The 238882-nt window shown below is 41.9% G+C and overlaps 2 protein-coding genes and 1 long non-coding RNA gene across 8 annotated transcripts; 2 read left to right on the forward strand and 1 right to left on the reverse strand.

Moving 5' to 3' along the window:
• Positions 1 to 40917: 40917 nt before the first annotated feature.
• Positions 40918 to 91199, reverse strand: LOC308595262. Of its 4 annotated transcripts, XR_014011960.1 has the most exons (6): positions 74883 to 75074; positions 50560 to 50638; positions 47711 to 47885; positions 44838 to 44943; positions 43646 to 43856; positions 40918 to 41125 (listed from the first exon to the last, which is right to left on the reverse strand). It is a non-coding gene; the product is annotated as an uncharacterized lncRNA (long non-coding RNA). The 4 variants fall into 4 exon arrangements; XR_014011961.1 differs by lacking the exons at positions 40918 to 41125; positions 74883 to 75074 and adding an exon at positions 91039 to 91199 and having other exon boundaries at positions 43030 to 43856; XR_014011962.1 differs by lacking the exon at positions 40918 to 41125 and having other exon boundaries at positions 43030 to 43856.
• On the forward strand, positions 73903 to 180869 carry SLC7A11 (solute carrier family 7 member 11). Of its 3 annotated transcripts, none has more exons than XM_081209218.1 (13): positions 73903 to 73926; positions 123322 to 123396; positions 126510 to 126636; positions 130477 to 130592; positions 138476 to 138601; positions 141636 to 141735; positions 142322 to 142366; positions 165323 to 165446; positions 165618 to 165721; positions 166271 to 166367; positions 167867 to 168016; positions 169678 to 169855; positions 173055 to 175143. In XM_081209218.1, exons 2-13 carry the CDS (start codon positions 123351 to 123353, stop codon positions 173120 to 173122), a joined length of 1281 nt encoding a protein of 426 aa, XP_081065344.1. In that variant the 5' UTR covers positions 73903 to 73926; positions 123322 to 123350; the 3' UTR covers positions 173123 to 175143. The 3 variants fall into 3 exon arrangements, with proteins under 3 accessions (XP_081065344.1, XP_081065343.1, XP_081065342.1); XM_081209217.1 differs by lacking the exon at positions 73903 to 73926 and adding an exon at positions 113683 to 113777; XM_081209216.1 differs by lacking the exon at positions 73903 to 73926 and having other exon boundaries at positions 122606 to 123396; positions 173055 to 180869.
• Positions 76740 to 80159, forward strand: LOC308595253 (uncharacterized protein). The gene is made up of 2 exons (XM_081209219.1): positions 76740 to 77109; positions 78379 to 80159. The coding sequence occupies exon 2, from the start codon at positions 78483 to 78485 to the stop codon at positions 79677 to 79679; it is 1197 nt and encodes a 398-aa protein (XP_081065345.1). The 5' UTR covers positions 76740 to 77109; positions 78379 to 78482; the 3' UTR covers positions 79680 to 80159.
• Positions 180870 to 238882: the final 58013 nt, after the last annotated feature.

A 238882-nucleotide genomic window follows, 5' to 3' on the forward strand; every position in this document is an offset into this window, starting at 1 on the left:
GGTCCAGGATGTATTCGGGGGGATTGTATTTGTTTTGAATGGCTGTCAAGGCTTCATTAATGGGCACTTGTGTGAAGAGAGATACAACATCGAAGCTCACAAGTAGGTCATCGGGATGTAGGTTTTGCTTCTTTATTGTTTCTATGAACTGGAAGGAGTTTGTAACGTGTGAAGCGATAGATTCTGCATAGGGCTGAAGTTGCTTAGCGAGAAATTTAGCGAGATTTTGTAGAGGTGAGCCTATGGAGCTGACTATTGGTCTGAGTGGTGTTCCTTCTTTGTGTATCTTGGGGAGACCGTAGAGTTTGGGGCATCTGGATGATTTTTCTCTGGGGATGATTCTTAGCTGGATTTCTTCACTGATAGGAGAGGCTTTTATTTTGGATTTGGTGGTTTTTTCCAGATAGGTGGTGGGATCTGTTTTTATAGGTTGGTAGGTAGGGTCTTGGAGTAGATTTGATAGTTTTGCTTGGTAGTCCGATGTGTTCATCACAACAGTGGCATTACCTTTGTCTGCTGGGAGAATGATTATGTTGTTGTCTTTCCTCAGGTTGGTGAGTGCTTTCTGTTCTTCTTTGTGTAAATTGCTTCTGGGTGGTTTGCTGGAGCAGAGGATGTTGGTGACTTCAAGTCTGATTTTATTGGCTTCATCTGGGTTGATTTTGGTTAGGCTAGCTTCGACTCCGCATATGATGTTTTCCGTGGGGATGCGTCTCGGGGCGACTGCAAAGTTGAAACCTTTGGAGAGTACTTTGGTTTCAGTTGAGGTGAGGATCCTGTCTGATATGTTATGTACTGTTTGTTTCATGGGTTGTTGTGGAGGGTGGCTGGGCTTCTGGCGTTTCTCTAGTTTGTGGAGTTTGTTGGTGTGTATGTCTGTCTTATGTGAGGACTCTGTTTCAGACTCTGTTTCACACCACCACCCTGCACAAATAAACTCCGTAGCCAAGACTCTCATCTCCAGAACCAAACGCCTGGCTGACAAAGACCACTTGACAACTGAGTTACAGAATCTCTCAAATGTGTTAATCGCCAACGGATACCAGCAAAACAGGGTTACGAAGCTAATCCAAAAAGAAACACCCCCCAAAAACCAAGACACAGAAGAAAACAATGGCATGGCCCTCCTTCCTTATATCAAGGGCACTACAGATAAAATTAGCAAAATCCTCCATAAACACAATATCAAAACAGCCTTTTGCACCAACCAAAAAATAGCCAATATCCTCAGAAACCCAAAAGATAAAATCCAGTTAGAAAACCAAGGGGTCTATGAAATACCCTGCAAAGTCTGCCCAGCCACGTACATTGGACAAACAAACAGACGAATAAATGCACGTATCGCAGAACACAAGAATGCCGTCAAAAAAGAAGAAAAAACTTCCTCTCTTTACCAACACATGAAAGAAACAGGACACGAAATTAATTTTGCAGATTCCAAATTGCTCTTTAACATGGAACATCACCACAAGAGAATAATCATGGAAGCCATCGAGATAGAGAAACACCCTCACAACATGAACAAGCGTGACGACACGTCCCGCCTGCCAGACATCTGGAAATTAGCCCTCCCCACAAAAACCGACACCAGAACCAGAGGCACACAGAACGCCATCTCCAATCAACCACACCAGACCCAAACCCAGACCCTCTCCACAGATAAATTACAGACACCATCCAGTAGCCAAACCATAGTGGCACCTCCGGATGCTGCACCCCCCTGCAATCCCTACACAGATCTGGCTGGCACAGGGCACAAAACCACAGCTCGCCCCTATACACGAAGCCAAGCCAGAACACAACTAAGTGCAGTACAGCCATCTTCTCAGAAAAACTCTTCACAAGGTCAAGAGGTCAAGACACGAAAGCTTTAGCAACTAATCCACACCTAATGACCCTCCTAAGTGGTACTCAGAATATCACTCAAGTAATCACTCAAGATATCCCTCAAGTAATTAATGAACAAAAGAAGAAAAGGCACATTAACCTAGGAACTTCCTATCTGCCCAGAACGTTGGAGGCTATACACCACACCCCCTCAACAGTATTTATAGGAACTCAAACACTGAGATCCTGCTCTGTTCTAGTAACAAGAAGCCGAAAGCACCAGCCTGAAGATGACGAGTGAGACCTCGTCGAAACGTCGCCTAGACACCCCAACTCTTACACGGGAAGACACCCGAAGACACCAAAACCTACATTCCTGTACCCGTGAAAATCTACGAAAGCAAATATATATATATATATATATATATATATATATATATATATATATATATATATATATGCATCTATACACACACACACACACACACACACACACACACATATACATATATATATATTTGCTTTCGTAGATTTTCACGGGTACAGGAATGCAGGTTTTGGTGTCTTCGGGTGTCTTCCCGTGTAAGAGTTGCACCAGCCTGAAGATGACGAGTGAGACCTCGTCGAAACGTCGCCTAGACACCCCAACTCTTACACGGGAAGACACCCGAAGACACCAAAACCTGCATATATATATATGTATAAATATCACAGATTTCTGCAGAAAGGTGGGGAACTGATTTTCAGATTGGAAAATTTTTTTTAGCAATCAATAAGCCATAAGTTCTTATGACCCATTTCTTCCTGAAGAGCCAAAAAAAGGTAACGTTTAAGAAGATGCCAAAAGAAGCAGAATGCATCAAAGCAGAGCGAGAGCAACCAAATAGTTTGGCTATATCTTTGTTGACCATCCTTTATAAATTTGTACAGTGGTACCTCGCAAGACGAATGCCTCGCAAGACGGAAAACCCGCAAGACGAAAGGGTTTTCTGTTTTGGAGGCGCTTCGCAAGACGAATTTCCCTATGGGCTTGCTTCGCAAGACGAAAGCCCATAGGGAAATCTCCGGGGACCTCTTTTAAATGCTGGTGGTGGGGAGCAAAGCCTTTCCCCCCCTCCGGCCTTCAGAAGAGGTCCAGGAAGGCCGACGGGGGCCGAAAGGCTTTGCTCCCCACCGCCAGCATTTTAAAAGCAGTCCGGGATAGCAGGGAAGCGCTTCCCGCTATCGCGGACGGCTTTTGAAGGCAGGCGGGGGGGAGCAAAGACTTTCGCCCCCCGCCCGCCTTCAGAAGAGGTCCTGGACCTCTTCTGAAGGCAGGCGGGGGGCGAAAGTCTTTGCTCCCCCCTGCCTGCCTTCTCGGGAGAGCGGAGAAAGGCAGCACGTTTCTCCGCTGTCCCGGACGGCTTTGGAAGGCAGGCGGGGGGGAAGACTTTCGTCCCCCGCCCGCCTTCAGAAGAGGTCCAGGACCTCTTCTGAAGGCGGGCGGGGGACGAAAGTCTTTGCTCCCCCCTGCCTGCCTTCCCGGGAGAGCGGAGAAAGGCAGCACGTTTCTCCGCTGTCCCGGACGGCTTTGGAAGGCAGGCGGTGGGGAGCAAAGACTTTTGCCCGCCGCCCGTCTTCAGAAGAGGTCCAGGACCTCTTCTGAAGGCGGGCGGGGGGCAAAAGTCTTTGTCCCCCCTGCCTGCCTTCCCAGGGGCTTTTACATCGCCCCGGACAGTGGAGAAGTCCTCCGCTGTCCCGGGCGATTTTAAAATGCTGCCCGCCAGCATTTTAAGATCGCCCCGGACAGCGGAGAAGTCCTCCGCTGTCCCGGGGTTTTTTAAAATGCTGGGGGTGGGAAGAAAAGCCCTTGTCCCCCCCCCAGCCTTCAGAAGAGGTCGGGGGACAGACTGTCCCCGGACCTGGTCTGAAGGCGGTTTCCATAGGAACGCATTAATTGATTTTCAATGCATTCCTATGGGAAACCGTGCATCGCAAGACGAAAAACTCGCAAGAAGAAAAAACTTGCGGAACGAATTAATTTCGTCTTGCGAGGCACCACTGTATTTATAAAAAGGAAGGCATCAAGATTTCAGTATAATTACTATTTCAGGATACACACACATCGATCATTGTCTATATTGTATGCAATCCAATACACTAACAAGCATAAGAATGGGATGCGGGGGGGGGGACAACTGTAACATTTGCCAACCTATGATATAATTCAAAACGTAACAGTGATTATATGGAGATAGGTAGGGTTATGCATACACTGAGTGCTTTCTATCTGTTGCAAAAATCTGGGAATGATAAGGGAGCGAGTATACTAATGAAAAGAGAAACCCTGTTGCAATTTGTTCATTTTCTGCTCTGTTTCCCCCCCACATTAATTCTTTTCTTTAATAGAGAGGAGCCTGGAAGCAGAGCTGGAAGGCAGGTGCTAAACAGCAAGGCCTATTTTTTTAGGTGCCTGTTGGGCTATGGGATTTTGCCATTCCATTTGTTAACTGGATTAAAAAAATGGACCACGTGCTTCTATAAAGTGCTGATAAAAAGGTAAAGGGACCCCTGACCATTAGGTTCAGTCGTGACCGACTCTGGGGTTGCGGCGCTCATCTCGCTTTATTGGCCGAGGGAGCCGGCGTACAGCTTCCGGGTCATGTGGCCAGCATGACTAAGCCACTTCTGGCGAACCAGAGCAGCACATGGAAACGCCGTTTACCTTCCTGCCGGAGCGGTACCTGTTTATCTACTTGCACTTTGACGTGCTTTCGAACTGCTAGGTTGGCAGGAGCAGGGACCGACCAATGGGAGCTCACCCCGTCACGGGGATTCAAACCGCCGACCTTCTGATTGGCAAGTCCTAGGCTCTGTGGTTTATCCCACAGTGCCACCTGCGTCCCTAAAGTGCTGATAGTTCCTCTTGAAAAACAGAAAGAAGCTTTATTATAACTATAATGTTCTTGCTCGATCACCATAAATTGTTCCACTGCCTCATTCCCTACATAAAAAACTGATGTGGTTTCCCCCTACCCCCAAAAGATTTTTCCAGGTTGACTTAGCTCTGTACTAATCAATTTTCTCTAGTCAGGCCCATTACTTTGGGGTGGGGAAAATGAGTCCTTAGTAGCATGGATTGTATACTTCCAACTGAGCAAAGCAAATGAAATGTTTAGTCTTAGCAATGTTGACAGACTAACTCCACAAAAAGGAAGATTATTGCCCATGAAACTCAGGTGCCCATTACCGTATCCTCCTTTGGGATTTATTAAAAATATACCATAAAACCAAGAAGCTTTTACTGGCAACTTGAAGAGTAACAAATTTATTATGGCACAAGATTTCATAGTCTACTTCATGAGAAGTATGAACTGTTGCAGGTATAGAGACACATAGTGCTTTTGTTTGCAGCAGACTAACACAGCTACCTTTCTTATTTATTTATTTTTATTTTTTAAAAAGCCAACACATGGATATTTCTATTGTTGGAAAATATAGTTTCTTCCTGAACTAACTTGATAGGTCCAAGAATTTCTGAATATCTTGTATTTTGTCCCTCAATTGTATAAATAGGCTTTTACGTCTCCTCTTTAATCAAGCCCTCCAAAGGGCTACTCTATAGATCTGACTGAAGCATTGAAGTCTGGCAGGCTTAATTCTTTCTCCTCTCTTTTTGGGTAATGAATAGGGGTGTCGTCAGCTGCCTGCCTTGCGTTCATCACTGTCATGGTTGGCAGTGTAACAGATAACAGGATGGATTCAAGGCCACCAAGGGACTGAAGCCTGACAGGACCTCATTCATCACTTCCCTTTTAGGGGGTCTCTGTGGAAGAACCAAAATCAAAGAAGTAATTGAGGTTCATAGGGACACATGGGCTTTCGGAGGACAGTTCTGCATTGCAAACAAACTTGAGCTGTCAAATATGTTTTGTAAATGAAGTGTTTTCCTGGAAGCAGTGAGTTAATAACGGTCATTTATTTTCCCATAACATACATTCGGGTTGCTGAAATTTAGGGTTCCTTTTCATCTCGTACTGTGATGAAACCTGAAACTGCAAAACAGTTGTGTGTGTGGGGAGGGCTAAGTGTCTTTGAACAATTGATGCTGCTGTTCTTGTTTCTAATCAGCTCTCCTCCATCTATTTCAGCATTGTGTGGTTCGTGGAGTGAGAATGGTGCCTTGATTTTTGATTGGCTCTCTGCTACGTGGCTCATGACAAAAACTGTGATCGGTATAAAGACTTCCTGTCTTTCTGGAATCAAGGAGGAGTGGAAGGATGACTGCCATCTTTGGCTAAGACAGCCAGGCTTCTCCTCAGCATGAAAAAAGAGAAGTGATTGCTTTTGAGCTTCAGAATAAGGTAACTGCCTCAGTCTGACAGATGACAGACAGCACTACTTTATATATTAGAAAATTGGGCCCTACATAGCCTCTTGGATTTGTCTGGGGAACATCTTGCTGACCATGTTTGACTCTTGCCTAACTTCATTCTTACACATTGTCTATCAGTCTCTGATTAGCCCCAACACAGCTTCATTGCAAAATAGCGGAGCAGATCGATTTTAGTCAACTCCATTCTGTGCTGAAAAGTTCACTTGTGCAAAGGTGCCAGCAGCTGGGGCTCTTCCAATACGCTGGGCTGGACCACATGCAATAAAATATCTGAAGTACTGTACTTTTCCATCTACAGGACACCCCCATGTATAAGACTACCCTGATCTTTGGGGACTGAAATTTAAGAAAATGGGGGGAGATGGCACAAAGTTGTTGACCTTTTTTTGCGGAGCATTGCCCAGGGTTGTTGAGCTTATGGGGGGATTGCCAAAAACTGCTCACCCACATGTGTTATGATATCTGCATCCTGTCTGTCCCATCGTTGGCAGAAGCTGCAAGTCGCCCGCCCAACTGCTGGAGCGTCAGCCAATCAACACCGTCCATTGATGCAACAACCAATAACATGCACAATAGTTGCTGATAGCCACGGCAGCAACCAATCAAACGTCCACCCTATGCACTACCCATGTATAAGACGCCCCCCCCCACTTTTTAGCATGATTTTAAAAGAAAAAAAACATAGTCTTATACACGGGAAAGTATTTGTGTCAGGTGTGCATGCAGGAGCCAGGCCCTGTGACCAATACGACTTTGCAGGACTGGGGCCTTCCTAAGTTTGTTCTGAAGAGGCAAGGCGCGGCCTCACAGGTGAGGCCGATTGATAACTCACAGCACCTGGTGGCAAGAGCTGGGAAGGGATATAAGGTCAGCATTTCCCTTCGGCTCTTTGCTACAGCAACACGCTTCCTGCCTTGGGCTTCTTGCTTCCTGATCCTTGAACCTCGGCTTCTTGACTCCCTGCTTCTTGATCCTTGGACCCCTGACTTCGTGACTCCTTGCTTCTTGATCCTTGGACCCCTGACTGCGTGACTCCTTGTTTCTTGATCCTCGGACCCTTGGCTTTTTGACTCCCAGCTCTCTGTCCCTCAGACTCTTGGCTTCCTGACTCCTGGCTTCTGGACCCCTGTTCCTGCTCCCACCCCACCATCTTGCCCCCGGTCCTGACATCCCCTGCCGGGATTCGATCACCCGTGAACCAGACCGTGACAATTTGTTCAACAAAGAGGCTGCTGGCATAGGCTGTTGCTGTGTGCAGGACCTGCTCAAGGACAAGATGGCAACCCCTCACATCACATACAGACGGACACCTGAATTCTATGGCCATGGGACAGTTTTACTTAAGCTAACAAAGGGTGCAGATCAGGTCATGTCACACATAGAATCCTGCAACACCTTTCTATCACCCAAATCTGCTGTGCAAAGCATCTACCTCACTCTCCCAAATGGGAGGGTTGACTCCATGTAGACCCATAGCATGCTCCAGGCCTGAGTATCCTATGTGCCCAAGAGAAACACTAAATGGATGCTATTCAGAACTATATTTTGTATCTCTGATGTAACAGGGGGTGGTGACACCATAAAACTGCTGCTCCTATAGGCTGGATTGGTTTGTGGGCAGGTTTCTGTCTGCCCCATGGAACTTGTCGGTGGCACGTCTGCATCTTTTTCTCAGTGCCACTGGCATAGAAGAGATTGTCTCCCTTATTTATGAACACAAGTTTAGGAGGCCCTACTTTTCTGTGTAAATTATGGCTTCCCATGAGCAGTGCATTCCTTCGCAGTATCGTTAATTTGCTATTTACCCAGACAGAAGTGTGCCATCAACATTTCTTACCTTAATTAATTTTGTTCTGACAGTAAATAGTTTTGCAATGAACTTCAACTCCTGCCAATTGATCATATAAATGAGCTGAACCATAATATTCTGATTGCCTTTATAAATTACAGACATTCTGGGGAATGTGGAAGAAGGGATTGTTCAATTATACAGAAAGGAGGACTTTCAGGCTAGCACAGGTGATAATCCTAAGTTTGAAGAGACTTCAAAGTTTACACACTTGCGGGTGGAGAGCACTTCCTCCAAAGCGGCTCTTATTTACTGCCATGTGACTGTAGTACTAAGTAGCCTAAAATTGCTTTCTAGAGTTTCATATGGTGCAATGGAAATCTGTCAAGTGGGAGTTGTGAAAAAATATGAGTTAAAGTGAGAAAAATGAGTGCCAAAGCTTGCTGGAGACAAATGAAGCTGCTGAAGGAATAAATGATAGGAAGAACATTGAAAAGAAATGCTGGTTTTGATGGTGAAGGACACAGAACCTTCTTCAGGGGCTCCTGCAATCATATTGTTAAATGAAGAATTTTCTTTGGGCCAGCTGCTGCAGTGATGGAGTTATAAACAAGGACACCGAAGCAACCAAGACAAATGATACAGTCATGATATACTGCTCTAATATATGGTCATCCTGTTCAATTAGCTGATCAGCAGTGGTGAAAATTAGTAATCTGCAGTTATACAACCTTTTATAGTTCATGAGGTTGCCATTTCCTGCAGTTGAGTGCAAGATACGTTTGAATCATTTTGCTCACTTCTCTTATCACTGTTTAAATTTGTGTACTGTATTTTTCACTCTATAAGATGCACCAGACTACAAGACGCACCTAGTTTTTGGAGGAGGAAAACAAGAAAAAAAATATTCTGAATCTCAGAAGCCAGAAGCTGCGCAGTGAAAGCAGCAATCCCTCTTGCTGTTCCGGCTTCTGGGATAGCTGCGCAGCCTGCATTCGCTCCATAAGACGCACACACATTTCCTCTTACTTTTTAGGAGGGAAAAAGTGAGTCTTATAGAGCAAAATATACGGTAAGTTGCTTTTGAATTAGAGCTGAACTTACTCCATATACACTTGAATCTGTAAAGAAGAATGTACTTTGCTCTTGTCCCCTGATGAAGGTGGGGAGGGAACAGGCCTCATTCTTCTACTATATGAGGAGGAGGATTGCCATCTAGGTAAGCAGACCCTCCAATATGTTGCAGTGGGAAACCAGAACACCTGTCTCCCATGGTGGTGCCCCACATAAGTCATGGGACCCTTGTGAGAACAAGGCACCCCAAAACACGCAATTTGGGGCACCATGATATCGCTTTAATTGGGACAGATATGGAATATGGGTAAGTGTGTGACCTATCTAGAAGCCAGCATTTTCACATTATTTTTTAATAGTTTTAATAGTTTTTTTAATAGTTTTAATATGGTTACACAATTAATGTGTAGAACAGGTATGTTTAGAACAGGCCCTATGGACAATTCTGGATGATATGTTGAGACATCTGGCAAGCTTCAGATACCAAGCTTTATATTTCCATGCTAAAATGAAATCCTTTGTTCTTATTAGAGCTTGAGCTTGGCTGCATGAAACACATTATACAGTAAGCAGGACTGGTGTTAACAGGATCCTCAATAACGTTTTTGTGGGGTAATGGCGGTGTCACAAAACAAATATATTAGGTTCTTGTGGTTTATTATGATAGTTCTAGAGCTTCTTGAAGGATTTACAGCATTTGCAATATGCTTGTTTCATTTAGAATTGGCACGAAAGCCCCACAAATGATTTATATATGGTGAAAATAAACCCAGCCTTGCTTTCTCTCTCTCTTTAAAATATACCTCAGCAGCACCATTTGGAGTCTAATGATATAGTTTAATTGCTATGTGTGACTGGCTTCCTGTCAGGCGACTTTGCTTGAATTGTCTTCCAATGTACTTGGCTATATATTAAAATATCTGAGTGCTCTGGCAGTGGAGGAGTGCCGCTTGGTTTGATAAAGCCAACAGCGTGTGGAAGAATTATTGCAAGCTCAAGGTCACTTACAACTTCCCATCATACAACTTGAATAGTGTCATTTGAAATCTTACATGGCGGCTTAACTTGCTAGAGCCAGGAGGGTAAAGACTTGATAATAGCATTTGTTTAACTTTATTCCTCAGTTGTAATTGAATTCTTCAGCTAGGAAACATTTGGAGGATTGCTTCCCATGGTTGGCTCTCCAGTGAACCCCAAAACAAGCAATCCAGTCTCATAATAAATGGCCTGGCATAGGGAGACTACTGTGGAGCTCCATCTGATTGTAATGCAACTTTCCTATAATGACTAGTGACATTACTGTTCATTTTGAACCATAGGCATCATTTCACTTCTAAAAGGCTCTCCTAGACCTTTCCATCTGAACAATTTTTTTTTTGTTAGCATGTTACTGGAATAATCATAATGGGAAGGGAGAGAGGAAATGGCAAAAGCAGGCTCGGGAATTGCTTGGGCATAAGAATGTAAGAGCCTGCTGGATCACACCAATGACTCATCTAGTGCAGCATCCTGTCTTCACAGGGACTACCCAGATGCCTGTGGGAAGCCCTCAAGAACACTCTCCCCACCAGTCTCTAGCAACTGTTTTTGAGAAGCATTACTGCCTCTGACCATAGAAGCAGAGCATAGCCATTGCAGCTAGTAGTCATTGATAGTCTTATCCTCCATAAATTTGCTCAATCCTCTCTTAAAGGCCACCGCTGTCTCCTGTGAGAGGGAGTTCTGTAGTTCAACTGTGCGCTCTGTGAAGAATTCTTTTCTTTTATCTGCACTAGATCTAGATGAACAGGCTTCAAGAATGGCAGTTATGGACCAGCAGCAGCTTCTCGGACTTACCGTACTTTAAGGGATTAACCCTGAGTGGTGTCAATTTAAACCTGGAGATATATTCAACAAAAAATGAGCTCTATAGGAAGCAATATTAAGAAGAGAGCAGAAGATCAGTCTAGGGATAAGTTCCAGACTAAGTTATGATGACGTTTATAAAGAACCAGAGAGGAGATATGCATTAAGGCAGCCTTATTCAACATCAGGGCCCATCCTTGAGGCGAATTGTTTTTCAGGAAATTTACTGAATTTATTAGTAATATTTTCCTGTGGAACCTGAATGTGATGCATATTGGACGGGGACAGTGCAAAGCAGATATGCTGAAATATAACACCCACTCTTCTAAGAGTGTGCTTTAATCCACCCTTTGCTAACCTGCTGACCTCTAGATATTTTGGACTACAACTCCCATTATGCTGATTGTGGCTGATGGGACTTGTAGTCCAAAAAAGGGTACCAGGCTGATGGAGTTTGCTCTAACCAGTGCACTCACTGCAGATTTAACCACATTTTTTTCCTGTCTAGAAAACTCCCATGCAGCAGAAAGAGCATCGGTGCCCCTTTAATCCTCACTAAGGCCACAACCCAAACTGTATCTGAAGCCCCTGTGGCTTTGTGGAGCTACTGCCTCATTTGCAGCCTGGTCACTTTTGGTGGCAGAATGGAGGCAGGCAGATTGAGTTCAGATCAGGCCAGTTGCTGGCCTGCACTGGCTGTGAGAGCTGCTTGGGATCCAATCCAATAGTAGATACTGTCCAAATGCCCAGGAAAACAAAAATGATGACCCAGTTGGCACCAGGCAAGCTCTCTGTAGACAAGGAGCTACTACAGAAAAGGCCTATTCTCTCACCACCATCCTCAGGAGCTCCTCTGGATCAGACACACAGAGAAGTGCCTCAGGTGATGGTCTCAGGGTCTGGGTAGGTGTATCTGAGGAGAAGCAGTCCTTAAGGTACAGGGGTTTTGAGCCATATAAGGCTTTAAAGTTCAGAGCTAGCATTTTGAGTTGGGCCCTGCCTCCTGTTGGGAAAAAGCACCAATGCAAAAGCCAGCTCCAGATGGCTGGAATGCAAAACAGGATGTTGTGGTTTGCAGATGTACGGTTGGCAAAAAGGAGGAGTCTATTCTCTGTACTGAGCACCGGATGTTAGCTCAGAGTGTCATCTGACCTGTGCTGGAAGTACAGGGGAGGAGCTGTGACTCTTCTGATGGAGTCTGAAGGGTGCAGTCACGTTTTCTATGTACTGCTGAATGACAGGAATAAAACATGTAAATAGGACTCCTGTCTGTCTCATTGCATGCCAGAAATTCTTGTGGTAGATAAGCTGTCCTGTTGGAATGCACTGTTGCAAAGTAACGTGGAAAGTTACTGGCAGAGGGGCTGGACTGTAAGGCTGAGCCTGACAAAAGTGAAACAAAACCACGGAGTGTTTTGGCTACGAACTTACGAGCTCTTGGAAGGGACTTTCCATAGCAGCCAGTGTTTAGCTGCCAGGTGCCAAGAGCGTAAACAGCTTGCAGTTTGCCTGCCTGAGAAGGGAAAAAACAACTGTTGGATTTTAGAGCTTACTTGAGTGTGAGCTGAAGAGGCTTGGATTCAAAATGGATGCCAAGAAGGGGGGAGGCCTGCCTTATTCACCTCCCCTGAATAGAGACAGTTATTCATCATGGTCTGGATGGATAACTACCCCAAAAGGGGTGAGCCAAGATGTTGCTGGCCAAGTTCCTAAGAGCTCATCGAAAGCTGAGGAAAGCTTTGACCCTAGATGGGGGAGCGAAGGAACTGTAGCTGCAGATGCAATGGATGTTGTTGACAGGGGGAGGAAGGAACGGAGTTCTAGCTCCCCCACTGCTGAAGCTACTGAGGAGCGTGTTGAGTGCTGTCCGGTGTTACAATTGTGGACAGACTGGGCATCTTCAGCGGAGCTGTAAGAGGCCGCGAAAGCAGAAAAGAGCCAAGAGCAGCTCTACGAAGCCTGAGGCGTCAGGCAAAAGCCGTGCAAAGGCTTTGATGGCGAAAGGAACCACGCCAGGTGTTGGGAACGCGCTTATAATCAATACTGGAACGACGGTTCATATGTGCCCGCACAGAGAACTGTTTTTGACGTTGAAGAAGCAAAGCTTCGCTGTGAAACAGGCCAACGGTCAGGAGTTCGAAGCGACCGGAATTGGGACTGTGTATCTTGAGAGTCTGAACTTGACTATAAACAATGTTTACCTGGTTCCAGAACTGAAATTTAATCTGCTGAGTGTGTCGCAGATTGCAAAGAAAGGACTGAAACTGACCTATGATGCTAAAAGCTGCAAGATCTACAAAGATGGAGAACTGTATCTTACTGCCAGAGAGAAAGATGGACTGTATTTGTTGACTTTTGATCAAAGTGATTACATGAAATGTAATTCTTCTGATTCTAACGAAATCTCTCTTGCAGGTGTGACCAACACGAGCGCCAGGAAGGTGACCAAGAAGGTTGAAAGAGCATTTCAGCGGGTATATGCTGATGTGATTGGTCCTCTAGAACCATCTAGAGGCGGTGCAAGATTTTACCTTCTGTGTGTGGATTGTTTCACTAATTATTCTTGGGTTTTTATGATGGAGAAACCGCAAGAAACTTTAGAAAAGTTTCAGGAGTTTTGTGACAAGGTTAAAAATATGCATGATGCTAACATTGATTGTCTCTTCACAGATGAGAAACAAGTTTTTCTGTCACAGAAGTTTCAGAAGTTCCTGGATGGAAAAGGGATTGACCACAAAGTTGCTGTTTCGGCCGAAGCGTGGAACAGAGGGGTCTGTGTGAGGGTGAACAAAGAATTGCAAAAGGGGATGCATGCGCAATTGCTGAGTTCACATCAGCCACATGAATATTGGGCGGAGTCTCTAGCGTCCTATCTTCACGTGTGGGTGAGAAAGGTCTCAACAGAGTTGGGATGTTCTCCTTTTGAGAAGCTGTTCAATAGAAAACCTTCTGTTGCCTATCTTAAGGTTTTCGGGTCTCATGTGAGAACAGAAGCTCCAGGTGGAGTGAAGAATGCCAGAGGCATTTTTGTGGGATATGAAAAGGGTCTCTACAGAGTAATTTTGTCTGAATCTGGTCAGGTGATTCTCACAAAGTTTCTAGAGAGTGCTCCGGAACAAGAGCGAGTAGTACACACATTTCCCACAGATGACAATTCAGATGATGATTTTTCTGATGTCACAGATTACAGTGGTACTGATGATGACACTGATAGCTCAGAGAGTTCAGTTGTAACAGTCATTGAGAGGAAATCTCACACAATGGATAGACCTTCACAGGTGAAGGAAGAACCACTGATTGCTACTGGTTCTCAACAAAGTCCAGAGAATGAACCAGTGAGCACAGAGTATCAGCACCTCATACGCAGGTCTGAGAGAGTCACAAAGGGTGTACCACCAAAGAGGTACTCAAAAGAGTTTGCTAACTTAGCTGTTGCATGTGTTGCTATTGTTAACAACTCAAAACAGATTAAAGCAGTGTCTAAGTCAGAGACAAAAACACAACAGAGAGTAGCTAGCCAAGGTAATGCAGAAGCACTCATTCCTTGGAAGCCAGACAACCAGAGAGGTACATTGGTGAAACCAGTGGTGGGGAGTTCCAAGGGTGGAACTGAAACAACAGGGGACTGTTATATGTATAACAACTGTTTGTTTTCTTCTCTGGATCGTGTTTTGCCTATTGATGCTTTTGGGGGAGGTTGTTGGGAAAAAGCACCAATGCAAAAGCCAGCTCCAGATGGCTGGAATGCAAAACAGGATGTTGTGGTTTGCAGGTGTACAGTTGGCAAAAAGGAGGAGTCTATTCTCTGTACTGAGCACCGGATGTTAGCTCAGAGTGTCATCTGACCTGTGCTGGAAGTACAGGGGAGGAGCTGTGACTCTTCTGATGGAGTCTGAAGGGTGCAGTCACGTTTTCTATGTACTGCTGAATGACAGGAATAAAACATGTAAATAGGACTCCTGTCTGTCTCATTTCCCCTCCCTGGGGAGAATGCAGGGAGGGAGAGAAGCAGAGAGAAGCAGAGGGTGTGTTCTCTTCACATCTAATGAGGAGAATCGCCGGTTTACGACCTAGCCTGCCGGGAGTAGCAGACGAAAGGTAAACAAGTATCCAGCTCAATTGCCCGGGGGAGGCCAGTTTACCTCTGACTGTGAGCTGAGATACTGACACCTCCTGCCTCCTGGTTTGCCTTCTGATCCTGACTTTGCCCCGTCATGGCTCAGGTTCCTGCAGGCTGGCCTCAGACTGCTGCTTGTGGCCCAGCCCTGACACCTTCCTATCTATTTCACAAGGCTTATTTGCTCAACTATTTTAATACCCACTATAGAAAACAACGATTGTTTGGAAGCACCACCTTGGCTTTTGTGCCCAGAAGGGCCGCAGCTCATTAAGGCCCCAGCAAGGTGTGAATTGTGCCCTGTCAGGATGGTAGAGGAAAGCATTGTTCTCCTTCTTACTTGCTACTGTGTATTATTTTGGTCACCGAGGTTGATCTCTTTTGCTCATAGCTTCACAATGACTGCACAACAGAGATGCTTTTGCTTCTGGCGCAGTTTGAATACCACTTTTGCTGTGAGCTGGCCGCATATGCCCTCTGATATTTATATAAAAGGAATACTTGTATTTACACCTGCCGTCTAGTGAAGGGGGCAAAAATAAACTCATCACCAGCAGCTATCATGAAAATGTCCTGGCAGTTGGTTTTCCTTGCCCATATCAGATTGATTTAAAGAAATAATTTGTTCTCCCTCTCCCCCCACCCTTTTCTTCCTGCCTGAATGACATGTGATCCATAGTTATGATGCGCTGAGGGTCAGCTGTGCCACTGTGCAATGAGGTAATAAACACAAAGACAGAAGATGAACTGTCCTGTACTGCCCACTCCCCTCAATCTTTCCTACGCAGACTGACTGGAGGACATGCAAGGACTATCAAGTAGTTAATCTGCTGAAACAGAGTGCAGCTGCAGTGATTGGCTTGTCCTTTAGTTAAAAACATATCTGGGCCCCTTAATTACAGTCCTGTAGGGCATACACATTTTAAAATAAATAACCAAACAGTGGTATCCATATAGAAAAATAGATTTAGCTGAGCTTGTGCACTGAGTGGTGGTGAAAACAGAGAGAGCTCTGTCTCCCCTAGTTCTTAGAAAGGATACAAGGAAAAACTGAATGGCGTCCCTGATAGTTTTCAGACAACCTGTTTATTGAATATTCATTCTCATTCATTTGTGGGAAGGTTAAATGACATTAGCTATTTATTGAGCACGCATTGTGATTTGTTTCAAGCAAATGTTACCCCACACTTTCCAATGCATTTTTCTGTCATGTTCTTTTCTGCAAAATAAAAAAAATATTAAAATCTGAGGTTTGGGAGAAGTGGGTTTGTTGTGTAAGAGCTCCAAATCGAGTTTAATTGTGAAGCCTGAATTTGGCAGTATGGGATTGAATTGCGCCTCAGAATAGCAACATTCTGTAAGTACCCTAGAATATCTGTTCTGTTACTTTTGATCCTTTTTCTGTTCAACAAAGCTGTACTTTATATAACACAAGAGTGTCACTGTTTTGAATAGATTCCAAGGTGGCAGGTCAAGTTTTCACTGTCTAAACAAAATGGAAGGTTAATAGTGTACAAATTAAGGCTATCTGGTGATTGAAGCTTTATAAAAAATTCCTACTTAGGGGAATCCACCTCTTTGTTTTTATGTTTTCCCTATGATAACATATCATAGCAAACATACCAGAAGCTAGACAAAAGACAAGGAGCTGAAACATCAAGTTATTTGCCTGTCAGTCATTGACAGAAAGTGTGAACTTTAATCCGGCCAGAGGTTTCAACCAAGTTCATTTTCAGCAGCTCCTGTGTAGAATCCCCAAACTGCAGTGCTTTTAAAATTAAGGGGATTTACCAAAATCTGAAAGTCCCCCCCCCCCCGAGAATCTGAAATGGAGAGGAACTGCTTGGAAAACTTTGCTGTGCTTGTGAATTTTTCTGGTTTGCGAACTCAGAAATTAATAGTTGATAATTTTTATTCTGTTTCTTTCTACACACTTTAAGCAAATGGCAGTTCTGAATAGTGTAACTGAGATGATAGAGCTATAGCAATCCTTTGGATTTGTTGGTTGATAGGACTTCCATGGTTGCAATCATTCAGGGCAACTGTGCTATGCGATGAAAAGCAGAGAAAGGGAGGCAGCAGAGCAGAATGAAATAGTGGCCTTCTGCAGTCTATTTGGAACAGCTGACATGAAAATGGATGTAATATCAATAGTATAATCAAGGCAAATTGGATTATAACCATGTGAACTCTTTTTATTTATTTATTTAGGCTTTATGACCCATCATTACCTATACAAACCGTCTCTTCTTCATTCAGCACTTTCTCTAGAAATGTTGCTTTCCCCTGCCATGTTGGAGGGCTTCCTTTTGCATGTTAATGCAATATTCTGTTTCTAACCTGACAGTAATAGATTAAAGAATATGTAAAGTGCTCATTTCTGCCCTAATGTGATTCCAGCCATGCAGACAGCTTGAAAGAACATGTCTAAACAGACCAGCACCTGAGCATTTTTTTTCATGCAGAATCCAATTGAAATAATTTCAAATGTGAAGTGTCTGCTCCATTTTCCGCCTTTTAGCTTTGATGGAATTTTCTTTCCTGCAGGAGGACTTTGAGGTTTGTTCTCTTTAGGGGAATTAAAAACAAAACACCAATCCTGCTGTTTGCTTTAGTCTGCTAATTATTTCAACCTCCCCCCCTCCCCTTGAAGATGAGCCATATTTTAATTGCTATATGAAAGTTTTGTCTTGATTAGATGGGAGGCTTCGGTGCCTTTTTAAAGGATGCAAATGGAAAGTTCTAACTTTCCCCCTCTCCCTTTTGGCTCTTGTTCCTTCCTGCACATCTGTGCAACAGAAGCAGAGGTACAAAAGAGGAGACAGGAGAAGAGCAGGGTACATACTGAAAACTCGACAAAGTAGCAAGCGTACAGCACCTCTTCTGAATTGCTAGTTCCCTTGTGCCTGGACGCCAGATGGTGCGCCGCACTGCAAAACTCTTTTAACAACCTGCATGTCAGGTAGGCATAGTGATGGGAACAGATTGTTTCTGTCTTCAGGTGCAGGCTTGTAAAATAATCTCACAGATATTCACAGTGAAGTCTTTTAAGGGTTCGTGGTTGTGGTTTTCTTAGGCCTGTAAAGCTGCCTCTTGCTCTTCCTATGCAATAAAAGTGCAAATGCTAAGGGTGCAACCTGAAGCGACATGGGTGATTCATTATCAGGAATTACAATAATAATTCCATTGTCGCACCCCAAATTGGATCAGGGCTGTGGAACGAGGTATTTGACACTCCCCCCACCCTTTCCCACCTTAAAATCACCCCCTTCCCTGAGCTGCTATTGGAGGATTTTAAGCAGAGTTTGGATGGCCATCGGTCATGAATGCTTTAGTTGAGATTTCTGCATTGCAGGGGGTTGGGGTCCCTTCCAACTCTATGATTCTGTCCCATGAAAGAGAGAGAAAAAATGCAATGAAATACATTTTGATGCAAACCAACATTTACTGCTTCACTAAACAGCAGCTTTCCAAGGCATTGCAAGCTGGCCTCCTATGCATAGAGAAGAGTGTGCATATAATTACTGTAAATAGCCTTTCCAAATCCACTGCCACTGCACATTTCCTTGAAGGCCTGGAACACATGCAAAGACATGCTATAGAGGAAATAATGACAAGGATGCCTTTGGATGAGAAGTGGCAGATTTGCTAAAATTGGAATGCAGTGGATGATAGGGACCAATATTGGAGAAGCAGTCTAAGGCTTTCTTTGAGTGCACTGGTTTGCTAGGAGCATATCCCACAATGTCTAGGACTGGAACTGATCTGGTCCCAGAAGGTTTTATTTTGGGCAGGGATGTGTAACCTGTAGCCCTCCATATGTTGCTGGACTCCATCTCCCATCGGCCCCAGCCAGCACTGCCAATGGTTGCCCATTCCTGATTTAGGGATTCAAAGCAGCTGAAGTGCTTGGCAGTGGGCTTACAGTATCTTGAAATGCTAGAGAATGAGGAGATGCCTCTCACATTTCCCAGACCTTCTGTTCTAATTGAGGCATTTCCACCTGGACCCAAAGAGGCAGGTTTCCGGTTCTGTGGTGGTCAGACATTGATAGACAGCTCTTCAGTGTTTCCCTAGATTCACTGATTCAACCACTGACATTTGGCATTAGTTTGTAAAATTATCCTAGGACTGATCACGTGAACCAACCCCTCAATGTTGAAAGAATGCATGAGGGGGGCCACATGGGCTAGTCCTGTCTCTGGTCACTGACACATGCCATGGCCATGATCCCACTTACATATCTGAAACACGACAGAAAGGATTCTATGCCAGCACATTAGTACACACATGGAGTTTATTCACACGAAGGATGGAGGATCACCTCTCATTTGGAAGAGATCTATAGGCATACTGATGTACATGTGCCGAGTCCTTCCCACTTTGGATGTATTCTGAATGAATGGGTGTGTGTTGGGAATGGAGTGCAGCATTGGACGTGGGGCTAGCCCATGCAGGCCTATAACCTCTTCATGCATTTTTTCAACATATGTATGTGTGTGAGAACCTCCCTAATGTTTTAGGGGTTTTGGATCCATTGGATTTGTTGGTCTAAATCGTTTTTACTGGAGGTCCTGCTGCCACTTTTCAGGGTAGTGGCTTCCCATTGATTGTACAGGGATTCGAAATCCCATATGCAGAGATGCACTCTGGAGGAGTTCTTCTCCACATGCTTGGGAACCCAACAAAAGTAGGATTACTGAACATGCAGAGAAGCACCCCCCCATGTAGAGTTGAATCTTTTTCAGACAGGGCAGTGAGCATGGGTATATATGGGTCAGATGTGATTATGACCCTCTTTATCTGTGCTTTAAAACATCTGAGAAATGTTCATGTGAGTGGCTATGCAAAGAAGTGGCTATAGAAAGAAGGGGAATGATCCTGACTTTGCCCCTTGGACACAGCTGATTTGGCCCCTGAACAGTAACCCCAGCATAGGTTTTGGCAAGGGAGAAGCCCCAGCAAACAGTGAGGTCTCCATCCCTAGTTCTGGAGGGGATATGGTAGCTATGTCCATGTCCTTGCAGTTGGATAACTTCTCCCCAGAACTAGCACAGTATTATCTACCCTGACTGCCAGCAGGACTTCAGGGTTTCAGGCAGGGTTCTCTCCCAGCCCTACCTGGAGATGACAGGCATTGAACAAAGGCAGAGGCTTTGCCGCTAAATTATGGCTCTTTCCCAGGTGAGTCTGCTCTTTGACCTGATCCAGAAGTTCTCTCTGCAGGGAGCTCTCCGTGGTCCTGATTCTCAGCTGCCAGTGGTTCCCACCCAAGCAGCATATCTCCCACAGGCTCCTGCCTGGAACAGGAGAGACTGCCATAATGTGTAAATCCTGCTCATATCCCTGTTTTGCTTTTTGTTTTTCTGAGTGAAGTTAAAGCAGAGAATTTCTCCCACTTCAGATAGGCAGCATTATGTTAGCTTGCCTTTCCAATATATATTTTTGGTGATAAATCAAGTACATCTTGCATGTACCCCAGTTCATTACCGAAGAGACTAGGGGTACAGCAGGATCCCGAGCTTCCACTTTACAGCTTTTGCCCTAGCTTACAGAAATACCCAAACCTTTAATTTGACAGACCATGGGAACCAGACTGTACACTAGTCCCATGATGGCTTCCTAGTTTCTGGCTTTGCAATTCTGGCCTTAGAATAGAACACATGAATGTATTGAGACTTAAGCTGGAGAATTAAGGCCTTTGCTGAGAAAGTTGCTATATATCATACCATCTGGACTCCAGAGGGAGAAGACCAATCCATTTAGAGCTAAGATGCCTGAGTGGGAAAGTTGAGGAGGTCTCGGAATGATTGACGCTGATAGATATTTCTCTCCGCTTTGATGACACCTGAGCAGTCCCTTAGCTCAGAGCAAATAAGGGTCACAGAGAAGACTGCTTTTGCCATATTATCTACTGGTATGATAATGAGCCCTAGCTTTCTAGAGGACAGGATGCTATATTTAGATAAGCAATTCCATTCATAAACCAGGTTTGCTACAGCAGCTTATTTTTAGCAACTAGGCAGGAAGATTTCCTAGGGTCTATTAGAAAAAATAGAGGATAATTCAGATTCATAGTTCAACAGCTGCACTGAAAGACTTGGACTTTGGACTCGACAAACTGACTGGCTGCCACGTAGGCCAGGGGTTCAGGACACTAAGCCTCCATTGCAGCTATGCAGGAAAGTAATTGTGAAAATTACACATGAGTGACCCAACTACTCATTTTAACTGCTTTAATTAGTTTTGGTGGGTTCATATCTCCACACAGTCTTCTTTCTCTTCATAGCCATTTTAGTGGTTTGTAACAAACATCCCCTCCCCTTTACCCATATTGGGACTCAGTTGTTGTTTAGCTAATTCCATCTGCTAATTAAACCACAGTGCAACATCAGTGAGGCTTGTCACAACTCTGGGCCCATAATAGAAAAGTTGGAACCAATATCCCAAAATATCACACCTCCATGGGGATGCTTGCTTACGTAATCAGGAAAATCACTAGGCCTGGTAACAAATCCCAAAGCAACAGGTCAGTAATAAAAACAATGGAAGGCTTATCAATTGCCACCTCAATGAAATAGCCTTTGAATAAAAAGCCAAATACAAGTCTTAATTAGATATATAAAACCAGTTTTATTATTTACAAGGTGATTGCAGTCCAACCATACCATTTAGCTTCTAGGCAGAACTACCATAGCTAACTTTATTTCTCTCTGCCTCTCATTTTAACTTTTCATTGAGGGACTCCATTTTACAGATATAAGCCAACTAGTTCAAAAGGTTATGCTAGCTCAAATGCCACACCTCCTTAAAGGTGAGATGCCTAGGTTTGCCTGAAGCGGCTATGCTCATTATTTGTATGCTCTTTTCATAGCAGCTGGCTTCATTTGAAATTTCATAAGATTTGTGGGTTCTATCAACACATTTTACCTCTTCATCTGGAGGGAATAAGAAACATAGCTGTGTTCTGTTGTCTCCTATGTTACTAAGTAATGAGAATATGCATGTTACTTCTCTACTTCCTTTCTTCCCTCCCCTCCAAGATGAAGGCAAATTCCTGAAATAGTACAAGATGCAACCAGTCCCATCCTACATTCAGATTATGCATAAATGGCAGTATCAAGGGTGGGGAACAGTCAGTATGTCATCTCCTTTGTTTATTGGCAAAATGGCAGATCTTTGTGAGATTTCCTGCTACTGTTGCCCAGAATTAAACTGTGGAAGAATAAACTGTGGCAGAATCATATTTATTTTACCAACATTATGGAATAATTGATTGGTCTGACATTAGACATACAGACCAAGTGAAATAATAGATAATCCCAGAGACCATAATGTACAGAGGTGATGTATGATTTAATAACTTCTTCAAAAACAGTACATTTAAACAGCTGAAACAAAGAAAATAGTGGGATTCAACTTTATTATATTAGTACTGGTAGTGTCTACTCTTTATCCCAAGGAGTCACATTTGTCAGAAATAATGTCAGGACAATATGACACATATCCTCCAGCAATGTCGAATGGCACAAGGCATGACCTCTTCTGTCTCTGAACAGCATACAGATCATCCCAATGTTACATGAAATGGAAACCCAAGGCTAACATCTTCACATTTTTTATATTGATCCATTTTTTTTGACTTGGTGGAGTCTCTGGATCAGACTTTTAGGGTACAACATTTTTGATAAAGAAAACACATCTGGTGTGAAGAAATAGGCGCACCTACTCTTTATTTAGTAAATGGATGCTCAGGATCAAGTCTTACCATTCCAATATAATTAAAGAAAAGGCTTTTAAAACTTAGTTATAATGTCATATGCAAGCAAAAGAATAAAAGGTTTCAATTTCCCTAATGGCAATGAAGAGAGAAAAATAGGACAACTGGGAGAGCTTACTCTTACCTGTCTAAGAAGCCAGGTAGCAGGTGGCAAGAACCAGTGATAGAGTGGCTGTCTTGCTTGCCGAGAGCCCGAAGTTCAGTCCCTGGCATCTCCAGGTAGGGCAAGGGGAGACATCTGTCTGAAACCCAGGGGAGTCGCAAAATCCTTATAACTTTCAGTGCTGTCCTTTACTGGTGCCAACGGTTGCTTTCTTGCTTATGATGGTTACAATGGGCGGTATCCAACTAGCATTTTTGTTATGCAGTGGACCCCCCCATGGCCCCCTAAAACTGTTCTGGGTTTTGCCCCAAGTTGCCACAGCATATTTGAGATCAGTGTAGGTGCATTTGGAGAGATAAGAAGGGGAGTTCTGGGCCCAAGCAGAAATTCTTTCATGGAGGCTGGTCCGTTAGGGCAACTGCCCCACCAGCCTCATGTCTGCCCTCAGCAAGTGCCCACCTGCCTGCTTTTCTGTAACCAGTCCCAGAGGTGTCACTGGTTGTCCTTTGCCTCTTCCTTGTCAGTGTTGCCCTTGTAGAACACAGCAGGAAGGAGGAAGCGGACAAAACAGGAAGTGTTGAGCTCTGCCTGTCTTTGGCTCTAGCGCCACTTGCTGTTGGTCTCTTTGCCTTCTGCCCTATTAGCCCCAGAGTTAAATACCCTGGGTATAATGGGATGCAGGTGGCGCTGTGGTCTAAACCACTGAGCCTCTTGGGCTTGCCGATCAGAAGGTCGGCAGTTCAAATCCCCACAACAGGGTGAGCTCCCATTGCTCTGTCCCAGCTCCTGACAACCTAGCAGTTCGAAAGCATGCCAGTGCAAGTAGATAAATAGGTACCTCTGTGGCGGGAAGGTAAATGCCATTTCCGTGCGCTCTGGTTTCCATCATGGTGTTCCTTTGCACCAGAAGCTGTTTAGCCACATGACCTGGAAAGCTCTCTGTGGACAAACACCGGCTCCCTTGGCCGGAAAGCAAGATGAGCGCCACAACCCCATAGTCACCTTTGACTGGACTTAACCATCCAGGAGTCCTTTACCTTTACCCTTACCCTGGGTATTTGAAAATGAATGAGGGCACTTTGCAAGAACTTTGAAGCTGGAAACATTGTGATTTCTACAAACATGACTCCATTGAGTGATGTATGTATTTTGTATATATTGTACCCTTCAGACAACTATGGCTGCAAAAAATGAATGTGTATGCACCCTTTAGGCACACTACTGTGGAAATCAAGTATTACTGATCAAAACATGGAAGGCTTCACTTGGGCTCTCATTGGCAGCATTTCAAACTGTTTCATTTTCAGCAAGCATTTAAAAAAAACTTTCCCCTCTGTTTCTCTGTTCTGTTTCTGATGGTTTGGAACATGTTTTCTCACTGTTTGTTTATTGCTTGATTATATTGTGTAGTGGGTTGTTATATTATAAGATATTGTAAGCCGCCTTGAGTGGGTGTTTTGTTTAGAAAGGCGAGTTTTAAATTTCAATAGCAATAAAATAGATGAGACAGAAGCTGCTGCACTTCTATTCTCTGCAAGCTTTTTTTTTAGACTGCAGCCAATTTGCAGTAATTAATGTGATAAGGACAGCAGCTGCAGCCTTCTTTAATTCCTCAGTCTTAGAGCAGAGATAGAAAATGGATTAGTTAGAGATAAATATAGCTTTCAGCATTTTCTCATGAGAACAGACCCTGCCGAAATATTGCATTTTTTGTAGCCTGAGTTGGACGTTGGTATGATGAAAGTAATTCGCCTTTGCCTCAGGGACTTATCCAGTTTGAATTGAATGGAAACAAATAATGCTGGTTTATTTTAAATAAAACAGGAAATAAACTCTGATTCAAAGAGTCCACTGTGGGTTGTTTCTGATGAACCACAAACTTTGTAACCAAGACAGTTCTATATTTGAATGAATGTAGACTTTCATGTATCTTTCAGAAGAATTAGGAAAAAAGCAAGGCTTCAGGTGGACAGGAAAATCAGACCTAGGCTATATTCATGTTTTAGTATATACTGGTTTACTGTGTCAGGAATGAGCTTTAGGCAAGTCTCTGATTCACACACCTCCCATCTCTTCTTCTGGTATTAGCATAAGGAGATCAGAAGCTCTCTCTTTCAATTTCAATTAACTACAGTTTATTGTTATGTCAGAACACTAAACTGTAGTTAATCTTAACTATGGTTTGTTGAAACCAGTCAGTTTCATTACTCATGGCTTGCAGTTGGCTTGTTTAAAACAAACTACAGCTTAGAGTAACCACAGTATGTTAGATTTTGAGAACACAACAAGTTCTTGTTAATAAAAAATGGAAATGAAAGCTTCTAAATTCTTCCTTGCCTGTACCAGAAATGGAGGGAAAGGGAGTTACACAACTGAAGCTTGTCTAGGCTAACCCTTGACACAGCCACCTATGGTTTAACATGGTATCTGAGTGCAATCACACAGTGGTGAATGGTGGTTATAGTTTCAAAGGAAGATGTAAAACTCTTCAAATAAAACAATATGAACCTGTTCATTTTCTTCTCAAACTATAAGTAATTTCCCATTAGGAGGTGTGTATTTGTTCTGAATTTAAAAAGAGAGGGAAATATGAGGTCTATGAGATAAGTTGGTTGTTCACCAGCTTTTGTGTTGATCAGTGAACGATGTCTTAAGACTTCATTTAGTTATGAATGACTGACTTTTTTGGGGGGTGGGGAGCAGAAATGTGGGACACAAAGTAGGATACAGTCATACCTTGGAAGTTGAATGGAATCCGTTCCGGAAGTCCGTTCGACTTCCAAAATGTTTAGAAACCAAAGTGTGGCTTCTGATTGGCTGCAGGAAACTCCTGCAGCCAATCGGAAGCCATACGATGCTCGGCTTCCAAAAATAGTTCGTAAACAAGAACAGTCACTTCTGGGTTTGTGGCATTCATGAGCTAAAACATTCAAGAACTAAGCTGTTCGAAAACCACGGTACGGCTGTATAAGGTGTCTTAAATTAAGAGAGGGAAAATAGGTAGGGAGAGTGTATACATTGTGTATACTGCAAAGGTATATTCTCAAAGGATATTTTAGTGTGACTATAGATTATTATCATCATCATCTTATTATTTATATGCTGGCCATCTGACTGGGTTGCTGCAGCCACTCTGTCAAGGCCTTAGTGTTTGATAGTATGCCTCTCTCTCTCTCTCTCTCTCTCTCTCTCTCTCTCTCTCTCTCTCTCTCTCTCTCTCTCTCATATTACAGATGGGTAGCCGTGTTGGTCTGCCATAGTCCAAATAAAAAAATTCCTTCCTGTAGCACCTTAAAGACCAACTAAGTTAGTTCTTGGTATAAGCTTTCGTGTGCATGCACACGAAAGCTTATACCAAGAACTAACTTAGTTGGTCTTTAAGGTGCTACAGGAAGGAATTTTTTTATTCTCTCTCTCATAGAAGCCATTCCATTTGCTTCATGCTGTGTTGGAGGAGCAGGAATGCAATGCACAGACACACAGCCTGATTTTATTTAAGGAAAGTTGGTTATCAAAAGCATGACATTTGTTCACTTAATGTTTTGTAATCTGTTGTGTAATGTATTGTGTTACAACGATTTCCTTCTAGACTAGCCACTTTTAATATTCCATACACTTGGATTGCAAAAGAATGCAGCAATGAACAACAAACGATGGTGTGAAACATAAATAGGTATATTTTAAATGGGTCTACTAATTCAGCTGAATCTCATTTTGAGAAATGGTGACATGACTTTGCCATCTTACCCTGCAGTGAAACATCAGATTGAGATTTCCTGGCTCCAGTTGTTTGTGATGCAGACCATGTCCAGTTATTATAGGAAGCTCTTACAACCAGCATTGCCTTTATATAAACCTCCATATGGCACTTCTAGGAAGTGCATAGATGTATGCAGTTTTGTTTTTGGTCATTTCACACTGAAAATACAATTTGACTTGGCTGTCAGACAGACACAATCTGTCATATTCCTTCTATAGGACCTGGACTTGATCCAAATGGATACATTCAAGCACATTATCCCATAAAATTGGAGCCTAAGCTTCCAATTTCAATATATAGGAAGGCTACAATTCTGTGGGTTTTGGCACCCTCTGCTTTTTCAGCTGAACAGCCTGTTTCTGTGATTAGTGCAGTTTATTGCTTTATCACAAAATAAGGCTGAAAACAAACTCAGTAAAGGAACAGATGGCTTTGCCACATTTCCTAGAAAGGGCAGTTCCCATTCAAAATGGGACATTTTGCAGATCATTAGGATGGTTTCTATAACATTTCTCTGAATCCAACCTATACAAGCAGTAAATATTCAAGTAAATTTGTGAGAATAATGCTGCAACACTTCCTGAATAAAATAACCACTGGTTAGAATAATAGAATTGTAGAGTTGGAAGACATCCTGAGGGCCATTTGGTCCAACCCTCTGCAATGCAGGAATCTCAACTAGATCACGCATGACAGATGGCCACCCAACCACCAAGGAAGGAGAGGCTGCCACCTCTCATGGGAGTCTGTTCCACTCTTGAACAGCTCTTAGTCTCAGAAAGTTCTTCCTGATGTTTAGCTGGAATCTCTTTTCTTGTAACTTGAAGCTATTGGCTCAGGTCCTAGCTTCTGGAACAGGAGAAAACAAGCTTGTTCTTTCTTCCACATGACAACCCTTTAGATATTAGAAGACAGCTAGCATATCTCCTCTCAACCTCCTCTTTATCAGGCTAGACACCAGCTCAACCATTCCTCACAAGCCTGGGTTTCCAGACCCTTGATCATTTTGGTCGCCTTCCTCTGGACACATTCCAGCGTGTATATATCTTTCTTAAATTGTCTCCAGAACTAGACACAGTACTCCAGTTGTGGTCTGACCAAGGCAGAACAGAGTGGTACTATTACTTTCCTTGATCAGGAGACTATACTTCTGTTGATGCAGCCTAGAATAGCGTTAGCTTTTTTTAAAAAAAAACCTGCTGTTAACTTTAACACTGTTGACTTGTGTTAAGCTTGTGATCTACCAAGATCCTTTTCACAAGTACTACTGGCAATCCAGGTGTCTCTGATCACTGGTGGAGGAAAGGGGGGGGCAGGGGGAGTGCACCACCCCTGTCACCATCGGGGAGGGGGGTACCATCACGACTGCCCCCGGACACTCACTGTGCACCCCCCCCACTGTGCTGGGCGCCACGCCCCTGCAGGCAGCACGCCACTGCCTGCGGGTGGCATGCCATGCCCCCAGGAAGCAAACCACACCCCCACGGGTGACATGCCATTCCCCTGGGATGCATGTCATGCCCCCAGGGACACGCAGTAGCCACGGCCCCACCTGCGCTCTGCCCCTGGTGCCAGAGCATGCAGCTTTGCCACTGTCTCCGATCTTATACAGTTCCAGGTATCGTGTGCCACATGACCCAGAAAGCTGTCTGTGGACAAACACCAGCTGCCTTGGCCAGAAAGAGAGATGAGTGCCACAACCCCATAGTCGCCTTTGACTGGACTTAACTGTCCAGGGGTCCTTTCCCTTTTTTACCTTACTTACACCATATAGTACACTGGTCAACAACAAATTTGTTGTCTGCGTTTTTTCAGTTGATTTAGGATGAATCTGATGCGCTGAATCCAAAAATCACATTGGTTTTGCTCAATCAGGTCAAGTTTTTGAGCTATTGGCCACATGTGGTTTTTTTTACGTTTTTGTTCATATGTATGCTTGTGTGGAGCATTTTAGAAGAAGTTGGTGGGGGTAAAATGCCATGTCGAATAATTGTTTTGATTGGAAATGATTATTTTAATGACAAGAAGTATTCAGGTCCGATAGTTCTGGGTGATTATGTCGAAAAGGGATCAGTTTGAAGTCATAAAACCTCGAAATCTTCCATAAATTGGTGCAGCATAGCATAAAGTTGGGGGATCAAAACTTAGTTAATCCTGATCTTCAATCAGCACGTCGTCCTGTATCACATTGCGATGAAATTCCAGTGCCTATCTTCGGAGAACTTCCTGACATTAGTGACGAAGATGCCTCCAGTGTTGAAGGACATGAAGAAGAAGAAGTGGTTCTTGAAGATGATGCTCCACATCCATTTTCCCAAAAGGAGTTGAATGATCTAGTTCGCGACCTCAGCTTGTCAAAGGACTCTGCTGAACTGTTGGCATCCAGATTGAAGGAAAAAAACCTCCTCTCTGACAGTGCTCGCATCAGCTTCTTCCGCAATAGGCATCAAGAGTACCTCCATTTTTTCTCAGAAGAGAAGGACTTGGTGTACTGTGCAGATATTGCTCAGCTTCTGCTCAAGCTTGGAGTGCCACAGTACGAACCCAAAGATTGGAGACTGTTCATTGACAGCAGCAAGCGATCACTGAAATGTGTTCTGCTACACAACGGCAACCAGCTTGCCTCTATACCCCTGGCTCACTCGAGTACACTGAAGGAGAACTATGAAGCAGTGAAGTATGTGCTGGAGAAAATTGGTTATGATCAGCATAAGTGGTTTATTTGTGTTGACCTGAAGATGGTGAACTTTTTGTTGGGACAACAGTCTGGCTTCACCAAGTACCCATGTTTTCTGTGCATGTGGGATAGTAGGGACCGTGCTCAGCATTACACGAAGAAGGACTGGCCTGTGCGGGAGGAATTGGTGCCTTGCAAAGAAAGGAACATCATCAATGACCCTCTGGTGGACAGAGACAGAATACTCTTCCCACCGCTGCACATAAAGCTTGGCTTAATCAAGCAGTTCACCAAGGCTCTGGACAAGGATGGTGACTGCTTCACTTACTTGTGTCACGCTTTTCCAGGATTGACCATGGAGAAGTTGAAAGCTGGCATCTTTGACGGTCCTCAGATCTGTCAGCTCATCAGAGATTCAGAGTTCAGAAAGTCAATGAACGAAGTGGAACTGGAAGTGTGGAAGGCATTTGTTCTGGTAGTGAAGAACTTTCTTGGCAACAATAAGGCCAGAAACTACGCAGAACTTGTCAACAACATGCTGACTGCTTTCAGAAACCTGGGCTGCAACATGAGCGTCAAGATGCACTACCTATTTTCACATATGGACTGGTTTCCTGAGAACCTGGGTTCAATGAGTGACGAGCAGGGGGAGAGATTCCATCAGGACATGAAAGAGATGGAGACCAGGTATCAGGGTCGCTGGGACACAGTCAAGATGGCTGACTATTGTTGAACTCTGAAGAGAGACCTCCCTGCCGCTGAGCATTCCTGGAGTTCCAAGAAACGGAAGTTCAAGCTCTGAAGTTTGAAAAATGGTGAAGCAACATGCAATTTACGTGTACTTACCTTTATCAATGCCCACCATTCAGTTTACAGTAAACCTGACCTGATGGAGAGAAACGGATACCATTTCCTGATTAAGCAGTGCAAAAATACCTTAAATCAGTTGTAGAAATCTAGACAACATTCAAAAAGTAAAAAATTGTTGCCCAGTGTTATTTCTGCATGAACAGGGGGGCCTGTAAGCGCATTCAGCTGAACGCACTTACATCTCTCTTCTGTTCTTAACACTCAGTGTAAGAAGGTTGGGGGTTAGACTGGCATATGTGGCCTTGCCATGTATGTAGCCTCCATGGATAGAATTAGAAGCACCTGAACGCATCTGTCGTCTACTTTGCAGAAGCATCAGCAATGTTATAAATAAACAGAAAGAAGCCTTTTATTCTTTTGCACTGACAAGATCATGATCTTTAGAGAAGATTTTATTTGAAAGAATAAGTAGGCTGTAGCCCAATCCATCAGATGCTTGAACTGAGACTATTTACAGACAAGCTACTAAACTGCTTTCTTAGTGGGCTGCAGTCACTAGAATATCAGGCTATGACTTTCTTGTAGCTTTAAAACTCACTAGTTAGTTTTGGCCAAATTATTCTCTCTCAGTCTAGCTTACCTGTTGTGATGTCTTGATGTATCTACAAGTTGAAATGTCTTGTAGGATGCAGGATAAATAGAGACTTGGCTTCATGCGCGCGCGCGCGCGCACACACACACACACACACACACACACACAGCGAGGTACCTGCACATGCCATGGTTCAAATGGTTATGCATATTAATACAAAAAAGCAGTTTAAAACAAAGCAAAGCCTTCAGTGAGAAATGCAGTAGGTGATCCAGATTGTGTGGAAGGTACCTCAAATATCCTCAAATCAGTTACGGCTTGGGGTGCAATTAACACCACACTGAATTGTGTTGGAAACTAATTGGAACTTGGAGGCTGATGTCAATGGCAGAAAACTGGTGTGTCCTGCTTTGAAAAGCAGATTCTAGAAATCACTGTGGTCACTTGCATTTATCACCAGCTGCTTTTCAAAGGCAGACCCACCAAGACTGTGCTCAGTCAAGCCAGTCTTCTTGTGTGCTACACTGAAAAAATACTAAGTGTTCACTTATTTTATATTGTATCAGTATCAGTTTTGCCATGAATCTTCCACATTGTGTGTGTAATTAATAGCTTCCAGTAAAACACTGAAATGTCTCTGCTCCTCGCACAACAGTTTAGGTGCCACTAGGTAAAGAGCTGGTGCAAGTGTTGAATTTAAGCACTGGGAAAGAAGAAGCCAATGTACAATGTAATAAATAAAATCAAACAAGACTTACATTGTTAGCAGACTTTTCATTTAGGTTTCCTGGCAAATAATACTAAATAAAACATTCTGTAAATGGCCCTTTGCTCTTAGCTTTTAAAATATGGTGCAAATAGAGAGAAGAGAGAAGGGGGGTGGGGAAGAAACCCAGGCAAGAGGTTGCTGGCTTCACTTGCTTTATGCTGGATTTTTCAAAGAGATTACTAGTCCAAGAGATCATTTCAAGATTCAGATATCCATTGCCTGCACCATTACCCATTTTAAAAATAGAAAGTCTATTATAACTATAAGGGCAATGCTCTGTGAACGAATGGACTATGTGACAGATTGTGGACTTTTGCATACTCTTCATACATAGAAAAGCATGCCCCCCCCCTTGAATGCCTTATGCTAATAGAAATATGCTTAGTTTGTGATATGTTCTGGGGGAGGGGGGAAGAAATTACTACCATACTGATTTTCTGTGGGGAGAATAGATAAAATAGGATTTGCATGAACAAGAAGAGCAATATGCAATTAACTTTTCATATCACACATTTTGAAATAGAAAAGCTAACTTAAAAACACCATAATACAGTGGTACCTCGGGTTACATACGCTTCAGGTTACATACGCTTCAGGTTACAGACTCCACTAACCCAGAAATAGTACCTTGGGTTAAGAACTTTGCTTCAGGACGAGAACAGAAATCGTGCTCCGGCGGCGTGGCGGCAGCGGGAGGCCCCATTAGCTAAAGTGGTGCCTCAGGTTAAGAACAGTTTCAGGTTAAGAACAGACCTCTGGAACGAATTAAGTTCTTAACCTGAGGTACTACTGTATTAGCTGCTTTATATCACTGTTCAATTAAAGATGGAAAAACCTACAAAAAAAATAATAATTCTTGCTAGATAGGAGTTCGTATCTACCATAGAGGCTCAAACTATGTGTAGAGACCTACATTGCAGGGAGTTGGGAACTTAGGTAGAGCACTTTGCTTTCATAAGCTCTATTGACCTACCATTTCCCCTCCTCTCTACCTCAGCTGAGAAAGTGTGGGAAGGGGGCAGGGGAGAGAGATCTGACCTCTCTCTAGAGCTGAGTCTTTTGGACTTTCGAAGCTCTTAGAAATAGGTCAAAGCACCTGAACAGGACCAAGCTCCAGACTCTAGATTCTAGGATCTGGAACATTTTGTGCGGAAGTGGATCTCCCAGTCCTAAGAATCACACAGCTGAGGGAGTGAGAGAGTAAAATACAAAGACAAAAGAAGGGAGAGTTATCTTTGCTGCATGTGTTTGTGTGTTGGGAGAACGAATATTTTCTTGTAATCTAGTGTACACAATTCATCAAAAGGGTATTTGATTTTGGCTCTACAATTTCATCATCAATATTTTGACATAGCAACTTAAACATTCCTGGGGCAGGGGAAACAAATACACTTACGCTGAAATAGCTCTTCTCTCCCTCCCCCATTAAAATTAGTCACTAGATTTCTCTTATAAGTCAATTGTTGTAGGTTAGGTTTACAACTTCACCATCTGCCAGCTTTATCCGCACATGGGCAACACGCATCCTATATTGCACCCTGCACATGGTGTGTGTGTGTGTGTAGCAATCTGCCTCATGAAGCTGCTCATAACTTTTTTCAACTTTCTCTGTAGTTGTTAGTTTCTTTAATTTCTACAAGCAGCTGACAACCTAGGCTACAACTCCAGCTTAACCCCAAAATATATATAGCAGTTCCTACAAAGCATTTATCAGCTGAAAAAGAAGAAGAAGCCCTATATGTCAATTCAGTGTTGATGTATACCTGCAATACTTGTTGCCTTTGTTTCTTTCTATTAAAAATAAATGCAGACGTTCCCTCTGCCGTTAAGAGACCTGTAGCTTTTAATCTAATTGCCAGTTGCCTTTAAGCCTTGAGCTGGTCAACAGAGACACAATGCTATCAGGGATAATTTGTCCTTCTTGTATTCCTGTGGCGTGATCTATACTGCTGTGCTGAGAAGGGTCCTTGTGGGTGTCAAATGCTGTTGCTGCTTCTAATGGAAATAAAGGGAGGGGTTAAGTAACCCCCACAAGTAAATAGATGTTTCTCTAAACATAACTTTTAGTTTGCAAATGGCCCTGAGGCCAAGATGTCACGTCTGCTGGGGTAGGAAGGAAATAATAGGTCACTGGATAAACCATTTCCCATTTGAGTCATTTATTGATTGAAACCAACAAACTACAATTGTTCTGTTATAAAAGATTTTGTTTCGAAAAATTGAAGCCTATTGTTGTATAACAGCCTGTGGTCTGTTCATGGCTGTTCGTTTGCTCTAATCTAGCTTTCCCCATCACATGCTATGTGCTTTGCAGTGACAAAGAATCATAAAGTTAGGTTAAGACCTCATAATCTAGTCCAATTCTTTGCCAATGCAAGTTGTCTACTACTTCACCATCCCTGATACATGTCCACCCAGCTTTAAAAACCTATAAAGAAGGAGAGTCTAACACCTTCTAAGGTTTGTCTTCTTCACTATCAAACTAAACATACTGCCTGGAAATTATTCCTAACGCTCATCTGAAATCCCTTTTCTTGTACTTTGAACCTGTTGTTTCAGGTCCTACCATTTGGAACAACAGAAAATAAATTTGCTCCATCCCGGGTGTGAGGGCCCTTTAGATATTTGAAGATGACTACATATTGCCTCTTAGGGACGCAGGTGGCTCTGTCGGTTAAACCACAGAGCCTAGGACTTGCCGATCAGAAGGTCGGCGGTTCCCAGCTCCTGCCCACCTAGCAGTTCGAAAGCACCCTTAAGTGCAAGTAGACAAACAGAGACCGCTTTCTAGCGGGAAGGTAAACAGCGTTTCCGTGTGCTGCGCTGGTGCTGGCTCGCCAGATGCAGCTTTGTCACGCTGGCCACGTGACCCGGAAGTGTCTTTGGACAGCGCCGGCTCCCGGCCTCTTGAGCGAGATGAGCACGCAACCCTAGAGTCGGTCACGACTGGCCCTGACAGGCAGGGGTACCTTTACCTTTACCTTTGCATATTGCCTCTTAAGAGTCTCTTCTCCAAGACAAACACACCCAGCTCTTGCAACCTTTCCTCATAGAATTGTCTCCATATCTAGGGAACATATGCTGTCTGCTGCATATTTAGAGTTTGATCTAATATCAGCTGACATGTTTGATATCCAATTATATCAACAGGGCTGTAAGTCAGTACTTACAAGAGGCTCTATTCCTTAGTATGCCTGCTCAGAAGGATGTACTATTGAAATCAACAAATTGCTGTAAACCAGAGAAAGTGAAATTAATGGCACAGTGCTTATTCTCCATTAAGTTCAATGGGAGTTCAGTGTACATACTTTTATATTGATAAAGCCCAATGGCAGACAGAGTTGCAGCCATTTTGAACACTGGTTTTCCAGTGGCTTACACATATATGCAGCCAGAGTCTACGATGTAGGTGTTTACAGCATAATCGCCCCAAGAGGGTCTTTGTTCTCCCATAGGAGAAGCCTTCGATTCCATCTGACATCAAACACTGTGTCCTGCCTGCTGCTTTGCTTCTACAATCATATATCTTCTAATGCTCCTCTAAGCTTCTAATGCACATTGCTTCTAACTTTTTACTCTAAACTCTGGCTTCATCAGTTGAGGAAGGGGCCCCAACCATTTGCTGTCTCACACTGAGACCCCTTGATCCTTTGTTGTCTTAATGGCCCACCTCCCAGGCTATGACCTCACAAAGAAAGCTAGTCTGACTTAATTAGCTATTACCACTTGCTGATTCCAGGGTATTAGAAGTGTCTAGCACATTGCTTAGCACCCCAAACCTTAATTAAATCCTAACATTTGCTCTATCTAGAGATTATAATGATCTAGCACCAACAAACTCATAACAGTATGTTGTTGGGAGTAGAGAATGGATTCGCTGTTACTTAAGTCCCCGAAAGCTGTATTTCAAAAAGCACTCAAAGGCACAGGTGCAAAAACGTCTCTACAATTTCCTCTTGGGAAGCAAGGTAGATGAAATGAACTTATACCACTTGCCATTTAGTTTTATCTCATTCTCTGACATCAGATCCATGGTGAGAGCTTAGTGTGGCAATGGAGATTGTGTGTTGTTTTCATCCCAGGAGGATGAATGCAGCATTATAGCAATCTCTGCCAAGCTGGTCTGGCTCAAAGTACTGCATTAGCAGAGTCTGGTGTTTTTGGCATATTGATACTCTTGGGATAACAGAGTAGCAACAAGCTTTTACTTTGGGAACACTGAAACAGCTCTCTGCTATCAGATCCTGACTGCTTTAATATTTCACAAACTCCATAAACCTTGTTGGTCACTTACTAATTATGACATCCCCAGCGCCTTGCAATAAAATGCAAATTTGCATCACGTTAAGATATCCTAGGATCAGTGGCATAGCGTGGGTTGTCAGCACCCGGGGCAAGGCAAGTAATTTGCGCCCCCTAACCCGTGGATTTGCGCCCCCTAACCCGTGGATTTGCGCCCCCTAACCCCCAGATGTTGCGCCCGGTGCGGCCGACCCTCCCTGCACCCCCCACGCTACGCCACTGCCTAGGATTAGTTTCTATTTCTCCCCCCCCCTTGTCTGAACTATGCCAACCTGGGCTGCTTTTATGTGGCAGTTTATTGTGGACTCATTGCTGCTCTTGCATGCAATTTTTTTGCAGCATCCACACAACATTGTGTTAATCAGAATGCCTTCTGCACTTAGCGTTCTCATGGAAAATCTAGTAAATGAAAACAACAACCTGGAAATGGTAAATCAGGATCAAACGGGGAAGCAGGGAGCATGGGATGGTGTTTTGATGAGGTTGACATTGTGTACTGTAGATGCTGCATTGAGTCCATAAATAAACTGCCCTGTGGAAGTACATTTGGTGCTTGTCAGGATGAGAAGGATGTGAAACTTCTTGTTGTTAACAGAGAATGGCAAAATGGCAAAGCAAAGGCCATTTTGTATGGGGACATGATCATATTCTCTACCTCAGCTGTAGGAAGCTCTTTTCATTGCAAGGGCTGCATTCCCTTGTGGGGAATCTACTGGGGGCACATGCCAGAGATGAAAGTGGGTGAAGCATGGACCTCTGCAGAGAAGGCTACATTCTGGTCAGAAATACACTGAAGGTTTCTCAATATCTCTCTCTCTCTCTCTCTCTCTCTCTCTCTCTCTCTCTCTCCACACACACACACACACACACACACACAGAGAGAGAGAGAGAGAGAGAGAGAGAGAGAGAGAGAGACAGTCAAGGAAGAAGCATTATCACAGTGCTAGAGAACATTCTAAAATCCTCTAGGCAAGTGAGCAGATGTGTTGGCAATAAAATTACATCATCTGGAGACAGCCTAGAAAAATGGACTTTAATATTATTAATAATAATTAAAATTCTGCTGTGTTTCTGCTTCAGTTGTCATTCTCAGTGGGGTCCAGGCCCAGATATAACAGAGACTTGAACTGAATCCTAGCTCCAGTATGCTCACTGTGATTTACTAAGTTCTTTTGTATATGTGATTTGTGGGGACGCAACTGGCAAATCTTAACTGTACCATATTTCTAGTAAAGGTCATATAACTAACAGAAAAGGTATGGAAGGTGTGTTGGGAGCAAAAGAGCGAGAGATTTAAGTGTTAGATTTTAACAGCTGGACTGGCTAAGCAAAAATTTTTAAAATTGTAGTGGGGATAATAGTTAGTGCTCCCACTTCAGTATGAATCACCCTTCTTAAAAGGCTTCCATGTCTAACACAGTCAAATTCATTTGTTCTGCTGAAGAGATCTGTGTGCAGAGAACTTGTCTCTCAGATATACATGGGTAACATAGATTTATACCGAAGCTAATTTTTTTTTTGCATAACACATCATTCATATAAAACAGTCATTGTTATAGGAATGCACAGAATGATATTTCTGATTTGTGTCATACAGTTCATGTGATGAAAGCCTGAGCAATGTTGTTTAAAGGCCCAATTCACATGCTGCCTTTGTTGCATGGTCCACAACCCATGCCATCCTGCCAACGCGGTTCTTCTTTACTAATATTAACTTCTTGCACTGATGTGGGGCTGGAACATGCCACAGTGGCCTCCACTTTGCAAAAACAAAATTAGAATTGGGCCACAGGGTGCATGTAGGCACCATGCCCTCCATTTTGTGCTTAAAGGACTAGTTTCAAGAAATCATAGACTTGTAGAGTTGGAAGAGTTGATTACATGTCCAAAGCTGATGGAAATGTCTTATGGCATTCCTTTAACATAATCCAACCCAGAGCTGGTTGAAAAATCCCTAGAAACTTCCATCTGTATCAGCTTTTGGCTCATACACTCCTGCACACAAGGCTATCACCTTCAGTGAATATGCAAGGATTATGGACCGCTCTACCTGTAATGGCTAATGATGGGTGATTTGTCTAGAACTGGGCTCAGGAAACTAAGAAAGTAACCTTAATCCACCTGATCTTTGCTGTTAGGATATGGTTGAGGTGCCTGTCCCCTGAACTCTGCTGGCCTCTGCTACCACAGAGGTTTGTGGTGGACTCACAGAAAGTAAAGTGAGTGGAAAACTACAGCCAGCTATGCTCCTTGTGGTGATGGCAAGAATAGGGTCCCCAAGATGCCTTATACACTACTCCATCTACCTCAGGGTGGTCCAACACACAGCCTGAGGGCCGCATGTGTCCCTTGAGACCTTTTTTGTGGCCCTTGGCAACATTTGAGGACACTGTGCCCCACAGCCCTCACATTCCCGAAGCCAGGAAAGCAAGGTACTGGGCTTTAAGAAGCTGTGAGGGCTTTGGCAGGGGTCTAGAGTCCTCTAGCCTTCTTACCAAAGCCCAGTTAGTGTTCCCCCAGCTTTGGGAAGGAGGTGGGAAGGCTCTAGGACCCTATCAGAGCCTCATGTCTCCTTCCTAAAGCCCTGGACCTTATCTGACTTTGCGAAGGCAGTGCAAGGGCTGGGTGGGTGGGTGAGTCAGTTTTTGGCCTCACTCCTCCCGCCAAATACAACATGATAGTGTGTGGCCTGCAGGTTCCTTGTCAAAGTACTTTGTGGCCCACTTGCTATGAAAAGTTGAACCACCCTGACCTAGCTCAGTATTTTCTACACAAACTGGCAGTAGCTTTGCAAGCCTTCAGGCACGGGACCTTCCCATCTGAAGTTGCCAAACATTTAATTTGACAGCTTTTGTATGCAAAGCATGTGCTCTACCACCAAGCTACAGGCTTTCCCTTAAAGGGAATTGAATTAGATGGACCCTTGGTGTGAACCAGCAAGACAAACAAGAGTCTTTTCTTAAAAATGTAATGTATGAAGAGACTCTTGAGCAGCTCACATTTGCTAATTTATTTGCCAGACACAAATGGGTCAGACAATTCATATCTCAAGTTTATTTCCTCAAGCAATAGCCTGTGTTTGTTATTATTGAGAAGGGTTTAATCTCCTTAGGTGAGATGGTCTGAGGTTGTCCGTATTGCCCCAGGTTAGAGATGGGGTGGAAATGATTGTTGGGCTTGTTTGTTTCTGACTATTTGCCTGCTGTAGGGCTGGTATATAAGTATTGGTTGTTGAAAGTTCAAGTGTTTTATTGAAGTAGGAAATGAGTGACTGGCGTGATGTAGTGGCTGTTTGAAGAGTATGATTGCCGAGTGATTGTATTATTACATATGAGGACACTTTTTGTTTTGTAATACTTATTGCCATCTGATGCAGTATCTTGAGGTTTGTTTTTAATGATTTGCTTTAGGTTTTTATTTTACTTATGGATACTTATCCTACTTTAAATGCATATTTTTAATACTATTATCAGTAGCAGTTGTAATGAATATAGAAGTTGCATCTTCTTGTAACATGTTTATTTTTGTTGAGTTGTAAATTGTTTAAAGATATCTTGAAATATAAAGCTGTACACAAGTTTGGTAAAGAAATAACAACAAATAATTTGAGACAACAGGAAGGCAAACCATACCTAGCAGTTGCCACCCCCTTTTTGTAGTGAAGTTCATTCTAAAGATAATTATGAAACAGGTGTTTTAAAAGAAGCAACTTTATTATGAGTGAACCCTGGTGCTGAGATAGCGTTAGAACCTATGCGCTTGAAGAAATAAGCTTCCCTGCTCTGTGCTTTCACTTCATCAACTTCTCTTTTCCAATTATAGCTTAGATTCCAATATCTGCCCTTAAAAAAGAAACACTTATGTTGTGTAATTCCACATCATTAATTTAAGTACAGTCTGTTCTAAGGATGGATGAATCTGTTGCTTTTAGTTTCTCTCAGTTCAGAGGCACCAGCTTGTGAGGGTGATGGGGGGTGGAGGGAGGGAACCAACATCAAACAACATTGCAATATTCTGATGTCATGCGTGTGATGTCAGGACATTGGGAGGAGCCGAGGCAGAGCTGAACACAGTGGCCGCACAGCTCAATGGCTGGTGGCTGCTCCTCTTTATTGTCTCCTCTTTATTGGTGCTGGCATCAGCAGTAAGTGGCTTTGACCCTCCTTCCCCATCACATTGCCATTGTCAGCATGAAAAGTCAGCACGAAAATTTGTAAGCATTTTTCATGCATATTCATCCCAACATACGTATATTTGCAGGTGACGTCCACTAATACAATAGATTTTTGTATGTTATTTCCCCTGACATACAGAGTGTGTGTGCACTTTCTCCTAATATACACATTTTTGTATGAATTCCTTGGCTTGAGAACTTCATTACAAAATTCAGAGAAGGGTGACTGTTGCAGCATACCTGTGTTTTCACTCATGGAAAGGTTAAGGAAGTGCAAAATAGATAAAAAAAGGGTAAAGGTAAAGGACCCCTGACAGTTAAGTCCAGTCACGAACGGCTCTGGGGTTGCAGCACTCATCTCGCTTTACTGGCCAAGGGAGCCGACATTTGTCCACAGACAGTTTTTCCGGGTCATGTGGCCAGCATGATTAAGCTGCTTCTGGTAAAACCAGAGCAGTGCACAGAAATGCTGTTTACCCTCCCGCCACAGTGGTACCAATTTATCTACTTGCACTGGTGTGCTTTTGAACTGCTAGGTTGGCAGGAGCAGGGACCGAGCAACGGGAGCTCACCCCGTCGTGGGGATTCGAACCACCGACCTTCCGATTGGCAAGCCCTAGGCTTGTATTAAATTGTTGAACCAACCAAATTTGTTCTCCATCCCATCTCTTCACTGTCTTGAAATCAAAGCATGATCCATAAGAAAATTAACTCTTGTCTTGAACTCAGTGTTTCAAGAATTCTTTTCAAGTGAGCTTTCTTATAATGATTTCAAAGGAATCATTTATATGGAAGGAATGTGAGACTACTTTTGTTTTTTAATGGATTTCTATAAAGCTATCCAACACTTATTTTAAGGGATGGTTTCATAATGATCATCAGTACTTTATGCTATAGTGTTTGGTACCCTCAGAAATAAAGGAGGTGACTCTGTTTGAAGAATCAACTCAAAACTTGCATTGAATTTGGTGGCAGTTCTTGAGCTGTACTGTTTTGGGGAAACGAACTGTCATCCTTTTAACTCCAGGGGGCAGCATTGCACTGTGAGTAGGTCCTTCCTTCAAGTAACTCTGTAACAGGAATACAGAAAAATGAGCTGAGCATCCCCTCCCCCGCTCCTTCAGAGGCAGACTATTGGTGAGGACAAAGAGAATGAAAAGGTTTCGTTACATTGGCCAGGCCTGAAGTATGATGATTCATTGGGTTTAATATAAAATAATTAGAATCCTCTAGGAGGTCCATCAATACACCTCTTTTGGTATTGACGGTCATTCCAACCTTCTGCTTTTGAGGCTGGGTTTCCTGTCATATTCTTTTTCCTTTCCCTTCATTCTGTGCAATTCAGGCCGTTGGACTGCTCTCAACAACATGTTTAAAAAGGCTAAAATAGCTGTGAATTATGCTCCCAGTTCAGTTGTGATGACTGCAGCTGAGCTATATTTCAAGACATGTCAGAGAAGCAGGACAAGGCTCTAGAGAATTATGAAACTTCTGTTTTTTCTCATGCCAGCCTCAGTGGTACCCCTCCAATTTCCCTTGCTGCGAAGCTAAGCAGCTGTTTGTTTTTATATTTTAAGAACTTCCCTCTTTGGCTTTGCAAGGACCCATGCTTCTCAGCTTTGAAGCATTTGCCAAACAGGTGGGATCATGTTCAAACACGCGTGTGAGATTAATCCGGCCACCCTTCCAAATGCCACGTCAAGGATTTCAAGGATACCACTATTATTAACAATGTAAGATTGTTCAATTTTGTATTGCACATCTTGACATTAATTTGCCTTCAGAACAATCCCATAAGGTGGGTCATAAGTATTTCAATTTAACAGAAAATGGAGGCTGAAACCTAACTCTGAGAATAATAATTTAACACTGATACAGCATCTAACGTTTTCAAAAGGATATACACATAGGTTAAAACGATAAAACAGCCCCTTCTGGTAGGTTCATAATCTGGTAGACCCAAAACAAAGATGGTCAGTGGATGGGAAGAGGAAAGGAAGCACTGGGGCAGCCTGCTCCTTCAGTGGCTGTTCAATTGAGCCAGGATGGGGGGGGGGCAGTTATGCATTGCTGAGAATGAGGATTTGCATCACCAAAAAACAGGGGACACCAATTTGCTTAAGATGTGCAGGTGTTATTTTATAGGCATGCACAAAAACTTAGAAATAATTGCTGTAGTTTAAATAAAAACACAATGTATCTCACAGTAGTGAGGAAGCCACCAGGTGATTTGTGTGCCTGCTCACTCTGTTGACCAGGTCCTGCTAATTGTTGATGGGCAACTTCAAAGCCCTTGCTCTCCTTTTTATGCTTCCTTATCTTTCAACCAGACTCGGACCAGACTGCCCTCAAGCAGAAGACATCTTCAGACAGAGGAACAGGCTGGTCCCCCCCCCTCTCCTTCCATTATGTTCTTCTAGAGAGGCAGGAGGTGCAGCCTCCTAGTGGCCCAAAGCCTGTCTTCCCTCAGCTCTGCATCCTTAGTTAACAGGGAGTTGCAGAAGAGTGTTCTTTCACATGGGATGTGAGGAAGTCAGGTCCCTGCAGTAACTCCTTCTCTGGCTGATAGATCGTGAGATAGCAAGGGCCATGTGGCAATCTAATGACTGAGCCCATCGTTTGACCCCAGGTTTTAGCATTCCAAGCTGATGTCCACATTGTCATAAGAGATTGGCCCAAAGGTATGTTAGTATCTAGTCTAAACCACGAATGTTGAAATGATATACTAGGCTATAAGCAACTGTGTCTGTTCTTGGGAACATTATCATGAATAGTACAGCTGCACGTAAGATAACTATATCCATGGGATGAAGGGATGCTAGATATTTCTGATGTGATGTTACACACAAGGCACTCTAGACCAGATGGAGGTGCCTGTACTTTCCAACTTCAGGCATAATTTAAAAGTATATTTACAGTACAAATAAGTCTTAATGAGGATCAGTCTGTTTGCATGTGATGGTGAGATCAAGACAAGCTGTGAATTCTGATGTGTCGCCTCTGTCCATGCTTAATTAATGATCGTGCTGGAAATGTCTATGTTCGGAACTGTTTTATTTAGAAATCATTAAAAACAGGAAAGGGCATGATTTCTCTTTTTGGCTTCGGTATGTACAGTGATGCTAATACCAGGTGCTCAGACAAATGAGTAACTGAACAGGCTGAACACACGACACTTAGGTCTTAAGCGTTTTGTCTCCATTTTGAGCATGGGTGTGAAGGGAATCTTGTCATGTACAAAAGGCTCTCCCCATGATTTGGAAGTCAGATCATGCCTACATGTGCCACACAGGGTTCCTTTTACAGACTTTCCCTCCCATGCATGGATGGAAGTGGGACTGAACCAGTAGTGGATGCAATGGCAGGGTTGGGCCAATGGGCACAGCTCTACTCTCAGGATGTAAGAAGACATAGTTGGTTGCCTGCTTCTTCCTGCATTTATCACATAGAGCAGTGTTTCCATTCTACCATAAATTACAGTGTAATGCCCTTAACATGCCATTTACCTTGCTTAATGTTGCCTTGAGGCCTATTTCATAAGGTCAAGAAGAGTAACAATGGGGGAAAAGACAAAAAGAAAGATAACGCCCCTGTGATGAACTGACTGTTTCCTGAACCAGTTTTCATCATAAGCCCTCTTTAGGTGTTTACCTGAACATGCTGAAGTTAAAAGTGTGTGCAAAGATCTAGAAGGGGCTTCCACATGTGTTCAGCTGAATGAGTTTTAAAGTCCCTACAGCACTGGAAATCCTGGCTTATAAATGGCCAGTGTTGTTGTTGTTGTGCTCTTATCTTTCTTGCGGGTTTCTCATATCTACTTGGTTTCAGTTTTTCCATGATCTTGTCTCTCTCACACACTCATCTACAAAAAGTCAAGCAACAAAAGATTTTTTTAAACTGTTTGAGCACAAGAATGCATATGGCAGGGCAGGAAAGACCAATATAAAGATTAATTGTTCCAGGCTGTTGGAATTTAACATGACTGCACAAGGTGAGACAGTTCAATTATTTAATCATAGTCCTGCTTTCAGCTTCGAAGGGCAGGAATATAACAATTGTGCTTCCATTTCTATTTAGTTTATATGAGTTTTGGAGCCCAACCTTATTGCTCTCCCAAAGGAGGAGTGCTGCAACATCTTATCATGGAGAGTGGGTTTGTTGTCACACATTTGGATCTGGAGTCTTATGGTTAGCTAGCCCCATGGGAATTCCTCAGTAGTCAACACTAGCTGTTTTTGAATATCTTCTTCACCTGCCTTTCACCCTAAGGTCCTAAAAATGTAATATTAAAAGCAATGTAGAAACTCATGATTATGAAGATTACAGTCACAGAAATAGGGGTGGTCCTTAAAATACCTCTTAAGTGTCAAAAACCAGGTGTATATTCAGAATTTGCTGAATCCTATATAATGACGTTGTATAATGCACCTCTGTAGAAGTATACAATAAATTCAAACTCAGACTGGTGTTGGACTTGGCTATTTATGGACTCCGAGGCAATATGATGCAATGTTCTTTTGCATGACACAATTTGACATCAGAGTGTAATGTAGAGGCAGTCATTCCTCCCCTCCTTTCCTTGACTGAAGATAGAAGCTCAATTTATACATTACTGGCATAGGAACTAATTTCCATTCCTGCTCCAGTAATGTCTGGCTGAAGACACAGGATGGGCAGAATAAATTATATGGTCCCTTCCTATGCAAGTGTCACTCAGGTCTCATGAGCCTTTTCAGATGTCCTGAGTATCACCAGGTGACAAATTATTTTACCTCACTGTGTGTGATTTGAGTCCCTTTATCCTGCACCAAGAACAGCTTTTGGGGCTAGACTAGAAACTTACCTCAGAATAACAGTGTGTTCATAAGTTCAAAAACCACAGGGTTTTGACAGGAAGAAATCCACCTTTGTGTGACTGTCTATTTAAATTCTGAACATACTGTAAGAATCTGAAAAGAAATAGACTGTACAATTTGGAACCAATTGAGAACCTGCAGACAGCCTTTACAATGTTATACTGAGTCACTATTAAGAGGATGAAATGAGTGTTTTACATTTGGCAGCGAATAATCAGGAGAAAAAAAAGCAAATCTACCATTTCAGTGGTTCCATTTAGGCTTCATGGAAATCTGTTTCCAAGTCTCAGCACAATCAGGGTTTTAAGGCATTTTCCTGTGCGGCTCTTTTGTCTAAGAGAATCACCAGCAAACTTTCCTCATCTGTTTACCTGTAGCATTTTACCTGGAGGTTTTGGCATCTCAGTGAATCTGATGGATCAATCTACATTCAACTTGGGGGCACTGAGTCTTTTGCTGAATCTCTGTGGTAGGGAAGATAAACTAAAATCCTATTAGTCAGCCCACTGTACTGTGGTGGCAGTTTCCTTTGAGCCTCTTGGCAATATAGCATTTACTTTAAAACTGTACATCACATCAGAATCCATTGAGAGCCATTATTTGTCTGGCAGGATATTTATAAAAGGCAGCATTAGTTGCAGGCCTTCGTCAATACATTTTCCTCTTATTGATGCTCAACCAGGCCAGTCACTTTGAAATATTTTAATGTAATATGCCACTTCAGGATATCATGAATATTTCTATCACTGCTTGATGTGATAACTTGATGAAAATCAGTTTCGAATGGAACAGCAGGAATGGGGGTGGGTGCATCAGCTCACTGCTGAATCAGGAATAACATGAATATTTGTTTGTGAAGCCTAGAATATGGTTCTAACCCTAGTGAAGTGATTAGATTTCCTGTCTGAGGAGCTTATTCTTGCCATTCATTCACCTTTCTGCCTTATCTGAGGTGTTCCAAGTTTAGGGATGGACGAATCTGCCAATTTTTGTTTCTCTCAGTTCTTCATTTCCCCTCAGTTCTCCACACTTCCTCATCAGTTTGTGATTTTTTAAATAAAGTCCTCATCAGCATTTTAGTGCAAATTTATCATTATATACACATCTTTGCAAACTAATTTCAATAAAGCAGTTTTGTATGTTACTTTCATGAATATATGCATTTTTGTGTATACGTTACTTTAGTATTTGGAATTTTGTACACAACTCCTGGCTATGGAACTGCATTGCAAAATTCAGGGAAGTACGAATTTTGAACCATGGCTGTGTTTCTTCCCCATCCCCTGTCTGTGTCATGATATCAATTATAAAAACAACAACAAAAGTAAACTGAAGCCTCATAGCAGTATTTGGCCATTATAAGGGCCCCAACTGAACTTTCACCACCCTGAAAAGTCAAGCTTAGGGACAAACTTTAGACATTTTGTGATGATACACTCTCTCTCTCTCTCTCTCTCTCTCTCTCTCTCTCTCTCTCTCGCTTTCTCTCTCTCTTTAAATTGAAACACAGTCTGGGAAGGCATCTTAACCCTTGCACCCCTAAACATTTTTCAATTCAAAATTGGCCTCACCTGTTCTTTTTCAAACATAAAGTCAGGTGGCAACTGAACTCTGATAAGTGTAGGGACAGCTGAACTTTGCAAAATAAAGATGTCAGAAGTAAGTTCCATTTGGTTCAATGGGCTGACTTCCAGATAAGTGGGTGTATCAGATTGTGGTGTCTGAACCTCTGAAAAGATGAAGTGTTATTTCTGGCAATGAATCATACTGAGAATGTGTACATGGGTCTCTGAGGTAGCTAAACAGGTGAAAAATGAAGAAACAACATCTAGGTAGTTTAAGCTTTGAGTTTATACCCAGACAGGCTTTGGCATGTTTTAAAGAACAGTTCATCCAACGGAGCAGATTATTGTCCTCACCTGCGTCATGAATCTACAGAGTGGCCTTTGGGTGTGGCATTTTCTCTCATCCTGATTGTCTTTACAATGGAAATGGTAGAACTATCATTTACCCTTCTATGAAATGGGAACAGTTCCTTAATACACACACACTGCTATAAGGAGGAAAATGATAAAGATTTTATAATCATTATCAAAGTTCAAGTTCTGTGGTAAATACCCATGATGAGCTGTAGCTGTATATTCTTGTATTCCCTTAAACCAGGGTGGGGAACCTGTGGGACTTAAGATGTTGCTGAACCACAACTTTCAACACGCCTGACCATTGGCTATGCTGGCTGTGGCTGGTGGGTGCTGGAGTCTGATAACATATGGACGGACATAGGTTCCCCAGCCCTGCCTCAGACAAATTAATTTCAGAATTCGCTTTCATTTAGTATTCCCACAAAACTCTTGGTCAAGCATGAAAAGGCCACATGTAAATAATCCTGGCTACATTTATATTCAAATGAAGAAAATTAAAATCTGTAGAAGTGTATAGTCATTTTCAAGTCCAGTTTTGTCATCTATTTTATTTTATTATTATTGTGGTCTTAAAAGTGTAGCTGGCCCCTGAATTTGCACTATCTCTTTTATTTTGTCAAAATGGAGGCCTCAGGTCTCCTTTGAAAGGTAACATTTGCTCTTTTTTTATTTAAACTCATTAGAATATAATTTTAGACTGAGTAAGTCATTTTTCACCAATGAAGGTGACAAAGTCATTTGTGCTTTAATTTTTTTAAACTATTAATCTGTGGCAGCTGGTGAAACGGGGGGTTGATATGATTAACCTGAGCAATCATTTATCTTCCTGCAAAATTAATGTGGAGTCTTAACTTTAGCTTTTGAATATTGATTTAGCCTCATAGGAAATGAATTAATAATCGACTATACCTGTTGTAGTTATGATAAATATTACCTACCTGCTTCTGTTAAAAAGGCATTTGTATGTTGGCTACTATATTCATTTACACAGTGTTCTGAAATGTTCAGGTACTATATCCCCAGTGTCGTGATCTTTTCACCTGCAGGGGTCCAATGTGGAATTGTGGATATGCTACTTTGCAGCGTGGCTCTTTGCCTCCACGTATGTTATCCCTGCATATTTGCAAATAAAGCACATAGTATAAAGAAAATCAAAGTCTCTAGTACTCCCTCATCCAAAGTTCTACCTCTTTAACTTCACATCATTTGGAGGACAGAGGAACATCAAAGGAGAGATTCAGAACTCTCTCTTTGCTAGGGATGAGTGAATGTGTCAGATTTGGTTTCTCTCAGTTTCTCATTCTTCCCATCTTTAAGTGCAGTTCTCCACATTTCCACACTTTGTGATTTTTCTCCTCCTCCTCGTGAAAATCACCAGCATTTTACTGAGAATTTCTCCTAATATACACATTCATATACAATGTTTCCTAATATACACATTTTTGCAAAGCGACCTCCCTTAAAAAATGCACCATTGTATGTTATTTTCACTAATATATGCACGTTTACGGACACTTTACCTCAGTGTATGCACTTTTGCACCTATTACTTGGCTGGAGAACTGCATGGCAAAATTGAGATAAATGCAAATCTCAAAGGATGGTTGCGTTTTGGTTTTCGTATTGGTTCAGAAAGTGCGAATTAGGTAGATTTGCCTTTAAATGAGAAGTGAAACTAAATGTACCCTCCATTTCCTACTCTTTGCTCCCTCTTGTTTTTAAGTCAAAAACAAACAGCATGTCACCACACACTCCTCTCCTCCCTGACCCCATGCTGTATCCTCGGAGGGTGCAGGCAGGGAGAGGAAGATGCACAGCACAACGATGGCATGTCATTCATTGCTTGTATCAGCTGCTGCAGTGAAATAAGAGCAAGGGAATAAATAGCAGCAGCAGCTCATTGGCTCTTGTAACATCCAATTTGGCTCTCGAAGTGTTGCAAGGTCTGGTAAGCATTTCTTCAACCTTATTTGTTCAACAGGCTAAAACTGCAAGCCCTGTGTGCAACCATAGGAGGAGCATCTGATCTCAGTCAGCCACAGGTTTCCATGGCACCAGGTTATCCTGTCCCTCTTGCCTTCTTCATTTCTTTATTGCCTTCAAATCTGACTTGCGAACGTATCTATGAATTGTTTCTGACAATGTGCCAATGGCCAACCTACACACAAAAAACTTGTGATTTTTCTTTTAATAGACGATGAGCTGTTGAGCAAGTTCACTCCTCCAGCATTCTACTGTTTACATTGCTTGACAGCTTACATGAGCAGGTTTATCTGGCTTACGTTTTCTGCTGGTGCATCACTGGTCTCTAAAGCTTAGAGCAGGGGCAGCTCCCCCTTTTTTTAAAGCCTGAGGGCCACATTGAGAGATGACCACCCTTCTGAGGGCTGCATGCCAGCAGCTGGTGTGGCCAAAGTGGAAGTGGCCACATGCACACATATATCTCTCTCACAGGCAGGCAGGCAGGCAGGCAGGCAGGCAGGCAGGCGCGCGCGCGCACACACACACACACACACACACACACACACACACACACACACACTTAGCTGAGGGGGACTTGCATACCAGCAGAAGAGGGGAGCTCCAATGTTTCCCCTCCTCCTTACAGCCATTTCTCCCTCTGATGTAGCAGCATTGCAAGAAAGTTTTAGGGTTCTGGAAACAGGAAGGGTTTTTTCCTGTTTCCCTAGCTCAAAGACTGTCTTGCATTCTGAAAGTGGTTCTATCGTTAGCCTCCTCCTCTGTCAGGTCCTCCTTGGTCCTGCTCCCTTAGCCAGCATTACAATTCCTCTGTTTCCTTCCTGGACCCATAACAGTTCCTCCATCCTCTGAGAAATTATTCTCTTTGTTTCCATTGCCCAGGATTAAAGGTTGTCTCTTCCTTTATCTCCTTCTGCATTGCAAAAGCTCGTTTCAAAGGTAATCATGCTAGCTTGCTTCCCTCCCTCTTTAATTAGGGTTTCTTTGAGTTATAAAAACAGAAAGATCTGAGAAACAAGAGTGCCCTACACATAGTGGTTAAAAGATTGATCCAAACCCAAGAAGTTATAAAACAAGTTTATTCTTAAACTGAATGCAGTGTAAACAGAGAGTGCATGGAAAATACCCTAAAGGGTTTCTGCAAAAATAAAAAATGGGTCAGCTCTTTATGAAGGGAGGAGTTTAAGCTCGTCTCAATTTTGGTTCAAACCATCCTGAAGAAAGTCCACTGCATTTCTCTTTAGAAACTGGATAAGCTTCATGTGCCATTCATAGACTCAGAAAAAAGAGTTCTGTAGCCTCTGTCAACCTGGTACCCTCCAGATTTTTGGGACTACAAACTCCCAGCAGCCCTGTCTGGAGGGCACTTGGTTAGAAAAGGCTGGTCTACAAATTCTTTCCTTTTCCATTTCTGTATTTTGGATGGCAAACATACCTTTGGGTATCTTGCCATTCTAACCTTTTGAAGAAGCACAAGATTTTGCCTGATAATTTTTGCTACAAGAGAATACTTTTCAATTTTGACACAAAGGGTAGAGATGAAACAAAACATTATTACTTTTTAACTTTTGGAAACTTTTCTCTCTGCTTTTTCAACCTTTTATTTTTGTTGTGGCCAGCAGTTACTGAAGCAAACATTGTTGAATGCACGCTATGATGCAAGATCAATAATGTGTATAGGGTACCAAGCCAAAGAAACTCAATATTTTGTTGTTGCTTTCCCCCTCGTCACTCTTCAGTCAACAGCAAAAAATATTCCCCCAAAATCTGAGGAATAAGCAAAACACATATTTGTTCATTATTCTCACCCTGTGCTGCTCACAAATAGTATTCAGTCCTCAAGAACCAGTTAACATTTTGTTTTGTTTTGTTTCTAGGCTTTCTCTCCTGCAAAGATAAGGAAGGAATGTATTTTGAGCACCATTTCAATAATGCATCAGAAACTGTGTTGTTTTGTTTATCTTGCTTTCTTAATTTGGTAATTGTAAAAGCTGTCCATGCTCACGGGTGGTAACAAATTACTGTAATGAAGCGGCACTGAAACAGATAGCTGCAATTTATATTTTACTAGTGCTGGCTTTATCCAACGGGGGAGCATTTCAGCCTTCCAGGATATTCTTCATAAATCACACAATACCCATCCACAGAACACAAAATGGTTGCATATTCATTCTCTTGGCAGATATGAGGGAATCACATGCTGTATATGAATGGTGTTGCACATATTGGCAGAAAAAATCATATTGGCACATTCTACATTGCTCCAGTGTACATCCAGTGTGATGTAAATACATTATATTTTTCAGCTACTGCTTTTCACATTTCCAGCTTTGTGCTAAAGGACAGGACTCAAATATAATTTTGCAATATGAAAATTCCAAAACATGTTCAAATCAGGCATACAGGCAAACCTAGGATAAACTGGTGGGAATCACTTGCACATCACTGGTTTTAAGATGGTGCTATTAGTGTGTGAATCTTCAATGTTTATTCATAGAAATTTAGAACATAGCATTACCTGCAAATAGTGAAGCATGCTGGCATTAGGCTCGATTCGAGCCCAATTTTCACACCAAAGAGCAGAGGGAAGCTATTTAGGTTATTTAGAGCATGGGTAGGCAAACTAAGGCCCGGAGCCCAGATCCGGCCCAATGGCCTTCTAAATCTAGCCCACGGATGGTCTGGGAACCAGAATGTTTTTACATGAGTAGAATGTGTGCTTTTATTTAAAATACATCTCTGGGTTATTTGTGGGGCATAGGAATTCATTCATCCCCCCCCCCAATATAATCCAGCCCCCCACAAGGTCTGAGGGACCGTGGACTGGCCCCCTGCTGAAAAAGTTTGCTGACCCCTGATTTAGAGGCTTGTACCATATTGTTGGGAAAGGGAAGGGTCAAAAAGTTTGCTGGCTCCATTTATTTATATCTAGCAATTCCTTTGGGGTTTCCAGTTCATGAAACCTAAACAATTGTGTGAGCTGGCCCAGTCAGTGACATTTAGCTACCCTTCTTGCTTTAAAAAAATGATTACACAAATGCATGAATGATAAGGCTATCAACTGCTAGTAGCCACAATGGCTATGTTCTATCAGTGTCATAGCATGCATTGCCAGCACCCGGGCAAGGAAAGGATTGCGAACCCTAACCTCATTGAGGATGTTGTGTAGGACAGGCTTTTCTCACTGCACCCCTGCTACAGCTGTTTCTCATGGAGTTTGCCTGCTGGCTCCTGCATTCAGCCTCTCAGCTTGGCGAGCTCCTGATGGGACAGTGGCTGGAGCTCCTTGGCAGGCTTGGTGGAGTCCCGGTGGCACTGGAGCCACAGATGCAGTCTAGGAGGAGGGCAGCAGAGAGCAGGCTGAGGCGCTGAGTGCAGCCCTTCTGTGGCCATCTCTCCTTGGCTGCACAGTTCGAGGGCTGGTGCCAGAGGGTCCTGGAGAAGTGGTCTGCTCTTCTTTCTGCAGTCCCACTCTGGGGTGCCTACCCAAGAACACACACCAGGAGGGAGGCCACGGAGAAGGATTGACATAGGCCAGGAAGCGTCTGGGCTCTGGCCAGCAGGAGTTCTGCCCAGGGGCAGGCATTCCTTTGCTGGCTGTGAGGAGAAGGAGCTGTCGCTACAGCCTCGAAGGCCCAGATCTGGTGAGGCTCACCTCCCCACAGCTCTGGAAGGCAGCAGCCAAGCAACTTCAGTGAGAGAGCCTGTTGTGGGGGTGCTGGGTTGTGTCCCCTCAGAATTTTGTGCCTGGGGCCATGGGCCCCCCTCACCCCCATGCTACACCACTATGTTCTACCTCCCCTTTCAGAAGCAGTGTGCCCGTGAATGCCTGTTGTTGGGAATCACAAGTGGGGAAACTGTTGTCTTGTGCTCATGTCTGCCTTGCAGGCTTCCCACAGACATCTGGTTGGCCCCTGTGAGAACAGGATGCTGGACGAGGTGGGCTTTGGGCCAGATCCAATGGGCTCTTATGTAAAACTCTTGCACTTGTATGCTTCTTACATTGACCAAAATGAAAGTTCCTTTAGGCCTTTAAGAAATAAAACACATTGCTTTAAAGGTGTCATGAATTCTGCTCAATTGCCAGCATGTATTTATTCACAAAGGACTCAAAATAGCTACCAGCTCTCTTTGCTGAAAGGCTGCTAAGACAAGGGGCATCACTCTCCTCCCCTCATCTCTGGAGTTTGTAATCTGAATTCTGTAAAAACAGAGAAACAACTCGTATTCTCCAACAAGCCACTGAGTAGATCAAGTTCGGTTAATTTTGGATCTGCTTATGGTTTTGTCCCTGTGTGAATTTGGTTTGAGCCTTCTCCATTGTTGCCAGTGTTTGTGCGATTCTCTCTTTATGGGGAGACGTTTATATGGGGTGGCGTCTGTCTCCTGGAAAATGCTTTTCCAGCTCCTGTCGGTTGAACTTAAGGATCTGTGGCAGGGGGTTTGAGATGCCGAGCATGTTTATATCAACAGAAGTAGAGAGGGTTTCTGTCCAAACTCTTTCCTAAATTGTCATACCTTGAAGGAAAGCAAAGCAGAAGACAAAATTTATTCTCAGAGCTTGACGGACCATGCATTATTTATACTTTAGAATCTTTCACTGTTTTGGTGAGAAAGAAGATATGATCCCTGAAAGCAGCTGCTGTTTTCTTTGCATATTTATAGGAGGCAGCTTGAAACTAGCAGTGAAAAAGGTGAATTCCATGTTGGGGATCATTGGGAAAGGGACTGAAAATAAACCTGCCAATATCGTAATGCCTTTAGACAAGTCTGCGGTATGGCCACACTTGGAGTCCTGTGTAAATTTCTGGTCATCTCACCTCAAAAGGGATATTGTAGTGCTGGAAAGGATGCAGGAAAGTGAAAGTAAATAGAACAAGGGGCTGGAGAAACACCTGTATAAGGAAAGGTTCCAATGTTCGGGGCCATTTAGTTTAGGAAAAAAAGGTTATGGGGAATATGGTAGAGGTGTACAAAATCTGGAAAATTCAGAACAGACAAAATATTATATTATCTCCAGAGTCAGAAGTAGTTGTTGGCATCCATCCATCTTAAGAGACAATGGAGTGCACCTCTGGGGGTGAAGTCGAACTGCTGTGTTAGCAGACCAAAGTGACCTCCTTGGAGTGCAAGACTGGACAGTGTGTATGGAGGTCCTGGGTTGCCCAGACAACAAGACCCCACTCTTGGCCTTGCTGATGTGGTCCAAAGGACAGCAGAGCAATATGTTTGACAGCAGCTTGGCTACAGGAGTTGCTGGAAGAAGGCTCCACTCTGGATTTGTAGGGTTTACTCCTTAGCCTTTTCCTTTCCTGAAGATGCCCCACAAGGTGGTGGAGGTTTAGGATCAATTTTCCTTCTCCTAGATGGGCTACCTTTCCAGACTGACGAGCCCCATCTGCCCTTCACTTCTTTCACAGCACATGCGGCAACTGCTTTCTTGAAAGTTGGACCCATTATTGGTCTCATCTGCTCAATCTACCAGAGCCGGTCTTCACATACAGGGAAGTCCCTAAAGCATCAAGGGCTTGAGACACTGGCTATCCTCACCTATTTTAGCCAACCAGCTGAAGCCAGGGTGTGGCTGCTGTCACCTGCTGAAAGCTTCTAGGAGCCACAAGTGAGACCTGAGTCCAGGGTGGCGGCCAAAGGTGGACAAACTACCCCAGAAGGAGTGCAAAGTGTCCCTACCAGAGGCACTACCCCATACACTCCATCAGAAGTAGTATGCCTCTGAATACAAGCTGCTGGGAACACAAGTAGAGGAGTGCTATTGCCCCCAAGCCCTGCTTACGGGCTTCCCAGAGGCATCTGGTTGGCCACTGTGAACTAAAGACTGGACTAGATTGTATCCCTGATCTGCCCACTCCCCAGTGCCACAGTCTCCCCTCTCCCAAAATTGTAAACCCAAGACTTCATGCAAGGGCAGGGTAACTCAGGCCAAGCAACTATGAGACTCAGGGCTAGCAAGTGAGGCCCAATTGGAAGCAGTGGGGCGCAACTTGATTATTAATTTTTTTTGGTAGGGCCCGTTCACGGCCAAAGTCTGCAAAATCTTATAGATATAAATAAAATCTATCTAGACTGCCCTGGTGCAGGGGCTCCCTTTGGAGCGGCACACGGGGCCCAATTTGGCCAAATTGCTCCAATTGCCTTAAGGTCAGCCCTGATGAGACTGCAGGGGTTGGACTGACAAGCACTGCACCTTCCAGGTCCCTGGTATCACTATTCAGAGTACAGAGTACAGAGTAAAGGGAGAGGCACTTATTGAAAATCAGTTTTATCACCTCTTCCCCCCCCCAGACCCCGAGACAACGAGCCCAGCCACTTTTTATTCACAGTCGCATAAGCACTACACTACAGCATGGTCATAAACCTGTAAGTTCAACCGCTGAAATATACACCCAATATGTAGCAATGGAGATTTGTGTTACTGCTTTATGAATGAACACTGTGTTTTATGAATGGACTCTGTATTTTGTGAATTACCTAAGAGCCACCAATAGGGCTCTCTAGAATCTGACAGCTAACCAATTGGGTACTACCAGACAGCGATCCCTACTGCTGAAATCAGGTAACCAGCAGGGAATGCTTCAGGTCAGCCTTTGCACTGTTTACTGAACGCCCCCTGCTGTGCAGATAATGGAGAAAGCTCGTAAATTGTATCCTTTCTGGCATCCTGGCCAACTCTATTATGCTGGTGTAAACCCTGGTGCACCAGAAGCCCAGAATAGCAGTAAATAAAATCCGCTCATACATCAGTGACTGATAAGACTTGTCAACCAGTTCTTCCAAAGTCTTCCAAAATTATAAAGTTCCAAAATACAGGCCAAAAGAGAGCAGGTCTGCGAAGAGCGAGGCATACAATGGGCACCACCAGTGAAAAGGCCCTCCTCCGTGTAGCTCCTCCCCTGTTATTTGATAGGGTGCCCACCTGCCCTCCTTCTTGACATGGAATGCTCTCTATTGGAGTCTCCAAGTCCAGTACAAAGACCATAAGAAGGGAGAGCAGGGACCTTGAAGTTCCCAACAGCTGTTAATCAAGCAAGCAAGCAAGCAAGCAAGCAAGCACACAGGTCATCTTTGTCACAGTCAGGACGCCTATGTCCTGGCCAGGCCTGCACCCAATCTTGTTTTTGTACAATCTTGTTTGTCCTCAGTAACCAAAATTATATTATCAATATATACAAGCAGAAAAGTTGTTTTCCTTCATCTTCAAGGAATTGTACAAAACAAAGTGGCACTAATACAGAAAAGTTCCAGGGTGGCAACAGAAAGCAAACTAAAAATGCTTTTGCAGTTCATCAAAACTATCCAGCAACATCAAGTTATAGGAAAACTGGTGCTATTAACAGTAATCCTTCTCGTTGGTTAATTGGTTCGGCAACTTCCATGAACATGATGTGCTAATTATTTCCCCCAAGAGTTAAATGATAACTAATCAGAGGCAGCTACAGTTGCAAATCACAACAAAGTATCTGTGAAAGGAAGAGGAGCAGATTTGCTCAAGTGTGTTGCAGGTAGAAATACTGTTTGTAATGAAGTGAGAGCAGTAGTTTATTTGCTCAAATTAACAAATAAGAAAGTTTTGAGAATTTAAATTCCAGATTAAAATTGATTACTTGAGAATGGAATTGTAACAATCTGGTGGGCAGACCAAAGCACTCGTCAAGAGAGCTATGAGATTCAGGTGAGGGTCAGATGCCTTGTCAATCCCAGCAGGTATATAAAAGGAATACCCGGCCTGCCCAGGATTATTATTATTATTATTATTATTATTATTATTATTATTATTATTATTATTATTAAAAACTTCTTAAAAGCTGTAGCAAGTATACTTTCAAGGTTGCACTCTTTTCTACTTGGCTCATAACTTACAAGAAGTGCAAGGTATGGAGATAGCAAAAGCTAAATCAAATGAGAACACCAAAATTGACCACAAAATGCTGTACGTTAGCATTTTCTCAGCATTTTTTTGCTGACAAGTCTCAGCACTCCTGGAAAGAAATACTAACAAAAATCTGATTATAGGGTTCCTTCCATGCTGCAGCAACTGTTTCATCTGAGGCAGACAGACTTTGAATTGGTCATTGTGGTACATTCTCTCCATCCACCAAGTTTGATTTATGGAATAAGAGATGGGATAGTAAGATTTTAAAGTGCCCACTACTGAGTTGCTCAAGGTATTCAGGCTTGTTTTAGGAACTGATGAAATACTATGAAGCAAGACTGTGCCCATGTGGTTGAGGAGTTATTGAGGAACTTATTCATTATGTATTGCTTTGCTGCCTTTACAGAGCTCAGAGAGAGGAATTTCTGGGACTCTCTTTATCCAGAATGGAAGGCTGTCTATTGCTGTATAAGTTAGAAGTTGTGGATAAATAACACCTTTTGAAAGTGGCCTAGTTTGCTGTTCTAGCAGTTTAACTTAGGAAGGACTTTGTAAACAGGAACGTAGTAGACAGTAGAGGTTGTTTTCAGAATGCCTAAAAATCTGTTTATTTTCTGTCCTTTCTTCCCTTTCTCCAAGGGAACCTCAAATCTTAGGTCCAGCACTGGTTGATCTCACCTTCCTTCCCTACCTATGCTACACAGCCTGAAATGAGAACATAGACCTTTTCTCCCCACCTGAGCAGAAGGTGTAGCGGTTAAGAGTGGTGGACTCGTAATCTGATGAACTAGGTTCGCTTCCCCACTCCTCCACATGCAGCTGCTGGGTGACCTTGGGCTAGTCACACTTCTCTGAAGTCTCTCCGCCCCACTCACCTCACAGAGTGTTTGTTGTGGGGGAGGAAGTGAAAGGAGATTGTTAGCTGTTTTGAGACTCCTTAGGGTGGTGATAAAGTGGGATATCAAATCCAAACTCTTCTTAATAGTAAACTTAAGCTGCCTCTGGCAGTGGTGGTGGGGATAAGCAAAGCAAATCCAATGTACAGACTTTCTTCCACTCGCCACAACACTCAGCAAATCATGGGAGAAACTCAGGGAAAACACATTCAATACACTACTATTGCTGTTGCCACAATTGAGTCTGGTGAAGAGGACTGGGGTGGTGGTGAAACCAGGCCTTCCATGGGCTTTGTGTACTATCTCAACAAGAACAGCCAGATTCTTTGCCTCTTCCCCAATAAACTAGACAAGACCATAAATGAGCAACTTTCTGATGCTTCAAAGGTATAATAATTAGTTGCTGTTAGAAAAATTATGATGGGGAAACTGAAGGTTTCAAATGGTTGATAGGATTCTGGTTATGTGCAAGAGCACCTGAAACTGTTGTCTACCATGAATTTTCAAGGGGAGCTCAAGTTAAACAGACAAATAAATAGTGTATTAATCATTCTACCACTGCTGCTGCTACTATGTAAAATAGTTCATAATTTACATTCACTATCTGCGCCAAGCTGACTGAACAGCTGCTTTAAAGAGGCATTTTACAGTACAAGTGACGCTGGCTCTCTGCCTAACATGTCTCACAGGGTTATTGTGATGATAAAATGGAGGGGTAGGAGAACCAGCTTCCATTTGCTCCTTGGGGAAGACTGGGATATAAATAAATAAATGAGCAAAATAATACAGAATTCCTGAGGTTATGAGTTTTTCAAGTGTGGTAACTATCCCGGAAATTATTGTGGGTTGTATCTATGTATTTCTGAAAATCTACCCAAAGGCGAACTCATTTATTGTCTCCTGGGACAGACAGATGCCAACATGCTCATGAACATGTTGAAAGTAGACATGTGTCTACTTAGGGGAAGGCAACCTATGTAAACCAACCTGTCCGTCAGACCACACTGATATTAATTATTACAGACTTTAGTTATCTTTTAGGCTCATGCAATTTGTATCTAGTTCTTCCATTTACCCATCCATTAAAAAAATCTTTTCTATTACTTTGACATCCCTTAAAAAATTGCATCACAATTTCTTCAGGCCTTAAAAGAATTCATTTCCTAAGAGTGCCTAGTTTTCATGGTGTGGAGATACATGTAATTGTCCATAACAGAAACTGGAAAATAAAGCTCCAGCATTTATGTCCAGTGTTTATAGAGGCATTTGTCACACTTTTATTTTCCAGAACTTGTATTCATCCAAGATTTTAAATCACACCAGCAGTGATACTTGCTGCTGTCTTGGAGGCAAGTACGAATGCGCAGTAAAGGAGACAGACTATTATGAAGAGTGACATAAAATATAATTTAGGTTATTATACCACTGAAATTTGAGAGGTGAGGTCACCAGAATGGAACTGTGATCTTATTTCTGTTAACATTGTTAGATATCTAGGAGTCAAGGAGAAAGCTGCAACCTAGAAGAAAATAAGTCTTCCAATTAAAAACTACAAATTAAAGGAACAGAAGCATATGGCTGTCTACTATGATAACAAATCTGGCTATTGTAACCCACCATGGCATGGAATGAGTCCCCTACTCTCCAGCAGCAGAATTATAGCATGGAAAGTGTGTGTGTGTGTGTGTGTGTGTGTGTGTGTGTGTGTGTGTGTAACTGAGATTAGTGACAGGTTTACTATCTGAGGCCAAGGTGTAGAAACAAAGTGAACCAATGATTTGAAGATAGAGAAAATGGACAATAAGGAATGACGAAAGCAGTAAAAATTGGAAGGGAAAGTCTAGTCGCAACTTTTGTGATGGGATGAGGAGAGAATTCTCTTAGTATTATCATCTTCTCTCAGGTGGGGATAAACCATAGATGAGATTTCATTCTTTTCAAGTTGTTCCTAACAGCTGGAAAACCCATTTGAAATATTATGCTCAAACAGAGAAGGGAGTTGATAATCCTACATCCAAACTTCACTGTGGTTTTTGCCCCACAACACACAACAAAACTTTAGGACAGTTCGACCTGCCTCCAAGCTACATCTCATGACCCAGAGTGTGCGTTAAAGCTGAGGAAGGTTCTTCTTTGCTTTAAAAACATGCATTTTTTATTGAAAAAATTCAAAGGTCTCTTTGAAGTTTAGGAAAACAGACACAACAGGCAGAAGAACAGCTGGCAGTGAGCACAATGAGTGACTAATTATCACGAACAAAAGTTCTCACAGTATGAATAAAGCCAAAGGCTACATGCAGAGATCTGTGTAGCAAGTTTAAAAGATTTGCGGAGGGGGGAGGCAGGAGAGTAAAGAAAAGAAAGAGATTAAAATCGACCTTAAATGTGCAAAATTGACAGAGCAGTAAACACTTTGTAAGCAGGACATGCAAAGCCAGATGGTAAATATTGTACAAACAAACCCTATCTCTTTATCCCAAAGCAGTATAGCGGTTCCAATCCTATGCTCACTTTCCTGGGAGTAAGCACACTGAACGCAGACTTATGCTGAATAAACATGCATAGGCAGTGGCGTAGCACAGGGGGTGCGCAGCCAGGGCATGCTCCTCATGTCGCCCTCCCCAAGCCAGCATAGCACAGCTTCTTGAGGCTGGATTCTGAGAGTGGCATGAGAAGGACCCCGGCCACAGTGCATGGCTGTTGCATCCTTTTCATGTGCCCTCCCTGAGTGGAGTGTTTCCACTATGGGGCGTGTAATTCAACTTTAGGTGGAGATATCACCAAATTGCAGTTCTCTAGCAGCCAGCTGAAATCCAATGAGGTAGATGAGTTCCCTATTTGGCAAAAATTATTGGTGCACCTGTAGCTCTGCTTATATTGCAAATGGCTATATAACTGAGGAATCTGTCTAATGGTAACTTCCACATTCTGAATTTTAATATTGGTTTCCCAGCTTTTCTTAACTCGATGGGATCATACTCCAATATGCCAGAATAATCTCTTAAAAGCTCTATGGAGGCATTAACTAGAGCTTCTCCTGTCCTTGGAAAAGCCTTCACCACTGATCCCATAGAAACAATATTGTGGGGTGGGGGGTTTCTGCTTGCTTTACCTTTTGACCCCCTTTTGGCAGCTGTAAGAGGAAAATATCTTTTTCGTTCATCCTAAATTTAAGTCAATGAGGTGAAAAGGGATTTGAGTTTCAAATCTAGCTTGTAAATGCTTTTTTTCTTGAAGCGTTACATAAAAAAATGGAATGGTGCAGGTATATTTGATTAAAAAATATTAAAAAGTGTCTAAAATCCTTAGAGCTTTATATGCATGGTTAGAAAACACAGGAAGCCTGTCTTTTTCACAGCAGGTAAAGTCGGCCAGAAAATGAAAATACTTAACAGAATGGGCAAAAGAGAGATTGACTCTGAAATCCCCAAGATATTTTCTTTTTGAGCTATCTTAAAAAAAAAAAAGTTGTTAGCTAAAATTATGGTAGAGGACAAGTGATGTAGAGTATACTCAGTAACTGAATTACGTCTTGCTTAACATGAAGGGCATCTAAAGGGTAGGAGACAGTACCCAGAGATATTAAACTTATAAGATTTCTTACCTGAGTTCACCATAAGATCCCAGGATGGATTACAACACTTACATACAGTATCTGTTATAAAAATAATGATGCCTAAAACTCTTCCAAATGGAACAGAGCAAAATAAACTGAGCAAAATATAGGTGGGTCCTAACAATAAATGCAGGTAATTTGCATCTTACATGAGGGTTAGGTTCCAGGGGTCCACGTGTAAACACAAAAATGTGTAAAGGCAGGAACCGCTAGAACCCGGCCCCCCTCCCAGGTGGAGGGCTGCTTGTCTGGTTTGGGGAAGGTGTTGTAGGGACTCAGGGATCACAGCTGTTTGTACAGGTGTGTATGTGGGGGAATGAATAACTGGAGAGTAGGCTTCCTCCACTCTCCATTTATTTATTTATTTCCCCTACCCACGCAAAGCTGTGCTCGCATAAGTAAAATAAGCACAAGATGCGAGTTACCTGTCCGTCAAGTGTAAAAAGCCAGGGTAAAGGGAAGATAGGACATGTGAGGAAGGACCTGGGTCTGGTCGCACCATTCCTCCAAGCCAGGCTCTCGGATATCGCCCAATAAAAAAAATTAAAAAATAGTTCAGCGGCACCTTAGAGACCAACTAAGTTTGTTCTGGGTATAAGCTTTCGTGTGCATGCACACGTCTTCAGATACACTTGCTGAATTACAACTTATTACTAAACTGAAAACTATGGAGAGACCTGGTCTGAATAGAGATATTGGATTCTTGTCTCATTACACAAGCTATTTTTCGTCATCTGCATTTTGCTTTTTCCTGTAGGACTAATTGCGGTCGTTAACAGTTGTCAACAGGTTTATCATACCCATTCAGTCAATCACCCATGTCCTACTACCCTTCTGGGGAAAACCCCACCCCACCCTCCCACTATATATAAGGGTCTGGTGAGTTCTGTTTCAGTGTATCTGAAGAAGTGTGCATGCAAGCGAAAGCTTATCTAGTCGGACCTCGTTTTGCCAAAAAGGGTGCAGGGCAAACTGATGCGTCTGTGCACACGCGCAGAGCAGTTTGCGTTTCTGCACATGTGCGAAGTGTGATTTAGTGCTTCTGTGCATGCGTGAGCGGCAAACCCGGTTTCGGTACTTCCGGGGTTGCCGTGGACATTCGCCGGAATGGACGCTAGACAAGGCGGACATTCGCAGAGGTATTACTGTGCCCAGAACAAACTTAGTTGGTCTCTAAGGTGCCACTATTTTTGAAACATTATTTTTGCTGCATTGTTTTTAAATTTTTTATTTTGACTGCGTCAGACCAACCTACCTGAATCTCTATCTTCCAGTAATTCTAGTCAAATGCAGAAAGGGTACCTGAGATACATGACATTCCTGACCGACAGACTTTGGCTCTCATTTCTCAGAAAGGTTCTACAGACACTTCCTCCAGGGAGACGGGAGCAAGCCTTTAAAAAGCAGATTGGCCTTGCATCTTGTTTCCCCCTGCAAGGCCTCTCTGGGTCTTCCAGACCATCATTGCTGCTTCCTTGTTCGTAGATCTCTGTATTGATATATGGGGTGTGTGTGTGTGCAGCCAGTGGGGATGGAGCAAGCCATGTTGCCCCACTTCCTGGTCATGACCTGCACAATTATGTGAAAGGCACTATTGGGTCGAAGCTATTGGCAGCTCTCCCTTTCCTCCACCTTGAAGTTAAATAAGAATTTGAAGGTATACAGTGCAGCAAAAATAATGTTTCAAAGTAGCTGGGACGATGCAGATTTTTGGAATGGGTCAGCTAGCTTCTACTCGCAAGCTTGCTGCTAACTCACAGTAAGCGTAACACTCAAATATCAAAGCAATGAGAATCAAGGAGAAAATAATAACAAAAGTGCCAGTTTTGTACGTGCAACCAGTGTGCTGTGTAAAACAACTTTATAGCAACAACATATCTAATAAAATGCTGTAATCTTTTGAAAATACAATAGAAAATATAGTTGCAGTAAAATAATTGCTTTTGATTGATTTTAGGCACGCTTATTACTTGCTCTGTGGGTGTTCTGTCACTCGTAATATGAGCTGGACTTCCACAGAGAAATATCCTGGAGAGAACAAATTGTTCAGGCTCAGAGACAGACCTGTTAAAACTTTGTTACTCCAGTCTTTTCACATGCTTTCTATGCAGACTTGCTGACTTCTCCAGATTTGATTTTTTTTTAAAAAATTGGCTGACTCTCAATGGAACATTAAAAAAAGAAGATAAAAAACCCACCTTCTTGAATTGGAAAGGTTATCTCATAGCATACAATGTTAGAAATAACCTTTCCATACCCTAACTTTAAATACCAGTATTAGATATGCACACTAATTGGAAACCTGTCTTGCTGATAGTTTGGAAGTAAGTGTTAAATAATCAAGTATTGACTAGAATATTATTTAATTTCTTATTTTAATTTTTAATGTCAGGAATGTAACTATCACTCTGCTTTGCGAAACATGAAATAATCTGGACTTCTGAATTTTAGGACGTGATCCCTAACAGAGGCCAGAATGCAAAGCACAGAACAATTAATTCCATGTTTCCTAGCAGACTTTTGGCTTGTGTTTCTCAGTCAGCATTTATTTAGGACACGTGGCAAGCCACTTATGAAACTCAGGAAACTTTTTAAAGTAATGTGTGATAAAGGCACAGAGCCTATTTAAATAAAAAGGCCAACAATCCTACTGAGCATTCCCAAGTGAGCATTCCTTTGGATACCAGTTGTAGATTACAACTCCCGTTTCACCTGAAAAAAGGCGATAAACCCACACATTTACCGTTCCTTAATTATCCTGATTCTGGGCACAACTTACACTACAAAGTTTTCTCCAATGCAAAAATGAAAAATTAAAGCCTGACCCTTTTATTACTTGGATGGGAATGATAAAGTTACTATGAATGTGGTGGATCTTATCCACGCAATGAGTTGCTAAAACTACCTTCTCCAAAATGGCAGCTGGAAGTTAAGGCATTTGGGTAGCTGAGGGCTAAGGCAGGGGCCTCTGGCATTTTGCCCTCACTAGCTGCCTAGTTTACCTCTGTGGTTTTGAATTATGGTGCTGGAGGAGACTCTTGAGAGTCCCATGGACTGCAAGAAGATCAAACCTCTCCATTCTGAAGGAAATCAGCCCTGGGCGCTCACTGGAAGGACAGATCGTGAAGCTGAGGCTCCAATACTTTGGCCACCTCATGAGAAGAGAAGACTCCCTGGAAAAGACCCTGATGTTGGGAAAGATGGAGGGCACAAGGAGAAGGGGACGACAGAGAATGAGATGGTTGGATGGTGTTCTTGAAGCTACCAGCATGAGTTTGATCAAACTGCGGGAGGCAGTGGAGGACAGAAGTGCCTGGCGTGCTCTGGTCCATGGGGTCACGAAGAGTCGGACACGACTAAACGACTAAACAACAACAAGCTGCCTAGTTTACATCTGTGGTTGAGCCAGCCTGCATACAATGCAATTTTAAGCAAAGTTCTCAGAAATTCCATAGTCTGGCTACAATTGCGATGCATTGGCCAATGTACTATTAGAAATCTAGGATTAACAAACAGGCAAGACACAACTTTGGGAAAGGTAAAACATAACTTTTCCTGCTTGCAACTACTGACCTCACTGCACAGCACCACCTGCTGGCCCTTTCGCTAGCACCACAGCAGACATTCCTATTTTCTAATGCTCATAAGGCACAAAAACGTATTATTTAATATGTTATGCGTGGCATAAAGGTTGTGTCTGTCTTACTTTTCAGTTGTGGTAAAATGGGTGAATTTAGCAGTATGGAGATATATTACTTTGACACCACCTGGCAGCGTATTCTAGTTTTTGTAGAATTATCATTACACTTTTTTTTTGTTTTTTGTTTTGATGAGCAAGACATAAAAACAAAGCTGCTGGCATCTTAAGATAGATGCTTGCATGCTAAATGAGTGCACAAGTTATGAGCTTTTTGCCACAGATTACTTTGGAGCATAATGTTTATGTTAATAAATGGTTCAAATTTTATCACAGGAGTGCAGTACCTGGAAATTGCTTGGGCCAAAGACATGCGGTAGAAAGGATTTGAATAATGCATATCTCTGCATGGAAAACAATTTTCTTTGGGATGCTGGGGTGCTGTGTTCAAACTCCTTCTACCACACCTGGAAATATTTGGGTACATTCCACACTGTTGCTTTAAAAATCCAGGAGGTCGGATGAGGACTGTTGTATTTCTGGAGGAGGTTCTGTTGTTGGTGGGAATTTCAGGTATATGGTTGTGAAAGTATTTTATTCTCTTGATAATTATGCTGTTTTCAATGTGCATTTTATATTTGATTTCCTTTGGTAATGTTTTCTTTTGAAACGTTTAAGATAATCTTTGTTGTAAATGTGCATTCTGTACTTGACCTTCTTTGCAAGGTTTTGTTTTGAAATCTTTGTGATAATATTTTAGTTTCGTGTTTATTATGTTGCTTTGAATGTATACTTTATATTTGACCTTCTTGAGTAATGTTTTATTCTCAAATGTTTTATTGATGTTTTAATATAGGCTGAAAATTGCCTTGAGATTTTTTTTCTTAAAAAATATAAAGCGGCGTAGAAATGAAAGGAAGAAGAATAAAAAAATGGATCATCTCCTTTTATTTTAATGAACTGCTGGTTAAAGTGTATTACGAAATAAACCTGAATTTTAAGCACACTTAAAAGTGCACATGAAACCTTGACCATTTCAACAGTGAAGAGGTGAAGCAAAGTCTTAACATTTCTGGATCCCTGATGCTATACTTTCATCAAACTCTAGCACAGTTTGGGCCTTTTGCATTGGTGTCTACTCCTTAACTTCCGGGGCCACACTTCAACCGTTTTAGCTCTATCCAGAATGCTGTTACCAAGGTAATTTATAATAGTTTAGACCAGGAGTTGCCAACCCTTTGGGACTAGTTGAGCATTTTGAATTTTGAGAGAGTGCTATTACCGCCAGTAACAAAATGGCTGGTATAGCATAACACAACATGGCCGCCATGAGGGGCATGGCATGACACAAAATTAGACATCACAGTCATAATGAAGCTTTCCCCGTAACTTTGTTAACCATCATTGTATTTCTATTCTAGAAAAGGTTTAACCTTTTCTGCCTGCCAGGCAGCAATGAAAGGCACAAGAACCCTGTCCCCCCCTCCAATGCCAACCATAAACCAAAGCCTAGGTTGCTTCAACAAACACATATAGACTTAATTCTGAGTAGACATGCATACAATTGTACTGTAAATTAACTATATAGTGGATTCTTAATGAGTGCCCGGTGTTCAGCTCCTGCACAACAGAAGACATGCTTAAGTCTCTTTGTAAAGTTTTCCGATATGTGTTTTGGGGAGAGGGGAGATTCTTTAACATCCACTCATGATTATTGTGCAGTAGTATTTGCAGAAAATCTCAGACAAATCCACTGCAAGGATTTTGGTTGTTAGGGGGAAAGGAAGAGCAAACTATGGAGAATCCAAGGACTAGAAAATAAGACAGAAACAGGAAAGGTGCACTAATGGGAAAGGGGAAAGAGCAGATCTTTAGGACCCCAGATATCCCTATTTGTTGTGTCCAAACAAATCAACCCACAGCTCTGACTTCATTCATTGGATAAAAACACTGAAAGGGGGCCTGATTTATTTCACAGAAATTGCTTAGAAGGGTGTCTGCACATTTTGCTTGCTAACTTTCTAGGAGGGCTAGAGACTTATTTAAAGAGTGGTTTAATAGTCAGGGAACACTGAGAATTATATCTCTGAGTTGAATAGGGGTATCCTAACTACTCTTAGCCCCCTTAACAAACCACACTTCTCAGGATTCTTTGAAGTCAGCAGTGATTATTAAAAATGGCATGATGCTGCTTCAAATGTGTAATGTTTTATATGGGGCTATAGCGCAACAGCAATGGGCAAAAATAATCCAGAACATGTATCATATTGAAAGTTACAGGATTTCAGCAGGAAGTTGTGGGATATGCACTGACTGGAAATGAAGCAGTGTGACCATGCCAGCACTTGCAGGTGCGAAAGGTACTGAAACTGGGATTGCAGGTGACTGCCCCAATAGCATAATGAGCAGAAATAATCATGAATGCACAATAAAAAGAATGTGTTGGAGGGGCCTTGTGTGAAATATTTTAATACATTTGTCTCCCCCCCTTTACTTTAAGGCTCAGTTTGTTAAAGCTACTTTTAGTAATTTATTTGAGCTGCTATGACTGATTATCCACCCCTTTAAAATCCGCACTATTTCAGAATCCCAGTACTCTCTCATCAGATTCTATATATAGACTATACGCCTTGGGATCTATTCTATTGCACAAGACCTGGTGAGCTTTCTCATATTTTTAAACCACAGAACAGAGGGCTTGCCAATCAGAAGGTCGGTGGTTTGAATCCCCGCGACAGGGTGAGCTCTCGTTGCTCGGTCCCTGCTCCTGCCAACCTAGCAGTTCGAAAGCATGTCAAAGTGCAAGTAGATAAATAGGTATCGCTCTGGTGGGAAGGTAAACAGCTTTTCCGTGCGCTGCTCTGGTTCACCAGAAGCAACTTAGTCATGCTGGCCACATGACCCGGAAGCTGTCTGCGGACAAACGCCAGCTCCCTCAGCCAGTAAAGTGAGATGAGTGCAGCAACTCCATAGTCATCTGCGACTGAATCTAATGGTCAGGGGTCCCTTTACCTTTACCTGCCCCCCACATTCCTAGGGGACCTATTTACAATCCAGGAAGTTTCTTCACACTCTTACTCCTCTGTGTCTCAACATGAAGAAAAACAACAGCAACAGAAAGTAGAAATGCGATTCAGCTGCTTTTATCCTTTCATGATGTTTAAAAAGAAATCCAATTAATTTGAAATCCATTCATTTTAAATATCTGATCAAATAATTAAGTGGTTATGCTGAGATTGGGGTAGGGATCTATTGCAAATGTATCTTAGTTGTATGGGCTTGATTGGCTTGATTATTTTTACAGCTTTTATTTCTGCAACTTGTCCTGGATGCTAGGTAAAGAGGAAATTGCAGCATCTTCAGGACATGTGGAAGATACACGCCACAGCAGCCTTGCCAAAGCTAAACAAGCCTGTGTGGGGTCAGTGACCCAATGCCAGACCTCATGGAGGGCCTTACGCATGCTGCCCTGAGCCCCTGCATTGAAAAATGGTGGGAGATAAAACAAGTAAGTAAACAAAGACTACAGATTAGCAAATTCTGTTGATAGAGAAAGCGACATGAAAAACAAGCTGTCATCAAAATAGATGACTGCTGTGTATACCCAAATGCCAGTGACGTGCCAGGAGAAAATAGATGTTCCCCTGGTTTGCCGGAGAACCTTACCCTAATGTGCGGCTCATGCAATGCTTTTACTAATAAAGAAGAGGAAAATACATTCTGCATCTGCCCTGAAAGCACCTTTATATATAGTATTGTTTCCTGGAATTGAAGGCAACCTGGAGTTGAGCCCCAGAACAAATTATGCCATGCACATTTATCCATATTTATAACAAAATGTTGCCGTGTGGAGTACTGCTATTTAGCGCCAGCCAGCCAGCCTTTCGACAGGATACTATTACACACCCCTTCTCCATTTCTACCCCTAACAGTCAGTCCGTTTTCTGTGCCTAGTCATAGAATTGCAGAGTTGGAAGGGACCACAAGGATTATCTAGTCCAACCCCCTGCAATGCAGGAATCTTTTGCCCAACATGGGGCTTGAACCCACAACCCTGAGATTAAGAGTCTCATGCTCTACCAACTGAGTTATCCTAGGTTCAACTAGTGAGTATGCTTAGTCCTCACTGACCCATTTATGAGCCCCTTTCTATTAGGTAGCCCCCAAAGTTTTTCTGTACTACTTCAAATCTTGGGATGTCCTCCCTCAGCCCGCTAGCGACAGTGTGGATGGTGTCACTTTTGCTACATAAGGATCAAGACTTGGAAAATAAGTACACTGTTAGTATATAGCACATCCTGTCTTTCTTCCATGATAAAATTCAAGGCAGTTTACACTAAGGTCTTATCCACAATTCCTCTTGTTCTGCTGCTCCCCCCCCAGGGAAAACCACTCTATAGCGCCCAATGGAAACAAATGGCAATTCAGGTTTCCTCTGGATTGCCATTTGTTCCGATTGATGACTAAAGAGTGGGTTTTCCACTGGAAAGGAGCAGGGTAAGGGAAAAACTGCCTCGGCCCCAGTTTTCCAGGCATAGCCCAAGTAGAAATGTGTTTCCATTCTAGTCTTCCATCCACACAGTGGCCACTCCAGTCCTGGTTTGTTTCAGCAAGGTAGGTCCATCGTAAGCTGCACCAAGCACCAAATACACAGATGACAGAGGTTTGGTGCAATTGCACAGTAATGCACAGGTGTTTTATCTAGGACAAACTGCAATTAAATAAGCCCGCCCCTCCTTTCTTCCAAAGTTGTTTCAGTGATTTCTGAATTGTCCTAGTTAAAGTTGGCCACTGGTTTGAAACAGCTGCTCTGTGTGAAAAGTTGCTGTAGTCAGTAGGAATGCACCTCAAAGTCTATTAAGGCTCTAGAAAAGAAGCGCATTTTTGAAATGCCATGTTTGCTTATAGTGATAGCTCTAGTGGCAAGGAATGCTGGATTTGGTGTCATTTGGACACCATTATGCTGCATCAGTATAAAAGCAATTACTCTAAATCTGGGATGCTGGGTTCACATGCATTAAGGTTAACAGCGTTCAGGAGATTTGTGTTGACTTCAACAACGAAACTAGTTGACCTTTTCATCCACAGCTGCCTCTTTCAAAAGCTGAAGTCTTTGCCATTTGGCTGGATTTTCTATCCCATCCTGTTATATCTCCGCCTTAGATATGCTGAGTTGCACAGCGGTTTTCTTTGCTTCTTAAAACACAAATTACTACCCCCCAAGTGTATACCAGAATGGGAGGAATGAAAAAGGAATTTGCTTTGGGTTTTACGGCCCATTTAAGGCACCGGCTCAGACAGGTGGAAGACCAGGGATAGGCATATGTTCTACATAACGATTATGTAAAACATAATGCAGCCAATCCAAATGCATATTCACACATAACAGCTGTCTCAGTTGATTCTTCCAACTGAAGGAAGGACAGGAAAGAATGCAGAAGGGAGGCTTTTCATGCTGGGCTAGTGCCAGACTTTGGGGGCTCACAACAGTGCTGTCGATGTGCCCCAGAGCTCCTACCTGCTGCCCCGTGCAGGGGCAGCAATACCTGCACCAACCTCCACCCCCAACCAGAGCAAGAGATCTGCCCTGTTTCTTGCCATGCATAATGGTGGCCGCTGGCTGAGGAAGCGGGGTGTGGGGGGAGCGCACTGCCCCCGGCAGCGCGATCCTGTTGGGATGCCATCGCAGCTGCCTCCCTGCCCACACTGGGCGCCACATCCCCAAAGGTGGTGTCCTACGCCCCCAGGATGAGCACCACACCCCTGCAGACAGCACTCCATGCCCCTGGGACATGCGCCAGTCCCACCCCTGCCTGCTCTCCTCCCCCCAGTGCTGGAGCATGAAGCTCCGCCACTGATGGTAGCCACTTCACTCTTCTCCCTCCTCCTGGGCCACTACTCACCACACTTCCAGGTGGGTCTCTGGAGCTATTTCAGCACTGGATGTGAATGCGAGCCTAGCTTGGCTCTCATTTACAGTGGCTGCCTGGCATGTTTAATTATCCACAATGCACTGCCCAAGATCTATAAAATTCTATAGTATATCAATAGATTTTATAAATCTATAGTTCTGGTAGGACCAGAATGATAGTTTTTATAGATCCATGGGCCTGGGTAGTGCAATTGTGGTAATTAAACATGTTATGAAGTCACTGTAGACTCAAATGCGGCAGCATGGCCTTCCCTCCACTGAAACAACTCAGAGGGGTGAGGTCTGCTTGGGGAGTGGTGGCAGGGCCTTGGGACCTTCGGTCTGTACATAGATTGTATACATCCTTTGCCACAGTCACTCCAGAGGGCCCCAGTAGTGGTCACATGGTGGACTACAGAGATCATTTGTTCTCAGCTAAATAAAAAATGCTGACTAGAATCTGCTTAGAGATGTTAAAGAGAGAACCAACTCCCCCCCCCCGGCATGTATTCTGATAACGTGACAAGATTGTTTGTTCACTCTGGGTCAATAGCAAGTCCTATTACTGTACTGTTTTGCTCCTACCCTTTTATGTAGCCAAATGTTTATCTAAGGCAAAGTTCTTCACTCCAGCTCTCAGAAGGGGATAGTGCGGTGACCCTTCAGAAGGAAAATGCGAGGATGCATGCAGCCCAGCTTGAGACACCCTTAAACACCCCCAAATGTAGGTAGGAATGGGTTGGCTTGCTGTGCTGACCAAGGAGTGAACAACAGGGCTGGAAATGGATTAAAACACTGGATAGTTTGTGCAGCTGTGAGAATGAAAACAATGCAGTTGGGACTGGAGCGTTTCATTTTTACGATGACTGCCTTGGATTGCTATCCCTGTGGACTCTTTCTGCAGTTACGTTTAGTAGTGTATGTATGATATGAAATGCCAGCACGGTGTGGTGTTGCACTAGGAATGTGGAGATCTGGGTTCAAATCCCCATTCAGCCATGACGTTCATTGGGTGACCTTGGGCCAATGACTATCTCTCAACCTCACTTACCTCACAGGGTTTTTGTGATGATACTGGCAGGGGGAAGTTGACAACTTCTTATGGGAAAGTTGGGATATAAATGTAGGAGTTGTCATCAGCACCAGCATTGTCATTTTCTTTTTATATTCCACAAAATATGCTCATTTTGTTTTAATTCCTTCAAACAGTCTGTGAGCACCTTGAAAGGAATGCTGTGATCACCAACAGTCAGCATGGATTTCTGAAAAATAAGTCATGTCAGACTAACCTGATCTCGTTTTTTGACAGAATTACAAGCCTGGTAGATGAAGGGAACGCAGTGGATGTAGCCTACCTTGATTTCAGCAAGGCATTTGACAAGGTGCCCCATGATATTCTTGTAAAGAAGCTGGTAAAATGCGGTCTTGACTATGCTACCACTCAGTGGATTTGTAACTGGCTGACTGACCGAACCCAAAGGGTGCTCATCAATGGTTCCTCTTCATCCTGGAGAAGAGTGACTAGTGGGGTGCCACAGGGTTCTGTCTTGGGCCCGGTCTTATTCAACATCTTCATCAACGACTTGGATGATGGACTCAAGGGCATCCTGATCAAATTTGCAGATGACACCAAACTGGGAGGGGTGGATAACACCCCAGAGGACAGGATCACACTTCAAAACGACCTTGACAGATTAGAGAACTGGGCAAAAACAAACAAGATGAATTTTAACAGGGAGAAATGTAAAGTATTGCACTTGGGCAAAAAAAAATGAGAGGCACAAATACAAGATGGGTGACACCTGGCTTGAGAGCAGTACATGTGAAAAGGATCTAGGAGTCTTGGTTGACCACAAACTTGACATGAGCCAACAGTGTGATGCGGCAGCTAAAAAAGCCAATGCAATTCTGGGCTGCATCAATAGGAGTATAGCATCTAGATCAAGGGAAGTAATAGTGCCACTGTATTTTGCTCTGGTCAGACCTCACCTGGAGTACTGTGTCCAGTTCTGGGCACCACAGTTCAAGAAGGACACTGACAAACTGAAACGTGTCCAGAGGAGGGCAACCAAAATGGTCAAAGGCCTGGAAACGATGCCTTATGAGGAACGGCTAAGGGAGCTGGGCATGTTTAGCCTGGAGAAGAGGAGGTTAAGGGGTGATATGATAGCCATGTTCAAATATATAAAAGGATGTCACATAGAGGAGGGAGAAAGGTTGTTTTCTGCTGCTCCAGAGAAGCAGACATGGAGCAATGGATCCAAACTAAAAGAAAGAAGATTCCACCTAAACATTAGGAAGAACTTCCTGACAGTAAGAGCTGTTCGACAGTGGAATTTGCTGCCAAGGAGTGTGGTGGAGTTTCCTACTTTGGAGGTCTTTAAGCAGAGACTGGACAACCATATGTCAGGAGTGCTCTGATGGTGTTTCCTGCTTGGCAGGGGGTTGGACTCGATGGCCCTTGTGGTCTCTTCCAACTCTATGATTCTATGATTCTATGAAATTTAAGGGTTAATTCTCCAGTTTCCCTGTAACCACAAGGGAGAAAAATCCCAAACCAAAATAAAATCCAGAATTAGTTTATTATCCTCTCACTCTCTTAAAAAAAAAAAAAGAATTGTAAGGTAGGGAAATTATCTGCATTATGTTTATGTCTTTTTCAAGAATACTTTAATCTTAAAGATGCTTTAATATAAGGCGCTAGAATGATTTTGTGGTTGTACTTGGCCTTGATTTTGTAATACCTGGTGCTGTCTGGGCAAGATCTCAGAATCCACATCAAGTATGAGCCTGTGATGCCCTTTCCATCTAAGCTAGCTAGAGCCCATTAATAATACTCTCATTAAAGTTGGGTGTGTTTTATGCAATAGGCCCTGTAAGTTTGAGATTAAGGGATTTTTGTTCTCAGCAGATTAATGCCTTTCAAAAAAGTTGGTTCAGTTCTGGTTTTCCAGAATCATTGGCTAAAATATCTTGACATCTGGAAGAACCTCTGAGCCTTTTTACACATTGCAAATCCTACACAGAAAACTCTTCCACTCAGGAATTGATGCAGGACCCATCAGTAGATCATAACTAACTAATTGCACACATTGAATTTTCACTCTTGACACTGAATATTTATTGATTTCATTATTATATTTATAGATTGCCTTTCATCTAAACAGCTCAAGGTTCTACCCACAGTTCTATCTCCACATTTATCCTCCCAGCAACCCTGTGAGGTAGGTTCAACTGAGAGAAAGAGTGACTGCTCCAAGGTCACACAGGGAGCTTCAAGGCAGAGTGAGCATTTGAAAGAGGTGTGCATGCACTTTCCCCCTTTCTGTCTCTGGGGACAGGGGAGAAATGACCAAATGGCACTCATGGCACTCCCTCAAAAACCCAAACTTAGCAACCCTTGGTTTGGCACATCGGCAAGAACTAAGAAGATGGAGAGCAAGGTCTTATGTGGTGGTGACTAGCAGTGCATGTACTTTGCTTATTTTCTGAAACCATCTTAGATGCAGCAAGTATAAGAAGTGTTGCAGCTCTGGAGTTAATAGACTTAATTTGCAACCAGAAAGGGGGAGTATCTTACTTCAGTTATTCAGATGGGCTGACCCACCCCCCACCCCCACTTTGGATTTGTTTGTTTCAAAAATGTGGTAAACCACCCCTGATCATTGTGCTGGTCCTCTGACTCAAAGTCCTCCCTTGAGGGCACCTGGCTGCTCTGCTGAAATAAATGGTAAGAGGCGCCAGCACACTTAGCCTTGTTAAAGAAGTTGAGGACTTTTTGGACACAAGGGGAACTACAGCAAGGGCAAAAGCAGGGGGAAGATGAGAACTATTACATGAGTGTTTGTGTGAATGAAAGGAGCAGGAGAGCCAGAAGGCACTCTCAACCACTAGGACTAAGAAGTTACTTTCCATATATTTCTACGCAAGAGGGCAGCAGCAGGCTACAGTAGATGGGAAGGAAGACCCGTAAAGACTACAGGTGACTCAATTCATCCCTTACAGGAGGAGGAGGAGGAGAAAGATGGTCGTAGTGGCTGGGGACTTGCTACTGTGGGGTACAGACTAAAGACGCAGCTGCCTGTTGACTGGATGAATTGACCCATGAAATATCTGTGGCTCTGGTGTGCAGATCCAGGGCACGATAGACCCAAAAAGTTGCATAAATTGTAATACTTACTCTTCTGTTGTCCAAAGTTGTAAATTTGTGAATCTGTTTCAACTCCTTTAATTTCTACAGAACATGGAAGGACAAAAGACTGTGCTCTCAATATATCTGCCAGGAAGATTGCCAGTTGCTTATCTATGTCTTTTTGGTTCCTGGCTTGTTCTTCTATTGGTTTTCAGAACTATTGCATTTACTGTTTGAAAGTCATTGAGAAGTGATTGATAAAAGAGACATGAAATACATGGCAATTATCAACCATTTGTAAAAAGAAAAATGGCAGGGATATAAATAATGAAAATGTTAAAGAGTTTTGTTTTCGTTGTTTATATCAATATTTCATGGGGAAATTTTCCTTTAGGAACTTTCTATACTTTGAATTTTAAAGTTGATTTTAATAGAAGAACATGGCTGACTGGAAGAAGTAGGTATCGATTTCAAGGCAGGGGGCATTACTGACATAACAGCCTTCTCTTCCAAGGAGGCTCTGAATTGTCTAAATTTTTGTTCTGACAAAAGAATTGTATAGATCTAGTAATTTTTATCATCAGTTTGTTCTTAATGACATTGCAGTTGGAGTGGAAAACAGTATTTTTACCAGGCTGAAGGTGTAGAGAAACAGTTCTAGGTTCTAAGGACAAGCAGGACTTGACACTGTTTCTCTACACCTTCAGCCTGGTAAAAATACTGTTTTCCACAAGATATCCCTAAATACCTTCACCCAGGGGTCAGCAACCTTTTTCAGCTGTGGGCCGGTCCACCGTCCCTCAGACCATGTGTGGGGCCAGACTATATTTTGAAAAGAAAAAAGAAAATTCCTATGCCCCACAAATAACCCAGAGATGCATTTTAAATAAAAGGACACATTCTACTCATGTAAAAACATGCTGATTCCTGGACCGTCCACGGGCCAGATTGAGAAGGTGATTGGGCCGCATCTGGCCCACGGGCCTTAGGTTCCCTACCCCTGCCTTAGCCCAACGGGCTAAGGTAATAAACAAGCAGTCATATCTTTTCAGAATCTTTGGCAAAGCACGTCTGTCCCCTATTGACCAGCAAAAGGTAAAAGCAAAAAAGTAGGAAGAGACTACCTGAAGAGAATGTCACATTTCATGACATGGCTTTGACAGGATTTGGCACATGTGAATCTGGTTTAAGGAGTAGGCCAGCAACCTCATACCAGAAAAGTGTTTTGTTTTTTGCTTAGTTACTTGAGCAACTAATGTCAGGTAGCACCAGGCCTTTGGCCCCAGTTGCTCAAATGCTAACTGTTGATGAGGCAGCTCTTGACTCATAATTAATTTTCTAATCATCACATCAAACAAAAGAGGAGGAATAATGATCACTTGCATGCTATAGATTGTGAAAGTGCTATTCTTAACTGATTTTGAGTGAACCTCTAGGTTACATGTCAAAAGTATTTCCTTGAAACCAGATGTCTCTGTTTCCTAGCCAGCAATGAAGAATATATGGCATGATGTTTGACAGCTAACCTGTAACAACTATCTAGGATCACTTGAAAGGTTTGGGGAGTTACAGTACTGCATAATAATCAGATAAAGGGGATATTCAAGCCTCTTTACCCTGGCTCTTCACAAAGTTATATTTATCCTCTGGGGATGGTGTTTGCTGAACAGAGGTAGTAATTTTTCTTTTTTCCAGTTACAGTAATATGATGTTTGAATGTATTAGGGCTTCTTCCGTGATTGATAGCTGCAAGGACTTGAAGTACATGCTTTTGGTATTCATAAAACACTGGGAATGTAAAGTGCTTAAGGGCTAAGATATGCTAAGATACCGGGTATAGATATAAGATATAGGGTGCATAAGGTATAGTCACCATATTGGTCAACACTATTAAGCCTAGGACTTCCGGTGAGGCAGCATGGCGGCTGCAACAGCAGAAAAGAGCTCCTGAAGCCAGCCAGAGTAAAAGGCTCCGTCTGACCTACTCCCGGACTCCCAGGACTGCTGCCGCCAGCACTGCCAGTGGAGAGGAATTGGGGGTGCCCGGGGCGTCTATCAAAGGAGCCAAAACACCCCCCCAAACCTTGATTGAGCCGGAAAGGCACCCGACCACCCCCCCAACAGCCGAGAGGAGCTCCAAAACCAGGAGGACAGTGAAGCTAACGCAAAGAGGGAGGGGGGAAGGGGGAAAGAGGAAGAAAAAGAAAGAAAGAAAAAGGAGCCCCAACTTTACCACTGCTGCCCCCATTTCTGCCGACGGGAAAGAAGAGGAGAGGTAGGTGAGCACTGGGAAGGCAAAAGAGACTCCGAAAAACACGTGGCTGAGTTTCCTTTCCAGCGGCAAGGAAAACAGAGGAAAGCCGCATGACAAAGATCGCAGAAAGGAAGAAACTACCCTTTCCCCCCTCCTTTTTTTTAAAAAAAATATCTCCTTTTTAACCCCTTCCTCCCCCTCCCTTTTTTAAAAAAAATAATTCTTTTTTACCCCCCCATATACCTACTTTTATCATTTTTCTTTTTAAAAGAGGGGCCACTGCTGCAGCAGCCACCCTTACTTTTTAACAAACAAATAATAATAATAATAAGTAGGGGGGAAATAGATTTTTTTAAAAAAACACAAACACACAATTCCCCCCCCCTTTTTAAAGCCCTTTCTATTCTATTTGTTAGCTTGTTCTTGAGGGGGGAATCTTTCACCCCCAGCTACGACCACCACTCTCTTTTAAAACAAAAAATTCCTCCATATCACTGCTATTGCTATTGATACTCTCCCCCCATTTATTTCTCTCTCCCTTTTTGCTCTCCTCTCTCTCTCCCTTCACCCCCCTTATTTTTTCCTTTTATCCCACCTTTCACTTTCCATCCCCAATTTTGTTTTCTATCCCCTTTATTTTTTAAAATCAACCCCCCTTTTTAGCCTGTTCGTCAGTTTGTTTTTGAGGGGGGAGCCCTTCCCCCACCCCCTCTTTTAAAATAAGACTTTCCCCCCATACCATTGCCACAGTTCACCCTCCCTCCCTCCCCCCTCTCTTTTCTTCTCCTTCCTTTTCCCACCCTTCCCCCTCCTCCTCTCCTTTTCTCTCCCTCCTCCCTCCCTCCATCCCCCCTTCCCTTAAAGGAAACACATACACACATTCATATCACCATATCATACTTTGCCCCCCTCATACTATAGCTAAAACTACTGCTGCACTCTAATACCGCTGATATTACTGTACTATCTCTCCTCTCTCTTTCAACTCTCTTTTTGTCTCTCTCTCTCTCTCTTCTCTTTTACTCCAATCTCCCCTCTCCCCCGTCTCCCCCCTTCTTCCTTCTTTCTTCTTCTTCCTTTTTCTCCCTCCACCCTTTACATATAGCCTATTTGTCTGTCTCTGTTTCTGAGCGCACTCCCAACCCCAACTTCCACCTTAACTGGACCCCAATACCCCTTTTGGGTATATACAACCCCCTCCTAAACACATATTTCCCCTGGCCCCACCCCTCTAATCTCTTGCATCTCTACCTGCTACCCCCCCCTTTATATGAACTGTCTGTCCATTAGTCTACCCATCTCTGCTTACCTGCCCCCCCCGTTTTGGCGGCACCGCTGAGGCAACTACAGAAACCCTATAGAAGTTCTTAAAACACAGGCTAGAAGTGACACAAATGACCACCTTATCCAAACGCTCTGTAAAAGCCACCAGCCAACAACACCTGATCAGCCCAGCAACCCAACAATATCCAGGAATCACCACTGCCACAACTCCTAACCACCACACGACCTACTCCAAGAGGACGCCAAGCCAACCTCAAACCAAAACCATTAGGGAGACTGAGATGACACCAACCAGGGAGATGGCAAACAATGCTAATACCGTAACTCCCCTTCAAGATGATGACCACCCAGTAACGAAACGAGATCTGAGGGAAATGGAAGCAAGATTAGAAGCACGATTAGAAGAAACATTGAAGGCCACAATGGCTCCCATGCAGGTACTAATCAACAATCTAACCTCCAAAGTGGAAGCTCTAGAGAACAAGAACCAAATGCAAGAAAGAATAATAGAGCAATACCGGGAGGAGAACGCACGTGTGAACAAGAAACTGGACGAACTGGTAAACCAAATGGAAGCAGAACACAGAGAGATGAAAATTAAGCAAGCCGACCTTGAAGACCGCAATAGACATTGTAACATCCGCTTCCGCAACTTTCCTGAAAAAACAGAGGAGAAAAGCCCAGCAGACCTAATTATACGCTGGCTGAAAAACACAATCCCAAGCCTGAAACTTGAGGCAGATGACTTGGAGAGGGCTCACAGAGCCCTAAAACCTATGCCAAAACCCAGCGCCCCCCCAAGAGACATCATTGTATGCTTCACACGCTACAAAAAGAAGGAAGAGATATGGAACAACCTCAGAAACTCAACCAACCTTCGAAATGGAGAAACCCCCATTCTGGCCTTACAGGACTTATCTCAGGATACCCTAAACCGGAGGAAAAGCCTGCGCCCATGCACCCAGCGTCTCCAACAAGCAGGGATCAAATACCGATGGGGCTTCCCCTTCCGCCTCATTGTAACAACCAATACAACACAACACATGGCTACCAACATACCTGAGGCCCTGCAACTACTAAAGAACATTGAACTCCACCTCCCACCGGAATGGCAACCGACAAACCCACCAAGTGACAGCCCCAACCACGAGGAAACAACAGCAAACAACTGGACGACGGTACAGAAGAAAAAGAAACAACAGAAGCGGCACAACAACGCAAACCAATACAGACAAGCATCATGCTCAGAACTGTCCCGCCAGCCATACGACACAAGAAACCAGACCAAGATTAACCAAACCAATTAATCACAGATGGACAACCCTACAACAACAACAACCGCAGCTGAATGAAGCAACCAGGAAAAAACCACAAACTGAAGGACTGGTGATTCCTCCCCCCTTTCCCCCTCCCCCCCCCAAAACATAGATTTAGTTAACACCATCAACATCCCCCCCAGCCCCGCACCCCCACAGAAATCCCCACCCCAACACCAGTCCAGACGACCTCAACCACATTCCCCATCACCCACACCTTCAACATCCCCATACTCCATACTAAGGAAAAACAACTCCTCCAACCTTAATAACACAACCCACAATCAGGCTAAAATCTGATACCCAACCAGCACTATGGTGGCACCAGAGCGTACCAGCACCCACATCCCCACCCCAACACACCAACAATGTTGCTCATAACATTGGCAACATTGCTTATGAACCTTATACCTGACAGCGACGTTACAAAGTCACTTCACACTGTCTCACTGATCTCCCCCTATTGCAAACAACGGGGGGATGGCCTGTCCTTGAACATGGCCGTCCACACCAGCTGAGACCTAGGACCAACCGGCTAAATGCCAGATGGCCTAAAATACCCCAAACAAACACCTATATGACTACATATAGGAAACTCTCTACAACTTACCCCCTACTCTTTAACCCAAATCTTACTCTAATCCCATTAGCCCCCCACCCACCACACCCTAGGTCAGCGCAACCCCACTGGTTCTTTAAACAACATGAAGAGAGAGACACAAGACAACCTGAACGGGTTGGCAGGGAATCGCCCCACATAATAGATAAGCAAGATGGCTAACCTAAAAGCAATTACATTAAACTTGAGTGGGCTGGTAAACCCCATCAAAAGAAAACGCATCACCTCATACATAAACACCATGAAACCACACATCACCTTTCTACAAGAAATACACAACTCACCCAAATGCAGCAAACTCCTGAGTGACCCCCGCTTCAGTCAACAGTGGGTCGCACGAGGCTCAGGGAAAGCTCGCGGTGTAGCCATAATACTCAGTAGAGACTTGAACTTCACTGCCACAACAGTCCTCAAGGACAAAAAAGGCAGATTCATTTTCGCTAAAGGGACACTAGATGGAAAAATCAAACTGACAATCGGCTCCATATATGCCCCAAACGCGAAACAATTAGAATTCTTCCAGAAGACACTAAACAAATTCCTCTCCTTCTCTGAAGGGGAAGCAATCCTAGGAGGGGACCTCAATCTGAATATGAAAGGTATATCTCTGAAAGTTATCCACCCTACAACCCCATGGGCAACCTTCCTCCGAAGGAAACCTCCAACAACTAGGAACTCTTACAAGTTACTAAAAATGCTAAAAAACGGGGGTCTCTATGACATTTGGGGTGAGCAAAACCGGGGAGACATCAGCCATACATTCCAATCGGGACGTCATGATACAGTGTCCAGACTGGACAGCATTCTACTCACACAGGGTCTGATCCCCTCAGTGGAATCAACAAACATAGGTAACATTAAAATCACAGATCACGCCCTAGTAGAAGTCATTGTTAAAATAGGAGAAGGAACACAAACCACCCCATCATGGTCCTTCAGTCCCATCCTAACTACAAACAAACAAATTAGACAGAGTCTCACAAAAACCCTCCAAAACTACTTCAAGGAAAATGATGTAGACAATATAACAACCCCCCTCCTATGGGACACAATGAAAGCGGTCACCAGAGGAGCTTGCATAAAAGAGAAAATATTCCTTAAAAAACAAACCTCCTCAAAAATTAGCAAAATAGAACAAGACATCACAGCCCTCTCAACACGCTACAAACAAACAGGATCTAAAAAACTCCTCAAACTTATAGAACAAAAAAGGAGAGAACTAGACTCCCTGGAAATTAACAAAACAATGATCAACATTCTATACTCTAAACAACGTTTCTATGAATATGGAGGGGGGAACTCCAGATTACTAGCAAATAGATGTAGGAAAAAAGCACTCAAAACAAGAATACACTGCATCACCAAAAAAGACGGCAACATAACATTCTCCCCTGAAGAAATAACCTCAGAATTTGCAGAATTCTACTCCAACCTATACACCTCCCATAACCCACCAGAGAAGGAAATCAGAACATTTCTAGCAGGACTGACCATGCCTACCCTAACTGATGAGGAACAGGAATTCATGGACAGCCCTATCACCCCAGAGGAAATAGATGCGGTCCTCAAAAACCTGAAACCACACAAAGCCCCAGGCCCAGACGGTTTCACAGCAGAATTCTATAGGAAATTCAAAGAACCCTTGATGCCCTACATGACCCGCCTATTCAACGACATCATAAAAGGGGGCCCCATCCCCAAAACCTGGACCCACTCCAAAATAGTCTCCATCCCAAAACCACTAAAAGACAGCCTCAAAGTAGAATCATACCGCCCAATGTCATTAATAAACCAAGACTACAAGATATTCACATCAATCTTGGCCAACCGCCTAAAAATCTTCCTACACAAGTTAATAGCCCCAGACCAGACTGGCTTTGTCCCTGGCCGCAATATAACAGACCCCATCAGGAAACTACTGAACCTGATCGAACACAGCAAGGCAACTAAACTCCCATTGACAATTATGTCCTTAGACATCCTCAAAGCCTTTGATTGCTTAGAGTGGAAATTCATATTAGCAGTACTAACTAAAATGAAATTTGGCCCCAACTTCCTACAAATCCTCAAACAAATATATTCTCAAGCCTCAGCAAAATGCAGAACTAACAATATGGATTCTAATACTATAGCTATCCAAAGAGGCACGAAACAAGGATGCCCACTGTCTCCCTTCTTATTTATACTGGCTCTGGAACCCTTAGCAATCCACATCCGAGCAGCCACAGACATCAAGGGAGTGGAAATAAAAGGCAGAACCTATAAATTAGGGCTCTTTGGAGATGACCTAATGGTCACAACACCAGAGCCCATAAGCACAGCAACCTCCCTAACCAGAGAACTCAACACATTTGCAATGGTGTCGGGCCTACAGGTAAATTTTACAAAGTCAGAAGCTATGTGCTTCAACACCCCTCCTCACACCCAAAAAGAACTCACGAGGTTACCAAAATAAAACTTTGCCACACCAAGTTCAGATACCTAGGGGTACAAATAACCAGAAACCTCAATAAATTGTACCTCCACAACTACAAGCCCCTGTGGCGACAAACTAACAAAGACCTAAAGAGATGGAATAACATGAATTTCACTCTCTCAGACAAAATAGCCATGATCAAAATGATCACACTCCCAAAACTAACCTACCTATTCCAAACCCTCCCAATCTGGATCCCCTCAACCCAACTCCGCAGTTGGCAGAGAAAACTACACTCTTTCATCTTCTCACATAAAAAACCAAGAATAAGCCCCAAATACCTGCACCTCCCCAACTCAGAAGGAGGATGGGGAATCCCCAACATAGAAGCATATTACATTGCCAACCAAATGCGCCATATAATCCCATATATACTAGAAGATTAGACAAAACAATGGGTACACATAGAGAGGGACACAATTGAAAATACCTGCACCACAACATACCCACTCCTCCCAAACAAACTAAAGAAAATTCCCACAACACTTAACAGGTACACACAGGCCATGCTCAAAGCATGGAAAACACAAATAGGCAAACTATCCCCAACCCCATCCCCACTAATCCCCCTGGCGTACCACCCATTATTCCACCATGCAGCACAAAACCTCCAGATAAAAACCTGGCGAACCAAAGGCTTATATCATCTAATAGGCTTTTATAAAAATAACAAACCCTTGTCAACACAAGAAATACAAGACAAACTAGAAGACACCCAAATGCCCTGGTTAACACAACACCAACTACATGTCCTCTTAAACAACCCAACAGTAAAATCAACAGCAACTAGGCCCCTGACAACCTTCGAAAACCTCCTCCTAACAACAAAGGGAAACGGTAAAGGGACGCAAATCCCCTAGACCAGTGTTCCCCAACCTTGGGCCTCCATCATCCCTCGCTAGCAAGACCAGTGGTCAAGGATGATGGGCATTGTAGTCCAAAAGCAGCTGGAGGCCCAAGGTTGGGGAACACTGCCTTAGACGCAATCAAAAAACAATGGGAGAATGACATAGGCTATGAGATTAACCCCACTCAATGGACCAGGATGTAGCCTAAACCACCCTTTAAATCCATATCAACGAAAAGAAAAGAACTCACACTGAAACTCACCTACAGGTGGTACCTAACACCAAGGAAACTAGCGCTAATACACCCTGGAACCTCACCAAAATGCTGGAGAGGGTGCACCTCCACAGGCACATACCTCCACATGTGGTGGGAGTGTCCCAAAATCCAACTATTCTGGACAACAGCCATACAAGAAATATGTAAAATAACTAAGCAAGTATTAGACTTCACCCCAGAATTGGCCCTACTAAACATCTTCCAAGGCAACAATGCCCAGTTACACCACAAAGAACTCATAACCCACCTACTTTCAGCAGCCAGAAACACCATAACCAGACACTGGAGAGACCTGTCAGGAGTAAGCATGGACCAATGGTACCAAATAGTATGGGAAACAGCCCTACTAGAAAAATTAACTAATAAACTGAAACTGACACGGGGACAAACAGAAGAAGACACCTTCACCCCGGTATGGCTCCCCTTTATCACATACACAGCCCAACAGGACAATGACAATAATCCACCAACAGCATACAAATCAATATGGCTAACCTGATCCAAAACACCCACCCACCTCACTCACACACGAAAACAAAGATCACCACAGCCAATCACAAACAAACAATCACACCCTAGGCCAACCCCAACCTCTCTCACCACCAAAGGAACAAAAGTGAACAACACAAGCATGCTGACACCAAACTTTACATACATTAAGCATAATAGAAACACCGCTACCCGACCCCACCCCCATCCATCTCCCCTCCCTCCACCCCTTTCTTTTTTTTCTTTCTTTTTCTTCTCCCCCTAATGCCTCAACAAATGAAACGGATTTGTAAAAATGTTACATGGAAAAAACAACAACGAGGCATTACACTTACACTGTAAAACAAGAAAACCCTTAATATTTTTTTTTTAAAAAACCACACTATTAAGCCTAGATAGGCATTGTCTTCCAGAATGGACAGTCTGATAGTTCCAGCGCTGTTCAGAAATATCTTTTTGTCTGCTGTTGCAAGCTGGCTGGGAGGTGGTTGCATTTATTTTTAAGAAAGTTAATTAAATTTAATACATGTGGGGGGCAGTGAAGAATAATGGTAATTTATTAAAGGAGACTTGGTTTTTGAGCAGGGTTCTAGGTGGGAAATAAATGGAGAGTAAATTAACTAAAGAGGGATGACTGGGTCATCTGGACGTGGGGTGATCTCGAAGTGTGGTCCCAAGTAACTGAGGCATTTATTTTATTTGGGGTAATTTTGATTTGAATGGCAAATTAATTTGCTTGCCTTCAGTGAGATTTAAATAAGTTCTCTAGTAATTGGTTCTAGAATTCTATCTCTACATAAATATTGCCTAATTCCAGTGTTATGCGAATCTGTGTCCTCATTTGTCTTCTATTTTTGGTCATGTGTACGTGGCCATCCTGAACACAGCCCAAGGCATAATGTTTCTGCAGCTCCCAGCCTGCCTTCATATGGTTTGTGGCCAGTGATGCAAAACAACAACAACAACAACAACAATTTTATTATTTGTCCTCCGCCTATCTGACTGGGTTACCCCAGCCAAAAGAACTAGTATCTGTAACAGATGATGAGATACTTTGAGCATGTGTCAATTAAGGTGTCACGTGAAGGTAACAAAATAAGGAATTACTGTTCAAGACATCTAGAGATTGGTCTGCCAGTTGTCAAATCCTGATCCTTACTATAGGAGAAGTAACTTCCAAGGGACTATAGCACCTGAATGAACTGAAGGTATTTCCAGTTATAATTAAAACAGAGATACAGTGGGAGCTCGGGTTACATACGCTTCAGGTTACATATGCTTCAGGTTACAGACTCTGTTAACCCAGAAATAGTGCTTCACGTTAAGAGCTTTGCTTCAGGATGAGAACAGAAATCGTGCTCCTGCAGCACAGCGGCAGCAGGAGGCCCCATTAGCTAAAGTGGTGCTTCAGGTTAAGAACAGTTTCAGGTTAAGTACGGACCTCCGGAATGAATTAAGTACTTAACCTGAGGTACCACTGTACTTAATTCAGAGAGAGAGAGAGAGAGAGAGAGAGAGAGAGAGAGAGAGAGAGAGATCACAATGTTTTGCAATTTGTTATTGTTAACTCTAGTGCCTGAATGTAGAGCACCCTTGAGCACTTAGTTTCAGACCTGACTAGATGACAATTTGGTTCTGAATTCCAGAATTATCCGCTTCTTGGCAGAAAGCTCTGCAGACTCTGGCAAAGATCAGAATGCATGCAGAAAGCTGAATCCCCTCCCTTCTCTTGTTGGCTAGAGCTGAGGCCAGGTGCGAATGGTCTAACTCAGTTACATATTGTCGTCAATCCATGCCTTGGGATTGTACTTAGTGAGGCTTGGTATCCTGTCACATGACAGAAAGAAAACTTTGAAGGCACTGAGCAGGTTTTGCTAAGTCTGGTATGGATCTAATGAGAAAATCTGGTTCAAAGATGATCTGGAGCCTATTGGATCCCACCCACCCTCAAACATCTAGCAAAGAAGACCTCCTTTTCTTCATGCACTCTGGAAGAAATGTACTGGTAGCAGCTCCATGTTATTCTGCAATTTCAAAATTTCACCACAATGACACCTTTCCTGCCCCAAAACTTTTTGCTTTTGCTGGACCTCATTTATACAAGTACCACTTAAGGACAGAAAGGTGCACCCTACCAGATGCTGGCATGACAAATAGACAAAAGCTGGGGAACTGACTTCAATAAAAAATAAAAATAAAATAAAATATATGATTGCCTCCTCTCCCATTTAACAGGTAATGTTTGTCCAAGTCTTTTAATATCATGAGACTGTCTTGGGTCATGGGTTGCAGAACAATTATGGTGATAAATGTTAATAGTCCATTTAACTGCAATTAAAATTTTCTGTGTCATAAACTTTAAATTAAAAGCTAATGCCCCCTCTTCCATCACTTTCCATAGCTGTTCTACTACTGTTGCATTTGCCAAAATAGGTTTTGCTGAGGTGTGCATTGTGGGTTGGTGGCACAGTGCTGTGTTTTCATGTGTTGCCTACAATGTCTTATTAGCTTTGAAAGAAGGTGGTCTCTATGCATGTGTGGGGCATGACCTTGATTAAGAGCCAGATGCCAGAACAGCCTGGCTGGCTCTAATAAAACCAGTGAACCATATAAGTAGCTAGATCTGAGGTTAATTTTTTTCTGATGTTTTTAAACCATTGAAAGGTATTGCAATTAATTTCACATCTCCCTAAAGTGAATTTACTAGAAACCTGCATACATTCCAGGATCCAAAACACTGAATGGGTTGTTTGTGTTCAGTATGGCTTCAGGGGATTCCCTTTTGACCAACTTACCCACAGAAGCCACTTGAGACTCCAGTGACAAGTTGGAATGCAGGAGTAATCCCAGTCCTGTTACTTCAGGGGAAGTGCCACTCCTCCCAGAACAGGCTGCACACCTAATTTCTAGACACAGAAGCAACCCACCCACACCACTTCCATCTTATCAGGATTCAGCCTCAGTTTATTGGCCCCTATTCAGTCCATCACTACCTCCGGACATCTATCCAACAACATCACAGGTTCCTTGATTCCTATTCAATGGAGATAGAGAGCTTGGTGTCATCAACGTACTGATGACACCATGATTCAGATCTTTGAGTGACAGTTCCCAACAGATTCATGTGGATGTTAAATAGTGTAGGAGGCAGAATAGACCCTTGTGGGATGCCCCAGCCCCAAAGCCATGGAGCCAATCAACAATTTCCTAGCAGTTTCCAACAATTTCCAACATTTTTTTTCTGGCAGCGACCTTGCAGGTAGGAGTGGAAACTGTAATGTGGTATATCCAACTCCTACCTTCTTGCCTTACTCCAGAAGAACACCATGGTCAATAGTGTCAAAAGCTACTTTGGTCAAGCCTTTGCAGATGACTTGGTTTTGACATTACAGGAGCCAGAATCTAGTACGAAAAGGGTGTTAGAACTGATTCAAGAATTTGGTCGGGTGGCGGGATTTAAATTAAATAAGCAGAAAACTAAGGTTTTGGAAAAAAAATTGACAACTTTAGAAAAAGAAAGGTTTCAGAAGGAGACAGACTTAAATGTGGTTAAAAAGGTGAAATACCTAGGGGTTAATATGACGGCTAAAAATTTGAATCTATTTAAAGATAATTATGAAAAATGTTGGTCAGAAATCAAAAGGACTTAGAAATTTGGTCAAAACTGAAGCTTTCCTTGTTGGGTCGAATTGCTGCTATAAAGATGAATGTATTGCCAAAAATGTTATTCTTGTTTCAGACCTTGCAGATTGTGGACAAGATGGAATGTTTTAAGAGGTGGCAGAGAGATATCTCAAGGTTTGTCTGGCAGGGCAAAAAGCCCAGAATAAAATTTAAAATATTAATTGATGCTAAAGAAAGAGGGGGGTTTGCCCTGCCAGACATGAAATTGTATTATGAATCAGCAGCTCTCTGCTGGATGAAAGATTGGCTACTTTTAGAGAACACTGACATCTTGGATCTGGAAGGGTTTAACAATGTATTTGGGTGGCATGCATATTTGTGGTACGACAAGGTCAAAGCTCATAAAGCTTTCAAGAACCATATTGTCAGGAAGGCAGTGTTTAATGTCTGGACAAGATATAAAGACTTATTAGAAAGTAAGACCCCAAGGTGGTTGTCACCAATGGAAGCTAAGGCTCAGAAAAGACTCAATATGGAGGCCAACTGGCCAAAATATTGTGAGATAGTAGAAAAAGATGGAGACACATGGAAATTGCAGAGTTTTGAGAAATTGAAGGACAAAGTGCGAGATTGGTTACATTATGGTCAGATTAGGGAGGTTTTTAATAAGGACAAAAAAACAGGCTTCCAGGTGGAAAAATCGAAACTAGAAACAGAACTGTTAGAACCAAAAACTAAGATACTTTCAAGAATGTACAACTTGCTGTTAAAATGGAATACCCAGGATGAAACGGTTAAATCAGCTATGATTAAATGGGCACAAGACATTGGCTATAATAATATGTTTGCTGACTGGGAACGGTTATGGACCACCAGTGTGAAATTCACGGCATGTAATGCCTTGAAAGAAAATATTATGAAAATGATATACAGGTGGTACATGACCCCAGTCAAGCTTTCAAAAATATATCATTTGCCAGACAATAAGTGTTGGAAGTGTAAAGAGACTGAAGGAACATTCTTCCACCTTTGGTGGACGTGCCCAAAGGTTAAGGCCTTCTGGGAAATGATCTATAATGAACTAAAAAAGGTATTCAAATATACCTTCCTTAAGAAACCAGAGGCTTTCCTTTTGGGCATTGTCGGTCAAATGGTGTCAAAGAAGGATAGAACTTTCTTTATGTATGCGACAACAGCAGCAAGAATACTCATCGCAAAGTATTGGAAGACAGAAGATTTGCCCACCCTGGAAGAATGGCAGACGCAGCTGATAGACTACATGGAATTGGCAGAAATGACTGGCAGAATCCGAGACCTGGGAGAAGAGATAGTGGAAGAGGACTGGAAGAAATTTAAGGACTATTTGCAAAAGCATTGTAAATTGTATGAATGTTAGAATGATGCAGGATATAAAGATAATTTGGCATTAGTGACATATTTGATAGAAATAAGCAAAATTGGTTTATAAGAACAGAGGTAAAATTTGAACAATATTATGTCAAGCTCTAATAATTGATAAAAAAGGGGAAAAATTGGAGACATAATAGTTGAAATATATAATATAAAATAAGATTTGAAAGAAGGTGAAGTATTGCTGAACAAGATTTTCTAAATGGGAACACAGAAAAGGGAGATGCGAGGGAGTCAAGAAAGAAGGTTATGGAAATAGCATCTGAGAAACTGAACCTTTTCTCTTTTTTGTATCTCTATTTTATGCTCTGTTTATTCTTTTTTTTGTTTTTCTTTTGTAAGCTTTGTATGTTTTTCCTGTCTTTTTTTGGTTTTCTTTTCTATTGATTGTAATGGTACTCCCCCCCCCCCCTTTTTGGTTGTGAAGATGAAGTTTGGTGTATTGTTTAAAATCTTTAATAAATATTTTATATATATATATAAAAAGCTACTGAGAGGTCAAGGAGAACCAACAGGGTCTCATTTCCCTGTCTCTCTCCTGATAGTGGCCATTAGGACGGCAAATGCTGTTTTGGTGCCCAAACCTAAAGGTGCTATGTTGCCACCTAACTATTTTATTTTATTTTATTTGTATACCCAAAGGTCTCACTATTTCCCCAAATTAAGGGGAAGCTTCAGGAACAGCCTCTGATGCCACACAAAGAAGTTGCAGTCAGAGTATTTTTTCAAACAAATGATCAGAAAGTCAATCATTATTTCACTTTGAGACTGCTCATGCATCGGTGCCAAATGCCATGTGAACTAATTTTGCATCTGATCTTCCCATTTTCACCACCCAGTCAAATGGAAAGCCACCTCCAGAGCATCTTTCCAGGACTAGATCTTATTGTTCATATTGCCCATCTGCATGCAAGTAGTTTCAGTAAATAAACAGCAGTGTCAGCAGCAGGAAGTGAGAAAGTGTTGTTGCAGGGAGGGTTTTCAGGGAAGGGGTTATTGCTTCTTTCCTTTTCCGGTAATTGCTGTTCTAGGGAAAAAACTACACAGAACGTTTATTTCTTCTTACAACCAAGGGCATCAGATCAGGAAAACAATTGCTCCTTTCCAGTGGTGTGGAGAGAATTTCATATGGCAAGAAGAGGGGTATCCAATATTTGTAGGGGCTTCTGCAAACATGTTAATTCAGAATACATCCTGATTTCATTGCACAATGTTTTTGCAGGGGTTAGACTATGCTTAGTTTTTACTGAGAATTCATTCTGATTTGTTTACAGGGTGGTTATACAACAAGGAGCATTTATCCTGCATCCATCCAGATTTGCTTGCGGGATATCTACATTTTTTACTATTAATTTTTCATTCATCCCATGCTTTTTTCAGTGCATTTCCCCATCACTTTCCTAACTGCAAAAAGTCATTTTTTAAAAACTGGATTTGTTGCACTAGGGCAACAGAGCACTTCAATCCACTCTCATTGTGCAAACCTTAAGTTCTGGCATGCATCTGAATTCCATGTACAGAATAGAGACAGTCTGGGTCATTCACATTGGGAATTTGAGTGGGGAGGATTCTGATATCTTTATACTGGACATTGTTTTCCAACACACCTGGGAATCTCTGTGCTGAGGAAAAATGTATAACCTGTAATGATGTGATGAGAAACCTGTGGTCCTCCAGCTCCCATCAGCTCCATCCAGCATAGTCAATGGTCCCTCAGGAAGGTTGGGCAATGCGGTTCAACATCTGGAGAGCCTCAGGTTCTCCATCTCCATTGTATTATACAGAAAACAATATTAAAAAGTCAGGAACACGTTAAAATACAAAGTAATACAACGTGTTGATCCTTGCTTTACTGTCACATATAATCAAATATTTAAAACCAAACAGAGCTAAAATGTTTGAAATGGAAATAACTTTGCACATTGTTTGAGTGAAGGTGATATCCTTAACTGAAGGCAGGAAATGATAAAGGATTCCGTTATGGTTTTAGATTGCAAGCCCTGAAAGGGTAGGGATTGCCTTGTTTTAAGTGAATGTATGTAAAGCCACCCTGGGAGCCTTTCTTGGCGCTAAATAAATAAATAAATAAAAGTGGGGTATTATATCCTGCTGTGCTTGGCCCTATTCAAGCATTATATGGCAAGTTAAAGAAATCTTCACCTAAGCTCATTTATCGGAAACCAACAAAGACTGTTCAGTTTTGTGGCAACAACTTGGCATGCTGTGGGTCCTCCGACATGCCTGATTACTTTATGAAGCTTGTCAACTTCCTGTAAATCTTACCCCCCAGGACTTTATCATGAAGTAGAGCACTGTTGTGGGAGGTGTTTTTCTGTAAAGCAAAGTCATATCTGGCTCCTTTTAGAGGAAGTGTGAGTGCCAATTAACAATGTTGATAAGGGTGATCTTGCAGCAATTGTTTACTTGGAGTTTCATAAAGCTGTTGACTAGAGAGATGGGTGAATTTTGGCTTCTTTCTGTTCCTTGTTTTTCCCATCTACAGTTCAGTTATCCACATTTCTTCATCAGTTTGCAATGTAAAAACCAAACCAAACCAAACCAAACCAAACCAAACCAAACCAAACCAAACCAAACCAAACCAAACCAAAACAAAACAAAACAAAACAAAACAAAACAAAACAAAACACACAGTAGAGTTGGAAGGGACGCTGAGGGATATCTAGCCCAACCCCTGCAATGCAGCAATTTCAACTAGAGCACACTTACCTGAAGGTGTTTCTCCACCCTCATTGTTCAGCCTGGACACTAAGATCCAGCACCAAGGGCCTTCTGGTGGTTCCCTTACTGCGAAAAGAGAACCTACAGTGAACCAGGCAGAGGGCCTTCTTGGTAGTGGCGCCTGCCCTGTGGAACACCCTACCATCAGATGTCAAGGAGATGAGTAACTATATAACCTTTAGAAGACATGGGAGGCAGCCCTGTATAGGAAAGCTTTTTAAGGTTTAATGTTTTATCATGTTTTTATATATGTGGAAGCTGCCCAGAGTGGTTAGGGCAACCCAGTCAGATGGGCGAGGTACAAAAAATAATAATATTATTATTATGGCCAACCAACCTCTGCTTGAAAACCAGCAAGTAAGGACAGTCTACCAGCTCTCATGGGAGTCCATTTCACTGTCAAACAGCTCTTACTGTCAGAAAGTTCTTCCCGACATTTCGTTGGAATCTCCTTTCTTATAACTTGAAGCCATTGGTTTGGGTCCTAGTCTCCAAAGCAGGGGGAAACAGCTTGCTCCATCCTGTATGTGACAGCCCTTTAGATATCTGAAGGTGTCTGCCCTCTCTCCTCTCAGTCTCCTCTTTACCAGGCTAAACACCCAACTTCTCCAACTGTTCCTCATAAAGCTTGGTTGGGAATTGCTTCCTTCATGCAGGCTTCCTATGGGCATCTATGGGAAGAACAGGTTGCTGGAACAGATGAACCTTTAGTCTGATCTGATTAGCTCTTCTTATTTTATTAACTTGAATTAATGTGTCATTTGTGAAGTAAGGCATAAGAATTTGGCATTAAGGAGGATTTAGGGGCATCCTCTTTCTTGTGGTTATTTCTGAAATACCATTGCTTACTATGGGCATGTTTGGAAGCTTTTTGGCCAGAACTTATAGTTACACAAACAATTTTGTCTGATCACTTCCACCAAAGAAATGAAGGCCACCAGGAGATACCAATGCTTGGCTTCCGGTCCCGCCTGCCTTAATGGAGGCAGCCCCCATGATAGCGGGGGATCACCGGCAAATGAAAAACAAGGATGACAGAGGGTAAATCATCCTTGCAAATTCCTCCCAGGGACAGGCGGAATGGGCTTCACTCACAGTTCATCTTGGTACCTAGCTCTCGCTCTGGCATGGAATGTGGGAGGCAGGTAGGCGCTGAGTAGAAAAACAATTTGCATGGCGAAAACCCTCCTACGCCACCATTAAGAAGTAAAGGTTCTCCTTTTAATTGGATTTTTAATTGGCTTTAATATACCGTCGTGTGATGGAAAAGGTTTGCAACAATATACTGCGGAACATATTGGCTACATGAATCAAAGGTTTGAATTGAGATAAGATTTTCTTCAGCGTGAGAGTCAGTTGGGGAGAGGGAAGGCCATTTTATTTTATTTTAAGTTTCATTTATATATTTATGGTTCAGCAACCCCTCTCTGGAATGCAAGACAAAAAAATATTTACAAGTGAGGAAGGGATGTTGGAGTAATATTAACACGCAAAAATGGAAACTGCTTGTGATCTGAAATGAAAAAAGGAGGGGGAAGGGGAAGCTCAAGTATGACTATGTTGGAAAGACAGAGTGGAAAGACAGAGTAATTCCCCTCACCTCCGTTTAAATACATTCCGAGACTGAGATTTGTTTGTGCTACTGACGGAATGTAATCTAAGATAAGGTTTAATTGAGCCATAAATCTCTAGCTGGAATTAAAAGAATTTTGGGGCTGTGATAAGAATGCTGCAGAGATTCTGCGAGTTGGAAAGGAGTGTTAAATCATCAGCGAGTTTGAAAATTATCTATCTTTTCCTAGGCTAAGGGGAGAATGACAAAGATTTGCTAAATGTTTTACTAGTGAGACAGAATGGTTTCTAACAGACTGTCGCCTGTTCCGAGACACAGATGCAAGGGACAGAGAGATAAGACTTCTGAGAAACTTCAAGATTCAGTTCCGCCCCAAGCTATTATGGGAAAAAACAATAGCAGGGAAGTGAAAGAGACAACACCATATATGGACAGGACGAATCTCCATGGATATAACAGTTTTCACACACAAGGCAAAATAAAGTTACAGGTAGGTAGCCGTGTTGGTCTGCCATAGTCAAAATAAAAAAATTCCTTCCAGTAGCACCTTAAAGACCAACTAAGTTAGTTCTTGTGCATGCACACGAAAGCTCATACCAAGAACTAACTTAGTTGGTCTTTAAGGTGCTACTGGAAGGAATTTTTTTATTTTGACTAAGGCAAAATAAAGATTTGAGTTTGAGTTCCTCGCTTGAAGCTTTATAAATTTATATATTATAACATCACAAATGGAAATCATTAATTATGTAGTTGTTGACTAAGGGATTATTATTATAACTGAAATGTAACTGATATTAATTAAGATTATGGAACACAGTGATATAAGATCGGAAATGCACCCAAACCACCATGTGGGGAGCCACTTTAACTAAGATGTATTAATTGGAAGTTGAATGGCATTTTGATAATTGTATAATTTGGGAATTAATTGGTCATTGTTATAATTTGGCTAATATTGGGAGCATATTGTAAAACTAATTTTTAAAATTACAAAAAAAGAAGGAAATAGCAATGCTTGGCTAAAAATGCACCCTGCAATTAGCAGTTACTCCACAATCCACCGTCCTAATCATGCTAGGTATATCCTGTTCCTGATACAAAGAAATCCCTTTGTTTCTAAAGGAAGAACTTTTCTCTGATCACCCAGATTGCTTATGTTATGAAACCAAGTAATCATTATGATAACAAAAGCTCCATTTAGTTTCTGAAAGAATAAAAAATTCAATAGGCAGTGTGCGGGCACACACACACACACAATGTGTATATTTACACAGAGACACAATAAGGCTGCCTAAATAAAGCAACGGAGCCCTTAGGCATCTCAAACTAACTTATTTGCTGCAGCAGGAACTTTTGTAGGAAACATCTTGCCTTACTAGACACAGGCTGTTTGGACGGACACACATACAGCTACTTTTTCTGCCATAACATTTAACATATTTTTCTGCATTTGCCCTAATTTATGCTCAGCTTCTTCTGCAAGTAAGAATTCCCCCACCCCCTTGAGTCTTAGGATTGGTTGCTGATATAATTCAAGTGTTTTGACATATTGAGGGGGAGAAAAGGCCCATCATCTCTTTGGCTCCTTTGTTGTGAGTTCTTTTGTTCCCTGCAACCAGCCCTCATACACTCAAGATGGATGTCTGTAGGTGGAGGTGTAGCTTGAAGAGAAGTGCAGGGGAGATTGAATTTGTTCAGTGCCTGAGCATCTCTGATAAGGCCATCATTTGCTTCTCTCGTGGAGACAATCTGTCAGTTGTCTGATGCAGACCTTGCTCAGGGCCTGGCTCCTGCCACCCATGGAGAATACACACAATTACTAGGTAAATGCTTTGATACTTCAACCCTTTGGCGTTTCTAGACTGGGAAAAGGAGCCATCAGGGAACTCTGTCCTTCTGTTGCATCTTTCATGTTTTGTCTCTTTTCTGCCTCACATATTTGGCTAAAGACACACGGCACATCTTGTACTCTAAGGTGAATCTCCCCCTCTAGAAAACATTTATTTCAGTTAAACCCCTCAGCCTGTACCTAAATTGCTCTGATTAACAATATAGCCATTTCCTCACAGGGAAATCATCTTCTTCCCTCTCTTCCCTTGCTTCTTCCTATTTCTTTTTCTCCTGGTGGCCGGATGAGAGGAAGTTAATTTTCACTTGAATGATTTTGGGATCATGCTGAAGGAGCATGGAGCAACATCACTAGCTGCAAAGCCATTGGTTATCTTGTCCATATGCCTTCAATCCCTCCTAATGATGCTGGGAGTTTAGCAATCGCTGGTGCCAGTTCCATTTTACTGCAGTCCAGATGGAAGCTTAATGCTAATAGTGAGGAGGATTTGAATGGGAATCAAGGTTATTCATGACCTGCCCTGCCCCTTCCTGTGGAACCCTATGGATTTTTGCCATGTGAACCAGACTTCTCTCCCATTCATCCATCACCCTGCTCCGTTTATCCCTTCCATAGAACAATGGCTCAAATTAGTTTACACAGATGTGTGCTTGCGAAAGCCCCTTTGAGCTCTGCCACATTTGGGTCATGCAGCTTGAAGTTTACAGCTTCACAGACTTTTTTTTTAAAAAAATGGGCATCTACTAGGATGAAAGACAACACAGAAGGAATAAATGAAACGTGGAATAATTAGTGCTTTTTGTTGCTGGTTTGTTGTTTATGTTGAGATAAATATTTGATTTCCAGCATTTTAAAATATTCATCATACTGCATAAAAATGGTGAAGAGCATAACAAAATACCCAAGTCATGAATATTAAGCTTTGGCATTGGCAATATTTCATTGCTTTGGTGAACAGCTACTAAATTTAGAAAACGGAACAGCAAAAAGGAATTAGCCGTTTAAGAATCACTAGATAACTCTTCGTTATTCGGGAAGATGAGGAGGTAGATTTACATTTTATGCAGCAAAAATGCTTGCTGCTTGTGTAGTGGGATCTGCTGAAGTGAACACCACACAATGTGAAGGGGGAGATGTTTGTGCCTGTGGATATAGAACCCATCAGGGAACGATGGGCAATGGCAGCTCCTTGGCATGCAGCTCATTTACCCACATGGATCTTGTCTTCATATTGCATTAATTATCATCACACCCCAAAAGAAATTTGAAACTGTAGTTTTATGAGGCCTTGGGGCTTACAAAAAGAATTCTGACTTTACTATCCTTAGGTAAAGGTAAAGGGACCCTGACCGTTAGGTCCAGTTGCGGACAACTCTGGGGTTGGGGCACTCATCTCACTTTATTGGCCAAGGGAGCCGGCGTGCAGCTTCCGGGTCATGTGGCCAGCATGACTAAGCTGCTTCTGGCAAACCAGAGCAGCGCACAGAAATGCCGTTTACCTTCCCGCCGGAGCAGTACCTATTTATCGACTTGCACTGCATGCTTTCGAACTGCTAGGTTGTCAGGAGCAGGGACCAAGCAACAGGAGCTCACCCCACTGCGGGGATTCGAACTGCTGACCTTCTGATCGGCAACCCCTAGGCTCTGCAGTTTAACCCACAGCGCCACCCAAGTCCCTATCCTTACGAAACTACAATTCACAGGTACATCATAAACCTTACATTGCATTTAAAGAGATTTGCAGTCCAGCCCTAACAATGTAGTCCTATATATACCTCCTTAGAAATAAGTTCCAGGACAGGCTTGCCTCTATTTTTGGTCATCCTGCTCTAATTATGTTCCTGCCTCTTTATGTAATCAATGATCCTGCACCAAATGATATCCTTAAGTGTAGAATAGCAATAATCCCCAAAGGTCAAACAGTAAAGCTTCATTGCATCTGGACTATATTTTTATCCAGGCCTATTATCCCAGCTATGCTTGGTGCCCATTGACTCTAAGCATCAAGGTCAAACACACATACACAAAACCCATCACTTCTGGCAAGCTGGTTTGTGACCCTGTATGTTTCTTACAGCAGAAATGCTATAAGAAGCAGCAGGATCCACTTGCAGTCCTGTCCACCCCCCAAATTTTGTTGCAATGAGCAAAGATGTTCTCTGTCTGTTAGATATTCTGGCCACTAGGCAGCAACAGCAGCGGGTGATGCATTCCTTGGAGAGTGGATCTGCTGGCCCTGTGGATTCTGCCACCAGCCCTGATTCTGGCTTTGTTACCTTGGAAGCTGTTTGACTTCTTTATCCTTTGCCTTGTTCAGTGCTTCACCTAGAACCAGCCAGTTGCTCTGTAGTCTGGACTTACCTCTTTGACCTTTATCCTCTTGGGACCATTTCCCTGATATGTTTTCACTCTATTATATGTGCACCCTAACCCTGAACACCTTCTTGAGATGTCTCTGTAACAACTTGGCCCTATGGAACATGTTCTGCAAATTTACTCATGATCCAAGGTAATCCTGACTACAATGAGCTGTCAGACTTCTTTGAGTGTAAGACTGACATCTTGGACATTCATTAAAAAGGCTGGTTTTCTTCATATCCAATAGAATGCTATCCATATGTATATCTATGTGTATATATGTATGAGAAACTACCAAATCCTGGTCTGATATTTAACCAACAGACCCGTCTCTCTTACAGTACAGTAATTTCTTTTCAACATTACGTAGTAATTTCTTGGATGACCCTTGCATCTTTCCATTTTTCTTGGTATGGTTTCCTTCCATTGCTTGTCCAAAAAATGTGCTTTTTTTCCTGTTGCATTATTAACAGCTGATGCTACTATTCACATAACCTTTTTCCTGACTTCTGTCTTGTTAGTCAGCCATGTTTTTGACCTCCTGCCCTGACTTTTCCAGGAGGGAAATGTCAATGGACAAACTTGTAACCTGTTTTGGTGACCCTTAAAAATGCTGTTGATTTCCTCCCCTCCCCTTGATAATTTTATAGCTGTTGTCGCTTGGCAAAGTGCAGAGAGCGCAAAGGTGAGTATAATTATGGCTAGAGGCAAATCCTTGAGATGCTGAGCAGGGTCATAGCTCTGACTTGAGCTGGAATTTCAAATGAGGAAAATCTAGTAGTAGAAGGAGCAAAAAGGCAGAGACAGGAGGGGTGTGTGTGTGTGTATTCTAAAGAAATATAACAAAATAATCAAACTTTTCTTTAGAAAACGGTTCACGTGTGACAAATAGTATGTGGTTTTTCTAACACCCTGAAAGCTTCACTGAATGTTTAAATTTGTTCTTGTCTAATAGAGGTTTAAATACCCAATGATTATCTGCATTTCTTTTAAGGCTGCTGCCAGTTCACTTGGAATCAAGATCAGAATAATAATTTGAGGATTCTGATGGCTTTGCTTTCCATAACACTTCCCTGGAGTCTGCTTTAAAGATCTTTCATCAATTTTTCTTAGGCAAGAATTTTTTTTTGAGACAGATAACATGTGTGGCTGTTTTAGCAATCCCTTTATGACTCAAAGATTCCCATATATTGCTGTGTGATTGTATCCAACTATCAGAAGTCACAGTATTAGACCTTGTATTGTGGCTGAAGGGAGTCCAAATTAATCAGCATTTCAATGCGGGCTAGAAATATGCAATTGGGGAACTGGCTGATCAGTTCAAATCAAGAAGTCCTGGTCTCTCTTTGGGTCCTTGTTGACATGCTATGTAGAAGGCACATCTTGCAGATCTCCAGTATCCGACATAGCAAGTCTGTGTTGCACTGGCTCCATGGCCAATAGTCTAGACTTCCCCAAGTCTTCATTGCCTGCCCACTTTCTTCTCCCATCTTAATTTTTGTCTTGCTCCTTCTTTCTTTGATTCTCTCCTCATCTGCATTATATATTTAAAGCACTATGATGACACTTTAAACAATCATGGCTTCCCCCAAAGAATCCTGGGAGCTGGAGTTACTGGTAGTTAAGAGTCCTGAGAGTTAAGAGTCCTTTGAGCATCAATACAGCTACCATTTCAATGCTCATTTACATGATATAAAAATCACATCTACATGAAGATAAATATTGCTGTAAAGTGACACCCCAAAACCTTAAAAAAAATATTATTTGATACACACATGCAAAATGGTAGTAAGCTGAATTATAAGAAGACCAAGAAGACAATTACATCCTCGATCCTTCCTATCTTTCAATATAACATTTACCTAATTAACAGTATGGTTTCTGACTTCTTGAAACTTTCATTCATTATGCAGAGTGCTTGAAGTCAATGTACATGGAATTTTTATTTATAAAGAGAGAAGCTGAATATGTATGAGGTTTAGCACTTTGCTTAATGATAAAAACCATAATAATTGCATCCATGCTATTAACAGAAATGCACATTTTCTGTTCTTGTTGCCTTGGGATCAGTTTTTTTAATAAAAAAATTCTTCCTTACACACATATTCACAGACAAATACACTGTAAGCTGGTTGGCTTATCTAATCAGATGGCAAGATTTGAGTTAGAGCAACAATATGATACAAGCTCCTAGACATGAGGCATGCTTTGTGAATGGAACTACATGTTACACATGCCTGTGTTGCGTTCTTCTCTACCGCACTAATATCTCAGAATGCTTAGCCATATCATGATGTGCCATCCTCTTACACTCTCCTATCCCCTCCTGCTGTTTCTAGCAACTGTTATTCAGAAGTATCCTGCATCCTACAGTGGAGGCAGGCCATAGCCATTGTGGCTAGTAGTCATTGATAGCCTTATCCTCCATTAATTTGTATAAGTCTCTTTCAAAGCCATCCAGAATGGTGGTCATCAATGCCACACTATGCACTCTGTAAAGAAACACTTTTGTTGGTCCAAAATCTTCCAACATTCAACTTCATTGGACGAGTTCTAACGTTATGAGAGTCAGAGACAAACTTCTCCCGATCCACTTTCTCCAGGTCACACATACTTTTATACTCTTCTGTCATATAGCTTCTTCTTCACTTTTCCTTCTAAATTAAAAAAGCTCCAAATGCTGTAACTTTCTCTCCACCCTCTTATTTTTATAATGTATGCAAGCTACACCTGTAAAATGAGCAATAACTGGTTTTATTTCCTAGTTTCTGTTTTTAGTCTGGCATCCATCTTGGCAGCACTCCTAATCCTGGATAGCTCGATTGGTTAGAGAGTGGTGCTAATAATGCCAAGGTTGCAGGTTTGATCCCCATATAGGACAGCTGCATATCCCTACATTGCAGGGGGTTGGACTAGATCAGAGCTTTCTAAACTTTTTATGTTGATGACACACTTTTTAGATGTGCATCATTTCGCAACAGTAATTCAGTTTTACTAGCAAACCAGCCCTGGAAGGAGTGCTGGGAGCTCGGCACACCTATACACTGCAGCTGAGACACTAACATGTCACAACACACAGTTTGGAAAGCTCTGGACTAGATGATCCCTCCCAATGCTATGATTCTGTGATCTGAACACAATTATGCCTCAATTATGCTCAGCTGCAACTTTCCCCTCTAAAAACACTTTTTACCTTTGGCCACTAGGTGGCAACCACATAAACAGATCTTTCCATTTGGGTTGCCCTTTTCTGAACCTTTTCCAACTCCACAATATCCTTTTTTTTTGAGGTTAGGCGATGCAAACCGTATGCAACTTTCATGTGTTTGCATCGAAGGGTTGTACATTAGTACTTAGTATAGTACTAGTACACCACACCCCATGAGTGGTATTCAACATTAGCGATACCACCAGCCGGTCTAGGTATGGCAGGTTTGCACCATCTGTGCATGTAAGAAAGCTTTTAAGTAACATCGCTGCAGAAATTCATCATCTAATCCACTGGGAGGAGGGTAATTCATCATTAAATGTGAACATATAGTTCATGCTGTATTCCTGTTATTCACAGAAAGATTTGACCACTTCTATACATCAGGCGGGACGCGGGTGGCGCTGTGGGTAAAACCTCAGTGCCTAGGACTTGCCAATCGCATGGTCGGTGGTTCGAATCCCAGTGGCGGGGTGCGCTCCTGTCATTCGGTCCCAGCGCCTGCCAACCTAGCAGTTCGAAAGCACCTCCGGGTGCAAGTAGATAAATAGGGACCGCTTACCAGCGGGAAGGTAAACAGCGTTTCGTGTGCTGCACTGGCTCGCCAGATGCAGCTTGTCATGCTGGCCACGTGACCCGGAAGTGTCTGCGGACAGCGCTGGCTCCCGGCCTATAGAGTGAGATGAGCGCACAACCCTAGAGTCTGGCAAGACTGGCCCGTACGGGCAGGGGTACCTTTACCTATACATCAGGCATTGGTTGGCAAATAAGTGTGGAGGAGCAACTATCTAAGGGCTTGACCACACTTCCTCTTGTGGAAATTAAACTCTAGTTCCCATCTGCAGAGTATGCGGGAGACTTACTAGTTTGACTCTTTACTTAGTTCTTTTTTTTCCACCTAGAAAAACCACACAAGACACTCTCAGTTTAAAGTTTAACATTATAACTTTTACTCAGCAGTTGCCGATTAAATATACAATGCAGGTAGGTGATACTAAAACATGTTACATAGATTAAACTATTAGAGACTAACTGATACTGAAGCTGAGGCAAACAACAGCACAACAGAACATATCTGCTTTTCTGTTAAGACTCTTCTACTAACTGCCATAACTCTACCAACAGCCGTAACTGCCACTGGCATATGACATCACAGAGTTCTACAGTTCTTGCAATTAACCTTTTACATAGGCATTTGGGATGCTAACATCCCACACCTCTTGTCCCACTGCTTCCCCCCATGGAAAACTGCTCTTTAGCACCCAATTGGACCAAACTGCAATTCAGGTTTTCTCCAGATTGATGTTTGCTCCAATTTAGCACCTAAGAACAGGTTTTCCCTGGGGAAAAGAGCAGGGCAAGGGGAATCACAGAATCATTGAATTGTAGAGTTGGGAGGGACCCTGTGGGTTATCTAGTCCAACCCCCCCACAATGCAGGAATCTCAATTAAAACCACTCAGACCTGTGCTTTCTAGGCACAGGACAAGCAGAAGTGTGGACCAATCCTGATTTGTCTGGGCACTTCTTCTATCTTTTATATGTGTACATTTTATATTCTTGTCATTTTGCAAAAGCGTGAGCCAATATTTTGTGATGTGCAAAATGGATCATAATGAAAGTTAAGAATTGTGGGGTGATTTGGTTCCAAAGTTTCACTCTAATCTAGAGACCAGAATGCCGAAACGTATTCCATCAAGGCTTTTTGCAAAGTCTAATGACTACATCGTAGCTTTAACCAAACTCTGCTAATCAAATATTTTGAGCACTTTAAACTACAGTACTGGCATTTTGCAGACTTTACAAAGCGGAGAAATAAAAGCTTTCCCACCAGTTTCATCTTGTTACTGTAATAAGTTTTTCGGTGTTCCTCTCCTGGAGAAATAAATCAAAAGGTTTTTAAAATATGTTCACTGTGTGACTTTCATGCTTTTCTTTCTTGTTGTGAGCTTGCCAAGATGAGTGAATGTTAAAACATACAAAAGAGATCACCATGCTTCTAGCCTCACTTAAGGAAAGCTGTAAAGTAGGTCAATAAAGCATGTTGAGGCAATTATATTGTAATCCAAATCCTGTAAATTCCTGGAAGCAAAACACCGACAGGCATTCACAGCAAATTTATTTTCTTTTAAGGATTGCTGGCTCGCATGATGCCATCGCTCTGAGGATGGGAGTTCTTTTTCCACTCTGCATAGCTGTGGGTTGTTAGCAATTTCATGCTATCTAGAATCGTAAGCGACAATGGAAAGTGACCTCAAACTTTTATCTACCCTAAAGTTAAACTTTAAACGATTCCCCATTTATATATTAAGATTTGTAGGAAACCTCATTGAAAGATCTTGTGGAAATGCTATTAAAATTCCATAATAAATCCTATTAGGACTGCAGTCCTAAACACACTTGCCAGGGAATAAGGACCATTGAACGTAATACAAGTTCTCATGCGTAAGAGAGGGTGGTCATGCGTCTTGCTTTAACACAGAACAGTCATGTGTTTGAATGGCAGTCTGTGAATGTAAATGTTTTAGTATCTAGTCAGTTTTTTAGAATTTGCCTGTAGGCCACCTTGGCTGTAGAAGTGGTAGCATGAACATGATTTAATAATAATAATAAACCCCTAATTATTATGTTTTGTTCTTTGCTGAAAACATAGGTTTTTACAGTCTTTCGAGCAACATGTAATTTTCATCATTCAAAAACATATCATTCCGTGCAGGCATGTCTGTTAGTAGTGCATGCCTTAAGTTTTCCCCCAGATAAAATCCACTAATTAGAAGTGCAAGTTACTTGTAAAAGCTGAGCTTGGTTTTTACCTGTAAATTTAAATTAAAGTTAATCTCCCCTTATTTCTGCATCATGTGACAGTGTGGGCACAGGGTGTGCTGATGTAACTTGTGTACATCGCAGGTCATGCCACCAAGTAGAACTGGGGGTGGGGCGGCCCCTTAAATGAAAATCTGTGGGTCCCCATGGCCCCACATAGATGGCGCCTATGTGCACGGGAGTAAAAGTGCTGTGATGGGAATAGGGAAGGTGGGCGCTTCTGAGACATTCCAGGGTCTAGCAACTCTTCAATTCCGTGATTCTATGATCTCAGCTGCCTTCAAATAGATAGCTGGTACTGTTTTATCTTCATGCTAATAAATTCTCGATGAATGCTCAATAAATATGTCATCCGGAAGTAACCCAATCTTATTTGTGAAACAAGAGTGCTTTGGCATTTGGAGAATAAAACTTTCTTCAGTATTGCTAATTTTGATATTATGATTGGGTTCTTTATCTCCATGCATGTTGCTCGATATTGTGGCCATAGTCCAACATAAAATTCAACGGCCTTAAGCCGCTGGTTTTAATAGGTTTAACTGTGTCTACTTTTGTTCTGGCTTTCGGTCTCTTCCTCTCGAATGCAGCATAGAGTACGGCTGTGTAAACCATTCAGTGAATTCAGAAGGCTTGGCATAATTATTTAGTTTTGAGATTGCTGCTGGCGTCGGCTGTCTGCATTACACCTACATTCCATATTAGAGCACAATGGAGTTTCCTAGGGCTATGAAAACTACTGGCACGGTGACATGAGGTCACACACTAGCAAGAAAATGGGTGCTTAAAGAAATGAGTTAAAGACTTCTCAGTAAGAAATATGGCATGTGAACCTTCATAGACTGCTTTGCTTCTGTACTCTGTAAAAGAAAGGAGTAAGAATGTAAGAAGTTGCTAATTGGCTTCCCTAAGTTTGTAAAATTAAAAACCGGCAGTGCACACATATGAGAATCAGCATGAGACTCAGTGGAATCCTCTTGCCTGCAGAACCTGAGCTGTATACTATAGTGCACATGCAATTATCTGCAGTAGATTCAGCCATTTCACTTCTGCCCTGGGGCCTTGGGGTCTAGGATATCTATTGGCCAAGCTTTCATCAGAACCAGTAGAAGAGAAAAAATGGGGAAACTTGCGGGCTAGTTGATACAAATGCAAAGGATCCTAAGAGATGCCACCCCTCTATTGGTAATAATCTCCCAAACAGGATCTTCAGAAACATTGGTTTGCCTTTTAAGGAAGAAGAAGAGAAAATCCTGGGTGTCTAGGTTCAAACGATACCATTTGTAGAATTGTTATGTTCTGTTGTTCATCACAATTTATAGTACACACTAAGCAAGAGTCTCAACATCTTGCCAGAGTAGTTTATAACTTCTGTTTTCTCTTGAATTTTGCTTATATAGACTTTTTACTAGTCATATTTTTACCTCCTTTTTGTGATTCATAGGGTCCATGGGGATTTGCTTATAAAGCTCACTAGTTGATAATAAGCAAATTGTGCTCATTGAATTTGAATACGAGTGTCCTTTTCTTAAGTCATTAAGAAAGAGAGTGAGCAAAACCACCTCTGTTATATTTCCCTTGGGCACAGTACTGCTTAGCATGGTCTTTCCTTAAAATTGGCCTCTTCAGTTTTAAAAATCTATGATAGGACTTCATCTTTTCCCTCTGGATTCCCAAGGCTCTTTAACTGGCTGATGTGAGGTGGTTTATATAAAGGCTTGAAAATGTAAATTAACCATATGTACTGCTGCTCATTCTCCCTTGGGACTTGCTAATTTAAGACTGGGAGATGGTGGAGGGCAGTAGCACTCTTAGACGCAGGATTCTTTTTCCAATACTGAGTCAGCAGAAGTGGCTCACCCTGTGGTGAGTAAACTTGGACTCTGGCTCCCCCCCCCCCCCCGCACAGGGCATGCTCCTTCTGCAGGTGAGACCAATGGCCCTTCTAGCTTGTGTACAATGACTGGCAGTGGCTCTCCAGAATTTCCAGCAGGGATTCTTTCCCAGCTGTAACTAGAGACCCTGGGGACTGAACCTATTACCTGCTATTACTAGCTTCCGACTACCTGCTGGTACTATTGTTAATGGCATAGTGAATACTTCATCATTAACAATTCCTTTTAAACAATCAAGGAGAGAGGTAGTTTTCCAGATCCCATACATGTGTTGTTTTCTTGATAATAGAACTTCTAATATATTCTGAAAAAGTTTTACTGTATGCTACTGGGAATCCATATGACCTAGATCATAATGTTATAGATTTATAGGTGCTAGAATTGAATTAAGGTTTGGGGGTGTCCAAGCTAATTTCTTTGGAGGTAGTAGCTAGACTCATGTGTATTTAAGTTGTTGTGTGATAGTCCCTGTTAACATTTTAATTAGTGTGTGTGAAGGCTTATTAAGCCAGACCCTGTGTGCTGGACCGTGTGGCAGACATCCTTAAACCTGTGAAATCAACATGGGCTCAAAGGTAATGGAGTCAGCTTAATTTTCTTTGAGGTGAGAGGCTGGGGGGGGGGTTAGCACAACAAAGCATCAAAGAACTAGGTGTGAGAATGCAGATGAGTGGGCATTTCTCTGTGTTACAAGAGACCAGGGCTTTGATTATCAAAATGGAATGTGCCTGTTCTCTGGGAAAGGCAAGCTGCAGGGCAGGGGTGCAGCTGCCTTTGGAGAAAGCTGGTGCTGCTTGGGATGTGATGCTCAGAATCTCCTCCCAGTAGGCACAGGTTGTATGTATGTGTAAATCAACCATATGTCATAAAGACACCACAGTCTCCACTGTGCCTCACTGTCCAAAAAAGAACACAGACTCTGGTAAGTGCACCTTGTATCCCTGGAATCTCACACCACTTGGAGGCGTGTAACATTATTTTTTGAAATGCTCCTCTTGACGCTATTGTGGAGTTGAATAATCATGCCACCATTCCTTCCAGCTTCACTGCAAACCTGGAAGATAATGGAGCCTTTGACTAAGGATGATAATGTAGCCCATGTTTTGTTTCCTCTATGTGCTTCCATAAGCCTTCACTTTGCATGTCTAACTTTAGAGTGGGGCTTAAGCACAAGGAGTTAGAATATGCTCAGTATGACAACAAGGCAGAGCACCTCCGTAACATCAAGGAAGTGGGTAGGCACTCTGGCTCTGTTTTGCAGACAACACTTGTCTAGGAGGGGCTTGCTTGGATCTGCAAAGATCTTCCTGTTTATACCACCATCAAAGGGAAAGGCTTCTTAAACTACTGCCTCGCTTGCTCCAGCCTGTAACTGGTAGCCATACCTCCCCTGCCGGCCGCCATAGGGATGTTGTATCAAATCAGTAAATCAGTCCTAAGGATCCAGGGCTGCCAGAACCTATACTGGCACTTGACCCCCACTAGAAAGATGGAGCTTAAAAATAATCAATATCCTACAATAGCCTTTTGACTCTCCATCTGGCTGTGTTTGAAGTTTAGCTGTGTGATTCTTGTTAAGCAGAGAAACTCCATATTTTGTTGTTGCTGCTAAGATGTCTTTGTGACCCAGAAGGAATATGTGGAGATGTCTTTAAAAAAAGAAGAGAAAAATCAGAAAGACAACAAAGAGAGGAAATATACAGCTGAGTAGGGATTCTCTTTCATTTTGTCAACAGAATTTGGATACCCCCTCTGCTTCAGCAGTAATATTATCATATCTCTCCCCTACCCACAAATTCTGGATTTGGCTGTGAGAAAGGGCTTGATATACCTATTTGCTCTTATTTAAAAGCATCATTCATTGAAAATTTGTTTTCTTCTTTCTTACTTCTACCACTGTCCTGAAATAGTCCTGAAGTTTTTCATCAAGCAGTGGTTTAATGGTCTGCTGGATTTCTGTGTTGCTAATTGGTCTTCAATCCATGCTTGTTTCATTCATTTATTTTGATTCAGTCATTTCATTTGGAAGCATAGGTGCCCATGCAAATACACATACTGAATGAAGTTGCCAGGGCAATCATTATGGCAGGTAGTAATTGCCATTTTAAAATTCTGCGTAGCTGCTTTGCCCTGTAGAACTACAGTGCAAATACATGTAAGTTGTAAGCACCTTAATCAAGCTGCCTCCGGCATAATCCTTTCCACTTTTTTCTCAATTAATCATGTAATTTAATATGAACTCAGACCAGGGTGGAGGAAGAAAATGAAGGAAGTTTGTTCTGCATCACCACTTTGCTTATTTGACTGGCTTTTTAGGCCCAGCACGTAGTGAAATATGTTTGGAGAGTCACTGCAACATGACTACTCCTGTTCCTTACCATGATGGTTAATGCTGTGAAGTGACAGCAATCTCAGGGGCAGGCCTTAAGACAGGTTTACTTTGCATACCATCACTGCAGAACCCCTGGGTTACAACAGCTGTGTAACCACATCACAGGCCCAACCTAGGTGCTTGTTGCTGTTATATGGCTGCTGGCAGAACATTTTTTAATAAAAAAAACATTTTTTATTTATTTTCATGGTACAGAAGATAATTTTTGAGAAAACAGTTGTTATAACAGTAAACAGCAATAAAACTTAAAAAATTGTCCAGTAGCACATTAAAGACTAACTAAGTTGCATGCACACAAAAGCTTATACCCAGAACAAACTTAGTTGGTCTCTAAAGTGTTGCTGGACATTTTTTTTAGTTTTATATTTATTTTGACTGCGTTAGACCAACACGGCTACCTACCGGAATCTAGTAAACAACAAGTAATTTGTGCTGATAAAATTGGACTTTTATCATGCCATGTGTTAAAGTTTCATTTGATTACGCTAAGAGATCACGCCACATTTCCCCATGAGTGCAGGGTGGATTCCTGCCACAGTCTGAACAATTTATGTATTCAATAAACATTTGCCATACATTATAAAGGAATATGGATTGTGTTTGCCCTTTGCCACCCTCACCTGGCATGTTAGTTTCTCAGCCAATGCTATTGACCATACTCTGTTATACCAAGAATCAATGTTCAGCTCATCACCGGTATTCCAACATCTGGCTATCTCCATATGAGCAACAGTCAATAGAAAGGCTAAGAGGTCATCTTTTGGATAATCATGAGCAGACAGAATCCTAAGCCCAAGTGGTGCTCGTGCAGGGGACATTTCCATTTTTTTGTTGTATATCAAGCTTATTTGTTTGAAGACAGCATCCCAGAAGGGTTTGATGATGTCAAAACACCACCACATATGGAAATATGTACCTTTGACTGCGTATCCCCTCCAACAATTGGGACAGACTTCCTTACATATTTGGGATAGCCTCACTGGTGTATAATGCCAGCTATGCAGACGTTTTAATGAGGCCTGGCAAAACACTTGAGTAACCAGGTTAAATTGCTTCTCCTGCTAATGAAGCTAATAGAGATCTCGGGTCCAAGATACCAACAAACGTTTCTCCCTACAACATGGCAAGGACATATTGCAGCCAAGTGTGTGATACAGAGACATTACATCCTCAGCCAGTTTCTTGTAGTTTTCTGACCAAGAGAAAATTATCACTTCCTTTCAAGTTTCCCAGTACTTCCACTTCCACTTTCCCTGAGCCCGGCCTTGGCTGGGGAGGGCGGGGTATAAATTATTATTATTATTATTATTATTATTATTATTATTATTATTATTATTATTATTATTATTTGCTTCCTGTTGGTGAGGACCAGGTTCAAGGTAAATGATCCTCTTGTTGCTTCTGCCACCTTCTGGGAAACAAAATTGTCAGAAAGGAATGGAGGAATTTGTCGGACATTGCATTCTTGGTAGAGTTTGAGGTCCAACAGATAGCGGGGTGGTTGAAGTCTCCCATGACTACTTTTGAATGTTTTATAATCTGCCCTGGGGAGGTATCATCCAAGTCTTTGATCTGGCTTGGCAGCCTATAGAAGACGCCCATAGTAAGGTCGCTGTAAGGCCATCATCTCATGTCAGCTATCATAAAGCTGTGATGTCAGGATTCAATTGCACCATTCAGCTGCATGCCATTGATCCTGAGGCTGGTGTGTGTGATGGGCTGATGCAATATGACACCATATGTCGCAACCAGGAGTTGGAAATACAGCATTGCCAAATGAAATTATGTCCTCAATGTGAAGTGGTTTGTTTATACACAATCGTCTTTGCATTTCCTAAACAGGAGACAATAGACAAATTTTATTGTCACTTTTGTGTTTAGCACCTCAAAATTAGTAAAGATTGGCTATTTTCATTTCAGAGGCATTTTGTGCATTGTGCAGTGAAATGTATCATAAAGACAGAGGGAAGAAAAACAGAACTAAAGCTGTAAGTATGCATACTTCCCTAAAAAAGGCTCTGTACCACTAGCAGTTTGGAGATCCTTTCCACATGGATCCTTTCCACAAGCCTATGTCTCAGGAATAATGCATCCACACTGGGTCTTCTATATGCATGCTGCACCAAAGGTCCACCTGAGTTATGTCCTTTTACCTGCAGCATTTGTCAACATATTTTCTTTGATCTCTGATCTAAAATGGTCATTGTGACCAACCTGTTTAATTTAGGCTGCAGACCTGGCATATCCTTGTAGTACTGTGATGTATATTTACATGTAATGATTCACTGACATTTTATTTTATGCTTCAGAGGAAGACCAGACAGTGGGTTGGAGATGCTTAATGCTTTCCCTGCTGGTCTGTGGTTCAAGATTTTATTGATGTATACATTTATACCTCATTCTGTTCCATTGGGTCAGGACAGCTTCCAGCAATTTCACCAGCCTCTTTTTCTTTTCACAAACTTCTCACAGTCTAATTATCCACACTTACCTGTCCTCTGTATTTTCCAGGCATGGTCTGCACTTTAAAGCTCCATGTCTGTACACACTTTTTCTGCTCCAGGAAAACCTGTTCTTTAAAGCTGAATTGGAACAAACAGCAATCCATGGAAAGTTTGAACGGATTGAGGGGAAAGAAAGAGTGGGAAACTAAATGACCACATTCTTTCATCTCACCAACATTTTCCTCTTGGTGTTACTTCCCTTGTCCCAAAATAGAGGTATCTGACAATGTAACACTTTGTTCACCTCTGCTTCCAATTTTCAGACCACCAGGGCTGATGCAAGAGATTGCGATGCCTGAGTCTCCTCCACTTCTTTCTTTCCTGCCTCACCCTGCTGCTGTTGCCTCTCTTTCCCCTACTTACCTTTTTTTGTCACTGGGTAAAACTACACTTTTTAGAAAGGTCTTTACATTTATTTATTTAGACATTTACCCCTGGTTTTCTTGATAAAATAAATTCCAACAGTCCATATGGCTTAGTATTGTCTACAGTAGCAGTGTCTTTCCAGGGTTTCCGATGGTCTTCCTTAGAACTACCTGGAGATGCCAGGAATCGAACCTGGAAACTTCTGTTTGTCAAGAAGATGTTCTACCACATAGAGATGGTGGTGACAGTTTGCCTCACTCATTCTGTCTCCTGCTCATAGGATTTATGGTTCTTGATGCCCCCAGTAATGTGAAGGCGACCAAGTCTTGCTGGCTTCTTGTCATGCTCAAAGGACTGTTGGCCTTCTATTTTTAAAATGTTGAAGCAAAGTTACACTTAACTACACATTATATGTATCTTATCCCTCAGATTTCCAGAGTAAAGGGTGCCTTCGAGGTTCCCTGCCAATCCCCAACAGACAACTTCTATGGCATCCTGTCTTTAAGATTTATGTTGTCCTGCTCATTGCTGAGTGCTTCCGTGGTAAGTGGCGCCTTCTGTTTTTGATTTCCAATATGTAGCAAAAGTTTATTAATATACATTTTCTTCATGTCAAAGTTGGATGCCATCCTTGTTGTGAATTGATATCATCTATCTCTGTGTGAAACATATTGTCTGATTCTATTATCTCTCCCTTTTCTGAACCCCCACAATTTAAGATGTGCAGCGTAGCTTTCTCTTTGCAAATTGTAACCATTCATAAAACAAAGTCCTATCATGAGCTCCATTTTGAAGTGTTCTGACATATGAAATGTGTCTGCCTATGCTTTTAGTTATTTGTCAGAGAGTCCCATTTGAAAGGTTCAGTGCTGCTAATTTGCTGATCTTGTGCTTTCCCAATTGCCTGGCAGATGTTAATTTCAAACAAAGGCTTACATTTGCTCTGAGATTGGAATTCCGTCTGGATTGCACATTAATATCTGAAACATATGACTGACTGAATGACCACAAGGGAGTTTTACAAGCTTTTGTCCTATAATTAAATTCTGACTGGCTAGACTAACAAGATTGTGTCTAGATGAAGGCACATACAGTAGAGTAAAATTATCTGGTTCTTTGAGTTGTAACACCTCATAACCAGCCAGTCTTATTTGATAGTGTAAATGCATTTGGAGGCAGGATATATGTATTGGTAAATTTGCTAATCAGTTATATTGCTGGGCTTTGTAGCAACTTGCTCTTAAAACAACTGTTGTTAAGGGAGAAATCTGATTATGTTAATGCTCCTTAGCAAGGGAGTCATTCTGTGCTAAATGATGGGGGGATATATTAGTTCCAGCTCGACTTCCAGTTCAGAGAGGCTGATGTACACGAGTCCCACTTCCTGAAACAAAAGACTTTGGCTCTTGAACAGGAAAGCCTGTAGCTCATTTTGCTAGTTGTGTAGCAAAGCCATGCCATTGTTATGCAGTAGCCAATGTGTTGTTGCTTTATCCCGGGCAAAATTAAAGATGAAGAGAATGTAGATATGTTAATACCACGCTCTTCCACTAATGCCCTGTCCAGACCTTGTGCCTGTATAAGGAATGCCAACATGAACAGAAGGCACAGAGGGTGCACATGCTGCTTGCCCCACCTGTAATATTCCAGTCCCTGTGCCAGTCCCTGCTTGCTCTGCCCCTGACCAGTGCCAATCAGAGCAGCATCCAGGAGGGCCTGGACCTCACACTCAAAGAGGCCTCAAATTTAGATGCTTGTTAATTTCTTAGCATTTGAGAAGTTTTGCACACTGTTTTTATGCTCATTGGAGCAAAATGAGACGCACCCTCTTAGCTTAGAGCTGCAGATTTAAGCAAAAAGGAGACGTGATTTGGACAGATGTCAGGTGGGTTTGGGATAATCGAGTCTAACCAGCGCAACTGGATTCCCCCCCCCCCATGCCCACCTCAAATTCGTTCTGGAGAGGGTTCAGGAGAACCCCTAGAGCAGCATGTGAGGGGACAGGGGTGAGGCTTGTTCCATCCAGCAAGTTGAAAAGTTTGCACCAATGGAACAATAATAACGGTGTGTTGAATTGTGTTTTTGTAAACTGATAAAGATTTGTCATATTAAAGAGTATTAAATGTTCATAAATATCCATAAAATATATTGGCCCTGATAGTACAAGATAGTGATGAGCATGTCCTCTTAGATCAGCTCATTGTACAAACAAACTGCTCACTCTTTTGTGTCATTATTTTCATTTTATTATAGCTATGGGCCTTAAAAGCTGGAAGTGGCCTGGGCATTCATGTTCCACAAGTATTGCTGCAGTTGACTCTTCCCATTGCTCTCTGTTTGAATTGCCAAGTTAAAGACGGTTCTTCTTTGCCTTTAACACTTAAATAAAATGGATAGTTTCAGGAGTTGTGTGGTTTCTTCCACTACCACAGGATTATAAAGGAGGAAGCTGCAACAGCTGCAATTCTGCATTCTGTGTGATTATTAAAAGAAACACAAGCCATGTCCTGCATTAAACACATGATTCTGTTTCACCTCAGAAGGCCAGTATGAAGAAATAGGTGTGATGTTGTAACAGCTGCTTGGGAAGTTTATTTTCACAGAGAAGAAGCTGAAGAAAGAAAGAAAGAAAACTGAGGCGAAGTGCAGTATGGCAGATTATCTCTGCAGACTATAGTCATGGAAATACTTGACAGAAGGGGAAGGGCCATAGTTCAGGGACAAAGCACATGTGTTTCATGCAGAAGGTCCTAGGTTCAATTCCTAGGATTTCTAGGCAGGGAAAAACTTTGTCTGAAATCCTCGAGAGCCACCGCAAAGCAGTATAGACAAATACTGAACTTGATGGACCAATTGTGTGACTCAGTATAAGGCCGCTTCATATGTTCATATTATGGCTGAAATGAAACGCCATTTGGGTGTTGGGTGGGGCTGTTGTGAGGGACTTTATGTGTATGTGCTGACTATGTTACTGGCCTAGCTGAACACTCCTGCTTCTGATAATTGAGTGCCTTTTGCAGGCTTTAATTAATGAGGTAAGTTAAAGCTTCTTTTCAAATGGCACTGCAGAAGGAGATTTAGCACACATAAATATTACACCACTCTCCTGGAATAGCCTTGTAGACCCCTGGGTCTCATTTACCCTGGGCTATATCTTCAGCCTGAGAACAATTATTATGTAGTAATTATAATGGACCATTCATATTCTCTCTTAGGTCCTATTTAAGTCTTTCATCTTTTGCGTCTTCAACAGCTCACGTTGACCTGCATTTAAGGAATGGCACTAAATTTAAATTTGAACAGACATATTTAAAAATGTTCAGTGGTAGGATGCTGTTTTGAAAGAATGTGAAGCTGAATTTTTTTTTTTAAAGCTGGGGAAAGTGGAAATGGAAGCTTTAGTGTACAATGGTAGGGATAGGTGAATCTTCCAATGTCAGTTTCTCTCGGTTTGTCATAGAATCATAGAATTGTAATGTTGGAAGGGATCACAAGGATCATCTAGTCCAACTCCCTGCAATGCAGGGATCTCAACTAGATCATACATGGCAGATGGCTATCCAACCTCTGCTTCATTATTTTACCACATTGCTGCATCAGTTTGCACTCTAGAAAGTCCTCACAAAAATTTGTCAGCATCTTACTGCACATTTCTCCTAGTGTACATACTTTTTGTGTGCAACTTCACTCGATATCATTCATTTTGTGTGCTATTTTTACTAGTGCATATTAACATTTTATGAACACATTCCCCTAATATATTATTCCTGAAAATAAAACTGCACCCCCAAATTCAGAGAATTGCAAATTTTGAAGGACAGCTGTCGTTTGTTTCCCTTACTGATTCAGGAACTGCCAATTAGGTAGGTTTGAATTCAAATGAGAAGAGTACTTCATTTCTTCTACCCCTAAAGTGAGTAGGGTTAATGATTAGCTATGAACGATTTTAAGATATTGCAATATTGCTTTTTTTCAAAGTCTCTAAATCATATAGCACACATTCCCAGATCTTAAAACAAGTTAGACTTATTTACTTACCACCCACATCAGAAGGAATTTCAATTACCTGGAGTCACATAAAACAGGAACCAGGACAAGAAAGTAGAAACTTTTTTTTTTTTTGCTAGCAGGCTGTTAATAATAATCTTCTAATCACATAGATGCCAGCATCAAGAAAGATGCTCACATTTTCACCTGAAGAGCAAAATGAGCTTGGTCATCACGACCTCTTAAAAACATCTTGACATTTCTGAGATACAGGTTTTGAATTATATGACTCAGTTCAGGGATCTTATAGTCAAGTGACTGATATTACTTTCTTCCACAGAGTTTTCAATGCTTCATTCATTATTTGAATGCATTGCCAGAAACTGCTACCCATGCTTATTTTTCCTTATATAGTGAATATGTGGTAAAACCAGCTGTGCCCTCCTCCAAGATTCAATTCCATCCGCCCCCCCCCATGAAACTCAATATCCCATGGTTATTGAGCATGCTCAGTTCTCATTTGCCTGTTTTGGGAGAAGGGATTTCCTCCCACTCCTCTTTTAGGTTATTCTGCAAAACTCTGAAGTATTCCTGAGCTTGCTGATTATTCAGCGGTCCCATTTTACCTTCAGTCTTATCATCCATTACTTGAGCTTGGTATAAAAGACAGTGATATAGAATGCCATTGACATCAAGTTATTAAAACAGGTTGGTTGATCCTGTGAATTTGACTGCATACACAAAGCTTATCGCATGCACAAGCTTTTCATTCTCTTCTGCGAGAATGGAAATGCTTTGCAGTTGCAGTGGAAAACTATTTGCTCATGCTCATCATTTTCCTCTTGCAGAAGAGAATAAGAGGATTTTAAAATTGTATATTTTAGGTGACCATGAGCCACATTGAAATAATAGGTCGTATATTCACATATTGGTTTGGATTTTACGTTGCTCTTCCATTCATGTTTGGGTTGGGGCAACATCTGCTGACTCCCCACTCCATCTTCAATCACCCACATTATTTCTGGATGTGGAAATTCAGTCACAAGGCCCCAGGAGGATATTTTTGTGGGAGGCTGCAGCAGAAAGGATGAGGTGGGAAAACTCTGTTCCATTGACACTCCTGTTCCATTCACAAAAAGAAAAGTATGACCCAACTAATGTGGAATTGATTTCTATATAATATTTTTCAAGGCATTTCTCCTCTAATATTAAATGGCTAAGCAATGAGAATTTCTATTCTATATTAAGTGGTTGATATACAGAGCTACTTCTGTAGATTTGTTTCCCTGGGGCTCTTCTCTCTCCCTCTCCTTCACCTGTCATGGACAGAGCTCCTAAATAAATCATGAGAAAAATATTGGTTCTGTGAATCGACTCCTAAAAAGTAATTGTGATACTTGATGCGATGGCCGCTTGAGACCGTCTCATGGTGACACTAGGCCTTGAAATGGCGCTTCTCTTACCGACAACTCATAAGAGAGGTCTTTCTGAGGTGAACCAAGTAGCCTAGAAAGTGAATGCAAATGTTATTTTTCTCTATCCTTGAGAAAATATGCTTTGTGCTATATTTGAGACAACAGCAGAAATAAAAGATAGACAACTCAGCTTTTCTTTTTCCTCATGAAAATTTAAATCTGAATTCACCCCAAATTTATCATGTACTAGAAAAATGATGAAAAACTTTACCTGAGGTTTTCTCCCCTTTTTGGAAAGGGAATCTATTTGAATTTTGTAAATGTGAAGCAAAACATTTTTCACACCTATTATCTGTTATTTGAACTAGCGTTGCATGGGTTTACTTGGTAAATGTGTGGAGTTTTTCGGGGTGGGATAATTTTGGTGGCTATGAAATGCATGAAACAAGAACCACTGAAGCAAAAATGGGTACCCAACAAGCCCACTGTGAGGATCAGTAGTGCAGCGGGTAGGGTGTCAAAGCAGGTTCAGAACTCACTGACTGACCTTGATCCAGGCATGATCTCCCAGCCTAACTTACCTCACAAGGTTGTATCTTACCCTTCAAGTGCCCCAATTTACCCACGACATCCCAGAATTACAGAAGCCATCCTGGCTTTTGATTTGGTCCCAGAATGTCCCATTTCCCCCCTCCAGCCCCTCCGCTGCTGAGCTCAGGGAGAAGGATGAGCTGGCACTTGCAGAGGTGCCGCTCTCTCAAGTGAGTCAGCTGACTCCCACAAGAGCGCGGCACCAAAAGACGTCCATCCCAATTTTCACCAGTCTTCTGTGTTAATGTGCGTATACATAAAATAGATTCCATATTGGTCCTGCTTTGAGAACAGTTTCAGAGGTTTCTATCTAGAACATATAGCATCCTCATTTGAGCTGCTTTGCATCTTACCAAAATCCCTTGCCACACTAATTGGGAACCTAGATATAAAATCTTGTATAGGCACGCCAATTATATATATATGCGTTTGGAGTACCACATCTATCTTGCTTGTCTAGTCTAGCCTAACTAGCTAACAAGTTCCACCTGCCCAGTAATTATTACTATTTGTATATTATGGTTTCCCAATTAGAAGATTTCTCAGGAAGGTTTTTTTTTCAAAAAAGAGGTCAACACCTTAAAAGATTTAATATATCTTTTCATCCAAATGTGTTAAAATTGGATGGCAGAATATTACCACTCGCATCTTCCCTTGTGCCATATGTAGCTGTGTGTAAGCATGTGATGCTGCTATTATATTGAAATTATTCCCTCTCTCCAGTGCTTCATTTATGCAGAAGCTAAGGAAACTGCAGTTTAGGGCCTCAGATTATGAATTTCAAAAAAATAAAAAAGTACTACATTTTTTACTACATTTCAAGTTTATATATTTGGTTAAAAAATAAAGGAAACTAGGAAGACAGGAAACAGTTGAAAATAAAGAAAATAGGCATTATCATTCTGATATGACAATAATATAGTTAATGAACCTGAGAAAAGGTTTGACCTAATCATTCATCAGTCTTATGAGTAGTTGACCAGTTGACACATGCATGCGCATGGATGTCTTTGTTTCAAATGTACATACTTCAGCTTAATGGCAAAGTGAATGTGGCCTCAGTTTTCCTTTTGAAGTGAAGCTGGTTTGAGGGAAATTACACTAAGCAATAGTATTTCTCAAGAAACAACAGGCTGGCTCTACGTCGTGCATGATAACATGTGTACACTGATTCAAAAGCCAGTGGTGAAAGCGCAGTAAATGGTCATGTTTACACAGCCTAAGTTTGCTTAGTTATTGATGAGCACGACTAATTTAGGTCTACTAATTTCAGTGAGTCTACTCTGCGTGAAATTTAGTTGAATACTACTCTCAGTGTATAACTGCTCTTGAGTTGCTGTACATTAAAATTGTTCATGTATTCTAAGTAGGAAGTCATAAGTTATTTTCATTTAAAGGTATTTTATAGTATACAAATATGCTTATTGCAATTTATACATTTTATTTTTTTAGTTTTTAGTTGCATCCTCACCTATTTACTAGTATGTATGCAAATATAAAAGTTTACTATTACTATTTTCAGTTCTGTTAGAATAATACACTTTTCTTTGGCAATGCTACAGGGCATTAATAACATAGGTCGTAATCTGGTCCTGCCTCTTTCAGAAAAAAGGTGTTTTGATATTTAAACTGTGGGCTGTTAGAAGGCTTTACCCCTGTTTTTGGATATTCCCAATTGCTATCACAGATTCATATGTAATTAAGCTGGCTGCATGATATGTAATTTACATATAAATCACATTTAGTGGGCAATTGCACGTGCAGCTTGTAAATGTGTGGGCTGTATTCATAAGACATCATCAAAACCGCTTTGAGGTTTTATTACATTCAAGGACTGTAGGTCAAGAGGAGTCAGTGCAGCACCCTCAGCACAAGGGGAATCCAAGTGTCCACAGGATGTAATATGTTCAACAAATTCTTCTGGTGGTGATGAACAGGGAAACTATATACAGTGGTACCTTAGTTTAAGAACAACTTAGTTTTTGAACAACTTGGATTAAGAATGCTACAAACCCGGAAGTAGGTGTTTTGGTTTGTGAACTTTGCCTTGGAATAAGAACATGTTTCACTTCCTGTTTAGTGTGTTCCATTTGCAAATTGAGTCCCCCACTGCTATGGGAAAGCAAGCCTTGGTTCACGCACGCTTTGGTTTAAGAATGGACTTCTGGAACAGATTAAGTTTGTAAACCAAGGTACCACTGTACTAATGCCCACAGTATAAATACTCTGAAACAAACAAATAAAATATATGAAACATGGTAGCCAGAAGGTTGATTTCCTCCCCACACCCTGATGGAAAGCATAATTTGTCTTCTGGACAAATATTATGTGCTTGTCTTTCAGGCTTGGGACACTGTCTAGAGTCTTGAGTCCAAAGACAAATTCTCACATACTGTTGAGGTTAATGAAACTTAGGTACAACCAACTTTATTTAGAATGGAGTTTGTCATCTAGAGAGGACTTAAGTCCTAGATTCTCTTTTTGTAAAAAGTTAACACCACCTTAAAGATGAAATGGCAAATACCATAATACTGTAAGTAAACCAATAAAAAGAACCCCACTTATTTTTTTATTTTTTAATAAGCTTCTCAAAGGTAGGATTACCAGTTTCTGGTAGCTGAGGCTGATTTGGAAATGTCCTAGCAGATGCTGTGGAATATCTTACAGAAAGGGTGGCTTTGTACTTCCTATTGTGGGTTGTTGGTTGCAATTTAGCTGCAGAGTTGCATCATAGCTAACATAACACCACAGCTTAACAATCAATTTAATTGTACATTCTGTTCCATTAGATTGTACATGGATAAAGTTTTTTTGCTCAGAGCATTCCCATCACTTCCCACGTATGTTTGGAAGAGACTGGAAAAAATCCAAGTCATGATTTCCATGTCATTCATGTTCTTCCTCAATGCTTCATCCTTTTGGTAAAGAGTCCCTTAAACTTTTCCACTTGTGCACGTATTCCAACACCAGAAATAGCACCAAAGCGTATGATCAAATTTGTTTTAGGGTTGGCCATTTTTACCACCTAAAGCTTCATACCTTTTGCATTTTACTACAAATGCAGGGCCACATGCAAAGTGATAGTGCCTTTGGGTCCCCTTATATGTGGCTGCATGCAAATGGTATATAGTGGTACCTCAGGTTCAGTACTTAATTCGTTCCGGAGCTCCGTTCTTAACCTGAAACTGTTCTTACCCTGAAGCACCACTTTAGCTAATGGGGCCTCCTGCTTCCGCCGCGCCGCCGGAGCACAATTTCTGTTCTCATCCTGAAGCAAAGTTCTTAACCTGAAGCACTATTTCTGGGTTAGCGGAGTCTGTAACCTGAAGTGTATGTAACCTGAGGTACCACTGTAGTGCTGGCACTGGTACTTTTAAGACAGTGGCTCCTGTGAAGCTCAGCTTATCCATTATTAATCACAAAGGTCAAGAAGTGTGAAAGCTGAGGTTCAATAAGACTTCTTCCAGCAAGAATGGTAGTAGAGGAAGAAAAATTGATACAGTTGGAGGATCAAACTCTGTAAGAAATTAGTGTGATGCATTTGCTCACAACCCTTTCCCTCCCATCATAATCCGGCATGCATAGTTCCCCACTCTGTTTTCTATTGCATTGTTAGATCTCTCTGACCCTTCCAAAGCAGCAGCATATCTGCTTAGTAGTCTGCTTGATTATTATGTAGGCACAATATCTGCCTTTTCTTGAACGATTAGCACCAGCAGTCCTAGGACCACAAGTCTGTACCTCTTTCATATGGTAATGAATCCTTCATTTCCCATTTAGGATTATAGCACTAAGGAAAGCCCATCATTTCTCTGTCTCCCTTGAAACACTCCATTGCATGCCTGCACACACATGAGTAAAGCTTGCTAAATTTGCTGGACTGTTACACTTTTATATGCCAAAGATCAATTATTTTGCAGGGAACTGTTTGTTCTTCTTTATGGATTAGCTGCTTTAGGAATTGTTCCTGCTAACCTTTCAGCTAGCAACCATGACTTCCTTGCTTCAGAAGCAGACTGGAAAGCAGAATTACATATTACATCAATGCAAATGTTAAAGGAACACTTTAAACCAGGGCAATAGTCATTCCTACCTTTGAGGTTATATGACTCACAGAGTTCACAAACAAAGACTTATTTGTGATTGCATCAAAGATAAAACTTTTTGTAGATGATGCAACACAAGACGCAGGAAATCATGTGATCGTAATTCATGTCTGGCTTGAGCTAATTTCTAGATACCGTACAAGAAAACCAAACTTAGTCTCACCTCCTACTTCTAGGCTAAGTATAGGTAACAACTTCACTGCATTCTAAGGCAGTAATGCGAACCTGCCCAAGTACTCTCTCTATACAAACACACACACTTTTACTTTCTCCACAGTTAAGACATGCACTTTTAAAAACTGCTTCTTCCCAAGGGGGGGGCAAGAATCTAAGATTTGTATCGATTTGTATTTTTTTCTTGATTGGGGGCAGCTGCCCACGCTATGAAGTACATCAAATTGGGGTGACCCCCCAAGATCATCGTTTTGGGTGTGCCATGGCCCCTTCTGGGTTGTCTGGACAGATGCAACCCCTGGATCCCTTAAACGGGATACCCTGATTCTTTGGAGTGGGGGCCCCCAACCCCCCATCCACTTACTGTAGACTGAGGATGCAGCCCAATGCCTTGCCTACCGGTGCCAAACCACTTACATCTGCAACCAATCCTTAAGGCCATTCCAAATGTTCAGGAACCAAATGTCATTGCCCACCGTTGAGAAATGCACCGTACAGGTTCCTGTTATCAAATGTGATGCCTGGGTGCTGAGTCTCCCTGCCCTCAAGTCATAGTACCGTGGTAGCATAGCTGTGTTCATTTTCTTTTGTGTGCTCCGTGGCCCCTCTTCAATTCTGCCTTTCTAGCAGCTCAGACCACAGGATTGCTATTAGGCTTGGGGCAAATATGCTTGAGAGAGCACAAGGATCCCGCTTCCACTGCATTCACGAATGCTGTCTCCACTCTGATAGTACTTACAAGAAGAGACTATAATTCCCAACAGCCACTGGTGTGAGAACAACAACAACCTAGTCTTTTCATTACTGAAGGATCGGGGGGGGGGGAGTATTAATTCCAGGAAGAAAATTAATGTTAAAATCATGGATTTATAGGCGCATAGACACAACTTGCTGGAACTGACTGTGTTGCTAGGCAACATGGGGCAACCAAAGAGGCCAACATGTGCTCTTGAATGTGAATGTACATGCTCTTTATGCAAAATGTTGATTGGGTCCAAACAAAAATACAATTGAATTAGGTCCAAACCAAAAATAGTAAAGAATGCATACTATCTATGTTGCCATATGATAGCTGGGGTGGGGGGAAAAAAAGTATTTGGAAAGAAACAAAAACTGCCACATTATCTTTGCTCTGTTTCCTCCCCGCTCTGTATTTTGAAAACAGGCATTTGCTTCTCATTAGGAGTCTCTTTAAATATTTGGGTGTGTGCTGATATAGTAAGTTGCTTACTAGAAATCGCTTAGGACTCCTGCCTTTGTTGAATGGGACTCATGTGAGTTGTTCAACATCCTGCTACCGTGACGGGGAAAAGTGCTGAGTAATGCCAGAAGCAGAGCCCTCTCCTATGGCTGATGCAAACCTGGAGAATTTGCATCATCATCACTCAGCAAGAGTAACTTGGTATGACAGGAGCTTATATACAAGACCATGCGGAAGCTGAGCTGGCTTCCAGTGAAAGAACAGCACCAAGGTAGTAGCTGTGTGTGAAAGGGCAGGTGTTCCTGTAGCACTCAGATAGCAGGGAAAAGTAAAAGACACCTGAAGAATTTTATACCTGTTGGCACAGGTGGGTTGAAAGGCTACAGGCAGTGAATCTCTCTCTCTGTGTGTAGAAGCAATTAGCTAGACAAAGGCAGAGAGAGGAACGAAAGTGCCTGCTGGAGAGTTTTACAAAACATTCATTCTTGGAGAGTGCTGGTAGCACTGAAGCATGTTTAGGAAGCCTCCCGGACCGGTAGTCTGTAATGGCAGCTACCTGCAGGAGCAATCTAACGGCAAGTTGCCCTCCAAGTGCAAGACCAAGGCAGCCGAGGGAGACAAAGTGGTTTTGAAGAAGAAAGTAACTTTACTGAGAGGGATTTCTATTATAATTGGCACTATCATTGGAGCAGGAATCTTCATCTCTCCCAAAGGAATCCTCCAGAACACAGGCAGCGTGGGAATGTCCTTGATTGTCTGGACTTTCTGTGGCATCCTTTCACTCTTTGGTAAGTTTGTGAAAGTTTATAATTGATCCTTGGGGGGCGGCAGGTGGATTTAAAAAATCACAAAACAGACAAAAGTTTGATACTGGAGATCAAAAGCCTGATTTGAGACCCAGAACTAACACTGCTTCGGTATTTGGGGGGTTATTTTGCCACTTGGCAACCACTGTAAGTTGCAAAGATTGCCATGCGAAACTCGGTACAGCAGGACTTTAAGACCAAAATTGTATTTCTTACAACTCCCTGAAGGAATTGCAGAGAGAAGTCTCCTTTATCACATCATAAAGTTTGCTGTTTGTGTTGGTTTTCAGTTTAAGCTCAGAAGAACAGGTAGCAGCACACTCATAGAGGGGCTGGCAGCTGGGAGAGGTGAACCACTTGGTCGGAAGAACACCTGCGAAATGTACACCTAGATTGACCTAGTTCCCCATTGGTTAGATTCTACTTTTGCATGAACTAAACTTCTTTTGAACTCTCTGGTGGCAGGAAGAGGGAATAAAACAGGAGCACTCTAACTCAGTGATTCCTAATTAGCTAAGTACTGTGGACCCCCTGTTTTTCAAAAGCCAAGCCATGGACCCCCTACTTTTGAAAATTTTGATATCTCTATGGTGTTTTTTTGTTCTGTCAAAATGCCATGGACCCCCTTGGGTCAGTTGTGCAGACTACCAATTGGGAACCACTGCTCTAACTAATTTGTTTTTTTCTTTAAAAAATATTAAATCAAAATCTCATTTGAATGATGACTTGGAACCCCTCACTTCTAACCCTTAATCTTAAAGCCAGACATTCTGCTAATGTTTAGAAAAGCTATTATCTTGATAATGGCATCTTTGAGCATGGATATTAAAATTGAAATTCTATACTTATTTACCAAGGATCTTGCTGGAGCTTACTTTGAAGTAGACATATATAGGATTGCAGAGTGAAAATATATTCTGGAGCTCTCCGTTTAAGACTAAATGGCCAATGTATATACCAGGTTTTTAAAACTTTTTTTTAAAAAAATGATATTCCAATTTTTAAAAAGACTTTATAACATTTATCATCTATATAGATGAAGAAATAGCCTGGTCATATCCAGAACCTCTAAATCTATCAAAGAATGGGCCTCTTGATTGCCTTAATAAGTTAATCTCAAAGAAGCTGCAGTCCCGCATGACCTTAGGTATTACTATTAGCCTAGACGACTTATTTTCTGGTATTAGGAGCAGTGGGCAAATGAGAGGGGAGTAAAAAAATCTCTGCTCAAGAAGTGGAATATGTGAATGTTGCCCTGTGTCAACTTACTGTGCACTTGAAAGATCAGAGACAAGGCTTTATCCACCCTTGCAAAACATTTTGATCAGAATCAGAACGTATAGCTGTTGGGCCAACAATAATCTACAGGGCCAGCATAAGGGCCAACCTCAAAATAATTTCATTTTAATCAGTACAGGAGATGGATTTTGTTTCTATTTATGCTACGTTCTAATTGAGCACCAGTGTCCAGGAGTGATGTGATTGGAACAGATGAAATCAAATGCATTCTTCTTGCATTTGTAATGCATAAATTTACATTTTTGTGCTAAATTCTCTTAAAAGTATTTGGCCAGTAAAGGTCCTCTTAGTGTTCTCTGCACAGCTTTGACAACAATTTGATAGACACTGCCTTCACACTGTTTCATCTTCCACTCTTCTTCCTCATGGATTATGCAATAAGAGATCCAGTTACAGAATTCTTAAATAAAAAAAACAAAGCACAGGTAGCTGTGTAACCCTTAAATGCAATTCTTTGAAGTTAATTTTAGAGGAGAACTTTCAGATAGCACTGACTTTTTCGTCAGAAAAGGAGCTTAAGTTGATTGGCATATGTTAAATAATTCCACTATCTGTATATACAAAATTGGTCTGCTAACCGTTATGTAGATTGAAGTGAAAAGAAGTAAAATTTGAGATGCAAGTGACTTTATCAGGTCTATTGAAATGCTCTGGTGGCCCTTAGATGTGATGCTTTAATAAATACATTTAAATGTAAAAAAAGAGAGACTGAAATGCTCAAAAGTAGCCATCAGAATATTCAGTGAAATTATGAAATAATGTTAATGCAACCCACTGATAAAAATCTCCAGTAAAAGGAAAGATGATTCCCTGTGACAATTTTACAGCTGATTTATATTGATTATGGATTGCATGGGTTATGGATGGAACTCTATTCAAAAAAATAATAACACCCAAATTAATATAATACAGTGGTACCTCGGGTTACATACGCTTCAGGTTACATATGCTTCAGGTTATAGACTCCGCTAATCCAGAAATAGTACCTTGGGTTAAGAACTTTGCTTCAGGATGAGAACAGAAATCCCGCGGTGGCAGTGGGAGGCCCCATTAGCTAAAGTGGTGCTTCAGGGTAAGAACAGTTTCAGGTTAAGAACGGACCTCCGGAACAAATTAAGTACTTAACCCGAGGTACCACTGTATTGTTGACTGTATTTTGTCTCCTAATCACAAGTCTTCCCTTTTTCAAGACAATTTGAATAATGGCCAACTGTCTGCAGAGGCTCAGGGCACCCAGAGTTAATTGTATGAAGTAACACAACCAACTGCAGGACTAGCAGTCCTGGTTGGAAAGGGATGTTTGCACATAGTTGCTGATTGTGATTCAAAATAAACTGAGCAATCCTAACCCCACTTATCTGGAAGTAAGCCCTGTTGAATTCAACAGGTCTTATTTCAGAGTAGACTTTGTTAGAATTGTGCTGTTTAGTCATACCCAGAGAAGTCCCATTGAAATGAAAAAAATTCATAGAATTGGAAGAGGATCCGTGGATCATCTAGTCCAACCAATGGACTTAAGTCCATGAATCTCAGTGTGCCTAAGTTGGATGCCACCTATTGTCAGAAGATACCGGTAAGTCAATAAATAAGTTGTTGTTGTTGTTTTTTAAAAAAATCTCCTGAAGCATTTGCATGAATAGGCCTTGTGTAGTTTTCATGGGGTGTGGAGCTTGAATGTAAGCAAATGCCATTGGGCTACATGTATGCTAATAAAATGTATGAGGCTGACTATTCATTATAGATAAGCATGGCTATCTTTCAGAAATGATGCCTTAATATTAATTATAATTTTGTAGGTGCGCTCTGTTATGCTGAACTGGGCACAAGCATAAAGAAATCTGGTGGGCATTATACATACATTCTGGAAGCCTTTGGCCCTCTACCTGCTTTTGTAAGAGTGTGGGTGGAACTGCTCATTATACGGTAAGTCAATTCTATCTGCATCTTTTGTTTTGTTGTCTTGTACTCCCAGTATGCTTTTGAAAGTCAAAAATCAATTAAAAATATGGTGTGCGTGGACATAGCCTAGCTGTGTTTTGTCCCTTAGTTTGTGCTTCCTGTTCTTGCTTCCCAAGAATTTCCTTTGTGACATAGTTGGACCGCTAATTGTTAATTTGTAAAAATTAAGAAACTCTAAAAAGCAATATTTTTAAAAATAAAAAATGCTTAATTTTGTTTGCTCTAAAAAGCTGAAGCAGAACATTAATAATACCCAGACCTCATGTTGCATCATAATGTTGGTTTAAAACTATCCAAGCCTTGTAATTTCCCCCCAATAAATCACAGTGTCTGCTGGCTTTTATGAAACTTACTTGCAGGTTGTAATCATCATTTTCTGGCAACTCCCCTGGTGCATCCATGAGACATGCACACCTGTGCTTGATTCAGATTTGGTCAGATGGAGCTATACAATATGAAAGAACCCTCCCATGTGTCTATTGCACATGGAATTGTATGCATGCAGAGTCTAGCATTGTGGCAAATATGGCTAGGGCTAACATTTCAATATGCGTCGTGCCTCCATTCTACTTCAATATAGTATTGACTATGTAGTAATATTTCTAAACCCTGCCTTGGAGTCTTTGGTAGAAAAGAAGCTGTAAATCAATGCCCTGCTTTCTCTTATAAAAGGGAGCCCCACTGGAAATTCCAGTGGGTTGGGCATGGCAGGTTGTGGGAACTCTGTGGGTGGGCACAGTGTTTTAGACCACAATATACACCAAATGGTGACAAGGAAGAGGGTGACTGATGGGTGTTCAGGAGCAAGATCTGAAGTGGTCCTGAACAAATGTAAAGCTTCACTTGTAGGTGTCTTTTAGTAAAATGTGAAAATCTATGTTAGACTGAAATTGTGTTCTGTTGCCCCAGGGTGATCTGAGAATATTGCACTTCCTCTAACACTTTATTCCCTGTGTGAAAAAGAAGTAGAGCTGGCTAAACTGGTTTCAACCTACAAGTTCTCCCGCCCCCTAGTCCAAGAGATTCCATTTTTATAGTCTTAGTGGCCCATTTACAACATTGTTAACCTACAATTTACACTGCCAGTTGGCTTAGTAAATAAGCACAATGCCTCGTTATGTTATGTGAATTGCTCAGTGTTTACTATGCTGTTTAAAATAGCTCTCATATCACAACAAATACAGTTTGAGCACCTGTGGGAGCTAACAGGTTTATCTGTAGGCAGTTTAGCTTGTGGATGTAGTTACTCTAATTCTGCATCTGAGGAGCTTGTGTTACTAAAGATAATCCATACAAGTGAAACAAATATGCGTTCTCATTTCCTCTCCCTCTCCCGCCCCATGTCCCATGTATTTACGTAGCTTATTTTAGTTGTTCTTATTGCTTCATACGCCCACGTAACAAGCTGTAGCAATAAAGGATTTGGTTAACAACAATTGTGCTCAGTCACTCTGAATGGGATATATATTTGAGGTGCGTCACTCTCCTGGGAACACACTGAATTGATTAGCAAGTGTTAATCCACACCCAACACAAAACAAATAAAGGCAAGATCCTTTCAAGCCACAATATGGCATGCATCCTGGGATACATGCTTGTCCAGATCTGCAGTTATCAAGAGTGCCTCCCCTGCCAAAATAATGCTTTAAGTTTCTGCTATAAATTGATTGGCGTTGTGTCAATAAATTTGGCATCTATTTATTTTTTTAAAGGATGAGTCAAGTACTTTAGCATAGTATGCAATGTATATAAGAGAGCCCCAATCCTGGCTTTGTTTTTATAAAGAAAAGCAGTTTTGTGAGCCTGGAATTTGGAGCAAAGAAGTGGGCAGGGACTGAGGTGCTTAACTCTTTCTCCGCTTCTACATTCAAGATAGCCTTAATGGGGAATCATTTTCAGCCTGAATGCAACTCTCCAGGTGTCATTTTGACCCTGAGGACCCTGCCCAGCAGAGCCGTCTTTCCCATTGGTGTTAGTGGTTCGTTGCCCTAGGGCGTGGGCCTCTCAGGGGTGTCCTAGCGAGTGAGGGAGCTGCACGGCTTTGCTGGCAGCCTCCCCTTTACCTGCATGCCCACCAGCTGCGCCCCACCAACTATATGGCTGGCGGACGAGCAGGTTCCTTCCCAAGCCTCCACAGGAGGAGAGTGATGCCCACAGAGGCTGTGCGCAGCTTCCCTCCCAAGCCTCTGCGTCTGCTAAAGGCGACTCTGCTCCCGGTCGTTGTCCTCCTCCTGCTTCCTGGCGAAAGGCGGTGCACACCCTTCCCGGGCTGCCTTCCCAGGCGCCCCAATGCCAGAGAGCATGTCCGCCAGCACATTTTCCTGCATGATCGCCACCACCACGCTGGGGATCGGGGCGGTGGGGGAGGCAGAGGACATTTTCTACCACCCCCTCCCTTGTTTTGGAGTTGCCGGGGGGGGGCACCAGAGGGATCTTGGCACCATGGCACCAGATATGCTTAAGACAGCCCCGCTGCCCAGTTCCCTAATTGGACGATAAGGCCACCAGTGGCTACTAGCCACAATTCCTATCCTCTGCCTTCAAGGTCCTGGGAGCCATGCATGTGCATGAGCCCTGCTTGAAGGTTTCCCATGAGCATCTGAGTGTCCACTGTGACAACACGATGCTGGACTAGATGGGCCATTGACTTGATTCTCCTGTTCTTCATACAGTTCTTGAGTACCTTTGCCTGGCTGGAATTTGTCCTTGGACTGTAATATTACCTCTCACTTGCCTGTCTCAGCTTCCACCTAGCCAAATCAGTTTGTGAAGACACTACTAGCTATGGCTTCCAGTTTCTCAAGACACTCAACACACTTCCTCCACTGAATGTAGCTGGGTTAGTCAATATGCCGCCCTACAGATGTTGGACTACAACTGCTATCTTGACCATTGGCTAGGGATGTTGACTAGGGATTTTGGGAGCTGGATTCCACAACATCTGTTCTTGCTTTGTTTAAGAAAAGGGTCTAAACCAGAATTGGTTTAGAGCAGGAACCAATTCTAACATCACACCAAGCCACGGTTATGAAACACCATGCCCTATAGTGTTGGCATATGTTCTATGTATTTGAATTCTACGTATTTGAATTCCAGCAATTGTTTATAGCAATCGGTTTCCTCTGCTTGTAGATTTTTGTGCAAAGTAAGTTTCTTTAGGGATAGTTCCTCATTTTAATAAGGCCTGGTGACTGTGACCATCACAAAATGTAGAAATGACGCTTATGAAAACCTCAAGATTATGAGCCAAGAAAAAGTCCCAAAAGCACAGGAATCGCAGCTACCAAGAGCACAAAAGGGAGAACAAAAGAACTTGTTCCTGTTTAAATGAATTTCATATATGTGTGTGTGTGTGTGTGTATATATATATATATAAATCATTTTTAAAAAGAGTGCAAAAAACGTTTTTCTGCTTGGCAGAAGGGTAGTCACAATAGTTGTGTGAGTTATATTTTCTGATGTTACAGTGTTCAAGTGACTAGACTGTTCACACAAGCAATTCATAATTGCAAATGTTATCCAGCCTTCATAGGATGAATACTTTAATGACAATGTCCTAAAACTCTGGAAGTAGGGATGGGCAAATCTATTAATTTCTGTTTTTCTCAGCTTCACATATTTTAAATGTTGTTCAGTTCTCTACATTTCCACATCAGTTTGCATTCATGAAAATTCACCAGCAATTTGGCATGTGTAATATATTTGACACAGCCTGACATGTCATGTAGGCATGTATACTGTAAATAATCTCCATATCTACCTGTAAACTGACCAACCTTTCCCCCCTTTCTTTCTCTATTGCAGCCCTGCTGCCACAGCAGTGATTTCCCTGGCATTTGGACGTTACATGTTGGAACCATTTTTTATCCAGTGTGAAATCCCAGACCTTGCTATTAAACTGATTACAGCTATGGGAATCAGTAAGTATCAGTTTTTAGGAGAAATGGGCTGAAGCAGGTGAAAGGCAGAAGAAAGCAAGAATAAATTCTGCACTCAATTAATACAACTCATACGAGACAAATTAAAAATGTGAATTTGTAACTGAATTGTTTTAATAGTCTTAAAACAGACTGTTCTCAGAGATACTTCATGATGAACAAGGGGTTTATATTTGAGAGTGGGAGACAATATGAAATCAAACACTCTTGCTAGGAGTTTGAGTTGCAGTGGCTGGGTAAGGCTTTTCTTCTGAGGTATGGTAAAGGGTGAAAAATAACCCAGCAGGGTAGGCAAGGTAAGGTACAAATGCAGAAAGCAGCAGCTGGCTGATATCTTTTATTCAGACTAGAGAACTGACCAGATATGGCAATGATACTTATTAGATAGGGGAAATCTGTAACTGGAATTACTGAATCTGTCAGACTCAGAGCTTTCATACCTAAATCTCCTAAGACAGCTTCTTGCTGAAATAGAATAGCTGTGTCTTTCTGGCCCACTGTCATGATGGCAGTGGCGTAGCGTGGGTTGTCAGCACCCGGGGCAAGGCAAGTAATTTGCGCCCCCTAACCTGTGGATTTGCGCCCCCTAACCCTAACCCCCAGATGTTGCGCCCGGTGAGGCCGGCCCCCCCTGCACCCCCCACGCTACGCCACTGCATGATGGTGCAGGGCAACAGGGAAATGATGTCTACTCTTTATGATCCAAGATGTGGTACACTTGGCACATGACACCTGGATTGTTTTAGATTGCCTGGAAAAACAAAACACGTTAGTGGTTGGCAAACATTAGCTCAGCTGCAGAGTCTGAAATTTTGTGGTTTGTTTCGCACTGCAGAGTTTATGGCCTACTATTGTAGACTGGGAGGAACTAGCTATTTAACTAGTTGAGATGGATTGGTGTGTCCAGACTGATGAAGACTCATTGAGAAAAGCTAGGCCTATGCTGGGCAGTACTTGCTTACACACTTTCAAGGGCCAGTCACACAAACTTGTGATATTTTTCCACTCTCTCACTTAACCTTCCCGTTTAGTGTAAAGTGAAATGAGTAGGTCACCTTGTAGTCACAGGTGCATCTGGGGGACACAGTATTCCAGGCCCCATGGTGGTGAAGTTTCCTTTGTCAGTAGAGTATTAAACTTCTGATTATGAGCCTAGTCAGTGTTCAGTATTTGGAGGTCAGCAGTGCAAATTATGGGCTATGGATACTAAGTCCTGTCTGTGACCTTTGATATTATTGAATATCAGTTGTTTCTTGACCAATGTGGCAGCTAACAGGTGCTTCAATATTTGCTCCAGTTTTTACACATTTATCTTCTTCCCAAGCCCCAGCAATTATGCAGAGACTTGATATAGGGGTGAGACTGAATATGAAAAAGGTGACTGTAACTGAATCCAGTAGGACTGAAATATTAATGTATTCAGGTTATGAAGAGAGCATGGCTACTTGGCATAAAGATGATTTTGGTCTTTTTACGGAGGCCACTACGCAACATAGATTCCACATGTGCTCTAAAGCAGTGTTTCCCAACCTTGGGTCTCCAGCTGTTTTTAGATTACAATTCCCATCATCCCTGACCACTGGTCCTTCTAGCTAGGGATGATGGGAGTAGTAGTCCAAAAACAGCTGGAGACCTAAGGCTGGCCAACACTGCTTTAAAGTCAACCTCTGGCCATCCTCTGTTGAGCACAATTAAATCTTCTTGGGTTTGACATAGAAAGTCAAACCTTGAGTCTGGATATATCTCAGAAATCCCCTTGTTCCACATATCCCTTTGCCACAAGACTGCAATAGTGCATTGACTTAATATAATGGCAACTGGACCCAAGATTGGATGAACTAGGGCCACATTTTATTAACAACATCTGTAGGAGAAATGAAAAGAACTGGAAGCTATACTTTGAACAGATCCATTAAAATCAATGGAACTTAAGTTAGGGCTTGATATATGTTCCATTGATGTCAATTGACCTACACTAAGTGTGAATAAATCTGGATCCCTAGATTACATCTTTTGGAAATTATATAATTACGTCCTGTGCAAGCGACATTGCCTAACAAGTGAGCAAAAGGGCAAATCTTCAATTTCTGTTTTCCAGCTGCTGCACATATAGTTTATCTATCTATTACAGAACTCTTTGTACTAAGAATATGCCGAAATAGTAAGCTGGGCCCTTATATTAACAGGTATTACAAACAGGCAGCCAGACCCCACATTAGAAAGGAAATTAAAGGCATCAAGAAGGAGTGAAGTCATGCAAGACAATTCTAGTTACACAAGGAAATGCACTCATTTTGCATTTTCTTCAGTTGGATTGTCCTTGAACTTCCAGGTCCCAAAGTTATTTGTGAGTGTGCTTTCCCACCAACCCAAAATGTGGAGAGAGAATCAATACCTGACCACCTTATTCCTCTCTTAATTATGTTAAAACCTAAAGGCTCTATCTAAGTAATTGAATTAAAGTTATGAGCTTTAGAGGTTAATGTGCAAAATATTTCATGGAAGGATAATAGTAAAACAGATGTTTGATCCTGCATTTGCCCCTGGGACAGCGTTGGTGGCTGGATGCAGGAAAGGATTCCATTGTAAACATTTGCCTAGTGTCTTTAATTTGACCACAATGTGTGTATAATTTGGAATGGGATTTCATCACGATTAATTTAATGGGGCAATCTTTGAGATAAACCAGGATTACCGTATGCGCCTTAATTAAAAAGAAAGTATCAGTATGGCAGAAAGGTGGAGTCCTCCAAAAATAATGTCACCTGAGGAGGGAGATAGGAGTTAACAGCAAGTGGTTGGCATGGAGACCAAATGAGGGCCTGGGAGTGAGCTGGAGGAGTTGCTGCTGCAGAATGGAGTCTCTTTTAGGAAGCGCTTTGAGAACAAGGCAGGCCGCTGTCAGGAGAGACACTGAAAGATGTGCATGAAGAAGCGATTATAGTAAGGTGAACTGGAATGACTCCAGGATGAGGCATGCTAAACCCTGCAGGGCAAGCCTATTTGCCGTTGGAGAATAAAATACTGATCACCAAATACAGTAGAATGTCAGCCCTGCTTTGAGCACACAGGCAAGAAGAAGGACTACCTGGGTCCCTTGAGGTAACAGCACTGTTACCTCTAATGAACTGCGGAGGTGAATTTGCTATGGATCACTTGCTGAGCTAAGATAATGGTTTGAGAATTAGAATAAACAGGAGAACCACTAAGATAAACCAGGGATTTCCAAGCTGCTGATCTCCAGATGTTGTCAGACTACAATTCCCATAAGCCTCAGCTCTTGTGGCCAATAGTCAAGGTTGATGGGAGTTGTAGTTCAGATTGTCAGCACATGAATTACTGTGTCTAGAATGTCCTTATCCAGAGGCAGTTGCAATTGGTGCATGATCTTCCATTGGTGAATGTGCCACAGAAGCAGCTTGGGGTGGATCAGTCAGACTTTACCCTTCCCCCACAACAAGACATCAATCCTGATCCTTTAGGACAAGTCAGATTCTGTCTAGAATAGTCTGAATACCACCTCCATAGTCAGACAAACTTCCACAAGCAGTACTTCTGTTTGGATGCCTGATGAATTCAATTTTTGTAAATTCCAATTTGTACTGTTCTGTCCTGATCTTCACTTCCTTGACTCATGTGCAGATCAGTACATATTTTTTTTACAATTTTGCAGTTCTGTGAATCATGCAATACAGTTTTTGGCTCACAAAAATATCAAAATGTGTTTACATTTTTTTATTTGTATATTTGTGATAGAAAATGTTGTTATAATAGATTAAAATCACTGTATTTATAAATGTTAAGTAGCTCTATTATTATTTTTTTGGCAGTGCCCCATACATGTCTTTAAAAACAAAACTGACACATATAAGATTCCATAACCATTCCATACTTTTCATACTTCCATAAATATATTCTATGTAATTCTTTGTACCCCTACCTTGGTTTTTTAGTTTAACATACACACCCACACTCCACATTAAACTTAGGAAGATTGTGCAAACTTTGCAGGTGGATGAACACACCGATGTAGTTATAAAAGCAAACCCCATGTGCTGTAATATTAAATGACACCTTTGCCTTCTTTTTATGACTAACTACAAAGCCACAACAGAGCAGCCACAAGACAGGCTGGCAGCCTCACGACCAGTTTGAACATGGCAGAACTTACAATAAAGCCTTGCTATAAATACTGATAAACTGTTCTCAAACAGATGCTGGCTTTTTCATTGCAATAAGCATGACTCACTTAAGAAGAGTGATTTATGATTCATTCCTTGGACTGCTCAGAAAGGAGGCCACAAGATGCTGTGTGAACTTTTGTCATCCACATAACTCAGGTTCTTGCTGGCTATTAACTAACGGAAAATCAAGCACAAATTTCTGCAAGGCAGGTCGCTGTATTGAAATGTTGCTACTAAGTGCTCATAGGAGCAAAGATGCTTGGATTACTCATTCATCCCTGAGTTGTATAACTGTTTTCAAGGCAGAGAAGCTGAACTCTTTTTATTCTGCTCTTTCCTTTAAAAGACCAAGTCGGTGTTTAAAGTCCTTTCATACACTTCACCATGGCTTCTTGTCAGCCTATATATCATTGTGCAATTAGCCTGAAAGAACTGTGTTGCTAACAGATATTACAGTTTAATGTCTTTTCCCCTCAGCATATTACTGAGTCGCTGCTTCTCTCCCACCAAATCAGCATTGGATTCCCACACCTCTTTCAGGGATCATCTATATTTCTGTAAACACCCCCCCCCCCGCTTTCCCCCGGGAAAACCCACTGCTTACTATTGAATCGGAGCAAACGTTCATTGGGTTTTCTCCAGGTTGATGTTCACTCCAATTTCATGCTAAAGAGAAGGTTTTACAGGGGAAAGCCATTGGACAAGCTGCAAACCACTTGGACCCAAGGCTTCTTGACTTGGGACAAGTGTGGACAGGCCCTTAGTTTGTGGCATTGTAACCAAGGATGTATTCAGTTGTGAATCTAAAGAATAGTTCAACATAACAAACACAAGGTTAAATTAATCCTGAGGTTGTGAACTCTGTTGTTTCATGTTGAGGAAGCTGGTGGCCAAGTTGTGTAAAGAAACACCACATGCTGTACACCTATAAAAAATTCCTGTACGTGTGACGATAATTGTGAATCAATATTCTGGCAATATGAAGCATTACACTAGTTCAGTATTTTTAGTATGCAAGTTCACAGCCTCCATCTTGGGTAGTCTGGCTTTATAGATCTAACCAGGGCAGATACACAAGGCTTCTGTTGTGTCTGCTAATCTCCATGACTCTGCATGAATCTGTCTGCGCAGTAAATGTGATGGTGGTTTTCCAGTTACCCCAGCCTTCCAGTTAATCCTGAATGAGTAGCTGGACGGAAGAAAATAAACAATATTTTCTTTCTTTGGCTACTGATTGATCATTAATTGCCCTTTTCTTTAAACATAAGGATTAAGTCATTTAATTATATGCACATTTGTAACAACCAAACAATCACTTCTCTGGGCCCAGTGCAAACTTCTAAACATGTTATTCTCCCCCTGTAATCCTTTTTCTGTTTTGGAAAAATTGGAGATTGGCCGGTGTCTTTTAAAGATTTTGTTGCTGTTGTTTCTTTGGTTTAAGCTCCTTAATCTGACTGCCTACTTTATATTTATAGCTGGTCATGGCAGCATTGCAATGTATATAATATATTTATATTTATACATGAAGAACAGATTCCTCTAGGCCCCTTCACACATTACTCTAGTTCAGTGATGGGCAAACCTGGCCCTCCAAATGTTTTGGGACTACAATTCCCATCATCCCTGACCACTGGTCCTGTTAGCTAGGGATGATGGGAGTTGTAGTCCAAAAATAGCTGGAGGGCCAAGTTTGGCTAGTTTAATACAAGGTGGACTGCACCACTTGCCCTATTCCTACATTGCATGGTTTCCTCAGCCCTGCCATTCATGCACTGAGCAAGGACAGGCTGCTTGCATAGACTTTCCCTATGCAGATGTCCATGCTCAATGGGTTTTCTTGCTCTCTTGTGGCTAGCCAGATGCCACTGTTCATTCCTGCTTGCCCTACATCTGCACCTGGAATCCTTGGGCAGCTCCCAGGGCCCCAGCATCCTAGCAGTGACCATGCTGGTATCTACCCTGCCTCCCTGAATTCTTTTTTCCTCTGATTGGTCACTCTAGGCATCTAGCTGCCCTTTTAATTTCCCCAAATACCCTCAGCCTAGCATCACTTTGTAAGAGACTGTGAGAAATTAAAAATGTAGCTACTGTGCAACCAGGTATCCTCATTATGGCAGAGGAGGAGTGTAATTACTAGGGATGTTAGAGAATTCTAACTGAAGCAGAAATGGGGGCAGAAATCGCCACTGTTTGCAAACAACTTTTCAGCTCAGTCATCATATATGACATCCCTGACGTCATATATAATAGCATCAGGCATAGGGCAGGTTGCTTGACAAAATGTCCTGGTGGGTGAAATCAGTGTGTTTTAGGTTAAAAAAAATTATATGTTTTTTTTAAAAAAAAAATGTTTTAGATGCCTTGAGTCCTGGTCTGTGAAGTGGTAATTAATTATTATTATTATTATTATTATTATTATTATTATTATTATTATTATTATTATTATTAAATAACAACTACAAGTAATTGCATCACCATGCAAATAGGGTAGGGAGAAGTGCGTGTGTCTCAGACATGTGAAGGCACTTGAGGTCAGCTGCTTGCTAAAGCTAAGCATGTCTGGACCTGGTCAGTACCTGGATGGGAGACGACCTGGTAACCACAGGGAATTCTGCCTTAGGTTCTAGAGGGAAGAAAGGCAGGATACAGATGCAAGAAAACAAACAAATTAATTCATCAGATGGAAACATATTTTTTTAAAGTCATTCCCTCCAATGGCGTAGCGTGGGGGGTGCAGGGGGGGCCGGCCGCACCGGGCGCAACATCTGGGAGCTAGGGTTAGGGGGCGCAAATCCACGGGTTAGGGGGCGCAAATCCACGGGTTAGGGGGCGCAAATTACTTGCCTTGCCCCGGGTGCTGACAACCCACGCTACGCCACTGATTCCCTCTGCCCAAGAAACTCTGGGGAATTCTTTCCAGATTTCCCAGTGTTCTTTGGAAAATGTCATTACAGTTGAACTGATACAAAACTGATGTAACTTAGTAGGTAATAGTCTTTTGCTCATGTACTTATTCATACTTAAGAATATGGAAGTAATTCAGGCTCCCCAAGAGAGCTGAAAGGTTCCTTATAACCACCTTGCTGAATGCACATTCCCCAAGGAATCTCTCTAGAGGAAACCACACAGAACCTTTAGGAGAAGAAATGAATGTGAACATTGAGCCCAAGGGGCAATGTTTTGCAGGGCCCATAATTGCGAGGATTTGGCACTCTGATTGTTTTATTCCATTGTTCAATGTTTTCAATGCCATACAAATCTGCAGTTAAATCAAACCAAAGATTACAACTGAAATGGGAAAGTGACATTAATTTTCAGTTTAAAGGCTGAGTTATACCAGTTCATCAATTATCAACACTGAATGGTTCTGCCAGGAAGGAAGAAACTTTAATATCTGCTGTTGAAAGCTTGCAAAGAGATTTATGGCTGGTAGAACGGCAGTGGTGGTGGGGGGAAAGGAGTGCTTTAGCAAAGGCATGTTGAGGAGAGTGGGATGATGAAAAAAAGTGTGTGGCGAGAAGACTAATGAAGGAAACGTTTATAAGGGTAACTCCACTTCTTCTGCAAATGCCTAGAATGCATGCTGGGGAAAGCTTTCCCTTGATGAAGCTTACGGTGCTTTTGGAGGGATGAGTAGCACTTTCTTTTAACTATTTTCTCTTCTTTTCCCCCTTCCAGCAATTGTAATGGTCCTGAATAGCATGAGTGTCAGCTGGAGTGCCCGCATCCAGATTTTCCTAACCTTTTGCAAGCTCGTAGCAATTTTGATAATTATAGTCCCTGGAGTTATGCAGCTAATTAAAGGTATGAAGTGAAAAGTAAATGCTATTTTAAGTGCTTTTATCTCCCCCTTCCCACCCTTGTCCCTACCCATATAGTGCTGAGGCCAGCAAAATCTCTTAATTAGTCTCTGCTTGTTCAACTTAAGCTCCATACTGTCATGTAAATAACTGGAAGTGGAACTATGCTGAGAAGAACTTATATTTACAGCGGCATGCTGATGAGAGCGTATTGAGGCTGGATCCATAATGTTTTAAATGAAGGGCCAATGAGTTGCTCCTCTCAAGAAAAAAATTGTTAGGAGGGTAAATGCATTGGAACGGAACTTCCGATAGGACATTCAAACAACTATTTTATACTGTATTCCATTTAGCTCTGTGTGTGTATGCGCACACGCACACACACGCGTGCGCGCGCGCACGCACACACACACACACACACACACACACACAAGACAATACATAATCTGTGAGCAAAACTCTTCCACAATGCTCTTCATTTATCAAATTCCATTGCAAAAAGCCTTTCCTCCTGCAAGAGGGGAGGGGTTGTGGGCGGGATCCGATGCCTGCCACCCACCCACTCACCTGGCTGGCGCACCACGCCCACGGGTAAGTGCCCAACCAGGCGGCTTGGAGGGGGCGCATGCACCATTGAATGCTCCTTGCGTATAATTTAGAACAGGGCTGAAGGGGACTTCAAACCCACGGGGCAAATTCAGCCCTTGAGGTCTTCCTCAAATGCTTCTACCTCTCTGGACTGTGTTTCTTGAACTGCCATCATTCCTGTTGTTTGCCTGAATAGAGAGATGTGTCTGTGTAAACCTCTGACTTTTAAAAGGTTTTAAATACATCTTCTTGTGCAATCCAAACCCAGACAAATGGTGATTAGTGGCCTATGGATAGATGAAACAAGCCAAGTTCAAACAATAGCTTTTAAATCTGACTTGTTTCAACTAACTGCACAACAGGCTAAACTGTGGTTAATCTAAAAGAAGGGTAGAAGTTTCCACTTTCCTTCATTTGACCATGAGAAAGGAGGAAAGGAGGAGGATTGTGTGAACCAAGGCACATGTAGAGTTATTTTCATAATGCTAAACTGTGGTTATGAGTTACAGCCAAACTCTTGATTTAAAATTTTCCAGCTTCTTCCTTCAGGTTTATATTCCCACTGATTGGCTTTCACTTTCAAAACTTTTCTCAGCTTCTTCCTCTATGCTGTTTAAACAGATGGCTAATTCTTTTAATTAAGGGTTACTTTGAATCTAATAAGATAATCAATGTGCCAGCTGTTTTTAATACCACATGTTTATGGATATAATGTGAATAACTGTTATTGTATTGGAACAAACTGCAGTTTCCTGTTACATCCAAATACAAGAACCATGGTTTGTATAGGCTGCAGTAAATTAACAAACCATGATTTGAAACTATGTTATGACAAACTTCTCACAATTTTCCATATTTGGGCATCATTGAAAACTGCAGTTCCAAAATGTAAATGGAAGTTTCATATTTGCCTACTTTGCATATGAAGGAGGAAAAGGGAAGCTGAAAAGCCCCAGGAGCTGCTGGAATTGGGGCATGGCTACTCCCTGTGCTGAACCACTGAACTTCACATGACAGCCTTCTTAGTGAAGAGCCTGCCAAACTGACCCCACCCACCCAGGCTCACCACTGGATCTTCCTAGACTGAAGGGACTGTCAATATATTCCCTTCCTGAGCTTTGATTGAGCAATAGGCCTCCCTCAGTTCTACTGTAGTAGGGAGAACAAATTAACTGTGCTGGAAGAAAATTGCTAAAATATTACAGGATGTGTTCGCAGTGTCCAAATAATGCCCGTAGCAAATTTTCTGACAATTTTCTGTTATACGTTGTGGTGGATATAGCTTTAAGCAAACATATGTTTGTTTTTGGAATTCTGCCACTCCACCCCCCCCCTTCTGTAGTAGAAAGTTGGGAAACTGCGTTCTGTAAGTATAACTGCGTGTGCTCATGAGGAAGGAATTGTTTTGTCAGTAGGTTTTCTTGTTAGCTGTTCTTAAAAATTAGCAGAACTGCTTTCAAAACAGTCTTCACTGGGAATTAGGGTGAAAGGGTAAATATTCCAAACAGCTGTGGGACATACAGCCTGTTATATGTTTGTAGCCACCTCCTGGGGCCTATTTCTAATATGTTTACCCTTAGGTGTTGGTTCTGATGGTACTGATGTTTGCTTAAATATAATGTGGCTTTTGCTAATTATTGTGTGTCATGTAGTATGTGAAACACCTGCAAGAGTATAGCCATTAGATTGAATGATTATGCCCTTGTTTATCAAAGGCACTACTTTTGTATCCAGTGTTTCAGTAGTTGTTACTTCTTGTATATGTTATCTCTTACCTGATCTGTGACATTTATTGCAAAGTTGCAAGAGCTTTGTTGAAGTCCGTGGATGGTGTTCATTTGTAGCCAGAAGGTGCTCATTTGTAGCCAGCCAACAGAAGGATGCCTCTCTTCACATGCTTCTGATGTCCCATTTGTCTAAACTTAAAGCAGGGGTAAAAAGGTAAAGGTAAAAGGACCCCTGACCATTAGGTCCAGTCGTGGCTGACTCAGGGGTTGCGGCGCTCATCTCGCTTTATTGGCCGAGGGAGCCGGTGTACAGCTTCCGGGTCATGTGGCCACATGACTAAGCCGCTTCTGGCGAACCAGAGCAGCGCACGGAGGTAGTCAACCTTTTTATACCTACTAATTTTTTTATACCTTTTTATGCCCACTAATGCATCTTTCTTGATGGTAGAATTTCCTTACCGCCCACTGGTACTCGATGGAAGGAGGATTCAGCTTGTGCCGTGGAACCCCCTACCGCCCACCTAGAATCCTGAAACTCCCACTAGTGGGCGGTAGGGATCAGGTTGGCAACCTCTGGTCTAAAGTATGAGGGGCTGATTACTAAACAGGAATTAGAATGATTTTTTTTAAGAAAAACAATAAATGGATTTATCTCATGGGTGGTTATGCTGGTGATTTGCACTCTTTGTAAATTGTTGATATATATTTTAATCTGCTTTTCAGGAGAAACTCAGCACTTTAAAGATGCATTTGTGGGGAATGCAGCCAGTGTCAAGGGATTGCCTCTTGCTTTTTATTCAGGAATGTATGCCTACTCAGGCTGGTAAGTGGTATGACAGGTTAGATTACATTGAATGCCTGACCATTGTATGCTCAATATGCTATTAGGTAAATCTCAGCCAAACTGATGCCCTTTGTAAACTTGGAGCATGGCAGGAGTCTATGATATAAATGTTAAGCTTATGAGATAGATGTAAGTTCTCTGGCGTATGCTTTGTACGCAGAGGGTCCCAAATTCAATCCCTGGCATCTTGAGGTAGGACTGCAAGAGACTCCTCTCTGAAACCCTGGAGAGATACTGCAGGTCAATGCAGAAGACAATGGCTATCTAAATGAACCGGTGGTTGCAGCTTGACAGTGCACTCTTGTATGTGTCTTCCCTGACATAGGCCCCCCACTAAATTCAATGGGACTTATTTCAGGATGAGTAAATATAGGATTGTAGCCTAACTGACTTTTCCTGGGGTGGGGCCCACTTACAATTTTCTGGGAGATTTTTGGGCACTCTAAGGTGTACTCAAAAGCCTAATCTGCTGCACAGAGTTATTATGAGTATTAAGTGACAATTAGATTGCATGTGAAAAATTCTATATTGGTAAATAAAATTGATTTAAACTTTGCTTTTATAGGTTTTACCTCAATTTTGTTACTGAAGAAGTAGAGAATCCAGAAAGGTATGTTCTTCCCCTCACTTCCTTTTTTTAAAAAACCTGATCTTAAAAGTCCCACTGCTCTAGAAAATAAATTAATAAACCTATGCTCTTTCAGATAATCTTGCATGCCAGTCAGGTTGCTTTCTCCTTGCAATGATGATATCAGTTTGAATATGCTTTTGTTTGAAATTTTGCTAATTATTAATTTGACCTGACCTGCGTAGGTGTGTATCTTTTCTTGTGTACTGAAGACAAAAAGAAAGTAGTTCTCCCCATTTACAGCATGTCAGCAATTTTCTATGGGAAACATTGAATAGATGTCTCTGACATGTCACTGGGAAAGGATAAAGCTTTGAATGCAGATTTCATGGCATATTTAAATGTTGATTTGCTCAGTCATAATGTGATCTCAGCACACTAAGGCCCAATTTAAATTTGTCACGTGGAATACATCCATGGAAGTGTTCCATTTAACTGCTGTTTGTGGATGGAGGTTATACTGAATGGATGTATAGTTGCCTTTGACTGGACTTAACTGTCCAGGGATCCTTTACCTTTACTAAATGGATTTGTGTGGATGTTATGTGAATGTGACTCTGGCCCCACCACTTTCCTGAAGCCCCAGAAGGTTACCCTTGAGGGAATATGGGTCTCAGGGTAATAAAAGTTCTCCATCTCTGATGTGTAGGGTTGCATATTTCCCCCCTACATGGCCTTGTTATGCTTCTGAATATACAGTTATCTGCTGTCCTGATATGCTGGCAGCCCTTTGATGCAAAGGTGATGCTGTGGCCTGTGTGGTGTAGTGGTTAAGAGCGGTAGTCTTGTAATCTGGGGAACCAGGTTCGCGTCCCTGCTCCTCCACATGCAGCTGCTGGGTGACCTTGGGCCAGTCACACTTCTCTGAAGTCTCTCAGCCCCACTCACCTCACAGAGTGTTTGTTGTGGGGGAGGAAGGGAAAGGAGAATGTTAGCCGCTTTGAGACTCCTTAGGGTAGTGATAAAGCGGGATATCAAATCCAAACTCTTCTTCTTCTTCTTCATTCTGTGTAGGTGGGCTATATCATTGTGCTGTCAGTGTGCTCAACCCGCATTAGGTGCATTGCTATGTGAGCCCCATGCTATCACATTTAAATTGAGTCAATTTGGGCCTACCTAGTCTTTGGCTATTTCAGCCAAAATGGATAATACCTAGAAAAAATGTAGACTAGATAGAATTTGACAGTGTGTTGCTGCACATATTCATTGTTGCTTCTCTCTTGTTAGAAAGCCATTGGGGTACTGTAAAATATTCAGATGAATGCTATTAATGGAAAATAAAGTGGAAGACAATGTGTTTAATTCTGCATTTGGGGAAGTATTCTCCATATGAAGTTAGAATGTTGAAATTTTTTTTCAGGATTATTGAAGTAACCATAAGCAGACTCCCTCCAGTTACTGCTTGCGATACAAACAGAAGCCTTTGTAGTAAATCAGAAGTGTTGGCTTCATTATAGTGTTGGCTTCATATAGAGTCCTGACACAGAACCAATTAAATCAAACAGTGGTTAGTACTTTAAATTTAGTTTCTATATGCACTAATGGGAAGATGCAGCATAAGATTCTATCAGCACATCTGCATCCCAAATAGTTGAGACATTTTTCCAGCAACACAGAGGAGTGAAGTGCTTCTCTGACTCAAGTGGAGGAAAGGTGCTTGATGATTCAACAGCTCAGCACCAACACCCAATAAAAATCAGAGCTAGTCTTTTTATTGGCTTCATTCATCTTTGGATGAGGCCTCTAATGCTGAACAACTGGAGATGCAGAGCTTAATTATTTGAACAGGCAGGTTTTGAGGCTCATAGCCACAGGCAGTTTTGTATCACTATCTTGTTTGCTTTGCTGTAGGTGTTTTATTTAAATCTCCCACAGAAGTTCACACTGTACACAGGACTTCTCTGTAGAACATCATTGTGGAACTGTTGCTATTGCCATAAAAAAGGATTATAATTCTTCCAGATGTGTAATTTGTAATATTTTGTGAAGAGCTGTAGATGCAAATTACTGCCTGGAACAAGGAAGTGTATAATGAATCCTTCTGTCTCGTGCCGTGCCAAAGTAAATGTTTGCCTCAAAATCAGTCACAGTTGTATGTTTCCAGGTGCACTTCACCATGTAGAATAACTGGCAGCTGGTATTCCTATAATCAGTTCATGCTCAAACAGTGATAATTAACCTTCTGCAACATTTAGGGTGACAGAGTGCCTGAAAAGAACTATGTGGCAAACACAGATATTTGCACCTCAAAATAGTAAATCTCCATGGCATGGGGAGATGTTGAATCAGTAATTTGGTACAGGGATATGTGGAATCATTTGCAGAATTATATCTGTGACTGCTTTAGCCTGCCATATTCAATTTTTCCTTGCTTACTTCACTTAAAACAATCCCGTACAAGCAGGTTGTGTTTTCTGTTTTTCCAAGGGAGAGATAAGGGTGGCAGATACTGAGCTGCAAAAGTCCATCTTTTGAATCCATGACTGGGCAGCTGTTCACATCCATAACCAGTGTTGCATTTATCAGAATACTAGTGTTTTGGGAAACCTTGACCCTTGTTAAGCCTGTCTTAATTGACAATGGCATTATATTGTATTCCCCTCCCTCATGTATGTTTTAGACCTTCATCCTACCTATGTTGCAACAAGCATATTGGAAGGACCAGTTTGTTCTATGGAGTATAGGGAAGTGGAAACCATCACGAGATTTCTGTATTGCACTATATACCAATTTTGTTGCTTATTAAGGGAAATTTCTAGGAACTGATCTCAATGTTGTAGCTTAGAAGTCATTGTTTATAACTGGAAACATTGGTGCAAATATATTTCCTGGGACATTAATGGGGGAAAAGTATAGCATAACTCATCACATTTGTCTTTGTAGTAGATTGTTGTGTCATTTTGTCTGTTACAGTCAACTCTCCAAAGTAAGCATGGGATAAACTGGATTGTAAACTTTTAGGCATTAGTTTCTTCAAAACATTTTGCTGTACAAGAGTAGAAAACATTGGCTGGTTTGGAATTCACAAATTAAATCCAGGTGTATTTGAGGTTTAATACATTACTACACTTTGATTTAGGATATTTGTGAAACTGCATAAAGAATATACCACTTGGGTGTATTGGTGTTTGTTATTTCCTGGTTTCTCATGTGACTTGGGCTAATCCATGACCCCTAAAAAGTACAATTACACAGGATAGGAACATGGGATGCTGCATACAGAACATACAGAGTGAAACTATCGGTTCATCTAGTTCAGTACTGTCAACACTGACTGACAGTGCAGCTCTGCTGGATTTTTAGATAGGAGTTGTTCTCAACCTACCTGGAGATGCCTGAACCTGGGACCTTTTTCGTGCAAAGCATGTGCTCTGCCACTGAGTTACAGCCTTTCAATTATAAATTAATGAAGAATACAATAATGAAATAATTTAATGAAGTGAATGAAGAACAGTGATCCAGTAATGAATGGTGCAAGCTATTGAGTCACATAATGAAGTACATGAACTACCTGCTTAAAAACATCTATTTGTGCACATTTTAGGGCATTTTAAAATTAAAACAATAGGTAACATTAAGGGGAGACATGAAACCTTAAAAATGAAATTTCAGGAAAGTGCTGCAATTATTTAGCGTTAAGGTGAAAATTCCAGTGTTGTCACTATAAAAGAGTAAGGGCCTAAACATAAATAAAATGGAGAGACCCAAGGGCAAAAATTCTTCAATATCTATCAAAGCTAAAGCTGGAAACAGTTTCTCAAAAATTCCTTTGTCATAAATCCTTGCTAGAATTTGTGGCAAAATGTACATAGAGCAATTCCTTGTTTAAACATGAAAGTTTGCAAATGTTCTGTTTCCATTTGTTAAATAAGTTTGAGGCCATCCAGGTAATCAATCATTGTTTAAAAAGTTACACTGTGCAAAGAATGTATTATTGAGATGTATAGTGTTTGTAAGCCTACTCTCAGATTGATAAATCATGTCTAGTGCCTGTTGGAATACAGAGAATGAATTGCTTTGCTATGACCTTGGGGTGTGAGATTAGTCAGTTTGTCTATTAGGCATTTCCAGTGTTCTTCTCACTTCATTTATTCCTTCTGTCCTTTGGAGCCAAGATGCAGCAGACTTGGAGCAAGTTGCCAGGGCTTGATATAATCACTCATTTTGGGAAAGCAGAGTATCAGAATGGCCTGAATGATCTTTGTGGGTTTTTAATATCAGATTTAAATAATCTGAGTGTCATATTTAATTAATGCACTGTCTGCTTCCTATTTATATTAATTAATGGCTGAAAGTCAACACATCTTGAGTCAATGAGAAATGAAAAGAGAAACATAATACTGAGGATATTTCCAGACTTGAGGAAGGTGATGTTGACATAGATAAATGAGAGGTGAGCAGCTTCCCAAATGTCACAGTGCTTCCAACATGTTGGTGAATTCCAGCCCTTTAAATTTTTTGGCATGCTGCAATCTGATGTACTATCATTCTTAGTTAAATCAATAACTCACACGATACTTTAAATATCAAGCCTGATAGGTCTAACTTTGCTCACATGCCCTGAGCTCTTTTGAAAGGTGGACAGTGACAGAATGGGAACTGTTGGATGCTCAATGTTTTAGAAACATCATTTACTTTGGAGCCTAACTGGTAACAGTTCACCTTTGGAAAGTGTATTCATATTTTGAGATTTGAAGTCTTGAAGCTTGATTGTGTTGTCTTCTGAATATAGGGCTGATAGCATACCCCACAAGTGTCCCGAAAAAAAGAGGACTGTCCCATTCCGTTTTCTCTCACGAGAGCACAGCAGCCATTTTGGTTGGTATGATCTCGCATGATTTCATACTGAGATCCCTTTGGTTTCACTTCATTGAGTGGGGTGGGGGGGTGGGGGGTGTTTTGACTTGCCAGAATCTAGAGCCCTTGAATCTACTGCACTCTGCCATAGTGCCTAATTTCTAGACATACATGCACACTCAGCCATGGGACACTCCCAAGTACCAAGGGGTAGAATGGGGTTGTCAGAAGACAGTAGGGTGGCCATGCATTGCAGAGGACAGCATTCTCTATTTTGAGGGCTGTCCAGTCCAAGTCTAGTTTAAAGATGAAGAACCATAACAATAGGAGCCCATCAACAGTTAGCAGCTTGTGGCCTGCGGTCCAAGCAGGTACACAAATCACCCAGTGTCTGCCACGCTATGGTGAGGTGTATTGTATTTCCCTTAAAATATGTGTCTATATTTATAGATGACTATATGGGAAATTTGTGCAAATTCTTATCCTCTCTTTGGGTGATGCATGACCGGCTGGTCTAGAAGAGAGAAGCAATATGCTGCCTTTGTGCACTCCTTTATTTAACATGTTGCCTTTTCTCCCATTTAAAGTACACGGGTTCCTCCCAAATAATCCTGGAAATTGTGGTTTGTTAAGGGTGTGAATTGTTACTCTGTGAGGGAGTAAACTGCATCTTGCACAATTCTTTGTAGGGAAGTCCATGACTGTTAAAGTGGGATGGTATAAACATGCTTTAAAAGTACAGTGGTACCTCGGGTTAAGTACTTAATTCTAAGTACTTAATTCGTTCCAGAGGTCTGTTCTTAGCCTGAAACTGTTCTTAACCTGAAGCACCACTTTAGCTAATGGGGCCTCCTGCTGCCAGAGCACGATTTCTGTTCTCATCCTGAAGCAAAGTTCTTAACCTGAAGCACTATTTATGGGTTAGCGGAGTCTGTAACCTGAAGCATATGTAACCCGAGGTACCACTGTAATGTGGACATGAGCTTCTTCTGCAGGTCACCTCTTCAGAGGATATGACACATTGCTAGCCCTTCTCCTGTAGGAATGCATATTTTGGGGCACACTTGTATAAATGATAACCTTGAAATGCAGAATGGATCTTCTGGTTTGGATCCAGCTTAGAGCTGTTGATCTACCGTTGGTAGCTTGGGGAATATTTATAGATACTGTGAACATTAGGGAGACCATAATTAATGGCATGCAGGTCAAACTTTAAGTGAGTTTTCCTTGTCTTCAAGTTTTCACCTCTCTGCAATTTCCTGAGACTGCTTCTGAGGAATTTGTTAGGTAGTTTCACTACATCTTCAGACATTGGTTCCCACATGAAGGTCTGTGTGTATCCTCACTTAGTTATAGCTGATGAGTCACAAGTGAGATGGCAACTCACCTATAGTGGGAAGTAGTGCTGGCAGCAAAACCACATAACTTTAAAAACTATACATTCCCCTCGCCACAGGCAAGATCACAGGAAGGCACAAGAAGAAAGCAAATGCATTACATACAAGTGCCTGCGGCGCAAATCAGCCTAGATGGCTGAAACAAGTGATGCAAGTCACATGCTAAAGAGTCCAGATGAGACAAGACAAAACAAAACATTACTTCTAGAAAGTCTCAATCACCAACTTGAGGAAAATTCCTTATCAGCGTCAGATAATGTTGATTGCTCAGACTTTGCAGATGAGTAAAACTCATTCATTGAATCTTACAGTGAGTGCATTTCCGTACTACCCTTTCACTTTCTTTGTTTTTCACTGAATGCACAAACTAAGAAGTGACACAATGATCTAGTCTAGGAGTGTGGAATCCCAGATGTTGCTGGACTGCAAGTCCCGGAATCATTGACCTTTAGCCATGTTGGCTGGGGCTTGTGGGCACTGGAAGTTCAGCAGCAGCTGGAGGGCACCAGGATCCCCCTTTCAGATTTTTGTCAAAGTTAAGTACCTCTCTATAGTGTCAAGCTCTTTCAACGTTCCATTGAATCTGAGGGTACTTAATTCTGAGTAGACATGTATAGGATTACACTGTGAGCCCTGATTATTTGAATAGGGAGTTAAGCAGGTATAGATGAAACCATATATTCAAACATTTGGCATATCATTTTTTCAAAAAGGAAATATTGCTCTTATCTATTGAGCATATGAAGGAAACTTTAGCTGGATTTAACATGAATTATAAGCTGTTCCTTAATAAGCAAAATTATTTTTTCTTTTCAAATCACATATGTAAATGTTAGACGAAAGGAACAAGCTATATTTTTCTCTTAGTGTCTTTAATGTAAGGGGCATTTCCATGCACAATGTGCTAAATATTCATGCTGCCCATGAGCTATCATCAAAAAATATTTTTGTCTTTTTTAACTTCTTATTGAGATTAAAGTGCCCTGTTTTAAGGAATTAAACAATTACCCTGTGCTTAATTGTGTGTGTGTGTGTGTGTGTGTGTTGTTCTGCTTCACATATGCATAAAAAATCCATTTGGCTCAAAGTCAATTTGTTCATTCCTCTAAGGCCACTATGCCAAGTAAATGGTGTAAAAATGGTAGGATTATATTGTAATATTTTATCTTGAGGTAATCAAAAGTGACATACATTAATCCCTCAAATGCTATTCTATAGCTCATTTGCTCATGTAAATTTAAAAGGTGTCCAGGTACCTTAAAATAAAATTGAAGGGCAAGGCTGACAGTATTTCCTTTCACTTTTATTCAGTATGGTTTATGGTCTAGAAATACTTTTAGGCTTTTATATCCGGGTCAATGTAACTAGTTGGGTTGTTGTTGTTTTTAAAGTAACTCTTTCACACATAAATCTTAACTAGATTTTAACTATTACCTATGCAGCACACATAGAACTACCCCAAATCCTTAGGTCAGAGGTCTAGACTGTACAAAAAATAGCCTGGTTCCCACTAAGCTATGGCTTGATTAATAAACCAGAAGTTGTCCTAATATATGGTTATGTTTTCCAGCTGCGCTTGCTTTGCGCCATTGTAATTTGGTGAACATACTGGGTGGAGTTTGACTGGGTTCACATGTTATCAACCAAGCCAAAGATAAAATAAAATAAGGTTTGTGATCAAAGGTTTATATTCAAACAACAAACACTGAGCCGTAACCAGTGTGTTCTGTCCATTAGTGCAAGACACCTTGTGCTAGCAGATGGCGCAGTTTAAAAGCTATGCATCAAAGGAATCCAGCGCAACAGTTGTGCTAGTGGAAGCTTGTTGTACAACAACAGATTGTGAAATCTGCTGTGCCACCATCTTTGGCCATGTGCTTGTGTATACTCTTATACTGCACAATCTGGTGCACTGGTACTTTTGTTTCCCTTGCACAGCAATGTTCCACCACTGGAACAAGTATACTGCTAAGTTACTTTAACTTAGCACTACACTGGATACAACTCCCTGGTTTCCAGATTGTGATTTGTTAGCAGTAAGCATGCCCCATAGCTAAACCTTTTGGCTGGGTTCACTTATAACACCAAGCCATGACTTAATAAACCATAGATTAGTGTTATGTGCAAACCAGACCACCCTTTCTTTTGCACTGTACTGGAAAGTGCAATATTGTTGTATGTGTGTAGATTTTATTGCATTTATTTTATAAACATTTCTGTAGTACCCTTTTGCGCCAAAAAGAGCCCCCCAAACAACTTAGAACAATAAAACATCAAAAAAATACTGAAGAACATTGAAACCAATATAAAACAGTTAACAAGGCCATAAAAGACTGATGGAACAAATATGTCTTAGCTATCCAGGATAGGGCCACTTGAATCTCCATTTGTAGGATGTTCCTCAGGCAAGGTCCCACCACTGAAAAGGTCCTATCCCATACAGAGCTGGCTATACCACTAGGCAGAGTGAGGCAGCTGCCTCAGGTGTCAAATTCTGGGGAGTACTGGCAGTGAGATGTGGAACAAGAGAGCTGTGTGTCACTTATAGACTGCCATGTGCCTCCAAAGCTAGACTGCTACCCTCAGGTGTAGTGGAGGAAGCTGTCCTATCATTAAAATTTAATTGCTAGAATTTTGGGTGAAAAATAGATCTCTTTTATCAGGGACCATCCCATAACAAATGGAAGCTGGAATACACACACAAACCTAGCCTGTAGTCACGTGGAATCCTGTAGGGACAAAATATTCATCCGTTTTGCCTCTGTTGCAGTCATGATGCATGAAATCTTAGCTTTTCTTCTCCCTGTCCATCTATATGGAGTGTGGGGTCCATTGTATGTTCAGGATAAGCTGTGGTAGACTTCCAAGACTGGGTTGGGATGAGCATTCTGTTTAAACGGAGGATCTTACCTACATCAGACCAAGCATGATGACTAATCCAACTCTGGTAAAACGGAATGCATAGGACTGGATATGCATAGGTTATTAAGCTAGTAGCACTTAATTTCCACTGATTGAAATTGATGGGACTTAAGTCAGTATAACTAAATTTTCACATTCATTTTAATGTGTCATAAATATGATTAACTTAGTCTGGATTCAATGCACACACACATACGTCCTCCTGAAGCATTAGGAAGAGGGCAAATCAAACTTTTAAATGCAGTGAATATGAGCTTTACCCCTGTCACTGTTCTCGTTGGCTTCACCTTCTGAAATGGGAAACCTTTTATATCCATGGAGGCTCCTTGTGTATTTTTGAACCCTGCATAATTGGGGCTAATGTGCCTGCCCCTGCTGACCCTCTCCTGTGTTTATATTGCCCTCTTCCTAATGCCTAAACAGGACTATAGTTTTAATACAATTCTGCTTTTTATTAGATATTAATATTCTTTAAGCCATAAGAAATTGAGGCTTTGACTGAAGTTTCAGAAGCAGCCAGCTCTTCATGCACTTGTAATATATTAACCCAGAAAGAGAACCTGCCCAGTATGATAAACAAAGCAGATTAACTTGGCAAGTACATTTTCTGCCTATATAACCTGGTCATTATTAATCACAGTACAGTCACGTATAGTTGTGCAAATAGAAATTCAGCAAATGTGTGTCTTATAAAACTAATTTCCTGAAATAAAAAAACAAAAAACATTTCTTTCCAAAAGGAGCATAGTGAATGTTGTTGCCCAGCAAATCTGGCTGGGGGCCCAACACTAGCAATGTTAATGATCTGTTTGCATTTCCATTACAGTCCTTTATCTTTAGAATTCTATAATTTACCAATAAACTCTTTTTGCAAGTTGGCATTTGAGCTTTAACTGGCCTTTGAAAAGGCCACAGGAGATGAGATAATTTGTTTGAAAAGTGACTATAGTAATGTTAATTTAAAATACTTTTCAGAATTTCACATTCTTTAATGCAATTTAATGTACACATCTAGAGTAGACCAACTGATCCAAAATACAGGCAACATTTGGACTAAACAGTCCATAAAGATTTTTAGATGGTTGAATAAAAGTGCAGTGTCTTTTATTTTTAACCCATTATTTCTGCCTGCATGATTATATACCATTCCCATTGTCAATACTATACATAGATTCTATGCATGTTCTTATGCTGGCACCCACAGAACTTATCTGAAGGATTGTTGTTTTGGTGGGGCTGCGTGAAACAAATAGGGACTAACATGTGATGGGACTGTTGAGTTGAATTTAACTTACAAAACAGTTTTATTTACAGCACAATCCTAGACATCTTTATTCAGAAGTAAATTTAGTGGGGCTTACCCCTACCAGTGTAAGATCACAGCCTTAGCACGACATGAGCTGTGGAGGACTGGTATAGTATTTAACATTTGTGTACTTATGTTCATTTCTATTTACAATATGGAGAAACTATGAGGAAGGTGTTTCATTTTGCTATGTAACCCTGTTGCTTTAACCAAAATGTACAAAAAGAAGATCATTGTACTATTGATTTTTTTTTTTAATCAAGAACTTGTTTGTTCGTTTTAATCCTTGGGTCCTACTTGGGCAACAGCAGTAGAAGGAGCCAGTGGTAGTTAATGCTACATAAAGCACAGATGGAAGTGGCAACAACTTCCTGCCAATGGCAGTAACAGTAATTACAGCAGATTGCGTAAACCAGATGGGCAAGCTAGATGGGGGCAATTAGCATTACAAAACAAGGAAACTGGAAAATTAGGGTGGGGGTGTAGTAGTGTGTATGTGTGCATAGTGGGAGGGGGTGTCAAATGTTTTTGCTTTGCCTGCTTGACCAGAATGTGTATCTTTAGGGTACATCTGTTTGGCCGTTCCGAAGGGGGATTAGATATGGGTCCAAAGCACAGTTGATCCTTGCAGTCTGCATGAACTAGTGACCTTGTCTCCTGCTGGTTTTGCCCTGGGTCTTGGCAATACATTTGTGAAGGGCGCTATTGAAGAGCGCTGTACAACTTGTGCCACACTGAGTTGAGCATGGCCTCCTCACCGTACAGGGTAGTCCAGAAAAGCTTGAGAAACCATCAGTTGTTGCTACCTGACTGAGACTGCAAAAGAAGGCATTTTGTGGGCACCTGAGTGGTTGATGCAGCATGGGCTGGCAGGCTGTTTCAAATTGGATCACAATTTGAGAAGACCTGATGTATGCCAATAATTAGTTGGGACTATAATATTTGGGACAGAGAGAGGTTTCCCCCCTCACTTTCTGTTGTTTTCCTGTTCTCTTGTCCTGATTTCAGCTTTCCATTTCTGGATTTTGTTGTCTGTGAAGAGAGTCATTTGCTGTAATATCATATCATGGGAAATGGAGATTATCTCCAGCCGCAGCTTTAAGGCTTTAGTAATCTCAGTCACTGGAGGGTACTTTCTGAAAAACCTATCTGATTTTTTTTTGAATTGCTTTTCTGAGAAAAGAGCCCAAAGCACTTTAAGATCAGATGACTTTCTAACCTCCTGTTTCCAGCTTCAACGGCAATTGTCTCTGTATTTTAATGCAAAAATTACAGGTGTGCAGGTTCTCTTTAGCAGATAGTTTGCCTTTCTACACTTTATCTGTGACAAAGGGTGTGTTGATATGCCTGCCAAGGGTCCAGATGTCACCATGCCAATCTTTGGTCTGTGATCAGTGAAAATTCTGGGCTGCATGAATATTCATTTCAGTCGAGATCTATTTGTTTTGGTCATAACAAGTACCTACAAGATTAAAATGTTTTGGAAAAAGGCTAATAGTATACAGTAGGGCTGCAAGATCATGTTATACAAGATCATGTTACACAGCATTCTTTAATCCAAGTAACAGTCAAACACATGGACATCCACAAAGTTTTACATTGAAAAAATGGCCCCTTTCTGGATGGGCAACAGTGGCGGAAGAAGCTGCTCAGGTGCCTGGCTGCTCCTGAGTCTGCCTGCCTCCTCCCACTCAGCTGCCCCACAGCTGGGGAGGAGGCAGCGAGTGGACTGCTTGGGCAGCGTGGAGCCTGTGCTTGCTCAAGCCACCACGTCTCTCCCAGGAGAGACGTGTGGCTCCGCCGCTTCAGGCCCCGCAGTGAGTGCTACCTGGCATTTTGTCACCACCACCTCAGTGGATACACCCGGGGTGGCCAGCGCCTACCGCACCCCCCTTCCTCTGCCCCTGATGGGCAAGTTATTGTTTGCAAGCAAGCACTCCTCGTCACACCTTTTGGTGAGTCTGACCAATACTTGTGACTTTCAGCAATCCAGGAAAGAATTGTATCCTCATTTTCAAGAGGCAACGTCATGAGATCCCAGAATGCTGACAGGACCACTCACTGAAGCCAGTGGCTCTTTGTCTTCACTTATTGGTCCAGATTCTGAATTCCTGTTTTGCAGCAGCGGTGGATTTGACCTGTCCCAATACATACCAATTCCTCAAGTTGTGATTGGCTGCACCTCCCTGGTGATTGCAAACTTTGGAGCTAGTCTTGCTTCTGCTTAAATGTGTGAAATGTCTTGAATGCTCTCCAGTTTCTTGAGCATTTGAGTCCCCTGCAAAAGAGGTTTTCTGTATTTCTGACTCAGCTGGGGAATATCAGCAGGTGTGGAGTTACTGTATTGTTGCCCCAAGAATTTCAGTGGGTGTTGAGTTGATACTGGCCTGCTGTTGTGAAATGCCCAAGAGAGCATTAAACATTTCATTAAACATTTCTCCAGTGCTCAGCAGTCACCCTGGTGGCCCATGCTACCTGATCTGAAAAAGACCAATGAGAAAACTTAGCTCTCCACTTCAAGGGCTTAACTGAAGAACAGGAAACCACAGAGGCTCTCTTATCAAGTGCCTGAGATATGTACACTTGCTGGTTTTCTTTCTTTGAAGCCATTCTTTCAAAAAGCATCATTACTAATTTTAAAAACTAACAATGAATAGCTTATTTTCCCTTTGATAATCTTCAAATTCAAGACAGGACTCCTAAAAATAGAGCTTTGTTCAACATTTAGCTAACAGAACTTTTTCATAGCCAAAGTTTCTGATTTTTCGGCAAATCCTGTTCTGCAGTATTGCTGTCCAGAAATACCGTGGAGAACTTGTTGCAATCAATGGATTAACATTGGATATTACCCAAGGTCAGGGATTTGTTTTACCTCCTTTCTGTTGCTTTGAGGTGGCCAGCAACCTGGGGCCAGGAACCTATGGCTTTACAGATGTTGCCAAGCTACAGTTTCCACCATCTTTGACTGTTGGCCATATTGGCTAAGGCTGCTGAAGTCCAGTAACATCCCCTAAGCTAACTGGTTGCTTCCTTGACTCCCAGTGCATGATTACTGAACAAAGAACCAGTCAAATGCACACGCTAACAGTCAAATGGGTCACGAAGAGTCGAACACGACTAAACGACTAAACAGCAAACAGTCAAATGCATCACAAGCTCTTGTGTTTCATATCCCTCATTTTCCCTAGCAGAAATGCCTGATGACTTGCTGCTATAAATTTTGCACTGAAGGGGGGGGATAGTATGGATTTTTAGAATACCCATTTTAAAAAGGGAACTTGTTGCTTGTTGAGTTTCATATAGCAGCACTGAACTATTGCAAGACAGGTGGCTTCATATTTTATCTCTTGAGAGCCCATGGCCAGGCTGATCTCTCTCACAGAAACAGCGAAGGCTAAATTCCTCTGTCAGCTATACTGAGCCGATTGCAGACAAATTGCTCTTACCTTGGCTGTTATGAAACTGTCCTGGAAGATTTTTTTTATAAAAAAAATCCTAGTAATTCTGAGAACTCAGCTGTGCAATCGTTTGTGAATCTCTAGTTGGGAATTGATCTAGACTTAGAACACTGAATTCCCTGATAGAAAGATGAAGGAAGTTCAGAAATTCTGGAATAAATTGTTAAATTGAATTAAGAGCACTTTTAGATGAAAGCTTATGATCATGTTAGGTCTTTTGGGACAGTTATGTTGGGTAGGAATATGAATTAAGAATTTGGGGGGGGGGGAGAGGAGGACTGATCGCTGAAGAATCCTACTTTGGAATGAAGGAGTCATAGATATAAAGGCTTTTCTGGGAGACTATTATTTATTATTATGTTGCTTTCTGCAGAGATGATGCATCCTTCCAGATACATGGAATAAATACTATTGACATTTTGTAGCCTTTTAAAAAATTGCTTTTAAATAGAATTGAATTCAGTGGTAAAAGTCTATTCTTTATATTTGATAATCATGGGTAGTGCTTTTTTCTGGGGGGACGCAGGTGGACACATACCCCTAAACATTTTGTGACTCTTTGTACTTTTGTCCATTTACTGTATTTATTTTTCCCAATTTCAACTATGAAATGGTGATTTTCTTGAGTCAAAATGAGAGTACCCCTAAACATTTTATTTTTTAGGGTGAAAAAACACTGATCATGGGCATATTTGATAGCTCTCATGAATGTGTTAATTTGGTAGATCTTGAAACAGCTGTCCCAGTGTAGGCTGCTCAGGGGCAAAGTATGACCTTCCTATTTATTTAAGTACTTGTGCTTTGAACTTTAAACTACAGATGCATAGAAAATGAACCTTTTGGCAGATGTGGCTTGGCACACAAGTGAGAAAGTCTGCACCTGCTGAATCAAATTGCCCTTTCCTATGCACCTGTTAAAGGTATAGGAGCCCTGTCTTCCTGTTCCCTATATTCATGTTACAAATAAAAATTGCTGTCTCCCCAATCTCTCAATTGTTGTCCTCTTCTCCATCCTGCTCATCTGTAAACTCACTGTTCCACATCAGTTCTGCAAAGAGAAATGCCTGAGCCCCCTATATTTTCAGTTCACAGACTCTGCCCCCCATCTTCCTCTCCATCTTGCTTCTTAAAACTCTTCCATTGTTCTCTTCATACAGATAAGCTAGATCATCTTTAGCTGCCTTTTATTCAAAATAAAAAGGATTAGCTTATGCACATTTTTTTTAAAAAACATGCTAAATGCAACATGTAGTTTGGCCATGAGCCTCATTAGTTAATAATGGCAAACCTGTGTCTCTGCAGATGCTGCTGTACTTCATCTCCCATTAGCCTTGGCTAGCAAGGCCAGTGATCAGTAGTAGGAGTTGTATTCTAGCAACATGGGGAAGGTCACAGGTTTTGCATCCCTGTGTTATGTTCCATTAATTCTTGAATGATACTATTTTAGTGCATTCTGGACTATTATGCTGCAATCCTATGTACACTTGACTGTGAGTTTCACTGAAATGAATGAGGCTTCTAATTGAGTAGACATGTATAGGATTGCAATGCACATGGCAGGATACAGCAGAAAATCACCTTGTGATCTTTGTTGGCAGCTCTGTTAGCGATGATGGAGTGTAATGTAGCAAACTGGAAAATGGTGATTCTATTTTGTTTTTGCCTATATGAACTCAAGGAATTGTATTTTGGAGCTATCAAAATCTATTGTTAAAACACAGGGCTGCTTTAAAGAGAGAGAGAACTGTTAGGAACATTTTCCTCACTGTACTACATCTGAACAAAATGTTTTGTATGCCCATTACTAGTTTCAAAAGCTCCATCAGAGTAATTGTCAGGTTGAGCAGCCTAGCCAGCCTCTTCTATTGCAATGAAAAGGTTTGGGGTTTTGTCCTCTACAAACATTTGAAGCAGATTTTCACGATAAACACAACCCGCAAAGCAGTCTATGTCACAAGCTCATCTGCAGGCAAAAGGCTGCAATAATTACAGTGGCAGGAAATTGAAATCTGACAGGCTAGTTTATTTCTAAATACCATCATCCTCCCTTTGCTATGCTTCCCATCCCTTTCCCCTGGCTGTGATGTTATTGATATGTGGCATACAGTCTCTCTTGGCTCAGCTTCCCAGTGCTGTGAGACCCAATCTGTTCTTTCCCTGGTTCAAAATGCCCTTATTTCTACCTCTAAGGTCCACAAGAGTGAATGCCAGTTCATTGCCTAGCGCTGTTCATATAATGCTGCCGGTAAGTTTGATATTAAACTTCAGTAAGCTTCTCTTTCTCTCTCACCCCCAACACTCTCCCTACTAAAATGATTTTGGCTGGGGGCACTGTAATTCTTGCTCATAAATCAGGTGCTCAGAGATTTAATCATTCTAAATTCACATGAGAATCTAGTGCAATAAAATATTTCTCACTCTTTCCTTCATCCTTTTTTGTAATTGTGCCACCATACTTTTATTTGTTTTTAAGACTTGGGAAATCTGTGCTCGAAGATGTGTCTTGGGGCTGTTCAGTGTAGAAAAGCTAGAACCACTTGATCCTGTTTGGATTAATGGTCTGAATGTTACGGATTTCTAATGCATCCTTAATAAAATATTTTGGAAAGTTGCCACAATAAATTCCCTTACTCCTTTATATATAGATTGCCCCCTCTTTATATGTGAATTTATTTCAGCTTTTCATCACAGTGCATACCATAAGCCACTGAAGGCAAAATATCACTGAGTGCACTTAAGTCTGTGCCCATGGGGTATGGATAATTTGAAAGAAATGCTTGTGTCCCTAGTCATGGTGTTTCAATGGGAATGCCCTCTGGTATGTTGAAAAGACAAAATATTGCATTTCTAGTCCCATTTCCACCTCTTATTCCTCAATTGCTTTGCCTTATTTATTTACTAATAATATTTGTATACCACTCAATATGCAAAATCCCTAAGAGGTTTACATAAAACACAATAAGGTCATGTTGATGGGTTTTTTTATGAAATCATTTTTATTGGTTTTACAAATACATAGTCCAGGGATATCCCTGGAAACAAATGAGAACGGAGAGGAAAGATGAACCTTATGAGCCAGGGAAAGCCTGAACGAAGAGGCATTTGAAACCTGAGACTGTTTATGCCTCACAAACAGCACGTGGAAGGCTATTCCAGATAGTGGGTACCACTACCGAGGCCACATTCAAGATGCAATAAGAAGGCATCCTGCCAGTCTGCAATATGATCAGGAATGCCTCCTCCTCAGATCTGACCAGGTATAACCAGGAACATAATGGAGAATAAGATCTATCTTACTATCAAGATGCAAATTACTACGATTGCTGTGATGTACTTCTTACTCCACTGCTCCATAGAGTAGAGATGGGAAACCTGTGGCCTCCCAGATGTTATTGGACTCTAACTCCCCACCAACCCCAACCAGTTTGGCCCAACATTGAGGGGTGATGACAGATGTAGTCCAGCTATATCTGAAGGGGTACTGGTTCCCCCAGCCCTGCCATAGAGGTTTGGGGTCAAAGTTTTATTTGCACCTCTTCTGTCCTAGTGTTGCCAGGGGTACCAACTTGAATAATATTTTTTTTTTGGGGGGGAGGTAAGTCCCATCCCACATAATCGATCACATGATGCAGTGCATGCACACCATTTGAATGGCAATGCCCATCAACTTTGGCCCCCCCGGGCCTCCTCAAATATTTTATCGGGGGGCAAAGTCCCCACAGCCCTTTGGAGTTGGCTCCTGTGAGTGTTGCTATCTGTTCATATGACATGTTCACATTCAGTGAGCCTATGGAGAGCAGGATGGCATTTCCTGCCCCTGAGCTTTCAAATGAACTCATGGAAGTTGGAAGTTGGCACAGAATCTGCAATCCTGTTCCCTCTCCCCTGTATTGTTCATGTTGGGCGAGAAGCGGCTTTTTGCACAGCCTCCTCAATTTAGAGTGGATGAGCTGCTGCAAGGCCATAAACATCCATTGTCGTTCAAAACCCATTGACGCTAAGAATGAAATGTATTGACAGTCACTGAAGGGAAAGCAAAATGTTTTTCTTTTCACACTTTCATAATAACCAACGTAACCATCACTTATAGCCTAAGGCCACTGTAATAAAAATTACAGGAAATACATGCATTAGCATTTCAAATATGCATCAATAAGGGTCAGGAGTACTGGTAAATACATATCTTTAAAATAAAAAGCACAGTCCTTGCCTTCCCAACTACCTTGTTTGTGCGAGATTATTCTGGAGGGTGGCACTGGTGTCCTTTGTGATCATATTCCATTTAATTCACTGTTGCAAAAGGTGAAGGGGAAGGACACTACTTAAGAAGAAGGGTGGGAAGCTACTGAAATCGTTTCTTTCGTAATAATGCATGCTCTGAGTTGAAGAATGCAGGAGGAAAGAGTTTAGGTTAACAGAGAGCAATCTCACTTTTTCTGTAAATAAGCAGTGTAGAATGATGGATTGAAATTATGTGTGAGGGCAGAGCAGCAGGCTTTGAAGAGAGCCAGTGTATGCTCTGTTGTCATCCAGATCTCCATACATTCTCAATTGGTTCTGGAAATGCAGTTAGTGGGCACCTGCTACACCGCAACTGGCGTGCTATTCCCCAGTAAAGGGGCAGCTACACAGAAGACCCTGCTCCGAGTTTATACATACAGGCCATGTATAAACTAGATTGAGGGTGGTTTTGAATACTACCCAGAAGTGCTCAAGAGAATATAAAGAATGTGACCAACTATCCATAATAATTTATGTCTACCCATCATAATTTATTTTTGTATGGACACATGACACTGGTAGGTGCCAGTGTCCTGCGTGTCGCATATGAAGCTTCCTGAAATCTCTGCAAGGGAAATTGAAAGGGGATTATATTATGCAAGGGATTATATCATATTGGCTTGGCAAATAACTTTTTTTTTTTGGCCACCAGCTCTTCCCAAAATCCCGCTCGCAACTCTACAGACCCCGCCACCTTTGCCCATAATCTGGGATAGCTTTTCTTTCTTTCTTTCTTTCTTTCTTTCTTTCTTTCTTTCTTTCTTTCTTTCTTTCTTTCTTTCTTTCCCAAGAAAGGAGTGGCACAGTTTTCCTTTCATAAACCACATTGTGCTGGCTAGAATGATGGGGAGTAAGGTTGGGGGGAAGGAGATGGCTTTGTTTGCTTTTTCCATACACATACATACACACACAGTGCATAGGAATGCTTGCCTCATTCTTTAAAATAAAGATACTTGAGATCCTTTATGTAAGTTCCTGTAGGAAAATATTATACAGAAACATCTTGAAATGCCTCTGGTGGTAATTCTTTTGACATACTAAAGTTGTAAATGGTCTGGAAGTACAGAATAATGGCTCTGACTTCATTTGCTGTCATTGTTGCTATGTGAAAGAGCACAAGACGCTTGCTGATTAAGGTTTACTCAGCTGTGACGTTAACTTCTGGCCATTACTGCAAAGCTCAGTTGATACTGTCCCAATTTATTTTGGATTTCTTTTATTTTGACATGGTAGATTGATTCAGTAATTTTTACTGGGTAATCATCCCAAACCTGCTTAATTTAAAAACAGGAACTACAATCCCATTGCTTAATGGCTATGGGGCATTGCTTTATGTTAACAAGGAAAGGCAAGACTTTCCCTTGGGTTACGCTAAATGCTGTCAGAAAGGTAGCAATAGGGTGGCCACATGTCACAGAGAGCCAGTGTGGTGTAGTGGTTAAGAGTGGTAGACTCGTAATCTGGTGAACCGGGTTCGCGTCTCCACTCCTCCACATGCAGCTGCTGGGTGACCTTGGGCCAGTCACATTTCTCTGAAGTCTCTCAGCCCCACTCACCTCACAGAGTGTTTGTTGGGGGGGAGGAAGGGAAAGGAGAATGTTAGCTGCTTTGAGACTCCTTCGGGTAGTGATAAAGCAGGATATTCAATCCAAACTCTTTTTCTTCTTCTTCTTCTTCCTGCTTTGCAGCAGTGTTCTGTTTGAAGGCCTGTAAGAAGCATCAATTGCCCACCAGCACTACCTAACTGTCAAACTAAGCAGACAGTCCATACACCTGGTTGCAGTCTTCCTAAATGAGATCTCAGTCGGTAGCGCATGAGACTCTTAAATTCAGGGTCATGGGTTCAAGCCCCATGTTGGGCATTTCAGTGGGTTGGACTAGATGATCCTCATTGTTCCTTCCTACTCTACAATTCTGATTCCCCCACTATGGTGAGATTGACTGAATTCCTATTAATCCTATGATGTTTATGTATATGTATATACATCTCCCTCCCTCCAACATCATCTCCAGACATTTTGCATTTGTAATTTTTCTTTTAAATGCTTTCTATTTCAGTGTTTCCTTTTGGGGACTTTAGTTTGTACCCCAAGAAAATGTTCTGTTGTATGCCCATGTACCTGTTCAGGGTGTGTGGAAGATCACAGACACGGCTACTTGCTACTTGCTTGCAATGAATGCTGTTGGAGACATGGAAAGGAATTTAACAGCAAATAATTAACTGATGAATCAGTAATTGGTGCTGGGAATTTTCGTTTAAAATGACTGTGTCATTACACAAAGCATACCCTCGCCAATTTTAATACCTTGGTGAGAGAAAGGGTGTCTTTTAAAGGTGCTAGATGGTATTTTAGCACCAGAGCTGTGATGTTGGCTAATGCACTGCCCAGTGATTGAAAGGGAAGTATAACTTTTAAGGTGAAAATAAAAACGTCTCATTGCTGAAATCAGGAAACCAGGTCTTTCATATTAGTATTAGTAGTTGCTTTTTGCCAAAGTTTTTTTTTTTTTTTTTTTTTTTTTGCTGTATGCCACCATCTAACAAGTAACACTGGCTGGTGTTACATGCTAATGGACTGCATCCCCTTAGAGACTTGGTCGTATTGAGAGAGTGAAAGAAGGCAGGCGAGGTACCACTTTTACATTAAAGCATGCATAGCTCAGAGGTCACGAAACCTCTTATTCTGCTCAAGGCTTCTGGGGACATAGAGAGTCTCAGTCTTTTAGCAGAGAGTAATGAATGGCACTTGCTGACTCGTTATCTTTCCACCCCCACCCGTCTGTCAGCAGGGGTTAGTGCTACTCAGCATAATGAGCCTGGTCTCTGCCTGCCAAATACATGCGGGTCTGAGAGTGCTTTCTCCCCAGTTGCTTTGTAAATCCGCTTTTACTTTTAGAGAAGATGGCATTAAGATGTGTACTAGAGGTGTCTCGCCAAGCTTTTTCTCTAAAGGTTGATAAGTGCTGTAAATGTGAGCAGAGAGTCAAAGATATGGAGCTGAAAAGGTGGCCTGGCTGAGCTTGAGATTGCCGACAGGGTAATAATGCCTACCTTAAATGTCTTTGGGACCTGGTTATTTGAAGGACTGCTTTGGAGGCTGCTCAAGGGCCCACCATCTTGGAACCCAAGATAGCTTACATGTGGCCCTGACCAGCACTGGTATGTGGCCCCTGGAAGGTTGACCAAAAAATGTTTCCCATCCCTGCTTTATAAGGATAGGAAGAATTTCTAGGGTATAATCCAGGCATAGGCAAACTCGGCCCTCCAGATGCTTTGAGACTACAATTCCCATCATCCCTGACCACTGGTCCTGTTAGCTAGGGATGATGGAAGCTGTAGTCTCAAAACATCTGGAGGGCCGAGTTTGCCTATGCTTGGTGTAATCTGACAATTCTAGTGTGTGCAGATCGGTTTTATCATGGCGTAAGCACAGGCTGAGGGAAGAAGTGCCATGCCACGAGGCTGCTGTGGATGCCATCTTCCACTCCCAAAGAATGTCTAGGCCTCACCTCAGTTGAGGCGGGATGCAGGGGTGAATGATGAGCAGAAACAGCACTCACACACCTGGTGCAACTTTGTTTCATGGGTTCGAGAGGTGATGGGAGAAGCGCCAGTCTGGATGGATCAAGTAGATTTTGCAGACTGGTTGTTGAGGGCACAGATCATTAGCTTTTATTGCATGATTTTTGTATTGTAATTCCTTTGTGCTGTCCTCAAAATGGCAACATGACTTTACAAAGCCATTAACATAGGACATTTTGAATTCTGTCTTTTGGAGTTCTAGTGAACTGTTGTGCCTCCTCAAAAAAAATTAGCTTATATTGTCTTCATTCAGGATCATCCTGCTTGTCGGGTGTGAAATATTATAGCCATTGAATACTACAAACAAATCTTTGATTTTCCCCTTATATAGTTTATATTTAATTCTGTGGTGACTGTCAATTTTGGAATTTTTTAAAATACATTGATCTCACTTACTCACTTATACACACACTTCTCATGGGCCTGATTTTTCCAATCATATCTTTTGCTGGAAATTTACTGGAGCTGTACTTTACATCCAACCAGTAATATTCACAACTGAGTTGCCAGGAGAGAGTAGCGTTATTAATAATCTATATAAAGCACTTTAAATGTGTCAAGTGCTTTAGAGCCATCCTCTCATTCATCATTGAGGCAACTCTTTGAGATAAGTATTAACATTTTTCAGAAGGTGAACTGAAGCTGCTAATGATTTGCCTAAGGCAACCCAATGGCCCATAGCTGAGCTCAGATATGATTCCTGGCTTCCCAGGTCCAGTCCCTTTGATCTCATAAATAAACGTGAAGCTACAGCTTGAGGATTATTCTTTCGAGTGTCTGTGTCCCACTGACTCAGAAACAAATCTTATGCTACCTGTAGAGAAAAAGGTATTGAGGAAAAACTTTGACTTCCGTATCTTTGCATATTAACAAAATGGCATGGCTAATTAGGCCAGTTAGAATTCCTTACAGTATGGTCTTTTCTACAGAGTAAGCAACAGCAGGCAGATAATAGTATTTACGAATAAAGCCAAGGCAAAATTTGTGTCCTGTTTGCAATTTATGCAATCCTGATTATTCATATTACGGTGTTTGAAATATGTTGCTTGACCTGCAGTATTTAATATTTTCCCAGTATATAAAAGCATCCGTCACAATGGAAGTGCAGTGACATACATCAAATATATTTGCCAACCAGATTGCTTCAGTTTTGGACTGCAGATGGATAACAGTAAATTTCTTTCTGTCTTTCAGAAATGTACCGCTTGCCATTTGCACATCAATGGTTATTGTCACAGTTGGCTATGTGTTAACCAACGTGGCCTATTTTACAACTATTAGTCCCGAGGATCTGCTAGCTTCCCAAGCAGTGGCAGTGGTAAGTCATAGTAGAATGTACCATGCAAATGAGTAAAGTTTTCAGAATAAGTTTCTTGATCACAATAGAAAACAGAGTTTACTGGATGAAGTCCTTAAAACTTAAGAATGGGAGAAGGTATTGAGGAATTCTACCAATTAAGTTGATACGTCTTTCCCTCTCTTTTGGCAGACTTTTGCTGAACGTTTACTGGGAAGTTTTTCCTTGGCTGTCCCAATTTTTGTTGCACTCTCTTGCTTCGGATCTATGAATGGTGGGATCTTTGCTGTCTCCAGGTGAGTCAAATGTGGGGTGAGGGTAAAGCCATAAAATTTGGATTTAGCATGCAAACTGGGAATATTACTTCAAAGGGGGAAAATCAACATTAAATAATGGCATTAGTTTGCAGTGAATTTTCCTCTCCTTTGCTTCAATACCACTGAATACAATTCAGTGAAATGTATAGAGGCAGGGCAAGAATACAGCTATAATCTTGCACACTTCCCATTCATTTCAATGGAATTTAAACAGCAATTTCTGTTTGCTGTAATATTGCAGTGATAGTGGCTTAGCACAAAAGGAGAGAAAAGAAAACTGAAGCAATGCTAACTGGCCCTTGTTTTTGAAGACTGACTAAGAGTGGCTGAAGGTAGAAATGTTCATGCTGATTTCCCGGGCTTCTAAATTTCTTTTACATCAGAACTTCTGATGCTTGTCTTGCATAGTAAAAAACCCCAGCACTGCTGAGGATAACTTTGAATGTGTTCTACACCTCTAGTGAGTTGCTTCCATTCATCTTGGTAATGAGTGTCTTTAAAAGCTGTCCAAATTTATTTTCCCACCAGGATGTTCTACGTCGCATCCCGTGAGGGTCACCTTCCTGAGATTCTGTCCATGATTCATGTTCGCAAGCACACTCCTTTACCAGCTGTCATTGTTTTGGTAATTCCTATAAACAAATGTCCCTGTACAAGGCTGCATGGCATGAATCTGCACTGGAGGATTCAAATGCCATTTAAATACTTCTTGAATCTCAGTTATTTATTTCTATCTCATACATTAGATGCATGTGAGGGGTGGAAAGTAATTGCAGAGGTGATCTATTCTAGAGACTCCTCCTTTTGACTCTCTGTTAGTTGCATTTAACTCTCGCTGGCTGGTGCCTAAATCACACCTCATTATGTTTTATTTGAAAGGTTGAAAGAGAGTGATTAGCTAAGCTCCTCTCAATGGAATGAATCTTCCTAGATAGGGATGCAGAGTAATAAAATTCTACATAAAAGCTACACACTAGTGTACTGTCTGGTAAGACCGTGAAGTCACATTACAGGTATCTTGCAGAGAAAATGCAAACAACAGTAATAGATAGATTGGTATTGCCACCTGCCTTCAGGGCACTGGTTCCAGGTTATAAAATAATGTTTGTTTTCTGATTTCTATGCTTTTTTCATATTTTTGTTTTGGAGAATCCAAAGCTGTACTCCTTAGTGTGCTGGCTTGGATACAAGTTCTTTAGAAACAATAACACCGATTCCCAAATAAACATATTTATCTCCTCTGGTCCTGTTGAAGTAAGATGACATGTGGATTTTTACAATGCAATTCATGTGCAATTCATATGGTTGTGATTCTGAATTTTCCATTATCTGTGTCATCTTTATCACAGAAGCATCCTCACAACTGGAACAATAGAAACAATGCTGCTTTCTAAATCACATAATTTGTAGCCTAGGAGAGGGCATTCTCGGGGGCAGCCCCAAGGTTGTTGAATTTCCTCTCCACAAATCACTATATAGCTTTCAGCGAATGCTAAAGATACACTTCTTTACCTTAGCCATTGACATATGAGATATGTTTTTTTTCAGTACCCGCCCAATTACTGTTAAGGTAAATTGTTTTAACTGTTTTTAAATATAGTGGTACCTTGGTTCTCAAATGTAATCCGTTCCAGAAGTCCGTTTGACTTCCAAAACATTCAAAAATCAAGGTGCATCTTTTGATTGGCACAGGTGCCCTGGAAACAATAGCTGACAGCCACATTGGACGTTTGGCTTCCGAAAAACGTTCAAAAACCGGAACATTTACTTCTGGGCTTTCAGTGTTTGGGAGCTGAAATGTTCAGGTACCAAGGCATTTGAGAACCAAGCTTCCACTGTACTGAATCAAATTTTTTGGTAACCTACCCAACACAGGATTTAACTTTGTCCTCCCACCCATCAGCTGGCATGAGTTGGGTTTGCTGATGGGCAGGTGGGCATGATTTTGGGAAAAAGGTTTTGTGGGTCAAATTGGACCACTAGTAGGCGAAGAAGGGCTGGAAGTTCCCCACCCCTGATGTAGTGTGCTAAGAACTATGGGGGCACCACAATGTTAATATAAGGAAATACGGCAATAACAGTTTGGGCAATAAAGCACACTTCTCATTTTAATCTATTTTGCAGCACCCTCTGACAATGATCATGCTCTTCTCCAGTGATCTCTACAGCCTCTTGAACTTCCTCAGTTTTGCCCGGTGGCTTTTTATAGGCGTGGCAGTTGCTGGGATGATTTACCTCCGATATAAGCGCCCTGAGATGCCTCGTCCTTTCAAGGTAACCTCAGGAATACGACTGTTTTACATAAATGCCATGTTTATACCATGTGTGCCTCCTCTCCCCCATAGGCATTTTAATGGAAAATATATTTTGTAGTCACACACTTACTTCTATACAAACTTGCGCATTCTATGAGATCGACTTCTAAGGTCTTTTTCTGGGTCTTTTCAGAGGTTCAGTGGGTGGCGACCAGGAATAAGGCTAGGTCAGCTGTGGTACCGTTGTTGAGCAATGCCTTCACAAAAATATTTATTTGGCACTAACCAGGGCGGGTGCAAGAGATTCCAACACCTTAGCCATCACTACTGCTGTGTTCCTCGCTCCCCCTCCTTTTCATGGCAATAGCAGCACTGCTCCCACTCTCATTTATTTCCTCAGCAACGTTAATTTCCCTGTTGCTCTAGCATCACTGCTAGCGCTAGCGAGGCGCCCCACCTACTCTCTCCCAGCCTTGCGCTAGGAAGGTCTAAAAGGGTGCTTCCTCAAAGTGGAGCATTCTGGGAAGCATGGCTGTGAGACTGGCTTTGCCACTGCCCCTCTAATTCTAGACATCATTTGTCCCTGCTGCAGCAAACTGCAGGGGCAGCACTAGTAATATCACAGCCACCCTACCCAGAATGTTTTGCTTTGTGGAAAGATCACCTTGGTCCTTCCTATGAGAGTCAGAGAGGAAGGAGGTGGAGTCAGAGAGCCTTGCTGGGCAGTTGCTGCATCAGCCAGGCCAGCAGAGGCAAAAAACAAGCCAGTGGGAGTTGCAGTCTGCCACCCCTCCACATCCGTTGCCTGAGGCAGTTGCCTCAGTTTGCCAAATGGTAGCTCCTGTAGTCCAACACCAACTTAAAACTGCCTTACTGTCCTGAGCATTTGATGGATGATAGTTTTATGTTGTTCCTCGCTGTTGCTAACCCCTCCGCCCCAATTAAATTTTGGTTTGGATTTTTTGACGGTTTACTTGGATTTTATTGTTAATTGGTTTTTGTGGTTGTGACAGGCATCGCTGTTGGAAACCGAAGCTGTTACTCATATTGTAGCATTTTCTTGATTTTAAAATCATCTCAAATTATGTTATCAGTTGTGATGACAGAAGCACATATTTCCCCAAGTTTATGATGGCTGCATAATGCTATCAGCCATCAGTGCCCATGTCCAAAATGATATTTAATTTGGCAGTCTCTTGCCAGGTTATTTATTGTACTTGGGAAAGAAAATCAATATGTACTTAATGGTTTTAAAAGGCAGCCCGTAACCTAGGCACCTTCCTTCATTGTAAAATTGATTCTAATGAGCAGTTACAAAAGGCGCCATCTTTGCTGCACTTGCTCCTGCCTTCTACTCCAATAGAAGCTTGAGAAAGGGACTCAGTACTAGAAAATGCATTTACAAGACTTCCAATTTAAAGACTGTGCATAGCAATGTAGTGTTTGTCTGAGTGGGTAATTAAGCAGCTGTTGGGATGCCTATTACATAAAAGTGCATTTAATTTGCTCTCTTTAGCTACTTGTATTTGCAGTGCCTGTCCTGAACACCTGTATTTCTATGAGACTTGCAGTGTGCCCCTGTGTTTTATCCGATTTATATTTCATGGAACATTAAATACCAGCGTCATTCAATAGCCAAGGTCAGGGTATTGCAATAACGTCTTTTGGTGTGTGTTGCAGGTGCCGCTCTTTATTCCTGCTCTGTTTTCTTTCACCTGCCTCTTCATGGTTGCACTATCACTTTATGCTGACCCTGTCAATACTGGCATTGGCTTTGCAATTACACTGACTGGCGTCCCTGCCTACTACCTCTTTATCATATGGGACAAGAAGCCAACGTGGTTTAGACGGCTGTTAGGTGAGTAAACGCCAATAGGAAATCATTCCCTTTGTTGTACATTCAGCTTTAGACCATACAGTAACTCTGAAAACTGCAAGTTTTAATTTTTTTGGGAGGCTTTGTATCCACTAGTTTCATTGCCACAGTAAGGCATCTACCTCATTATTTTTAATGTAAATGCCAATTTATTAAGCAGTTATTCTGTACCAGTAGAACTCAATACTTGAAGTAATACTCTTTGGACAAAAGCTGTTTCAAATTACTGAATCTCCCCTCAAATCCCCCAAGTAAGGATATATCTAACAAAAGCCATGGGGCCATGCTCTCTGGTCAAGCAGTAAATGATACTGAACTTTTATTTTACCTTACTGGCACTTATCATGGACTATCTCTATCTGCTTGGAAAAGAACATATAGTGAGAGAACCATATCCCCCCACCCCCAATAGCCTACTTTGACACAGTTTGTTTCTGTCATTGTCCCATGTATTGACATCTGAATTTTGGTTGTGTTTGATCCATGTTAAAGAGAGCTGTTCAGCTGTAAAGCAAATGCAATTAATCTCTGATCAGTATTGATCAACTACTAGGAGATGTCAACAGCAGCCAATATTTCCATGATTAGTACTAAATACCACAAGTAATTTGTGCAAATTCAGGGCTGATTTATGACCCAAACCTAGGTGCTAAAGATAGCACCACAAAAAATAAGTATTAATTTTACTTAAGCATAAGAAGAGCCTGCTAAATTAGTCCAATGACCCATAGTCAGTGGCGTAGCGTGGGTTGTCAGCACCCGGGGCAAGGCAAGTAATTTGCGCCCCCTAACCCGTGGATTTGCACCCCCTAACCCTAACCCCCAGATGTTGCGCCCGGTGCGGCCGGCCCCCCCTGCACCCCCCACGCTACGCCACTGCCCATAGTGGAGCATCCTGTTCTCACAGTGGTCAGCCTGATGCCTATGGGAAACCCACAAGAAAGACCTGAATGCAGTAGCACTTTCCCTGCTTGTGATTCCCAGCAAGGCAAAAGGCAAGTGTCAGCCACCATTTCTCAAAGGCACTTTTCACCTGTAAAAAAATCCACACTTAGCCTGTTTTTCTTTCTCACCCAGAATCAAATTAGCCACCCCTATACTGAAAACACAAAGTTTGCTTTTGTTTTAAGTGTATGTGCTAGTATAACAGAGTTTCTTCTGATGTTGGCAGCCTTCTCACGACTTGACTTGAAAAATGAACTTTTCTACTTTCAATTTACTGCACTACTTCAAGGTGTACTGGATTTTTTCAATTATCTAGTTACATAAAAGCAGAACAAGAATCTTATAAGGTAGATACAGTGGTACCTCTGGTTACGTACTTAATTCGTTCTGGAGGTCCGTTCTTAACCTGAAACTGTTCTTAACCTGAAGCACCACTTTAACTAATGGGGCCTCCCGCTGCTGCCGCAAAAGTTCTTAACCCGAGGTAATATTTCTGGGTTAGTGGAGTCTGTAACCTGAAGCATATGTAACCTGAAGCATATTTAACCCGAGGTACCACTGTAATTCCACTTGTAGCTTAGCAGCAGAACACAGCAAAATAGTTATCAGTGAAATCAGCATTAGAATTTGTGAAATAATTTGACTCTACAGTGCAGATTTGAGAATAATGATCTGTCTTCTTAACCATGATAAAATTAGATCACTTAAAAACAGTGCCATGAGTAAAAGGAATATAAAATAAAAATGCACATGACATTCTGTAGGAATCTTTCCTGCTATTAAAACTGATGCCTATAGCAGTTTATTTTTCTCTGTCTGAGAATAAGGCAGTGGAAGCAATATCTTTCACTCGATAGTCAACATTTCCAAAGCTTTTGGATCATATTTTTATGAATCAGTGTGGCCACAGGATGCCAGTATTGAACCATTTTATGCGAGCAAAAAGAAAACATTCCCTTCTAGGCAGTTACTGGAGAGACTTGATTTCTGCTTGCTGTGGCAATGCAGCTGATTCTTTGAGCTCTTAAAAAGAAGCCTATTATTTTCTCTGGCACGAGAAAATACAAATACCTGTAAATGATACAGACATGCATTGCAAACCTGGCTAAGATAATATTTACAGATATTAGTGTATTTCACCGTATATGATTAATGCCTGGAGAACTGAAATTTGTTAAACTATGTAATCATTTTTAATTGAAATATAATGGTTATTGTTTACTTAAATATGCAATGCTTTGTTAAATGTAGTTTGGTACTAGATGAGACTATCAAAGGATGTCAAGATGGATGCTCAATTTGTGTCTTAGTCTAGACTTCATGTCCTTGAGGGTCTAAGCTACTGTACATGAATTGTATGCTTTTCTATCTCAGTGACTAGAAGATTGACTGCACGTTAACCGTGTTCTAGCAAGCTAATATAATGTTACAATATAATGTTACACTGAGTTGCATCCAAAGACCTGGGTGAACCTGGCTTTGGATAACATGTGAGCTATAGTTTAGCTCATAGTAGTGGTGCTGTGGGTTAAACCACTGAGCCTCTTGGGCTTGCTGATCAGAAGGTTGGCGGTTCGAATCCCCGTGATGGAGTGAGCTCCTGTTGCTCAGTCCCTGCTCCTGCCAACCTAGCAGTTCAAAAGAATGAAGTGCAAGTAGATAAATAGGTACTGCTCCGGAGGGAAGGTAAATGGTGATTCCGTGTGCTGCTCTGGTTTGTCAGAAGCAGCTTAGTCATGCTGGCCACATGACCCGGCCAGTAAAACGAGATGAGCGCTGCAACCCAGAGTGGACCTAATGGTCGGGGTCCCTTTACCCTTTACCTTTACTAGTGCAGCTGCAGTAGTACTGGAGGACAAATAAAGTGGCCTAAGTCTGCTCTCCAGGAGCCTACAATTTTTTATGTTCATGCTAAACTAAGGTTTGGCTTAGCATTCTGTGAGAACTGGACTTTAGTTTACTTTAAGTCCCATTGAAATCAATGGAGCAAGTAAATTCAAATGTGCCACTGAAATCAATGGGAGCCTAAATTCATCTAATTTAGGCTGCAATCCTAACCTCAATTTCTTTGGAAATAAACCCCATTGAATTTAGTAGGATTCAACTTCTGAGTAGACATGGTTAAGATTGCACTGTTAGTCCAGAGATCCAACCCTCTGTTGCATGCAAGTTTAATCTTACAAATGGCCTTTCATAGAACCTTTCAAAAAGTCTCCTCTATTTTTGTCCTTTATAGACAAGACAACGTTAACATTGCAAATCATCTTGGAAGTTGTTCCATCAGAGGGGAGTGCCACATCATGATCTTCTGCAGCTGAAAGTAGCAGAGAGGCCAAGCAACCAGCTTCTTCATCAGTCAAGGAAATGTGTATGTGTTCACCTTCCTAGGCAACATGGAGAAATAATGAACTGTGGAGGGAACTGTTTTATAGTGTCAGTATTTTTATGTGTGGTTATCTGGTACTGTGGACTCAGGCCACATTCTTGAAAGGAGAAGCTATGGAACCTTTGTGGAACAAAGTGTATGCTCTCCTATGAGAATAGAGTCAATGTAATCTGAAATTCCCTTTATCATACAAGGGAAGGGATCAGTTTTTAACATGATGATTTGTACTGTGGTGTAAATGAACATTTGTTTAAAAATGTTCAAGATAGCTAAAAAAACCCAAGAGTGATAATGTCTGTATTGTGTGTATTAGGCCTAAAGAAAGAAAGGAGTAAAAAAATGTGAGTGCAAAATTACCCCATCCCTTGTTAATATCTGTTTTTGTTTCATTGAGAACACTACCAAGTTCAAAACTATGTACACTCTATTTACCTTTTTAGTTCTTGCTGATATGGATGGGCATCCTGTTCTTTTATACCAGGAGTAGCTAATGTGATGCCTTCCATATGTTGTTGAACTACAACTCTCATAATCCCTGACCATTGACCATGTTTGCTTTGGTGGGTAGGATCTGGAGTTCAACCCTGTTGGAAGGGCACCACTTTCCTTACTCCTACTTTAGATGAACCTAGCAATGTATTTACAGAAAAGCACTCTCTGAATGAACGGTGCCGACACAGCCACAGCAGCATCCTGCACGAGGTCACTTGGACAGGGTGCTGTACTGTTTCTCAGCTGCAAATTAGCACAAACACATTATATTGGATACACTGGATTGTGCTGATTCAGCTGAATTATTGGCAACACTTTATTGATGACTGGAAAGCCTTTAAGAAGATAGAGCCTATTGTCTCCAATCCTAGCCTCAGTCCTACCATGCCCTATCTCATACCACTAGCCCAGTAGCAAAACCTGTGTTGCTTCAATGCAGCTGTCCTTCTGCCTAATACTTAAAAGCACAGAAGCTTATAGGGTTGGACTATAAGGGAGGTTAGCATCTTCCCTGTGTTTGTGATAAAGCATCTTAAGAACAAATGCTTTCATTAGGCATATGGATTATTTTCCAGTTTTGACAGTTTCTTTTAAAAATGACAGCTACCAAAACTTTGGTTATTTCCAGTCTGGAAATTTGGGAATTATGCCCAGAAGCTTAAGAACCAAGTAATGAATGGTGTATGCCTCAGACAGCTTTGGAATTCTGTTTGCTATGGACAAAAGCCAAATGGCCAACTGTTTTTGAAACTCAGCACAGAATTAAGGAGTAGCTGGTGACATGTTGTATGGTTTTACTTTCCTTTGAACAAGAAGCACACACACAAACCCACTACTCACTTTGCACACACAAGTCTTGGTGTTTTCTTGTGTAACTTTTGTCCCACCCTATATCTTGTAAAGTTTAGTCCCAAGTTATCAACTGAAATCAAAGAAAATTCTTCCTCCAAACTCAAACATTTCCTAACTTCCTATTGCAAAAGTATTAATATTTAAATATTCATCTTGAACATCATATGTTGTTTGCCTTTGGTTTGAAGTAGAGGTTAACCTCTCACTAAAACCTCTGTTGCAAAGTAAGTTGCTATTCTGCGTTGGTAATCTTGCTTATAGTCATAGGTTTCTGGCAACAGGAGAAAGAAGGAAGTAGTTATTCACACAGCATATATGGAATCCAAAGTTGTAGCGATGTGATGGTGACTGACATGGATGGCTTTAAAATGGCATTATACAAAGTCATGGAATATCAGGCTGTCAATAAGTGTTAGTCAATATGTCTGTATATTACCTTCAGTATTGGAGACAATGTATTTCTTAATACCAGTTGCTGTGAAACACAAATTGAGAGTGCTGTTGTGATCATCCACTGCCTGTAGGCTTCCCACTGGCATCCGGTTAGCCACTGTGCTGATATTAAAAACAGTCTTTTGTTAACATAAATTCCTAACTTGAACCATAGTTAAATAGTTGGCTTGTGTGTATATTTAAAGGACACCATTTCTCAAACTTCTGCTGCTCCTCAAGCCCCTATAGTTAGGAAATCATTCCAGTTTATTTGCATCATAGTAGTTTTTTCTATTTAAATATTATTTATTTAGAGTGTCTGTGTTCTGCTCTTACTGGGGAAGGTTTTGCCCAGTATCCTCTATGTGTGATGGACTCATGGGAAAAACTTGCCCCATGAGCCCTTGCTGAAAAGGGGAGGGGAAAGCCTGTATAAGGCTGCTTCCCCTGGAGCTCTGGAACAGTTTGCTTTGAGAGCTTCCCACCTACCCACCCTCAGGTCAGAGCCTTCACTGGGCAATGCTGAACTGATCCTGGTACCCAATGCCATGTCAACCCTTGCCTGCCTGCTGCTGTCAATAAAGATTTGGTCTGATTTTATCCCATCACCATTGTATTTTGCTGCTCTCATGGGTCACATAATGTTCCTGCCTGGGCAAAAATTTTGACATACAGGGGAAATGAAAGAAAGGAAATAGGAAAATCAGAAAAACAGGCACCAATTTCTAAGCAGTTGTTCCTATAATGACCAGCTAGTACAGAATATGCTTTCTTTGCCATTAGTTTCAAAGAAAATAACCTCCCTCTTCAATTTATTTCACATATAAGTAATCTCAAGGGTTAACTTGAAAGCAATAGTTATACAAACTGATGTTACTTATGCTGACAGTATTCAGTTGAGTTCTTCTATTCCAAAGTTTCTTGGTTTTTTGTTTTATTTTTTGCATTTGGAAGCATAACATTAAGAAAAACTGTTATAGACATCACTTTTTAATAGGATTAGTGGCACCCTCACAAGCTCTGTGTCCTTAGAGAAATTGCCTTCTTCATTAATTGTGCAAGTGCACATTCTGTACAGAGTGAATAATTTGTAAAGTAATAGTGTGACTTTTAGAAAGGCACACAGGAGACTTATTATTCTAATTAATAATTCCATTGCATGAATATTTACAGTCATAACAATACGGAGCTATATTAATGAGGTACCCTCTGTGTGATAAAACAAGAGGAGTAGGTTGCAAAGAAATGTATAGCTGTACAAAACCCAGAGAGTAAACAACGTTGCACATAAAACAAATCCTCACATTGGGGGTCCTGGAGATTGGTAACACACACACGTCTTACAACCCAGTGCCATTCAGATGGCTTACTGAAATTCTCATCAGCACCATCTGGCATAGCCATGAAGGATGGGGCTGATGGGATTTGGCAGTCGGAAACACCTGGAGGGTTGGCAAAGGCTACCTTACAACATGGGATGTGCCACAGCCATAACACAGTGTATGGAAGAGGTGATCTAAAGGGGAAGCACTGTGGGTGGGAGAAGTTCCTCCACCCACTGCTAGATTTAACTCCAGTCTCCTCTGCCTGTTTCTTTCAGCTGAGCTTACCATCAACCTCAAGGGCCTTGCCAGGAGAAATGTGGCTAGCTGGTGGGGTTGTTGGGATTAAAGTGGCAGGCAGGGCAAGGATTCAGCACCCCTCACCCACTTGATACTCCTCTGCTTTACATCACTCCCTGCTTTACAACCATGTGGCAGAGCCAAATCTAGTTAAAGCCCAAGTATGTGTACAGACCTAATTAAATGCCAGCATGCAGCACTACAGCAAGAGGGATTCATAACAATACCTTAGAGCTCAATCTGGTAGACCTGCTTACATGAATAAGTGCGGGAAGGACGAATGCTGTAAAGTTCTATCCATCTCCATTTACCATCTGCCTATTGATTTTAAGCTGCCTGATACAGTGAGCAGGTGTTGGTCAGGAGCAAAGCTAGAAATATCTGCTATTACTCCATTTGTGTTTCACCAACAGTGAGTAATAGAATATACTCTGACTTTGTTTATACAGGTGTAATCCAATGGGAATTGGTAAGAATTCAGCAAGTGAATCTTCTTTTATTTACAAAAAGCTGTGCAAAGCCTTGCTGCTAATATAAAAAGGCTGATTAAGATCACATAAACCTAAGAAGGAAATGATAAACTTTGGCCAGAATAATTAATTACTACATATGCATTCCATTATTAATAGGCATTTGTAGTGCAATTCTAGGTACCTGCACTCAAAAGCAAAGCCTACTGAATTCAACAAGACTTATTCACTGTCCAATGGGCAAAGCTGATGTTTTGTAAACAATAGCCAGTTTGGAACTAATTTTCTTTGAAGAAATTATGCTTGATCTCTAAAGAGGAACTTAAATATCTTAATTAATCAAGTTCTTGCCTTTTACATTTATATCCAATGCATCTGAAGAAAAACAGACATATTGCTGGAGACTGTTTTGTTTAATATTGAGAATCTGAGATAGGCTCCTCTGTTTTAAAGAAGTAGTTGGGCAGTGGTCAAGAATTTCCTTGGCAGTCGGTTAATGTTCTCTATTAAATGTTTGCATGAGTTTCATATTTTCATTTCTGAGTTTAAAATTATTACATTGGGAGTGGGACGTTTAGGTTGTTGTTTAAAAAACCCTTTAATTTGCCACTGTCACTGGCTTAGCCAGTGAGAGATGTTGGAAGGGAGTGGGGAAAGAGATGAAATTTTAGCAGGTAATAAACTATCTGCTGTCATTCCTTTATATTATATAATGAGATCCAAAATGCACTGTAGATTATTGGCAACAGCACATTTTGCCTAGCTTAATTATGATTTCAAATCAAAGCAGTGGATGCTTATTGATTGGTAACTTCTCAGGCAAAGGCAGATAAGTGAAAAGTACTCAACATTCTCTTTTCAATATACCAAGCAAACAAATCTAAAAAGTCTGTAGTGAAAATAGAACTGCTTATAAATGTTGCAAACTGAACGCAATGAAATACGGTGTTTCTAACATGAAGTGCAGTGACTAAATTTCCCGGTTGGTCCTGTAGCTGGAAAACATGCTGTAAGGAGAATGTAAGTTTTGCAGACATATTGCCCCTATTCACATGTTACTCATAGCATTTACAGCTTGAAGCAGGAGTGGTGCTGCTACTCACAATGTAAGGTTCCTGCATTAACCATCCTTTGATACCCACACATCACATTTGTCATGAAAAGCAGCTGTTAATGCACAGAAGCTTCACATGAACAAAAGACTTATGCAGCCATACTCAACACCCAGACAATCTTTGGAGTGAACCATATTCAGTGTGAAGACACTGGAGGGGTGAAGTTGCCCAGGGATGCAACATCAAGGATGTGCCTGGAAACATATTCTAGTTCTTGCTTCAAAGCATGAGTGCCCTCTCGAGTAATATATGAATAGGGCTGGTGCCTATGAGAAATAAAGCAAACTAGGATTAACCCACTAATTTAAAACGGCACTATAGTACTTCAAGCACTAGAGATGTTTTCTAACAGCAGAGAGCTTCTATTCGGATGGCTTGTCCTTGTTTGCACTTTTTCAATTTCTCCTTTGAAATCTTGACAAGCCTTTTCATTACTGGATACATCCTCTGGGGTTCCTGTTCCTATTTCCTCATGATGTAGAGAATCTCCAAGCAGATTAGCCACATCGCTGGTGTAGCAGTTCTGGGTTGGAGAAGATGCATATCGCAAGGAACTGGAAGGTGGAGGCGGATGCTGTATGCTAACAGCAATGGGTTAAATTGTCACATGAAGGCTGTTTTTGAGTGGTCTCTGCTAAATGAGAGTAACTTGGAGATCTTTAAACTGTTGTAGTCTTGATATTAAGGACTTTGCATTGCAAGCAGAAACATGTTGGTCTGCAATCGTTGTAAAAGAGGAGTGCATGGCTAATGTGTGCGACACATACAGGGCCTACAAACATGATGCTCTGCAGTTCCTTTAATGTGCTCCTGGATCTGTTTGCTATTGGAAACGGGTGATATACACCTGTAGTTTTGGAGAAATCCATGTCAGCCCATTCCCTTCCCCCTTTGAATCTTAATTTAAATAGGACCATGTACAGGCATCTCTTTTTAAAAGCAAGCAAGACTGGATCCCTCAGGGACAGCTCTGATGCGGTGTAGGAAACCAGGAACAAAATGAATTTCAATCAAAAGTAAATATATAATAGTGTAATGAAATAGCCATGGAATTGTCCTGAACTAAGGGTAGAATAGCATCATTCCCTCAATCAACAGATGGATGAAGCACTCTTTTTGACCCTTATTAGACCCATTTCCTGGACATATGACTGTAATAAATATGCAATTAAGTTTTACTGTATTGCTGTTTGATGGCTAGCAGTGATGCCTGCTCAAAACATCCAGCAGCTATTCAAACGCCCACACACCTGACAAAGTGGCTGGAATAAGAGTTATAGGAGCAGAAATTGGTCTTTTTTGGGTGATTTGTTTGATTTTTGTATGAATTTGGAGATAGTGCTGAAGGTGATGCTGTTACTTCTAATTGTACAGAAGAGAATAACATGATAGGCCAATTCCAGATTCCTGAACAAAAGCTCTACATACCTCCCAAAAGTGTGGGAAAGCCCTAAAAGTATGACAAGGATGGATGAGAACCTATATATGCATCTAAAGCAGTTTCTGGCTGTACACTACTTACATTATGTAAAATAAATTGAAATATATTTATCTTCTCATTGTAAAGCTTTTAATTGAGCTCCTCTTGTACTGTTGATGTGTTAAATATGTATATACGTGTATACCGTTAAAACAAGTTATACAGAAATGCATTTTTGCTAAAAATAAAAATGCCCATTAAAAAGTCTTCATATTTTAAAATTCAGTTGCCACCAGGAACTGTTATGTGGTATTTAGGCATAGTGAATTACTGAGCACTGTCCCCATAAGCACAACACAAACTCTTCTCTTCCTTTTTTCCCTTGGCCGTAGAGAAATCTGCTGCAGGCCTGCCAGGAAGCTATGTAGAATCCTATAAGTCTTTCTACAAGGAAGCCTAAATTTGGCAGCGGGTATTCAACTGAAAATCAGGGTTTCATTTCATAAGAAATTTTTATAAACTGAACAAATGGAGGCAATTTATTTCATTCATTTCTTGTACAGAAATGAATGCCAGATTTATGAATAAGGGCGCTTTGTCTGTATTTTGCAGAAGGGTTTCTAATGCATATTGGGAAATTTAAGTTTTTGCAATCAAAATGTTCTGTTTCCCAAGCATAACGAATCCACTTTAAAAAAGCAGACTTTTTGCAGTTGGGAAAGTGATGGGAGGTTGCCCCTCCTCTTTAAGGGTATTCCATTAAAGGGATCCAGGGGTGTGGATCTCTTCTGAAGCCTGGGTATGGGCTAGGGCTCTCAGTTGATGTACATTGGAGTTGGCAAGGTTTTACCTGCCTGGACCCATCAAGTCCCGTGCAGATTTCTCAGTGGGCCAGATTGCGTGCACGTGCGTGATTTTCGGTGTCTGCTCACACACGATTTCTGGCACCGTGGAAGCAAGTTCCCATGCCACGCCGGTTTAGCACAGCATGCGGGGACTCACCAAACAGGTGGCTCGGTCTGGGGGTGTCTCGTGGGCTGGCTAAACTGCCCCCATGGGCCACTTGCAGCCCACGGGCCGCAGGTTGCCGACCCCCAATGTACATCAACAGGGCTCCCCCTACTGGTGGTTGACGCTTACTAGACTACCTGCATGGCACAGAAGGAATCAGATATAGTTGGTTCAATTCCAGTGCCTAAGCCAATGCCACTCACATTCTGTAACCAATAAAGTTGTGGCCTTTTTAGCCCATTAACCTAAAATACTAGTGTCCATGTGTTTCATTATTCAACAAAATGGGGGAGGGCTCAGGGTCTTGACACGCAAGAAAATAAGGATGAGCACTCATTGTGGTGTAGCTCCTCACCAAACAAATATGACAGGCTATTCAATAAAGACTGGATATCATCTAACCTCCCTATAAACATTGCGCAAGCAAATCAAGATGAATGGTTAGCAAATAGGGCATCTGGAGGAGCCCAGCATTCTGAATGTCACATATCCATTTGTTCCTCATTCATACTCATTCAGAGTTCAGATGGTGGTTCCAATGAATGGAGGAGGGAAAGGGGGAGTGAAATTACAAACTGCACAACCTTCTTCTTTTTTTAAAAAAATAATTTTTATTAACCGACCAATCAAATCACATCACATCACATCACATAAATTCCGAATTACAAAGCCGAATTTTAATTTTTTTGTTGGGGGGACCCATATTTCAAGTTCCGAAGGGGATTCCAATCATCATCTTGCTGCTGCGTTAATATCCACAATATCTACAAATCTGTCCAAATAATATTCATAATTCTATCCAGTCTTATCTTGCTGTTCCTACATCTCATCTTATTCATATATTTTTCTTTTTTCTTTATGATCTCTTCTGATAATCTCCTTAAGCAAGTAAACACTAGTTATAATCCTGTGTGGATTTTTCCGTTCGTCCAATCACCATATCGAGATGGTTTCCATATATCATCACTTCCATAAATAAAAGCACACTTTCCATCATTAATCTTCGCAAATCTGTCGCCTTCTTTAGTCCCACTGAGGAGGCTCGCCCACATATGAAAACAGATCCATTCCTCCTCCCAGAAATAAGTCTTTCGACAGAACTTGCCAAAATGGCGATGCTATTTTTTACTGCGTCATCCCAAAGCTCTTATACTCTCCACAATCTCCTTAAAACATGCTTTTGGTTAGAAAATTATCTCCACACAGTCTTAAATCATCAGCTTAGGTCATTTAAGCGGCATTTCTGACTTGTGTGGGGGGAATTCTTGGTTAATCACATAGAGAAAAGAAAGGAAAGTCCCCCCCCCATCCAGTCCCGTTGCCGACATACCGAGCCTTGGTGTGTCTTCTCATGATAAATTCCTGTTTATCCGACCCGTCTTCTTTCTCAGAGATCTCTTCAATTAGCAGTCTTTACTCCCCATTCTTCCTTGAAATATGTGCATTAGCTTCCTCCTAATTGTTTCTTTTGAAGTTGCTGCAGCTAGAGGCGTGAATCAGAGACAGCGTCCAGGAGCGCCGAAGTCCACAAAAGGGCTTTCTGCCTAGTGCCCCCACCCCCTCAAATTCGGGGGTGGTATAGGGCACAGCAGGCAAGGGCAGTTCCCCCCACCCGCTTGGGGGGGCCAGGAGGCTGCTTACTCCCATCACAGCCTCTTAATTACCTCGTGTGGGTCAGAGAGATGTTATTGTAGACCATCTTCCAATGCGCCCCTAGTGGCCCCCCAAACTGCACAACCTTCAACTCAAATATATTTTAGCAAAAATATCCAACATTCTGCAAGGACTTCGGGCTGGAACTTTTCCTGTCCCCATGTACCCTCTAAATCTGTTCTGAGGGTTTCTCCAACCCTCTGGAGAAGATGTGGGGGAGGTGCAGGGGTACACAGAGAGAGGAGCAAAGGAAGTTCTGTTGTGCAAATGGCAATCCCTGTGCTAATGGAACTACTTCATTCGACAACACCCTGACTTGCCCAATAGAGCCACCATTTCTTTGTGAGTCTAGCTGTATGGCTTTCTAAGTTGCCTACAAAACAGGAACCTTATGTTGGAAATTTGGCAGGTCTAACCCCCTGCAAGGGTAATTGCCCGAGAGCAAAAAATTGCCCTCTTTCCTGTCGTCTGTGAGCCCAGGTAGATGTGATGTTAAATGCACATTTGTATTCCATATCCATATTTTAAAAATGCAGATGACAGCTGCTGGGGAAAGCCAACAATTACGGAGACTGCTGGAGTAGGAGTTTCACGCTTTCCTCCACTGTTGGAAATCACTCCTCCAGAGCTGCTCTTTGCCTTGAGAAGGAGGTTAGCAAAAATTTGCCCACCCTACATATGAAATAGAGGAACTCCTTTCCTTTTTCACAAAAGGAAATTGTGCTCAGTGCTACCTTTATCTGGTTCTCAGGACTGCACTGTGCATTCTGGCACCACCTTTTTAGTGATTGTCACTGCCATAGAATCATAAATTTGGGCAGGCTGCCTAGTCCCCTCCCCTGCTTGATGCAGAAAATCCAGAGCTAGAGCATCACCAACAGATGGCTATCTAAGGAGGGGGAGCTCATCACCCCTTTAGGTAGTTGGTTCCATTGTCAAGCTTCTCTTGCCCATCTCAGTCGCTGATAGAAATGTTGATGGGTTGGACAGAGCCATGCTCAAAATAGGTCATGTGTTTCATGGGCAGAACCCTACATGCAAGTAACTGTATGTGTGGTGGCTCTGTTCAGATGTTCAACCAATATAAGTATTGTTTATGGACTCTGCTGTTTTTCTGCCTATGTATGTGAATTGCATCTGAAGACCTGAATGGGGCTTACATATCATATCACACACAGTGCCTTCATGAAGATGTTTTAAAATTGTTTTATCTGTTTTTAATTGTTTTGAAAGGGTTTTAGTATGTTTTTATTTTGTTCTGGATATTGTTGTTTTTAATTATTGCTTTATTACTGATGTGTTTGCTGCCTTGGGCTCCTTTGTGAGGAAGGGAAGGATATAAATTTAATAAAACAAAATAGAGGCCCTTTTAATTATGAATGGTTCCCCCCCAGCCATTATTTCATTTGGGGAAGGGGGAAGGGGCCTGGGAGCCATTGTCATAACAGCCTTTGGATGATTTTAGATTCTCTATCACTGGATCAATACCTATTGACTGAGAAAGGGCTTATGGCACACCGTGGGGGGACAACCCTGGGAATTATTATTACCTTGTACAACCTGCACTAAATATGTTATGTACCTAAGTTGTGTACCTGCCGACTACCTGTTTGGCCTCTTTTATGAATGCTAAGCTCACAAAGATTCAGAATCAATAAAAACAATTTCTGCAGGGAAAGGAGAAATGTTATTAGGGAAGTTGAAATATGTTTTTGCATTAAAGTGTCTCTTTTCCTAGATTATATGGATATTTTGGAAACAGGACTGCCCACGTTCAAAAATAAAACAAAATCCTCCAACGTACTATAAAACTTCTTTCTCCAGGAGAGCAGACTATGTAGAAGAGAGAAAATGGTTTTCTGGTGAAGTAAATGTACAACAAACAACATTGTGTACACTAATTCTGGGCTGAAGGCTGCTCTCTGCAGGGAATGAATAATGGCAGGGCAGCCATCTAACAGCACCATCTAACTTTCACGTGAAAGCTCCAATATCAATGAATTTGCTCCTAAGCGCCTTCTGTGGTTTCTGAGATGCCGCGGCTGTAGCCTGATATTCTACCCAATGGTAAAATTAGTAGAACTTGAGTTCTTGAACTCTTGGGGTGAAACTAGACCTGCAGCACCAAGGAAAAGGTCACAAAGAAGTTAGCAAGATTTTGAGTTCATCAAAACTCTTCGCCGGAGCAGATGATACACATAAAAAGAAAGGAAAGGAGCGGGGAAAGACTGTTTTAGAGCAAGATGGAGAAATGCTTTTCAGGTTGAAATGCTTTTTAAGACAGAATGGTGGAGGTTTTACGCAGACCTAGTTGGTTCTGGTCAATGTTATCCTACTTCTAATGGGCCAGCATCACTATGTGAAATCTTGTAGACTACTTATTATCCCAGTTTACTACACATGCTTATGCTACACAGAAACCATTAACTGTTTCCAATGACTAAGGAAGTTTACATTGTTTTCCACATGTAAAATTTGCCATGGAGCATCCTTGTATTTTCTTAAGTAGGTGAGGTTGAATTTTATCTGTGTTCTCATCCACTGCCAATAATAATGCCCATTTTGGATTCCTTTATGCACCTTGCAATGGCATCCCTTGTATACTGGTCACACCATCTGTATGCTCATATGAAGTAGGCTTGACATGTAACTTTTTTTTTTTTTTTGCATGCTTCTTGTCCATTTTTCACTATGGAGAAGGGTGTAGATGAAAATGCCATGCAGAGATGGAAAATGTTTCAACCTAAATGAATTCAAAATGCACTTAATTCTAAAACTGCTCTAAAAACCTTTTCTTGCCAGATTATTGATTTAAAAAGATAGTTGGCAGAGGCTTTCTGATTCCTGAGCAAAATCTTCCCCAGAAATTGTTAATTATGATTGTTAATTGCAATTGTTAAGACCAAAAAGGTTACCAGCCTTTATTATCCACACACTCCATCATGCATAGATTTGGTCTGATTTCTTATCTGGGGACAGAGCTGGCTCATTTGTGTAGCTTGCTTTTATGGGTGATTTAAATGTATTTGCTTGCTTGGAAGTCTGATCCTGAAAACTAACACAAATCTAATCACCCAGGTTATAAAAGCAATCAGGATAGATTCCATGTTTGCTTATTTTACCAAAATCCATGCAGTGACGGTTGTGTCCACACCCCACACAATCTCTTTGGGAATGCAAGCACTAACACACTGCAGCAATGGACAACACTTTCAAAATAATAAATCTCAGTGTGGAGACGATTTTAATTGCTTCACATTTGGGAGCTGCATTTTAAGGAGACATACAGATCCCATTCCAGTAGCAGTGGTGTGTGAGGAAAGCCCGATTATGGATTTTGCATTAACATCCTATTTTGTAGAAACCCCGTTCTCTTCATTAACAAAACATAGTCCTGATTTGTTTCATGGCATTGCTGCTCTTTTGATTTATGAGTCTGTTATTGTAAGAATTGATTACTGCAACTCTGTTTGAGCTGGTTTTGCTATAAATAACTATGTGCCACATTTAATAGGTTTTCCAAACAATTCATGTTCACCTGATATGGGTCAGGAAGCCTAGTAATATTTCTTCATTTCCCTCTTAGGCTTCAAAATATCCATGTTTACTAGCTGATAATGTTTAAAAATCTTGAGAATGGGTTCCAGGGGTTTGTTGTTGTTTTTTGTCCTTTATGTCAGATAATCTCAGTATCATTTTAATTCGCTTGTTAAATAGCTTCTTTTCCTGTTCTCTGCCATAAGCCTTTTTTTTTAAGACAGACTTTTAGCTTACAGTGGAAGAAATATTCATTCACAAAGAATAGCACCTTAGGCTCCTTATTTCTAGATTTCATATAGACAGATTAATGAAACTTAACCATTTTTCTTCCAAATAAATAGTAAGTCACACATTATGAAATTATCAGGCCACTCTGGGTGTCACCAAATAAATAAGTTTTGCTGGGGAAGGGCCACCGCTCAGTGGTTAGAGCAACTGCTTTGCACACAGAAGGGGCCAGATTCAATCCCTGGTGCCTCCAGGAAGGCTGGGAAAGAGCTCTCGAGAGCTGCCACTGCCAGTCAGTGTAGACAGCACTAAGCTAGATGGATCAGTGTAGGGCACCTTCCTGTTCTGCAGTAAAGGCTGGCGGGGTATAAGGCAGAAAGACCAAAGTAGGCGGAGCCAGAGCTAATGACTTGTGCAATCACAGCCAATGACAGGCAGAGCCAACTAATTCTAATTTTGTCCCCACTGCCCTCCCTGCCGAGTTCTGCAAGGGCCACACTGGACTGAGGAGAAGGAAGCTGACAGCCAATGCTGGACCAGTTATAAGTAAGAAGGCAAGCAGGTGGGGGCTGGCTGAGAGGAGACCGAGATGGGTGGGGTAGCATGCCTTTCACCCTAATGGACCACTCTCTCCTGGTACTCTGGATGTGCAGAGAAATTGTCTGGGGTTCCGTGCTACAGATGGTATTCCTCCACCTGATTTTGGGTGATTCTGCACTCTCTCAGTTAGGGATAGGAGAGGAAGTCTGATGTTCATGTGAACTGACCTGATTTGCACTTTGCAATACAATATGAAAACCAGAAAAAGCTAACCTTCAAAATCCGCTTGTCTCCAGATTTTGTGGCATGGTTTCCCAGCCAAATAATTTTTACCGACATGTTATGGGAAAGTGTGGATTAAAATGTGTGTACATCAATGGCAGAAGGATATTTCGAAATTTGTTTGGCAGGGTAAAAAGCCCCGAATAAAATTTAACTGATGCAAAAGAAAGAGGGGGGTTTGCCCTGCCAGACTTAAGGTTATATTATGAAGCTGCAGCCTTCTGCTGGATGAAAGATTGGTTACTTTTAGAGAACACTGATGTCCTGGATCTGGAAGGGTTTCATAATTCTTTAGGATGGCATGCATATCTGTGGTACGACAAGGTAAAGACTCATAAAATGTTCAAAAACCATATTGTCAGAAAAGCAATATTTATGGTCTGGACAAAATACAAAGACTTACTAGAAGGTAAGACCCCGAGGTGGTTATCACCAGTGGAGGCCAAGGCCCGAAAAAACCCCAATATGGAGGCCGGCTGGCTGAAATATGGGGAAATAATAGAAAAAAATGGTGACAATTGGAGGTTACAGAGCTATGAAAAATTAAAGCATAAGGTGCAAGACTGGTTTCATTATGCTCAAATTCAAGAGGTTTTTAAGTTGGACAAAAAAACAGGATTCCAGGTGGAAAAATCGAAATTAGAGACAGAACTGTTAGAACCAAAGGCTAAGGTACTCTCGAGAATGTATAACTTGCTGCTTAAATGGAACACTCAGGATGAGACAGTCAAATCAGCCATGATAAAATGGGCTCAAGACATTGGGTACAACATTATGTTTGAAGACTGGGAAAGGTTATGGACCACCGGTATGAAATTCACGGCATGTAGTGCCTTGAAAGAAAATATTATGAAAATGATATACAGGTGGTACATGACCCCAGTCAAGCTTGCTAAAATATACCATTTGTCTGATAATAAATGTTGGAAATGTAAGGAGGCTGAAGGGACATTCTTTCACCTCTGGTGGACCTGTCCAAAAGTGAAGGCCTTCTGGGAAATGATCTACAATGAATTTAAAAAGGTATTTAAGTATACCTTTCCCAAGAAACCAGAGGCCTTCCTTCTGGGCATTGTCGGCCAGAAAGTGTTAAAGAAGGATAGAACATTTTTTATGTATGCAACAACAGCAGCAAGAATACTTATCGCAAAGCACTGGAAGACACAAGATTTGCCCACACTGGAAGAGTGGCATACGCAATTGATGGATTATATGGAATTGGCCGAAATGACTGGCAGAATCCGAGATTTGGGAGAAGAGATAATGGAGGAGGACTGGAAAAAATTTAAGGATTATTTACAAAAACATTATAAGTTATATGAATGTTAATAATTTGCATGATTTGGAAAATCAAGCTCCAGCAATAAGATTTTGTATATTGGAAATTAAGATATAACTATGAAAGGATTAAAGTTTAAAATAACACTGTATTTATTTTAGGGCAAAAACAAATTGATAATAAGTATTTTGAACCCAAAAGAGAATTATTTGAAAGTATTAATAACACATGAAACAAGGTATTAATTTGCTGATATTTTTATTGTAAAGAAAGCAGGGTGAGGGAGACGTGGGGAAGTCCAGTTGGTTATGAAAAAATGTATTGGAAAGTTGGATTTCTTTTATTCTTCTTTTCTTCTTTCTTCTTTTGTTATCTGACTTTATATTTGTATCTGGAAAAAAGTAATAAAATAAAAATAAAATGTGTGTACATCAAACTAAATTGCATCGAAAAATGTTTATACTGTATCAAGAGAAATTTGCACTAAAAGGCTGACAATTTTTCAGCCTTTGAAACTACAAGAGTCCCATTCACAATGAAGCAGAAATGTGGAGAAATGAACCTAAGGCTGGGGAAATGAGAAACAGGGAGAAACGAAATGTGACACATTCATCCATCCCCTGTATGCCACTGTTCAGGATAACTGTAGACCTTAAATAGGATTTAGGAGGTGAGGCACAGGTAGCTGCAGAGGGAGAGGAGGGGACAGGAAACTTCTCTTCTGTGAACTTCCTTAAGTTAACATTTTAGGATCCAAGCCATTGTCTCTCAATTGAAATGAGCATAGAGCCAATGTATTCTTTGCTTCTTGTTCCCAGAGTGATTTCTAAGCCATTAGTCTACCTGTCTTGCTGAGCCTTTAAAGATAGAGAAGGGGCTGGTGTGGTCCAGTCCAACTCAGGTTCAGCTGAGCTTTCCAAGGCTGGCTGTGTTGGTTTTAGAACGTACTTCAAAGGCAAAGTTGCTAGCATTTGCTGTGAGATGGATGTCACTGTGGAGACAGGATGAAAAGAGATGTCCCTGGGACCATCTGGTCCAAATGTACGGGATTAGTTTCTTTTGTTGCAGACAAGAATGTGGACAAGATGCTTGGATAGCATCTTTTTTGGGGCGAATGCTGCCTTTCTCCCCCCCTTTTTTTGGTAGAGTTGAAGCATAAAGGTTGGAACAATGATTTCCATGCCAATTAGGAGCTCAGCAATGTTTACTGAGGAGATGACTCATTTTATTGCCCAATATGTTTCTTTTAGTAAAAGGTTGAGGACTCTGGACGTTCTCCCTAGGAAGGCTGGTTGGGGCTTGTTTGTCATGGTTCTCTACAGCCCAAGGCGCTACCTGCATTAAGCAGGCTCCTGGAAGGGTTTGCACAAGTTTTATGGCTGGTTTAATGGCCTACCTCGGGTGCTCTTCAAGCAGGGCTCTTAATCTGACTCTCATTATAGCTCGACTGCATGAAATGATATGAAGCTCCAAGCTAGATGAATAGGTACTACATCTGCAAAATGAGCACTGTATTGAACTCTGGTCTTCCCTCTAGTACTGCACAACGAAGCTGTAGAGATGACTTATGAGGCAATTCGACTATATTAATTTAGATGACATGCTCTTCCTTCAGAAATAGCCAAGGCACTCTTCTGCCCACACTGCAAGTACATCTTGCTGATTCAGCAGAAGAACTGCTCCTCATTTCGCTGCCATAAATTTTAAGCAGCAGGCAGTAACACACACAGGGTCAAGGTTAATGTTGGTTTTTAAAACCAGGAGTTATGTTGTCATGTTGTATTGACCTTTCGGTGGTTGTTGGGGGTTAAGAGCATTAATTGCCCATGTATCATGCTATTTCAATTAAGGACGAGTTTTCTAGCAAACTAAAAGTAATGCACAGGCTAGGAAAAAATGTCTCAACCTAGAAGTGTGGAAGATGCCTTAAAACAATGGTGGGAACTTCTGGCCCATGGACCAAATCAGGCCCCACATTAGGCTGTCTCCCCAAACTACGCCCATCTACTCCACACATCATATGTGAGATCAGGTGTGGAGCAGGGAGACTTGCAGCTATAAAGGAACAATGGGGAGCTTTAAAGGGAACTCCTGATTGTTCCTTAACAAATAAGGTTTGCTGTCAGTGCCAATCAGCTGATCAGTGGTGATAGCAAGCCTCAGTAGGATTGGTTGTGCTATGGAGTGCCCAGTCATGAACTCCATAGCCCAGTTGATTCCTTCCCAAAGTGACATAGCTTCCAATTGTCCCAATTTTCCAGGGATAGTTCCAGAATCATGAAAGTGCCCCCAGCTTCTGATTTGATCCCGGAATGTCCCTATTTCTCCCTACCAGTGCTACCGCTGCTGAGCTCAGGGAGGAGGATCAGCTGGTGAATGTCCTGAGCTGTTTAACTTATTGGTTGAATGGGGGGGTGGGAGGAATGCTAATTCCCACCACATTCCTAATGAAAATACCCTACTTCCTGTGAAGCTGCTGTTTTGCTCAAAAGCAGGATTGCGTGCGTTCAAAGAGTTTCATACACATTACCCAAACAGTCCTCACAACAATCCTGCATTGCAGATGGTGTGGGAGAGCTGGGAGCCAAACTAGGTATGATGTGGATTGCATGAATGTAATAAACTTTTTAAAAAAACATTAATAGCAGCCTCCCCCCCACCCAACAACAACAACAACATCAGGACCTAAGGGGATGGGTTGTGGGAGCAGTTTAACACTTTCCTCTTCTGTGAACCCAATAAAAATATCACCCCACCCCTGAAACTGCTGTTTGTATTGGAAGATAGCTCTCCATGCCTGGAACTGCAATAACAGCTGCTATTATGTGGGTTAAAAAAAAATCTTGCAATTAACACCCTGAGGCTAAGAATAGGGGCTTGCCTGCCACTGTTCAGAGCTGAAGTTAGATTTGAGGCAGAGAATCATCTGCCTCATATTCTTAAGGCTCAATTAAACATGATCTGGGAGATAATGTGAACAGTCTCTCCCATGCTTGTTTTTTCCTACTTCAAAGCAGCATATAGGGTTGGTTATGGGACTGGAGAAGCAGTGCCTGGAGACGAGTTAACACTTTCCAACTGCATAATTTCCCATATCTGAATAGTTCCTATTTGCCGAGGGTGGGGTGGGGGAAGAGACACACGCTCCACATAGAATCTTATAGGTTGGCATATTAGAACAAGGGTATGATACCCAAATATCAGCTTCAATGTGTGTGTGTGTATTTATTTGTGTGTGTGTGTGTGTACATGGGAGTGGCATAAAAAAATAGCAGGCCCAGCTGGCTCCTTTGGAGTAAGAAGTCAAGTAAATACTGAGCAATGATTCTTTCCTGCCTCGACTCTAGTTTGGTCTTTCAGTGCTATGTCAGCCTTTGGCATAATGTATTTCTCTCCACCTCCAACAATTATACAGTGGTACCTTGTGTTACCAACGCTTTGGGTTACAAATGCTTCTGGATACAGACTCCGCTAACCCAGAAGTAGTATCTTGGGCGAAGAACTTTACTTCAGGATGAGAATAGAAATCGTGTGGCCAGGGTGCAGCAGCAGCAGGAGGCCCCATTAGTTAAAGTGTTACCTCAGGTTAAGAACAGTTTCAGGTTAAGAACGGACCTCCGGAACGAATTAAGTTCTTAACCAGAGGTACCACTGTATGTGCTACATTTCTGAGGAAACTTGTCACAGTGCAAAAGCTAACCTGTCTGCTACTTTGTCATAGGCTGAGGGTGAGCTCTCGGGGTTAAAAGCTATGATGAAGGTCTATTACCTTGCTCCACCAAGTGCACTGCTTCAAGGAATAATGAGAAGAGTGAAGCATGAAGGCCACTGTGCCTGAAAATTGTACCTTTCTCACAGAGCACAGGCTGATGGAGATAATCACTTTAAATCTATAATTTCTTCCTATGTTGGGAATATGTGTCTGGTACACCTGTTTCAATTGATTTTTCCCTTTTTATTAGACGTTCTGATAAGAGATCACCTCTCCTACTGTCACTACATGTGGCTTATCTCTCTGTCTAGTTTTATAACGGCATGTTCTCTCTGATGTGTTCTTCAAACCTGTACTTTGAGGACAGAAAAGCATCCCAAAGGTTTAAAAATCTATCTGTAACACAGATGTCCTATTTAGTTGTTCTGTGTATTTTCAGCCAGAAAATTATGCGCTGAAAATCAGAACTGTGACTTCAAATACTATAATGTAGAATGGCGCACACTATTTGTGACCAATCTCATTCATTTCGATGTGAGATTGCTCCATGACAAAGCGGTCTGGAGTATGAACCATATACCTGGCTTAATGATCTACTCTGGGCTATGTGTGCTAAGACCTCAGAGCACCATTTGTGAGCAGAATGCAATGAGAGTATTCAGCAGCCACCCATATGAATTGATAGGAAGTTAAGAAGCCTCTGGATTGTGTAGGCCTTGTATAAATCCTAGCAGTCTGTTTTTCGACCTTTGCCTGGTCAATAAAGCAACACATTTTGTTCCGTCCAGTTCAGGCTGCCCTATTTGGTCACTCTTAACCCAGCCACTCACGACATGTCCAAGTCAAATACATGTGCATGGAAATGGGAGCAGGCTGAATGTGTGTGTGGTGCCTGTGTATAACTGTATACAGAGGGCTGTCTGTGCATTGTACACAATGGAGAATGTGGGAAAAGCAAGGCTCCCAATGGTGGGAAGAGAACCATGAATGTGTACATTTCTATATACAAAGGCTGCACATAGATAGTTGAGGGCCAACCCTAGGCCTGTGGAAGATTCCTACTTCTCCTATCACCCTTTTGTGTAGGATTCCCTTTGCCTTTCGCCATCTAGGAGTCCTTCACTCTTTTTTACCTATGTGATGAATGCACTGTCTTAGCTTATTCCTTAATATCCACTGCTACTAACCATTTCTGGTTTTATTTATTTTTTAAATACAGGTACCCTTGTGAGGTTTCAGGCCTGAGAAAGACAGGAAGATTTATTTAAAGTGAACCAAATCTAATATTATTTAATCATTTGAAATTTATGTACAACATAAGATTCCTATTACTTAACAGGTTGTATATTAAGAGTAGGTTTTGTTGAGTGCTTGCTTCCTATATGCTCAAGATGTTGCTGAAACCTTAAGGAAATGTCTTTTACCCTGAGATATGACAGTTTTGTAACCTATACTATTAGCCAGTTTCCCTTATCCTAACTTGCTCAGATGTTTAAGCCTGAAGCTTTCCTTCTGGTCAGGGTCACACTGGTGAAGATGCAGCACAGAAGAGGCTCCATCAGTCGCAGATCCCTGGAGACACCAGCGCTTCTTGAGCTCAGCTGCTCAAGGCTGATGGGCACAGCTTTTGCTTTGTTGAATGCTTGCTTCAGAATTTTCTCTCTCCCTGGAACTTGCATTCTCAGATTCTGCATGGTAATTTCAGCTCTCTTGTGTTTCTTCTGCTGCCTTCTTTTCCTCTGGATAGCCACTGCTTGCTGCCTTTCTGTTGCTTCCTCCGACTCCTTTCTTCTTCCTTACGTATGTCTTCTCCCCTGGGTCCTCCTCCACACTCTCTTCCCAAGGCTCCTTGACCCCAACCAATAACTGACTCAGACAGTGTTATGCCTAGTCTTTTGTTTCCTCCAGCCAGACCCCTGCAACAATTTTAAAGTTAAACTCTGACAGACGGTTAACTCATTGGCCTATATTTATTTTCTTGTACTTATTTCATTTATGAATCGCTTACCCCAAAATAGTGGCTGTGAGTCCCAGAAGACCTGCTCCCTGCCTTGCAGGCCTTTCCCCACTTGGCCTGGCAGGGCATGGTCCTGATTGACTCCAACTACAAAAGCTGAGGCTGCTGAAGAGACCAGTGACCACCTTGGCTGTCTCTTAGCGCAGACCCAGATCATCGAGCCTGAGCTTCCACAACTGCTGCCCGCCATGAACCACCATTGGCAGGATATTTTATTCTCTTGTTAATTTTGCTGTTTTAAATGTGCACTTTATATATGATTTCTTTTTGTAACAAAAACAAACCAGAATAATTGTGGTATAAAACAATGGGACATTTCAGCAGGAAATCACAGGATAGGACATGCACTGGTTGAAACTGAAGAGGTGCAACTACCCCAAAACATTTGCAGGTAGAAGTAGTGCTAAAAGCAAGATCACATATGACTGTCCCAATAGCAACCTGAGCGTAATTCATCATGAATGCATAATAAAAGGGACATCTGCCGGGGCCCATAGACTTGGTTCATATAAACTGAAAATATGTTCAGCCTGTATCCTGAACCCCTGACCTACCTGGCATCAAGTCACTATGTCAAGTCCAAAGTCTGGAGGTCAAGCCACATAAGCAAAGTCCAAAATCCAAAGTCCAAAGGTCAGGAAACACAGTCCAGGGTCAATACAAGTAGCCAAGTCCGGCAGTCAGAACACAGTCAAGAGTCAAACCCAAAGCCCTGTCCCATAGAGGTCCTGGAGCCACCAACATGGGCAGATGAGCAGACACAGCACCACAGCTCTGCTTCCCTTTTGTACTCTGCATACTAATTGCAGCATCTGGGCTTGATGAGGCATGTGAGGAATCACACAAATCATCTCAGAGCTAGAGTGTGCCACCTGGCCAGCTAGGGGGCTGGGCTGTGGGCCCCTGTCTGCCTCAGCCTCCTAGAGCTCCCCACCTGCTGTTGTCCATGCCTCAGAGCCTGCTGTGTTTGTGGAGACAGGGTTGAGGTGGGGTCCTCTGGCTCTGCTGATGGATCCTGCTGTTCTGGTTCCTGTGCACTGACCTCCATTCCCTTGCCATCCTCTGTCACCCTGTGAGTACTTCTCTCCCCATCCCCTGTTTGCCCTGGTGTATCCCAGTCCTGACTACATCCTTCGCCAGGATCCTCTTCCTCCTCATCATCATCTTGCCAGTTCATGATGATGTACTGATGGTTTATTTTTGATATTACTAATCAGCAGAACAATCTTATGCATTGATAAATACACTCCCCTCTCCCAGAAAAAGTGACATGGCTTGGAGACATAAAAGCAACATGCCTGCATCAAAGTCATTGAAATGGGTGGTGTCAGGTGTTGATATGGTTGCTCGAGAGCAAACAGGCAAGACTCCAACCTGTCTTTTTTAGGCTTTATTATCTGTACAAACTATTTGCAGTGCAAAGCGTCGCAAATCCATGTCTGCTTAGTCGCTAGCAGAATCTGGGAGTGGGCGGTCCTTATACCTTCCCCAAAGGGGGACTTGCCTCCCCTCCACTTTACTCAGGCTCGATGTTGAGGCTCTCCCTAGAATCTTCTGATCCTTCCCCCCCCTCCCCACTGGAGGCGTGGCTTCCCTCCTCGCCAGAGGAAGAACTACTTTGCAAGATCTTCGGAGGCTCCCTGTAACACAGCTGCCCTTCCACCTCTCGCCTCTGAGCTGATGGCAGTTCCCTGACAGGTGGAATTCAATATTACGCTATGATGTGTGCAAGCATTTCAGCTTGGCAGATGAAATGATTTCCCCCTCCTCCCCCTGTGTGCTGTCCTGGGAGTTCTCCTGACCTCCCAGAGTTAATTTTGGTGGGGTGGGGAAGAGAGGGTGCAAAGCCCCATTATGCAACCATAAGTCCCCATGCAGGATTTTGACTGGTGGGACTTGTTAGGTGAATCCTGCCCTATACATCTAAATGCATTTACTTTGTATTCCCTAGAAGAACGAATGCCTTAATAACCTGACCTTAAACATCCTTGTAGCCGTTTACCTTTCTGTTGTCTCAACGACAGGAGCAGTAAACAGAAACTTAAAAGATTTAACTTTCTACCTGCCAGATGCTCCTAAAGTACAAGACTAGCCTTATCTAGGTTCTTCATGCCTCCATGCCTTTTTCCTATACACCTGCAAAGGTTGCAAAAGTGATGGCTTACAAACTTGGTTTCATGTTTCTCACCCCTGCAGGCAACCTGTCTGTCATGGGATACATGACTTGAGACAGAGGGCTCACAGGAAAGGATGATTCATTGCTCATTGAGGGCTGGCTGGCAATCTAACATCACTGGGACACTGGTAGCAAGAATGAGTTACTGCCACCAGGCCGTACAATTCAGAAGATGACACACTGAGGGCACAGCCTTCTGAAGGTCTTTAATTAATTAGGTGCTCCGCCAATGAGTAAAGACTACTTTACCAGGTTCCTGAAAGCCACACTAATAATGACCATTGTTTGCATAGAACACTTGAAATGTTCCAGGGGTGTGTGTGTGTATAAAATATAATAATTTTAGAAATATTTATAATGGACCTATAAAATAGGTCAGTGTTGTTATTTCTATCCATCTCCAACATGATGTCCTCCAGGCATTTGGGATGAGAACTCTCATCTGCCTCAGCCAGAATGATAGGGGTTGTCATTCAAAATTATTGATGACAATGGAGGCTGGTATAGTCGGGCAACGTACTGTCCAACTAACCTCAGTCTGTGCTCAGCCAACCCCCCTTCCACCTTTCTTCTTAATTGCAACTAGTTTAGGGGTTGGACTTAGCAATCTATTTCTTCCTCCTTAGTCTCTGCTTTGCCTTTGTAGAACTCAGCTGGGAGGAGGATGGGGACAAAATTAGAATTTGCTGGCTCTGCCTGACATCACCTCTGACTCCACCTACTGTTGGCCTCCCAACTTTCCACCTTACCATTCCCAAGTGGCATTGGCCACCACTACATCTGAAGGGTGCCATGTTGGCTACCCTGGTCTACATATTGCAGCAGTAGGCATACATAAGATTAGGTAGTGATTTAAATTTTAGCTACATATGTTAATTGATCTGTTGCACCAAAAATATGAAATGCAATATTTCATATACTGAAGAAGAGTTTGGATTTGATATCCCGCTTTATCACTACCCCAAGGAGTCTCAAAGCGGCTAACATTCTCCTTTCCCTTCTTCCCCCACAACAAACACTCTGTGAGGTGAGTGGAACTGAGAGACTTCAAAGAAGTGTGACTAGCCCTAGGTCACCCAGCAGCTGTGGAGGAGCGGAGACGCAAACCCGGTTTACCAGATTACGAGTCTACCGCTCTTAACCACTACACCACACTGACTCAAAGGCATGGATGTTTTTTCATCTTGAGCAAATGGGACTGTACTCTCCCACAACCCCCTGCAGGACCAGAGCCCCCGCTCTCTATCCCCCAGCCCAAATAAGCAGATCACTCACTCACTCTCTCTGGGGTCCAGTCTCAGTTTCTGTCTCCTATTTCCTATCAGCTGCAAACCTCCACATGCTTGAACTCAAACAGCAAACCACTGTGTGTTCAGTAGGTTCCACCTTGGTCTCTAGGGGATGGAGGACCACTTTTTTTAAAAAAAGCATTCCCTATTGTACAAGTCTAGGGAGGGCACCAGGACTGTACACTCCTCTATTAACCCTCTCCCTCTCCCTGATTGTTTACAGGTAGTCAATCAGGAGTCCTCTGAGACACAGCAATTGCCATTGTTGTTGTTGTTTAGTCATGTCTGACTCTTCATGACCCCATGGACCAGAGTACGCCAGGCACTCCTGTCTTCCACTGTCTCCCGCAGTTTGGCCAAACTCATGCTGGTAGCTTCAAGAACACTGTCCAACCATCTCGTCCTGTGTCGTCCCCTTCTCCTTGTGCCCTCCATCTTTCCCAACATCAGGGTCTTTTCCTAGGGAGTCTTCTCTTCTCATGAGATGGCCAAAGTACTGGAGCCTCAGTTTCAGGATCTGTCCTTCCAGTGAGCACTCAGGTCATCTAGAAGTGACCAAAGGATGTGTAGCTGACATGGAGTTAGAACAAAGTACCTGTCAGCTCACACACCACAAGCCATTATTCTATATCCCTTCGCCTTTTGAATGTGGCTGTTTCTTAAAGAAGAGAAACATATGATAAAACGTCTCTCTGCAAAAGGGAAATAACAGAAGGCTGATCAGACTGTCTCATAATTCCCCAGTGGTAGATCGACTAGAGGTGTGTGCTGTTTGTTCTGTAGCAGCTTAAATGAGAAGAAAGAAGGAATGCGGCATATGTAGAGGCACAGCACAAAAGCTGGCTTGCAGTGCTACTACTTGCTAAGTAGTCCCTATTGATTCCAGCACCGTACTGTGTGTCCTAAAGGTAGCGAGGAAGATGGACACAGAATACCAAAGAGGAAAAAAGCAAAGCAGCACCAAGAGCAAAAGTGGAACAGTGATTGACAAACACAATTATGTGAATCTCATTATCAGTGTGAAAGAGACTTTACTGGGCCGAGATGCGGGGAGACACTGCTATCTCTCCATCAGGTATTAGGCACACTTCTAACTCTGCTCAAAGACATCTGTGTGGTTCCTGGTTCATGCCAATGCAAGGATGCCTGGTGGCCCCACTCCTAGTAATATTGTCTATGCACTGGTAACCTCAAGGTTAGGTTACTGCAATGCATTATAAGTAGGGCTGCCTCTGTAGACAGTTTGGAAACTTCAGGTGGTTCAGAATTCAGCGGCCAGGTTGCTCACCGGAGCAAGGCGGTTTGAGCATATTACATCAATCCTGATCCAACTACACTGGCTACCAGTTAGTTTCCAGGCCCAATACAAAGTGCTGGTTTTGACCTATAAAGCCTTAAATGGATCAGAACCGCAGTAGCTCACACCCTGAAATCATCTTCTGAGGCCCTCCTTCATGTGCTCCCTCCTTGAGAGGTCCAGAGGGTGGCAACACGAGAACGGGCCTTTTCTGCAGTGGCTCCCCATCTGTGGAATGCTCTCCCCAGGGAAGTTCACCTGGTGCCTTCATTATACACCTTTAGGCACTAGGCTAAAACGTTCGTTTTTAACCAGGCATTTGGTTGATCTGATCAACATCCTATACACTTTTAAAATGTGGCTCTTTTTTGGAGGGTATTATTGGGTTATTGTTTTTATTTTATATATTGTGATATTTTTTGTGAACTGCCCTGAGACCTCTGGGTATAGGACGATATAGAATTCAATTAACACAACACAACACAACACAACACAACATAATGATCCCTCTTCTATAAGATTCACGCATGAAGGCTGCTAAAATATATTTGAATTCAAGGTGCTAGGAATTTGGAGACTTATCTTTCATAGTGGACTCTTTCATAGAGGACTGCTGCCTCTGTGTTTTTGCCTCTGCTGGCAGCTACACCAACACAAGAATTGGAGGGGGAAAATACAATTTAAATGTTTTATGTTGCAGCAAGCAATGCTAAGGGTCACAATGATGGATCTGAAGTTCATGTACTGTACCTCCCCCTCACAATGACCTAAAAATACAGAATGCCAACTTTGAGCGTTATCCTAGTTTTGCATTCATTTCAGATTTACAGGCAATGCCCCAGAAATGTGTCCTCTTCTGTGCCATTTGCCTAGGACTAGCAGAATGCCACTGGTATTAAGCACTGCAGAAAATAAGTAGAAACATATTTGTGATCTATGTGTCTGTGGATGTATCAGTGCTCGTCTTGTGCCCCTGGCCTCCATTATAGCATTATGGCTTGTGCACATCGATCACATTCCATTATTCCTTTATCGCTCTGTCAGCAACAATTTAACCTTTAGCATTCCTCATACACAGTTTATATGGTAAATATATCTGAATGACACAACAAGGGATGTATACACAGATTTAAAACCCATATAATGGAAGGACATATAATCGTTGAGAGGCTCTCATTCAATGCATTTAGGTTGTTTTTGTTTTCTTAAAGGCATCCAGCTATAACTCTGTGTTTTAAACCGTGTTTTAACATTGCATAGAATATCGCTAATTCTAGCTTACTAGAAATACTTGTGAACTGATGCAAGAGATACAAGCATATTGTCTAAAAAGGAATAATTTATAGACTTTAATTGTAGGAAAGAGGCCTTTGCTTCAAAGAGCTCATCAACAACCTGTCCTTCCTCTTTTATCAGTAAGCGAAGGAGAGAGCAAAAAACAGATGGAATGTCCCTTAGTGCCAGTCATATATGTGCATGAAATATAGTCCAATCTACTTCCACTGTGTTATGTCTAGAACAACACAAGATCAGAAAAGGGATAGGCGAAGGACAAGATGAATGACTGCCTTGTGAATGGATGAGATGCACTTCGACTTGGAATTGGTGCTGTGCTGTTAAACTTTAGACAGGCTTTGCCAATGTCATGGGAATATGGCAGTGGTGCAAGTGATTACTGGGGCCACCTCACCTGTAATGCCTAAACTGAGCTCCTTGGATGTAATAAATGTAATAAAGAAAAGAGAACAAAGAAGTCTAAATGTTCTCTCTCTCTCTCTCTCTCTCTCTCTCTCTCTCAAGTTCCAAATCATAAGAACAAAAAATATATAAGAGCACTGCTGGATCAGACCCAAGGCCTTGCTGGTTCAACATCTTTTCCTCCAGAGTGGTCAAGCAGACTTCTATAGGAAACTTGCAAGTATCTGCAAAAGACTGTCTCTGTAGGAAAAAAAGAAGAAAAGAAAATAGAAAACAACTCTAAAATGCTGCTTTGTTTACGTGTGACTCCTGATTGGTTTTTTAAAATTGTGTAATAATATTTGCGATAAATGTTAGAAATATTCACAACCCAAAGCTGACTGCTCCATATTTGGTGGATTTGTCCTCGAATTACTTTTGGGGGGGGGAGTGGGGGTAGATAATTTGTACAGTTGGGGGAGAGATGGAGTGAGGTTATCTGTACAATTGTTTTGCCCATGGCTTTTTTTCAGCTGGAACTCACCAGAACTCAGTTCCTTCACCTCTAAGGTAGGTGCCATTGCCATTATAGGAGAACAAGGGAGGTGTTTATGGTGAGTTCCAGCACCTCTTTTTCTAGAAAAATAGCACTGGTTTCCCTGTAAGCATGTATAGTGTCAGTTAACTATAGGATTTAGAGGAGGCGCTCAGAATGAAGCACCACCTTGAGATAGTTTGGATTAATCTGGTTTTGATTACGGAAAAATGGCCTTTGGCATAAAAGCACAGGTCATTGAATAGGCAAAAATGAATTTCTCAGCTGACATAGTATAAAAGAAAAAAGAAAAAAAAGGATGGGACTAGTAGACAGCTAGGCCCACTCTAATGATTTTACAAAGAGCAAATATAATTTGAATGTCAATTTATACAAATTTGCCTCATTGTAATGTGTTACTTAAGGGTGTGTTTGTATTTGCATTTGGCTTATTATTTTGTTAGATGGAAACTGGCCCCTTATACACAGCAATATAGGCATCTGCCCCTCTGAACTTAGTTGGGTTTAATTCCAGGTAAGCATATTTAGTATCAGGTTGAATATTACAGGGTTTTTTTTTTGTTCACACACACAGTTGGTAGCAGCAGCACCTTTTTGTTTCCCCCCTTCCCAAATAGTTTTTCTAAGCATTTCCATTTATTTATTTATTTCCCAATAGGGGTTCTTTCTGGAATTGAGGTCCACCAGGAGATTGTGTCCTACATTGACTGTTGACAATTTATTTAGACAAAACTTTAAAAATATTTAATACTTTATTGTTGCAATAAGAGGAACAATAGTTTTATTTCAGTCAGTAGTATAAATATGGCATCTTGACTAATCACAAGCTCATTTTAAATTGACGTTTTTGCATAGTCTCAGAAGAAAAGTATTGCCAGTTGGAATGCGTTTCTGGAAAGACCATCTCAAATATATTAAAGTTTTCCACATATTTATGGTTTGCCTTTTATTTTTGTATGTTTCTTTGTCTTCTGTTAAAGTCTGGTTCAAAAACTGCACATTTTCTCTCTCTCTCTTTAAAATGAAAGATACTGACATTTTGGTCTCCTCTGTTCCACATTTTTATGATACTGTTGACCACAAGGTGGCATCATTGGTACAGCTGTAACCTCAAAGATTTCTACAATCTCACCCAAGGTTCTTTGCCAAGAAAGTTGAGAGGGCATCGACCTTAATAGACTTTACAAAGTACCTCTCCTGTTTAGAAAGCTATTGCGCGAGATAGTTATTTCATATGAGATATCCCAAGGGCAAGGGCTATCTTACTACACATCCTGTGTAAGCCAATCTGGAAATCTTTTTGGCTAATGTGTGTGGGGTTATAAATTCTTTAAATATATGCATATACAGATCACAGTCATGACCAAACCAAATCCACCCAACCAGTTATTTCTGCGTTGACGTGAGAGGCTCAGTTAGCCTTCTGTTTTCCTGCCTCGTTGGAATGTAATAAATGGATGGCAGACTTTCTAGGTTTTATATAGTAAAGTCTGCACACTTGTTCTAATGAGATTAAATAATTCATTCCTGTTGTAATGCCAACATTGCATCAAGACACCACATCTCTACTCAGGAACTGTTCCATTTGGCCAATAGAAGATATATCATGAATTGCAAATACAGGAGAATGATTTCTTTATAGGATGACATATATTATGGGGATTCCAGTTAATGAGAGTTGAAGCTCACTGACATGGAGAAGAAAACAGCAGAAATTAAGGTTTGTACTGTATCCTGCTTCTTTCAGTAGAATGGCAAGGGAAGCCATTTACAGAAGTTTTCCCTTCCTCTGCAGTCTCCACTCCCCTTAAACCAGCTATGAGGTGTCCCTCAACCTTCTGGAGCAGATTCAGTGTGTGGGGTGAGATTCATGTGTGTGCCAAAAAATTATTTCCTTTCTGTTCTGCTTTCAGAAGCCTTAACACCAGCTGAGTGGCACTGCTGTACAGTGGTGCCCCGCAAGACGAATGCCTCGCAAGACGGAAAACCCGCTAGACGAAAGGGTTTTCCATTTTTGAGCTGCTTCGCAAGACAATTTTCCCTATGGGCTTGCTTTGCAAGACGAAAACGTCTTGCGAGTGTTCTGATTTTTTTTCCGCTCCCCCCTTTTTTCTAAGCTGCTAAGCCGCTAATAGCCTTTTAGCCGCTAATCCGCTAAGCCTTTAATAGCTGCTAAACCGCTAATAGCGCTAATCCGCTAAGCCGCTAATAGGGTTGCTTCGCAAGACGAAAAAACCGCTAGACGAAGAGACTCGCGGAACGGATTAATTTCGTCTTGCGAGGCACCACTGTATACAACAAATAATAAGTGTGAAGACCATACTGAAATTACAGAGATTATATATATTCCTCAATATGACACAGGTGAACAAGAACTATTACAGGAAAGTCCTTTCTTAAAATCGAAAAAAGAGTCCCAAACTAGTGCTGTCTTCAGATTTTCATCGCTCCTTCCTGTTTGACTTAGGATCCAAGGTCCGAAACATTGTTGTTTAGTTGTTTAGTCGTGTCCGACTCTTTGTGACCCCACAGACCAGAGCACGCCAGGCACTCCTGTCTTCCACTGCCTCCCGCAGTTTGGTCAAACTCATGCTGGTAGCTTCTAGAATACTGTCCAACCATCTTGTCCTCTGTCATCCCCTTCTCCTTGTGCCCTCCATCTTTCCCAACATCAGGGTCTTTCCCAGGGAGTCCTCTCTTCTCATGAGGTGGCCAAAGTGTTGGAGCCTCAGCTTCGCGATCTGTCCTTCCGGTGAGCACCCAGGGCTGATTTCCTTAAGAATGGATAGATTTGATCTTCTTGCAGTCCATGGGACTCTCAAGAGTCTCCTCCAGCCCCATAATTCAAAAGCATCAATTCTTCGGCGATCAGCCTTCTTTATGGTCCAGCTCTCACTTCCATACATCACTACTGGGAAAACCATAGCTTTTACTATACGGACCTTTGTTGGCATATCAACAAAAGACAAATGTGAAAAATGGGTCATTAAGAGAGAAGGGCCACAGAGTTGGAAGAAGGAAGTAGCAAAACCATTGCATACCGTTTTAGATAAATGACCAGCAATTGTGTTGCTAGAGGAAATGAGTGGGGCACAGCTGGCAATGGTGTCTCTGAGGAGGCCTGGCTTTCTGGTTTTTGCTTTTGGTTGAAATACATAGCTCAGAAGGAAATGGCTCAGAAGTTCTAGCATAGAAATGGCTAGAATAGAATGACTGCTCCACGCTTAAAACGGGGGGCGCCCTTTGCGTGGACGCGCGCAGCCCCTAGATCTGGAGCGGCTCCAACAGCATAGGCTTGGTTTGCCTTCCCTCAGGTGGGATACCTGGAGGTCTCCGCCTACCTCAGTCAGTTGTCCAATCCCACCTGGGGGAAGTGTTGCCAAGGAGACCAGGCCAGGTAGGGGTGGGATTACCTGCCCACACAATAGAGGGAGGATCTTACCTGGGAATCCTCACTTGACTCCAGAGCTTCTCCCACCCTACCCACCCTCAGTTAATGTCTTATTTGCAGGTTAACTTTTCTTCACAGGTATGCGGGCGCTGCTACGTTAGGGTCGCTGTTAAAGGGCAGGAAAGGAATTTCCCTGCATTGGCAGGTTTCGCCTTTCCCGTAGCAAAACGTCACAACTTTGGCGGTATCAGGCCTTGGGCGGAATCCTTTAGTCCATCTTCCTCTTTGCGGCGGCGATACCAGGGTTAAAGGGGTTTCTGAAGGGAGGCTTTGACCGTACGCCGAAAGGTCGTCATTGCTTTCCTCTGCGGCGGCGGCGTAATGGGGGCGGCTATCTATGCTTGAACATATGTTCTCCAGAGCCGGCCCATCCCCCCCCCCCACACTGGATAACCCTGATGCTCCCTAGGTCCCCGGCTGTGGACTGGGGAGGGAGAACGCCCAATGCCTGAGCCAAGGTCTACCCACATTTGAAAGTTAATATAGTTGTGGCCAATTTAATCCCATAGCACGTTGTCATGAGTCATTATTTCACATGACGGGGGGGGGGACCGCACGGGATCTGGGGAGTCCGTCTGTCCACGCAATGGGCCACAAGCAATGATGTAGAATGAACTGCTGTGCTAACTCAGTGACATTAAGCGGGCATTAAAGACAAGCAATGCAATGTAGTCCCTGAAATATTGGCAACTGTTGGAGGCTATTGTTGTATTCTATGAACTCTAAGTTTGTGTTTTAAGAAGTTTGTCCTGGGCGGGATTCAGTAGTTGATGGAAGAGATGGGAGGAATAGAGCAAAATAGGCACTGGGGCCAGAAGCATGAGCCTACAGCCCTTCTACTTCACTCTAATAATGCATGAAAACAGCTAAATTAGCCACCCTATCTCACATTATACACCCCCCTCCCAGCAGCTGGAGGCAAATGAACTGCATACATAAGGTAAAATTATTACTGTTTGATGGCTAGAAGGCTACCTATCTTTTAAAACCTCTGGCAGGCTGTTGAAGAGTGCAGTCCAAACTGTTTTCACTGCAGTGGCAATGCTTCTCCACTATGGGGGAGCATAATGCAAAACTACTTGGTAAGTAGCAGGGCTGTGAGATTTTGAGACCTGCTCCATGAACAGAATCTGCCTTTGCAGGGAAAGATGCCAGTTCCCTCCTGCATCTAACATGATGCTCTGTGCCTCTTTTGCTGGACCCAAACTTTGTTTCTCAAACTTCCTGCTGCTTAATTAATAAACATGGCAACTAGATAGAACCTGGCACAAGGCCTTATTCCCATTCAGCACATTGACATACAATTGTAGTGATTTAGATTTGGCACACAGTTCACCAAGCTAGTGACACACAGTGTGTGTGTGTGTGTGTGTGTGTGTGTGTGTGTGTGTGTGTGAGAGAGAGAGAGAGAGAGAGAGAGAGAGAGGAGTATAAAAAGTATTAAATTAAACAGGTTAATATGACTGCAACATTTCACCCCCTGCTATCCCACAACCACAGTAAATCTGCCACCTGTTTATTTCCATAAAAATTCAATTACAGCATCACCAGTTTATTCTTCTTATGTGAGCAATTAACTGCTGGATGTTCTCGGCTTAAAAAATATCCCCCCCCCCGTGAAACTAGTTATTTTGTTGCTAACATTTTGTGGACAGCTGAACCTCTGCTCAGTGGATTGACCTGCCTCGCCCAACACTGTATAGTGTAAAGGCAGGTTCTACTTCAGGTGCTTGGAATGTCAGTCATTGACCCAAACTGGACGGACAAAGTTCCTAACCCAATGATTTTCCTGGCATTTGATACTTGTTTTTTCTGGATTAAAATTGTTTTAAATATTGTTTGATGATGTGAGGAAACATCTTTTTGCAATTGTGGTATAACCCAGTTACTATTACCTTCTAAGTTTGATCCTCCTCTTTATACAGTGTTTTTGAGAAATTGTTCTCTATCTAATCTATAGCTATCTGTCTGTCTGTCTATCATCTATCTATGGGATTCAACAATGTCTGTCAACTGTAGCACAGACTATGTCAGCAAACCCTTTCTTTCCTTGCAGTGATGTCACAACTGGAAGAGGCAGGTGGATGAATGTTGTTCGCAGCATCTACATTCAAAGGAGCATAGTGAATGCATTCAAATGGTGCCTCAATTTCTGCCCTTCTTGTGGCACAGAAGCGCACAGCGTGCCCCACCAGTTGCAGCAGCAACAAAGCAAGTTATCAGAAATAGCAGGAGATGATTTTTCCTCCTTTGTTTTCTTTTTGCCACTGCAGCTATTACACCCACATTATTTCATTCCAGCAGATTATATTCTTGGAATATAATCAACAGAAAGTTAAGCATCCCTATGCCCAACTGACATGAATGGAATCTATAACTTGATACTAAATATAGGTACATGGAAGCAAATTCTCTTCCCACATATTTCCCACAGAGCAGGACAGTACAAGTCATTTCTGACACTGGACATCCAGTGGCAGGGAGATTCATGTCGTGGGAAGTAGGCTTGAAATAGGCCTCTTTCAGATAGCATTTCCTATCTCCGTGGCTCTCCCACAGGGTCAAACAGCCTGCTTATGTTTGGTGAAAGATAAAGTACACTAACAACTTATTTTCTCCATTTAACACATGAGTTCAAGTGCTCCTTCTGCTGTGGAAACCTTTTCAGGCAGACGCTGTTTCACTCCAGCAGATTTCCAGATAGAAATGAAGTAAATTCATTGTGTGTGGGCTCTCACACCACAAATGGAACAACCCCCTAGCACTATGAATTTTGTGTCATGTGCTGGAAATGTGGCATGATATTCACTAAAGGCAGGGCTTTTTTTCAGCTGGAACTGAGTTCCAGGACCTCTCAGGTGAGCACTATTGCCATTAAAAGAGAACAAGGGGTGCATTCATAGTGAGTTCCAGCACCTCTTTTTCTAGAAAAATAGTACTGACTAAAGGAAGGAGTTAATGGCAAATCTGTGCGCAAACACACAGTTGGAAAAGAACAAATCTGCTTGCATTCGACCAACAAATGCAGGGTCTAATGGAGTCAGAAGGTGTGAAGGATTCACCCTATAAAATGTGTTTCCATCTCAAATGTGGCAAAAGACCTTATAATACATCATTTACGAAGGATGGGAGAGAAATAAGCAGTCACAGGGCTTTTAGGAGATAATGTCATGTAGAATAGATACTTCCTTAGTTTAGTGGTTGTGAAGTTAGCAGGTGTTGCTGGGGGTGGGAGAGTGAGAAAGAAATTAAATTCCATTTTCATTAAAAGGCGAATTTGCCAAGTTTGTACCTTCTGAAACAATCCGGGAACTGAAACATAGCCATCCTTTGAAATTCATACTTGAATCTCACACAGTAGTTCTCTAGCCGAGTAAGTCAAGTAATGGGTACAGAAGACTCAGATTCCTTGGACATTGGCCTAGGCCTAGCCACTACTGACCTTCCTGGCCTTGCTGCACTTCACATTTGCTATTGTTATCTGCCTACCTATCCTCTCTAAGCAAGTGAGTAGTGACAGGACGAAAGACAGCGAGTGACAACACATTGTCCTTTCCCTTAGGGCTGCTGGCCTGACTCAAGGAGGGGCCAATTGAGGACATCTTTTTCCAAACGCGCCAACATTTAGTGCCAGCACTGATTAGGATGAAACAATAGCTCATTATGTAGACATTGTTCACACCAGAATAGCACGATCCAGCTAATCAAAGATGCTGCCTTGGGGATGAGAACCCTCTCTCTGCTAACTCAGCTGCAAAGAAATCGTAGCATCATAGAAACGTGGAAGTGGACAGGGACTTGCAGCTCATCTAATCCAAGTGTCCACTTGGTAGAGGCAATCCAGAGCTACAGCATCTCCAAGAGATGGCTGATCTACTTCTGCACCAAGGCAGTGGCAGATTGGGGGGGGGGCATGGCTGGTTTGGTTGCACTGGGTGTGGAGCCTCACTGGTGCTGCAGGGAACACCACAACTGTGATTTAGAATGGAGCTTGAGAGGCGGGGATGGGTGCTGAATTTTGGCATTGCACAGGATGCCACTGAAATTGGAGACCCCAAGTTCCACCACTGATGGAGATAGCCGACGAAGACTGTTAGCACACCTTCGGATAGTTGGTTCCATTGTTGAACTGTTCTTACCATCAAGAAGTTTCTCCCAATGTTAAATTGAAATCTCCCCTCCTGGTCTTTAAGGCTGTTATATATCACTTAGTCTGTAACTGCTATAACCATTCATATTTCTTTGTCTAGATTTTTTGTGATTTCCTCCCCTCCACCAAAGTATTTGGTTTTACCATACATATCTAAATGGCACTGCATTTCAAGAGTACTTCATTTCATCCCTTAGAACAAACTTTATAGGAAAAAAATAGTGTGAGCAGCATTTATACCGCTCCTCAGACTCTTTCCCTGCCACATGTTACACCATCATTTAACATTTTGCAGAATTTAAAGGTGCCATATATATACCAAGCAAATAAACAAGTGAAAGTTGGAAAGCTTTTTTTTTCCAGTGTCTGCCACTTAAGAAGGTATGTCCTGTTCTGCACTGCATGTTTTGTAATAAAGAGTACTACATTAACATTGTATGACTGCTGTCCCTCCTGGGATCTTCACAAAAAACTCCTGTAGATGTTTATCTCTTATGATGTTATCTCATTGAGCAGCTCTTTAAAATAAACTAAGTGTGGCTTATGTAGTTGTAGTGAGAATCTGCCTGGTGGCTATTTTGATGTAAACACCTTTGTGTCTAAACACTGATGGCTTAGGGATTCTGAATTTTGCATCTCCATAGGAAAATGCCAGATACAATTGTTCTTACCTTTTTGTTTATGCTACATCTGTTTTAAATCCTATTTACCACCCTTCTCTTTGCAATTTAGGAAAGATGTTGCAAACATCTCTGACAGCCCCAGTAATGTGTTGGCCTAGAAAGTCTAACCCAGGCACTGTCACTCCTGGGTAAGAGATTAGCCCTGATTAGCAGAGTATTTCAGGGAAGAGAAAGACTGGATGGATTTCCGGGTTAGCGCCTCCGGCAATGGCGGATTTCCTCTGATCGGGAGGAATCCGCTCTGTGGAAATTAGGGTCTGGACCACCACGGCGAGGCGGAGACCCATTAAAAACCACAGGCGGGAGAAGCCTGTGGACGTGGGATTCGGCTGGCACCTTTTGCGCCTCCCCTACTTGCGGGGAAACCCGGTTTCAGGGATCCGGAGCGACGTGGGGTGAGCGGCGCGGTGCTTCGAATCGACTGCTTTTTTCACGGAGTGAAGCCGCATTGCTGTTGTCGGAGAGCGCTGACTTTTTCCTGTGGACAATTGGACTCTAAACAACTACCCGTGAGTAGAATGGAAAATTGGATCTCTAAACATCTTAATTTGGCATCAAAACGGGAAGGTTTCAAACAGGAAGTCTGCCTTCCTCTTTTGTAAATAGATTAAAGCAAAGACGTTGCAAGCTAAAGTCTGGAAAGTCTTTTGTAAAGAATTAAATCTCCATCGGCTAAAATTACTAAACCTCCCTTGGAAGCAGGAGAAGAGGGGGAAAATTTTAGATCGTTCAAGCCTGCAGGAGAGAGAGTGAAGAAAGATAAATTACCACCGTTTCGAACCTGGGAACGGGCTGCCAGTAAGATTGATGTTTTGGGAAAGTTCATTGACTGTGAATAAAACATATGTTGACAGACAGTTAAATAAGAGAAATATATTGCTTCCATTGTTTCCTTTTGCACTTAAAAAGGAGCAAAATAGTAACTGAAAATCGAAACTAACTTTGTTGCTGGATCTGCGCTTAAAAGGATGGATACAAATAGAAATTGTTTCCCCTAGAGGGAGCTTTTGAAACTGTTGCAGGAGTGGAGCTGGGGAATTTTCCAGCTGCAGAGATTAAAGACCGTGAGAATCAGAGATTGACCTTGGACAAGAATTTTGACAGAAGAAGCCTTAGTGATTGCATTTTGCAAGACAAGTGCTTTATTGGAACAGCTTCATGAGAAGACGGATGTGATGATTATTAAAATTGACAATTTGGGACAAAAAATGACTGATTTGGGACAAAAAGTGAATACCTATTCAGAAACTACTCAGGAATTGATTCAGGAATCTGTTTTGACATGGCAAGCTGTGGAGAAGACGAAGGAGAAAGTTGTTGTTGAACCTCGAGTAATTCAAGTGGAGAGAGCCCCGGCCTCACAGAGGCAATTTGATGAACATAAGCTGTTGCCTTTTACGATCGAATCTAGAGAAAGCCAGATTTGGTGGGATGGAGCCCTGCTTGGATTGGAGAAGGAAAGTTGGATAGATCCTCTTATGCAGGGATGTTCTGGCCTTTGGGATCTGGATTTGGGTCAGGGGGAGATTGGCGCTCTGAAATATCTTTTGGACTTTAGTTCTGACTATGGAGAATGGGCTGACCTGTCAAGAAGGAATAAAGACATTGTTAGGTTGGAGTTTCCCTGAGATCTACTCCTCAGTGCCAAAGGAAGGAAATTAAGAACAAGATCAGCAGAAGATAAAGTAAAGTGCATGTATAAATATGAAGAAGATCTGCAGAAGGGACATGGAAAAGAGTTAAGAGCCTTGGACAGAAGGTCACCAGGTTGATGGACCATATGGAATTGATAGAAAGGACTGACAGAATCCGAGACCAGGGAGAAGAGACGGTGGAAGAAGATTGGAAAAAAAGGTTTTTTAAAAAAATTATTTAGAGAAATGTTGCAAAATTAATGAGTGTTAGAAAAATGTTGGAATGAAATTATATGGCTTTAGTAGAAATGTTATAAGGAGTTAAGTATAAATAAGTTTTAGGGTTTTAATGGTAAGATAAGGCTAAAATAAATTAAGATAATTAAATGACAGAAAACAGTGAAAGATGGAAAGGATTTGCTGAAATAATTAATAACTAGAACACAAAAAGGGAGGTGTGAGGAGGTCGATGAAACAAGTTAATGAAAGATAAAAATATGGAAATATTGGATGTGTTTTTAATTGTTTTTTGCTTTTGTTTTTGTTTTGATGTATTGTGTCTTTTGCTTTTTTTGATATGCACTGTAATGTATTGATTTGTATCGTTTATTTTTTTCTCTTTCTTTTTTACTTCTTTCCTTAATTCTTAAACTTTTAATAAATATTTTTTTTTAAAAAAAAGAGAAAGACTGGATGAATCCTCCTAAGAAGAGCCTGCTGGATCAGCCACAGGTCCATGTAATCCAGTATCCTATTCTCACAGAGACCAACCAGATGCATATGGGGAAGCCTGACTTCTAGACTCTAGTTTAGAAATAATCCAGTTGTACTGGATTATGTTCTAACAGGGACCATTGCTGCACCTTTTGCTGGGGGTGGGCTTAAAGTGTTATTATCTAATTCATATAATGCTTATATGCAAAAGTGGCTTCTAAGCAGTTTACAACTATAAAATCCATCATAAAATTGACACATAATTAAAATACACAATAAAAATTCCACCAGAGTAGAAAACATCCTTAATTAAAATATACACTAAAACAAGCCAGTTAAAAAGCATGGCAATCAAAACAATTGGGAAACAGTTAAAACAATAAGATCAGAAGTTGTTCAAGGAAACTTGACAGATGTTCTTTCAGGAGCCAGCGGTATGCCAGTACTAATGGGCCTCTCATATATTATCAGGGAAGTTATTCCACAACACTGGTGCCACCAGTGAAAAGGCCACATCTATGTCACCACAAGCTGATAATCATTGGGCTGTGGCAAAGTGAATGGGTTTCATCTGCTGATCATAATCCCCTTATTGGGCACTGGAGGTGAAGACAGCCTTTCAAGTACAGTGGTACCTCGGGTTAAGTACTTAATTCGTTCCGGAGGTCCGTTCTTAACCTGAAACTGTTCTTAACCTGAAGCACCACTTTAGCTAATGGGGCCTCCCGCTGTTGCCACACTGCCGCTGCGCGATTTCTGTTCTCATCCTGAAGCAAAGTTCTTAACCCGAGGTACTATTTCTGGGTTAGCGGAGTCTGTAACCTGAAGCGTCTGTAACCTGAAGTGTATGTAACCCGAGGTACCACTGTGGTTTGGTCCAGAGTTACTTAGAACTTAGTGACACATTAAAACTGGCTCAGTGGCTAGTGCAGATCCTTCAGCACTGGTGTGATATGTGCTTGATAAGGAACACCACTTGGGCTGTAACAAGCTGTACCAGCTTCAGCTTCTGTACCAACTGCAAGGGAGGTCTCACACAGACCACACTACAATAGTCCAGACGTCAGGTTATGTCATGAATTGGCAGGACAACGGGAAGGAGAAAGAGGAACCCGGTGAGGGGACACACCAGGGCAAGATGGGGATGGGTAAGTGGAGATTGGTATAGGAAGTACTCACAGGTTGACAACGGCATGAGGGTTGGTGCACAGGAACCAGAGTAGCAGAGCCCACCACCAGATCCAGAGGGACCCCTGTCTTCACAAACATGGTGGGCTTTGAAGCATAGGGAATAGCAGGCAGGGTACTCCAGGAGACTGAGGCAGGCAAGGGCCCACAGTCCAGCTCCTTAACTGGCCAGGTGGGGCTTGCTAGCTCTGGGAGGAGTGGTGTGATTCCTCACCTGCAGTAGGTTTGGAGCAGGTGAAGGTCACATGCCTCATCAAGCCCAGGTGCTGCAATCAGTATGCAAAGTAAAAAAGGGAAGCAGAGCTGCTGTGCTGTGTCTGCTCAACTGTCCATGTTGATAGATCTTAGCCTGGATTCTCCAGGATCTCAGTGGGACTTGTCCTTCAGTTTGACCTTTGGCCTTGTGGCTTGACCCAGGAATAGGGACTTGGCATACTGACTTGCTGCCAGGTAGACCAAGGGTTCCACACAGGTTACTAACATATAAATCAAAGTGGCCAAATTATCCCTGCCCAGGCAGTGGCGGAGTGCAGACGGGGGTGGGGCTGGCACGTGTCCTGGGGGCATGGCATAGCATGCGTTCTGGGGGTGGGGTGCACTGCCTGCAGGGGCAGGGGGCCCAGAGCGGGTGGAGGAGGGCCAGCCGTGATGGAACACCACCGGGATGACATTGCTGGGGGTGTTGCACTCCCCCGCCCCCCTCTTCCTCCGCCAGTGTGTCCAGGACATGGTGCTGTTGATGCACCAGCTGCAATTATAATGTGTGAATTATGTGATCATATCATCTTCTATGCTTGCCTAGCACAGGACTTTGCAAGTAACATTAATCACTGAATAGTGATGCCTGCAAACCCTCGTTTATCCCAGCTACATGTTTACCTACCCAACACCTGCTGGATCAGAGCAAAGGTCTGTCTAGTCCAAGACTGTTCTCACAGTGACCAACCAGATAGCAATGGGAAGCCCACAAGCAAGACCTGGGTGCAGTTCTACGTCTTCCACTTCTGATTCCTAGCAACTGATATTCAGAAATATACTGCCTTTTACATTGGCGGTAGCACATAGCCATCACGACTAGTAGCCGCAGCTTTACCCTCCACAAATTAGTCTAATCCCTTTTAAAACCATCCATTACATTTTATGGTAGCAAATTTCATAGTTTAACCACACAAAAGAAAACAGCTTTGCACCAGCCCAAGAAGAAAGATTTGTAAAGCAATCTCCTCACCTCCAAATTCACAATGTGTGTGTGTGTATTTACTGTCCTGGGAACCTTCTCTTTTTCTTTGCAAGCTTTCTTCTTGGCTCACTTCCTACACACGTTACTGCAACTGTTCTCCAGTTATTGTCTTCTTGCCAAATCTGAGATCTTCTTGAGTGTTTGTTCTCTCAAGCTGCCTGCCTGGCTGCCTCTTGTGACACTACAAAGAAGTACTGCATGAGATGATGTTGTGCTTGCCCTATTCAAAGATTGTTCTCTTCAGCTTGCAGACACCTAAGCAGTGGGGGTAAGACTGCCGTAGAACTCAGGCATGTTGGCTGAATGACCTTTATGTACTTTGATCCAAGCAGAATTTAGAACTGTATTTTGTGTTAACCTGCTTATTTTTTATCTCTCTGTTCAAAAAAATCTAGCTTACAAAATATCAGCATCACGTTATAGCTTTCACCGGTTATAGCACTGAAACACGAACCAGACTGAAAATAAGACAAAGTTACCTCATTATGGTATTAATGAAGTAATGCAGCCCATCAGATGCTGGGGTCAAATTTTAATCTAATGGCACCTAGGTAGCATATGATACTGTTTCTACTCCCACCAAACTTTAAAATAGTTACAGATGTGTTCCGGGGGTCTTTTCTGCTACCAATGACCACTTACTCTGTCCTCCAGGTGTAATAAAAATGTCTAGCCAATCTAGTTGATCTGGAACAACATGTAATAGTATTTATGACCAAGAAGGGTTTAATATGGTAGTGACTATAGTTTTGTACTCTACTTTTAAAGGGGGTTGTGGGCAGTGCGATTTTTCTAGAAAAAGAGGTGCCGGAACTCATCATGAACACCTCTCTTGCTCTCTTATCATGGCAATGATTGCCCACCTGTGAGTTGCCAGAACTGAATTCTGGTGAATTTCAGCTGAAAAAAGCCCTGGTTGTGTGAGATTTTGAAGAGAGCCAATGGTGTATGGCTAGCAGGCTTATGTGCATGGTGGCTGGTCAGCAGAGACACAGAATTGCTTACTATTCATGTACATTCCTTGTTACTTCACAACAATAACCATAATCCAATGGACAACTGGGTTTGTTGATTTCAGTGAGACAGACACCCCTACCATTCCCTTATGAGTCACACTGAGTAAGACTTCCACAATTTTAAGTTTGTACAGTTGCACTCTCCGTTGTTGTCCTTAGGTACTGCATAGTCCTTGGCTTTCTCCAGTAAGAAGTATTAGGCATTCAGTACCCCCCCTTTCCTTTAAAAAATAAATTCATCTGCATCTTGCATGTTACATTTGGTGGTATTCCATCCAAAGGATTAACTAGATTTGTAACTGCTTTGCTTTCGCAATGCTGTGGCGCCAGGTTTTTCGCCATGCCTGACACTCCGATCGTGATGGATACATGCTGTTGCTATTCTGTGAAACTTGAAATGCACAACTGTATAATATGCAATCAACGGAGGGTTGACAAACCAGAAAATTAAAAAGCATGTGTTTGATTGAGTTACAATATCATATTAATGTACTGGGGTGTACAGTGGATTCAGATGAAGCCTGAATTTAAGTGGAAGGTTTTGGAGCTTCTCTGAGCCAAAGTGGGATCTTTCCAAACTGCCCAGAACTAAAGCCTCTGAAGCAATTCAAGATGCTTTGGAGATTTGGATACTAAGCAAAATAATAATAATACTGCAGACAGTGTGTCTGAAAAAAATTGAAACATTTTGCCCCAAGTTTATCATATAAGGAAAATGCCAGGGTGAAGAAAGGGGAGAAGGACAGCTTGTTTGTGACTAACAGAACTAGCTTCTAATCAGTGGGGATGCCTTTACCCAAGTTCTCCAGCCACAGGGCTTTGGGAGAGGGATGTTGAAGTAATGGATCTCCTTGTTCTTGTCTGTTCTGTGCTCTTGCTAATTCTACTTGTGGTGCTTGCTTGGAAAATGCTGGATGTTCAAGTCCTTCTGCCTCTATGCCACATGCTAGGGGCACTATTTGGTGCGGGGGGAGGTTTGATGGGCCTTGGGCCCCCCTGAAATTTTCAAGGAGGAGGCTGGGCCCCCTCAATGTCCCATGGCAACATGTGCACACTGTGCATGAATGTTGTGTAACATGCTCACATGATTAGGGCACATAATATGACATGCTCACGCCATGTGCGCAAGCAGCACAGCAAGCACGCAACAAGCCAGCACATTGTGTGGCATGTGAGTGACATGTCACACATGTGATACGAGCATGTCACGCAGCACAGGATGCCTCAACTGTGAGGGCAAGCCAGCATATCTGCCCTATACCAACACATCCCCCACCTCTCATGGGCATTGCTGCAGCATCTCCTGTGATACCTGAGGCTCCACTCCCAGAGCCACTGTACTGGTTGCACTCTCCTAAATCTGCCTCTGCAAGAACACCCAAACTATGGCATACAGACTCAGTTGCTTCCATTCCCACCCCTCACATCAACATTTCTTCAATGGAAAAAGATACTTTTTGTTTGACGCTAGTTTAATATGAAATGGGTTGCATGTCCAAAATGTTGTGGGACATTTCTGTCCCATTGTGTACATGGATATCTGCTTCAACAGGGGAATGTTTGAAAAGCTGATCTAATACTTGAAAGTGTGAATCTAGAGCACTAATTCTGAGTGATAAGAGAGGGCTGAACCCCATCTATGGCATAGATTCTATGCCAATTGTGTCACCCCACTACCTTTCAAAGTAGCTACTATGCTGCACTGTGTTATATTGTTTGACTTTGTTTGTTAAATTTCTATCCCGCTTCTATTCCTCTTAGCTATAGCTTGCCCTGTACAACCTTATGCACTTCACACTTTCAAGTATTAGATCAGCTTTTCAAACATTCCCCTGTTGAAGCAGATATCCATGTACACAATGGGACAGAAATGTCCCACAACATTTTGGACATAAGGAACCCCCCCCCCATGGTGCTTCATGTCTGTAGTGATAAAATATACTAATAAATAGTTGAGCATTTGCTGCTCATTCATGGACCCCCAAAATCAGACTGGAATGTCTGGTAGATTTTCCATGGCTAATGCAACAGAGTTGTCTGTTGCCCTCCTCTTCAGTCCCCCCCAGCTCCGCATATTTAAGGGGTGTTAGTATGCAATGGTTGTTCTTTGTGGTCAACACGAAATGCATTCGGGGAGGCTCATTTCAGTAGCTGGTGCACAAAAGCATGCATTAAAATGACTGCAACAGCTACTGCTAATTGGCAATTTTTGTGGGCAATTTGCACAGAGATGTTGTAGACGGACTGAGCATGAATACTATGCTCTGTCAAGGTCACACTGAGGAAAACTTTGGCTGTTAAAAGACTACTCATGAGGAAAATGTGCACCAGGACAACAGCTTTCATTCACATCAATAACAGAGAGGGCTCATTTCAAAAGACCATTGATCCTTATAGTAAAATATGAAGGAAATGGTGGCTGCTGATGATTTACTTGCGGGTGGTGAGCATTCCTCTTAGCTATAGCTTGCCCTGTACAACCTTATGCACTTCACACTTTCAAGTATTAGATCAGCTTTTCAAACATTCCCCTGTTGAAGCAGATATCCATGTACACCGTGGGACAGAAATGTCCCACAACATTTTGGACATAAGGAACCCCCCCCCAAATGGTGCTTCATGTCTGTAGTGATAAAATATACTAATAAATAGTTGAGCATTTGCTGCTCATTCATGGACCCCCAAAATCTGTTGGGTGAAGTGGACCACCTCATACTGCTCAATAGCAGGGCCAGCCATGCAACAGGAACAGAGAGTACCATATTTCATGCATGTATCTCTTCGTGCCCTAGGTGTTTGGATGTGTTTGGATGGTTGATACATTAATGTTGTAAGCACACATGTGCTGCCTATCACACTTGGCCAGGTTGGGTGTTAGATGTTGCTGAGATGAAGTAAGATGTTTCTACAGGGTTCCCTAGGCAGTTCCACAGCCAGTGCTTCCCACCCCTCTTCTGCATCCAGCCAGTCCATGAGGGCATGTGATTGCTTTTAAATGTTTTCAGATGCGGTAGATGTTTTAGGTGATTTTTAGTTTTTTTTAAAAAAATGATTTAAATATGCTTTCATTTTATTCAAAGTTGTATCATTTTAATTTTATGATGTTTGCTACCCTGGGTTCCTTTAGGAGGAAAAGCGGGATAGAAATTTAACAAACAAAGTCGAACAATATAACACAGTGCAGCATAGTAGCTACTTTGAAAGGTAGTGGGGTGACACAATTGGCATAGAATCTACGCCATAGATGGGGTTCAGCCCTCTCTTATCACTCAGGATTAGTGCTCTAGATTATTATTTAATTCAACACTGTACTGTACTTGGAATCCTAGGGTGCAGAAGTGGGTCAATATGGTCTCTCACTAGTGCCAAGACATGTCGTTTCTGAAAGATATAGATCTTGGAAATATCCTCTATCCCTTCATTACCTGCAGGTTAGATCATTGCAATAAACTCTATGTGGAACTGCTTTTTAATACTGGATGTTTCAGACTGGCTAGAAACCTCAGCTGGTGCACTTCTTAATTGGAATGAAATTGGAAGAGCACATTATGGCAGGGCTCCAATATCTGCATCTTCCAGACACAATTAAAGTGATGGGTTTAACCTGCAGAATACCTCCACCAGTCCGAGGTTTGTTTGTTTGTTTTTTTTATTTCAGCGGGAGTGACGTAAGATCACGCTTCTCAAAATATTACTTCAATGCCAACTTTAACCAAATGCTACTGAAATATATGGAACTTAACAGTGCTTAAGTTTGGTTGAATTGTGCCCCAATTAAGCTTACTATGAATATTAATAATCAACTACAAAATGCAATTTGTTCCCAAGTGAAAAGTTAGTTCTTAAACTAAACATCATCAGGATATAGGCAGCTTGCTTCTGTGCTATATTCACATGCATTCCCAAGACAAGTCAAGGTCAATGCAACAGCCTTCAACTTACTTACGTTATGAGACAAGTATTAAAACAGCTGTTCTGTCTGGAATGCTGTGGAAATGTTACATTTCCTATGTCTGCTTCACCGTTTATTGTCACCTCTGCAGCTCTGTTTGCACAGACAGCTATGATTACTTAATTTCTCCAGAAACCCTCATCAATGCCTCAATTTCCTTTAACCCAGACTTCAGAATCCCCTTGTCTCTGAACTTCCTTTCACATATTATTTCTGAAATAGTTAATCCTTAGCCAATTTGACCTAGCTTCCCTTTCCTGCCCAGTAACTCTCCACTGGACACTTCACAGCAACTCCTCACTCCCTAACCTGAGTTTGATCCAAGGAGCAGAACAGTAGGAGAGGCCCGGCCCCTGAAGTGTCATCAGCAGCTACTGGTCAGGATACAGAGATTCAAAAGCATCATCATTGATTGGACTACTTCCATCATTCAGCATGCAACTCATCCAAAATAACATACCACATAGGGCTACAGAGTGGCTGCTGATTTCAGCATTTTTTCTTGCCTGTGATAGGGAAATGAAAGCTTCTCTTTGGTGTTCCATCACTGCTCTTGGAATGCATTTTGGACAAGGTGATAGCACAACCACAACACATCTCATACAGAATATGCCTTGGGCAACAGAAATAGTAATTAAAAATATATTTCCCTCCCCCTCCAGATAAGCAAAAACAGGAAGTGGGGCAATTCACCAAACTTTCCAATTTGTGTGTAGGAGAGCTAACATTACTTGTGGTGGGCCACTTCTCTCCATAAAGGCCAGCAAGAGGGAGGGAGTTCTAGGGGGAGTTCCAAGTGCAGGATATAGAAGCATGGAAGGCCGCCTATGTCTGAGGTTCCACATCCCTGATTTCAATCCATATTCCATTTACTTTCTGCTGTTTTAGCCCATAATTGTTCTATAGCTTAAAGGTAAAGGTAACCCCTGACAGTTAAGTGCAAATAATAATTTAACTTCTCTTATAATGGAGACATATCTATATTTTGTTTGATGTGATTACGATTTCCTTTCTCTTGGCCTGACTTATTTATGTTTATTCATTAATATAATACAGAGGTTATGGAAATGGCACAATATAATATATATAAACTGCTTACTGCTGCTGAACTGTTAGCAAAGGCTCATGTGTCAATTCAGTAAGCTTTTAGCATAGTGGAGTATGAAACATTAATGCCATACTGGAGGAGCACACTGTTGCTAGGTGAGACAGAATCCCTACTTCCCCATTCAATTTGTGTGTGTGTGTGTGTCTTTGATCGGGAGCAGTCTTGCCACAGAGTTGGATAGGGCAGGAAATAAAGCAAACATGGCTTTTCGTAGAACTATGGCTGGGCAAGAAGTGCAGTAATTAAACAGCTGGATATAGTTTTTGTCCTTGCCCCACTCTATTATTCTCACTGTAATTCCTCCCCTTCACTTTGTACCCTGCTTTTCAGCCTCAAAAACTCACTCTTATTTGGCTCCTCCAGATGACCTGATTATTGAACATTGCTTTGCCTGCACCAAACTTACGCAGACATTAGATTATATCTGACCACTAATGAGCAGCTGGATGATGGCGCATTTGTTCTGCATTCTTCCTGATTTGCTTACGGGGTGTTTAGATGGCTTCTCATTAGTCATTCATCCACCCCACACTTGTCACTGCATTTCCCTGACACTTTCCAAACTACACAAAGTCCTTTTATTTTATTTTAGTGGATTTGTTGTTCTAAAGTGACAGATTACAGGTAGGTAGTACTGTGGGTCTGCCGTAGTTGAAACAAAATAAAAAAAATTCCTTCCAGTAGCACCTTAGAGACCAACTAAGTTTGTTATTGGTATGAGCTTTTGTGTGCATGCACACTTCTTCAGATACCACACGAAAGCTTATACCAATAACAAACTTAGTTGGTCTCTAAGGTGCTACTGGAAGGAATTTTTTTAAAGTGACAGAATTCACTTTAACTGCACCCATTGAGAGTTTAGCTACATGACCATTTTCCTTCGGTCTTCTCAGCACATTTATATACTGCTTGATTGCAAGAAAAAAACAAACACCTTAAAGCAATAACACTAGAGAGTTGGAAAATCTGGGATGGAGCCTAGGGCTGTTTGCATACAAAACATGCACTCTATCTCTATAAGATGTGAAGTTTTCTTTCTTATTTATCAAAGCTATATTTTATTAGAAATATTTATAAAATACAGATGTACAACATAGAGTAGATAACATATCCAACTGTAACTCAGGTAGCTGTGATGCGGGTATAAGTGATTTTATACTTTTAAAGCTTTTATTGTAGATTTTTTTAAAATGTATGGGCAGTTTATAAATATTCTTATAAATAAAATAAAAGTATGTGGGTGGCATTCAACTATATAATTGCTGCTTCATGGTATAGCAAGAGCATCGCAGGATGTCTCCATTCTATAGATTGGAATCTTGAATGGATGTTTCTGCTGGCCTCTGTTGCCTTCTCTGTAGGAAGGGTGTAACAAACCGGTACAGAAACAACAACAATTTATTACAGAAGGTGTGTTCAGTTATTACAGGGTCTTTTAAAGACAACAATAGTGTTTCCTGAAATTACAAAGGCCAGCACACAAGCTGTGCTATTGTTAGATTATTTATCTTAATTACCACATTCCACAATCGGTTATACTTTTAAAACAACAAGCCAATGAGTGTGGATCTACACTCCTACTTCTTTGTCTTAGCCTGTGTTTACATTCCTTGCCAAAACAAAGGCACAGAACAAAGTACAGGTGAAAGAGAATAATAATCACATCTTGATTTCACTGGGCAAATCCCTGCTCCTGGCACATTTTTTCCCCTTTTGGTGATGGGGTTGGTACACTGATCATTGTATTGGTTACATTATCTCTTAAATCAATGGTGAAATTTGTTCTTAAATTGCACTAGATTGAAAATAAGTACTAACAACACTTAAAAATGAAGCATTTCTTCAACTTTTGTCTGCTTCTTTCATTTGTACTTCACAGGAAATTCTAAAAATAATTCCAGAATTGGAAGAAGTGTACTTTGCCATGGGTTTCTACTTCTTCAATTCATTTGTATCTTCCTCCCTCTCTGTGTTTATCAATGCACATTGATAAAACACTGCAAAATAATCTTGATGTGACTATGTACATATAATTTGCATTGAAGTGGATTCCTTTGTGTGCTGTTTTACTGCTATATGAATGCATTCCTGTACAGTGGTGGCTCAGTGTGAGGTGAGAACTGCCCCTTTCCCCCCAAGTGCTGTGAATGTGTAGAAGACATTAGGAAGAGAGAAGTAGGATATGTCGCTTCATTCCCGATACCTGGGGAAATCAGAGGCAGCTTATGAGAGGCTTGACCTGCTAAACAGCCTGCTTGGCCAATTATAAAAATAACCCTGAACCAGCCAGCCTTTGGCATCCTCAGCTATGCAATGGACTACAGTAACACTAAGTTGTGAAGCAGATCTATTTAGTCTGAGTCATGCTACAAAGAGGGTTGGCAAGGTCCTGCAGAGAGGTATCCGGTCAACAGTTGGAGTAATGGCTGTCCATGTGCCTTGATAGTAATATGTCAGCAGTTATCATGGTGGCCAGATACGTTAGAAGAGGCCTGTTGGGTGAAACTGAAAAGCTCTCTGGTCCTGCATCCTGTTTCTCACAGTGGCTAACTAGATGGCTCTGGGAGACCCAAAACCACAACATGAGGGCAATTCTTCTTCTTCTCCTCATCCTCCTTGGCTGGTATTCAGAGGCAGCACATAGCCATCATGACTAGTAACCATTAATAGCATTGTCCTCCATGAATTTGTCTAATGCTCTTTTAAACCATTTAAGTTTGTGGCCACCACTACATTTTGTGGCAGAGAACTGGGGAAGTGTGACAGCTTAGTGGTGGAGCGCTTTTGCTTTCCATGAAGAAAGTCCTTGGTTCAGTCCCTGAAATCTCCAGGTACGACTGGCAGAGCCCCATGTCTGAAAGCCTGAAGTGCCATTGCCAATCACTGTAGACCAGGGTAAGTCAACATGGCGCCCTCCAGACATTATTGAACTAAAACTCCCAGAAGTGCCAGCCAGCATGGCCAATGGCCAGGGATGATGACGGCTGGAGTTCAGAAACATTTGGAAGGCACTATGTTGTCCTTCTGGTATAGATAATATTGAGCTAGATGGGCCAATGGTCTGACATGGAAAAGGCAACTTCCAATATTCCCATAGTAACTATGTGCAGCATGGGCTTCCTATTGCCAACATTTTCTTCTTTTCCTGAGCTGTCATTCCGCCCCCCGCTTTTTCATCTAAAGATAAAATAAAGATTACAGCTAGACAGTAAACACAAAGGTATTCTTATCCCCTTCAAGTCCTTAATTTTAACACATTTTCACATATAATTTGTGAAATGGCTGAAAATGTGACGTTTTGCAGTGAGGTGCTGCTATGCATGTCAGAAACATTTTCCTGCTAGCAGAGCTTCCTTCATTTCTTTGTTTTTTTTCAGTCACAGCAATGCCATCCCATGAACTAAAAGGAAAGGAGAGGCAAATCACTTCTGAACCACTAGTACTATTTTACCAGTAAAGCTAATGAATTATCCACATACTGACTGTTTCAGAAGTTCAAATTAAATAATAAGCAGTGAAAGGTTCAGTAAGGTATTGAATATTACTCTTACACTTTCTTTCATGTGGCAACATTTCAAACAGTCCATCATCATTTGGGTTTGGAGTTGCAGGGGCATTAGGTAACCTCTTCAAAATATGAGAAACTTCAAGTTTTGATTCTGTACAAGGTTTTCTCTTGAAGGTGCTAATTAAAGGGCTTTGTGTAGCTATATCCCACCTACCCTGAAATGGTTCAATAATGTTGATATTTTGTAGTTATAAAGAGGCAACAGCTTTGATTCTTAACAATAGGATGGGAGGCAGCAAACAAGCTACTAGGGAACATTAGTGGGAGAGCCAATGTCTCACTTGGTCACCCTGTAGGCTTCTGTTTGACCACTGTGGGAGCAGAATGCTGGACCAGATGGAACTTTGATCAGATCCAGCAGGGCTCTACTTATGTTTTTGTGTACATGCAAATGTGATTCTGATTTTACACTTGGAACCTGACCAAATTCCTGCATTGAAAACTATTCTTCAGGGACAGAATGGTGGTGGTGGGTCTCAAATGTCACAGCAGATGCATGGAAGCAACATCTGCAGCCATTTCAATCCCACCTAAACAATATTATTTTAATTGGGAGAAATATTGAGGGTACCTCCGAACTGTCATTATTTTACAGGAAGGATTCAAACATACTGAAAATTTAGGTTTGTGGATTACAGTGCTTGCTTCTCTAGTGTCACAAGTCTGCTTTAAAAAAGAATAGAACTTTTGCAGTTTGAAAAGTGTTGGAAAAATGTATTGAAAAGGGTGGGGTGGTGAATGATGTATAAACACTTCACAAACAAATCAGAATTAATGGAGGATGAATGATCTTTGTCTTATAACTGTCCTGGAAACAATTCAGAGCATTTGCTCAATAAAGACTGAATATAATCTAACCTCTGTGAAAGCTTTGTGCAAGGAAACCAAGATGAACGCTCAATATTGGCTCCATTATCACCAAATAATGGAGGCATACAATTTGGACAAAAAAATTGGTTTCCAGGTGGAAAAATCAAAATTGGAAACAGAATTGTTAGATCCAAAAATCAAGAATTTGTCAAGAATGTATAATTTGCTGTTGAAATGGAATACTCAGGATGAAATGGTGAAATCAGCTATGATTAAATGGGCACAAGATGTTGGACATAACATAATGATGGCTGACTGGGAACAGTTATTGACCACAGGTATGAAATTCACGGCATGTAATGCCCTAAGAGAAAACTTAATGAAAATGATTTATAGGTGGTACATGACACCAGTCAAGCTTGCAAAAATCTACCATTTGCCCGATAATAAATGTTGGAAATGTAATGAGACTGAAGGCACATTCTTTCACCTTTGGTGGACATGCCCAAGGATTAAGACGTTCTGGGAGATGATTTATAACGAAATGAAAAAGGTATTTAAATATACCTTCCTGAAGAAACCAGAGGCCTTTCTCCTGGGCATGGTCGGCCAATTGGTGCCAAAGAAGGATAGAACTTTTTTTATGTATGCACCAACAGCAGCAAGAATACTCATTGCGAAGTATTGGAAGACGCAAGATTTACCCACCCGGGAAGAATGGCAGATGAAGTTGATGGACTATATGGAACTGGCGGAAATGACTGGCAGAATCCGAGACCAGGGAGAAGAGTCGGTGGAAGAAGACTGGAAAAAGTTTAAAGACTATTTACAGAAATACTGTAAAATTAATGAATGTTCAAAGAATGTTGGAATGAAGTTATATGGCTTTAGTAGAAATGTTATAAGGAATTAAGTATAAATAGATTAATAGAATATTAAAGGAAAAAATAAGGTTAGAATGTTAAGATAATTATAGGATAGAAAACAGAGGAAGATGGAAAGGAATTGCTGAAACAATTAACAGAAGTGGAATACAAAAAGGGAGGTGTGAGGAGGTCGTTGAAATAAGTGAATGAAAGATAAGATATTGAAATTATTACCAAATAATGTTTTAAATTGCTTTTGTTTTTGTTTTGTTAGTTTAATGTGTTAGTGTTTTGTGTTAGTGTTATGTAGTGTTTTTGCATTGCATTGTATTGTCCATTCTTTTTTTGTTGTTTTTTGTAGTGTTTGAATTGTTGGAAAAGCAATAAATATTATTTAAAAAGAAAAGAAAAGATGAACGCTCAATAAATAAGTAGTCTGGAGGAGCCATAATGATAGGTATAAGACTGTAAGTAGCTATGTGTTGCAGAATACTGCACTGTGCTGACCCATATTAGAGCATTATCTGGCTGAGGGCTTATCCATACTTCCTCCCCCAGGTAAAACTGCTCTTTAGTGCTCAATTAGAGCAAATGGCAATGGGGTTTGCCATGGATTGATATTTGTTCTGATTTAAAGTTAGAGGGTGGGGTTTCCCTGGAAAAGGAGAAGAGCAAGAGGAATGGACCCATGCCTAGAAAGTGTGGGTCAAGTGGAAAATCACTTAGACCCATGGTCTAAATACAGGACAGGTAGAAGTGTGGATGAACCCATGCTTGGAGAAAATGATGCTCTATTGAAACAGTATATCTGCAATATTTGTGGCCAGGGTTCCTCATAATTCTGCAGGTGTATGTCATTAACTGGGGCCATTGTGGACCAGAGTGCAGTTGAACATGCTTCCCTGTGGGAAATGAGTGCAGTTGAACATGCTTCCCTGTGGGAAAATGACTAAAGTCATCACCAGCCAAGCTCTTTAAGACCTCTAACATTCCATGAAAATGTTGGAAAATTCTATTCCACCTTAAGGAGCAGACATGGGATTGTTATGTGTCACATGTCTGTTTGTTGTGTATAGCTTTTGTTTTTGACTCTCTCTCTGAGGAGACGAAAGCAGCGATCCCTCTTGTAGTTCCGACTTCTGGGATAGCCGCGCGAAGCCTCTTCAGGGCAACAGGAGGAACGCTCCCCCTGCCCTGAAGAGGCTTGGCACAGCTATTCCAGAAGCCAGAACAGCAAGAGGGATCTCTGCTTTCACTGCACAGCAGTTCCCTCTTGCTGTTCTGACTTCGCTTTGCTGGAGAGGCGCTGCACAGAGAGAGAGAGCTGTGCAGTGCCTCTTCAGCAAAGTGGGAGGAGAAACGAAGCCCCTTCCGTTTCTCCTCCTGCTTTGCTGGAGAGGTGCTGCACAGAGAGGGAGAGCTGCGTAGCGCCCCTTCAGCGAAGCAGCAGGAGAAATGGAGCCCCTTCTGTTTCTCCTCCCACTTCGCTGGAGAGGCGCTGTGCAGAGAGGGAGAGCTGTGCAGCGCCCCTTCAGCGAAGCGGGAGGAGAAACGGAGCCTCTTCTGTTCTCCTCCTGCTTTGCTGCAGAGGCACTGCGCAGAGAGGGAGAGAATATTTTTTTCCTTGTTCTCCTCCTCTAAAACTAGGTGCGTCTTATGGTCAGGTGCGTCATATAGAGCGAAAAATATGGTTGTTTATTCTTCAAAAGAGGTATTGCTTTTATAGAGATATTGTCTATTTTCACATTCTCCACTAATTCCATTGGATTCCCTCATTACCAGACGTATTGGGTCTGTCATATTGCTAAGCTGACACACATTATAATAGCTGTTTAAGTTTGGAAGTCCCCATCTTCCAACAGTTGGGTACTGAGGGAATTTTTTTATGTGTGTTCTATCTGATTGGAAATTTATTGATTTTTATTTCCCATTTGGACATGTGGACTGGTGGGATCCACACTGTTAGGGTTTGGAATAAAAATAATAACTTTGGAACAATAATCATTTTGGTTGTGGCCAGTCGGTCCATTATAGAAAGTTTCATTTCCCCTCAGCGCTGCATATCTGTGTTTATTGTTTTCCATACTTTGTTATAATTCATCTGATATAACTTATTTAAATTATGAGTAATCAGAACAGCTAGGTATCTGAAAGTTTTCTTAGCTATTGGAATTTGTAGATGTTGCATGTTATGTTATGCAATTTGCTCACAACTCTTCAAGTGAGGCAAACTGAATGCTTCAGCTTAGTGCTGTTGTATTCCATTCAGCTCCTAGATATCCTCTATATGTGTGCAGATTGCAGAATTGGTCTGTGAACATAACTTCCTTCATTAGGTGAGTATTAGAACAGATTTATTAAAGCCAAACACCAAAGACTAGACAAATCAGAAGTTCCAGACAGACAGGAGTATCAAGGCAAACAGATGTAATGTTTTCTCTGGCTTGCAATGGGCTCACAAAAGAGCTGACTGCTGCTTTATTGTGAAATGCTTGAGATTTTTCAGCAGGTGCACATGGCATGTGTGAGAGATGTGTATTTTAGAGCTAAAACAGTCCATGACAGTCTGTGGTTTGGATAAGTTTACTGCACCTGCATCCCTCTCTGGAGCGTTTATCCTCCCTGGGCAATGTGGGGTGGGCTGTGTCGCATTCCACATTGTTCAGGATGGAGAACCCCCTGACCCACTGGAGAGGCTTTTGGAGTGCATAGGAGGCTGCAGGGAGGAGGAGGGGACCTTCTGTGCTCTTTCTTATTATTTTAGGAGCCCAGACTAGGTGTATAAACCAAGAGCTGCCCAAATCACAGTAATGATACAATGGGCAAGGGATTTTTGATATAATATACAATTGGCATCATGGGAAAAATTATGGAGGGAAGATTTAAAATTTACAGCATGTTGTATGTTGAAAGAGAACTATATGAAAATGATGTATCTCTGGTATCTAACTCCTACTAAACTAGCAAAAATGTATAGAACTGCTGTGGATACATGTTGGAAGTGCAAAGAGAAAGAAGGCACATTTTACCACATGTGGTGGACATGCAGGAAAAAAAAGGTATATTGGGAAATGATTTACAATGAGTTGAAAAAATGTTTAAATTACCTTTGTAAAAAATACCTGAAGCTTTCTTACTAGGCATTTTCGGTCCAGAAATACCTAAGGACCAGAAGAGACTATATATGTATGCTACAACAGCTGTGCGGATGCTACTTGCCCAAAGATGGAAGGAGGACAAACTACCTACAAAAGAAGAAAGGCAGATAAAGATGATGGACTATGCTAAATTGGTGAAAATGACTGGGAAAATCAGATCAAGAGGACAATAAATTTTACAAAGAATGGGATTTTTTTTAAAAAAAAATTACTTGAAGGAACACTGTAAACAATTGAAAACATTGGCATGATTTTGAAAACATTGGCAGTGAAGTGAGAACTATGATAAAAATTGAGTTTTAAGAAAATATGGAGAATATGATATGATGCAGTTTAAAAAGAATATCTGGGGAAACCATGGAGGGGTGGAGGGAAGTTCTGTGATTCTGAGAATCCTATTTGTAAAATAATTATAATTTATGGATGATGATAAGTGTTAAAAGGGAAAATGAATATAAAAATGTTTTAAAAAGAGCTACCCAAATCACATAATTGATTTTATCATTAAAGGTCTGCAAGGATAGGTATGTGTATCAAATCTCCTAGCTTACCTGTCAACAGTCTATTATTCCCTTGCACTGTGCTGAAATCTGCCCCCCAAATTCTCAAAGGCTTTTTTCTGCAAATGAGGCCTCAGATTTCCTGCCACATTCTCAGGGCATTTTAGAATGTCGGCAGTTGGTTTCACGCTTACTCATTGTGAGGTAGCCAAGGGTGGTGCATGCAGTTTTTCTTTCGGTAAACATTTCTTCAGCACACTGCAGATTCTTTGTCTGCCTGCATTTCCTGATAAAAGACCCATGGGAAGAGTTGCCTCATGATGTTTTCCCCTGGACTTTAAAGTGTGGGCACCCAGGAAGGCTGCAGAGTGCAGTACATTGGTGCGATGTTTTGCAGAGAAAGAAGACTCACAAGTACCCCTTGACCACCTCAAAAATGACTTAAGTTCATAAAAAATCCTACACCCTGTCCATGAGAATTTAACCAAACTTTCTCTGATACTTTGGAAATGCATTTTTTCTTATGAATTGATTGAGAAATGTAAACAAGAACAACGAAACCAGGATAAATGTTCACATATCTCTTGTTGTCCTCCACTCCTCGCCCTTTTCTCCTCATCCAAACCCTGCTGAGAATGAACATATCTGGGAAGTAGCTGCTTGGTGGATAGGGAGGGAGAAAATGATGGATAGCAAGGTGGGTACCACTGCCTTTTGCCTGTTTTGCTTTACAAATCAGCTCTTCCACTTGCATCTAGAATCCCACATGACTGGGGCAGAACTGGCTGTACACTAATAGGTTTGCTGCCATTGTGTTTAGTTTGACCCTTAAGCATCAGCCACCCAAACTCTTTGGGGTTTTCTAAAGCCTGGATGAGAATTAAAAAGACAGAATGGCGACTGAATGCCTGCAGGGTAAGCAGCATTTCAATTATGTGCTGCAGTGCCCTTTAGATTAGTTAAATGATGAATGGAAATCTCTGCAGGATGGCTGAGGAGTCTTAAGCAAGTGCCGAGTGCCAGGCAGGAATGTGTTAATTTTGGCCAGAAGAGCTGAGGCCAGACAGCTCAGAGCAGATGGGAACAGTCCCTTGACTTTTGCCTGGATCTTTTTCATTTAGCCAAAAGAAGTTTGAGAATAAATACATTTAAATAAACCAATCTCCAACTATCTGAAAGGGGAATAATGCATGTGCACACCTTAGCAGGCTGTCTGCCCTGTAGGCAGACGTGGCTATCAAGTGTCACTGATTTAATTCTTTTTGAAAGCTCTGCATTTGAATTAGAGCAAAACCACTTTGGCTAAGGGCTGTTTCTGATGTGAATTATCTACATTGTTTAGATTGTGTTTGCTCATTTTCTATTTGCAAGTTTGGGCGTCCAAATGTACACCTATGCAGCTCTCCAAGGGCAAAATATGCCTTGCTCAATAATATTTATTGATGTGATCTTGGCGTTCAGCAATATATAGGAATAGCTTTAGCTCAAAATGCTTCTAGTTGTTGAGGAGGCCTATCCATCCCATTCTAGTGCAGTAGGAGTTTGCCCTGGTTCCAAACAGCAGCTTAGGGAGGATGAGAAAAATTAGGACTCTGTACACTATCTGCTTATGAGTACTCGAACCCAGGAGTAGAGAACACTGTGTCCTTCAGATGTTAGCCTTCAGCTCCCATCAGCCACACCCAGCAGGGCCAATAAGGAAGTAAGAGAGTTGACGCCTGCTTTATCAAAGACCCATCTTATCTAGCACCCTGTTCTCTCAGTGGCCAGCCAGATGCCTATGGGAAGCCCACAAGCAGGACATGACTGAAACAGTGCTCTCCCCACTCATGCTTCCCAGTAACTGGTATTTAGAGACATATCACATCTGATAATGGAGGTCTTACATGGCCAACACCCATTATTAGTCTTATCCACCAAATTAAACTCCTTTCAAAGCAATCCAACGTGGTAGCAATGTCCAGGGCTGGTGGAAGTTGTAGACCTGAAGGGCACCATGCTAAATACCCCTAAAAGGAAAAGGTAAAGGACCCCTGACAGTTAAGTCCAGTCACAGATGACTCTGGGGTTGCGGCGCTCATCTCGCTTTACAGGCCGAGGGAGCTGGCGTTTGTCCACAGACAGTTTTTCTGGGTCATGTGGCCAGCATGACTAAGCCGCTTCTGGTGCAACAGAACACTGAAACCAGAGCAGTGCACTGAAATGCCTACTGTGGCCCTATTCATGCCTTCTTTTCAATGCTCAATACGGGAGACCAAGGATCTAAAATTCACTCATTATGCCTACATAAGTACAGCAGGCTCCCTGCTTCGGATAGTTGTCCTCTGAGGCACAATGCATATATATAACTAACATATCTAGATCTTCCCTCATCTGAATTTAATTGCATGAGGAAAATGCCTGCTTCTGTCATGGCTATAGGGAGGTAAGACAGATGTTGTCAGTGGCCCTACGCATCAAATGGTAATAGATGATTAGCTAACAGCTAACCAATAAAGAAGGGCCAGTGCCATGAATTGGTTGGACAAAGAGGAAAGATGGGAGGAACCAGCTGGGCAACCACCAATAGAAGAAGGTTCAGAGCCTGGGAAGTAGTGGTGGAACAGCAATGACAGGTCACAGGGAGAAGAGGAAAAAGACTGGGAAGAGGAGTTGTCAGACACTGAAGGGGTAACAGGGTTCAGTGAGTTGCTAGATTCTGTTGCAGAGAGAAGTCAAGAATCAGAGGCAGAAGCTGAAGCAGGTGAGTGGAAGGAGGGAGGCCAAGAGGAAGAGATTAGTCAGGCTAATGAAGAGTCATGGGTGTCTCCCTCTGCCACTGCAACAAGCTCCCCTTTCGCCACCGATTCCCAGAACCAGGAGAGGTATGAAACAGGAGGAGCAAAGACAGGCTGCTTGTAGGCAGTCTCAGATTGCTTGCAAAAAGTCCTGGAGAGGAGGAGACATAGATGGCTGTGGAGAGGCAGGGACTTCCATGGAGTAGTACCTACAGGGCACTAGCAGCTGTGCATATTAGACATGAATCTCAGCCAAGTGAAGATCATGTTTCACTAATGAAGAGTTAACTCCAGCTTGAACTGCTTGATTTACTGACTGGCTTACTCTGTGACAGCCAGCCGTCAGCCAGTGTTCTTCTGGCTGCTGAAGAGTCCCGCATTGGCTGCAGAGTGGGTATTCCTACCTAAGGTACCTCCTGCTTCCCTTTCCAGGCTTAATTCACCCAGGAAAGCTGCTAGGTTGTGAATACTTGAAATCTGAATTTGAAACTTAGGGAGGGCATAGATGTTCCTGTTTCATTGCACACTGCCAAAGAAAATGGTTCTCAGCAATGTGGTGAAATCTGTCATTCAACATGATGAACAGCAGCATGTAAAAACACCATAGTTTGGATTTCAAGCTATTGTCTGTAGAGGAAAAATGACTATTTGCAGGCACAGTTTGAATCCAAGTTACAAATGGACAAAGTGCATTGTCAATGAAAGCACACCTTCAAAGTGGCTAGCTGAAAGTGGCTGATCACTGTTGACAGACAGCCCCTTTGGCTGAGCAAGGGAGATCTCAGTGGGGAACTCCCTAGGGCAACAAATCTTAGTGGGGCTCACTAACAGTGCCTGACTGGTGCTGACAGCAAGCCGCCTCAGCTGTTTAGGGAGTTCCCAGTGGGGTCCTTCTTAATGCAGCTGACCCCGCTGGGGCTCACTGTTGGTGCCAATCAACTGATCAGTACTGCCAGCGAGCCCTGCTTGCAAAGGAACAATTGGGAGTTCCCATTAAGCTTTGGAGCCCTGTCCTTACCTGATGCCACATATAACACCCAGTGCAGGTGTGATTATGGGCTGAACTGGGACCTGTGTCAGCCCTTTTAGACTCACAGGCTGCAGGGTCCTCACTCCTGTGTAAGAGAGTCAGTGTGATGTAGTGGTCAATGTTGGACTAGGACTGAGGATTAACTTCAAATTTCCACTCAGACATGACCCTGCCCCCTCTGACCAACCTCAAAAGTATGTTGCAAAGATTAAATAAAAGTGGATTCAATTAAAGATTAAATGAAAGCATGTGGCTCTGAGCTCCATGGAGGAAGTGTGACATAAAAGTGTAAATAACTAAATAAAAACAAACACAACATTCCACAATTAGTACCATCCTGTCAAATTATACTCACCAATAGTCAATGAAAAGTTTAAGAGCAACTATTTCAGCAGTTAAAATAACAGAGCTATATATAATTTACAGTCAACTTCTAGTAGAATAATTGGAGCATTCTGCGAGTGTTTTTTTTTACTTTTTTGAATTGGAGTTTTGCAAGCAGTGAAGGGCAGGCTTTGCCTATAGCTTTCTCTCTCCATCTTCTGTATTCTGAACAGTCATTAACTCACAGTGTTCGTAAACTACCTGTGGGTATTTAAAATATTTATTCAATTCTCTTTTTCTCTGGTTAAAAAAGAAAAAAAAACTTTCTTGCAGATACTCTCTGAATCTGCCTACTGCTAAACAAGTCCTTAAAGAATAGGATGTGAGTCACCATTTTCTTGACAATAAAAATTGGTACTTAGCAAGAGTTGTAGGCTTACTTGTATGAGTAGCAATTAAATGAAGTAGCCTACTTGTGTGTGGGCTGTTCTCTTGCCCTAATTTTTGCCCTTCCAGGTACTTTGTTGCAGCCTCACTCCAATCAATTTGAAAGGGGATGGTGTATCAGTCTGCGCTGCAAAGTCTGTGTCAGCTCTCAAGAGGGTAAAATGAATCTATTTGCTGCTGCTTGGCACTGACTGATGTGCAGGATGTGGGGTATCACCTTAAAGCGACAAGTGACGACCCAGCTGTGGGAAGTGGTGTGACATTAGCCTTTCATGGAAACCTAAGATGTGTTGTTGGCAGTCAAAGGTAATCTGTTTTTATTTTGGGTTTCATCTCACTGTAAGTTACAAATGACAAATGCTATCGCATTTTGCCCTATGTCAGATGAAAGCTGCAACATACTTTCCACTGATGTTTCTGTCCATAAGGCACCACATACAATCCTTCTGTCTGTAAAATGTTAGTCTGCCATTGCACTTTAATTTCAACTTGTCAGCTGATCACTGAAATTACTCTTAAGCTTTCTGACCACTGTCTGGTTAGTTGCAATAAATCAGTTATTGAAACTAAGATGGAGTCAGAAGATTACCCAGATATTTAATTTGGATAGCATGTTATCCAGCATCAAGTAAAAGGATGCATTACTATACAACAAAGAGTATCTCTCTCCACCCCGTTTTTCCCTGTGAATTATCCATCAGCTTTAAGTCTGTTGTAGCCCTCTGCCGTTCTAATCACATGAGAGTACATCTCTCGTCTAAACTAATAGCATGTTGACATCGCGTGTCATTTCATATAGACGCTCGCTTTGTCTTTATTTTTCATGAAGCATCTGGGAATAAAACTTAGAAGGTTCTAGTGTATCTCGTGTCATAAATCAAACATTTTGCTGGAGGATAAAGGAGCACTTTAAAAAGTGACACACAAAATTCAGTGAGTCCAAAGACTGAGCAGCAATCCCACCTTAGAAGGTGAACTGCGATTCATTAGTTAACATAGTCGGGGGGAGGGGATGGAAAGGTTCTTCATTTCACCAGTGCGTGAAGTAATTGCAAACTGATCAGAGAGGGAAACATGCAGCAAGCATCAAACTGTGCAGCAGAGAGAAGCAAAACAAATAATGGAAAGGGTTTTTATAAGCTTTGTTGCAGATCTCTGTGTGCTTATTGATTGTTCTGTCCCAATTGCATTGGGCTGGTCTTGATTAAAATATTGTTGCAACAAGTTGGGCCAGACCAAGGGATGGATGGGCCCCAGCATGAAAGCATTTGAGGGGCCCTATGTGGATCTCCAAACAGGAGCTGCCTGTATATGTCACCAAGAATGGGGAACCTTTTTCAACCTGAGAGCTGCATTCCTTTCTGGACAACGTTCTGGGGACTGCATGCTAGTTGTGGGCAGAGTCAGAGGCAAAAGTGATTGGAGCAACAGAAGTAACTTCTATATTTGTTCAGTAGGTTAGTTTCCATACACACTCATCCCCCATCTCTATCTGCCATCTGGGGGAGAGTGAAATTATAATTATTGGTCAATGACCATGCCCCCATCCATGTGTTCAGCCTAAGGTGTGCACGCATGGACTGGCCTATCTCTGGCTATGGCTGGTAAATAGAAGCTGAATCAATTCCAAGCACCATGTTGAGAAAGGTTATTGAAAAACTGTTTCCATTCAAAACAAGCACTCTTTCTAGGATTCTTTTATTTTAATAAACATTGGTCCAGACAATGTATCGTTTCAATACAATTTTAAATGTGGCATTCTATTCAATGGTGGAACTAGTTTTAAAGTCTGTTGTTATAGATTTCCTTTAAGCAATTCATTATAGCACACAGAATTTCACAGGTGTGCAATTTCCTTTTGCTTTCCTAAGATTTTCCATTAGCTATATACTCCTTAACCATTTTAAATTAGCTTCTCAATGGTCTTCTCCCTCCCCTTTTTCCACAACTACTTTTATGCAGGGAATGATATTTAGAGAGCCTATGCTAAGTAAACTCCTTGAACGATCCTTTCCCCATACAGCTGTTTCCTGTTCTGATTAAGTTTCCCATCACAGCTGATAGAGTCAATAGCAGGTTTAAGTAGAGTCAAACTACACATTACATTAAATGATGTGTAGTGTGCAGGACTATCAATGTACTTAAAAATAATAATTCTGAGAAGGGTTCATAGGGATTCTACTGCATGGAGAAGGGTGCTGAAAATATATATTTAAAAATACAAAACATATAGGCTTGATTAGAAAAGCAGACTTGCAAACGTCTTTAAACCTTGGAAAGAGCCAGCAACACGATATGTAAGTAAGGAAAAGTCAGAATATCAAGATAAAGTTCAGGATGACATACCCCCCCCCCCCGCAAAAGAAAAGTGAACAGAAGTTAGTCTATGCTCTTCTGGTGAGGAATTAATGAAAGAAATGAAGGGAGACTGGTTATCATAAAATGTATCTCTAGCAATGTCTCCTCCAACTACTCTGTTGTCTACTCTGTTGTCTTACTTTGTCTACATGCACAACCTCCCAAACGCTATCATACCAGTTTTTCAAAGTTAACAAAGGATCTCTTCTCCATAAGAATGTGATCTGCATCTGGGCTCCTCCCAGGAAATGGATTATTACTGGCTTCAATAAAGTATATTGATTTGCTCCTTGAAATAATGGTCATGTCAGGGACAGGTGCCAGGGGCAGGTCAGAAATAACTTACACGGTGCCAGTGAAGTTAACCCTTTATTCAAAGAAACAAACAGCCCAGGAGGCAAAGCCTAGTGATCTTCCTGCCAATGAGGCAGTTGTGAGGACTGAAGGTCCCCGCCTTCCCACAGTTGCCTAAGCCTCTTCCTCACCCGAGATTTTTGCAAGCAATTTGAGACTCCGTTGATACGTCTATCTCTGCTCCACCCTCTTCATACCTCTACTGGTCATGGGAAACCAGAAGGGAAGTGAGCTGGTCATAGTTGTCAGGGGACGTTCCCTGACTTCTTTTGCTTCTGATTCTGGACTTCCCTCTGCCACAGCCTCTTCCTGCTCACTAAACCCTGTTGCTTCTTCCGCTTCTGACACCTTCTCCTCCCAGTCTACTCCCTCTTCTCCCTCTGACCACACATTGTCGTCCCACCACCAATCCTCTGGCTCTGAGCCTTTTCCCCTTGGGGGTTCCCCAGCTGGTGCCTCCCACCACTCCTGTGCATCAAGCCAGCCCATGGCAGATAGCAAGGCCAAAACCTAAGTCTTTAACCATTGTAATATTTAGAGTTTTAGAAATCATGTGGAACACATTGTCCCTCAAAATGCTTTCAGCCTGACATATGGAGGCATATAGCAATTATCTCTTCTAAAGGCAAGAGAGTAGCTAATTTAACCCCTTTACTGCTCTAGTGAAGATAATGTGAATGGGAAAGTGAAAATATAAAAGCATGGATGACTTAATGAGGTTTGCAGTGAACAGATGTAAAAATTACTATACAAATCGATGGTAGCTTAAGACATGAATTTTCCAGCAGCCAATCAGGATGCTATTTTTCCTGTTGTCTTTTTTGTGTGTGGTGGTGGTTATAAGGCTAACACAGACCCTCCAAGTGTCCCTATATTCCAGGGACAGTCACTGATTTACAGAAGCTGTCCCGGTTTCTGATTTGATCCTGAAATGTCCTACTTTTCCTTAGGATGTCCCTATTTTCATTGGAGAAATGTTGGAGGATATGGAGTTATGCAACCACTGAGCCAAGGAGATACTGTAAGTAACTAGACAACCTTCAGAAGACATCTGAAGGTAGCCTTGGAATGGGAAGTTTTTAGTGTTTAGTGTTTAGTGTTTTATTATGTTTTTATGTGTTGGAAGCCACACAGAGTGTCTGGGGAAACCCAGTCATATGAGTGGAGTATAAATAATAAAATTATTAGTATTATTATTATTGAATAAGATGTCCTATTTTCATCGGATACATGTTGGAGGGTATGCTAACACACACACACACACACACACACACAAATATTCCTACCTATTTTGTAATTGCAAGCCTAAATCTGGAAGACATTTCTTTAGTCTGCCTAAATATAAATGGAAAGAGGCATACATGAACGCTAAAGCATAACTAGTGTCTGGATTGTGTCCTCTGTGTAGAATTATGAAGGTTGGGAGAGCAAATAGGTATCTCACTGTATATTTATGTAGGAATTAAACTGGAGACACAATTTCTCCCTCAAAATTAATTTGTAATTTGAATGTAAACCTGCAAGCGAACAAGTAAACACAGAATTCTTTGCACTGTAATAAGTTGTTAGAGCTGGAATTTGGAGAATTAAAACTAAACAAAGCAAAAGGGAGACTAAAATTGAACATCTGCCTTGCACTTGTTTGCATAGCTTAAAGGTTTGCCTTTGGACAGATGAGCGACAGATTTAGACAGGTGCAGATAATCAGATACATATTAGGAAATGCTCTTGTGGAAGAAAGTGTGCAACTTTATTGAACTTGATTAGATAAAAAAAAATGAAAAGGGTGTGCTTTCAGTGGTCACACAGATTATATATCCCGGGTATATCTTATTTAGTTTATTTCCTATTTTCTTTCTTGCTAGGATTCTTTAAGAGAAGTAATATGCTTTAAATGTGCTTTGGGTATGTGTTGTACATGCAGCCCTGGCTGTTTCTGCTGAAAGAGACAAGTGTAGCTAACCCCTCTGAAAATCTCTTTGTGGGAAACATCACAAAAGACAGAAATTGCATGCATTTCCAGTGTTGAGTTTTGGCATGCATTTGGGGTTCTGCAATTTTCTGAGGAGATACTCAAGCTTAAATTGCTGTCATAATCCTTGACACATCCACAGCTATGTGATTCTTCATTATGGCACCACACATTTACATTTCTGAAGTATATTGTATCATTGTCTGAAGGAAACAGGATGGTGCCAAGCAAGTGTTCCTGCCTGCCAGACCAAAAGAATGGTGCTTTCGGCTCAGCCAGTGTTGATTGTGTGTTTATTGTTAACCTTTAACCTCAGACAAGTGGTCATTTGGGCATCAATAGAGGTGAAAGTGCTGAGCCCATCCAGATCCAGTTGAGGGATTTGGATGAGCTCAGCCTTGGAAGCCTGATGTGGCCAAGAATAACCATCAGTGACCAATATCTGAATCCCAGAGATGATGTGCTTGTGTGGACCCACATATATGCTATCCTGCTTGAGCAACTGAGAGCATGTGTTGACTTCAAGAAAAATCTGTGCCTGCTGACTCCCAGCCTATAACAAGCTGGTCTGCACCCATCACTGCCCACAGCATTTGGCTTTCTATACCTTCTAACAAGCACCATTTCTCCACTGTCTTCTGGAAATGACATGCTGAAAATAATGGCACGGTGAAGGCTGTTAAACCTGTGCTTTCCCTGTGTTGATGAAATGGCCACA

The sequence above is a fragment of the Podarcis bocagei genome (genome assembly GCF_964188305.1).
Source record: "Podarcis bocagei genome assembly, chromosome: 9".
NCBI lineage: Eukaryota > Metazoa > Chordata > Lepidosauria > Squamata > Lacertidae > Podarcis > Podarcis bocagei.

Coding starts and splice junctions, on each gene's coding strand:
- LOC308595253 (XM_081209219.1), top strand. CDS start 78,483: ATGACCACCTTATCCAAACGCTCTGTAAAAGCCACCAGCCAACAACAC.
- SLC7A11 (XM_081209216.1), top strand. CDS start 123,120: ATGTTTAGGAAGCCTCCCGGACCGGTAGTCTGTAATGGCAGCTACCTG. Junction 130,593..138,475: donor GATTACAGCTATGGGAATCA/GTAAGTATCAGT, acceptor TCCCCCTTCCAG/CAATTGTAATGGTCCTGAAT. Junction 165,447..165,617: donor CTTCCCAAGCAGTGGCAGTG/GTAAGTCATAGT, acceptor CTCTTTTGGCAG/ACTTTTGCTGAACGTTTACT.